The 288,358-nt window shown below is 39.6% G+C and overlaps 16 protein-coding genes and 4 long non-coding RNA genes across 31 annotated transcripts; 9 read left to right on the plus strand and 11 right to left on the minus strand.

Moving 5' to 3' along the window:
* The first annotated feature begins 7,045 nt into the window (after positions 1-7,045).
* Positions 7,046-7,402, plus strand: LOC121978024. The gene is made up of 2 exons (XR_006111112.1): positions 7,046-7,236; positions 7,324-7,402. It is a non-coding gene; the product is annotated as an uncharacterized LOC121978024 (long non-coding RNA).
* A 44,832-nt stretch (positions 7,403-52,234) lies between these two features.
* LOC121976961 lies at positions 52,235-55,194 on the plus strand. The gene is made up of 3 exons (XM_042529403.1): positions 52,235-53,890; positions 54,343-54,532; positions 54,892-55,194. The coding sequence occupies exons 1-3, from the start codon at positions 52,304-52,306 to the stop codon at positions 55,017-55,019; spliced, it is 1,905 nt and encodes a 634-aa protein (XP_042385337.1). The 5' UTR covers positions 52,235-52,303; the 3' UTR covers positions 55,020-55,194.
* Positions 55,184-67,426, minus strand: LOC121976962 (serine/threonine-protein kinase tricornered-like). Of its 4 annotated transcripts, none has more exons than XM_042529407.1 (13): positions 67,172-67,426; positions 66,684-66,982; positions 64,954-65,128; positions 64,127-64,452; positions 63,819-64,047; positions 61,067-61,146; positions 60,905-60,989; positions 59,658-59,789; positions 59,457-59,570; positions 59,325-59,372; positions 57,382-57,466; positions 56,201-56,254; positions 55,184-55,488 (listed from the first exon to the last, which is right to left on the minus strand). In XM_042529407.1, the coding sequence occupies exons 2-13, from the start codon at positions 66,884-66,886 to the stop codon at positions 55,448-55,450; spliced, it is 1,572 nt and encodes a 523-aa protein (XP_042385341.1). In that variant the 5' UTR covers positions 66,887-66,982; positions 67,172-67,426; the 3' UTR covers positions 55,184-55,447. The 4 variants fall into 4 exon arrangements, with proteins under 4 accessions (XP_042385341.1, XP_042385340.1, XP_042385339.1 ...); XM_042529406.1 differs by having other exon boundaries at positions 66,684-66,985; XM_042529405.1 differs by having other exon boundaries at positions 67,075-67,426.
* A 572-nt stretch (positions 67,427-67,998) lies between these two features.
* Positions 67,999-80,468, minus strand: LOC121976964 (probable E3 ubiquitin-protein ligase XBOS34). 2 transcript variants are annotated; one of them, XM_042529409.1, is made up of 9 exons: positions 80,103-80,468; positions 79,905-80,019; positions 78,735-78,815; positions 78,554-78,642; positions 78,372-78,463; positions 78,141-78,222; positions 76,259-76,361; positions 69,258-69,343; positions 67,999-69,018 (listed from the first exon to the last, which is right to left on the minus strand). In XM_042529409.1, exons 1-9 carry the CDS (start codon positions 80,202-80,204, stop codon positions 68,233-68,235), a joined length of 1,536 nt encoding a protein of 511 aa, XP_042385343.1. In that variant the 5' UTR covers positions 80,205-80,468; the 3' UTR covers positions 67,999-68,232. The 2 variants fall into 2 exon arrangements, with proteins under 2 accessions (XP_042385343.1, XP_042385342.1); XM_042529408.1 differs by having other exon boundaries at positions 67,999-69,036.
* Positions 80,469-89,969: 9,501 nt separating this feature from the next.
* LOC121978025 lies at positions 89,970-90,551 on the plus strand. The gene is made up of 2 exons (XR_006111113.1): positions 89,970-90,170; positions 90,254-90,551. It is a non-coding gene; the product is annotated as an uncharacterized LOC121978025 (long non-coding RNA).
* Positions 90,552-95,462: 4,911 nt separating this feature from the next.
* On the plus strand, positions 95,463-96,442 carry LOC121976965. Its single transcript, XM_042529410.1, has one exon. The coding sequence runs from the start codon at positions 95,675-95,677 to the stop codon at positions 96,191-96,193; it is 519 nt and encodes a 172-aa protein (XP_042385344.1). The 5' UTR covers positions 95,463-95,674; the 3' UTR covers positions 96,194-96,442.
* Positions 96,443-96,832: 390 nt separating this feature from the next.
* On the minus strand, positions 96,833-97,312 carry LOC121976966. Its single transcript, XR_006110716.1, has 2 exons — positions 97,190-97,312; positions 96,833-97,105 (listed from the first exon to the last, which is right to left on the minus strand). It is a non-coding gene; the product is annotated as an uncharacterized LOC121976966 (long non-coding RNA).
* Positions 97,313-101,028: 3,716 nt separating this feature from the next.
* LOC121978026 (synaptotagmin-3-like) lies at positions 101,029-112,105 on the plus strand. Its single transcript, XM_042530417.1, has 12 exons — positions 101,029-101,235; positions 102,016-102,114; positions 106,201-106,251; positions 106,367-106,490; positions 107,231-107,349; positions 107,427-107,528; positions 107,617-107,691; positions 107,862-107,938; positions 108,407-108,656; positions 108,867-109,226; positions 111,562-111,690; positions 111,761-112,105. The coding sequence occupies exons 1-12, from the start codon at positions 101,125-101,127 to the stop codon at positions 111,887-111,889; spliced, it is 1,626 nt and encodes a 541-aa protein (XP_042386351.1). The 5' UTR covers positions 101,029-101,124; the 3' UTR covers positions 111,890-112,105.
* A 1,738-nt stretch (positions 112,106-113,843) lies between these two features.
* LOC121976967 (mitochondrial import inner membrane translocase subunit PAM16 like 2-like) lies at positions 113,844-117,501 on the plus strand. The gene is made up of 4 exons (XM_042529412.1): positions 113,844-114,016; positions 115,611-115,698; positions 116,956-117,086; positions 117,155-117,501. The coding sequence occupies exons 1-4, from the start codon at positions 114,014-114,016 to the stop codon at positions 117,275-117,277; spliced, it is 345 nt and encodes a 114-aa protein (XP_042385346.1). The 5' UTR covers positions 113,844-114,013; the 3' UTR covers positions 117,278-117,501.
* A 3,163-nt stretch (positions 117,502-120,664) lies between these two features.
* LOC121978744 (zinc finger MYM-type protein 5-like) lies at positions 120,665-121,336 on the minus strand. Its single transcript, XM_042531044.1, has one exon. It carries the CDS (start codon positions 121,334-121,336, stop codon positions 120,665-120,667), a length of 672 nt encoding a protein of 223 aa, XP_042386978.1.
* A 3,027-nt stretch (positions 121,337-124,363) lies between these two features.
* On the plus strand, positions 124,364-128,362 carry LOC121976969 (ubiquitin-like protein 5). Of its 2 annotated transcripts, none has more exons than XM_042529419.1 (2): positions 124,364-124,687; positions 128,185-128,362. In XM_042529419.1, exon 1 carries the CDS (start codon positions 124,452-124,454, stop codon positions 124,671-124,673), a length of 222 nt encoding a protein of 73 aa, XP_042385353.1. In that variant the 5' UTR covers positions 124,364-124,451; the 3' UTR covers positions 124,674-124,687; positions 128,185-128,362. The 2 variants fall into 2 exon arrangements, with proteins under 2 accessions (XP_042385353.1, XP_042385354.1); XM_042529420.1 differs by having other exon boundaries at positions 124,364-124,679.
* A 1,228-nt stretch (positions 128,363-129,590) lies between these two features.
* On the minus strand, positions 129,591-135,060 carry LOC121976968 (auxin response factor 18-like). 6 transcript variants are annotated; one of them, XM_042529415.1, is made up of 7 exons: positions 134,851-135,060; positions 134,564-134,724; positions 134,320-134,360; positions 133,059-134,205; positions 131,040-131,950; positions 130,263-130,328; positions 129,591-129,836 (listed from the first exon to the last, which is right to left on the minus strand). In XM_042529415.1, the coding sequence occupies exons 4-7, from the start codon at positions 134,172-134,174 to the stop codon at positions 129,788-129,790; spliced, it is 2,142 nt and encodes a 713-aa protein (XP_042385349.1). In that variant the 5' UTR covers positions 134,175-134,205; positions 134,320-134,360; positions 134,564-134,724; positions 134,851-135,060; the 3' UTR covers positions 129,591-129,787. The 6 variants fall into 6 exon arrangements, with proteins under 6 accessions (XP_042385349.1, XP_042385347.1, XP_042385350.1 ...); XM_042529413.1 differs by having other exon boundaries at positions 134,564-134,727; XM_042529416.1 differs by having other exon boundaries at positions 133,059-134,146; positions 134,245-134,360; positions 134,564-134,727.
* Positions 135,061-178,447: 43,387 nt separating this feature from the next.
* LOC121978027 lies at positions 178,448-179,185 on the minus strand. The gene has a single exon (XM_042530418.1). It carries the CDS (start codon positions 179,157-179,159, stop codon positions 178,641-178,643), a length of 519 nt encoding a protein of 172 aa, XP_042386352.1. The 5' UTR covers positions 179,160-179,185; the 3' UTR covers positions 178,448-178,640.
* Positions 179,186-216,147: 36,962 nt separating this feature from the next.
* LOC121976971 (aquaporin PIP2-5-like) lies at positions 216,148-217,540 on the minus strand. The gene is made up of 3 exons (XM_042529421.1): positions 216,825-217,540; positions 216,585-216,725; positions 216,148-216,473 (listed from the first exon to the last, which is right to left on the minus strand). Exons 1-3 carry the CDS (start codon positions 217,428-217,430, stop codon positions 216,363-216,365), a joined length of 858 nt encoding a protein of 285 aa, XP_042385355.1. The 5' UTR covers positions 217,431-217,540; the 3' UTR covers positions 216,148-216,362.
* A 7,936-nt stretch (positions 217,541-225,476) lies between these two features.
* Positions 225,477-225,881, plus strand: LOC121978745 (protein SCARECROW 1-like). Its single transcript, XM_042531045.1, has one exon. The coding sequence runs from the start codon at positions 225,477-225,479 to the stop codon at positions 225,879-225,881; it is 405 nt and encodes a 134-aa protein (XP_042386979.1).
* A 422-nt stretch (positions 225,882-226,303) lies between these two features.
* On the plus strand, positions 226,304-230,334 carry LOC121976973. Its single transcript, XR_006110717.1, has 2 exons — positions 226,304-226,771; positions 230,136-230,334. It is a non-coding gene; the product is annotated as an uncharacterized LOC121976973 (long non-coding RNA).
* Positions 230,250-234,087, minus strand: LOC121976972 (phosphoenolpyruvate carboxykinase (ATP) 1-like). The gene is made up of 13 exons (XM_042529422.1): positions 233,953-234,087; positions 233,437-233,755; positions 233,120-233,298; positions 232,889-233,042; positions 232,729-232,813; positions 232,559-232,659; positions 231,991-232,289; positions 231,641-231,814; positions 231,491-231,556; positions 231,226-231,404; positions 230,970-231,139; positions 230,706-230,874; positions 230,250-230,612 (listed from the first exon to the last, which is right to left on the minus strand). The coding sequence occupies exons 2-13, from the start codon at positions 233,733-233,735 to the stop codon at positions 230,469-230,471; spliced, it is 2,019 nt and encodes a 672-aa protein (XP_042385356.1). The 5' UTR covers positions 233,736-233,755; positions 233,953-234,087; the 3' UTR covers positions 230,250-230,468.
* Positions 234,088-243,830: 9,743 nt separating this feature from the next.
* On the minus strand, positions 243,831-252,914 carry LOC121976974 (probable beta-1,4-xylosyltransferase IRX9H). The gene is made up of 4 exons (XM_042529424.1): positions 251,881-252,914; positions 249,587-249,836; positions 244,614-244,797; positions 243,831-244,188 (listed from the first exon to the last, which is right to left on the minus strand). Exons 1-4 carry the CDS (start codon positions 252,672-252,674, stop codon positions 244,172-244,174), a joined length of 1,245 nt encoding a protein of 414 aa, XP_042385358.1. The 5' UTR covers positions 252,675-252,914; the 3' UTR covers positions 243,831-244,171.
* A 1,006-nt stretch (positions 252,915-253,920) lies between these two features.
* On the minus strand, positions 253,921-255,290 carry LOC121976975 (chaperonin-like RbcX protein 2, chloroplastic). Of its 2 annotated transcripts, none has more exons than XM_042529425.1 (5): positions 254,870-255,285; positions 254,669-254,760; positions 254,527-254,584; positions 254,379-254,444; positions 253,921-254,282 (listed from the first exon to the last, which is right to left on the minus strand). In XM_042529425.1, the coding sequence occupies exons 1-5, from the start codon at positions 255,107-255,109 to the stop codon at positions 254,157-254,159; spliced, it is 582 nt and encodes a 193-aa protein (XP_042385359.1). In that variant the 5' UTR covers positions 255,110-255,285; the 3' UTR covers positions 253,921-254,156. The 2 variants fall into 2 exon arrangements, with proteins under 2 accessions (XP_042385359.1, XP_042385360.1); XM_042529426.1 differs by having other exon boundaries at positions 254,043-254,282; positions 254,357-254,444; positions 254,870-255,290.
* A 630-nt stretch (positions 255,291-255,920) lies between these two features.
* LOC121978746 (putative elongation factor TypA-like SVR3, chloroplastic) lies at positions 255,921-261,227 on the minus strand. The gene is made up of 8 exons (XM_042531046.1): positions 260,904-261,227; positions 260,631-260,740; positions 259,277-259,480; positions 257,861-258,037; positions 257,587-257,762; positions 257,519-257,526; positions 256,470-256,531; positions 255,921-256,379 (listed from the first exon to the last, which is right to left on the minus strand). The coding sequence occupies exons 1-8, from the start codon at positions 261,136-261,138 to the stop codon at positions 256,236-256,238; spliced, it is 1,116 nt and encodes a 371-aa protein (XP_042386980.1). The 5' UTR covers positions 261,139-261,227; the 3' UTR covers positions 255,921-256,235.
* Positions 261,228-288,358: the final 27,131 nt, after the last annotated feature.

Here is a 288,358-nt window from a genome sequence, read left to right on the forward strand (position 1 = left end):
TTTCGGCCAACCAGAATAGGGCTCACCCAAACCCATTTTTCGGCCTTCTCCTCGAGCAGTCTTCCTCCCCAGCATCTCGTTCCTCAGACCGCCACGCGCGTCCTTCTCATCTGTCGGTGTACTCTTCCGCAGCACCTGGTCCCTCGTATGCACCGAGCCTGTCGACTCTCTTTCCGTGCCATCCTTCTTGCTAGCTGCGTCTTCCGCTCGACTTCTTGTGCTCCTAAGCTCCTGCACACTTAGACACAAGGTTCAAATACACATGACCTAATTTAACTTAGTTGATCACATCAAAACTACCATGAGGTACCAACAATCTTCCCTTTTTGATGTGTATCAACCCAAGTTCAAGTTAAGGGTTTTTAAAAAAACATAGCACAATAACATGATGAATGTATGAGTATAAAGTTGCAATAAATTTAAATAAATTAGTTGCAAAATTCAAAATAAAAAAAATCCTAACTCCCCCTTAATCTGCTTGAACTTTTATTTATCTCCCCCTTTGATCATATAAAAAAATGAAAAAAATATAATAAAGTGTTATACAAATTTGGGAAAAAAAAATTGGGTAAACATTTATGAAGAGTTTGAAGAAGTGTTTAAAATGTTTAAAAATAATTTTATAACAGTTAACCCTTTAATAGTTTAGACAATTTAACATTCATTTCAGTAATTGACTTCCAAACTATGGTGAGACATTAGATCTTCTTGGATATTAGAATAACAACCACTTCTAGACAAAGGCACAAAGCCTCTTAAAGAAAAGAAATATTTAATTTTATTTTTGAGTATGCTGAATGGATTATAACAATTTAATCTAAGCATGATCTTGGAACCCAGTATAGGTTCCTTACTACTAGATTTACTAAAAATTTAGGGGATACATAATTTCTATAGATTTTTCTAATTTGATCCCTATGGTTCTTGATATTCCAACTTAGCTGTCTGTAATTTAAATTTCGAAATCCTTTTTGAGTTGAGCATACATAGTCATTTTCTAGTTTTTCTATTTGAATCTTTAATTTTTTATTTTCTATTTTTAAGCAATCATACATTCTTAGGGGACATGACTTTGCTAAGTTTAATTTTAACTTAGTGTTGGACCCCGTGGTAGTTTTGATGTGATCAACCAAGTTAAGTTAGGTCCGGTTATATTTTGATCCTTGTGTCTAAGTGTGCAGGAGGTTAGGAACACAAGAAGTCGAGCGAAAGACGCGGCTAGTGAGAAGGATGACATGGGAAGGGAGTCGACGTGCTCGGTGCATTCGAGGGACGAAGTGCTGCAGAAGAGTACACCGGTGGACAAGAAGGACGTATGCGACATTCTAAGAAACGAGAAGCCGGAGCGGAAGCCTGCTCGAGGAAGAAGGCCAAAAATTGGGTTTGGGTGAGCCCTATTTCGGTTGGCCGATATCACCCAGGTGATCGGAGCAGCAAAAGAGCTAAAATGGAGTTGCTGGAGGCGCCTTCAACAATAATGAAAGGTGCCTATGTGACCTTCAGGCAGAAGGCGCCTTCAGCTAGGCTGAAGGCACCTTCAACCAGCCATGGAAGGTGCCTTCCAGCGCCATGGAAGGCGCCTTCGACCAGGTAGATTTTGTCGTTGGCAGTGGATAAATTTTTATCCACTGGCGCCTCACTGAAGGCGCCTTCCAGATTTATGGAAGGTGCCTTCCAGCCACGGATAAGATTTTTCAGGGGATATAAAAAGACCCCTGGACCTAGAAAATATATCAACTCTTGTAATCATTTCCTAGCAACTATCTGAGCTTTTCAACGAGTGAAACAGACTTCTCCACCTTCAACGAAGGAGATTTTTATTGCTATTTCACTTACCATGGATTAACAACCATCTATAGGTTGTAACCAAGTAAACCCTACGCCTCTTTCTTTATTTTCTTGTTGTTTATTTTTATTATACTATTGCTGCTAATCTGAGTTGAACGGACAAGACTTTTTCACAGATAAAATCAACCCCCTCTTGCCAGCCCTAACTGGTCCAACACTTAGAATTTTATTTTTCTAGATTTACTAGATCCTTAGAAAGTACTTTGATAAATTAAAATAATTTTTCAGGAGGTAAGGCACGTACCTCACTTACCTTATGTTCTAATGCTCCCCCTTTCTCGTTGCTTTCTTTAGAGGATCCTCCCCCTTTGTCGATGCTCATCTCTGAGGAACTTTCAATGTCTCTTTGGTAATCTGCCATCAAAGCTAGTCCGGCGTAGGCCTCGATCTCAGACTTAGAGGATGACAACTCATCCCAAGTTGCCTTTAGATTCTTGTGCTTTAATCTTGTTAGTCTTTGCCCTTATCTTTCCCTCACTTCTTTAGTTCGGGGCAGTCATCCTTGATGTACCCTTCTCCTTGGCAGTTGTAGGATCGTACCTTCCTTTTGCTTCTGAAGTCCTTTTTTGTCTGCGACTTGAATCTATTAGATTTAATAAATCTATTGAATTTCCTTACCAATAATGATGATTTATCTGTGTCGATTGAATTCTTGGAGTCTTGATCTGGTTCACCCTTTTGATTGGCTTTTAGTGCTATGTTATGGGATGTCTTTTCTCCTTTGTTTTGCAGGACTGCACATCTTAATTCGTGAAGTTCAAAACTGGAAAAAATATTTTCTAATGAACTAACTTCAAGGTCTTTAGATATGTAAAATGAGTCGATAATAGATGTCCACTCGGGTGTCCTAGGAAATGCATTTAAAACATACCTTAATGAATCTTGGTTCGTTGTCTTTTCTCTGAGATTCGTGAGTCCGGTGATGAGTTCTTTGATCCTCGAGTGCAGATGTGCAACTGTTTCTCTTTCTTCCATCTGGAGGTTTGTCAGTTGGTTCTGGAGTAGGTCTCGTCTCGCGAGCTTTGTTTCAGAAGTTCCTTCGTGTAGCTCCAGAAACTTCTTCGAAAGTTGCTTTGCTGATTCGTAATCTCCGATCCGATTTACTTCCTGGGGTGGAAGTACGTTGAGTAGGTGGAACCCGACTTGTCCGTTCGCTACAAAGTCTACTTGCTCCTTCTTGGTCCATTGGTTTTCTTCCTTTTTATTTCCTTGGGAATCTTTGGGAGCTACAAAATCATATTTAATTATTAACATAATTTTAAATCAATTTTGAAAAATACCTCCATGTGTTTCTTCCAAGACGCAAATTCTCCCTCAAAATTCGATGGGAAGATTATCGATTCGGCCATCGTTTCAGTGCTTCAGTCGGCGATTAGTCCTTCTGAGGCGGTTAAGCTCTATTACAAATTATTGGCACAGTAGGGCCAACAAGAGGAGGTGAATTGCCTATAAAATGAAATGTCTTTCTCGATCTTTCAACTCAGATTAGTAGCAATAGTATAACTATAACAAGTAAATTAAACAACTACAAAATGAAAGAAGAGACATAAGATTTACTTCGTTACAACCTAGGTGGTTGTTAATCCAAGATAAATGAAAAGCCCTAAAAGTCTCTTTCGATGAAGGCGAAGAAACCTCTTACACTCGTTGAATGCTCCGGCAGTTGTTAGAAAATGAATACATGAGTTGATACTTAATTCCTAGGTTCAGTGGTCCTTTTATAGCCCCTGAAAAATCTTATCCAGGATTGGTAGGCGCCTCCAACAAGTTGGAAGGCGCCTCCAACAAGGCAAGAAAGGATAAAACTTTATCCTTTGCCAACGGCAGTTTTGCCCAGTCGAAGGCACCTTTAAGTGATTGAAGGCACCTTCCATGAAGGGTTGAAGGCGCCTTCAAGTGAATGAAGGTGCCTTCCACCAGCAGGGTGCGAGGGTGCCTTCAATCCACTTGAAGGCACCTTTAGCAGCTATAATCGAGCTCCAAGTCTTCTCCTTTGGCTCTTCCGTTTTTCCGCTCACTTGAATGATTTCGGCCAACCAGAATAGGGCTCGCCCAAACCCATTTTCCGGCCTTCTTCTCAAGCAATCTTCCTCCCCGACTTCTCATCCCTCGAACCATCACGCGCGCCCTTCTTGTCTGCCAGTATACTCTTCCGCAGCACCTCGTCCCTCGGATGCACCGAGCTCGTCGACTCTCTTTCTGTGTCATCCTTCTCGCTAGCTGCGTTTTCCCTCGACTTCTTGTGTTCCTAAGCTCATGTACACTTAGACACAAGGTTTAAATACATAGGATCACTACAAGAAAATTGAGATTCTACAACACTTAAACGACAACGCTTTTTATAAAAAGCGTTGTATATTTTGTTTTAACAACGCTTTTAGTGAAAAGCGTTGTCTATTTCATTATTTTCTTATTAATAGACATCGCTTTTCTAAAAATCGTTGTCGATTAGTGATTTTTACAGGTCAAAGACAACGCTTCGTAAAAAGCGTTGTCTATTAGACTGATTTTTAGTGTCTACAACAACGTTTTATAAAAAGTGTTGTCTATGTTTAAAATCTCATCTAAATCTTGATTAATACAAACCGTTGGATCTAAATCTTGATTAATACAAATCGTTGGATCTAGGTAAGGAGTAGAAAACCCGAACCCTTCTCCCAACTTCTATCTTCCGATCATTTTTAAGTCCCGAACCCTTCTCCCAACTCCTCATCTCACGCGGCCTTCTCCATCCAACTCCTCTCCGGCAAACTCCTCTCCAGCCTCCAGATCCGGGGCGTCGGCGGACTCCTACATCGGGAGCCTCATAAGCTTGACCTCCAAGAGCGAGATCAGATACGAGGGCATCCTCTACAGCATCAACACTGAGGAATTCAGCATAGGCTTGTGCAACGGTATAGTTTTCTTTATGCCCAATTCCTCGCGTCTTCGCTTTTCTCAACTCCCCTTCGCGTTGTTCCTCGTCAAAGGGAACACTTTTTCGAGCTTTTTTGGCTAGATTTTGGGTTTCTTGTGTCCGAGGGATTGCCGCATCACGAAATTTTATTTGGAGGAGGCTTCCAGTTTTCGTGATTTTATTATTTTATTTGGGATTTAGGTCATAGTTCTGGGTTTTAGTTTTCTCTGTATCCATGACAATTTTCATGTGCAAGTGTGGTATCCGCGTAATACTTATGCACCTGTAAGCATGAAACTGCAGTTTGTTTGGGTTGTTCATTATTTCGTTCTGCTGATTTCTTGTTATGTTTCATAAAAAAAATTGTATCTAGCAAATGATATTTTTGTTTGAACTAACAAGATATGAACCATGTGATGCCTCTTACTGGTCATAAACAGAGGCTCTAGAAGTTCATATGAGAGTATCAGATGTTATGCATGGAATTTTTCTGTGACCTGAGCATTACACTATCCCAACAATTAAATGGATTGAAATTTTACCTTATTTTCACAAGGTGAAACGACTTCTCTTTGGTTCCATATCTATGCACATGGAGAGTGGTGATAACTGATGATTAGTTGGGTGAAAGGAACACTCCATATAAGTGCTTAGTTGTTTTGATATGATGATTTCCTTTTCTTGTAAGAAGTGATGTAGTGTGCATAGTATAGTGAATTCATGGACGGGTTAGCATTAATTGGATAGAATATATTGAGATGATTGCATGCCAAGTGCACATCAGGATATGCAAGTACACCTTCTAGTTCCATTGACAAATGTAGGAATAATCCTTGGTTAATAAGTTGGAGAGATCACTCACATTAAAGTTACTACTAAATTTTGTGGTGAGGATATTTGGCTAATATATGTTTATGACTTTTGAACTTAAATTACTAGATACTCAGGAACAGCAAACGTGTGAGCCCATCCTCTCACTGCTTCCCATTATCAAACTTTTGGGCTTCTTTATTGTTGTCAATGCTATAGGCCTTCCAGTTTCATGTTCCATGATATTATGTTGTGTACTATATTTGGATTAAATCCATCTTCTAACCCATGCTAATCATATAATAATTGCATCCAAGAAGTCAAACTTCATTCTCTAGCTGTTTAGATTTTCATGACAAGTGAAAAACTCAATTTTCCCTTATGTTTACAAAATATTAACCACCTACTTCTGTTGGGAGATATAAATATCTCCACTGCATTAGCAAACTTATGCCTAGAAAACATAATTCATAAATATCTGCTGTTGTTTGCTGTTTTCTTTTGTTGTTGATATTCTAAAATATTTGTAATTAATATCTGTTGTTATTTTTATTTTTGTTTTTAGTTATCTACCTTTCTTTTGTTGTAATTAATATCTGTTTGTTGTTTTAAAACTTGTGTTTGTGTTAATATTTTGTATATTATTTACAACTATTTTGAAGGTGTTAGCTCATTGTTGGTTATTTAGTTGTTACAAGAATGGACAAAGAATGGATGTCAAAGGATAGACTATCACGTGAATATGAGTTTGGAGTAGAGTCTTTCTTGCAATTTGCAATGACAAATGCTAATGATCGTAACGCAATACCTTGCCTATGTGCAAAATGTGGTAATTTAAAGAAGAGAAATGTACAAACTATCAAAGCACATATGTATTGTAATGGTATAGATTTAACATATCATACATGGATATGGCACGGTGAAAGAGCTACGATAGGGAACTCAAAGAATGATAGTGATCAAGTAGGGCCAGATGAACAAAAATATGTTGCTGAGGACCCAATAGATATGGTACATGCTGCATTTGATAGTTATGCCGAAAATCCAACCCAATTCAATAAGCTACTTGAAGATGCCGAGAAACCTTTATATCCTGGATGCACTAAATTTACAATGTTATCTGCAGTTGTGAAATTATTCAACACATACTTTGTCAAGAAGTGCCCCAAGAGCATTACATATGTTATATTGTTATAGTAAGCGTGCTTTAGATGATGGCAGATATATATCAGTGAGTTTTGATTATGACGTGTTTGATGATGATTATGAACTTGTTCTACACCTTGAGGACATCATTCCTTTGTATCATTTGGAGCCCCTTTCAGGCAATTGTGTAGTTGGCTACATATGGTAAGTGTTTAGATTTAGCAATTTAAATATAATTTTAACAGGTTTACTGTAATCTATGATAATCATCCATTTTGTGAATAACTTTCATTTTTCAATCTACCTCTTCGTTTTATTATGTTTGCAATGGCAGATATCTTTATAAAAAACTGCTGAAAGATAACAAGAAAGAGAAATTCAGATTTGTGAATCCACATAAAATCCCATATATGGCAACCAGTGCACATGACAAAAAAAGGTAAGTTTGAAAGGCTAAACCAAAAGGCAAGTCATTTGGCAGGCAGGCTAAGTGGTGCATCTGTAGATCAACTTGTATTGGTGCCATGTAATATCGGGTAAGTAAGAATTAAAACATCACTTTCAATTGTTGTCTTTTGATAATTTATTGAATTATATGCACTAATTATGTGTTTGTTGCATAGTTTCCATTGGATTCTCACTGTTATTGACCCTTACAATGAAGTTATTTATTTGTTGGATTCTCTAAGGCACCGCATTCATTATGAGGATTGGAAATATATAGTGGAAATGTGAGTTCATATTTCTTTTTTATTAAGCATTTATGTTAATACAAAACTCATATATAAAAAAATCATTAACATATGAAGGGCCTTAAGATTGTTTAATTCAAACAAGTGAAGGAAAGGTAGAAAAAAGGCTATGTGTAATTACATATAACATATATTTTAATGTGTATGTTTATCATTGATGCGATTTATGAGACAAATTGTTGAAGAAGTTGAAATTATCGAAAGAGATTTACTACGATCTATAGTAATGTTTACTTGCTTATGTCTCAAATTATTTGAAATAAACTATTTAAAATATGCAAAGTCAATGTTGATTTTTTTTTCCTCATTAATGTTCACAGTTCACACAAGCAGAGTATTCTCGAGAAGAAATTGATGAGGTGCGATCGGAGTTGGCAGAATGTATACAAGATCATATTTATGAGTAGGTGCGTTCCCTCACCCCTTCATATTTATGATCGGAGTTGGCTGTTAACTGGAGTTTCTTTTATCTCGTGCTATCCCTCACCCCTTCAACTCTGATATTTCAACTTGTCTAATCACAAAATGTGTTTGTTATCTATTAGTACTACTATTCTACTGAACATAGTTTCTCTTATTATATCATTTATTAGTTTATTCTGAATAGTAGCATTTTTGTTTTAATTATGAGCTGCTGCTATTTGTGCTATCCCTCTTTTTCCTTGTTCTATTTGATCTCTTTGTTCTTCGTTTTCCTTGTTCGATGATCTCGTTCCATCTCCTCTCTATGAACTCGTCATGATTCATTAGAGGCGATTAGGGTGAATCATTTATGTTCGGCTTGTTTGCTTCCATTGAGATTTAAGGAGCCAAGTGTTTTACATTCTTTTTTGTTTGGTGTATCAGACTGATGCTTCTATTTAGGCTGTTAGCATGCATTGCTTCACAAGACTAATTTTTTGAATAAAGATACTTTTTTTGCCCGTTTAGGGTGATTATTTCAGGTTTCATTGATTTCTCGTTCGTCTGGGCGCTTTTACCTTGTTTCTTAATTGATAATCCGCCATTGAGGTTTAAGGAGCAAAGTGTTTTTACATTTCCTTTTTTTTTTTTTTGGTTTATCAGACTGATGCTGCTAATTAGGCTGTTAACATGAATTGCTTCACAATACTTTTTTTTTTATTTTTTTTGAAAAGATACTTTTTTTTGGCTAGTTTAGGGTTATTATTTTCAGCATTGCATTTTTCTACTTAGCTTTCTGTAACTCGATGCTTCTTGTATGAATCATTGATTTCTCGTGGCGCTTTTTCCTTGTTACTTAACTAATAATCTGCCATTGAGGTTTGAGGGTTTTTACATTATTTTTTTGTTTCATTGTTAACCTTATTTCTTAACTAATAATATGCCATTGAGGTATCTTAACTAATAATCTGCTAATTCGGCTGTTAACATGAATTGCTTCGTGAGACTAATTTTTTGAGAAAAGATATCTTTTTTTGGCAGTTTATGATCGGAGTTGGCTATTAACTGGAGTTTCTTTTATCTCGTGCTATCCCTCACCCCTTCAACTCTGATATTTCAACTTGTCTAATCACAAAATGTGTTTGTTATCTATTAGTACTGCTATTCTACTGAACATAGTTTCTCTTATTATATCATTTATTTGTTTATTCTGAATAGTAGCATTTTTGTTTTATCTTTTTAACAATCTACATGTTTATTTTAGCACTCTTTCTATGTACTTTACGTGTCTATTGTTTCCTAATGTTGCTTTGCATATTTTCTTCGATGGTTCTATGGGCATTTAGACTAACAGAAACATTAGGAACAACCATCAGTAATCTTCATTTTAGCACTAACTGCACAAAATAGCTACAGAAAATCTTCATTAAGATATTGCGTGTGTTTGGTAGGTAGAAAGTGTTGGACCCCGTGGTAGCTACAGAAAATCTTCATTAGGATCAACCAAGTTGGTTAGGTCCTGCTGTGTTTGATCCCAGTGTCTGAGTGTGCAGGAGCTTAGGAGCACAGGAAGTCGAGCGGAATACGCAGCTAGCGAGAAGGACGGCACGGGAAGGGAGCCGACGGGCTCGGTGCGTCCGAAGGACGAGAGAGCTGCGGAAGAGTACTCCGGTGGGCGTGAAGAGCGTGCGCGGCGTTCGAGGGACGTTAAGCCGGGACGGAAGGCTGCTCGAGGAGAAGGCCGGGAATTGGGTTCGGGTGAGCCCTATTCCGGTTGGCCGCAATCACCCAAAAGATCGGATCGTCGGAAGTCAAAGTGGAGCAAAGAAACAAGCTAGAATGTTGAGCTGCCAGCTTGGAGGCGCCTCCAAGGGCGCCTTCAGGCTTGATGAAGGCGCCTTCAACAGTCTGTTTTGACCGTTTGCGCTACGGATAAAGTTTTATCTGCTGACCGAGCTGGAGACGCCTTAAACCTTGTTGGAGGCGCCTTGGACCCTCGGGATAGACTTTCCAGGAGCTATAAAAAGGCCCCTGGAGCTAGGAATTCAAAAACAACTCAAGCAATCAATATGTACTCAATTCCTAGCAACTAAGTGAGCGTTCTAAGTGTAAAAAGGCTTCTCCGCCTACAGTAAAGGAGATTCTGATAGTAGAGCTTTTTTATCGCCCTGGATTAACAACCTCCTTGGTTGTAACCAGGTTAAATTCTGTTTCTGTTTCTTTTTCTGTCTCCTTAATTTAGTTGCTGTTATTTCTATTGCTGATTTAAATTCTGAGTTGAAATCCGAGGAGGGTATTTTTAGTTTTGTTTTCAGCAATTCACCCCCCTCTTGCCGGTCTCCGCTGCACCAACAAGTGGTATCAAAGCCTGATCGCCTCAGAAGGACTAGCCGCCAACTGAAGCACTACGATCAAGATGATGGCCGGAGCGAACATCCATCCCCCGAAGTTCGACGGAGATTTCGCTACATGGAAGCAAAAAATGGAGGTATTTTTTAAAACTGATTTTGATATTCTTATTACAATGAAATATGGTTTTGCAGCGCCGAAAGACAAAGAAGAAAACACATGGAGTAAGAAGGAGCAAGCCGATTTCGTCGCCAACGGAAAGGCAGAGTTCCACCCGCTCAGTGTGCTGCCGCCGCAAGAAGTAAATCGGATCGGAAGCTACGACTCAGCGAAAGATCTCTGGGAAAAATTCCTGGAGCTACACGAAGGTACTTCCGAAGCGAAGCGCGACATCCTCCGGAACCAGTTAACGAACCTCCGGATGAACCAAGGCGAGAAGGTAGCGCAACTCCAAGCGAGAATCAAGGAGCTCATAACGTAACTAACGAACCTTGGAGAAGAGGTAACCAACCGGGACTCTATCCGGTACGCGCTCAACGCCTTCCCTAGAACTCCAGAGTGGGCTTCCTTAGTAGATGCGTATTACATCTCTAAGGACCTCGAGGTAAGTACTTTAGAACAATTATTTTCCACTTTTGAACTTCACGAATCTCGAGTTTCAGAACCCATCGGAGCAGAGAAGACAAGTCAGAACATTGCCTTAAAGGCAAAGATGAACAGTTCTGACTCCGCAGCCTCAGTCGAACTACTGGTAAGACGCTTCAATAAGTTTTTTAGTACTAATAAATTTAAATCGCAGAGGCATCATCGAAAAAAGAGGACAGTTCGCTGCTACAACTGCAATGAAGAGGGACACATCAAAGATGACTGCCCAAAGCTAAAGAGAAAGGAGAAAGAAAGGGCAAAGCCAAAATACAAGAAACCAGAACCCTCCAAGCACAAGAATCTAAAGGCTACTTGGTCAGATTCGTCAACCTCTGAGTCGGACATCGAAGAATTCTCAGGGTTAGCGCTATTGCCGAACCATCAACCGGAAGAAGACTCAAGCTCAGAGATGAGCATCGATGAAGGGGGAGGAACATCAGAAGAAGAAAGCAGCAGTGAAGGGGGAGCGTCATCAGACCAGGTAAATAAGGTACGCAATCTAACCCCAACTCAATCTTTCAAATTTATCAAGTCTCTTTCTAAAGAGTTAGATCAATTAGAAAAAGAGAATGCTGAACTAAAATTGAACCTAGCAAGAGCATGCCCGTTGGAAATGTATGATCATCTAAAATCAGAAAATGAAAATTTAAAATTAGAAATTGAAAAATTGAAAAATGATGCATGCTTAAAGAAATTTCCAAAGTCAAAAATTAGAACTTATGGTAAATTAAATTGGTATATAAGAAAGCATCAAGGTCAACTTAGAAAAATACCAAGAAACTATGTACCCCCTAGATTTTTGAATAATCCTGTAGGAAGGAACCTCTATTGGGTTCCAAAATCTGTGCTTAATTAATTTTTCAAAAATTAAAAGCTTAAAGTGAGAAAATTAAACATTGAAATTCTCTATGGAAGCTTTGTCTAAGGAAGTGGTTGTTGCTCCAATAACCAAGAAGGCTTAGTGCCTCGCCACGACCTGGAAGCTAAAATATTGAAAGAAAATGTTTAATTAACTTTCTGGAAAAGCATTAAACAAGAATTCAATAATGCTTTGAAAGTTTATTAAATATTTGTTAAATTAAACAAAAATTCCTTAGAATTTTTTTTTTTAAAAAAATTTCTAACTTAATTTTTTTTGGGTTAGAAATTTTTTTCTGGAAAAATCTAAAAGCTCATTCACTTGACTTAGAAATTTTTTTTGGAACATTTACTTAAGTTTTTTTCACTTAGAAATTTTTTTTTGGAAAATTTATTTTAACTTAGCATTTTTAACTTAGAAAATTTTCAAAACTTCAATCTTACTTGAAAATTCTTAAGACCACATTTTTGCTATGATCAAAGGGGGAGAGAAAAGTACAAGTTTAGGGGGAGTTAGATAAATTTAAAATTTCTTTTATTATAAATGTTTAGGGGGAGTTAGAAAATTTTAAAATTTCCTTTATTTTTATAAAAAGTGTTGTAATTTTACTAATTGCAAAAATTATGTTTAACTTGTTAGTTTTAGTAATTTTTCTTTAAAATTACTTTTTATGTCTATTTTTAACCCTAACTTGAACTTGGGTTGATGCACATCAAAAAGGGGGAGATTGTTGGACCCCGTGGTAGTTTTGATGTGATTAACCAAGTTGGTTAGGTCCTGCTGTGTTTGATCCCTGTGTCTGAGTGTGCAGGAGCTTAGGAGCACAGGAAGTCGAGCGGAAGACGCAACTAGCGAGAAGGACGGCACGGGAAGGGAGCCGACGGGCTCGGTGCGTCCGAAGGACGAGAGAGCTGCGGAAGAGTACTCCGGTGGGCGTGAAGAGCGTGCGCGGTGTTCGAGGGACGTTAAGCCGCGACGGAAGGCTGCTCGAAGAGAAGGCCGGGAATTGGGTTCGGGTGAGCCCTATTCCGGTTGGCCGCAATCACCCAAAAGTTCGGAGCGTCGGAAGTCAAAGTGGAGCAAAGAAACAAGCTGGAATGTTGAGCTGCCAGCTTGGAGGCGCCTCCATCAGGCTTGGAGGCGCCTCCAGCCTTGCTGAAGGCGCCTTCAGGCTTGATGAAGGCGCCTTCAACAGTCTGTTTTGACCGTTTACGCTACGGAAAAAGTTTTATCCGCTGACCGAGCTGGAGGCGCCTTAAACCTTGTTGGAGGCGCCTTGGACCCTCGGGATAGACTTTCCAGGAGCTATAAAAAAGCCCCTGGAGCTAGGAATTCAAAAATAACTCAAGCAATCAATCTGTACTCAATTCCTAGCAACTAAATGAGCGTTCTAAGTGTAAAAAGGCTTCTCCGCCTACAGTAAAGGAGATTATGATAGTAGAGCTTTTTCATCGCCCTGGATTAACAATCTCCTTGGTTGTAACCAGGTTAAATTCTGTTTCTGTTTCTGTTTCTTTTTCTGTCTCCTTAATTTAGTTGCTGTAATTTCTATTGCTGATTTAAATTCTGAGTTGAAATCCGAGGAGGGTATTTTTAGTTTTGTTTTCAGCAATTCACCCTCCTCTTGCCGGTCTCCGCTGCACTAACAGAAAGTCATGATGATTGTTTTGTTTCTTTTGAGAGCCATTAGTAATGCTCATGTATGAACTTGAAACATATTATTGCTACTTTTGTAAGTGGATACAGGACAACCAAGATCAGTACACTAAGGAGCGTCTGGATTCAGTAATTAATCAGTACACTAAGCGTCTGGATTCAGTAACTACTGTACTATTTTGAGTAAACAGATTGTTGGCTACTTCAGTATTCAGTATTCAGTAAACAGATTGTTGGCTAAACAGATTGTAGCTGTTCAAAACAGATTTTTTGTGCTCTTTTGTTTTATATGTGAATATCACTATATACTTTGAAACAGAATTAGTATAAATTTTGATATTTACTAGCTTTTCATGTAATTAATTACTAATATTACTTCAATGTCAGATTTCTATTATTTTTATGAGTTTGAAATCATTAACTGAGTTGATTATATGTAAAATTCGAATCTAGACATGGTAAAAGAAAAATAATCATTTCGTAAATATAAAAATAATGATTTTTAAATAATTTTTTTTATTTTATTTCTTTAAAACGACAACGCTTTTAAAGCGCTGCAAAAAGTGTTGTCTTTGTAAAAAAATAACAACGCTTTTAAAGCGTTGTAATAGTGTTGTCTTTGCAAAATATGACTACACTTTTAAAGCGTTGCAAAAGTGTTGTCTTTTCTACCAAAAACAACGCTTTAAAAGCGTTGCAAAACGTTGCCTTTGCATAAAACGACAACGCTTTTAAAGCGTTGCAAAAGCGTTGTCTTTGGTACAAACGACAACGCTTTAAAAGCGTTTGTCGTTGAGCAGACTTTTAACAACAGTGCCTTTAACAACGTTTTTTCAGGTAAAAAGACAACACTTTAAAAGCATTGTCTATTAGCTTTTTTCTTGTAGTGAGACCTAACTTAACTTGATTGATCACATCAAAACTACCACGAAATACTAACAGGAGGTCGTAGATTTATCTTAAAATCCTTGTATAATAAATAGCCTTTTGTGTATTGAACGTTTGAACTTCCTCTTTGTAATGAATTGCTCCCACCTTGTTCTTTGAACCGATCTTTTTGTCTCACCCCCAATTATGCTCAAGTCGAGAGTGTGTTTGGTAACACACTCAACCCTTGTATGAAGAGGAAGTTGCTACTGTGGTTGGGATCTTAACCTCGACTCCATCTGATTAGGGGAGTTTGGGAACTAAAAAGGACAGTAATGATACAATATGCATTCAACCCTTGTGCGAAGGGGAGACTACCGTAGGCAAGATTTCAACCCCGACTATGTCCAAGTTAGGGGAGTTTGGGCCCTAAAAAAGACAGAGGTGATACGGTACGCGCTTGACCCTTGCAAAAGGGAGGTTGCTACTACATTTGGGATCTCGACCTGACTAGTTCAAGTCAAGGGAGTTTAGACTTTTAAAAGGATTGCAACAATATGGTATGCGCTCGACATTTGTACGAAGGAACTTTCCACTTTTAACCCTGAATAGGTACTTATTGGGGTTGAGCTTGAGTTTGTATTGCTTGAGGGTTTGGCATGTCTCTTCAACATATGAGATCAAGGTCTCAGATCGAGCAAATTTGATTAAAATGTCATCTACATACACCTTAATATTTCTCCCAATTTGATATTTAAACACCTGGTCCATAAGCTATTGATAAGTTATCCTTGCATTCTTCAGACTGAACGACATAACAGTATAACAAAAAGTTCGGTGATTAGTGATAAAACTAACATTTCTTAATCTTTGGATGCCAAAGGAATCTGACGGTAACTTTGATGAGCATCCAACATACAAATAAGTTCGTTGCAGAAGTAGAATCAAGTATCTAATCAATATGGGGGAAAGGATAGTAATCCTTTGGGTAGGCTTTGTTGAAGTCCCGAAAATTGATGCAGACCCTCCACTTGCTCCAAGACTTGGATACTAATACCACATTGGCGAGCCAAGTCAAGAATTGAACCTCCGGAATGTGTTCGGCTTCCATTAGCTTGTTTATTTATGCCTGAATCACTTGGTTTTGTTCGGTGATAAGTTCCATCAACTGGTCACCTTTCACTTCCCTGACTTGACTTCCCACTGGGAACTTAATTTTCGAATGGAAAGTGGAGACTGTTGACTGAATGACGCTCAACATCGACCTCCCTAATATGACATTATAAGCGGAAGTTGTACTTACATGTACATCAAGTTCACATAAGTGGTTCCTTGCTTAGGGAGAGGAAAAGGTCAATCTGTCCAAGCAATTGTACTTCATGCCCTGTGAAGTCATACAGGGGGTAACAGTGGGATGAGTGCCTCCCCATCCAACTGCATCTGGTCAAAAGTCATTTTGAAAATGATGTTAATAGAACTGCTCATATCTATGAATACTCTTTTTACACGGTAGTTGGCGATGAAAGTCTCAATCACCAAAGCATTATCATAAGGAGCCTCAATTCTAGCATATCTTTGGGCCTGAAACTAATTGAAGGGCCCTTCCCTCTTGCCTAACTACTAATTATTGTATAGCTCTCCAACCTTCTACCATGAGCTTTCCAAGCCCGAGTGAAATCTACATCCGTTGGTCCTCTCGATATCATGTTTACAGTCCCTCGAGGATCAATCTTGCTTTTATCCTTTTTTCTGCATCCTTTCCATTTGTCTCTTGACAGGATTAGGAGGAGCTTCGGGATTCTTTTATGGGGGAACAAGATCGCTGACTTGAGTCGCAGTCAGCATCGATACTATGATTAGAACGACGATGGCATTTGTAAGACTCTGGAGAATTTTTATTGCTAGACCAACTTCAATTAGTCTTCCACTGATCAGCGACTCATCTCAATTCCCTTGCATATTACTGACATTCTGGAGTGAAATGAGTCTCTGATTGATGGAAGACACAATATTGACCTTCAGGAAACTCATGGCTAGACTCTGAAGTCAGAACCACTTCTATCGTCTGCACAACCTTTTCTTCTCTCTGATTTGTAAATTCTCGATTTCGTACAGGTGGAGGAGGGGCCTTACATTCTGGCTGAATAGAGACCGGAGTTGGGGTTGGCATTTCTTTTCTCTTGGTAGACCTCGACTTGAACATATTTAAGCATTCAAACATGTAACCCATCGAAGTTGGTTGGAGGCTTTTTTACTAGACACCTAAAATATCCTCATCGGCCAAACCCTGTGAGAAAGCGCCGACCTATACCACAGGGGTGACTAAGGGAACATTCATGGTCACTCAATAAAACCATTGTAAATATTCCTTCAGAGATTCTTTGGATTTTTGTTTGAATGCAAATAAATCATGTGAAGTTTTTTGATACCTTCGGCTAATGGTGAAGTGTTACATGAAGATAATTTTAAAGTCCTCAAAAGTCTGAATAGAGGAGGTTGAAAGGCGACTGAGCCACCTTTGCGTCGATCCCGAGAGCATTATTAAGAAGACTCGACACTTGGCACCATCCATATACTGATGTAACAAAGAGGTGTTCTCAAATTTACATATACTCCCCGATCTACAACGCCCGAAAGTGCCATGGCAGCTCGTCTTGAAGAATGCTCCTCAAGAATGAAGGACCTCGAGGTGCTGTCGCTCCTCCAAACATGAGGGTTTTTTTTCCTTCAGAGCATCTCGGTCAGGGGTTTCTTCTATGGATTCCACAGGTTCCCTCATGATTGACGTATCAATCGACATGGAGAACGCATTCCACGGTGTTTCAACAAACCGAGGCATCTTCCAATGAGGCACCGATGCCACTTCAATTGACCAAGATGGTGGATCAGTCGGTAGGTTGGTTCCAGGCGACAAGGTCAGTTGAGGCTACCCTTGTAATACCATATGCACCATCGTAGCTCCAATTTATCGAAATCCTATGTTACCATGGCGATGATGTTAGGTCTTCCAGTGTCATCCATCCTAACGTCTCAGTTCATGTCTTAACTTAGAGTACCTACAGACTGTGTCAATTTTATCCTACTTGGGAATGCCCACAAATGAACCATCGGTGAATTAGCGTAGATGTCAACTTGTCAGCAATAGCCTAGCGATAATGAGATCGATGAGGAGATCTACTGTCAACTTGAATAGAAGAAAAACCATTAGGAAAGATGACCAAGGGATTCCTAACATAGCCACTCCGATACTCAAGTTATTTTTCAATGATGGTGGTCGAAAAAGAACAGAGGAGAGTATTAGGGTTTTGATCCGTATATGCGTGTACCTGTGGCTATCAGAGAGGAATACCTTTTATAGGGCAAGGGATAATCCCATGTGCCCTCTCCTTCTACAAGATTATTATTTGCTTCTTGAAATATTCTGAAATCTTGAAAACCATGCAAGCATTATTATCTTCTTCCTAAATAGTCTTGAATTCTGAAATCCATGCAAGCATTATTTATTTCCTAAAATAGCCCTAAACCTAAAATCCATGTGATCATTATCTTCTTCTTGAAATAGTCCTAAATTCTGAGTCGAGTCGAATCGCTAAGGAGACAGGGCGCTAAGGGGATAAGGGCACCTCGAAGTCGAGGCGCCAAGGAGACGGGGGCACCTCGGAGTCGAGGCACCATGTAGACGAGGGCATGAGGGTGCAGGGCGCCAAGGAGATAAGGACATCTCGGAGTCAGGGCGCCATGAAGTTAGGGTGCCACTATAAAAAAATAACTATATAGGAGCAGTTTATTAGGAGCGGTTTTAACACCGCTCTTCAAAATTGAACAATAGACTCTGTTTGAGCTAAACCGTTTCTCTTTTTAGAACAGCTTTGCAACCGCTCTTATTGAATAACATTAGCACCAATTTGAATAAACCGTTACTGTAAACCGTTCTTAAAGATACAATATATTATTAAAAGAAATCTTGACACTATTAGAAAATTTTAGTAGTGGTTCTATGTCAAACGCTACGACTAATTGTTTCTATTGTTTTAACTTCTAAGAACAATTATCACATCATTCCTATTGATCCTAAAATACTCCTATTTCTTATAATAATATCCTAAAATATTTATTTATTTATCCAATAGAGTTATCTTAATCATGGGACTATTACTAACTCAAGATCTTTATCTCTAAGATACAAATTAAATAAAAATAAAAAGTTTTTTAAAAACTATTAAAAATAAAAAAAATTAAATTTGATTTTCAAAATTTAATCTTTTTTAATAAGAGTATTTTATTTATATATATATATATATATATATATATATATATATATATATATATATATATATATATATAATTTCAAAGAAACGCTAGTATTACTTTAAGTTAAATGACCTCATATTTATTTATGAAATCTTTTTTTTAATTACATAAATATCCCTATCACTTCCACCACTTTCATTTTCCCTAATTTTCTCTTTTTAACATATCTCTAAAAAATTTTAATCAATTAATCAAACAATACCAATTATTTAATACTTAACATAGTTATAAATATTTCTATATTTATATTATTTGTCTTTTATTCAAATTCAATTAATCAACTAAAAATTATAATAAAAATATTATTATATATATATATTATTATTTTCTATATATGACTTAGAAGTATAGATCATCTCATTCTTTTCTCCTTTTTCTTCACGTCATCTTTTTCATACTTCTTTTTTTAAATATATTTATATAATTTTTTAATATATATATATATATATATATATATATGATGCGGCGATAAGGAGGAGTTCATCTTACAGGGGTTAGTGGCCACGAGAGAGGTCAAAATTAGGACGGTCAACGTTCAGGTATCATACGGCCAAACGGATGATGATCGTATTGGCCGGTCGGGCGATCAAGCCCTCGACCAGGAGGAGAAGGTTCCGATCTGACCCCACCTTTTACTCGGGGAAGTGTGTCAAATAGCCGACGCTCAATAGAGTGGTGTTGAACGCCAAAAGGAGGAGGAGACGATATGCAGAATCCTGACCGAGTAGCTACCCCGCTCGGCCAGACAACATGACTCAGCACGGGCGCAACAAAGTTATGGCCGAGCAGCTACCCCGCTCGGCTTGGCAACAGGATTCGGCATAGGCGCAGCGGAGTTTCGGTCGAGCGGACGCGGCACAGGCGCGGTGAACTTCTGGCCGAGCGGTTAATCCGCTCGGCCTAGCAACGAACCCACTGTGTTATCTCTTGACATCCTTTTGGGAATTAGTGTCGCTGACACCAGGCATGGTCGACAAGAAGATCGTACGACAAAAGCTTCCACTGTCACATCAGATATATGCTCGGCTTGTTAAAGTATTGTGTCAGAGACACTTTACTGGCAAGTTTTTTCAGGGGAAACTTATAGAAGCGTGCTCGCCTGGGGAAGTATGCACGCACGCTACAGGAACTCTATATAAAGGGGGGTCCAAGTATCAGTGGAAGTACGCGATATACACTATTTGCGCTATAGTATTCATTCTTGCTGCTCCACCTTCTACATCATCACCGAAGCCTAACTTGAGCATCGGAGGGCCAACGCCGGGAACCCCTTCCCTAGCTCGGCACTGACGTCATCTGTTTTACAGGACAAAGCAGAGTCTACGGGCGGTCAACGAGACCTCCACATCCCCATCTTTCCATCTCATCGACTTTCGAACAGGATTATATTAGCGCCGTCTATGAGAACTTAACCTGCATCCAAGTTCAGAAGATGGAGGACGCTAGATGACTCACTATCGTGACGCTCACCAAGGAGGAGCTCGACATGCTCGTGCAAGCCCGAGCGGCAAAGATGGTCGAGTAGCAACAACAATAGGTGTTAGTCAATCGACAAGCACCACAGCCTACGACGTCGGCAGCCGGAAGACGAGTGGGGCAAGAAGACTAAGCGGAACAAGTTTCTGTACGGGGGCAGAATAGGAGGCCAACCAGCATGCAAGGGGAAGCGCCGCATGCTCCAATCTCCTTCCATCATGCCTTGTTCCAAACCCCCTCAGAAATAGCCCAGGCGAACCAGGAATGGGGATCCTCTTTGGATGACACTCCCGTTTAGGATGCACGAAAAGGCAAGGCGCCTGGAAGCCACGCTTCGCCTGAACGGATCAATCTACAGTTCTCTCAAGAGATCTTGTGTGACCCTCTGCACAGGCATTATACCCTGTTGGTGATCGGGGAATACAACGGAGCGACCGATCTAGATGATCATCTGGATAAGTTTGATAACGCAGTCACGCTGCACTAGTACACGGATGGGGTGAAGTGTTGAGTCTTTCTCACTACTCTCTTCGAATTGGCACAGCGCTGGTTCAGAAGTTTGTTGGATAGATCAATACGTAATTTCAAGGACTTCTGAGCTACATTTCTGCACCATTTTGCCAGTAGACGACACTATCAGAAGACGAGTGACAACCTCTTTGCCCTAAAGTAGGGGTCCAAGGAAGTACTCAGAGCGTACATCAGGCACTTTAACCAAGTAGCCATGGACATTCCATCGATCTCTTCCGAGATGCTTATGAACGCCTTCACCCAGGGGCTCGTCAAAGGAGAGTTCTTCCTGTCACTTATCAGAAAGCTGCCTAGGGACTTCGACCACCTGCTCAAGAAGGTAACTGAATACATAAATGTGGAAGAAGCTCAAGTGGCAAGAAAAAAAGAAACGTCGACCGAACCCTCAGCGGCGTCCGAGCATCAACCATTGAATAGCCACCAACCGCCCAAAGGGCCAAGGGCAAAGGGAGCGCGGCCACACTAGGAGTTTAGGACACATGCCGTGAAGTATGTGGCCTCCGGTCGTCATAAGGCTACAAGAGGCAAGGTATGGACGCCAATGTTCTGCTCATTTCATCAGTCGGTGATGCACAACACGCGTGACTGCTACGATCTGACACCGATCATTAGAGAATACCGCCGTCGATCTCCGTCGCCTGATCGACGCCATAGGCATAGATCCGCGGGACGACGTGAGGAAGAAAGAAGGGCGCCCGAGCGACACGATCAACAACACTAGCGGAGGGATAACACGAGTCCCTCCCGACTCTCTACTGAGTAGAATATACCCTCAGCTCAGGAAGAAGAAAATAGAAGCAATGCCGCCCGAGGAGAAATAGGCATGATCGCTGGGGGGTCGACCGGCGGTGACTCCAACAGAGCTAGGAAGTCGCACGATCGTCGACTGGAAATCCATGCCGTGGGATAAAGCAGGGAGAAAGCCGAAGGGCCCAAGATCAACTTCGGTCCCATAGACTTGGAGGGAGTGGAGATTTCTCACGACGATGCGATGATTATCTGAGCAGTAATTGCCAATTATAATATTCACCGAACTTTTGTTGACACAGAGAGTTCGGTGAAAATCATTTTTAAGAAGGTGTTCTATCAATTGCAAATAGATCGAAGCGAGTTGCTATCTATGACAACCCCGCTCTACGGTTTCACAGGCAATGAGGTATTGCTGCTTGGACAAGCCAGGCTGGCCATTTCGCTCGGAGAAGAGCCACTGAGGATAACCAGGACCTCAAACTTTATTGTGGTGGATGCACCGTCGGCTTACAACGTCATCTTGGGTCGACCGACCCTCAACAAATTCCGGGAAATGGTGTCTACATACTGTCAAAAGATCAAATTCCCGATGGATGACTGAGTGGGAGTAGTCAAAGGCGACCAGCTTGCCGCTCAGTGATGCTACGTCGAAATGGTCAAGTCGGAAGCCAAAAACACTCGGAGGAATCCACGCCTGGAGGTAAACACAATCACTGAAAAACCTCCTACATTGGTATACGAATAAAAGGAGGAGGTTCAGATCCACCCAAGTCGGACGGAAGCAACCACCTTTATCGCCGCCAACCTAGAGGAGGAGCATAAGGTAGAGTTGGTTGCTTGCCTTAGACAAAATCACGATGTGTTCGCATGGTCGACACACGAGCTTCCTGGAATCTCACCGAGCGTCGCCCAGCATGAGCTTCACGTCCGACCAAACGCTCGACCGGTAAAGTAAAGGAAAAGAAATTTCAACACGAAGTAAAACGTGATCATCCAGGCAGAAATAGAAAAACTGCTGGAGGCCGACCATATAAGAGAAGTCCATTTCCCGAGCTGGCTGGCTAACGTCGTGCTAGTCTCCATACCGGAAAATAAATGGCAGGTCTACATCGACTTCCGTGACCTGAATAAGGCATGCCCAAAGGATTTCTATCCATTGCCTTGGATAGACCAAATGGTGGACTCTACTGCGGGCTGTGAGCTGATCTGCATGCTTGATGCTTATCAGGGCTATCATCAAGTGTCGCTCGCCCGAGAAGACCAGGAGAAGGTCAGCTTTATCACTGCCGACGGAACATTCTACTACAATGTCATGCTGTTCGGACTCAAGAACGCGGGCACCACTTACCAACGACTCATGAACAAAGTGTTCCGGAGGTAGATCAGCCGTAACATGGAGGTATATGTGGACGACATATTGATAAAATCTCTCCGTGCTATTGACCTATGCATAGATATTGATGAGACTTGCCAAATTCTGAGGGCTTATGGGATAAAACTAAACTCGAATAAATGTCTGCTCGGCGCGAAGAGTGGCCATTTCCTGGTTACATCGTCATCGAGCGGGGCATCGAAGCCAATCCAAACAAGGTTAAGGCGCTACAAGACATGTTATTGCCCCAGAGCTTGAAGGAAGCCCAACGGCTAACCGATCAAATCACAACACTATCCAGATTCATATCTAGGTCATTCGACCGGAGCTTGACATTCTTTAAGGTGCTTCGTCGAGCTACAAAATTCCAAGGGGACGTCAAGTGTGATTGGACGTTAGAAGAGCTCAAGGAGTATCTTAATTCCTTACTTATATTAGCCAAGCTGATTGTTGGTGAGCCGCTCTGGATTTATCTATCGTCCAGCGAATACGCGGTCGAATCGGCTTTAGTAAGGTAGAACGGCTAGGAACAACAGTCTGTATACTTTTTAAGCCATATATTGAAGGATGCAGAATCTCGCTACACCAGTCTGGAAAAATTAGCTTATGCATTGATACTTACCACTCGGAGGCTTCGTCCATACTTTCTAGCACACTCAATCATTGTGCTGACTAACAGCGCCTTGGGGCGGGTCCTTCTCAACCCCGAGGCATCTGGGAGGTTAATCAAATGGGCGACCAAGCTAAGCGAATTTTACATAGAATATTAACCCCGAACAACAATCAAGGCCCAAGCCTTGGCTGATTTCATCATAGAGGTCTAGAATGTCGAGCCGGAGGCAATCTGGAAGATATATGTGGATGGTTCGTCCACTCGACAAGGTAGCGGGATTGACATAATGTTAAGCTCACCACAGGAAGACCGTATGCACCTGTCCATACGGCTGTACTACAGAGCTACCAATAATGAAGCTGAGTATGAAGCATTGATAGCTAGCTTATAGGCGGCCTGGCATGTGGGAGCCGTTAAAGTCCTCATCCACTTGGACTCTCAGTTGATTGCTCAGCAGCTCTCAAGGACGTTCGAGATAAACAATGCCCGGCTCAAGCTCTACGCAGAAGCCTTTTTAGAAGCTGAAGGCCAACTTTAAGGAGGTTGTCATATAGAAGATCCCCCCGATCGGAGAATAAAGCAGCAGATGAGTTGGCAAGATTAGCCAGCTCCTTGACGCCGATCGCCATAGAGCATTCGATCGAGCAAGTCTCATTAGTGGCGCATATCGATAGAACAGAAGGGATACCCCTCTCGAGTGACTGGAGGATGACACTGGTAGAGTTCCTCCGATTGGGAGTCACACTGCTGATCAGGAGGAAGCCCGTCTACTGAAAAAGATAGACGGACGGTTCACCCTTGTTGGAGATCAGTTGTATAAAAGAGTCTTCTCCATGCCCCTGCTCAAATGTGTCGGGTTGGAAAATGCCGAGTACATCTTGAAGGAAGTACATCAGGGCTCTTGTGGAGGTCACCCGAGCTGTCGCTCTCTGGCCCGGAAGATACTCCTAGTCGGATATTTTTGGCTCACTCTTCAAGAGGACTCCGCTTGGACAATATGCACTTACCTATCCTGCCAAAAATATCAAAATATTCTGCATCGTCCGACCAAGGAGATAAAGACCTCCACAGTGTCTTGCCCATTCGACCAATGGGGTATAGACATCGTTGGATCATTCCCCATGGCGGCAGGTCAGTAGAGATTCCTGATCATCGTAGTGGACTACTTCTCGAAGTGGGTGGAAGTCGAGCCGCTCTCGAGAATAACCGAGCATATGGTCATCAAGTTCATTTAGCAAAACATCATATGCTGGTTCGACATCCCATGTCGGCTCGTATCAGATAATGTGAGACAATTCTCCGGTCAGAAGCTTAGAGAGTGGTGTGAGGGCTATGACATCTAGCAGGCCTTCACCTCTATGGCCTACCCCCAGAGCAACAGGCAAGCGGAAGTCGCCAATAGGGAAATCCTCAAAGGGCTATGGGTTCGGCTCGACCAAACAGGAGGCAATTGGGTTGACGAGCTCCCTAGTGTGTCGTGGGCCCTTCGTACAACCCCAAAGGAGGGGACCAACATAACTCCTTTCCACTTAGTATACAGCGGCGAAGCAGCCGACCCTGTAGAGGTTGGAGTGGAATCCGATCAGGTGTGGTTCTACAATGAAGGAAATGTCGGGCGAAGATTCATGGAGCTCAACTTGGTGGACGAGACACGGGCTAAATTAGTCATTCGACTAATGGCGTACCGGCAGCGAATGAAGCAGAACTACAACCAGAGGGTGATCCCGAGGTCTTTCCAGGTCATCGATCTTGTGTGGAAGAAAGTAAAGCCGGTCTGCGACGTCGCCAAGCTCGAAACCCCATGGGTTGGACCTTTTAAGATCGTGCAGAGACTCCGCTCAGGCGCCTACTACTTGGAGGATAAGAGCGAAAGGCAGCTCGAGCGGTCATGGAGCGCGAATCATCTCCAACCCTATAGGGTCAGGTGAGAGGTGCGCAAGTGAACACGGATGTATTTGTATATTGCTTCATGGATGCATGACAAATATGAATAAAAGTGAAGTACGCCACTTTTGAGCTGAGTCAACGGTCGAGCGGCGACCTTAAACCCTCGTCTTCACCAACGATCAAGCGGCGACCTTAAACCCTCGTCTTCATCAGCATTCGAACGGCGACCTTAAACCCTCGTATTCACCAGTGGTCGAGTGGTGACCTTAAACCCTTATCTTCACCAACGATCGAGCGGCGACCTTAAACCCTCGTCTTCACCAACGGTCGAGCGACGACCTTAAACCCTCGTCTTCACCAATGGTCGAGCAGCGATCTTAAACCCCTTTCGTCATCAACGGTTGAGCAGCGACCTTAAACCCTTGTCTCGATAAGCAGTCAAGCGTCGATCTTATAACTCAAGAACGATGAGCGGTCGACTATGAATACGCTCTACTCAAAATCTCCAAGTCTTCAAAATACGGTGACCGTTCGGGATTATTCTACTATGACTTCTCGTCACCGATCGGAAGGTCACAAAGCCACAATAAGCAACTCGCAATCTTGGTCAGGGTTTTATGCGGTAACATGTGAACAACTAAAATGCGAGTTAAATCGAAAGATGTCGAATGGCGACAAGGGGACGAACGAATAAGAAAAGATCGTCGGACGGACGATCATTCATTAATACTTGAAATGAGGATTACAAATAGCTTGCATGAGAATTACAAACAAAAGGGTGAATACAAAATCACTCGAGCAAAGATCACTCTAGATAATCTAAGACATCATCGGGCAGTGATTCAGTCAGCTTGTCCCAACTGATGATCTTACTCAATAGAGCAGCAGGGAGGTAGTCGTCTTCCCTGTGTTGGTCGAACGTCTCTTCGATCGCCAGGTCAAACAGACGAAGTGCCCAGTCGGTGACCTTGTCATTAAAAACATCCGAGCAGATGTAGTCTTGCTTCATAAGTTCGAACCTACCCGACTCGGCTCTCTGATACGTCTTTAGTGTCGAGCGCTCGGGAGGCCTCAAGTTCTCCCTTCTACTAGGCCAACTCTTCGTCCTTGGTGTCGAGCTGGGTCTTCATTGAAGTCTACTCGGCCAACCGCCCATCCCTCTCGGCCTTCATCGCGGCCTCAACATCCTTCAAGTTTTGAACCAACACCCGAAACTCTTTATTATTGATCTCCAAATCTTCAATAGCCCGGAGTTTCCTGGTGTTGGCTGAATGGATTTTGGTTTCAAAGGTGTTGGCCTGTTTATTAAGCCGAGCTATTTGAGTGGCCTGCTCGGCGCTTTTTCCTGTCTCTGCCTCCAACAGCTCGGCGCTCTTAGCCAAATCGGCTCGAAGCTGAGCCATCTCAGTATTCATCTGCTCCAGCCGCTCCTGAGAAGCAGATGACTAGCCGCCTGACGCCTTCAGTTGCTTAACCTCTTGCTCCAAAAAAGCAAGCCTTTAGCACATAGCCAGGCTCTCTACCCAATACTGTGAATAACTAGGAAATATAAGCGTCGATTGGAGATAAATTAAGAAAATACAAGACTTACCCCAGTGGACATCTGGGTGTGGTTGTCCGTGAGCGACCCCGGAGGTATGACCGCTGCACGGGCTCGGGTGTCAGCCCATATCTATACGAGTGGCCCCTGAATGATTATCTAGTGTTCAGGGGCTCGGGCTTCAGCGTCATCCGACTCACACCATTCCTCAGTCGAAAGATGGAGAACCGTCGTTATGTGGCGCTAGCTACTCGGGGCTGATTGGGCCGAGGTCGCTCTGCTAGACGACCAAGATGATGACACCGGATGGATGCTAGACTTTCGAATCTTTGATGGCGGCGACATGAAGGCAATTAGTGGCGCAGATGGTTCCTTATGGCAGACCGAATATGGATGGTGTCTAATCAGACGACGTAGGGGGAGAAGTTGCTGGAGCTGGAGCTGGGGTCGATGTTTCAACCCGCTCGGGGAAGGACGCGGGCTAGTTCTGGTGGGGGTCTGCACCACCGAGGAAGCGGATCGTGATGAAATCTCCACCCGACGCCTCTTGCGCCTTATCAATGGTTCCCCAGATGAGGCTGAATCCAATGCCCTCTCAACCGGAATCACCGGCGGCCGCTCAGAGGGAGGGTGCAATGCACCAACCGCTTCATTGTCGGGCGTCCGGCTGGCTATCCCTTCGCTCACTAAGGCTGGAGTCGCCTCGCTCTCGTCATGCGGGTTTTCTCGTGAGTCGATCGGCTGTAGACCGCGACTCTCCAGTTTGGCCACGACCGCCGCATTGATTTTAGTGTCTACAAGCTTGGTATTTCCGACCAGACGCACACACAACATGATGTCAACTGCAAAAGAAGAAGAGAAATCAATTAGAATCAAAGGAAGAAGCGAAGAAATTGCATACCTGGGCAGGACGGAAGCCATGTGCGGATAGGACTCAAGTCGAAAACGTAGAGGACACCCTTCAGCAGCAACTTGTGGATGTCATATTTCTGATCGGCCAGCATTGAAGCTGCATTGAGGTAGTCCGATCTGCTCTTGTACTTTTTTAGGGGAGGTTGACTCGCCACTTCGAGCTGCCAGTCGGTTGGAATGTCTGGCCACTCGGGAAAACACATAAAAAAGAAGTACTCCCTCTAATGCTTGTTGGAGGTCGGCATTTTATCAAAAAAAACTAAGTCCACTTAGGCTTGGAAAAGAAAAGTCCCCGGATCGGACAATTTGGGATAATAAAAATAATGAAATAGTCGGGGAGTGAGAGGAATACCGTGCAAATGGAAACGAACCACCACCCCACACAGCAACTGAAAAGAGTTCGACACTAGTTGATGAAAAGATATGCGAAAATAATTACATATGACGGGAAAGAAGGGGTGGATTGGAAACCGCAGACCTGCAGTAAACTGATCCCTAAAGAAACAAAGGCAGTCGGGTGGCGGCGCATTTGGTCGATCGAAAGGATAAGAAAGAAGAACTTGGTAATCAGAAGGAAACTCATAGACGGCTATCAGGCTCTCACCATCGCCAGCGTTAAACCTGGACTCAGTAGAGGTGTATCAAGGCCTAAGGATGGCGACGGGAGGCTGTGAAGAACTCACCATCGCAAAAAGCAAAGAAGACAGCGAAAAGATGCGATTGGATGGAAGGAAAGCTTACTAGAATGTCGCTGGAGGAGCATGAGAGGATGGATATCGCCGAGAGACAAAGGTGGAGTATCGCCAAAGAGCTCGAAGATGGAAATATGCGAAAGGAGAAGGCGGTGACACGGGTTTATAAACCCCAGGGCCGGTCGATCGAGGTCGTCCGATCTAGGGTCGCGAAGACCTAGGCAAAAATCTGGCCGTTGAATTCAAAGCGCCAAAGGTCACATCACCAGAGGATATCCACTTGTCACATCAAACGTGAGGCGGCAGCAGGAGGGACATATGGCGCTGGGCCACAGGATGATATTTAATGAAGGCAATTAAGAGGCATGGAGGCTAAGGAGTGTCATAAGCCGATCGGGTGAAAAGCGGCATTGACAATTTGTCCAGTCAGTCGGACTTGTAGCCTCCTTTGACTAGACTTGAGGGGGAGACATGTGATGCGGCGATAAGGAGAGGCCCACCCTGCAAGGGTTAGTGGCCACGAGGGAGGTCAAAGTTAGGGCGGTCAATGTTTGGATATCATACGGGCAAACGGATGATGATCGTATTGGTTGGTCGGGTGATCAGGCCCTCGACCAAGAGGAGAAGGTTCCGATCTGACTCTTGTAAGGGATCGGTGGCTGGCTTGAAGGGGGGTTGGATAGACGGCACCCCCAAATGATCGCTTCTTCCTACACTTGTTAGCTTGCGCAGTGGAATACAAACAAAACAAACAAGCTAAACACTAAAGGAAATACAAAGACTAAGAAAGAATAAGCAAACTGCTAACACGTCGATGTAACGTGGTTCGGAGATAACTTGCTCCTACTCCATAGCTGTCCGTAAGATGGACGATCCCTCAATTCGTCGGTGGATTAGTCCCCGGCAAACTCCGGCTAGCTCAAACCTTCTTGTCGGTGGAGAAACCTCACCACAAACTCACCAAGACCTCTTGGACACAAGGGAAACGCTTGAGCACTTGTAGACTACTAATTAGACTTTAACCAAGTCAATTTCGTCAACTATAACCAAGCTCCCAAGGCTTGGTTATATAGGCCACGGGTTGGAAATTTGACTGCCAAAACATGCAGTCGACTGTCCTCTATGGAAATTTGACCGTTACATCCCAACGACTCGATACCAGTCGACTGTTAAAACTAGCAGTCGACTGCTCCACACTGACCGAACGAACAGAAGCATTCTGTTCGCTCCCAGTAGACTGTCCGGTCGACTGCACCAGTCGACTGCTAAAACATGTAGTCGACTGCTACATTACTGCTACAGTAACGCTTCAGTACTATATAGTAACGCTGCAGTAAAACCCTAAAACTAGGATTTCACTCCGAGTACAATCTCTCGTGCACTCGTACCCTCACCCTTATGACTCACTTGACGCTTCTTTGCAGTCTTGACCTCTTGCCTTTAAGCCTACTTCCTTTGGCTCTCGTCCCTTGGTGTTAACCATATTGCATGTCACGTGGTGCATCAAATTAATTAAAATTGGAACATTTCAAAACTAAATATAAGAGATGTAGTATGGAGTCCCAAGTCGTATTTTTCCAAGGTTAACTAGTGAGTGTGTGTGTGTGAATTCTTGTTTTGGTTCCAATCAAAAATCTAATTTAACTTGAATTCATCTAATCGCCAAAAGTGCATTAGAACAATTTAAAATGGCTCAAAGAAATGTGTTTCTTATCCAAACATTTTCCACTTCATCTCAACACATTAGAATCAATTTAGTATCATTGAATCGAATTCTTCCACTAACAAATTATCCAATCTCACACATGATCAGCAACATATAACTGAGGTAAACATTCCGAATTTCAAGTTAATCATTCAACATTGAAACTCCATCTCAGATACCACAAATCTAATGTAAAGAATAAAAATTAACTGTTGGTGCGGGAAGCATCCGACGATCGAACCCAAGTTTTATATTTTTATATTCTAGTTGATAATCTTTTAATGTATGCATCATCCACAACAGTTGAGATGCACATTCTCCTAGAGCTATGTATTCAGCTTCTGTAGTGGATAGAGCAACACAATGTTGCTTTCTGCTTGACCAACTTACTAGGCACTGACCTAGAATATGGCAGCTACCACTTGTACTTTTTCTATCTACTTTGCACCCGGCATAGTTCGAATCAGAATAGCCATAAAGGTCAAAGGTGCAAGTTCTTGGGTACCAAAGTCCTACATTTAGAGTTCCTTTAATATACCTAAGTATTCTTTTAACATATGTTAGGTGTGACTCTTTTGCACATGATTGGTATCTTGCGCACATACCTACTGCAAACAATATGTCGGGTCGGCTTGCAGTTAGGTAAAGTAAGCTACCTATAGCACTCCTATAGTATTTTGGATCTACTAGTTTTCCTTCAGGGTCAGAGTCAATGTTAATGGTGGTTGCCATTGGAGTATTTATAATTTTTGAATTTTCCATGCAGAATTTTTTAATTAACTCCTTAGCATATTTAGTTTGATAAATGTAGATTCCATCTTTGGTTTGTTTTATTTGTAAGCCTGAGAAAAAATTGAGTTCCCCAACCATACTCATTTCGAATTCATTTTCCATTAATTTAACAAATTCTTTTAAAAATTTAGAGTTAGTTGAGCCAAAAATTATGTCATCAACATAGATTTGGGCTATGAAGATGTCTTTTTCTATAGTTTTTACAAATAAGGTCGGATCTATTTGTCCTTGGTTAAAGCCTTTGGATATTAAGTAATTAGATAATCTTTCATACCATGCCCTAGGGGCTTATTTTAGTCCATATAATGCCTTTTTTAATTTGAATACATGGTTTGGGTAGTCTATGTCTTCAAATCCTGGAGGTTGGCTTACGTAGACCTCTTCCTTGATAAACCCATTTAAAAAGGCTGACTTAACATCCATTTAGTACAATTTAAATCCTTTATTTGCTGCATAGGCTAATAACATCCTAATATATTCGAGTCTAGCTACCGGAGCATAGGTTTCATCATAATCTAAGCCTTCAACTTGACTAAACCCTTTGGCGACTAGTCTAGCTTTGTTTCTTATTATATCACCCTGATCGTCCAACTTGTTACTAAAAACCCATTTAGTGTCTATTATTAATTTATCTATGGGTTTAGGTACAAGGTCCCAGACTTGGTTTCTTTCGAATTGTGCTAATTCTTCCTGCATTACAATGATCCAATCTGGGTCAGGTAGGGCTTCTTCTATAGTCTTAGGTTCAATTTTAGAGATAAGGGCAATCTGACTTAGGTTTCTATAGGATGATCTTGTTCTGACCCCTAGGTTTGGATCACCCAAAATTTGGTCAGGTGGGTGAGAGGTACTTACTCTAGATGGTCTTATCTGTGGGTCAGAAACTGGTTCTTCTGACCCATTAAGGTTAGGTTGGATTTCATCAATGGAGGCGCCTTGAAGGGAGTATAAGGCGCCTTGGAAGGCACCTTGAGTAGGGTTTAAGGCGCCTTAAGCAGATGAAGTTCGACCAGATCAAGCTTGATCCACGCGGAAGACTCGGCAGCATGGAGGCGCCTTGAACAGCCTTCAAGGCGCCTTGAACACCCTTTATAAGGGGGTTTCGACCAACACTTCAAATCATTAAGTTCCAGGCTTTCTGTCTTCAACGTGCTGCTAACAAAATCATTCTGAAGTGCTGCTGCGAAATTTCGACGACCCGGAGCTCTACTTTCTTCTTCTTTAAGTTGTCGGTACAAAGTTGTTTTACTACTTTCATTGTAATTTGTAATTCTCATCGAGCTTATAGTTGTTGCCCACCGGAAGCGATCAAGGATCGCGGGCCTTCGAGTAGGAGTCGCCTTAGGCTCCGAACGAAGTAAATCTTTCGTGTCTTTGTGTTTATTCTATTCCGCTGCGTTTTTAATTACTCCGATAGTTTTCCGATAATCGAACGAAATAGCCACGAGCGCTATTCCCCCCCCCCCCCCCCCCCCCCCGCTCTAGCGCTTCTCGATCCAACAATTGGTATTAGAGCGGGGTCGCTTTGAACTGGTGCAACCACCATGCAACCACCTTTCATTTTTTCCCTCCAAAATTATTTTCAAAAAATTTATTTTCATCCTTTCATGAGTTATTAGTATTGATAAAATATTGAATTTGGCAAAATTTGAAATAATATTTTTTAAATATTTTTTAATAATATTTTATTATTATTTTATTATTTTTTCTTGAAACTGGTGAACTTCTATTTCTCTCCTTCCATACCGCACTGCTAATCTAGGATCAAGTCCTGGTACATTTTTTTTGCTATTTTTTGTGTGCAAGGTTCTTTCAAAATGGCATTCCAAGAAGGATTCTGCACCGTCCAACCGCCGCTCTTTTCTGGCGAGGACTTTGGATACTGGAAGAACCAGATGGAATACCACCTCAAGACGCAAGTCGAGATGTGGATCATCATCCAAACCGGACTCGAACTTCCACGTGACAACACAGGAGAACTTATCTCATGCATCAACTGGGATTCTAGCACAATGAAAAAAGTTGAAGCCGATGCCAAAGCAACCTGCATGCTACAATGTGGCCTAACCAATGAAGAACCCTTCGCAAGTGCAAAAGAGTTATGGCAAAAGTTGATGGAACTACACGAGGGCACTTCCGACGCTCAAGTAAGTAAGCATAATTTAATAAATGATTTATTTGAATTAGATGAGCAGAATAATACTACTTCGGCCGAGGAAGGTATTACGATGGTTGCAGGTACAAGTAAGACAGAGGAAAAGATATGGTCCGAGTCTTCAGATGAATCCGGGTCCGACGAAGAAGAACTGACGAGCTTCCTCGCTCTGCCAGTACTAGCAACCGTGGTGGAAACTGAGTCCGAGTATGAGTCAGAAACCGAGAGCGAATCCGAGACTGAGTCTGATCGAAGCCATGAATCCGCATTCGTTTCCGAAAGACCAAAACCCACTGTAAGTTCACTACTCACAGAATTTCAATTAGATAACTTGCATGAATTATTACCTTACTTAGTAAAAAAGTTGGCTAAATCCAACGTCCGGGTTAAGTCGCTCCAAAAGGAGATAACAGCCCTTAAGGAAGTGACTGACTCGAGCTCTTTAACTGAGTCAGTTCAAATTGGAAGTTCAACTCAAGTCCAACAACTTGAAGAAGAAAATTTCAATTTGAAAACTCAAATTAAAGAACTCAAGGACACGTTGGAACGGTTCACCTTGGGCTCCAAGAATCTGGATCTGATTCTTGGAAAACAGCGAGCCGTTTACAACAAAACTGGACTTGGATTTAAAACTAAAATAAAATACAAATCATATTTATCGCTAGTTAATAAAAATAATAGAAAAATTATCCAAGCATGGGTACCAAAATCCAACTTGGTTAATCAAGTTGGAACTGGTCACTATTGGGTCCCCAAGGATCAAGTCTATTACCTTGATAGACTATATCGAGGCTATGATCCAAGGGGAGGTAATAGAAAAATAATATTAAGAACATAATTCAAATTAATATTCAAATTAAATTTGAAATTAAATTCAAAATTCAAATTTTAATTAAAAATTCAAAATTAAATTCAAAATTCAAAATTCAATTAAAAATTTGAAATTAAATTAAATTCAAAATTCAATTCGAAATTAATTCAAAAGTAAAAGTAAATTTCAACTTAAGTTAAATAAAAATAGATGGAGGATCCAGACTCGCTGGTACCCCCAACTGAACTACCCGACAGGGTAACTGAACCTAATCTACCCGAAATGGGTAAAACAAGAGTAGATTACCCGGCAGGGTAATTAAGGTTAGATCAAAACGGGCGAGGTTTAACTTGACCCACAGTACTGGTGAAGTTTTTGGATGATAGTACATTAGGGAAGCTTGGGCATCGCATGTCTAGGAAGATATGGCTTCAACCTGGTGCATTTGGCCAAGTGGAACTGACCGAAGCTACCCTTAAATGGATCCTAACTAGTTAGACCAAGGTTTAGTATTAAGCTCAATGGGTAGGACTATTTGGGAAACCTCGAAGGCATGGTTACTTTAATGAGTACCTTGTGACTCACCATAGCCCAGAAGTTTATCCAAAGAATGCTTACTTGTTGAACCCAAAGCTAAACCTGAATCTAACACAAAGTTAAACCAAACCCTTAAATTGAACCTCAATTCATCTCACAACAATTATAGGGTTCCCTGATTGACAATTTTAGATCGGGTGAGATGACTAAGAAATTAAATTATTAAAATTGACTTAACTTAAATCAAGTTAATTACAGTTAAATTATTTTAACTTGAATTATTTTCAAATCTAAATTATTTTAAAACTCAGTTTCTAAATCATTCTAAATTGTCTAAAATTATTTTTTAAATTTAATTAACTTTAAAATTATCTTTCAAAAATTATTTTTCAAATTTAATTAACATTAAAATTATCTTTCAAAAATTATTTTTCAAATTTAATTAACTTTAAAATTATTTTTCAAAATTATTTTAAACTCAATCCTTTCAAAATTATTTTTTTTTTAAAAAAAACTTAATTATTTTAAAACTTAATTTCAAAACCGTTCAAAATTATTTTAAAAAAAACTTAATTATTTTAAAATCTTTTCAAAACTAAATTTCAAAATCATTTTAAAATCTTTTCAAAACTTAAATGCAAAATCATTTTAAAATCTTTTCAAAACTTAATTTCAAAATCATTTTAAAAATCTTTTTAAACTTCATTTCAAAATTATTTGAAAAATCTTTCAAAATCATTTTAAAAATCTCTTTAAACTTCATTTCAAAATTATTTGAAAAATCTCTAAATCATTTTAAAAATATTTTTAAACTTCATTTCAAAATTATTTGAAAAATCTTTCAAAATCATTTTAAAAATATCTTTAAACTTCATTTCAAAATTATTTGAAAATTCTTTCAAAATCATTTTAAAAATATCTAAATCATTTTAAAAATCTCTTTAAACTTCATTTCAAAATTATTTGAAAAATCTTTCAAAATCATTTTAAAAATCTCTAAATCATTTTAAAAATCTTTTTAAACTTCATTTCAAAATTATTTGAAAAATCTTTCAAAATCATTTTAAAAATCTCTTTAAACTTCATTTCAAAATTATTTGAAAAATCTTTCAAAATCATTTTAAAAATCTTTAAACTTTAGGGCTCTGATACCTGATCAACACTAATTAAATAATTTGATTGTTATTTAACTTGACTTATTCTTGGACTTAAGGACCAACTGAATAAATAACCTAAATTTTAGCTACTCTCTCTCTTCAACCTAAAAAGTTAACAAGTTCTTTTTCAAAAATAAGTATTATTTTATTCAAAATTAAGCTAAGTCCCTTTTTTCACTTAAGCTATATTTTCAAAATTTAATGTTTGCAAAAGGCTTAGCTAAGTGACTCATATAGCAACTTTCAAACTTAGCCATCTTTATGAATTTTTGCTAAGTTACCTATTAGATTCATTCTATACTTAGCTAAAAGTATTAAAAGCATATTCCTTGCAAAATTTAACTCATGGATTTCAAAAAAAAATTTTGCCAAGTAAAAAGAGCCTTCAAAATAATTTTCCTCCAAAATTCATTAAAATCTAGCTAAGTTTTTCTAAACTTAGTTACATTTTTTTTCTCTTTTCCTCTAAAACCAACTAAGTTTACAAAGAGGCTGAAGCCATCCTTCAAGTCATCCATAAATTAGCCTTCTTAACTTAGGAGAAAAATAACTAACAATTTTTTCAGTTACTAGCTAAGTGTTTCACAAGCATTTTTTCAAAGACTAAAACTATTTTTTCTAAAAACTTAAAACATGCTTTCCAACTGGCTTATTTTTTGATATATGGCAAAGGAGGAGAGTAGGAAATTCAAAATCAAAAGTGTTTTATTAAGGGGGAGAGTAGGTAATTCAAAAGTAAAACTTTATTTAAATTCAAAAAGGAAACCCTGTATTAAGGGGGAGCTTCACAAAAGTTTAAGTGTTAGCTTAAGTTAGGCGTTCATTTGAATTTATATACTTAAGTTTGCTCACTTAAAACCTTTTAATATACTTATGCATTTGTTTTACTTAACTTTGAATTTGGGTTGCCATAATCAAAAAGGGGGAGATTGTTGGTACGGGAAGCATCCGACAATCGAACCCAAGTTTTGATAATGGCAAAGGGTTCAAAGTTAAGTCTTGTTGTTATCTAACATGTTGAATGAGTGTTTTAGGAAAGTCCTAACTGCGGTTAGGCAGGTGAAAACCCTAGGGGGCGGTAACCCTAGGTCCTAGGGGGCGGTAACCCTAGGTGGAGAAAAGTCCTAGCTGCGGTTAGGCAAAGGGAAAACCCTAGGGGGTGGTAACCCTAGGTCATAGGGGGTGGTAACCCTATGCGGAAAGTCAATCGGTCCCGAATAATCTTTAAATAGTAAGGTGATATGCCAAAGAATCTGAGTAGAATGTGAAATTGTAGAAAAGTCCGGCGTCGAGTCTTGAGCAAAGTCCGATCGATCGGAGGATCGCACTAGCAGTAAATCTCACGAGTGGAGTAGGTGACGCGTTCCCCTAGAGTAGGCGTCGGTCGACCTAGGGTTCAGTCAGACCCGGACAGTCCGGAGACTATCATAATATTCGTTATCATATTCATGCTGCTGGTTATGCTAACTTTGTGTTGCAGGATAGTTGTTTGGACTAACATGTCTTGCAGGTACAAAATAATGAAGTTTTCCCTCGGATGAACAGTGTCTGAGGCGCCTCCATGGAGCTTGGAGGCGCCTCGGGTGCAAAAGCTGACCTAGCTGTGAAGCATCAATGGAGACGCCTTGAAGGGAGTATAAGGCGCCTTGAGTAGGGTTTAAGGCGCCTTAAGCAGATGAAGTTCGACAAGATCAACTTTTGCACCCGAGGCGCCTCCAAGCTCCATGGAGGCGCCTCGGACACTGTTCATCCGAGGGAAAACTTCATTATTTTGTACCTGCAAGACATGTTAGTCCAAACAACTATCCTGCAACACAAAGTTAGCATAACCAGCAGCATGAATATGATAACGAATATTATGACAGTCTCCGGACTGTCCGGGTCTGACTTCGGATTTCCGACCGGAAACCCTAGGTCGACCCGACGCCTACTGTTCCCTCTACGGGGAACGCATCCTCACCTACTCCACTCAGGAGATTTACTTGTTGCTAGTGCGATTCTCCAGATCGACTGGACTTTTGCTCAGCACTCGACGCTTCCGGACTTTCTGCTGGACATCCGCTTCCCGGCTAGTCCAGTCTTTCACCTAGTTCGCAACACCAGGACTTTCCACCTAGGGTTATCACCCCCTAGGACTTTTGCCTGAAGCCATCGACCTGCCAAGACTTTCCGCATAGGGTTACCACCCCCTATGACCTAGGGTTACCACCCCCTAGGGTTTTCCCTTTGCCTAACCGCAGCTAGGACTTTTCTCCACCTAGGGTTACCACCCCCTAGGACCTACGGTTACCACCCCCTAGGGTTTTCACCTGCCTAACCGCAGTTAGGACTTTCCTAAAACACTCATTCAACATGTTAGATAACAACAAGACTTAACTTTGAACCCTTTGCCATTATCAAAACTTGGGTTCGATCGTCGGATGCTTCCCGCACCAACATTAACTAACTAAATTACCAAAACTAAACAAGCTTGTGTTAACAGAAATTATAATTCAAAACAGAATATAAAATACAATTTCTTATCAAAATCCGGATTGCAACACATTTATAAAATCAGAATACAAGAAAGACATCAGATATAGGTTTGCAAAGAAAATTCAAACAAGACTAAAATAAGGAAGGAAATTCAAAGATGAAAGTGCAAGCTACGTATCAGATCTTCAGATCTGAGCAAATTCATGAACGATTCAAAAGGAAACATAAACCCTAATCATTCCACATCCCAAAACCGAAACCAAAATTCTCCACTCTGCTGTGAAAACAGAGGTGCATTAGAAACCTCCCCTCAACGCCCAACGAACAATGTATAGGCTCCAACTATTACCAGGTGAAGCTCACAGCTCTTGGAAACCTCCCCTCAAGCGCACACCCAACTGGTAATCTCATCAGCCGGAAAACAAAGTTCAAGTTCTGTGAATTGCATACTAGATCGAATGGCTACGTCGATCCAATGTAGTTGCGGAATGGAATGTGGAAAAGGATCTGAGACTCAAAGAAACCTCCCCTCAAGCTCAGTTGGATACGGAATTCACTGATCGGAAACCTCCCCTCTCAGGAACGCGCGGTGAAACAAAATCGGAATCGCAGCTGAAGAAACCTCCCTTCTACCACTCTCTGATCACCGAATGATGAACACCGGCAGCTGGATCGCCGTCGGAGAAGAATCTAAGCTCATCGGATCTGGAAAGATGGAACGGGGACTTCGGCGTCAAGGCGGAGAAGAACGTGAACAGTGAAGAAATCGTGAGGAAGCCGAGCCCAAGTGTACACTGTAGCTTCTCAACGTTTTAAACAACTTCAATTCTGATCGGACGACTGAGGATTCTCGGCGCTTGATCAACGGTGGAAAACATATCAGATCTGGATCAAAAGGTACTGATCTTCATCTATGGTCCAGATCTACTCCTCATTAGGTTGGATGAGCCGGATCTTCAACAGATGGCTCAGATCTGCTTGATCTTCAATGGACGGTCCAAAACACTTCAAGACTTGATCACTTCGTTTAGCCCTAGATTTAAGCTCAAGTGTAGCCTGATTTGATCAGGTTCATGACCCTTTTGATGCCTACAAAATAATAAACAAATATTAGCATCAAATACCATGAAAATAGGCTAATTTGTAATTAAGTCCAAGATCACATGCAATATTGAAATATGATGTAAAATGTAAAATTAAGCTATGAAAAGATCATGAAAAATATGCATTATGAATTAAAATAATATAGTCAAATCATAGTTATCATCCCTCGGATGCATTCAAGCCCGCAGCTCATCCCCAATGTCATCCTTCGTGTATGCCTCGAAGTTGCTTCCCTCAGCTCTTGTCCTCGCTGCCTTGTCCACGGTCCCTCGGATGCCCCATCCTTCACCGGACCCGAAGCCATCAACCTGAGTCACATGTGTATCCTGCAAACCTGCACAACTCAAATACACATATCAAATACAAGGGTGAACCTAACTTAAACTCTTTGCCCAAACACCAAAACACATGGTCGCACGAACCATTGGAATTGCTCCAACAATCTCCCCCTTTTTGATTTTTGGCAATACGTTTAAGTTAGGGAAAACAATAGCAAATAAATATGCTAAAACAAATGGACTTACGTTGCCAAGGCTATACACTTGGATTTACACCGCCAAATGGACTTACGTTGTCAAGGCTACACACTTGGACTTACACTCGTGAATGGACTTACGATGTTAAAGCTACACACTTGGACTTACACTGCCAAATGGACTTACGTTGTCAAGGCTACACACTTGGACTTACACTTACGAATGGACTTACGATGCTAAGGCTACACACTTGGACTTACACTGCCGAATGAAAAACAATGCAACATGCATTGGAACCTATCCCAAGGCTCCCCCTAAACCTGAGCTCCCCATTAGGGGTGTCAAAAATGAACCTGACCCGATGACCCAACCCGAGTCGACCCGAAAAAAATCAGGTTCGGGTTGGGTTCGGGTTGGAGGGTTGGAGAGTAAAAATTTTCGGGTTGGGTCGGGTCGGGTCGGGTCGGGTCGGGTTCGGGTTGACCCGGGTTGACTTAAATATAGGGTTTTGTGGATTTTTTTGGGGTTAAATCAAATTTTATTTTAAAAATTTAGACGTTTTTATGTATATTAATATAGGGGTGTCAAAAATGAACCCGACCCAACCCGAGTCGACTCGAAAAAAATCAGGTTCGGGTTGGGCATTTTCGGGTTCGGGTCGGGTTTGGGTTAGAGGGTTGGAGAGTAAAAATTTTCGGGTTGGGTCGGGTCGGGTTCGGGTTGACCCGAGTTGACTTAAATATAGGGTTTTGTGAGGTTTTTTGGGGTTAAATCAAATTTTATTTTAAAAATTTAGACATTTTTATGTATATTAATATCATGTTTGTATGATAATGATGGAGTATTGAGAAAAAAGTGAAGAATTATAGGGAAAATAGCCCAAAAATATCGTTTTGAATCGGATTTTCGGGTTATATGGGTCGGGTTCAGGTTGATCGGGTTGGTCGGGTTCGAGTTTAGGTGTTTTGGGTTGAACTCGGGTTCGGGTCGGGTTCAGGTTGGGTTAAAAAAAAACTCAACCCGACCCAACCCGACCCGATCCGACCCACCCGAATTAACACCCCTATATTAATATCATGTTTGTTTGATAATGATGGAGTATTGAGATAAAAGTGAAGAATTATAGGGAAAATAACCCAAAAAAGTCGTTTTGAATCAGATTTTCAGATTATATGGGTCGGGTTTGGGTTGATCGGGTTAGTCGGGTTCGGGTTCGGGTTTAGGTGTTTTGGGTTGAACTCGGGTTCGGGTCGGGTTCGGGTTGGGTTAAAAAAAAACTCAACCCGACCCAACTCGACCCGACCCACCCGAATTGACACCCCTACTCTCCATTGAGCTAGGATTTTTCAACAAGGATATTTAAGAACCTATCACAAGGCTCCCCCTATGCAAAGGCACTAAGCTTTTCAACACTAAACTTTACTTCTCCTCTTTTGCCTAACATCCAAAAAGCTTTCTAACAATATCCCAATTGTTGAAAACTTATCATCCAACTGACTCTAAACTCATGTATTTATCCCCATGGATCTCATACATCTATACGAGCTGACCCGGTCAAAATCCAGTGCTGAAAACACTTTCAGACTAGTATCAGTCAACTGCAAGAAGTATCAGTCGACTACCCTTATTGAAATGAGCTTACAGAGACATTCTGTGCTCAAAAACACTGTTACCAGTCGACTGCTAACTATAGCAGTCGACTGGTACGTCATTTCTGAAAAAATCAACCTTTTCTGATCAACTTTATAAATGCACCAGAAATTCCACAGACCTCCAAAAATTCTCAAATTTTGTGTAGAGGTCTATTATATCAATGTCTACTTGAGAAAAATATATATATAAATATATTTATTACAAATCCCAAGATTGACACAAAATTCAAAACTAGCTAAATGGTTCAATTGAACTTTGACCTAAAGTCCTAGTTTTGGCTTCATCTTGATGTATTTGCCCATACTAACCCACAATGCATCCCTAACATTGGTTTATATGGCATCTATACATCCAAAACCAATTATCATGCTATATGACCCCAATGTCATATGTCTAAGCATGAAATACATTCCATGTGTGTCAAATCCCTAGGTTTGAGACTCAAGTCCGTCTCCAAACTACTTGGCACATTCCATGACCCAACCTAGACTCACAAGTAAAATCCACTTGAGATCTATTGGCCATGGGTCCCAACTTGACTTTTAGAGCTCCCCTAGAGCCCTTAGCCTTAGCCACCTCCCTAGGTGACTCATCCACAATAGCTAGGCCACATTGGTGCACCTCCGGTGACACTTGGCCTACAAACCTAACTTTCTTAACCTTGGACACCTTGTCTTTGGTTAATTTCTCCTTACCGTTAAATGACTTTCTCTTGCCATTTATTGACTTCTCCTTGCTATAATCATATGCAACCCTAGCATACGACTTTCCTTTAGCCTTGGAGACACTAGATCGATATCCCAAACCCGATCTATCATTGTTAGGTCTTTGGCTACCCAACACCATACCTAAACCCTTAGATCCAACATTGAATCTTTCTAGGGTTTTCTCCAAACGATCAAGCTTTGCCTTCAAAGCTTGATTTTCCCTTTCTAGGTTCCTAAACCTAGAGTCAACATGTCCACCATGGACATTCCTAGACCTACCCATTTTTCTAGGCATATGTCTCCCCTTCTTGGGATTTATGCCTTGGGTCTCCTTAGGTCTAACGTTTCTAGATTTATTATGAATGGGCACCTTAGGGTTTTGATCTACCTTAACCCTACTTCTATTATGATATCTAAAACCGAAGTTATGCATGGGAAAATAATAGGAATTATTTCTAACATGCATGGAGGAGTTTAAATTTGAATTAAACTTCAAGTTAGGATATACCTCCCTTACCCTTGAAGCTCCCCCTTGATTTAAGCTCTTCTTCTTCTTCTCCCACTTCTTTAAATGCGCAAGCTTCTTGATCTCCCTCTTCTTTGGGCATTTTGTGTGGTAGTGTCCCTTCTCCCCACATGTGAAGCATACGATGCACATTCTCCTTCTTTAGGCTTCTTCATTCCTACAACCCTTGTTGGTGTTTAAATTAACTTGAACGGGTTTAGGATTTACCTTCTTCTTACCCATTTGACACCTACTCTTGTAGTGTCCCTTCTCATTGCACCCGAAGTAAATTATGTGGTCCTTTGACTTCACTTCGGTGGAGGTGCTTGCTAGATTGACCACTTCCAAGACCTCTTCTTCTTCTTCACTTGCCTTGGAATTTTCTTCAATTCTTGAGGATGTAGATGATGCCTCATCTTCCTTCTCCTCCTCGGATGTTGAGCATGGGTCAACTTCCGTTTGCTCCTCCTCAACTTGAGCAATTAAACCCATCTCCTTGGGTTCTTCTTCTTCTTGTGTAGGTTTAGGTTCTTCCCGTAGAACCATCTTCACCTTGCTCCACAAATCGTGGGCGTTCTTATATTCACCTACACCACTCATTACATTAGATGACAATATATTTATTAAGATTGATATTACCTTTGAGTTTGCCTCCGATCGTGAGGTTTACTCTTTTGTCCAATGTCGTGGTCAGAGTCTTTTTCCCTTCTTGTCTCTTGGGACTTCGAATGGGTCCTTGATCACCATCATGGTGTCCCAATCCGTGTCGAAGAAGACTTCCATCTTCATCATCCAAAATGTGATGTCCCCAAGGCTTCCTCCTTCAAACTTTGGAGGTTCAATCAAGCCGGTCATCTTCTTGTATTTGCTCTTCTCGACGATTAGTCCGGTGAAGTGCGACCTCGGCTCTGATACCACTTGTAAGGGATCGATGGTCGGTTTGAAGGAGGGTTGGATAGACGGCACCTCCAAATGATCGCTTCTTCCTACACTTGTTAGCTTGCGCAGCGGAATACAAACAAAACAAACAAGCTAAACACTAAATGAAATACAAAGACAAAGAAAGAATAAGCAAACCACTAATACGTCGATGTAACGTGGTTCGAAGATAGCTTGCTCCTACTCCATGGTCGTCCGTAAGGTGGACGATCCCTCAATCCATCGGTGGATTAGTCCCCGGCAAACTCCGGCTAGCTCAAACCTCCTTGTGGGTGGAGAAACCTCACCACAAACTCACCAAGACCTCTTGGACACAAGGGAAACTCTTGAGCACTTGTAGACTACTAATTAGACTTTAACCAAGTCCAATTTCGTCAACTATAACCAAGCTCCCAAGGCTTGGTTATCTAGGCCATGGGTTGGAAACCCCGCCTACCAGTCGATTGCCAAAATATACAGTCGACTGCCCTATGTGAAAATTTGACTGTTACATCCCAAAGGCTCGATACCAATCAACTGTTAAAACTAGCAGTCGACTGCTCCACACTGATCGAACGAACAGAACCATTCTGTTCGCTCCCAGTCGACTGCTAAAACATGCATTCGACTGCTACAGTAGCGCTACATTACTTCTACAGTAACGCTACAGTAAAACCCTAAACTTAGGATTTTACTCCGAGTACAATCTATCGTGCACTCGTACCCTCACCCTTATGACTCACTTGACGCTTCTTTGCAGCCTTGACCACTTGCCTTCAAACCTACTTCCTTTGGCTCTCGTCCCTCGGATGCATTCAAGCCCGCGGCTCGTCCCCAATGTCATCCTTCACGTATGCCTCGAAGTTGCTTCCCTCGACTCTTGTCCTCGCTGCCTTGTCCACGGTCCCTCGAATGCCCCATCCTTCACCGGACCCGAAGCCATCAACCTGAGTCACATGTGTATCCTGCAAACCTGCACAACTCAAATACACATATCAAATACAAGGGTGAACATAACTTAAACTCTTTGCCCAAACACCAAAACACATAGTCGCACGGACCATTGGAATTGCTCCAACAACCCTATCTTTGACTCGGGGAAGTGTGTCAAACAGTCGACGCTCAATGGAGTGGTGTTGGACGCCAAAAGGAGGGGACAATATGTAGAATCCTGGCCGAGCAGCTACCCCGCTCGGCCAGACAACATGACTCGGCATGAGCGCAACAAAATTATGGCCAAGCAGCTACCCCACTCGTCCCGGCAAAAGGATTTGGCACAGGAGCAGCGGAGTTCCGGCCGAGCAGATGCGGCATAAGCGCGACGAACTTTTGGCCGAGCAGCTAACCTGCTCGGCCTAGCAACAAACCCACTGTGTTATCTCTCAACATTCTTTTGGAAGTTAGTGCCGCTGACACCAGGCATGGTCGACAAGAAAATCGTACGATAGAAGCTTCCACTGTCACATCAAAGATATGCTCAGCTTGTTAAGGTATTGTGTCAAAGACACTTTACTAGCAAGTCTTTTCAGGGGAAACTTCGAGAAGCGTGCTCGCTTGGGGAAGCGTGCACGCGCGCTACAAGAACTCTATATAAATGGGGTTCAAGCATCGACGAAGGTACACGATATACACTATTTGTGCTACAGTGTTCATTCTTGTTGCTCAGCCTTCTACATCATCGTCGATGACTGACTTGAGCATCGGAGGACTAACATCAGGGACTCCTTCCCTGGCTTGGCACTGACATCATCTATTTTACAGGGCAGAGCAGAGTCTACGGACGATCAGCGGGACCTCAACATCCCCAATTTTCCATCTCATCGACTTTCGGAAAGGATCAATATTTTTTTTTTTATTTTGTTGTTATGGTTGATGTTGCTATTTTTAGGCAATGTGGGAATTTTTAATTGATTTTCGTATAAATTTTATATATTTTGTTGTCACTTCAACAATCTATGTGATTTACATTCACATATCATCCACCGTCCATTTCACATCGACTAATGGTGTGGATTTACGCTGCTCCACAACAGCTCTATGTCACAAGATGATGTCTCTATTAAGTCCCACTTGCACCCGATCTATCTCCATCTACTCCTCTAAGCTTTGCAAATCTCGAGTTCTTTAGGTTAGAATCTCCCGCGTAATCCTTCACTCGATTGACCCTTCTCTAATTTCTGGCTTCGAATCCTCATTTGATTGTTCTAAAATCACTTCAAATTTGTGCAAGAATTTGTAGATTGACTGCTTGATTCTGCTACAATATTTGGAAGAGGGAAGGGCGGTAAGGGGTTAGGCAAGGGTAGAGCACCACTCCAAAATGCTCCATGACAATATCCAAGGCATCACTAAGTCGTTGATCTGGTGCCTAGCCAAGAGGGGCTACGTCAAGTGCATCAGTGGGCTCATCTATGAGGAGACTCACGGAGTCCTCAAGAACGTGACCTACACAGAGCACGCCCGGAGGAAGATCGTCAATGCTATGGATGTCGTCTATGCGTTGAAGAGGCAAGGAAGGACTCTATATGGTTTAGGTGATTAATTAGGCATGCATCTTCTCTATAGAGAGGAGTTGAATCAAATGTTATGAGAGCTGCAAGGGTAGAATGTTGTAATATGTTTTGAATATGATTATATTTTTTTCTCATATGAACAAGTGCCTCAGATGGAGTTCTCGGACGTTTGTAAACCACTGTAAATTCATGACTAAAAAATTCATTTTTATATGTATTATTTTATGAATGATTTAAAATAATTTTATGTTTACACCGATTGAAGTTAACTCCAAATTTATAATTTCATCAATGATTTCATCAGTCGTTTCAAAATGCTTCTAAAATCATTACTTTTGAGAAACCAATATGCTTGACATTAGGATTAGTTCAAAATTATTTTTATATTTAACGACTTCAAGAGCGGTTCATAATCGTTCTTAAATTCTTAGTTTTAAAAGTGGTGTGAAACTACTTGAATGTTCATGATTTGTAAGAACAATTGAAAACTATATATTTTAAAAACGCTCTTATATCCAAGGTATATAGGAGTGGTTTAAAGGATTTTAAAGTGATTTGAACTGTTCATAAATTTATAGTTAAAGAAGTGGTTTGAAATCATTATTATATACACAACATGTTAAGGTTGATTTCAAATCATATCTATAAAAAAATAATAAGAATGATTTTCTAATTTATACCAACGGTTGTAAAAATAGTTTCTATAGAATATAGGAGCGGCAATAAAAAAAATATTTTTATAACCATGATAGAAATATAGAAGTAAAGTAAAAAAACGATATATAGAGGTGTTTTTTTTTTTTTATAGTGCGTGAGGATGGATACCTTAAAATTAAGATCCACTCTACTTTTTTTCTTGACCACTTCGGCTACGGCTAGATTACCGATCTCTTTTACTCACATGGCTCTTTTATATTATCTCCCGATTAGTTATGAAAATTCAATTTAGTACACGTAGCAAATCAAGTTGATTGAAATATATGGCCATGTGGGTGCATGATTGAGCTTAGATTATCGATCCTCACGTCATTAAACATTAATAAAATGGGGCAATCATCCCCGTCTTTCTTTCTCTTTAAAGAAATATATATTGTCTTCGAACCTTTGTCCCACTTGGTTGGACACATTAATATATGGCCTTTAATTTTAATCCTATCCTCGTGGAACACATTTCTATTGCCTTTTTCCTTTTAAATGTTTTACCTTGTCAACATCTCAATTTTCTCTTCCAACAACGGCATCTCAAGATTTATCAAAGGCTTATAAAATTAAAAAATCTTTAAAAAAAACGTTTATAATTATATAAAAATGATTTAGAGTTTTTAATTAAATGCAGATTTGAATTTTTACTTTTTTTTTCCTAAAGGTGGAGCTTTCCAAATAATTTAAAAATAAATTATTTGATAAAAAATTTAATTATAATATTTTATTTTATAAATAGGTAGTAATAATTAAAATGGTACTTTTTCTTTTAAAAATAAATATATTTGAGATAAGTTTTAAAAATATACAAATAACTATAATTAAAATTATAAGTAAATTAAATATTAAATATAAATTATAAATTAAATTAAAAATCATAAATTTATTAATTTATTAATTTATTAATTATAAATTATAAATAAATTAAATTAAAGATCATAATTAATTAAAAAATCAAATGAAAATTATATAGAGATATTAAATAAAAATAATAATAAATAAAGATATGTGATTTATAATGTAAGACGTAAAAAAAATTATATGAAGGTTTTTTAATTGTTGAGAGAATAGTAAATTTTTATACTTGTGATGTATATTAAAAATTATAAAAAATTTATTGAGAGATTTAAGATCTAAGAGATTTTTATATTTATGATGTGGCATTGACATGATATATTAGAAACTAAAAAAAATTATTAAGAGATTTAATGATTGAAGATGCCCTCAATCATTAATAATCATCCTTTGATATCATTAGTATTCAGTCCCTACTGTGCTCTTAAATGACCCACCTTGAGTAGGTGGTGCGGTTATTCGGACTGCAAGCTATGAGCACCAATGTCAACGTTAATGTCCGAGCTAATTACAGTAAATTTGAAAATTTCTTTTGTCATCACCGCTGCTCCTGGGCTACAGCCCGAGTAGGCCTGTACGTGACTCTACCATTGGGTGTGGCCGAGTAAAGGTGAACGGTCAATCCGTCAAATCGATCAATCCACTTACATCGATCTGATCTGAACCGAAAAAAAAATAATCGGTCGGACATAGAGCCAGATGTAAGATCCTAATATTGTATTATCTGATATAGTAGGATCGGATAGTTTTTTATCCTAATAACCGAACCAACCCGATCCGATCACCCCTACTTGTAGCAACTAATGTTGATAAGCTGCTACACATTGTAATAGTTATTTCCGATTAGTTGCTATAACGTGTAATGAGTAATGTCTATTATCATTTTTAAAAAAAAAATATTTTTTTGTTATATTTATATTTATATTTTATATTTCATTGGATATAGGGTCGGATATCCAAATAACTGACAACCCGTCGGATATATGAAATATAAAAACTGTCGGATATAAGGCCGGATGTAGGTCTCAATTTTACATTATCTGATCTAGTAGGATCGAATAATTTTTTACCCTAATAATCAAACCAATCTGATATATGATCACCCCTATGACTGAGTGTAAAAGTGTCCGAGCAAATAACATTCTCAAGTGCTCAAATGTTCGGGTCCGAGTTGATTACAAGTGTCGAACGATTATCCAAACTCGAATGGAAGCTCAACTCATTTGGTCTTGAAGTAATGAGCGTGGATTTTTTGATCTGCAAAATAGAAATTAGAAGATGAATCACTCTTCAACATTATAAAAATTAGGAAGACCTACTTTACATTCACAATTTCACGCACGACAACTCTATTATATCATTCATTAAAAGTAGGACCACTTCTTTCCCACGCATCCCAAGAAACGTGTAATGGTTCCTACTTCCTACCATAAGGAAGAGGTGGGACCCACTCTAAGGTTTCGAGCACCCTTACCAGAAGGTGGGACCCACTTTTCTAAAAAGAAATAAATGTATGGGTTGTCTGTTAGGGCATCCATTCGGAGCTCCAATTACAGACGTGACGCTGCGCGCGCTCCCTCCGCCTTTAGTACCATGCCTTTAAATTTTATTAATATTAAATGATTTTTTTAAAAAAAAATTAAAATATTTTTAAAAATATGCGTAGCAGTTTGAATAACAATTAATTTTTAACCATTATTCAATTATTAATTTTTATTTTTTACTTAAAATTTTTTTTCTATAAATATATTCTTAATATTTTATTTTCAGTATCATTTTCTCAACTCTCTACTTCTTTCAATCACTAAAATATTTTTTATTTATTCTAAATGATTAAAAATTTAGATCAAGCTATGCTCCGTGAATTCTGAAAAAATGAATTGACAAAAGATACAGAAAATATTGATGAACAAAGAATGATTCAACTATATGAGTAGCGATAAATGGTAAATCAAAATTCTTCTAAGAGAATACAGAGGAGAAAGTATTTGAATTAAGATCGTGAAGTTAGGTATTCTTATCTTTTTAATGATTACTTCTCTGCTGAGCTGGTATATTCTGATGACATATTATAACGTCAATTCCAAATGTAAATAAAGTTATTCCTTTATATGGTCAATGTATTGAACAATTATTTAAAATATTTTCAATGGAAAGTCGATGCGATAGTAAAAAACAAGGTTTATCACCACTTCAGAAATGCACGGTGGCTATTCATTAATTGGCTTATGGAGTCACTGGTGATCATTATGATGAGTACCTACGGATTGCTGAAATAACACTGCAATTTCTGTCAATGTATAATCGAAGTGTTTGAGGCCCAATATTTGAGAAAACCTAATGTTGTTGATATCCAATACTTGCTTGAAATGCATGAGTAGAGATACAACTTCCTTGTCATGTTGTAGTATTGATTGAATGCTTTGGCAATGAAAAAATTGCTCCGTCACTTGGAAATGCTAGTTTACTTAGAGAGATCATGGTGTCCCAATAATTATATTTGAAACAGTCATATCTGTAGACTTGTGCATATGACACACCCTTTTTAGGATTGCAAGGTTGTGTAATAATATCAACATGTTTAGCGAATCATCTTTATTCAACGTCTTACAAGTAAATGCACCATAGGTTAATTTTACGATTAACAATATACAAAAGGATATTGAATGGCTACAAAATACCTTACGAATCATCTTTATTCATCTAGATGACCGATGAAATCTATCTAGGATAGGCTACTTTCATGAAAAGTTTTCCGTATCCTAGGATTCCAAGATAAAAATATTTTAAGAAACGAAAAAGGTCACGGGAAAGGATGTCGAATGGGCATTTGTGGTGCTCCAATCTCAATGGGCAATGATCAAAGGTCCAAAACGATTTTGGTACAAAGATAATTTGAAGGACATAATGTGTCCAAGCATTATTTTGCATAATATACCTATTAAGAATGAGAGAGGTGTATTAGTTAATTGCTCAGATGATGAATGAGATCCTCCATCACAAATATTTCAAGGCTTCATCCAAGAATATAATTTCAAAAATATCTTCGAAGAAATTGCGAGTAACATGATAATCAATTGCATCATCAACTTCTAATCGACTTGGTTGAATATACCTGACCACCCTACGGTTGTAATCAGTGAAAAAAATATTTTATTAATTACGATATATGTAAGGAAATATTTATATAATTTTTTTAATTATTAATGTTATTCCAGTTAACAATTTAAGAATTTAAATTTTAATAGAAAAAGAGATTAGAAATATATATATATATATATATATATATATTTGTTGATAGTAGAGAGTTATGTGCAATTTTTTTTTACTTTTAACTAGGTACAAATATGGCAACAAGGAAGCTCTCAGGGGTCAGCCCAGATCCTCTGGATCGTAAAAAGCGGTCCAGGGGATGGTCCCTTGATCTGGATTGGTGGGAATGAATGGTCCCCACTTATTTTATGAATGGAGATCATCCCTTGAATCAATCCAAACCAAGGGACCATCTCCTGGATCACTTTTTACGGTCTAGAGGATCTGCCCTCCTCAGGGGTTCCCATGACTATGGATGCCCTTAAACACCATTTCATTCAGAAGGAAGGTCATCGCTCGAGCAGCGTAAGATCTTGACTAATATTATAGCATCTTCACTCTTCAGCACTGTAGTATCTCTGTTATAAGGGGATACACTTTTGATGCAGGTGCATTTTTGGGAAAGAGACGGAGAGGAATGACGATGGTACATGTGTGCCCTTAGATGATGAGGTGCGGCCCTTGAAAAAGCATAATCCCTTGCAAGAGAGGTATCGTTATTCTTACAAGGGAGATTTTTTTCTCTACTGTCTCCTATGTTTTACTTTCTTTTTTAATTATACTACTTTGGGGCATTCCGATGATTTAGATATCGGAGAGATCTCGTTGGAGTAACTTTTGACGAGCCCTTGACGCATATTAATTTTTTGTAAAGTCGACTAGGAGGAGAAAATTTCGGCATCATCATCCTACGGTGTGCGAAGTAAATTTTTACCACATCATCCTTAATTACTATTATTGTGTGTGTCTCTTTGGATGAATCTAGTAGTTAACTTATAAGGTATTGTTATCTTAAGATCTAGGATTTAAATCTCGATAAAATCGAGATAAATCTTTCCCTTATGTATTAGTCACTATTCTAAAGATTAGTAATCGTTCATAATTTATCTTTTTCGTGTTGATCCTAGGACGAGCGAACCCTTTTTTTACCATCATTATTATTATTGTGCGTGTTAAATTTATTATCGAGTGTCTTAAGACATGCCACCCAAGGGCACATTTGGGTTTTGGAATTTCTCATAGAGCACGTCATAATTTTATATTGCACAGATGGCGCATTTCTTTCTTAAAATATCTTTTTTAGCATTTTTTTAAAGAATAAAAAAAATACGTCAGTCAATCGTACAGGCCAGAAGGATCATGCGGCTTGCCCAACAGCCTAGCCACTCGGCTACGTAGCGGCCACACAACCAAGCTGGGTTGCATAGCGATTTGATCGTCTGACCGCACGGTCATCTTGACTACTCAACTTGAGCATCGTATCATCATCGATGGATTCGACACTTTTTATTTAACTTTTTTTTTTACTTTTCGTTTAAGTGCTTCTGCGCGTGCGTACGGCCCTTTGAACTTCACGCCGGCACGAGGCCATGATTATTCAGGAATCTCTTGCTTTAATTTGAACCCATAATTTGATATTAAATTTGTCGGCCCACTTCGCAACGAGTTAACTCGGTGGAGGCCCATCATGCATTTCACAACCCACAGACGGGAAATTGGGCTGAATCAAGCGTTCATTGCAGCCCGCCAAACGGGTCGGTTGGACCGAAGTTTCTACGACCCTCCTCCGATCGATCTCCGGCACTATCCCTGAACGCGTCCTCGGAAACCAATGCACTCCGGCCGCTTCCCTGCCTTCTCCCTGCCGACTGCAGCCGCGCGGGGAGGCAGAAAAGGTGTGGTCGCCATGTCGTCCACCTCCACGCCTAGCAACCGTCAGGGGTTGAGGGAGGAGGCAGAGACGGACTCCTCCTCCTTGTCTTCTTCCTTCGCCACCGCCGCTGTGTACTACCATAACCGGACGAAGCACTCGCTGACGGAGGGGTACGCCCGCGGCCCGCGCGGACTCGACTGGGCTAACCAGCCCAATCCTTTTCTCCGATTCCTCGGTTCCCCGGTCCTTCCCCTTCTCCACCTTCCCCCTCAACCCGGCGACTCTCCTCTCTACCGTTCGCTCTTCTCCTCCTTCCCCCCACCGCAGCCCTTCGCCCATGATTCCGTCTCTCGCCTCCTCTACGACTCCCTTTCCCTCTCCGCCTGGAAGTCCACCGGCCTCTCCACTTGGTCCCTCCGCGTCAATCCCTCCAGCGGCAACCTCCATCCCACCGAATCCCACCTTCTCTCCCCTCCGATTCCCTTTCCGGAGAGTCAAAAAGGTGCCTCATTTCCTTTTTCCTCCTCCCCTTTCCTCGCCCACTACTCCCCCAAAGACCACTCCCTCCAGCTCCGCGCCTCCGTGGAGCTGCCGGGCCTCCCATTGGACGGCCGCTTCCTCATCCTCGCCTTCTCCTCCATCATCTGGCGCGAGGCTTGGAAGTATGGCGAACGCGCGTTCCGCTACTGCAACCACGACGTCGGGCATGCCCTCGCGGCCGCCGCTATCTCCGCAGCTTCCCTCGGTTGGGACGCCCGCCTCCTCGATGGCCTCGGCCACGACGACCTCGGCCGCTTCCTCGGCCTCGACCGCTCCGATTCCCTGCCGCCCGACCCACTCCCTGACTGCCCCACCCGCGGCCGTCTCCCCTGGGTCGAGGCGCAGCACCCCGACTGTGCCCTCTTGATATTCCCCTTCGCTGAGACGCCGCCTTCTGTCGATTACGCTGCGCTGGCGTCGTCTTTCTCCCGTTTCCCATCGCTTTCTTGGCTCGGGAAACCTAATTCTCTCAGCAAGGATCACGTTTGCTGGGACGTGATCTACAAGACGGCCGAGGCCGTCAAGAAACCGCCGACGTACGCTGCAGGATTCTCCGTGAACCCATTTCATAAGAGTGCTCTCATATCGCCGGACGTCTACAAGGATCTTACTGTACGAGAGGTGGTGAGGAGGCGGCGCAGTGCGGTCGATATGGACGGCGTTCATGTGATGGAGAGGGACACCTTCTATCAAATCTTGCTGCACTGCCTTCCTTCCGGAGCATCGGAGCCAGGGGAGAAGCAAGGGAAGCAATTGGCACTTCCGTTCAGAGTCCTCACCTGGGACGCAGAGGTCCATGCAGCTCTGTTTGTCCACCGGGTACGGGACTTGCCAAAGGGATTGTACTTCTTGGTGCGAAATGAGGAGCATCTTGATCGTCTCAAGAAGGCAATGAGGTCGGAGTTTGAATGGGACAAGCCAGAGGGTTGCCCTGCGATGCTTCCGCTGTACCGGCTGGCACGAGGAGATTGCGGAGAGCTATCTAAACAGCTTTCTTGCCACCAGGTATGTCTTATTTCATAATTTATACTCTTCGTACATGAACATTATAGAGAAAATCTGATTGTACATATGTTTGAGATAGTATGAATATGTATTTAGACGATCAATAAATGTTTCAATTAAACTATATGAAAATATAATAAATATACACATCAAACGAAAAAGAGTTCAATAATCAATAGCGTAAAAGGATCCATATATCTAGTGGGGTAAGAGTTGATTGTCATTGTTATTGTTTGCATTCGCTAAGGTTGGGAATCGAATTTTATTATGATACCACCAATACAAGGCCACTGAAAGGTAATCCTATGTTATTCATGTATCGTACTAAGTTATGTTATTGGAAAGTGTTGTTCTACGTAGAGAAATTGTAAGAGAAATACTTGGTTATTTAATCAATGTTTGTTTATTTAGCAAATTGAGCAGATTGATTGATCTGAGCTTTGTTAGTGTAGGACATTGCCTCAGATGGGTGTTTTAGTCTTGGCATGGTTGCTCGTTTTGAGCCAATTTTGCACGAAAAAGGTGCTTGGATGTATCCTCGCCTGTTCTGGGAGACTGGAGTTCTGGGTCAAGTATTGTACCTCGAAGCACATGCAGTTGGTATATCGGCTACTGGAATTGGTTGCTACTTTGACGATGGAGGTATGTTCTTGTTAGATGTTATATTAGTTTTTTGTATACCTGAGTGTTTTGTATTCCATGGCATTTAGTTGTCTCTTCAATCTATTTGAATTTAGTTCATGGATTATTGAAGATATCACAAAAATGGTTAGAGTGACTACAGAATTAGATACTGAAACCAATTTGATTTAGTTCTAGAAAAATCGTTATGGTGAGTTTTAAACAAGTAAATGAGGTATCTTAATCACTCTTCAGCTAAAGTTATAATTCTGGATGGAATTTTGGTGAATATTTTAGAACTCTAGAAATATATTTTGAGCTACTCAAGCCATGTTTATGCTATCACTCACTAAAATTACCTGGGATCTTGCATTTTGCAGTTCACGAGGTTCTTGGACTGGAAGGCTTGGAGTTTCAAAGCCTTTACCACTTCACCATCGGCAAGCCAGTGGTCGATAAGCGAATTATGAGTCTCCCTGCATATCCTGGCCCTGGAATAGATGCATAAACATATTTCAAAGCTTGTGTAGCAAAACCTGGAGTACTTGGGGCAAGGACTGCTAGTGAGCCCATTGATGATCTTGTATAGTGACAGATGTAATGTTGAACAAAGGATCATAAGATTTTGTTTTTCTTTACCATTACAAATTATGAAAAGAAAGATTCAGATGATTGACCTTCAAGTGTTGAATTTGATAAATGTAGAAAAATAACAACAAAATTCTTTACAAGAAAATACTAAGTAATTAGAACAAGTCTGCCTGAAGCAGCAGAATTGGCATTGTCACTTCATTTGGCAGTCTATTTGCATGTCAATGTGATTAGGAAAATGAGACCCTTCTCAAACTGCTGATGTTAGATGGAGACGATATGGTGGAAGATGAACCTTTGATGGAGACCTTGAGTTGACTCGGTAGAAACATTAGGGAAGCATCGTTAAACAGGTTCTCCAGAAGAACCGTCTGTTTCTGAGGATTCTGGAAATACATTGCACAATGTGAGATTGCCAGTAGGAATTTTTTTCTGAAGTAATAAAATCACATTACCTGTCTGTAAAAAGAATGAACTATTAATTGAAAGAGAAGAAGAAGACTTAGGCTTGGTTTAAGGAACGAATAAGAAAGATATGATTTCACTTTCCAATTAATTTTCTTGTTCTAAGTACTCCATATGTATATTCGAAAGAAAAATTATTTTACCTGCATTTTGTTCCTAAGGATTAATTGCTCCCATCAAATCTAATTCTTGAACATTTTGATCAAAGTAAAGGAATTGCCAAGGTACAATATAGAAACTCATATTGTCTGACAGACGCTTAGCATGTAGGAAAAAGATAGTCTCTATCATCTACCATTATCTTCTAGGTAAAAATACTATGACAAATTAGACAGCTAATTAAACAGTGCCTATGAAGCAAAAGGAGACATCCAAATGATCGAGTGTGTCATTTCTACACTAGCAATTTTGTAATGTAATATCACAAAACAAATTCAACGATTTTTTGGGTATAATTTTATCCCAAAACTAGTTAAACTTGAAATAGGTACTTCCTCCTAATATATATAATGGGGCATACAATACAGAGAAATAAATTAAGAGCATGGACACTGTAAGACCATTGCTTCTAAGAATATAAGTGACATTTTTTATTAAAAAAAAATTCATATGCTCAAGAGAGAAGCGAAATACCAAAAAGTGACTTCACACTTGGCTTCTTAGATTTGCTCTTCTTCTTTAACTCAGCTGAAAAAAACAAGACTGGCTAGTCAACACAATAGTCTCTTCTGAAAATTCAAAGGAAATAAATACTCTTCTACAAGACTACAACTATATAATAAGAAAAGGAATATATCTCAAAGAAGTAACTAGAATATAACAGTTTCATAAATAACTTTCACGATTCATAAATGAAAAAAAAAACAAAGCAATGCAAGTAGAAAACCAGGAAGTGAAACTAACTCATAAATATTATAAAAATTTTACCAAAGAATAACAAAGAGCATATTTGAGTAGTGTGGCAGGCAATACAGAAAGTGACGCACACACCTAAAATCAAGATTTTTAATAATGCTCGTTACCTATTTTGACGACTCGTTTGCCAATTAATACCAAAATATGAAATAAAACACCCACTGCTACAGTTCATGTCACTTATCGTGTAAACTGCATTAATATACTCATGGGTACTCGAAAAACTAATCCCATGTCTATCCCTATAAGTGAAAAGGGAGATGCACGAAAGAAACCTTTTTGTTGCTACAAAAAAGTAGTATTTTGAAATTTCAATAGGGTCTGTTGTATTTCACAAGGGACTCCTAATAATTTTTTGATAGTTACATCGTTCAAAATCTTGAGTCGTACCAAACAACAATTTTGGTACTAGATCGGCATGGCAACATATGGCATCAATGGCAAATCAGAGATTGAAGGAGGAAGAAAATGCAACTGTATATATAAGAGAGGGCAACTATAGCATTTCATGTCCAACTTTTTGTCCCATCTGAAATGATACAGTTTTGATATTATATCTTGCACACAAAAGCTATAAAAGAAACAAACATTTTTTAAATTCTTCTAACATGTGCTGTGGTATGTCAAGAGTGTCAAGTTTCTGCAACAACACGATATTCATCAACATGATCAACATGCAACGAAAAAGAGATGATCATGTTGATTAGAATCAACTTTCAATAATTTACTGGAATAATACACGTTTTGACTGTGCTAGCCAGTACGATACAAGTTTTCAAACCATGTTTATCCCATGAAATTCAGTAAATGAAAAGCTAAATTCATGATCATTAACTCTCCTGTTGTGGAAAAAAAGGCCTAAATTCTGTAAAAAGAAAAGGCTGTAAAATAAACATCACCTATTCCAGGCACTTCATGATCATTAACTATTTCAAAGTTCTTATATGTGTATCCCATGAAATTCAGATCCTTGGACGAAAGCATCTGTAGAGGTTCAAACACAAAGCCATTAAAAGAATACTGATATTATATTAAAAAAAAATGTAGAGTTGTCATACTATGCGCACAAATTTACAACTGCAATAAAAATGATCTTGAGTTTTAATGCACTGCATAAAATTTTTGAGTTTTAATGCACTGCGTAAATTTTTTGATATGTTGGTCATGCTATAAATTACTGTTGATCACAATCAGACATCGTACTGTCAATTAAAGGGGGGCATTAGGCCATTACCTAGACTTAAGCTACAAAAATGAACAAGATAAGAGAAGGTCGATATACTGGACAGCAACATTTACATTCTGATGCTAATGCAATTTTGAAGCTTGTATATATCTTCATATGGTTTGCAGTTACACTCTTTGCCTATGGTGGTTAGCAATTTAAGATAAAGTCATAAAATATGTAGCATTTAACAATGCTTCCATAAAAGTTTTGCCATGACCTTGGAATTGTGAAAAACACTATTTATATTAGGTTTTGTACTCAATTGTTTGTGCAATAACTCTCCTAGCTCATAAATTAACAACCATTTCACATGCCAATATCATGGTCAAACTTTTCTAGGCTATAGCTAGCAGTACAGCCGTTTTAGGAATACAAATGATTGGTGAAAATAGCCTCAACCCATGTGCACTAGTTATAGTTTAACCCTCCTAAAAACCATAACTTGTCTCATATGAAGAATTACAGACTTTGCTTTAAAATGCTTTAAGTTCATCCAAATTTGTTACCTCATTAACTCACGTATTGTTCTTGCTATAAAATTCAAGTTTATGGTTGCTTCATTTGGTGTATCTTCCAATATTTATATGTAACATTAATTTGTTTTTAACTCTTCGCCTTTCTCCTTTTACAAACTATCAGTATTGCATTCACCTATCCATGTCCAAGAACAAAGTCCCATCCATCAAAGTTTATTGTTCTGACTAGTGTCTTCGTCGTCTCTCCATCTTTCTCCCAATGGAACATGTCATCTCCTCTTCCTTTGCTTTCACTTCTTCTAGATCTTATCTTCCTCCTCTAGGATGTGAACCTGTGGGTGTCTTCTCTATATGCAAACCACTATCTCTTGCAAGGAAAACGGCATAGAAGATTCCCTAGCAGTGGAATCCATTGAGTGCAATCAGCGGCAAAACTTTATTCCCCCTGCATGTTTTTTACTCCTTTTCTTCTCCTTCTCATTGATTCGAAACAAGATCTTGACTGAGAAATCAGCCAATTTTAAATTCATCCAACTCTCACCCGATTCGATCAATGTATGATCTCTACAAAAACCAACCATATCTTTAAATTGTTGGTGATCCCTGAAATGATTAGCTAAAATTGGAATGGCTCTTGAAGATCTGAATCCAATTTGGAGAATCTGCATTGGGGTCCCCAAGTTTGACAACTATATTCTTAACTATCTGGAAATCAAGTTGGATTTCTTTGACGACCTACCATGGTCACGGTTGAACAGTTTTGTGTGGCATAACTAGTATTACTCTTAAAATCACCTAGTCCAACTTTTGCCACTTCCAGAGAGCCTAGGATATGTTAAACCAAAAACCATAAGCTAACAATTTACCTAAAAGCAAAACTTTTGAGACTAGTGGTTCTCAACACAACAAATCTGAGAAGCACAGAAAATGCATATAAACATGCATGTAGAAAAACATAAATTACATGTATTTAAAGAGATGCATACGCAAGTTATGTGACTTGAGTATGTATATATACATAAACACAAAATACGTATTTCATGAATTTTTTGTTTTAAATCAGAATGAAAGTATTATAGGAAGACTTAAATCAGGGATAAACAGGTGAAAATAAGGATATATATATAACTAAACTTACTTTTCTCCAAGGGCCTGACTTAGATGAAGTATGAACATGGTTGTCACACTGCAAGGCATTGTGTAAGAACGACTAACAATATAGCTATATATAAACCAAAAAAAATGAAACCATGTCAACAAACATTTCAACCTCTTCAAACTTCTCAAAGTTTTGAGTGTCCAACTCATCCTTAACCGTTGGTATAAATGCTGCATCAATATGATAAAGTTTGTCCCATTCAACTCCAGAAAACCAAGGGTGAGCCTGATGTAGATAGAAGTACATAATGAATTCATCATTCTTGGTATGGAGTCTCTTACATTTGTTAGGAGATAAGGATATAGAGGGAACCTTTATTTCACTAGCACCTTTTGTGCCAAGCCGTTCTTCAACATTACACAATAGTTTACATATCAGATCTCTTGCTTCTGACGATAGTTTTGTTTCATCAGGAAACTTTAGGTGTTTTCGCCAATTAACTATCTGTATGAATATCAAACTTTAGGTGTTTACATAATCGTGAAATATTATGAATAACTAGAAAAGAGTTTTCAGTGAAAAGCTTTTATCAAATTGGTTTTTGCAAGTTCTAACTTCTTATTGAAAGATTTAAGCTTCCAGCTTTAGAAAACGAGAAAAACAAGTATAAATGTCTGACACTATTTATCCAGCATTATAGCACTTATTCTCCTGGAATGTGAGATGGTTACCTGGAGGAAAGAAAAAGAATTATGTTGTTGGTCTGCTGAACACAAATGGGATCTGTGGGACTTAAAGTTAAGCAAACTGGGACTTTGCAGGTGTAAAACTCAGGCACCTTTACTGGAGTAGTTTTTGTCAGTGGTAGGGACATGAGTCTATCTAGTATCAATATGACCAAAGCTTATGGACTTACCAAAAGGTGCACCGCCATAGTTTCATTGAGCAATTCACATGCGTCAATGTCCCTCTGAGTTGTTACTGATTTCACATCTTGTTTGATTCAGAGAGGTTAAGCTGTACATGAAATGGAAGTGAGTTTCAACTCTTAGAACTATCAATTTCTGAGAACTGATTGACCAATCCACCTCTAGCAGGGCAGGGAGTACACATAGAACAATAGACAAACTCAAGTGGCACTTTCTATATTAGGCAGAACTTGATGCAGGCCGTATGATTGACCCAAAAATTAGCCACCTGGGTGGGGCTCCCTTACATAAGGGTTTCAAGGACCAGACTTAAACTACTCCCTCTTAATTGGGTACATTTTATGATTAAGACATGAATTTAATGGGTCGGCTGGTGGTATGCTCTATGAGCTTGCAACGAGTTCTTTCATGTCATAAGATAGTCAACTGGAAGAACATACTTTCACTTGTCTTCTCAAACACCTTAGTTCAAATACTGATACTATTGAGATACAAGAGGCAAAATCCACCCAATCAACATTCTTCCATGCCAAAATGAAATTGAGGTTTGAGATAATATGACATGGAAATAAAGCAAAGGCAATTAACTAGTCAATTTGCAAGCAAAGATAAAATCGAAAACACAATCGATCCTTTCACAGTCAGCATGGAGGAACAATGGAACACTAGTTAGAATATAAAACAAATTACCTTCCTGCATGTTGCCATAAGTTCATCAGAGTAAAATGGAGGATAACCAACAAGCATTTCATACATGATGGCCCCTAGCGACCACCTTTACAACAATAAAAACACAATTACAACACAAGAACTTATGCAAGTAATGTAATTTGTAACAGGTTTGTTAAGTACCAATCACACTCCATTCCATAACCCTTCTTAAGTAGAACCTCTGGAGCAATATAGTCTGGTGTACCAACAGTAGAATATGCCTGAAGTTATCCGACAGTATAATTGAAGAGAAGTTAGAACCAGTTATTCAACATAGTAAATTCGTTACTTGCAGCATTGAGTAGTAAATTAATTATCTAAAATATGCAAAATGTAAGTCTTGACCAAATTAGAATTGTTGTTTCGCTGCTATAAAGGGGAAAAACTCAGCACTATACTTGTGTCATTTTCTAGCAATTGCAGTTCAACATCGCATTAGATCATTCCTGACCGAAAATCAATAAGATGAAATCCTTTAAAACAAGTTAGCTTATAAACTTGAACATGAATTTCTAAATAAAATCCTCAGTGGGTAGTCATGGATGCTAGAAATAATAAGCGAATCACATTGTTGTTTGTTATTTTAATGTTGGATTTGGTTCCATATGCACTGAGCAGATCAAGACATTGCAGAGTTGTAACTTTGCTGCATTTTCCTATCGCCTTGTATTCTAAGTTCTTTTATCTTCATTTTCATTCATCATTTTCTCATTTATTGAATTAAGGACTTACTGAAGATTGTTTTTCTTTTTTTTTTTCAGCATCTTCTCTCTTCTTTGTTGAAGTCAAAATTTTGCAAACTCTTTCTTTGCATCTCCCTCTTAATAGTGTAAAATGTCAGATGTTTACTCTTTTCCTAGGTACTTATCCTTTAATCTCTTAGGGATATCTTAGGGAGTAGATGTTGGAAACCTAATTTCACTTTTTATCTGCTACACTTTTTTTTTATTCTCTTTGTTGATTGAACCTTTAAGAGATAGATATGTTCCTTTCTGATTTCCAATGTCTTCTCCTTTATCTTTTGTCTTATGCTACAATAGATGTCAGAACTTTAAAGATGCTCTTTTTTATTGTCTTCTCTTGTTCTCAAAATAATGCTGAAATTTACTGATTCCCCTAATTAATAGTAATAGAGATAATAATGGAATCCTAGGTTACCTCTCCTGGGTAATCCATTAAAATTTTCTATGTAAAGCTAATATTGTAGCAGTATCTGTAGCTTAATTTAGTTTGTGAGAGCAAGTAAAGAAAGGAGATTATACTTCTTTTGAAAATGGATTGAGTCAACTTTGACAACACTTAAAAATTCTCAATTGTTGCTCCATTTTTATATCTTCGATAAACATAACATGATCCAAAATGTTTTTATCCTTATTGGTGGGAGTATCTTTTTTTAGTGATCAATTGCCCGTAGATTGCTATCTATGCTCCAGCAGAGGGAGTATTATATATCCAATGTAGTCCCAGATATTAATTTAGAAGTTATATTAGAATAGTCTATACATGGATCTAAGTTTGCTTCTCTAATACAATTGTCTTTCAATTGGCTTTTCCTATGACAAAGATTACCAACAAGAAACTACTTAATAAGAGAAGAGTTCCAAGAACCCATTTTTTCTGTCCTGTGGCAAATTGTTGAAATCCATTCATCATTATTTGAAGAATGCAACAGCTGCCCAAGTTTAAAATGGGTTGTGTGCATGATCAGATTTGATAAAGGTTTTTTTTATCTCAAGATTAGTGCCCAAATTCGAAAAAAAATTTGGGCCAAAGTGGCTGCAATCTTTCTGTGATGTCCCAAAGTTTTGCACCAGTGAAAGTGTGAAGCCAACTGGTTTTGTAAAATGAAGTTTCCAGCAGATACGCATGATAAAGTCCTATAGTCAACAACCACATCTATCTTTCCCTATAGTATTTTCCTTCCTGTAACTTCTCAAAGTTATAGATTCATCTTCTCTTCTTTTGATCTTTCTAAGAAAACTAAAGTTTGTAGTTCTCACCTTGTACATCATTTCTCCCACCGAAATGAAATTTTGGACCTAAGCCCTTTTTTTCAAATAATAAAAACAAAACAGATAATGAAATAAAAATCCGGGACAAGAAACTTGTAAGGAATCACATATAATGCACAGAAAGGCATCCAACTTAAACTACTAAACTGTATCTCTCCAATTTGAACTACAGTATAGGCCAACCAAACAACAATCAACATTCCATAAGGATACTACTGTATAGTCAACCATAACTTGATATATAATTGGGTGGATGTGATAAGATATAAAAGGTGTTGTAAGCAACCTCCTCGATACCATTTTATTGTTTAACAGAAAACCTGTCCATCAAGATTCTGCCCAAGAAGCACCATGTGATATAGTGAACAGTTTTAGGTAAATTATATCATCAATCTAGAACTAGATACCATGATGAATGTAAATGTAGGAGAGACTGCATATGTGCCTTGATGATACTAATCTAGAAAAGATTGCACCTCAGTGTAACTAAAATGACAAGAAACTAGTAGCTAAACCTCTGGAGTTGAACCATCAGGCCACGCGTTTAGGCAGATCCTCTTGTTTCATAGACTAATTTTTATCATATGATTTTCATGGAACATAATGACTAACATGAGCAATATGTTTACTGCATCAGTTTGACTTCTATGACAAATATGATTAAGGTGAATTTAGCTGGCATGTTTTCCTAGATTTGAATAGAGTGTATACCTATAAGTTATTAGCTTTGTCCTGTTAGTAAAGGCGTTATCAAATCATTTCCCATAGTAACCAAATTCAAGTATTTGGACAAACAATGCATGGATTTCCATAAACAAGCATGCCGCATGCACCTCAATTACAACACAGATAATGGAAAATAACTAGTTAACGAAGATTACCAATTTTCTCCTATTTCTTTGCCAATGCTCTAATTGTTCCTGTTGTGTACCTTTCGGTATGGAAGGCCATTCATTATTCTGTGAAGACCCAGTGATGTCTCTTTCACTAGAAATATCCTTTTCTTGCAAATCTGGAAAATTACTGCAGTGCAATGGTTTGCATAATCCAAAATCTGACAGCTTTAGGTGCCCATATCTATCAAGCAATAGATTGTCAGGCTTGAGATCCCTGATAAGAGAATTTTACAGCTTTTAAATGTTATGACAAATTAGGTCAGCAAAACATTTTTTTGAGTTATTCCACAAACCTGTGAATGTAATCATGTTTATGGATAGATTCGATTGCTAAAACTAATTCACCAATATAAAATCTAGCCTCAGTCTCAGTCAATGTATCCTTACGCATAAGCAATGTCATTACATCCCCACCAGGTAGGTATTCCATGATGAGATACAAGTACTCATCATCTTGAAAGGAACAATATAACTTCACTATACAATTGCTATCAACCTCAGCAAGTAGGTTCCTTTCAGCTTTAACATGCTCAACCTGGCCCCGACGAAGCATCTCTGATTTCTTAAGTTTCTTCATTGCATATATATTACCAGTTACTTTCTCTCGGCAGATCCTAACCTGCACATCTCATACATGGTAAAATACAAATAATATGATAAAAGAAATGAATGAAATTGTAATGACACATCACTTAATTCTTATAACTTCGAATTAACATAATATTATGAATATTGGTAAAATAAGAAACATAACCTAGCCTCATGCCTATTTTTTAGATAAAAATAGTTAAAACCTAGAGGGTATATATACACATAAATTGTAGTTCTCTTGTCACACAATACAAAGTATGAAAACTTACAGCCTTGTGAATTTAGCTTTATAGGGTTGGAGAGGATAGCTACTTGATGAGTTGCAAACAATATGATACAGTTAAACAATTAACTTATAGAACAAAAACTGAATAAAGAGAAATTTATTTTATTTTAACACGCTACAAAAAAAACAAAATTTTAATATGACATATGATTGGGAACCTGTATATCTAACTGTTCAAAATACTAACTTTCTTTCAGCATGAGTGTAAACTTTTGTGCTGGAAAATTTTAAAGCTAAAAATACCTCTCCAAAAGCACCTTTTCCTATTATTGTAAGTAAGTCAAAATCAACAGCTCCCATTCTATGCCTTTGCAGGCGCATGTACAAGGTCTCCTTCTGCTCCAAATACTTTAAAATATTGTACTGATCTTCTTCTGAAACATCAGCTTCAGCTAGTTTCTTCTCCAATTTACAACGCCTGCAAAGGAATAGCAGATAAATATTTAGCTGATTATATGTTACTAAGTGAACATCTTCAAACCACTAATCTATAATTTGGGAAACCTTTATCACTTAAAGTTTTTGATATACTGATCGCTCAATCTTTTTTTTTATAAATGCTAAACCAGATTCTCAACCCTCATGGACATCACCAACACCTAAACCGCCTTTAACAAAAATGAATTGCCTCTAGGCTTGTACTTTCAATATAATATTTTTTAAAAATTAAAAATTGCTCAAGCACAATCAGCTACACCTTGGTGTTATCAACGAGCATAATTAGTTACTACCAACTTGTTGGCCTGAAGGAACCATCAACAAGTCTTGAGGAGAAGGTAGAGAAGGCTTATCTGCCATTCATGTTGAAATACATAATAGAGGGGGATGAGTAACACAGCCAGAGTGCAGTCAAATAGGTTTCATACAAACAAACAAATATTTCTAACTTCAGAAGAAAATTTGTAATTTTTCTTCTTGAAATGCTTTTTAGTATAATATCCCAAAATTATGAAATTATCTCAAAGAAACAAAACCATAATCAATATGATATGGAAATTAAGCGGTAAGAAGGTTGAAAACAGGAATTGGAATTTTGTACAATACCAGGCAGTACTTACCAATTAGAGCAAAGATCAAGACAAAGAACACCAATTTATTTTTGATTGAACTGTCCAATACCATACACCTACTGCAGACTACGGTCAAAATAATTCTATGAAGTATGTGAATCATAACTGCCAGAAATGTCTAGCAAGTGTTTATAGTTGGTTTCATCCCCATTCAATTATCCCTCAAGTTTTCAAATTTCCCAAATTTCTCTCAAACTCAGAAATCTAACTTGGTGAATTACCCATATCATCCAGTATGAGAAGTGTACTGCCTGCACTGCTCAGTGCAGAGTGGTAACTGGGTAATATATGCTGTTCATGACAGAAAAAAGTAATTAGCAGTTGCTCAAGTGTGGTTTCATACTATGAACACTCACTTTAAACCCTATTTCATCTCCCACTCAATTCTATCCTAAGTTTTCTGAAGCCTTTATAAACTTTCAAATCTATCAAACTCTCAAATTTTATTCTATAGTACCAAAACATGTCATTCCTAGATGCCAACACACAGAATGATTGGATAAACACCACCAAAGGAAGTGCAACAACTATGGATCGGAATTTTCATGATGGTGGCAACAATACAAGAAAACTTTTATCATTTATGTTAAAATTATTATGAAATTCAATAAAATGTTAGTACACGCCATATTGATAATTAATATGTATAAGAGAATCTCCACAAAGTATTTTTGAAAAATGTAATCGTAGCTCAGAAAATATCAAAATTGGTTCCTGAAACTGGTAAACATAGTTGTACGTTAGTCCTGACTGAGGCAGCCATGCACTTTTTTTCATCCTGGCTATGTTTCTCAAAAATTAGCCATAAGAATAAGGATAAAGATACGTCATCCAATTCCATGATATTCAAACAAGAGAAGGAAGGCAGAAGTCAATAGGAAAAACATTTTACGGAAGCTATACCTTTCCTTGCGTTCTTGCAAGTCTTTCATCTGTTTTCTGTAATGATTTTCTATGTACTGCTTGGCAGCAGCTGCCTTTTGCCTCGTAGCCTTTGAAAGGTTTTCTTCAGTTTCATCCTGCGCATCTGATGCAAGTTCGTTCTTCTTGGACGTATCCTTTTCCCTAGGCTGAAATTTTTCTAACCAACTCCTATCCGGATCCATCAGCGATCACAAGATAATCTACTCAAGTTCACCTCAATGTCCAACTATGAACTCTATCTCAGGAAGTAAGAATAAGTGGTAGAAATGAGGACCTGTCTGCTGAAAATTGTAGGACAAAAGCATATAAATTTATATAATAACAATGCAGTTCTTTCTACTCGTTACAAGATGTTCAATTAGAAAGAAACCTTAAATCAACACAACCCCAAGTCCTAAGAAACAACGCATAATCCATAAGGAACCAAGCGAACAACCAACTCCATTAGCGAAAATCCATCCACCGACCTTCCTAATAGCAACAAAAGCAAATCCGCAACATCCGAAGGCGACGAGCGGCGGGAGAAGAGGGTGGAGGGAATCCCCCAGAGGGCGGAGGCAGAGAACTCGAGATATCACCTGATCGCATGGGATTGCTATAATTGGAACCCTGAAATTAATCGGGAGGAGAGAGGGGAGAAAGCCAGAAAGGGAGTAGCAAAGGCGTGGCGAAGGACGCTGCTCGCGCTTCATTTGCTTCCAATTCCCTCGACCGCTCAGTACCATCCCTTGAAGCTTTATGTGCATTTTAAAATATGATACATCGTGTAAATTTATTATAAAAAATAAAATTATTCATCTAAGTAATTTTAATAATGTTTTAATAAATCTTAAATATTTTACTGATTATGTTAATAATGAATAGGTTAAGAAAAGTTTGGCAAATGTGATGATCCAAAACATCTTATTTGAATTCAAAAAACTGATTATGTTTTACACTAATTTTTTTAAAAAAAAAAATGAAAATGACTCATCAAGTAATTTTGATTAAAAAAAAAATAGCCAGCAATTGAAAATATTTTATGTTGACATAATTTTTCATATAAAATTTACTTTATTAATGTAATATTCCAAAACGATAAATTTCATCTTTTAAAAAAAAATCGTAAGTTAATCGTATTTTTAGTACACATAAAAAAATAAATGGTAAAAAAACACTTTTTGAAAAATTCTAGAATAGGAAGTGCATTATTTCAATAATTTCTTAGAACATATTTTTGTAATTTTTTTTACAAAAAAAAAAATGTGCGCTCGGTACAGAAAAATACCACACATATAAAACTTATTAACACTAATTTAAACTTGAACATAATTTACTATTTTAATAATTGACAGCATGTTCAGAACCCCAATATCCACTGCCCACAGCAACCACCAATATCACTTATTGCCCAACATTTAAACCAAAATATTACTCAGTATAACTCCAAATGCTTGACATACAGAACATGATAAATATCAGTTATTTGTTCACAAACGGCATGATAACTCTGATTGACTGCTTAACACAATTCACAGCGTAGGATCCTTCAAACAGCATAGAGCCTTACAACCTGGTCAATCTGGGCACGGCAAACAGGGCATCCCCATTGCTTTGATTCAATCTCCCTTAAGCATGACATGCATCCGGCCATATGCCCACAAGGAATGCATGCCCCTTCCACTGGAGCATCCAAGCAGATAACGCAACAGCCAGATGTGCCACTACTGCCTGGTTTTTCTCCACTGGATTCTGTTTTGGAGGGTGCACCGGCAACTTTAGTTTCAGCGATACCAGGAACAGTCTCTATGATTGTCACGCTCATATTGATGGGGCTGCTATCGATGGACGGGTAGTGGATAGGGGAATCAAACAATGTGTCCTCAGATATAGGAGGTGCAGAAGGAGCTTCATGAGATGGTTGAATAACTGGTGGTTCAAGGTTCTGGACAGGAGGTGGCAAAGCATCTGATTGAACCACAGGCACAGCCCATCCATTCGTTGAATTTGGTTGATTTACAGGCACTCTACTATTCATTTTTGAAGTAGTATTAACATTTGAGGTGCCTGACGTGCCCCAACCATTGTAAGTTGTATTTTGTGAAGAGGTTCCCCAACCCCAACCATTTGTCTCGCTAGTTTGTGGATTAGATTGAACAGGAGGCATTCCCTCTGCCATAGCCGTCTGTATGGAGGCATTTATAGCCATCTCCATTTCTATATCTTCCTGGGTACGTTTAGTTGCAGCTGCTGTTTGTGTCGAAACGTTCGAGACTGTTTGGGGTGGATTGGGAATTGAAACACCTATCTGCGTTTCTGGAAGAGTAGAGGTGACCTGTACAATAGAGGTGATCTGCAAAACATTAAAGAAGATGCAACTAAATGAAGGTGAAGAACATGGACATGCAGAGTTCCGAATACTAATGCTATGTAATGATAAGACAAATTGTGAGTGAAGCAAACAGCTTTAATTTTTGTATGTTATCTTTTTTGCTCAGTAGTTATATGTTGAATTGCAACAAAATATCAGAGCATAATTGGGAGGAATCTTCTCAATTCTCATGTGCCAAGTACCTGGGGAATTCCTCGGCATGCACTGAAGAACCACTGTAATTGTTGTTTGTCACCTTCATTTGCAGCGAAAAGCTTATACCGTGTTCCTGGGTGAAAGGAATAACTAAGAACAGAATGCCATTGTATCTAAGCTGCAAGATGCATTCTATTCTGATGAAATAACACTTTTGGTATAAGTGCCGCTTAGTCAAGAGAGAGAATTAAAATGCTGGTAAGAACAGAATCCTTTGTGAGATACATCTATGTACTACAATGATAACACTCCAAACACTGACTTTCTATATTAAAAAACCAAAGAGGTCAAAAACTGGTCAAAAGATGTGAAACCAGTAAATATCAGCCACCATAACTGTTTGACCTTATATTTCCTTCAATATACACAAAAAAAGCAATAAATGTATTCTGGAGACTGCATAAAAACTTGAATTGAAGCTAGCGAATGAAGAAACGTACATTAAACTACAACATAGAAGTATCAAATAAAGCTAAAGTATCCATTATCAAATGACAACAAAGACAGCTAAAACCCATCATTTAACATGGATTAGGAAAATATCCAAATGGAGAACATGATTCAAAACATATGAACTAAAACCATTTCAATAATTTTCGTAAACGACTTGCTGGTTCACAGTATAGATTAAAGAGAATATAATAAACCAACCACTACCAAGCAAGTCCCAATATTGATGCTTGGCTAAATGAGTAAATACTGATTGGAATAAACTTGTATGACTATTAGGTTATTAACAGCTTTTGTCACAAGCATCAATAGTTAACCATGCAAAAAAAAAAAAAAAGGAAAAAGATGCAAAATGAACACAAACTTCTGATGCTGAAACAGAAGAGATGGTGGTCCAGGTGGAGGTGGAGGTGGAGAAATAGAGAGGAAAATCTCAAAATACCAAATACAATAAATTGTGTTGGTGCAATATCCGTCAGAGCAAGGTTGTTCTTCACCGGAATCACCGCCGGAAGGGGCAAACATAACAAGCAAAGCTAGAGGGTGAAGAAGTTGGAGCAAATTCATCAAAGTCAAAGAATTCAAGAAGCTCAACTTCAAGATGCAATTCCAAGATGGACTTGGATTTGATACAAGAGTGGCTCCACCATACACATCCACAAGCTTCGATTCTTGGAGATCAAGAATTGAAAATTTCTTGATGATGGAGATAGAGCAATGGCTTGCTCTAATGGAAGGTTTTAAGGCTCCAAGGAATTCAAAGGGCAAAGTTCTCAAAAGGAGCAAATGGAGCCAAGAACAAATCCAAAGATATGAGGCCAATAACAAAGTGACCAAGCTTTTGATCAATCTATTGCCAAGCAACATCTTGGAGAAAATTGGAGAAGTTGAAGATGCCAAAGAGCTATGGAGCAAATTGGAAAAGGCTCATGAGATCCCCTCCACTGTACCTAACCAAGAAGAATCCAAAAAGGGTGACTCATTGGAGCAAGATCAAGAGGAGGACTCCGAAGTTGAGAGATGCTCAACTTCCGAAGAAGAGGAAATCCAAGAAGCTTCATTCTCAAGGGAGTGTAATCAAAAGAGCAAGGAAGGAGCATATTCCTTGTTTCATGTACAAGAGGATGAAGAAGAAGGTGAAGCCTCCACCTCTAGGATTGAGGGGGAGCAACTCTTGGTGACACCGGATCAAGAAGAAGGAGAATCCTCCACATCCGGGTCAAGAGAAGAAGAGGATGAAGAAGCTTCCACCTCCACAAGTCAAGATAAATCAATTGGAGGAAATCGATTTCGGATCAAGAGGAAGCCTCTACATTCATATCAAATGGAGGAGCAAGTGTCACCCTACACAAGAAGGTATAAATAGTTCAATTAATAATAAGAATCATATTATATGTTTTGAATGTAGGGAACATGGGCACTACAAAAGCAAGTGCCCTAAATTGGCCAAGAAGAAGGGCCAAGTGGCACCTAAGGGCAAGGAGAAGCCAAAGGAGACCATCCCCGGAACAAAGAAGAGCAAGGAGCACATTGTGTGCTTCTCTTGCAATCAAAAGGGGCATTACCGGAGTCAATGCCCTAAGGGGAAGAAGATGGTCAAGGCTCAAGGAGAAAGCTCAAGTCAAGGGGGAGCCTCTAAGGTAAAAAGGAAGGTAACTTTTATTGAGCCTACCCCTTTACATTATGGTAAAAAGCATGCTAGTTCTAACTTATATCATTTTAATGCTATTTACCATAAGAATAGAGAGCATGGTAAAATTAAGGAAAATAATGTAGCTTACCATTCTAAAACTACCACACCTAGGATTAGGAAGGTAGATAAAAATCTAGGCAATCACACTAAGGACCTTAGCTACAAGCCTAGAAATAAAAATGCTCATAAATTTAATGGAAAACCAAAAACTAAGGACTTAGTGATAGAAAATCAAGTCTTGAGGTCAAGGCTTGATAAAATGGAAAAGACCCTAAAAAGGATGGAAAATATCCTAAAAGGGCAAAATGAGCATAGCCTAGGTCTAGGAGCACAAAGGTCATCTAATGGCCATAGGGGTTTGGGATACAAACCAAAGGCTAAGAAGGATGTAATCTCTTACCATAGGGTTCCATATAGTTATGGAACCAACCCTAGGTCTAGTGGTCAAGCCAAAAATACAAGGGAAGTTATCCCTAAGAGTATTTTTGCAACAAATGTGACGAAGACTTCTAAGAAGTCTAAGAAAGTCACAAAGAAGGTTACAAGGGAAGCAATCCCTAGAGTTGACCTAGAAAAAGTGACCAAGACTTCTAAGAAGTCAAACAAGGTCACTAGGAAGGTATCTAGGGAAGTTATCCCTAGTGAATACCTAGAGCATCCAAGAAGCACCAATAAGTTTTGGGTTCCTAGGAGCATTTTCTCTATCCCATAGATGGGTTAGAGAGTGTCAACTCTGAGAAGAAGGGTAGTTAACCCAACTTTGAAGAAATTGACACTTAAGGAGCATTTTCAAGGTTTTTGTTAACCTTTGAAAATGAAATGGATTTATTGTTACTCTTGGAAAGAGTAAAATGTGCTATAAAGGAAGAAATTTGAGATGACTTTAAATGGCACAAGAAATCAAGTGTTAAGAAATACCAAATTGGGACTTTGGTATTGTCTTAGGAATTTAAGGCAAATCTAAGCCTTAATTTAAAGTGATTACTCTTATGGGAAAATGAAATATGCCAACATTTGAGGAATGTTTTAAATTTTTAATTGGCATAATTAATTCAAGAGATTAAAGAAATGTCAAGTTGGGTTTTGACATTTTCTTAAGGAAATTGGGCAATCTAGGGTTTATGCTTTAGGATTAGCTAAGGGTTAAGGATACTTAGATAGATAATCTAGGTATATTTTAATTATGCTAAATCTTACCATGTTTGGTTGCCCATTATATGACATGACATCATGTTTTATTTGTGCATTCATGACTTATTATGAAAAACTCAAAAATACCATGTCATGACATACATACATCATGTAGTTATAGGAAATTTTCTTCTGAAAATTATTTCTTTTTGATGTATGCCATAACATTATCATGCATTATGTTATTTCCTTAAAATTAAGGACAAATGGCAGTTATCATCAAGTGGTATACCAAATGACATCCTAGGTGGATGGTCAATATCCACAAGATGCCTAGATAAATATGCATGAACCCTAGGTTAGGGCAAAACCAAAATTAACATCTCACAAAGACCTATAAGATGACTTGTATGTGTTTTATGCACAATAGATACAAGTGAGATGTTAGGAAGACGAACAAAACTCAACATGCTGAGTTAGTGCATTTCCTTGAGTTTTAAGTTCATCAAAACACATAGTTATGTGTTCCCATCATTGGGAAAGCTAATGTACAAGTCATGTGCATTAAGCCCAAGGAACATGGTGGGATATTGGTTTTAAAAATATTTTTAAAATGCTTTTGGAAAACCTTGGTGAAGGCTATCTTTTGATAGTAATCATCATTGAATAGTTAGACACCAACTTGAAGAAAACACTAAAGTTTTTGCAAGTTTTCAAGTTTGTGTCAATCTTTGAAAATATGAAGTATTTTCTTAGAAAACTATTTTTCCATGATAAAGTATACCCTAAATAATGTCTACACAAATTTTTACAATTTTTGAAATTTTGTAGATTTTTCTAGGGGTTTCTGAAATTCACTGAAAGTGAATTTCAGAAATATCAGGGTTTCAATCGATCACCCGATCGATTGGAGTGCCTCAATCGATCAGTGGATCGATTGAGAAGGCAGTTTCCACGAGCAGAAGCTCACTGGATCGATCAGTCGATCGATCCAGGAAGCCTGAATCGATCAGTGAATCGATTCAGCATGGTCCAATCGATTGGAACCCAACTCCAATCGATCCAAGTTGCTGATTTTGGCTGGGAAAGCCTAATTTCAGCACTTTTGAACCATGTTTAGTCTAGGGAACCTTTTCAAACCCTCTAAATACATTTGTATACATAAAAAGGGTGTTTTCATGTTGAAAACAAGGATGGATTGGCTAAGTGAGACTAATAAGAAGTTTAGGCTGAGGTTGTTTCAAATTTTGAATATTTGAATCTCGAAACTTCTAATTTTGGGTTTCCTAAAGGTTTAGGGATTCCAAGTCATTGTTGGTGCAATGACAGAAGTTACCACCATGTCTTTAGGGGGAGTTACTCACTAAGGGCATGAAACCTATTTTTCATGAACCTTGGAAGGTGGTTAACCTTCTTTTAAAAATATGCTTAAGGTTGAGCGTTGGAACTTTAATGGGGAGTGCATATCCTCATTGTTCAAGTGGTTACAAGTTGTGACACGTTCAAAATGCTCAAGGATAGGCATTTGACTACATTGGGGAGAATGTAGATTTTAGGATAAACGAAGGGTATGGGACCTTCTTTATCGTGTTGATCACAACAAGTGAAGTTGTGAACAACGATGAGCAACTCTTCAGGGGGAGAGTCTCAAAGGGGAGAGTTATTCAACAAGTTAAGTTGTTGATGTGTGCCCATAGATGGGGGCATGTTTGTGATGTGTGCCAATAGGGGGAGAATGTATGGTTAAGTTAGGTCTTCATTACCTAAAGGGGGAGTTTGCCCTCTAGAAAAAGAGGAGAATGAAGGAAACCATCATTCATATATTGGCACGAAGGGAGTTGAGGCTATGGGATTAGTCTAATTTCCTAACTCAACATGTGGTATTGTCAAACATCAAAAGGGGGAGATTGTTGGTGCAATATCCGTCAGGTCAAGGTTGACCTAGTTGACCAAGCTTGAGTCTTGGTCATGGTTTCGATGTTTGACAATACAGGTAGACACATGGACAATGTAGGTGCAGTTGTCTATGTGGGAAGAGTCTGATCAGGGACTGATCAGTGTGGATGAAGAAGAGTCAAGTAAGTCAAAGTTGACTGGATACTTGACGAGGAAAGTCCTAGTGAGTGAAGCTAGGTGAAAGTCCTGGTGAGTGAAGCTAGGCAGTATGAAAGTCCTAGTGAGTGAAGCTAGGCAGTATGAAAGTCCTGGTGAGTGAAGCCAGGCAGAAGAGAAAGTCCTAGTGAGTGAAGCTAGGCAGTATGAAAGTCCTGGTGAGTGAAGCCAGGCAAGGGAAATCCAGATGGGTCAAGGTTGACCAGACATTTGGTGAAAAGTCCAAGTAGGTCAAAGGGATTGATCGGATACTTGGCACAAGGAAGAAAAGACCAAGTAGGTCAAAGGGATTGACCGGATACTTGGCAAGAAGAAAAAAGTCCAAGTGGGTTAAAGAGATTGACCGGACACTTAGTGAGAGAGTCCTAGCTGGTCAAGGGTGACCGGATGCTAGGTTTTATGTACCAACAAGTCATGGTTGACCGGATGTTGGTTTGGGAGGCTTGGGACTTGGTTTTGGGTAAAAACCAAGAGCTGAATCAATCAGTGGATCGATCAGTGGATCGATCAGTGGATGGATCCAGGCTTTTCCCAGCGAACAGAAAGCCTCTGGATCGATCAGTGGATCGATCCAGGTCTCCGGATCGATCAGTGGATCGATCCAGGCTTTTCCCAGCGAACAGAAAGCCTCCGGATCGATCAGTGGATCGATCCAGAGGTCTCAATCGATCAGTGGATCGATTGGGACGCTGCTGCTTCGCGCGATAAGCGCTGGATCGATCCGTGGATCGATCCAGGTGTTTTTCCATAGCACAGAGGCGCTCTGGATCGATCCGTGGATCGATCCAAAGCCTCCCCAATCGATTGGGAGCAATCCAATCGATTGGGATTCGACCGTTGGCGTCGTTTATAGCTGTTGGCGTGCGATTCCTTCAGTAGAACTTCACCGATTCATTCCAGATTCATCACAGCTCCTCCCCAGCACTCTCTAAGCTCCTCACCGCCAGTTCTTGAAGGTTCTTGGAGGTTCATCCAAGTCAAGAGGCGAGTTGCAACGAGAAGAAGAAGAAGCTAGGGTTTTTACTGCATCTCTTGTAAGCTTTTGCTTATTCTTTACTACCCTTTCTTCTACTTGTATTGAGAGTCTTGTAGGGCTTCTCCGCCTTCGGTAGTTACCGAAAAGGAGTGTTTATTAGTGGAGGTGTGTGTGTGTGCGTGGATCCTTGGACTAGTCACCTCTTGTGAGGTGGATACCAAGTAAAATTTTATTGTTAGCATTGTTGTAGTTTGTTTCTTTGTATTCCGCTGCGCATCACTTTGAAGAAACAAGCAACGAAGCACGACGAGCACACGCGCAGCTATTCACACCCCCCCCCCTTCTAGCTACTTTTCGGTCCTAACAAATTGCTCAGTTGTAGCCATTATGTAGCATGGGCATTGTTTCCCCTTGCCATAACAATTCATCATTAAATAACTAAATCGCTCAGGTACATCAACTATTTATATTTTATATCAATGAATGCAAGCACAGAATAGGAAGAAACTAGGATTGCCTTTTTCTAACAAAACCATACAAGTAATTCAAACATGATTAATTTTAATTTTTTTTGGAAAGTAATAATGCACAATTTAATAATTTAGAAGATGATCAAATAAGCATACTTGTAGCTTTTTCAACAATGACAATAGCAGGATCTACTTGGTTGAACTTGGGTTCTTCAATGTGAGCTTTCCAGAGTGAAACAACAGAGCGTGGCCTAGCAGTCTATTTTTTCAACAGATTGAATAAGAATCAATGATCTACCAAGTAAAACAAGTATTTGCATACCAATAACTGAGCCTTGACATGATGAAAAAAAAAAGGAACAAATGTATTATAAATAAGTAATATTCTGTTATACTTTCATAATGATGTGATTTTTAATCATATTTCAATTTTGGATTTTTAAAATCACAATTTATATATAGAAACCAAATACATTATTCTCTGTGAGACAAACAAACTGATAAACTGATTAGGGAGTTGAGACCCTCTATCCCAAAAATGATATTTCCCCATGTCCCCTCGCCGATTGGACGGGGACACATCATTTTTGGGACAGAGGATCTCAACTACTGATTAAGGCCAATGAAAAATGGCATTGTTCAGCTTACAGTATTTAACAAGTGTTTAAGGACAGGTGATTTACATGTCGGAATTAGTGCCATGTCTGACTGTGTTGCAAAGAGTGGTATACAAAATCATTCTACAGCAAAATGCATGCTGTAGTAGAACATACAGGGTCATCATCTTCTGCTTTTCCTCAAACTACATTATATAAAAATCCATTTTTATATTAAGCACATTTATAAATTCTCTAGTTACTCGAATTATATACACTTGCGTACAAGTAGAGGTACTTCCATGCACAGAAGTATTCAATTATATAGCGGCTGTGACTAACAACAAACTTTAGGGGCCCTACTAGCTTTCCAAATTCATTATGCAAAAAAGGTATCGAACTAGTAAATATGCACCGAAGGAGCACACTATGTTAATGTAAAGATCTCGAAGAGTACTCGAATTAATTGGTTGGAGTATAGAAAAACCACTGTTTTATAATGAGCTAGTCTTCATAGATATATCAAAGGAAGAAAGACCACAAATATGATAACAACAGTGTACTGTGAGGAAGCAAGACCACTAATATGATATCAAAGAAATATATTTTGGAAATTTATTCCTAGGCAATACTTTTCATAGAAATTTTGAATAACAACTGAGTAGAAAACTCTGGACACTTTCCAGTTCCAAGTGCATGTGTCAGGTAACATAAAATTTCTTACTCCACATTCTCTATCTAAAAGTCACTCTATCAGTAAAAAACTAGTAAATCTTGCAAGCCAAGGGAAATACTGAATGCATCTTGCTAACAAGTCATCATTATTTGTGTTCACTACGAAAAGATGATGTATTAGCCACAACTAGCATTAGATAGTTGCCGCTAAAGTATTTTTGATGACAAATTGAGAATAATAATTATATACGTGATAAAAAAAAATTGTAGCTATTATATTTTGTGATAATACTATAAAATACATTGTATAACAACAGAAGTAGTTGCCAATGGCAATTTTAATGATGAGATCAATAAATGTTGTTATTAATAGTTTTAACTACAGCACTTAAGCAGTCTAGTAACAAAATTTTTGTTACCAAAACTATTGACAAATTATTTAGTGACGAAATATTTTGTTATCAAATCACTCATTTTTTACAATGGTTGATTAGAAGTTGAAAGCAATATCATAGGTTATCTGAGCTAATCTAGGGACAAGCAAAAAATTAAAAGAAACAGAATCCTATGAGTCAATATTTGACAAGCATGCTAAACATGTGGAGTGGACCAAAATAACACTAATTGTTCTTCTATCATACTAATTGTTTATGGATGTGAATTTGTGGAACATTTTGAAAGAGTATTTGATAATATAGTCAAATCAGTAAAGGATACATTAATTATAGAAAAATATGAAGAAAAAAACAAAAATTAATTAAAAGTACCTGCAAATCAGGATAGATAACTAACTCAAACTTGCTAGGATTTTTTGGATTGCGAGGGTCACATGGCAAAACCACAGCCCAACTGAAGAATAAACAAAATGATGATTAGCATTTGCAAAATTCTTTGAATATGAAAGTAAGTTAATATATCCTCATTTACATAGGCATCACGCATTGATCAACAAAAAACAGTAAAGGTGAACTAGGAAATGGCTAAAATCATATACAAACATTTTACGAATCAGTAGTTGTGGAGCAAATGTTTCTAAGAAACCAGGTCCAAAGGCCTCCCTCAGCCATCCAGAGAAAAGAGAAATTCGGCTCTGAGCATAGAAAATTAGTTACAAATCACACACAATAAAACCAGGTACCAAATGAAGAGGAGTTATAGTATTTAACAGCAGCAAGCATACCTCAATGGCCCTGACAACTCTTAAATGACCTTTTTCTCTCGCCAAATCAAGAGCAGTATGACAATCATCATTCAGGACACAAGGATTTGCTGTGATATTTATAGAGGAATTCTAATCACCATGCTAGCATTGACTAAAAAAAAGAAAAAGAAAAACATAAAATAGCAGCAATGCAACTGACCTCCATGGGAAAGGAGGAGGTGGACCATTTGTTCACAGCCCTTTTTTGCAGCATGGTGCAAGGGAGTTCCCGCATAGCTTCCTATTTTGAAAAAGAAAAGGCATATATATTCACATGCAACTTCAGATGTTCAGTAATTTAATGAAAAGAATACCAAGATATTGAAATATAGCTGCAAGTGATTAAATATTGTGTCGGTAGAATTATATTAGAAAACACATAAAATTCCAAAGAAATTAGCTTTGAACCTCATATAAAGATAGAAAGTAACAAACACTTTTTGATAGCATGTTAACTTGAATAGGGTATAACAAACACTTTTCATGGTAAAGTCTAGGAAAATATTTAATCATCTTCAGACTCTCAGTTCCCAACCTACTACAACAGTATATTTCCATTTTCAGGCTCCCAACTTTTATTCTTTAACTAACAAAAAAATAAATCATCTGTTATAAATGAGGATTTCACCTATGAGTCTATGACTACAACCTATATATGGAAAGTATGAAAGAGAATAAGTTGTGGGAAATTTAAATCTGTTCCCCTCGTTTGGTAAATTGAGACTGAATCAAATGCCCATTCAAAATGGCACTTTTTTCTTCATTTGTCCTCACAAATACTGCCAGAAGAACAATTGAGCTTTTTTCTCTTGATTTAATAAAAAAGTGTGCATACATTAACTTTTCTTTTCTGTCTAGTTAACCTTTTAAGTAGTGTTTATGCTTGTCGAACAACAATTCAAATGACCTAAAATCAACATTAGTTCTAGGTTAAATTCCATGTCAAGAAGTTAAAGAATCTAAAATCAACTACTAGGTTAACAAATCAAATTCTGCAAAAGTAGCAGACAGAACTGCCAACGCAGCATTCATGATATATTATTGTTTAAATGACTTCCTCTGCTAATAAGCATCCTCATAGAGAACACGACACCTAACAGAAAACACAACAGCACATTCATCATGCAAATTTTACGTTTTGCCATCTTAGACAGAGAGACATGGTATCTCGACCTGTTTAACTCCCAATACCTGTTAAATAAAACCCATCGCATTATCCATCGACACGAACTTGACACTGAACATGTGGAAACGGAATTTTCATATGCGGCATTTCTCAATACAATACACCGAGAGACAAACCCATGAACTTTGAACTTGAAGGTCTCACCAGGCCTATAAGCGTTGACATTGGCACCCAAGTCAATCAGAGCTTTGGCAACAGGGACAAGATCATGCCTCAAGCATGCGACGATCAAAGGGGTCTTCCCTTCTTTATCTATCCACTGCACACGTTCATCCCGAGGTTGGACATAATTGGAATACCACACCAACTCAATCATTCGACTTGGGGCTTCATAGCGCTTACCTCAAGCCCAGCCCCTTGGCTGCGAAGCGCCCTGATCCCCTCGACGTTGCCATAGCCGACCTGCTGGTAGACCAATTCTTCCTTGGATGGTGACACTCCCATGGAATCGCAAGTAAAACGGAGAGAACCCGATTGAAGCCTTCAATTGAGTACCTCCAACCGAGGCTTCGCTTCGAGAGCCAAAACTCGAAGCCTGCCGGTTCCTCTCCCTCTTTCGCCCAAAATAATCGGCGTCGTCTGGCTCCGTGGGAGGGCAAGTGTCCGCGTAGAGAAGAAATTGACGGGATTAATCGCAAGCCGCTGGTTTTTCTTGTTTTCCTTTGCCACCAAGCATTTTAATCGGTCATACAACACAACCGCGTGCCGATGGGTACACTTCCATCCAATTCATCGTTATTTATTCTAAATTAATTAATCAAATCAAATATATTAAAATATTTTTTTTAAAGAGCAAAACATCGTGTCCGGTACCACGGGACAACGCCCTCGAAATAATTAATCAGATATGTAAGAATTAAATCTAAATTACAGTGTACTATACGAATTTTTTTCAAGGGTGACAACCCTAAGTTTGAATAGATTTTTATGAACATTTTTTTATTTATCTCGATACTTAATAAAAAAATCCTATAAGATCAAATCAGTCAACAACTGAATGCCTAAATTAAAAATTTTATAGAGATGTCTAGTTGATTAAAAGATGACAAATTTATATGGATCAATTCTCGACATATGTATGTCCTCGAGAAAAAGCTCCTCCTATCCTTAACCACTTGACAAATAATTATAAGCTGATCTTATAATTTACTTCTCTTCATATAAACCTGAGAATAACTACTAGAGAAGTTTAGAATAAGTGTAATTATATTGTAACAAATAGAATTTAATTACCTCCACGAGTTGACATTGATACGTGATGATATTATAATAAATCATGGGCACGATTTACAAAATATACAAAATTTATCATAGGTCACGAACTCCTATAAAAAGTCATTCCCTTCACTCCTTTTCCATCTAAATAAATCGAACTTAAATCAAATTTGAATGATCATTCCAATAATTTCCTTAGATTAAGGGGACATTTGGTTCTTTCCTAAGAATAAGAATCGGTATTCTTGAATAGGAATGGGTATGAGCATGAATATCACTCTTAAAAGTAATGTTTGGTTAATTAGCATATTTTCTATCGGAATAAATCAAAATTTCCTTTTTTACCCTTAAAGGAAAATAAGAGAAAAAATTAGATGTGAGAGAAAGATGAATGTGAGAGAAAAATACGATGAAAGAGAAAGATGAGAGAAAAAGTATGATGAGAGAGAAAGTGTGATGAGAAAGAATGAAGAGAGAGAAAGTGTGATAAGAGAAAATGAGAAAAGAGACTATAATAGGAGAGAGCATGATGAGAGAGAAAATATGATGTGAGAGAAAGTATGATGGGAGATGATGAAGAGAGAGAAAATATAATGAGAAAAAAATGAAGAGAGAGTGTGATGAGAGAGATTGAGGAGAGAGAAAGTATGATGAGAGAGAAAGTGTGATGAGAAAAAAAATAACAGTCAGTGTGATGGGAGAGATTGAGGAGAGAGAAAATATGATGAGAGAGAAAGTGTGTTGAGGAAAAAAAGGAGAGAGTGTGACAAGATATATTGAGGAGAGAGAAAGTGTGATGAGAGCGAAAGTGTGATAAGAAAAAAAAGAGAAAAGAGAGTGTAATGGGAGAGAATGAGGAGAGAGAAAGTATGATGAGAAAAAAAAGAAGGAAGAGAGCACAATGGAAGATGAGGACAGATAGAGTATGATGAGAGATAAAGTGTAATGAGAAAAAAAAGGAAAGAGAGTGTGATAGGAGAGATTAAGGAAAGAAAAAATATGTGATAAAATGATGAGAGAGAAAATATAATGAGAGATAACAAGGAGAGAGAAGTGATATGAAAGAAAAAATAAATTAATAAATTTTAATATTTGATATTAAGGGAGAAAATTTTAGTTTTAGGTCAAGGTATTTTTGGAATAAGAGAATATTTTGATTGATGAAAATAAGGTAATAGCTCATTGAAGGGGAGGTACATGGGAATGAGTTATTACCCAATTTCAATGATTCATTCCCTTATTTGTATTCTTATTCCTATAATCCAAACATTAACAATGGCAATCAATGATTCTCATTCTCATTCTCCACTCCTATTCCCCTAAACCAAACGCCTCCTAAATGATATAAGTGCATCTGCCTTAATTTGAATATTAATATATATCATATTTCCAAATAGTATATTATCTATATATTATATTAACATCTCTCTTTTATTAACATGCACTCACATTCATTTTTAGCATTAACATTGATTATTTATGAGTCTCATTATCTATTTATTTATTTTTAGTTTTTATATTCAAAATCTATTTTCTTAATTTTTGAATTTTTTATATAAAATCAGCTCATTAACAATGTTCAAAAAATTGAACAATGTTAATGTGTAGGTGTTATAACACTCATCTACTGATACAGCGAATAAGATAGGGTCCCCAAAGTTAGGGTTGAAGTCAAGAAAGTTTGCTGATGTAGCGGTCAAAGTCAAAGAGGGGTCAACACTCAGACCTAGCACAGTCACATGGCTTGGACAAATGCCAATCGGACCTTTTGTCCGATCGGACCCCGAGTCCCCAAAGTTAGGGTCGAAGTCAAGAAAGTTGGTTGATGTAGCGGTTAAAGTCAAAGAGGGGTCAACACTCGGACCTAGCACAGTCACATGGCTTGGCCAAATAGTATGGCTAATCGGACCTTTTGTCCGATCGGATCCTGAGTCCCCCCGGCTTGATGGAATCTTGAGTCATCTTAGTTCAATTCAGAAATGAATCATCTCGGTCTGATTGAATATACTAGACGTACGACTCGATCGGACTCCTTGTCTGAGCGGGATGTCGAGTCCTTAGAGAGGTCACGTCCTCAAGATGGTCAACATTCCCTAGCTAACCTGGACTCCTTGTCCGAGCGGATGTTGAGTTCTCAAAGAGGCTAAGTCCTCAAGATGATCAACATTCCTTAGATGACCTAGACTCCTTATTCGAATGGATGCTGAGTCTTCAAAGAGGTCAAGTCCTCAAGATGGTCAACAATCCTTTGCTGACCCGACCCCCGTCTGAGAACGAGGTCCGACCAGATGTTAGAGGGGACTCGGTCAACCTACCACCAAAGCATATTAATGGCTCATTAGTCCAACGACCTAATATTCCTTTTGATATTTGTGTAATCGTTGTCAGAGAATCAAGGAAGTATATCTTGGGCAATCTGTACAACGAAAGCTTCTACCGTGCAAAGCACAAAAATTATGGGTTTATTTTAGGAAAAAAATATGGCGTGTCTTATTGGTTGGTCTTATTTTAGAAATGCATTGATATTCGTGTAGAGAGAAAATAACAATATATTAGGGGTTTCCACCAATAGGCACAAGTAAGCTCCGCCATAGAGTTCACTGTTCTTCATTTCTTCTTCAACCCATTTATTTGACTTGAGTGTCGAAGTATCTATGCCGGGGACCCCTCCTTGACCCGATCACGGACATTTTCCTCTTATAGTTCTTCTCTTTGACACGTATGGTCGATTGCAACACCAGATCTCTCCTGCTTGGAATCTTCTCGTGGTCAACATCGGCGCCGCCTAGCCAGTGTGTCATCTTCTCTTATTTTAAACAAGATCAAATTTGGCATTGTCTGTGAGAACTTCGCCTACTTCTAAAACATGAAGATGGAAGGAGCTGGACGATTCACAACAATTACCTTATCGCAAGAGGACCTGGATTTGTTCGTGGCCACCAAAGCACAAAAGATAGCACAACAACAATAAACTTCTAGACACCCTTTGCCGAATGACCCAACATTCTTGGTGGCAGGACCTCACACCGAGCAGAGGATCAAGGCAGAAGGACCAATGAAGTTTCCCTCGATCTCTCCTCTGGGTGGTTTCAATCTAGTACTCGTACAGTCGAGTGGTTTTCCTCCCGTACTCCCATCTCTGATCGCATACCACAGGGTGTTATTCCGCACGTCTCTCAATGATATGGGCCGAGCGGAGAAGCCCCAGGGATCATGAAGATGCACCCGCTTAGGATCTGCAAAAAGGGAATGCTTTAGTCCCCAGTGGCTCCCTCGAACGGTTGAGTATACCATTCTCCTTGGAAATATTGAGGATAAGTTGCCACCCCATTTTTGACCCCTTGCAATTGGAGAGTACGGAGGCATAACTGAACCAGATGCCCACTTGCTAAAGTTCAAAAATGTGGTCTTCCTCCATCAATACATGGATGGTGTCAAAATACCGAGTGTTCTTGACTACTCTCTCGGGCTCTATACAAAGATGGTTCAACCGACTTCTAGCGGACTCCATCTATTGCTTCAAGGATTTCCATAAGGTGTTCCTCCACCACTTTGCCAGCAGCCGCCGATACCATAAGACAACGCTAAGTTTATTTACCCTCAAGCAATGACTCAAGGAGGCGCTAAGGGCGTACATCAAACGGTTCAACCAAGTGCCCATAGATATTTCCTTGGCTACTCAAGAGATATTGGTGAATTCCTTCTCCCAGGGGCTCACAAATGTGGACTTCTTCAGGTCCCTGATAAAGAAGTTCCCTAGGGATTTCGATCATCTACTGGGAAGGACGACCAAGTGCATCAACATGGAGGAGACTCAGTTTGCTCGAAAGAAGGATGTAGTTATGCCTACTCATGTCTCTACCTTAGAGCGCCAAGCTCCTCTCCCTTCTCATCCACACAAAGGATCTTGATCGAGTCCTCAGCCGCATCCTTACGAGTAGAGGCTAAACACAATTCAGCATGTGGAGGCTGTTCAGACCTCGTTCGTCGAGCTCTGCCAATGGGTCCATCCTTTCTGCACTTACCATCAGACGGGAACCCATAGCACTCAAGAGTGTTATAGGTACAATTAGGGGATGTGCTGAATGACTAATCAAGGGTTTAGGCAGTGATCACCGCCCCCAAATAACTAAAAGTATCATCGATAGAATGGATCACCCAGAAGAGGCCTCTGAAATATTGATAGGCCCCAGCAAGTACCCCAGCAATGAGACAATTGAGCCCTGACACAAGCCATTGTCAAGCCTCCACATCAACCAACCTAACAAGAAAAAAACAACTACCACGACAATGCTACTCGGGGTGACATAGGCATGATAGCGGGCAGGCTGACTGACAAAAATTCTAACCTAGCTAGAAAATCACACACTCATTGATTGGAAATTCAGTCTAGCCTAGAGCAGACACATGGGCGAAAATTAGTTTCGGTCCCAAGGACCTAGAAGGGATAGAAATACCTCACAATGATGTCTTGATCATCAAGGCTATTATAGCTAACTATAATATGTATCATACCTTTGTGGATATATGAAGTTCTGTCAATATCATCTTCAAGAACACGTTCGATCAATTACAGATAGAGGAGTAAACTTCAACCCATGACAACGCCCCTATACGAATTCATCGACAATGAAGTATAGTCGACCAGACAAATCCGATTGACCATCTCTTTGGGGGAAGAGCTCCTGATGAGGACCCACTGATCGACCTTCATTGTTGTGGATGCACCTGCGGCCTACAACATAATTTTAGGTCGACTGGCGCTAAATGAGTTCCAAGCGGTCGTCTATACCTTCTACCATAAAATTAAGTTCCCGATAGATGACTCGGTAGGAGAGGTGAAGGGGAGTCAACTGGTAGGACGCAAGTGCTATGCAGATGTGATCAAGACCGAAGTTCGCACAACTTCGGTCTAACTCAGGTCAATGTCATTCAGGAAGTGCCCCCAATGTTAATGTTGGTGCGGTTAACACTAACAGTCTAACTCAGGTTTTGATGAATGACAAAGTAGGTTAAGTTAGTTTCATTATGATCTAACACTTTGAATAAGTGTTCAGGAGAAGTTTAGCTAGGTCGACGGGCTGACCTGATAGCTGGCACGAAGCCTAGCTAGGTCAACGGGCTGACCTGATAGCTGGCACGAAGCTTAGTTAGGTTGACGGACTGACATGATAGCTGGCACAAAGCCCAGCTAGGTCGACGGGCCGACCTGATAGCTGGCACAAAGTCCAGACTGGTCGACAGGCTGACCTGATGTCTGACACGAAGTCCAGATGGGTCGACGGGCTGACCGGACGTCTGACAGGTAAGTTAAGATAAGTCACTGGAGGGGAGTGACTTGGTGAGTACGCGTTCCCCGTTCGAGGGAACAGTAGGTGTCGATCCAACTTAGAATCATTTCGGGAATCTAAGTTGAGATCGTGACTAGATTCCGGTCTCGGTGAGATGAAATCTAATTACTATTCTTTTACTATAACTGTGCTAATACTTTATTTTATAGGATAGTATAATTTACATTCACCTCGGATTAACGTTTTCTTGCAGGAAGTTGATTACTGGAAAATGGGGATCCGGGCGCCCAGAAGGGATCCGGGCGCCCGGAGTGCAAATCTTATCCCGTCGCAGTCGTCACACATGGAGCTTACTGGTTTGTTGGGCTATGTCACAGTCCAGGCGCCCAGAAGGGATCCGGGCGCTCGGAGCATCCTATATAAGGAGGTCTCACCCTGGAGCAAAGAAGAACAACGTCTTCTAACAACTGCGCTATGCTCCTGCGACGTTGCTTCTCCGACAACCTGCTAAAGTTTTCTTTCTTTCATTATTATCGGTATTTTTCTTAATAGTTCTTGTACTCAATATTGTAATCTGATTTTGCGAACTATTAGTGATTGCCCAATGAAAGCACTCGATGAGTGCGGACCTTGGAGTAGGAGTCGACCAAGGCTCCGAACCAAGTAAATTGATTTGTGTTAGCATTGTTTTGCTTTTATTCTTCCGCTGTGCTTACTCTAATTCGATACGATAATTTTTCAATCACTATTCATCCCTCTCCCCTCCTCTAGCGACTTTCACGATCCGACAGTTAATTTATGAAAAGAATGAGGGGGTGCCAATCCATCTAGGTCGATCAGAGGCCACCACTCAAATAGCGGCCGATTTAACCCCAGAGTTCAAGGCTAATCTAGTCACATGTATAACGTGTAATAATGACGTGTTTGCTTAGACACCTCAAGAGATCACTGGCATCTAACCTAGTGTCATGGAACACATGCTCCATGTCCTCTCGGACACTTAGTCTATCAAGCAAATAAAGAGAGATTACAGAGCCGAGCAAAATAAAATCATCTGAGCAACACATTCAAGAGGTGCAGTTTTTGAGCTGGTTGGGCAACGTAGTTCTAGTATCCAAACCTAGAAACAAATGACGTGTTTGTGTGAACTTCAGAGATTTGAATAAATCATGTCTGAAAGATTATTTTCCCTTGTCATGCAACAACCAACTAGTGGATGTTGAATTTTAGATTGAATAGAGTTTCTGAGGTGGTGGCATACCTGAGATCCCAACGATATTCACCCAAACTCGAGCATGAGGTGTAGTTCTATCTGCTAGTCGATCAAAAAGGATGTAGGAGGGACAAGTCGAAGATAGAAGTAATGAGACTTCCAACCTTTGTTGGAAGAGGACATTTTATCAAAAAAGACGGAACCCATCTGGGCTTGGAGAAGAAAGACACCCAGTTCAGATTTCTTTGAATAATTAAAATAGTGAAAGACGTGAGGGTAGAAAGGGATGCGGTATAAGTAGAAGAGAATGGTGACCCCACATAATAACCTAATGGGGTTGGGAGATAATTATTGGAGAGGGATGTGAATGTAGTGAGAAATTTTGAAAAAGAATGGGTGCAACGAAAAGCAAGACCAGCCATAAATTGATCTTTAAAAAAGGTAATGTAGCCGGCATGAGAAAGATTGGGACGATTGTGCCCTAAGGGTATAATAATGTGGTGGTCATCGGGGTGTTGATAAGTAAGGCGAATTTGGTCTACCTCCTCGCCGTTGAAGTCTGAGGTGGTTGAAGTATACCAAAGGTCGAGGATGGAAGAAGAGGGAATAGCAGCGCTGAAAAGCAAAAGAAGGAAACAGAGGAGGTGTGAACAATAAACTTACGAGGGAGAGAGGAAATCCTAAGCAATTGCAAGTAACAACGAAAAGGGTTGAAGAAGAAGTCACGGAGGAGAATGAAAAATAGATAGGGTTGAAGGGAACGTTCGAAACTTTAAAAACCCTAGTAATGCTCCACTATGGCCATCTGATCATTAGAGGCAGGACAGAGATGAAGAATCAGAGCCATTGAATTCGAATGATCGCTTGTCGCATCAAACCTTAATAGCAACCTGTCACTTCAGATATTCTTTCCATAAGCGCTCGTCATATGATGGAGAGATACTACCCACATTTATTAAGGATGAGAAATGATAATTATTATTATCATCAAAAGACGTGCTTGCAGCACTAAGAATTAATTATGAGTGGCATATCCTATTTTTAAGGTACAAGTATGGCGGTGGTAGAATAACATCAACTTGAGCCGAGTGACTAATCAGGGACTGAGTGTCCGATCAAAAAGCGAGAAACACAAAAAGACACAAGTGTTTAGTCAGTCAAGCTTGCAACCTCCTTCAACTAAACTTGAAGAGGAGACTTGTGATATGATGAATAAGGTAGAGTCCCCAAAGTTGGGGTTGGTTGATGTGACAGTCAAAGTCAAAGAGGGGTCAACATTTGGGCTTAGCACAGTCACATGGCTTGGCCAAATAGTATGGCCGATCAGACCTTTTGTCCGATAGAATCCCGAGTCCCTCCGGCTCGATGGAATCCTGAGCCATTTCCGTTCAATTCAGAATTGAATCCTCTCGGTCTAATTGAATATATTAGATGTACGACTCGGTCGGACTCCTTGTCTGAGAGGATGCTGAGTCTTCAAAGATGTCGAGTCCTTAAGATGGTCAACATTCCTTAGCTGATCGAGACTCCTTGTCAGAGCAGATGCTGAGTCCTCAAAGAGGCCAATCCTTAAGATGGTCAACATTCCTTAGCTGACCCGCACTCCTTGTCCGAGCGGATGTTGAGTCCTCAAAGAGGTCGAGTCCTCAAGATGGTCAACAATCCTTAGCCGACCTGACCCCATCCGAGAACGAGGTTCGACCAAATGTTAGAGGGGAATTAGCAGACCTACCACCAAACGGTATTAATGGTTCATCAGCCCAACGACCTAATATTTCCTTTAGGCGTTTTGTTTAACCGTTGTCAAATAATCAAAGGAGTATTCCCTGGGCAGTTTATATGACAAAAGCTTCTACTCTGTAAAACACAGAAATGGTGAATCTATTTTAGAAAAGATTGTGATGTGTCAGATTGATTGGTCATATTTTGGAAATACATTTATATTCATGTAGAGAGAAAACAATAGTATATAAGGAGTCTCCATCTACAAGTGCAGGTAAACTCCGCTATCAGAGTTCATTGTTCATCATTTATGTTCTTCATTTCTTCCTCCGCCCATTTGTCTAATTTGAGCGTCGCAGTACTTGTGTCGAGGACTTATCCCTAGCCCGGTCACTTATATTTTCCTTTTTTAGTTCTTCTCTTTGACACATAAGGTTGATCGTGGCACCAGGTCTCTCGCAGAGTCTTCTTACCGTCAAGATTGACGCCATCTAGTTGGCGCGTTAGCTTTTCCTATTTTAGACCATGTCATCCACATTAATTTATAACATCATTTAGGTGATTAATGTGATAGATATTATAAAACCCCGATATTAATACCAACGTGGATGTTTTAATAGTCAGCGCCGTTTAACTCATTAGCTGCTCTATTCATATGGTCGGATTATATTTTACATTAGTCAATTTAAATTTTAAATTAAAAATATTAGTATATTTAAAATTTATTTTTACATATGAAATATTGAAATGGCACGATATAGCGTCGAGCAAGACCAGATTTACCAGCCCTAGTGTGGCATCCTGGTGCTGCCCTGTTTCTCCGTCCCTCTCTCTCGCTCGCTCGTTCTTCGGATAGCCTGACTCCTTCGCATGGCGAGCCATCAGCAGCCGATCCCGCGGCCGTGGATCCTCGATTTGCTCCTCCCCGCCTTAGTCGTTCTCCTCATCGCCGCCCATGTCTTTGCGTTGGTATATCCTCCATTTGCTCCTCCTATCTTCTATTACTCTCTTTCTATCTTCCTTTGATGTTGTAGCTTCCCGTGTTCTTCTAGGTCTATTGGATCTACAGGTTAGCCACCGACAAGCAACCGCAGGTTGGCCCGCAGAGGAGCAAGGCCCATTGATCACCGTGAGTTTGCTCGTTCCATACCCGACGATCCCAAATATTTGATTTTTTACGCCTTTTTTTTTTCTTCTCTTTCTAGTGTGATACTTTAATCTGTTAATTTGTGCATACATGTAAGTTTTTTTTTTTTGGTGTGTGCCATTTTTATTCTAGAGATGAGCTGATCATTTGTGTACATGTTTTGCGTTTCAAGAACTGTTTTCGCACGAGAATGCCGGTATTCCTACAGGTGAAATTTGTTGCTTACTTTGCTAATACTTAGAGGAAATGTTGGACGTACTAGATGACTGACGTTTTTGAAATTTTAGCTGCTCCAAATAGTCATGTCAAATCTTGATGCATCTTGAGTTATTGTTCACCCATGTGGCTAAGAGAGAGTTTAACCTTAGATCTGACTGCTGAGTGATGTGTTTCCTTTTATTTATCACCTAACAAAAATTGTCAAAAGCCGGCTTGGGTCCTTTAGTAACTGCTGATCCATCCAGTTCTTCACTCTTTTAAGTGTCTAACTGGTAGAATAGGTATGTTATGGTCCTATTGTTCTGCTACTCCCTACTAAGTTTACAATACTTTAGTTGTTGTAAGGATATTGTGAAAACAACAAAAAGGACAGCATTAAAACGCTATAGAATGAACTTGTCTACTCTTTTCAAATGCAGAATGCTTGGATAGATTTTGTGGCCGACTGTTTTTTTAAGGTTAAAAACGACGGAAACATTATATTAAAAAGAAACATTATTGTTCTCATAAGTAGATAAATCTCAAGGATTTTATGATATTCACCTTTTATGAGCCTGCATGCCTTTATCAAGAATGAATCATGTCATGTTTTGATATAAGGTCTAAGCATTTGGTACTATGATTTTGTCTGTATGATATTTGAGGGAGAAACTAATACCAGTTTCTTACAAAATGTTAGCCGATGAAACTTTATATCAGTTCATGTCCGACACAACCAACATCAGTCCTAAACTTTGGAGTTCATTTTTTATAGATTATTGGACCTCCAAGGACAATGCATATCCTAATAATAAAGGAACAATAAAATGATATTAGGCAACAGTCATAGTGATCCCTTAAGTGCAAAAAATAACCACTGAAAATGATAAATTAAATGCTGCCGTATGTATATTGTTTGATAATGGAACTTCCGTGCACTGACTTCCATTAGTGCAGTATGCCAATCTGCTATCGGCATTTGAAATTTGGATGGTTGTTGTACTTTGCGTGAACATGCCAGAATTGAGGATTGGGCTTCTAGCAGTGCTGCAATTTTAGGTACACTTGTTGGGAGGATACCCCAATTTCTTCGGTGCATTTTCTGTCCTTACTGACATTGAACTGGTAATCTAGTGTGTTAAGTTGACATGTTGGATAATCATTATACTGAAGGGGTTAACCTTGAAGACACCTGTTCTTTTTCCCCTCTTCTTGCTACCATTCTGCCATTCATGGTAGCATTAGTAATGTTGAACTAGTTAGTTACCAAGTTTCTGCCTAAATCATCACAACCGGACCATGGAAGGGTCATTAGACCATGTGGATATTGTATCTTCTTATGCTAAATTATGGTTTCAGATAATATTACAAAGAATAAAGAACTTTTAATTGTTATCTAATTCAGACTTGCTAGTATCTTATTCACATTTTCATCTTCAATTTTGACTTTTCCGCTTCATCGATTTCCTCTATCCTTCTTGGCTTAGATGTCAAAAAATGTGAGCTAAAGATTCAACTGAATTAAGTTTGATCTATGAATCTTGAAACAGCGAGAATCATCTCTCTCTCTCTCTCTCTCTCAATTAAATGATCTGAATTATACTCGTCGTTATAGCGAGATCTTTTTGGAAAGGTAAGTTATCTATGATATATGATGTATTATGCATAACTGGAGTTTGTTTTTGTGATATATGATGTATTATGCATAACTGGAGCTTGTTTTTGTGATATATGATGATGTTCATTAATATCCCTTCGTGTCTGTTGACATTCCAATTGAAATCTGTACCAAATGCTGTCTTATTTGGTATAGTATGCCTTGAAGATATTAAATGATAAAAGAACAGATCTACAGATCTACAAGCGATGAGATCTAAGGATGTTGTTCTTGGGTCGATTGAATCAATTGACTTTTGCCTTGTCCCTATGAGATAAAATGATTATTTTCTATCGGAATAGAAGGTGATATTGCTCACTTCATCGGTCCAGTATTGCTAGTCTCACGACGAAACACGGACAAATAAATCACCGAGGATATTTTGTCCTAATATAATGGTTTTTTTTACGAAGAATTAAACACCTAATGAGATATTTTATATGTTCTAAAAAATATCCTAAAATATATTAATGTAAATATTTATATAGATATCATGTGTCAATCTGTGACTATTTTCTGTATTGAGGAGGATTTGCACATTTCTCCCTATGAGACAAAATGATAATTTTCTATTTTTTATATCGAAGATATGCATAATGCGTCATCCTAGGTTGATGACAATATGATCGACCCAACAAAAAGCTATAAGGCAACCTCAAATTGGTACACCCTAGACCATCCCATAATATAAAAAAATTTGATAAATTTAATTAGTTTTATTGACTATTTTCTGGGTGATCAACTCGGTCTTCTAAATTTTTCATCAATTATTAGGTTAAATAAAAAATATACGTGGTGGGCAGTCCAACAACCTAATATTTTTTGTTTTTGTAGTTCATTTGGAGGAAAAATTTCTATAAATACATCATAATTGAGGATCAAATCATGGTGCCTAAGTGACAATTTAGATGTCCTACCGTGATACCATAGCCCTGGGGACAATTAAATGATAAACACAATTAGTCTCATTGACTATTCTTGGATGATCGTCTCGATCTCACGAAAGTTTTCCATTGGCCATCAGGATAAATTGGAAAACACGTGCGACGGTTGCACTTCCCATTTGGAGATTTTTTTTTTACAAATACGTCATAGCTGGGGATCGAACCGTGGGTGTCTGGGTGACAACCTGAATGTCCTACCGCGGCACCATAGCTCCGGGGACAAAAAAATATAGTAGGGTGAGAAAGAGGAGAGATGATTCTCTGTTCCACTTTTTTGGATAGGGGGATGCTCCATAATGTAATTGCGGCTGGATCGCGGTTGCGATTTAACCGTAATGGTTTGTGATTCCTCTCTGAGTTTACATTCCCATCCAGATTATAGTTTAGGTTGGGGTGGACGGTCGGAAGCTGTCGGCGGTGGACGGATGGCCGGGTTATCGGGCGCCGAGCGAGGGGCGGTCTTCGGCCGTCCACTCCGATTCAAATTATAATCTAGGTAAGAAGATGAATTCAAGGAAGAATCACAAATAATTACGGCCGGATTAAGGTCATGATCTAATGGTCGTAAATAATTACTATTGAATTGAGGTTATGATCTCACTGTAATTATATTATGAATTATTCCTGTCCTCTCAGGACGGTGCGATGGTTAAGACATGGGGTGTTACCGCATGAGGTCTTGGGGTTGAAACTCGGCGTGACCGAGCATAACCTCTCTCATGTCTTAGCCATTTGCACTAATGGCTAATAGCCGTCCGTGATTTACCTTTTCTGTGTTGGCCTAGAGATAGGTTGACGGAGACGCAGGGGTGAACGAATCGCTTTTTTACCACATGAATTATTCCTAGATTATTTTATGAATAAGAGGATCCGGTCTCGAGAACCAGATGCATAACATTGTATTTTGTTTTGTTTTTTTTTGTTTCATTTGCTCTGCATTGAAATATGAGTAAAATATATAGTTTATATTATATAAATATGGTACACGTTACAGGAATGGGAATATAAATGGGTCCTTTTGCCTCTCCATTGCCATCCAAACGTACAGCCCATACCAAAATAACGAAGCTAATGAATAGCCGTCATCTGTCTCACCGGATGTTCCTTGATCCAAACATCCACCCTGGGCGCGGGACGATGATGAGCGATAAGTTTCCCAAAGTCTGTTTTCCACACTGCGTAAATAGATATTTGTGGCTCTTGAATCACTCGTAGTGACCCATATGTGCTTTTTAAATTTATTCGGTGGTTGGTGTGAAATTTTTATTGAACCGGATAGAATAGGAGTGTAAACAAATTAAGTCGGCTCACGAGTTTTTCAAGTCGGTTTGAAAATTATTTGATTCGTATTTAAATTTATCGAATTCGAACTGAATTCGAACATGCTTGAATTTTTTTTGAGTCGAATTCAAGTTCAAATTATATTGTTTGATAGTTCGTGAGTCATTCGTGAGTTTTAATATTTTATTAATATAAGTTAAATATATATTAAATAAATAAATTTTGAGTCTTTTGATAATTATTTTCGAGTAATAATTTGAATAGTTCGCGAACATATTCGAATCTTTCTAGTCGAATTTAAATCCAAGTTCTAATTCGAATCGAACTCGAATTAAAAATTTTAAATTTTTCGAACTTTGAATTGAGTTTAAACTTGAATATATCTATTTCGTGGTGAATTTGAATTTTATATTTAGTTCGATTTAATTCGTTTACTCTTCTAGGATAGAACATGGAATCATGCGAATGAAGAGCAGAAATATTTGAACATGGTCCATTTAGCGCTTATGCTACTGCTGTTTTATTATTGTTACAAAGCAAACACTGGGAGGTAGGGCACGAGCGCGCCCTTGCAACCACCCCTTTTATCTCACCGACTATGCAGGAAACGCCAAAGAGTCAGCAGCCACAGCAGAAAGCCTGTCAAGTAAAATGTGAAAGGAAGCTATCAGAGTGGGACATCAGAACCGACATCCGACGCTGATGCACAAAATGTTCGTTACGTTTTTCAAATGTTTCACATACCTTCTGAAAGATAGATAAATGTCAATGATATGTTGTTATTCCATTTCTAAATGATTGTGAAATTGAGTCTATCTTGTTGTTAAGCGAGGTAGGGCTTTTTTTTTCTCTTCTTAAAGGAACAAAAGCTAGAGAATTCAGATCTACCCTTGTTGAATGAATGCCCCACACAGACATTCATTGAGTTCGACACCGGTCCATCAGTTGAAATGAATTAATTGAGTCCAGCACAAGCACAGAGATTAGGAAACACTGCTTGGGTTGGCCGGCCCCCCTCGCCCTCCCCCATCGTTCCCCCCATGCATGACCACAAACAGCCTGTCCAGCTACCCATCATCTGTCCTCCATTGCCCTCCTCTTTCTAATTCCTCCCCCCCCTTCCTACCATTACCCCACCCACAAAGAAGAGAGGAACAAGAGGAGAAAAGCAGCAGCAGCTCCTCCTGCTCCTACCACAGATCTGCTGCTGCTGCTGCTGCTGCTGCTGTTGTTACGACTTGTTGCCATGGGCTCCCTCCTGGAGAACCTCCCAAAGAAGCGGCTCCTCCCCACCGTGTCATACAAGGATGACCTGCCGACCTTCCAACCTCAGACGAAGCCGCCGCCGACGCTGATGGACGCTCGCCCCATCGGCCTCCGCAAGCGGATCTCCTCCTTCTCCGTCAAGATCCAGCCCCTCTCCGCCGACTGGGCCGCCTTCCGCCGCTGCAAGTCCGCGCCCTCCTTCGGCGAGCTCGCCGGCGCCGTCGGCCCGCTCCGCCGCTGGTGGGGCCAGTGCTGGGGTTGGATCCTCTCGCGGAAGCCGGTGTTCGCGGAGGACATCGAGATGAACGAGGAGGAGACCGCGATGCTGGGCTTCCAGCTCAAGGGCAGCTGGCGCCACCTCTTCTACCGGGTCCGCTCCGAGATCCGGAAGCTGGTCCGCTCCGACTGTCTCCCCACCTCGCTCCCGCAAGGCTTCAGGTACGATTCCTTCAGCTACGCCCAAAATTTCGACGACTCCACCGACCGAACACCACGCTGAACTCCACCTATCCGATCGATCCCAATTCCAAGGACCTATACGCGTTGTTATTGTTTGATTATTAATCCTATTCATGTCCGTAAGCTTTCATTCTTTGTTGCTCATTTAAGTTCTTTACATATGGCTATCTCTCTCTTACACACACGGACACACACCACCACCACCAACACCCAAATGAGAGAGTAAGTCAATTAAATCAGTTCCTTGTGCAATTGTGACTATATAATTTGTGGATGCTCGTTTTATTTATTTTTTTCTCTGAAGCTATTAAGCCAATTATTAATTATTATACCGCTAAAATAACGACGCAAACCATGGGATCGCATTAAATTTAAACGGAGCATCATGTTTGTTGATTCGTCATTTTTTTGGGTCATAATTTAATTCATAAACTCATAGATGATGTGTTTTGTTTATAAAATGTGCGGAGATTCTCCTGGCTGTAGTAGGGTTGCTGGTTTGGAGCTGTCTCGCCAGCTGATGTTCCAGCCATAAAACAGTCACTTCGTTTGAATATAGAGCTGGCAATTTAAAAATATTTTCTTTTTAAGTTATTCTCAATTAACATGTTCTAATATTAAATATGTTAGCTAAGTGATATGATCATTTTGCTTAATTAGGACTTGACCTCAACTCATGTTCAACTTAAAACATGCATACTCCATTGCTCCATATCACATTATACCAACAATCACCGCTAACTCTTTAATTAACTAAAGAACCACTTATTACGATCACACTCCATGTGCCTGAAAAGGATCAAACAAGGAAAGCTCACCAGCACAAAAAAGCTCATGCAGCGTTAGGGTCCAAAGGGAAGAGAGAAGCTAAAAGCTCGCCCACTTGAAAGATCCGTGGCCAATCGACTTCCGTTGGAGCAGAGGAACCAAAGCAAAAACAGAGTCAGAGTATCTACCAAAGTTAAGTTAAGAGGAGACAGGGAAAAGCATGCAGTTGGCATTGAGCAGTAATTAATTAAATCGAGGTTAAGGATACTGAAGAGGAGACGCTCCCACCAGTCGAGCATGTAGAGCCCCACTGTTACGTTGTAGAGGTGCAGCTTTCTGCTCGCCCAGTTCATGCTTCGGAGCTAACGGCCGGCGATGTTGCAAGAGGAGAAGATGAAGAGAAGGGGGGAGCTGGATGGGCGTGTATATATAGTGCAGTGCGGTGAGGGGAGGAGGGGCGGAGGTCAAATTTGAGTGCGGAGTTAGGAGGAAGATGGCCGGCGGAGGTTGCTGATGGAGAGGAAACCGATGCCGTGAGAGAGAGGTTGCGAGGCTTCCAAGGTTTGACGATTACTAGGGATTAGTTAATTAGAATTTGGATTTTCTCGAGGGTGATTTATCGAAAATATTTAAATCCGAACTGATTGTTCTAGATCTTTAATATAATACTAGTGTTTTAATATAATACTAATGTGATCGTGCACACGCGTTACATGTGTAATATAATAATATGATCCAAGTAATAGTGATGTTAGATAATCCCAGTATAATATAATAATATATAAATTATTTGGATCTTTAGTGTCAAACTCATGTAATAATGATGCTAGAGAATCCCAGTATAATATAATAATATATAAATTATTTAGATCTTTCCAGTGTCACCATTATAAATCAAGATGTCACCATCCTTATAAACCAAGAATTAATTATTTGGATAAGATTTATCAGACTCATGCAATAGTGATGCTAGAAAATTCCAGCAACAACGTCATGCGCCTATGGCCTGTGTACCTGCATGAACCTCCTTCCATATCTGTGGGGCCGGCACTAGGGGGCCGCTAAGGTAGCGGATCTACTTTTTAGAAAATCCTAGCAACAAACTATTATAACGGGTTTCCCTATGCAAAAAAATTATTTTAATTTAATATTATACTTGTTTTAGTAAAATAAATTAAGAAAAGTATATTTTTTAACATCGTCAGCCTAAAATATTTATAGAAATTTTTTTGATCATAGTGTTGTCAATTCTAAGATATGAGACTAAAAAGAACTATATTTTTTATATGAAACAACCAGAGAAAATTAATGATGAGAAAAATTCATAGTAATACGCTGTAGTTGATTCTCGAATTTTAGAGCACTGATCGTTTCGCTTGTGGAATTACTAATAAATATTAGAATTATTTTTAGTGTAAATAGAAAAAAAAAATATTAACGTAAATACATTTTAGGCTTCATCAAAATTAGTTAGTAAAGGGGGGAGATTTTTAATAAAATAGTAAGATATAAAAAAAACAAAAGATGAAACAAATGGTGATTAAATTCCTGAGCTAATTAAATTCAAAGTACGCCCACATTTCTTCTTAATTTTGACATCTGGTAATTATTTTTTTAAATAGACGATTAATCTGAAAATATTTAACTGGTAAACGGTTTAACTGATAAAAAAAATTACCATAGAATCAGATTAATTGTTTTATAATTAATTAACATAAATTAGATATCTAATACTAATTAAAAAATAGATAATAAAATAAGTACGCCACATTTGATGAGAGTACTCCATTTTTTTTTAAATATTTTTATTCTTAGTACGGGCGTATAGCAGCTACAATTAATAATCGGATTAAATACTATGTTTCATTTTGATCAAATTTATATATTAAAATATTTTCAATTAACTTAATTAAAATTATTTAAACTTTATTAAAATTATTTTAACGGATCAATTAAATCACTTTAAATTTTTTTGAAACAGCTACTTAATATGTAATATTACACTGTTACTGTGTTATAGCAGTACATTAGTGTAATAGCTACTTAAAAAATGATAAACTCCCGCTTAGAAGATCAACATCCTTCATTTTTTATTTGAAATTTTTTTTTTTATTAATACGTTATAGTTGAGGATCGAATCAAGGATACTGGATAACAATTTGAATATTCTATCGTAACACAATAATCCCGACGATAGTGTAATAGCTACTTAGATCGTTGTTAAATTAAATGGTGTATTATTATTGTTATTATTATTATTATTATTAAAAAAAGTAATTTTCAATAAAATGAACGATGACAATTTTGATCCAGGTTGGGTATGCTGAAAATATTACTTGGAATGATGTATTGCTCGAGAATGATATATTAATATGGCTTATAAAAACATATTGCTTATATTGCTCGGAAACACACATGATTAAACTCACTTTTGTTCTTTAGGAAATATAAATCTAATTTAATGATGCCTTAGGAAATATAAATCACATTTAATGTATTTTGACACATCTTGGAGAGTTGTTTCTATCTCACATATAAAGACTATCATTTGTATTATTTAGAGACCAAGATTATTTTTGAGATTAATATATTTCAACTTTTAAGTTTACTAGAAAATTTTTCTTCTTTATTATCTCTCTAAACTCTTGGTTGATTTTCTAGAATGATGAAGATTAATTGCGCCTTATGTTACCTTCGACTTTTTCTACGGTGTCACTTACCCTAGGGGTTTCTCCATGTCCATCTCAAAAAAAATGATTAATCAGGCTGGGTAACATCGAGTCTGGGGTGACCAGCTTGACCCCACGAAAAGTTTCCGACGATCACCAGGGTAAATCGGACAGCTCAGGAGCCAACAAAAAATTCCTATAAATTCGTCATATCTAGGGCTCGAACTGCGAGTGCTTAGGTGACAACCTGCATACCTTGCCGCTGCACCATAGCCCCGGAGACCTCCATCTCAAGACATTTAGAATAAAGGTAAATAACACATAGAAGTATTTAATTTTTATTTTTTTAGTTGACACTATGTGTATAGGTTACGTCAATTAATTTTGAAGATGACCAATCCAATTTCATAAAAATTTTCTACCAACTACTAAAATAAATAAAAAAGTGCTCACAGCGGATAACTTGTCAGTTCAATATTTTTAGATCAACTATCCATTCAAAAAAATTTATCTATTAAGTTATCATTTTTTAGTTAATACATAATATCTAACTATTTAAACTGACTAATTCACTCTACCCCTCTACGAAAACTTTTCATCATCCATTGAACTCAATTGGAAAGTACTTATTTGATCGTGGGACGACCTTTTAATTTTTGTTTTAAATTCTTCCTTAGAGGCGTTGCTTAATTTGAATGCGGGTAACGTGCTATTTTCTTCTACGAGAGGCAAATTTTCCTTCTTTGTTGTTATCCTACTCACGGCTTTTCACAGGTAGTTGTAACGCCGCAGACATCGACCGAGGAACATCGTTTCATACACGATAGCTTCATATGTGATTTCTTAATTTTCTCGTCTATCTATTTATTTTTTTTATTCAGCGACAAACTCGTGGATCTTGCTTTACTTTTTTTTTAGTTCTTTTTATTTTTTTTATTTTCTTTATGTTCTTTTCTAGTAAACATCTACTCTCATTTTTTTTTTACTTTTCATTTCCTTTTAAAAAAAATAAACACCGGTGAAATTCAAAATCCAAATGATCATTCATAATTTAAAATAAGACTTGAGCAATGTGATCACATCCACATCAATGTAGTTGACGGTGACCATCCACTATATTATTCAAATGATATGACACGTGGCACATGGATGATTGGCCATGTGTTTCCACAAAAATATGTCATTTATTTGAATGTGATATACAATATTCTAAATTAAGCTACTTTTAAAAATGACTTTTAATATTTTATTGATGCTAAATTATTATTGCAATCTTTTACTTGAAATAAAACCAAAATCAATCTTTTCTTTTCTGGATTATGATTTTTTTAATTATTTTAAAAAGATATAATTAATTCAAAAATATAGGAATATATTTTTTTTCAAATAAATTTCATTATTAATTTGTTAATCCTCCGGCGGACTCTTCCCTGCCCAGCTGGCATATATGTAGGAGTTTGTTCGAGTTCGAACGCGATTGCTCCTCTTCACATCTCTTTCTCCGCCGGATCGATGCAGTTAGCTGTCGCCGGCGATGGGCCTGGTGAGCACTCTATTGGGCGTCCTCGGGTTTGGAATCGGCACTTCCGTCGGCCTTCTGGTCGGCTATTTCTTCTACATTTACTTCCAGCCCAGCGACGTCAAGGTGAGCAATCCCTCGCTTTTCGCCGATTTTACTTTTACTTTTTCGTTGACTGATTAGATGGTTCGATCGGGAATTTTGTCTGATGGTATCATGTTGGATTATCGGGTTGGGAGGTATGAGTTGTGGGGGATGTTTGCTTCTTGACGGTTTCGGATGGATGGGATTGGCACTCTCCGGATGTTGGTTTGGGAGGATTTGTTGATTTCAGTTCTTGCTTAGTTGGTTGATTCTCTTCGATCATTTTGTACCTTGGGGAAACAGTCCTGATGGGGAAAGGCGACCTTTTCATCTGTGTTTTTTTTTTTCAAACAAGTTATGGGTTTGATCAATTTGCCGGGCATATTTAGGTGTTCGTGGAAAGCATCAAGTTTGTGATGCTCAAGCGTTTTTTTGTCTTCATCTTCTTCTTCTTGTGATGTTAATTACCTAAGCGTAATCTCTTAGTTCTGTTTCGTGGAAGGTTTTTGACAGTGATGGAATTGCTCGTTTCTTTCTCAGATTTTCCTATCAGACTAACTATTTTCCATGTGAATTGCTTGGTCAAGAATTGACTTTTATGTGGACTCTGTACACGTAAAATGTAGCTCTTCAGCATATTGACTGTTTTTTCTTCTCTTTTATTCGTTTATCATGCATGGATGATTCTTGTAGATTTATCACATGGCATGAGCAGGATGATCAATTGAATTCTAAATGAGTTTTCAGCAAAGTAAAATATCTTGATGTAATTATGTCGTTCTAGTCGAAGGCATAAACCATAGTTATGGATGTTCTTTGCAGGATCCAATTGTGAGACCCTTGCATGAGCTAGACTCAAAGACCTTGCAATCACTTATACCTGAGATTCCATATTGGATGAAGAATCCAGACTATGAACGAGTGAGTTTCCTACTATCCCTTGCAAATTGTTGACATGCATATATTGTCTGTCATTGGATGATTATCCCATCTATAATAATTCTTTTGGATGTAGCAATTGTTAGATCCTTCCTTGTGAAGAATCTTTGTCAACTATAAAGCTACCCTATCTATTTTCTTTCACCAGATGATTATCTTATTGCTTGTAGTTTTTTAGCTATTATATATTTGGGTATATAGCTAACAGGGGAATTCTCTTCCATTAGATGATCATGTGTATTTATAATGCTATTAGCTTGTATTAATAGTAATTTTATATGTGAAGAATCACCATTAACTACAAACTAAGGATCAATTTTCATATTTAAAATGGAAACATATATGATGTTGCTTAAAAAAATTAGTTTGACATTTTTTGAGTCTATGATAGGCATGTGTAAATTGTGAACTAGATAATTGTTGATCTAATTCTGTGGAGAACTAAACACATTTCATTATAGTGTATACTGCTTGTTTGTAGTTGAATTTAAAATCCTTGCCTAATCCAAAAATCACAATAATGCAATGGTCTTCAAATAAATCTTACCATTGCCTTATGAGAGCAAACCACCGAACTTTCTATTGCTAGTATTATTTAAAATTCATAATATCTCAAAGTAAGGTTTGAAATCTCGAGTGGAGCTAGGGTTTGGTTTAGCCGGCTAGAGAGGGCCGCTTGTGTTGAGTACCGGTGCCAGAGGGTGTGCTGAACACTACAAGTGGAGGAGAAAAGGGAAGGAGAGGATGAAGAAAAATTAGGCTTATGTGAATCATGAAAGCATGTGAAAGAGCAGAGTTGCCTTTTAAAGTAAGAGGTAGGAAGTTGCTCAACTTTAAGAAGCTTCAATAACCCCCACCTTGGTGAAAGGCTTTTTTGACATCCGTTGCAAGTCTTCCATGACTTCAAGCCTTCTGTGACCTTTGGCATGTCGCTGAATAATGAAAGACTAACACTCAAGCCTAGGAAGAATGGATCAAGCTCGTGAAAGATTTACAGTGCATTACAAAAAATAACCAGAGAATCACAGAATGATGGAAACTCCCTTACTATATTGTGGAACAAATGTGAAATGGTGAAAGACACTTGGTGGAAGACACACTTGTTGGTTGCTACTCGGAAAACCTAACGGTTCCACTGTACAAAAATTTTGTACAAAGGTCTGAACCTTTTCCTAGCTATCATGTGTTCTTTTAAATTAAACTTGGATCGCCTGCGGAACTTAACACGTTTGATCCTAAGTTTAATTTATTTGTTCTTTTAGGTTTAGACTCGGATCTCCTGCGGAACTTAACACGTTCAATCCAAATCACCTAGGTCACGAAGACAATTAAATATCTATTTCCAAAATCGGCTTCCAGTACTGCATGGCGAGACATTTGACCTTCTTGGATATGGGAGCAACCACCACCGACTAGACAAAGCCTTTTAAGGAAATTAAATATTTAACCTTCCCATAGTAACCCTAGGTTAACCGCTAAGAACAATCAAATCACAAGGAAAAGAAAAAACAAAAGAACACAACTTCGAAAACTAATTCGAAAAACTAGAATCGCATGCCTCTTGTATTTGGTATTTTTACAAAGAAACAAAACTAACATGATGCGGAAAACAATTATTAGTTATACCTTTCTTTGTGAATAATGACCTCTTGATCTTCTACCATATTCCTCTTCTAATCTCGGACGTTGTGTGTGCAACGATCTTCCGAGACGAGAACCACCTAGCACCTTCTTCTCCTTCCTTCAAGTTTTGGCCAAGCACAAAACTTCCAAAGGATGAAGAACCTTTTCCACCAACCAAGCTCCAAGGGATGCAAGCTTTCTCTCCTTCTTCTCCAAGCTAAGATCCGGCCACCACTTGATCTCCAAGAAAGATGAGAGGTTCGGCCACACCAAGGAGAGGAGAGAATTTGAAGAAGCCGACCACACCAAGGAAGAAAAGAGGGAGAAAATAGAATAGAGGTTGTATCCATGAAGGCACCCAAACCCCCTCTTTTATAATCCTTAGCTTTGGCAAATAAGGAAAATTTAATAAAATCTTCCTTAATTCTTTTGCCATTGAAAAGGAAAATTTTAATTAATTAAAATTAAAATCCTTTTCTTAATGCATATGGCTGGCCACATCAAAATAAGCAAACAAGGAAATTTTTCGCTAGAAAAATTAAAGTTTCCTAATTTGCTTCCAGAAAAATTTTAAAATAAAATTTCTCTTTAATAATCCCTTCATGGTTGATGCTATAAAAGGAAATTTCTATAATTTTAAAATTTATCTTTTCAACATGTGAATAATTTATAAGGAAAGTTTTTACCAAAATTAAAATCAACCTTTTAATCTACAAATAAGGAGAGAGATTTAACTCTTCTCTTAATCTTTTGTAGAATCTTATAAAAGGAAATATTTTAATTTTTAAACTCTCTTTTAAATCATGTATTCCACATAAGAAAAAATTTAAAATTAAAATTCCTCTTCTATTTCTAATGGCCGGCCACACATAGATTGAACCCATGCTTGGGCCGGCCACAATCAATCCTATCTAAACATGGTTTGGCCGACCCCTTGCTTGGGCTCCAAGCAAGGCTTGGCCGACCCCCTTTAGATGGGTGTGAAGGTGGGTATAGGTGGGTATAGTACTCTATAATTAAGGTGGGTATAGGTGGGTATAAGTGATATCATTTCCCAACTTATCGGGCTTATTGATTTATCAAACTAAATCTCACCCATTGATAAATTAAATAAATAAATATCAAATATATGTGCTTGTTATTATATTAGGATTAAGAGCACACACTTCCATAATAACTGAGGTCATTGTTCTTTTATAAAGTCAGTATAAAATAAACGACCTCTAATGGTCCTACTCAATACACTCTAAGTGTACTAGTGTAATTATATAGTTAAGATAAACTAATACCTAATTACACTACGACCTTCCAATGGTTTGTTCCTTTCCATCTTGGTCGTGAGCTACTGTTTATAATTTATAAGGTACTGATAACATTATCTTCTGTATGTGACACCGCATACTATGTTATCTACAATATAAATTAATTGAACAACTACAAATAAATGTAGATAATTTGACCAAATGTGATTCTTTATTCAAAATAAATGTCTACAAAAGCTTAGTTTCAGTATACACTCTAACAACACTTTGGTGACTCACATGCCTTAGGTATCACTCCTCACGCTTGTGAACTCACACTAGTTCACCAAGGTGTTTCGTCGATCTCGCTCAAAGATTATATTTAATTTTTCTTTATTTTGGTGAAATCAATCTTTAATTTTTTTAATTATATAAGTGATTTTCTCATATTAAAATTTTCAAATATCTTATATAAGGCATTCTAGTTAATTCAACTAATTCCAGCATACTTTTTCTTTGTAAGACTTGTGCATTTTTTGTCTAATGTTCAAGGTAAATTGTCAACATTGAAATCATCTTTGTCTAAATACAGTTGTCAAACATCATTGCTGCAAAATACATCATTTATGCAGTGATAGACCTTATTGCATCCAAATATGGTACATACACTAGTATATAGACAGCAAAACATATCCATCCATAATTTACATGATAAAGCTAAATAAAAACCAAATTATTGAAACATATAACCTGAATAAAAAAAACGTCTTTCATTTCCTAATAGTTTGAGGGGCTCTTAGTGTATATTGAACAACCATAGAGTCTTGGCTAGCTGATTATTTTCATATTGGATAAAGTTCAGCTGTCACATAAAGTGTTGTTTTTCGTCCAAAGACTTCAGTAGATTTAGTTTCATCTTCCACGTCCTAACTTCCTCATGTATGCATGATTGCTTTAAATTTTTCCTTGGAGAATGACCCATGAGAATTCAATCATCATAATTCTTTTTAGGAGCTGAAACTGAATTTAAGATTCATGGATAAGGTTAAATTTCTTTTATATCTATTTCTTAATATGAATTAGTCGGGTACAAAATTTTCTTCTTGGAACTTGTGTTCCTTAAATAAAACCCCCATAGTTGTACTTGAAATCAAATATTGAAGATTTTTAAACTTCATGTTATTGATATTTAGCCTGTTTGCAGGTCGACTGGTTGAATAAATTCATACTCGACATGTGGCCTTGCTTGGATAAGGTTCTATTTCTGTATGTTGGATATGATAGTGTATAAACAAAATAACAACTTTGAAATTGCAGTATGTTACTATGAATTTGTTATGTACTTATTATTCATTTTCCTATTGATGCAGGCAATATGCAATACAATTCAGAGTACAGTGAAGCCGATATTTGATCAGTACATTGGAAAGTACTGGATCGAGTCAATTGAATTTGATCATCTAACTCTTGGTTCACTTCCACCTACAATTCATGGTTTGTATCTCAAGTTCTCCACATAGAGATAACTGCTAATTATAAGCTTTGAACATGTAGGTAAAAGGCCAATGAAGAGTTTATTGGAACTCTTGTTTAGGTACTGATAGTTTACGCATAAATGATGCATGCCAGACTAGTCAAATGGATTTTAGCTTTTCCTAGTTCTGACTACTAGTATTCAGATCTAAATTCATCAAGCATTTGGTTGTCTTACTTACCATAAACTATCATGTACTTACTAAATATTTTGTCAAGAATGTTTTACAATGTTTGTTCACTTTATGTGAACACAAGAGAATAAGGCCATAAGGAAGCATCTGCAAAAACATACAGTTGGGCATTGAGTTTAGTTATAGCCTGTGACAACTTTTTCAACTTGTTGTGAAAGGGAAAAAAAATTGGCCTTACACCCACAAACACATCCTTGTTTTACCTCGCCAAGCTAGTACCCTATATTCTTTAAATTTTAGGATTTACCATAGAGATGCTTTTTAGGATTCTTTGTTGAGTTTTAATAAGCTAGATTTAGATTAAAAGTTTATTATGTGCTTGCCGATTTGTTTGGTTGGATTGTGGATTCCATAAGGGAGAAAGATATATCATTTTGCAAATTTGCTATGTCCATACTTTCTATCATCCTATTTAGAACAAGAAACTATTAAAACATTACAACTTTATATATTCATTTTACAAGGATAGAACTAAAGCTAAATTGTATTTTATTCTCCTCTATATAGGTGTAAAAGTTTATGAATCACAAGAGAAAGAATTAGTTGTTGAACCAGCAATGAGATGGGCTGGTAATACAAACGTGGTTTTAGTGCTTAAACTGTCCATCTTCAGAGTAACAATACAGGTCAGAAGTTTTTGACAAATACTATGTAAAAGTAGCCTCCATTTAATGATACCAATATGACAATTTTTTTATTTTAGCTGTTGGATTTACAAATATCTTTGGTGCCACGGGTTACTTTGAAACCACTAGTTCCAAGTTTTCCATGCTTTGCCAACTTGTCTGTATCTTTGATGGAAAAGGTAACAATATTCTTCACTTCGGACTGATTAAGTGTTTTCAGGAAACGTTTACTTCTGATATTTATTTGTTTCTTATATAAAACTGCAGCCAAAGGTTGACTTTGGACTCAAAATTTTTGGTGGAGATATAATGGCAATACCTGGCTTGTATAGGTTTATTCAGGTTGTAAATTTGTTTCTGGATAGCTAAGTGAACTTGTTATTTACAGACAGCTACTAGATTATCTGCCTTAATGTCATTTCGCAAATGAAATCATATTGATTTGACTGTTAGAAATTTACAATTAGTTTTATTTCCCGCTGACTATTTATTGTAACTCTTTTTGGCCACAGGATACAATTGCAACACAAGTCTCAAATATTTATCATTGGCCAAATCTTTTAGAGATACCTATTCTAGAGGGTTCAAGGTAACTTCTTGTTGGTGCTGCTCATATGGGTGATAATACTTCCATTATATAATTGTCTCCCAGTTTTCCTACTTCACCAACTACTGTTATCAAGTTATTTTCATTCTGCATGTGTGATTGTTTGTCTATTCTTTTTCTTTTGATGTTATTCATGTTATTCCTAGAATGTTGTATGCCTATACACTATCCAACAACAGGAAACAAAGATAAATGTGTGCTAGGTTTCCTAATTCCACAATGGAAATGGGTTTATTGTTCATTTAGCATTCCCAAAAGTAGAGCTTCATGACAAGATAGTGCATTAATAAACTGAGTCTTGATTTTCTTGACAAATAATGTTGAAAGTTCTTTTAATCAACCTAGCCTATTGTAGATTACCTAATCTGTGAATCATTTCTGGTATCAAGGTACTGTTGCTAAGATTTAGTTGGAAGGATTGGCTAAGTACATTTTATCTTGTCCTTGCAGTGCTGCAGTAAAGAAGCCTGTGGGAATATTGAATGTAAATGTTGTTCGTGCATATAATCTTCGCAAGATGGATATTCTTGGTAAATCAGATCCCTATGTTAAACTCAGTTTGAGTGGAGAGGGGCTGCCGTCAAAGAAGACCTCAATCAAGATGCGTAACCTAAATCCTGAATGGAATGAGCAATTCAAACTTATAGTAAAAGATCCAGAGACTCAAGTTCTTCAGCTTCATGTTTATGACTGGGAAAAGGTTAAAGTCCAGTATGCTTCGTCTTCTTTAGTCTTTGTCCTAAGCTGGTTCATTAATTCATCGTTTAGAGTTCTCTCAAGTCAATGAAGAATATGGATAACAAAATTTATTTAATAGCTAACTTTCATAATTCTTGCATAACATCTTATTATCCCTTTTATTCAATGCGATGATAAACTCTTTTAATATTGTTTTTCTGTTATTATGCAGGTGAAAATGCATGATAAGTTGGGCATGCAAGTCATTCCACTGAATGTGCTTATTCCTCATGAAACAAAAGAGTTCACTCTTGATCTTCAAAAGAACATGAACCCTAATGACCTACAAAATCAGCGAAACAGAGGGAAAATTGTAGTACAATTGACATTTGATCCTTTCAAAGAAGACACTAGTAGTTTCAGTAAGGTTTTAGATGAGAAGCTTAGTGGCATTGACAGAGGGATTCAGGATGTATCTGATAATGGTGGGCTGTTGTTGGTTACTATTGAAGCTGCAGAAGATATTGAAGGAAAGCATCATACTAATGCTTATGCAGTGGTTCTTTTCAGAGGAGAAAAGAAGAAAACTAAAGTAAGTCCAAGTTACTATATGATGATATCTATTTTCATGTCTATGGCTTGTGTCATCTTTTCCCTAGCATATTCAGTGTCTATGTGGACTGATTCAATCATCACTATTTAATATCCATGACCTACCATTCTTTTTACTTATCTCTTTAGCCCATGTTACGTATCTTTTCTCCTACAAGTAAACTTCAATTCGTTCCTAATTCTTGCACAGTTCATTAGAAAGTGACCATCATTTCCCTTTCATTTTCAAATATCCAAAATTATGACAAGTTGAGCCGACTATGTTGTGTTTATTTTGGTGAAGGAAGGATGGAAAAGAAATACAATAATTAAATTCTTTCATTTACTTGGAAGTATAAAGATGAAAAACACTTGATTAACCCCATTGCACTCTATTTATTGCCGGCCAAATCAGTGTTTATCTTTTTTCTTTCAGTTCCATCCTAATTAAATAAGATTAGTGGAATAGAATTGACATAAGAATATATTTGTTCATTTTCTTTGCCCTTCACTTAAACCATTTATTCCCTTTCTATTTCTTTACTTCCAAGTTAAAGTAGCCCTGAGTTCAAAGGTGTAACTAGTAGAGGGAGACCAAAAGAAAACTCAAATTAACATAGTTAACTTTGAGTTAGGAGATATAAATATTGCTAGTGATATAGGCTTCCATTTAGTTAAGCGAAAGAATAAAAAGTAGCTAACCTCAAATAGTAGTGACTAACATGGTCAAATGATGATGACAAGAATTTAAGACATGCTCGTCTTAGATATTCAAAATGAATACTTATGACTTCTAAGATTCTGTTTCCTTGCATAACATATAAATCATATATTCCAATTCAACTGTCACTCTGATCTGAATTCACTTCTTGATGTGAATTCTGTTAGCATAAAATTCCTTGTTTGTTTCCTCTTAGAAGTGTCAAACATGATAACACCTATGCTTTTCTCTTTTAATCACATTGACCAAGCTAAGTTTCCTTTTTCTGTATTAAACTTCCATTTCATTTCACACCCCCAACATTGTCTATGCAACACCTTTCATCTTTAGTCTAGGCATGCCCCTTTAAGGGATTTTTTCCTTAATAGAAATGAGAAGTTGAGAACAGGTGACCATCCATATTCACTTCATAGAGAAATTGAAACAATATGAAAAAAGTAAGAGTGTTGCATGATATACTATCCAAATAAATATTCAAGCTAAACACTAAATTCAAGCTACTATTTGTTAAAGTTGATTGACTGACCATTTATCTAAAGCTTAAGCTACTAGGAATAGGTCCAATTTTAAGGTGACATTTCATTTTCTATTAGCATGATTAGTTTGGTTTCTAAAGATCTCAGGTTATTGTCATTGGCAAGCAACTTTGAGAATGCTACAGTATCTCCAGAATGCTGGAAGCAAGTTTTTTTTTTTAAATTTTTTATTTTAGGATTGAGGACAACTCCAGATTGTAGGATACACTTATGTTGATTGGGCAGGTTCCTCTACAAATACACAATTCACATCAAGTTATTGTCTTCCTTTGAGTGGTAACCTAATTTTCAAAAATAGAAAGAAGCAAACTATTATAGTTAAGTCCAGTGCAAAGGCAGAGCATAGTGTCTGACCAAACAATTGTTTATTGAGTAGGGGCATACAGCCATGGAGCCAACAAAGCTTTATTACAACGACCAATTTGCCATAAGCATCGCTTCTAATCTAGTGTTTTGTTGGAGAGCAAATCACATAGAAATTTATTTATCAAAGAAAAAGTATAGTCGAATGCAATTGTCACCTTATTTATCAACATTGGTGCTCAGCTAGTAAACTTAGTAACTCACCTTGAGCTAACTTAAAATATATCTGCAATAAGCTAAATTTGTTTTTAATATATTTGAACTAGCTCTCGGAGGAGTGTTATGGACCAAAATGTAACTAGTCATATGTTAGGGATTTGTTTATATTATTTTTTATTAATTAATAACATAAATAGATAGTGGGAACTGCCTAAATAATTAATCTAATTTTCTGCCCTGTAATGAAGACTGAGAGAACTGAACCAAGGATGATATAAGAGACTTTAGCCTCAGCGCTGGACCTTATAAGTTTTAGTTGCCATTTTGTTTTCTTTAATTTATAATGATGAATACTGATCAGTGTAAAATAGATCTCAATATTTTTAAATTTATTTCTACATTTCTGATTGCATAAATCCTTTTTCCTTGTTTTTCTTCCACAGTTTAATATTACATTAGATTTAATATCCATGTTTCTGAATCAGTGTTTGTTTTCCGTTTAGATTGTTTCTCTCCATAAACATTATATTAGCTTGCTCATTCGCTGTTCACCTCAGGTTATCAGGAGGAGCAGGGACCCAAGATGGAACGAGGACTTCCAGTTTATGCTAGAAGAGGCACCAAAAGATGAGAAACTTCACATTGAAGTACTGAGCAAGGGAAGGTTTTTTAGCTTCCACTCCAAGGTTTGGCACTTGAGATATGAAGCTTCTTTCTCTTCCTCTTTCATGCTCTCATTCATTTTCCAACTGTTAGGAATCTCTTGGGTACGTTGACATCAATATTTCAGATGTTGTGAACAACGGGCGCATAAACCAAAGGTATCATCTCATAAACTCGCGAAGTGGAGTGATTCATATTGAGATGGAATGGAACACCACTTAACGGGACGTCATCAGGGGTTGTACATACGAGTTAAAATGTTATATAGCTCTGCAATCATGCATTTTTTATTTTTTGGTATAATTAAAAGATAGATGAATTTATAGCCTCATCACAAGATTGTTTATGATGTATCTGAATGAGAAAAACGATTACAGCATAAATTCAAACTAAGAAATGGAACCAAATTTAATATATCACATCCTACTTTATAGTTGATGTTTCTGTTTCAGAAATAGGTACCATTGTTCTTATTTTTCCATCTTTTTTCCAAGTTTCTCTAGTTGCCTTTCCACAATTTTCTCATTTTCTTCTTTTAATGATTTAGTGATAATCTTGACTTGATTATGTTGTGAGCTGACTGCACAAAATGATAAAAAGAAAAAGAAAAAAAGGCAGAAGTCGGTGAACTTTGCTACTATTTGTTCCATGATCTTAGTGAACTAAGATTGTTTCTTTCCTCATTGCGATTTTTTATGCAGATCTCTTCTAAATTATTCTCTTTCTGAGATTTCCTTGGAAATTTTTTCATTCAGTTGACCTGAGATTTGTTTAGAATTTCCAACTCATAGATGATCATTAAACTTGAAGGATGAACTCGAAGATTCGTGTTGTTTATGGTGTTGTAATCCTTTTTAAGTTGTATTTCACAAGACAAATTAACAACTACGATGAGTCATCTATTCATCCTTTTGGAGCTATTTGATCCTATAACAATGACACATTTACCATGAATTGACTGACTTTACTGGTATAATTGAGTTGGTATTTTGAAAATCTCTTCCATTTAAGAAGGTCGTTCGGTCATCTACTCTCTTCATCTAGTTAAGAGTGCAACTTCTGGCTTAGAGATGACAATGGGATGAGGCGGGGGGTGGATTTGTCATCCCCATCCTCATCTCCGTCTTGTCTTCATTTTTTCGGATTAGGAGATTTTTCGAATCCGAACCCATGAGGATCAAATCCTCATCCCCGTCTTCATTCCCATCCCCAAATTTAATTTTTATTATTATTATTATTATTATTATTATTATTAGTATTATTATTAATGATAATATTAATATCCATATTAATAATAATAATAATAATAATATTTTTAAAAATTTTAATATTAATATTAACACTATTATTAATATTTTTAAAAAATCTTATTATTATTTATTAATACTACTAATAATAATATTCGGGACGAATTCAGGATGAAAATAATATTCTTATATCCGTCCCAAATCCATCCCATCCCCATCCCCAAAAAATTAGAGATCTTCATCTCCGTTTTATATTTTTCCCGTGGGACTTCGAAGCTAGGGGAAAAATTGTCATCCGTGTTTGGCTAATAAATTAAAGAATCATGATCTAAAGGTTTTATCTACATTGAGTAAGGTTATACACGTGGAAATGTAGTTATATTTATCGCTAATAAAATATTCATAATAAGTATGATATTTATATTCAAGAAAAGATAAAGAACATTTTCCCCCAGACTGAACGTGATTAATTAAAAAGGAAAAAAAAGATTAAATTCTTTGGAGTGATAGAGAGATAGAATATTTTTAAAAAATAAAATAAAATTTACTTTTGTGAAACAAATAAAATTAATTCTTTTATATATATATATATCTATCAGAAATGATATGCTACGAACCAAAGCCGTGCTAACCACTGCAGACATGTCTTTCTGATCGGTCACCAGACCTATCAGGGAAACGATCATTTTCTGATCAGTCACCAGACCGATCAGGAGGTTCCCTGATCGGTCCCTGATCGGTCTGGTGACCGATCAGGAAGGTATGTCCATAACGGTCCGCTCGATTTTGTCCGCAACCTATATCATTTCTGTATAAACTAACTTAGTAGACAGGATGGTCAAATGATCTAAATGGGCCTGATCCTTTTCGTGGCCCAATAGCAGAGAGGATCATTAAATGGGCTTGAAGGAATTGTCCCAGCTATTGCCCTTCATGAGATATTCTAGAACCTTCTTCCTTCCCTGTACTGCGTTCCCTTCGTTTCCAGGAATCCCTCTTTACCGCCTCTATCGCGTAGCTCCACTTCCAGACGAAATCCAATTGCTCACCTCTCGTAAATCGTCGCTGATTGAATCAAGCCTTCGCGGCACGCGTCTTTATGGTCAGCAATTGATTTTGTCATCGATTTGTATGTTTATTTATTTATTTATTTATTTATTTATCCTTCTTGTGTCTCTCCTGTGATAAACGATCCTATTTCCGTAAATATGTTGGTGCTCCATGGAATATAAGTTGTTTTGTGTATAAATTTTTTTGTTTCGGGATCAGCGTATGTTCATCGTTCTTAGCTGCGTAACCCTGTTGTTTTCATTACCAAATCGGAGATGAAACCCTAAGGATCTCAAATTTTGGAATAATCTGTGTTACACTTAACACACCTGCCGTAAATTTAGGTTTTGGAAGATGATTAGTCTTTGATTAAATCCTACGCGAGTCTGATTTTGCATGTGGGGCATTTGACCTAATATTTTCAACTTCTCTCTGGATTTATTCAATCGCCCTTCTTAGTGTTTCATAATTTATGCATTAGTTCACATTGTTTGCATGATGTTTGGAGGCGCATTTCGTGAGTTTTATCTACTTTAAACTGGTCAAGGTTGCCATTTGTATTGTTTGGGATTTTTCCTTCTCTTAAAAAAAACTTGTCACTATGTTGTCCAATTCTACTTTAGTCATGCAATAACTCAAAATTAATATCCGATACTACAGGTTAGTTTGACATCGAAAAATGATCTCAAGTTTGTATCTAATTTGTTGGTTGGAGAATGTGGAATTTTCAAAGGTGATTTCAGGCAGTAGACAATCAACCCTATATATGGCACCTACACACACACACGCATGTCAAAGTGTATTGATCAATCAAAATAAGTTTACAATCATAAGTGGAAAGTGATAAGTAAATGCATTAACAGTACATTGCATCATATTTGTGACGGTCAGCTGATGGAATGAAATTTTTTGCCAATGACAACTAACATGCAATGAAATTTGAGACCATGGAGATAACTATTAATATGGCAATTAGAGACACTCTTACCAGGAAGGTATATTATAAATTGAAATATTTTCTACAAAATTCTAATTGAATTGACTATAAAATGGTTGTGATCTTGTTTTTGGAAGCATGCGAAATAGGATGGTACAAACAGGTGGAGCTGTGGAGCTAGTCAAAAATTATGCTGACACAGTTCTGTTTTGAGTGTCAACACAGTTGAACCCTGAGATGATCGGATCAATACTTAAACTGAAATTTACACCTTGCACTTGAATACAAAGTATCAGAATAAGGTTAATGTTGTTAGATAATTGTTTTGAAATTTTGTTAGGATTTTTTAAATTGGATGACAAGGGGCAAATATATTGTCTCGAGTGTACAAAGTGCAAGAGCTTTTGGTTTATTAGTATGCCCTCTCAATTTTTTTTACAGAGCACTTATGTTGCTCTCAGAGAAGTTGGATCTTTTCTTAGTTTGTGTGGAAACCCAAAACCAACATGAAACTTGATTTGATTGTTTATAGAAACCCATTATCTACCTTGTATATGTCAAGTTTTACATTTTCTACTGTTTTTAGTTTTTCTTTCTCAATATCTTAAGTTAAGATCAAATTCATTCATTGAGTTTGAACTGAAATTTTTTAGTACTGTTGCTTTTGTGAGTATTCTCACTTCTGTACCGACTCTATTGCTGGATACAGGCTGCAAAACTTATTGCAAACTTAATTATAATGGGTTCTGGCATATTGGGTAGGGCTGTGTTGCAAGCCTACCGTAAAGCATTGGAAAGTAAGTCTTTCACCTTCTTTTTCTTCTTTCTTCAGCATTATTTCAATGAACATAACAATGGTTCTTTGTTGTCCAAGTGTTATTCAACTACTGTACATTTCTTTGTTCTTACCGAAATCATTTCTTTGGTGGAAATATCTTTGTGAATGATATTTCAAATATTTCCTTCACATCTCACTATTATTCTAGATTTCCAGCTAAAGTTTTTTTAATCATAATTGGAACACTCTTTCACATAGAGTTAAAAGTGGCAGGAAAGGCTCAAATTATACTTCTCATAATTTTTAATGCTACTCCTATCGGTAAATATGATGAAATGGAGTGGCCCAAGCCTCAGTTTTGGAATGATATACAATTGAGCTACATTTCATTTTAAAATTAAATTAAGGACTTGGACACTGACCCTCTTGCTTTGATATTATATTAAATTTGATCAAGCGATTATCTATCACAAAAGCTTAAACTTTTTAGTTTAGTGAAGAATGGTTCAGTTTACATATTCTTAATAATTGTTAAGAAATCAGTTTTAGATACATAAACAATCTCCTAGAACTTCAGATGGTGATTAAAAAATTTACAAAATGTTGATATAGATGGATTTAGTTTTTCTGATCATCATTCTTGTTACAACACATTATGTAAGGGATAAACTTGTGTTCTCTTTTGCACATTCCACAAAACTACTACTACAGGTTAATATAATTTGCCTAGTGAAAGCGATAATTAAGCACTTGGTTGGTCACTGTAACTCAAGATGAGAGCTTAAAGTGCTAATGTTGTGCTTTTAGCAGAGATGTTGCGAGGGTGTTTAAGCATTCGAAGTTGAAATACTCTTCCTCTCTTCCATTGATCAATATTTAATTTTCTGCAATGAAGATGTGAATTTAGGTCTGTTTTGCATTCTGATTAGTTGACGTGTAATCTTCTCTGAAATAATTGTGTTGTGCTTTTCAACCTATTCCTTCCATTTGAAATTCCTGGGATGCATCCATAACAAAGAGCACTATGTTCTTTTGAGTGGATACCCTGCATTGTAGTGCATTTAAGCATAGAATTGATTGGCTGACTTCAACTTAGATTTTGGTCTCAACATATGCCTAACTTGTAATGTACTGGAGCTCATAGATCAAAAACTAACTGTGCAAGGCCACTATTTTGCACCGTCAATTTTTAGTAAGATATGTGTTCATTTCCCAACATGTAAATGGCATAGATTTATGATCATTTTGGACCTTTTTCTTTCTGAAACTACTTTAGATGCCAATAAAAATGGCGTAGCTCATGAAGCATTTAATAATATCCGTCGAGCAAGTAAAACAATGACTGAACAGGAAGCTAGGCAGATATTGGGTATCTCCGAGAATTCCACATGGGAAGAAATCATGCAGGTTTGCTCTCTCTTTATCTCACACACACACTCATATGCACATTTGAAGATGTTTGATTTGTTATGCAGCGATACGATGTTTTATTTGAGAACAATGCTAAAAACGGTAGCTTCTACCTTCAATCCAAGGTTCATCGAGCAAAAGAATGCTTAGAGAGTGTTTACCAGAAGCAAAATCAAGGAACTAGCTGAATGCCTTATTTTTCTGACATGGCAACTCTAGTTGTATTTTATTTTATTATTATTTTTTTTGTCTTTTTTGTATATAAGAACATTATGTGAATAATGGGTACGAGTACCTGTAACTCATTATTTCACTAAGTAATGGGTTCAAAGACCCATGTTTAATATTTGAGTGATCCTTTGTCTGGTTGAATGCCCACTTTTCTGCAAAAGACAAAAGTAATGTTTAAGTCTTTGCCGTATTGTTTAAATTTGAATTCATTCATGGTTGGATAGTTTTTTTTTTCATGGAACGGAACGGGATAAATAGCAAGATGTTTTTAGAAAGTTAATTCGATAGTTCATAGAATAAAAGTAATTTATTTTAACTGGGTTATTTTTATATATAATCTGATTTTATCAATTTTATAATACTTTTTCTATCATTATTAATAAAATTTTAACTATAACAAATTTTGAAAACTTAAATAAATTTCGTGAAGCTAGAAATATTTCAGGTGTATATAAAAAAGGTTGGTGAATGTTATTTTCTGAAAATTTTTAAAGGAGGGCTGTGTTTAGGAATAATGCAAATTTGTGAGATTTTTCTGGAAAAATAAAATAAAATGAGGGGTGTATTCAATGTTAGGACTTGTAAATACTTTGAATGACTTTTATAGAATTTAAAAATCTAAGTATATTCAAAATAGATTTCTATAATGTGTAAATACTTTGAATGACTTTTATAGAATTTAAAAATCTAAGTATATTCAAAATAGATTTCTATAATATTCAAAATAGATTTTTATAAACATTATAGAAATCTAGTGATATTCTTAAATTTTTATAGAGTTTATAAAATTATGTGGTATTCAAATTTGACTTTTTAAAATTCTATGAAAATTTTTCAGTATTCAAAGTTTCAATAGATTTCTATAGATTTCAAATCATAATTTTTTACAAATAAGTCATTTCTTTTTCCACTCCTGAATTTTGATTATTTCTTTGGTCTTAAAGGATTTGTCCTTGTTCAACCTCTCGACAACCTGCATCAACCTCTCAGCATATATTTCATACGAAGCTGAGAGTCCTCTGAAGTATTTTGTCGAGTGCTCTCGCCATGATTTCAAATCATAATTTTTTACAAATAAGTCATGTCTTTTCCCACTCCTGAATTTTGATTATTTCTTTGGTCTTAAAGGATTTGTCCTTGTTCAACCTCTCGACAACCTGCATTAACCTCTCAGTATATATTTCATACGAAGCTGAGAGTCCTCTGAAGTATTTTGTTGAGTGCTCTCGCCATAGTTTATCAGAACAGAAGTGGAATGACCGAAACGAGAACGCCTCATGTAGTTCCAAAGTTCTGGTAAATAATGTGGCTTGCTTTGAAACACCGTTCTGTGACGTTATAATGGCAAATGAACTGATCGGAACGGTTAGAACGAAATGACAATCGCTTGCAGTCTTTTCTCCGGCGGCGGCTCATGGTGACAGGCTATCGACGGAGATTTTTCTCCTATTGCTCGTAATGGGAAAGAATGAGGAGTGTCATCCGGTGAAGCCTGCGGTACATCAGAAAGGAGGAAAACCAGTGCCGGACTTGTGATTTTGGGGCATGAGGCGAGCACAAAAAAATGGTGCCCTCAAAGTTTGACATTCATATATTTTCCAATCAATGTAAATATAACAATATTTTTAATTTTAGAAATAAAAGATAAAAAAAATATCATCCAAAATAATATGTCATAAGCAAATATTAATATAGTCAAAATGATCCAAACAAAATATAAAATTCATCTTCCGGACCAATATATGTCACTTGAATATTGCTCGCATCACAGTTTTAGAAGCAAAAGTATTGATTAAGTTAGCATAATCAACTTTCTCAACCACTTTTTTCTCGATAGATAACATAGCCAAGTCATTTAGTCTTTCTTGCGACATAGTTGATCGAAGATAAGTTTTGATCAATTTCAACTTGAAAAAACTCCTTTCAGCAGATGCAACTATAACTGGTATAGTCAGCAAAATTCGATAAGCAATATAAGCATTTGGATAACAACTATCCATTTTCTTCAAATAATTCAGCACATCAATCGTTCTTTTTGATTCTCTTGGTAATGAGTGTCTTAATAACTTTAGTTCTAAATATAAATCTGATCCATCAATATCAGAGTGTCCATCATGTGTTAAAGACTCTTGAAGATTGACACATGAGTGTAAGAGACTATTATCATCAATATACTTCAATCTCTCCAAACTAAATAAAAATCCAAATGTTTCTTCATATTTTTGAAATTGTTCAAACCGAGTTTGAAGTGAAGAAAGAGCTTGATCAATTATAAATAGGAAGTAATTAACTCGAAAAGATTCTTTAGGAGACTAGGTTACCTCTTCACTATTGATCTCATCAAATTGTCTCTTTCTTCGGATGATACGTTTTTCTCGAAAAATAGGTTCAATTCCCATTTCACTTGCAATATGTTCAGCTTCAATTAATTCTTGATCAAATCTAGATTCTCTAAACTCTTGGAGAGAAGAAATATGTCCTTTTAATTGTCTAATAGCAATATCAATATCCATATTTTCTGCTTGGAGAAACTTACTAACAGTGTTAATCTCATATAACAACTTATACCAAATTACCATTCCAAATACGAACTCAAAATTCTCAAGTTCAAATGATGGCAAACCCTCAGCTTCACTCATTATTTTTGAGTCATCAGAAATGTTTGCCAAATCAATTAAAGCATCTCGTATTTCCGAAGTTTGATCTTTTATGGGCTTCACGCTGTCAACATGGCTTTCCCATCGTGTTTGTGATAGTGGCTTGACTGTAAGACCTTGCACATGATCTTTGAAGATTTGCCACCGCTTGGTAGAAGAAGAAAATAATGAATATATGCGTTGTATTACACCGAAAAAGGACATTATTGCTTTTGGACAACATTTCACCATATCACATAATGTGAGATTAAGACTGTGACATCCACATGGAGTGTAGAAAGCTCTAAGATTAATTTCAAGTAATATACTCTGTACACCCTTATATTTTCCTTTCATATTAGATCCATTGTCATATCCTTGACCTCTTATATTATCAATGTCAAGTTCGAGATTGTTTAAAATATTTTTAAGCTCTATAAAAAGCCCAAGTCCTGAAGTTTCATTAACTTTCAAAAATCCAATCCAAAATTCTTCAACCGCTATTGCATTTTCTGAATCATCCACACATCTAATTACAAGAGGCATCTGCTCCTCGTGACTTGCATCTGGAGTGTAATCAAGTATGACAGTGAAATACTTTGCATGTTTAATTTTTGTAACAATTGAACTTCTTACTTCAGCCACCAACATCTGTATCAATTCATTTTGGATTTTGGGTCCAAGATAAGTGTAATGAATCTGTCTTTCTTAAACACGCCGAAAGTGCTCCTCCATTATTGGATCAAATTCAGCAATCATTTCAATTAGCTGTAAAAAGATTCCATTATTCTCAACATAAAGCTTCTCATTATCTCCCCGAAGTGGCAAGTTATTCTTCGCAATTCTTTGCACAACTGCAATTATTCTCTTTAATACTTGTTTCCAATGTTCTCTCTCCTTGTTAATTGCTACTTGTATATTTTCATCAATTGTCTTTTTCTTTCGAAGTTTTCTTTCTAATTCAATCCAACTAGTCATGCAATCAATATGATCTTTACTAGTTTCATGAAGACTAAGACATCGATTGATATTCTTCCAATCTTTGTATCCTTCATCAGTCAAATGACCAAGTTTCATTGTGATTCTTTGAGTCTTGAATAACTTGCAACAGAAACAAAAGATCTTGTCCATAGAAATAGAATACACTAGCCATCTTCTGTCACTTTTCTCACCATTTGGCAATTGCCTCTTATAATGTGATGGATTGAAGTGTCTACCGGTGTTATCAAGAGGAAACAAAATATCATCATCTTTTCTAGGACATTTTTCAACTAGAAAATCCCCAATATTTTGCATTTTGTCCCAATTTCCTAGATCATCAACATTTAAAGGAAACATGATCTCTTGATTTATATCTTCATCACTGTTATTTTCAGGCATATTGACTTCATCTTTATCATTTCCATATTATTTTTGGTCTTCATTTTAAAGTTCATTCAATTCACTATGTTTATGATCATTCAACTTATTATCAGTGTCGTCCTGATTCAGTTGTTCAGCTACTTCTGTTTGCTCTGCTTTTTGGTTGTTAGTGAAGTACTTATTAAGACTTCCTACTTGGCTTTGAATTAAAGCTTATTCCTTTTGTTTTTTCTTCCTTTTTTCTACTCCAGACAATTGTTTTCTTATAGGAAACATGTTTGCTAAAAACCTAAATATTAATCTTCAACAATAGTTCATAGATTAAAATAGTTCCAACATTTAAATGCATAAAAAATTCACCAAATCATAATATGTGTAAATATTATCCTGCTAAATCATACTCAAATTTTTATTTAATATTAAAAACTATGGTGGGCTAATCATATTCTTCGAGCACCCCCATTCAACCAATAAAGAAATAAAATAAAAAGAAGAATTGATAGTAGATTCAGAGAACTAGAGAAGTAAAGTGTCATCTCAAGAGAACATAAATAGAACATACTATTGTATCTTCCTCTTTCCCTTCCATTGTCTTTAAAATCTGCACATACTCTATAATCTCAAGCCCTAATTTATAAAAGTCATGGTAAAAGAGACATTAAAGAGAAAAATTGGATGCACAATGTATCAGAACCACTAGAGTCGAGATGCAAGATTTCACATATATTGTTAAGTTGGAAACATAGAAAAACAAGCAAGATGCCACTGAAAGTTTAAAGTTCAATGCCTATATATTGATTATGAAAATTGTTAAGTTAAGTGATGAAGATAGTAATTTTCATCAAATAACTTGCAAATCAAACCATCCATGAATAGTATTTATATTTGCCATTTTTCTTACTTTTTGGCAGCCAGCAGCCTATCTCCCTTTTCCAATAGCAGCACCAAAAAGGAAAATTAAAAAGAAACCTTGAAATGAACAAAACGAAAAATTTTAGGGGTCTGAGAAATTTACTTCCAAGCATAGCACAAGATTTAGCAAGGACACAAGTCACACAACTCACCGATCTTAAGAAGCAGGAGCGGAGATGATCAAGAACAGTGCGAGCGATTAAGTAACTGTAACTCAGATCACACCACTGGAATCTTTAAATTTGATTGGCGCAAACTGCGGGGGAGGCTAAGCCGTCAAGGTGAGCGGAAGGTGAATCAGCCGTCGTTGAGTCGCCGATGGAAACAGGGGCAGTGACGTAAGCCGCAGAGGTAGAGCTGATGGCAAAACGACGGAGACGGCTTGCAGCACTTTTGCTGTTTGGCCAAGGGGCGAACAGGATGTGGTATGTGGAGAGGAGAAGCAACAACGTTTAGAGCAAGGAAAAAAATAAAATTAAAACAACAACAGGGGCCACAACGTTTTTTTTAATTCATATTTGTATATTAGTGTTGATATGCTATGCCGCAGCATATCAGATTTTTTTAATTATTTTTTTAAAATTTGAATTAAAAAAATTAATACTTCTTTAGATAAATCCATAATACATAAATATATCTCCTAAACATATTACAATACTCCATAAATATTTAAATTTATTTCATTTTCAATTTTTCTTTTTACTAAATACTATAATCCCACTAGAAAGTCTAAACCCTAAGGTAAAATCTTTTAAAAAAACAGCTTAAAAATTATAATCTAATTGGGAAACATGAACCCTAAAATAAAATTTTTAAAAAATATTTTAATTAATTTTTTTAATTCAAAATTTTTTAAAAAATAATAACAGACAAAATCTATTACTTTTTTTAGATTTTAAATTTAAAAAAAATCAATATTTTCTTTTATATATCCCTAAGCCATGAATACATCTACTAGACACATTACAATTGGGTCATTTTTAATTTTTCTAGACTAGATTTATTTCATTTTTAATTTTTCTTTTTATAAAATACTATAACCCAATTAGAAAGCCTGAACCTAGAGTTAAAATCTTAAAAATAAAAATAGCTTACAAATTATAACCCAATAGAAAAACCTCAACCCTAAAATAAAATCTTAAAAAAATATTTTAATTACTTTTTAATTCAAAATTCTAAAAAATAATTAAAAAGAAAAAAATTAAAGCTCATATCCTGCGCGACGTGCACAATGCGCCACTGTGCAAGTCGCGCAGGATATCATATTCCTCGAGATATATATATTATATATATATATAATTTTTTTTTAAAATTTTGGTGCCCTTAAAATTTGGGGGCCTGAGGCACTTGCCTCACAATTTATATTAAAGGTCCGGGCATGAGGAAAACAAACAAAAAAAATTGTTTGAGGCTGCCGATGATGCTTTCGTCAGCTACTCAGAAGTTGGTCGAAGTCGAAGTTGATTTGGACGGCGGTACAGAGAAATGAAACTTGAGACATTAAGTTTTAATATAAAATATATATTAATAAATCAAATTATTTCCCAACTTAATTAATAGATAATTTAATAAAGTATAATGAAATTAAACCCTAAAAATATTCTATAAAATTTATTTAATTTTTAAAAACTCCTAAATAAATTTTATATATTTATTTTAATAATATTATTACTAATCAAATTAATAATATTATTATTAATTTTATTACTAATCAAATTCATCAATTCAACATTTTATTAAAAGTTTGACCAAATTAAAGGATTGACTAATATTTCATGATAATTTGGACTAAATTTGTAAATAAAAATATTTAAAATTATTTTAATATTATTAGATTTAAAATTATATTATTAAAATTTAATTTTTAAAATTATAAAATGAGACGTTATCCTGTTTTTAGTGAAAATAAGATAAAAATATAAAAGTTGAAAAAAAAATTTATAGAGCGATCTTTATTGTATTGACAATAACAAAATTAGAATTGTTTTTTTCTCGTAAATCTATAAGATTCAATTTATAAATATCTATAAAAATCTTGCTAAAAAATCTACCGACTTCGTAAAATTCTTTTCCCAACTAATTCTATAGAATTTTTATTCCATAAAAATCTATAACTCTATAAAACTACAAAAGGCTATCCCTAGAGAAATTTCCTCCGTCAGTCTCATCGGCGAACAGCGACAAGGGAAGCGAAGAAGGCGAGCGAGGAGGGGAGGCGAAGATGATCGAGGTAGTTCTCAACGATCGGCTGGGGAAGAAGGTCAGGGTGAAGTGCAACGAGGATGATACCATCGGCGACCTCAAGAAGCTGGTGGCGGCGCAGACCGGCACCCGTGCCGATAAGATCCGTATCCAGAAATGGTACAACATCTACAAGGATCACATCACTCTCAAGGACTACGAGATCCACGACGGCATGGGCCTCGAGCTCTACTACAACTAAACTATGGTAAAAAGGTCCGCCCTTCCTTTCTTTTGTTTAAGATCGCTAGTAATTCTCACCTGTTGGCTCACCATAGCAAAGACACCATGATTTCATCATCGATAAAAGAAATCATGTGATTCCTCTACAGATTGATTGATGGATTTATACTATTAGGGCTTTGTTTTAGATACCGAATAATTTCAGATTTAGGGTTGTCTAGGGCATAGAGATTGACATTATTAAAAATTTAGGAATTGAAATTTTATAATTTTTATCTTATTATTCTATTTGGTATTTTTGTATTATATACTGTTTCTTATCTTCGTGCTATGTTGGCTGTCTGATGCTATGCGTTTCATGGTTCATCTCCATGTGCTTCATACAGTAGTTATGTATCATATTCTTCCCCCTGTTATACTTTATGAAATTATGATAGGAAGGGAAAACAATAAAGTACCTCCGGCTTGGATATGTGAACTTCTTAGGCAAGCCCCTTTCTTCTTTTGCTGATTACCATCCTTAGACTAACATGATATTCTCAACAGAGTGAATTGTACGTTTTGTGAGGATTAGATCTTCTCCAAGCATCTCTTTTTCTGGTGTCAAAGTGCCTCAGTAACTATTAACTTTGTTTTAAGCAGCCATCTTCTTTTCCGTCATTGAAACAACCTAATTCCTGTTGTTCCCTTTCTCAACTTTGCCACCAACTCGAAGGTTTGCTGATCCTTGTCTAGCTAGGTCTTTATGTTTTATTGGTCCAATTAACTTATTTATCCTTATAGACACAGGAACTGAGCTGTATCTGTGTCATTTCCTTCTCCATCCATATGTTGATTGAGTCTTTTTATTTTATTAGATCTAATCACACAACAAGTATGCTGACTTTCTACTTGTTGCTTGATCTTCTAAATTGACTGTCATGGCTGTTCTTTTGACTAGATATCTCTTTCATTTGCAACCCATACTATTGTTGGCTGTCTAGTTGTCATCTGACTCATCTGTAAAGACTAACTTCTGCATCTCGTGCCCTTTGTAGGCCGAGCAGCAAGCAAGATGTGTCATTTGGCAAATCTTATCTTACCATTCAACCCTATTTTAGACTATAACATGTCTTTATCCCTACAACAATGCTGAAATCCTTTGTTCTTTTGCGTAATGTATGGGCACTGATGTGATGGACTACTTATGAGCAATCTCCAAGTCCATCCTATGCTTATTGAAGTATCTGTCTTGAAGGTCGTTATCAACCTCATGATTTTAAAACTGTCTTGAAGATTGTAATCAATTATAGTCTAACCTTAAATATCTTTTCGTTCTTTGTTTTGTATTTTTTATGGCATGTTGGACGAAGATAATATCTATCCCCAGCCTAAAGGGAGAGTTAGAATTATTGGAGTTATTATTAACAATTATTAGAGTTACAATTATGGATTAAGTCCATGGTTTAGTGAGTGTGTATTGTATATAGGTTCTTTATATGGTTTCAAGTATTAATTAGCATCAGTTGGCATGGAAATCTCTATTATTTTTGTTTTGACCAATATCAATACTTGGCTTCAAGTGTTAATTTGTATCAGTTGGCATGGTCAAAATGGATTCCGATTGCTAACCAATATGTTACTTTGTCACAGTGGTAAATGCATGTTGCCCATGATAACACAAATTTAGAGGTACAACCAGGACAAGACCTATCTTGGTTGTCAGAATTGTTCTAAAAGGACAGATAAGAAGATTCTAGGTACAGGGAGGAATTGAGATCCTAAAATGAGAGAGGTGGGAAAGAGAAGAAGCACTAATGGACGTTGAAACACTAAAAAGAGAGGAGAGAGGAAGAGAGGCACCAATAGTAGCAAAGAGGAGTACCACTGAAGTTGGAGAAACTGGATGAATATGTATCTTTTACCTATAGATGTTTTAGATTTGTTTGTACTAGTCCAAGTCTTAACACATTGGTTAATAGAGTCCAAATCTAACTCATTGGTTAATTGAGATATATTTATGGTCAGGTATTGAATTTAATTTCAACACTAGATGTCAACATTATTTAGTTAGTATTGAATTTGACAAATTATAGGCTTATTTGCTTATTTTAGGATGCTCAATTGATGACACAGTTTTGGTATAACGAAAATATAATTATCAGGTGAGATGGTTGTTATATTTTCATATTTTTTGTTCTAAAATTACTCAATTGACTTTGTAATTGGTATAGGTAAACAAACTAAGTAGATGAAAATTATGGGTTTCAAACTCATATAAGTTATTCTCACATTGCTTTAAAGTATGCCGAAGTGTGTTGAGTGATGGTATGACAGCACTGAAATCGTTTCATTTTGGCTGGCAATTAGAACCCCACACAGAATGATATTTTAAATCTTGATCCTATATATATATATGGTGTAATAATTATCTTTATGTAACAATTGGTAAATAATAAAATATTGGATGGATGGATGGATATCCTCACTTGCCCATTCTAATTGCCATGACTGGTTCAACCAACTGGATCGGGTGCTTGAACCTATTCATCTTGTCCATTTTGCTCGACCTGACTAGCTCACTTGGTTCAACCTACCTACTCAAGTGACTAGCCTAGCCTAGCCTAGCAAACTCGATTGGCCAGTCTATCCAGCCCAATGTAGTGACAACTTGGGCTGCCGAACTTGCCTGGATAGATCAATCTAGATGGTGGGTGAAGGGTGAAGACAAGAAGGTTATTGATAGAGTGAATGACTTGCAAATGAATGAGAAGATGACTTTTCTCTTTCTCAAAGAAAGTCATCTTCCTATAAAAAAAAATGTGCATGTTTTTCAATTTCTAAAATAAAATTTTGCATTAACCGTAATGTTTCATTGCATTAAACAATGAAAAATTCATAAAATATTTTTCATTAAAAAAAAAGAAGCAAAGCCTAAACAAATAAAGAGGGATGAGATAGAAAAGAACAATTCTCAACATGTGACAGAGAGAAAAGAAAAGGATTGAAGAATGGTCCATTAGTCTTTTTTTTTGTTTGTTTGTCTTTTTAACTATATTTTTGTTATTGCAACCTTCCCATCTTGCTGCTGCTTTTAGTCATTCTTATTTTCTTAATAATTTTATTTTTACATAGAAATCTTGGACTAAGTCCACAAGTCTCCTTACCCTGCTTGCAACTAAATCTCTTGCTTTGTCGCTGTGTATCACCGAAAGTACTCTACTAAATAAAATGAACTCTTGATTTTGCCACTAGCCAGCCCCAAATAGTTGGGTCACATATAGATTCATGATCATGATAGTGTGATGATGATGATGAAGAACATGCGTCATATTACCCCTACAGCAGCAGCAAACAATCAGTTGCCATGCTGATTTCCAGTTTCTTGAATTTTCGGCTTGTTCATACTTTATCTAGAGTGTCTGATTTTTGTTTTTGTTTTTATTTTCTCACTTTACGTGGTAAACAAAACTGAAGGTCGATTTATGTCATTTTAGATTTCAAATAAAAGTACTTTTGTACGAACTATTTAACAAGTTCTTTTAATGCAGGTGGTTGCTATATAGATCTGAACCATTCGCTGGATGAATGATATGAGTAAGAGAACAACTATCTAATGCTAGTACTTTCCATGACAAGTGGCTATAGTGCAATACTATCTATCTGCTATAGTGCAAAAATATCATCCTGAATGGAATCTAATAAACATTGAAACTTATGCTTGATTTTTGGATTGCTTTTGTGACCTTTTACTGCAAGTTGCTGTGGGTTTATGCTGTATTCTGCTTGGCAACTTGTACATCTCTCTTAACAGTGGCTAAAACAAAAAAGTTCCCATGACAAACACCTCACACATGAAAAGCGTTCCGTTCCTCTCATAAGTTTTGTGACAAGTCTTTGTGTATTTTGTTGGAGCTTTATCTTCTACCAAGTCACATGTTTTACTTTCGAATGGAGTGTTTATTGCATAGATTTTGTTCTATATCATTACCTATATTATTGAGGTATAGTATTCTACATCAATGATAATTATCCTTGATACTTAGCGCTGCTGGTGTGGTTTCGGCTTTTCGCTACAATTTAAATATATATATATATATATATGGTATATGTAAGCTAATCCATCAGATGCCGGCTCAGCGATCGGCCGATCCGGTCCGGTTCGGCGCAGCAGGTCCGAGACATTGACTGGCGGTGGATTATGAACCCCAGTTCCCGAAGAGTCGGCAATTGACTGATTTCACGGGCCGAACCGGTCCCGGTCGACGGGGAACGGAGCCCGAACCGGACATCCTGACGTCACCCCTCCTTGGATCTTTAAACGGCACGCACCCACTTGCGTTAGCTGTCTTCGCCTGTTCAAGGTCCAAATGTCCATGACTAATTAATTAAGGCCCTGAAAGCAAGGCAGGCATCGTTGGCTTCTCGGTCACTAATAAATGCCATCTCGTTTGACCGGTTGAGTTGACCCAGCAATACAAAATGGTGCAATGATTAAGCCTTTAAGTGAATAATCAAAGGATTTAGGTTTGACTCTTAGCTACGGTTTAGACAAATTAAATGTAAAAATAAAAAACAATATACAACAAGACTCGTATTTACATTTTGATTTGCATCTTTTGGATTTCTTGCTGCATCCTGTCTCATGGTGTAATGGCAACGTCGATCTCGATTGCCCGATACCGAGGACGGGCCACACGAGACGGCGCCAAATGTTGCCCGGTGCCCAACGTGCCCCTCACGTGTACCGCCATTATTTAAATCCTCCCGATCGGGTTTCCAGAAACAGCAAGAGACTTCAACAACACTCTTAGGAGCAAGAAGGTAAAATTATTCCAGTGAAAACAATTTAAGTAGGGTCCGATTCAAAACAATTGAACTTGTTTCTTACGGTCTGTTCCCTGCCAAAATCATTGGAGTTATTGGTGTACAGAATAGTCAACCGCAAAGATGCCAGTAGCAGTAATATGATGAAGGTGCGGATATTCAAGCTACGGAATTGTCACATGAGCAAAGAGTATCCTGGAAACATTCGCGGTTTAGAGAATACAACAGAGTAGAGGAGAAGAAGGTTTCTGACTACAAATCTATTCGGACGGGCAAAGATTCGACGACGGGATCTCATTCGTCCAGCTCCTAGAGGGTTTCCGCGAATCAACTGCAGCACTGCACATTTGCATTGAGTAGTCCAGCTACTACCAATCTGAAAGAAACAAGCACAATGGAAAAGTTCAATGAATCGGATATAAAAACTTTTCCATGAACTAATTTTACCTTCCACTGAATCATTTAGTAACTTAGTTTTGGTTAGTGTGTAGTTTTTGTAACAGCCCTGATGTCATTAGAATTCAAATTGGATTTTCGAGCATTCATTATACTAAAAGGTACCAAAATCTAGAGTGGCCTGGTTTCAATGACAAATGCATTATGAAAATTACTATGAAGTATCATGTTTTTGAGCAACTGTGACAGATTTCTCGTTATGAAATTGAAATGATGGAGAAGAAAGCCTTCATTGAACTTTAAGTTTACTGAAATAGAAAAGGACTCCACAAAGGAAATTTACTGCGATAAAAAAAGATTTGACATAGGAAAAGTAAACATATACTGTTGGCATGAACTTCCCTACCTTCCGATGTTATTACGGCCTGAATCTGTCAATATTGTGAGCCTTCTTGCTGCTTTCATGAAGTCACTGCAATAAAATGATAAGAAGCATAAAACCAGCTTATCGGAAACACATGCACATAATCCTAGGAAACAAGCATAGTCTGTCACATATAAGCAGATTAAAAGTAACACACATTGGTATCTCCAACAAATTAGGAAGATCGTAATGACAAATTAACAAGAATGTAACATGATAGATTGTCAGATCTATGACAGTAATGGAAATGACACTACACAAATACACATTCAAAGTGGAGAATTAGGAGATGTGAGCTAAATCTAGAAAAAGTTTATTAAAATTGATAATAAGCATTAATCTTTAAGCCAAGGTCTAACCATGTTAAGTGATCACTATATTGAAGTAGTATAAAAGGACAGCCCATGCACGAAGCTCCCGCTAATGCGAGGTCTGGGGAAGGGTTTGTTGTACAACTCAAATCCGTAATCTTTAGATCACACAGCAACAACTTTACCGTTGCGGTAAGACTCCCCTTCACTATACTAAAATAGTATCAATTATGAAAATAACAATATGCATAGAAGAATAATAAGCAAAAGTCTGAAATTTTAACTTAGAAAACGTTCAAGTAGAACTAACAATCAATTAGGGGAAAATATCAACAATAGATATAAAACATTAAAACTACTAAAGAAAGAAGCAATTGGAAGATATTTTCAAGAGAGACAGAGCACCCTGAAATGTCATTTGGGTTGGGACTAAGTCCATGAGTCTAACCTGAAAGGTTCGTCTCCTGTGCGTTTAACAACACCAGCAGCATCCTTGTAGATCACATGGCTCATCATCTCAGATTTTTCAATCCCAAACATATCAGCTAGCCTTCCATATAGTTCTTCATAAGAACCAAACATGGATAAATCAAGGGTACGACCGACATCGTCTGTCTCAATGAAAACCTTGCAATGCCCAGTTTCCAGGCCAAGCCCTGACACATTGCGGTCCCTGCACCATTGGAATCCACCATAAGATGAAATGACAGGAGATGCATTCTTATTGGTACCACAACCATCACTATCTGATGTATTCATTGTTTTCTCCATATTGCAGCCAGAACTGTTTATGGTGGCCCCAGGGGACACAGTTTCTGCCGAGTTACTCAGAGATATCTGCTCCTCGGTCAGTATTGGCTTCCCAAAAAGCACTAGTTGTGGAGGTTTACTGTTCAAGGAGCTTTTTGTGCTCTTAGTATTACTTCCAATCGTTAGCAAACAAGATATATTGTTATCAGTGAGAGGAGTCTCAACAAGGAATCCAGAAGACATTCTAGGGAGGGAAGTGGAGCGATCAAGGTGGTGAAAGCCAGCATGGAATAGACCTGTCTGCAGTTTGTTAAGGTGGAGATCTGATAAAGATATACCAAATTGGGCATGCCTGGCTCCCTGTATGCCTGCAGGAATATTATCTGGGAAATAGCACAAAGGATTTGTGCTGTGAGCTACAGCGTTCCCAGGGAACACTGGTGTTGGAAGTTGGCTTTCTAGAAAATCAGGATGTTGGGGAATGCGGAGTCTTTTCCTTGGAGGAGAGAAAGATGCCGGATGGATGGGAGGGATACTCGAGACCAGTTCAACCAACCATGGGTTCACACAGTTTACATTTTGTAACAAATCTGGTTCATCCCATGTCACCTGCAAGACAGTGTAAATGGTGGAGGCAATTGAAATCAAGAACATAATAGAAATCATGGAGAAGATGCAAAGTTATCAGACAAGTCAATTCAAATACTCGGAATTAGAAAAACACTTGGATCAGAATGGCAGGACAATACATAAGCTGCAAAGACGATGGAAAAGTTCTATCCAGAAACAACAAGATGAAGTGAAGAAAAACTATTTTGCATAATGTATGATACACAATGAAAACTTAGGAAAGCTTAATATTAGTTAATTAGATACCAGCACATCTCAACTTTAGGAGGAATAAATCTAGAATGCGCGGAAAATGAATTATTATTTACTTTTGAGCTTTCCTTTAGTTTTCTCCAATATTTCTATTACAAAGCATAAGACAGACACTTAAGCTCAAATAGCAATTATGCATCTGCATGAGTTCATGAAAACCCTAGTGTCCTTGATTGAAGATTATGTTTCAACACAGATTAACAAATAGACAAGTTTTTTTTTAAAAAAAAAGTAAATTAGGATGAAAAATATCATAAGTACTTTACTCAAATGTGTTGAGTAGGATAGACAAGGAAAAAACTTTTAAGATCAGGAAATAAATAGATTATTGAAGGATCTTTTTTGATAATGTTATATGCCAAGTCCAAATAAAGAACCAAGATACATGTTCTGGAACACTAAATTTAATTGTCTCACCATGTTGATATTAAAATAACATAATTTATCTATTCTGATGTTATAAGCATTAACCTGACTGTCCAATGTCTACTACACATCAAAGGGATAAGTAACTATGAGATCACTGGGGTAACACTGATAAAAAAAGACAATAAATAAAATAGAGAAAAATAAACTTACAACTATCAATCAGTTTCTGCTACAATGCACAAGTCATTGCTCAGACTTTAATGCATCTCATAGAAAAAGAATTCCACAACATCATGAGGCTACTAATATAGTCATCACATAAGGGTAACATACAACCGTCGAGCATGAAAACAATGAAAAAAGTAGTAAAATCAGATGAAAAGTTCAACAATCATATTAAAACACCAAAAGACAAACGTATAACTATACTTGCAAACAGTTCATACTTGTTGCATAAAGAGGTTACCTGCAGAAGTCTCCAAGGAGAATTAGGCCATTGTATGGGATCTACAATCTGAACAGAAGATATAGTTCCCATGAACCAACTAATCCTCGAAGAATCCTCAGTTTCAAAGGCCATCTTAAATCTCATACCAGGACACCACTTGGTCCTCATTGCTGTTTTCACTGATGCAGCTTTCACACAAAACTCTGGTGTACTTGCTCTGGGGTAGTACACAACCTCAAACGGTTGTCCACTAGCTGCAAGACTTGCTGCCTCAGTTACAGAATCTGTTCTCACCCTGCCACTCACCCTCAAACCCGCACCATTTACATTTCCCCTCAATAATTTACCTTCCTCCTCCCTCAGAAAGACAGATAAACCTCCATAGTTGGATGCCAAACTCCCATTTGGTGGATTCCATCCAGAATGGATCTCTGCACCTCCACCAATCCCACCTCTTTTAGCTCGGCGTATTCCCACACAAAGATCTCCCCCTTTCTCTGTTCTCAAGAACACAATTGAATCCCCCGCAACTAATTTCTTCTGGTTGACAAAGGTACTCCATCCAGTAGTGAGCAGATGCCGGCGAGGTGTGCCCCTGTATATATGCCTAAATTTCCAAACCACACCATGCACATCCTTTGCAAACACAGTTTGCACAGGAGGGTCAGCCGAATAGTCCAACCGTGGGAAGATTGTCTCAGCACAATAGCGAGGAACAGAGAAGCCGCCACCATTATTCGCATCTGATTGAGTTAGCGTTTTAGCAAAAGGTTTTTCTTGTGAGTCAACACCATTGATACTAAGACCCAAACCATCATCTTCAGTACAATCTGATTCGTCGGGTCTCAGAGGAACCATGCAGATCTTAGCAAATACCTCGTCAGTGTCTGAATCGGCCATGAATTTCACAGCAGTCACACGGCAAGGTATAAGAGGTGGGATCTGCTGGGAGGTTCCAAAGTTGGGAAGCTCCTGGGCGTGCTCTGCGTGACCCTGAGGAAAATAGTAGACCTTGGCGTTCACCACTGGCATCTGAACAATTCCGCCAGCACAGGCATGCCATAGCTGGGAGTCCAGGCACTTGACTGTTTGCTTCATGGGCGATCCTTTGAACAAATTGTCAAATGTGATCATGGGAAACAACAATCCGAGCTAGTCACCAACTCTGATAGAAAAACGAAAAAAAAAAACAGAGATGAAAAACCTGCTGGCTTCAGGAGCAATTTACAGATTAAATAGTAAAAGTAGGGGGGATGGGGATTATTCTGAAGATCTTAACCTAAAGGGCCAATCGAAGTTATCGAACTTCTGTCCTGTGCACTGTCAAAGACAAAGAATCAGAGGAAAAGATTAGCCAACCAGCTAAAAGATCAAAGTAAAAAAGCAACAAAAGTGTGTTTTTGATACCTCAAAGAAAAGAAAAAAAAATCATCAATCAACAAAACAGACCAAAGAATCAACAAAGCAAAAGCAACCTAAACGTAGATTTTGACAGAATCAATTAAAAAAAATAACTTCCTAACCTTTTTTGTACACAGAACTGCTGCGATCGAGCAATGAAGAGAACAAGACAGAGAGACGCAACCAGAAAACGAAATCGCAGCAACTCAATTCAAACACCCAGATACTACACTCCCGAACCCTACAAAACCCGCACCTTCCGCATCAAACTCTTCTCCTTCTTCTTCTACACAAGAAAATAAGAAGAAAAAAAAATCTCAAATTTCAAGAGAGAAAAAGAAGCACCATCTGTTCCCCGACGGATCCAATCGTCGAAACACGGACTGCAAATATATCACCAAAAACCCACCTAATGCATTTCCACCCGCTCCCGGATCCGCAGACAACGGAGCGAAAGGCGTCAGCTTCACCCTTCTCGCCTCCTCCCCAGACTAAGATCCGCCCTTCCCCAGCGTGAACGCAGCCGGCATCGCCCTCGCCCTCGCCCTCGCACTCGGTGGTGATCACACGGAGAGCGCTCGCCAAAGGGCTCTCACACGCCCCTCTTAATTATCTCTCTCAGATCATGAAATTAAGATAGCTCTCCAATTAAAAAGAGCTCTGCGATGACTATTTACTAAACAACCCCTCCCTAATCATTAAACACACTCTAACCCCTTCCAAAACCCAACAATTACGGCCAACGATGGCGTATATGAGCTGGAGGCAAACTCTCCGGGGGGCGATCAGAAAGAATGCATCGGCCAAAAAAGGATTAAACATTTAGGTAGAGAAAACAGCGGAAGCGGAAGATAATTATTATTGACGTCACGTCGCTGTCATGGACTCTGTAGAAGTGGCTTGGCAGTGGAAGTATGTTGGGGACGAGGATCCGCTGTTCCCTTCGCCGCATCAATCATCTTGCAATGGGTCCGTCCAGGCGACGCGTGCGGAATCTGACGGGCACACGGCCAATCTCTCGCGGATCCGCAGGACTCGGAGATCCGCAATTCCGCTGCTTCCGCACATCGATCGTCGTGGCCTCACTGGATTTTTTTCATTATTTAATTCAGAATAAAAAAAAGAAGGAAATTTAGCTTTTTTTTTTTTTTAAAAAAATATTATTAAATTAATTTTGTAACTTTTTGGGATGTTTATGTCGTAACTTTTCTTCAATTATTCATCGGTGACAGAACAGGAAGAACAAACGTCCAAAACGCATGAGACAATGTCTCTTGTTACTTTCATGGTTTTGTTTTTTTTTTAAAAAAAAAAATAATAATATTAAAGCTGTATAATTTGTGGCCGACTTGATAACCTACTTCCTTAATATCTCCATTAAAAAAAATATTTATAAATGCTATAATTATAGTGAGTGTTCTATGCAATAAATTGATCAACAATATTTTTTAAAAAATATTAAAATAGTCTCTCATTTATAATTTAATATCCAAAATACCCCTCGACCTCTATCATCCATTTTAAAAATAAAAGTATGGTAAATCTGAAATATTGATTCAAGATATACTCTTTAGAGTAATTTCGATCAAAACTTCTTTAAGATGATGTAGATTTAGTCAAATTGTTTAAACGTGAAATACCAAAGGTATTTTTGAAAGAAGGGAGTTCTTTTTTGAAAGATTTTGAAAAACAAAAGGAGGTTCTTTTGACAATATTAACACTTAAAGGTACTCTTTTGAATTTTTGACAAGAAAAAAATTCATAATATCCTCGTCATTGTTGGTGTGGGGTTGATGTTTGCTTGCTTTTTGCTCCAACTACCTAGCCACCTATTTCTTGAAGCTTGGCTTATTGCTCCTAAGCACTCGCTCGCCACTCATTAACAATTATTACAATCTTTGAGTCCTCCCCATCAACAGAGCTAAGGGAGAAAGTGGAGATCTAACCTAGTTCTCTAAGGACATAGTTTGTCTACCTAATCTCTAGAGAGAATAGTGAAGTGTCATATTCAACTATTCCAATATGGCGATAGAAATTCTATTTAACTTAGCTTCATCTAAGCTGAAGATACTTAGGGAGTGTTTGGGAGAGCTTTTGTATATTTAAAAGTGATTCTTATATAAATTATTTTGAAGTTAGTGACAAATTAAAGTATGGAGTATTTGAAAATAGAACTAAAAAGTTAATACAAGGTAACATTGAAGTGTTTGATGAATAATTATTTCCTAGTTTAATTTTTAGTTAAATGACAAAATATTATTAAAATATAAAAATTAATCTTTTTTAATTATCTAAATAGAATTTTGATACACTATTTGTTTATATAATTATTATTATATTTTAGTTATTGTATCAAATTTCTTTATAATGAATATATATATATATATATATATATATATAATCAAAAAATAAAAAATGACAAAATTTATATAAATACAAAAAATATGTATAAAAAAATTTCTAGAAATACAAATTATATAAAAAAAATATAATATATTATTTAAAAATAAATATTACAGAAGTACAGTGGTAATTATATAAAATGATAAATTTAATAAGGATATAAATATCAACTTTTAATTTTAGACCATAAATAAAAAAAAAATAGAAGTAAGAAAAAATATCAAGTTGTTACTTATTTTTGAGTAAAAGTTATTGAACTTGAAATAGAAGTTAGACATTCATAAACATTAAAAAGTGTTTCTGTGTTAACATGTTTAATTAAAAGTTATTATTAATTATCTTGATTATCTATTTAAGATTATATTATTTAGTCTTGTTTGATTTGAATAATGAATAATTTTCAGAGCATATAAATATAATCCAGAATGTAATTAATTTGGATGTGTGAGGTTTTATTTGATTCTTAGTTAAAAAAAAATATTTTTTCCAAAATAAATATTCAAGATTGAATCAAATAATATCAGAATATATTTTTTTTATAATTTTAATTATGAATGATAATTTAAATTAAACACATCTTAATACTTACCTAGAACATGAATGAATATCCTTGGGTCAACAAATTGTCACCTAAATACTCGTGGTTCGAATCTCAATTACAACGTATTTTAAAAAAAAATGTCTTCAAATGAGAGGTGTAATCAAAGGATGTTAAGTTTTATGCTTCTCCGAACCGGTTACTCCAGGGATAATTAATGAGGCTAACTGAGATTATTATTTTTGTCATCGGATATCCACCATTCAAATTTCAGCTATGACATATTTATAAGAATTTTTTCTTTAAATAAATGGTATAATCAAAAAATATTGAATTTATAGACTGATCGACACTTTCTAATTTATCTCGAAATTATCAATTTTTTTTTTATTTCGGGACATGAACGAACATCTCATTATCTTTTTACGTTAAATCTCTGGACTTGTTTGCTCGATCTTCAAATTAGGCCGACCGGAAATGTTGGATCGCTATGTCAAATCATGTGGGTATCTTCTTGACCTGACCCGACCAGATCCGACCAGACTCCAAACTTATCGTCATCTCCCTAATTCTACAACACGCGAACAGTGCACGTGAATTAAAAGGTGATTAGACAAGAGATGATCAAATGTCTTCGTCAAATTGACTGGAGATGAGTTAATTATTTTATTCGGCCTTCTGTGTGCACGTGATCATGATGCAATTTCTTTATTATCCTTCATTAATTTAAATGGGCAAAAAAAGTCTAAGAATGATTGTTTTTGTGGGATCATTTTCTACGTTATAGATATAATAAAGTGAGTAACTTTGCTTTGAAAAAGAAAGGTTGAATTGATTATAATGAACAATGTGTTTCTTTGGGAGAACCATGAGGGAATAAAAAAACTTCATTGTTTACTTAAGGGAAGAAAATATTGGATGAGTAAGGGAAAAGTTCTCTCCTTTTCTTGAAACAAAGGATCCCTTTGGTTGACAAAAAAACAAAAGAAGATGTGTTAGGAAAGGTGAGTGAAAAATCTATGGAAAATGGATTGTAATGTGTATGGGAGTTTGGTTTCATGTTGGAGTTTCATGACATGAAGGTCGGTTTAAATTGAATCACAAGTATAGATATTGCGATTACATCCATGTCCACAAGTGGATGTAAATTTAAGGATCGGATTGTATTAAACTCGAATAACTAGAGAGTGAGTGTGACTTGTGAGCATAGAAGTTAGAATTGTCCGATCAATTAACAATTTTATCAATTGATCCTTCAATTGTTCATATCTACTCAATTGTGTAATGAATGTATTAATAAACGATTTGAAATGATCGGACGTAAATAGCGGATCTATAACCGCCTAAGTGGAAAAGACACTAATTACTAGACCTGCTCACGGGTCGGATCCTAATAGGACCTGCCCCTGGCTCAAAATAGGGTCAACGGACCGGTTACTCATTCCTCCAAGTCGTTGGGCTGGTTATTTGTTGACCCGGATAGCTAGACATGTTATCCGTTGACCTAAGTTGCCGGGCCTGAACCATAACTAGCCTGGCTCGCCAAACTTGCGATTCCAATCGTTGAGTCGATTATGGGTCGGTTACACGTTGACCCGCCAGACCGGTTACAGATCAAAAACCCAATTGACTGTCGAATCATTGGTTCGATGGGATTTTTTTGTTTATTGGTTCTGATCGTTGAGAAGGGGTTTTGTATTTTTTTTAAAATAGTTGAGATTATTTTAACAATTTTTTAATTAATGACTACAATTTAATATCTGCTACTTTCCAAACTCTATAAATGAGAAGTTCATTTCGTCATTTACACACCATCTTTTTTACTCTGATTTTCAATTCTAAAATCGCGATCGCTTTCAAGTTCAATGCTATATGTTGTCGACTTTAATTTTACAATTATAATGGAAATAGGAGGTTATTTATCTCGATATCGGAGGGGTAAGGAACAACTAATACTTGGTTACGATTGTGATTGAATTGTTGTATGTATCTTGAGAAATAGATGTCCAACGTAACCTTTAAGCACTATCGGAGGGAACAAATCTATTTTAAAGAAAAAATATGTTGAAAACATGCATTGACAAAACGAAACACAAATTCCAACTTAGATTCGGGTGACTCGATAGTCGAGTGGTTCCTTCGCAAAATCCTAGTCGGTAGTTGGACTACTGCTGTGCAAAATACCAATCGACAATTGATAGTTTCAACACTCGGCACCTGAGACTTGGCACTCGAAACGTAGGACTTGGCACTTAGGAATTCATCTCTCGCGGTGCTTGCCCCTTGGACAGTTGGACTTGGGCACTTGACACTTGGTCTCAGCTCTTCGACACTTAGCCTCGACTCTCAGCACTTGGACTTGTTAGAATGTATACTAAAAGCTTAGTTTTTTGTATAAACATTTATTTTGAAGTGAGAATCACATTGATCAAATGTCTGTATTTATTTAAATGCAGTTGTCCATTTAATTTATATTATAGATAACATGGTGTGTGGAGTCACACAGAAGATCATGTTATCAGTTGCTTATAAATTATAAATAGAAGCTCACAACCAAGATGGATTGGGACAAACCATTGGAATGGTTGTAGTGTAATTTGGTACTAGTTTATTTTTACTATAACATTACACCAGTACACTATGTGTGTATAGAGTAAGATTATTTACGATTGTTCCTTTTATACTGACAGCATAAAAGAACAGAACCTCTGTTATTATGGGTGTGCGTACTCTTAATCCCGATATAATAACAAACACATTACTTAGTATTTATTTCTTTAATTTATCAAAGGGTAAGATTTATCCGTTAAATCAATAGGCCCGATAAGGTTCGGATTGTATTAAACTCGAATAACTAGAGTTTTTCCATTGCCTAACTTTACTTTCTAGGGTTTTTCTGTTACCTAATCTTTAGTTAAGACTCCACGAATGCCTAGTTCTCAAGATCTTCACTGTCTAACTCCATTTATTCCATTGCCTAGTGATCCTGTCCGAATGCCGAATCAACGGACGCTGGGCACGTGTGCTCCTCGGCTGCTGACGTGGATCTTCGACTAGTTGCACGAACCTCCGGCGAACCTGCACAGAAGCCGGGCCGGGAAGGGGTTCCCGGCGGCGACCCTCTGACGCTCAAGTCAGGCAAGCAAGTAGTGAAAAAAGTGGCTCCAAAGGTGTCTCACGCGTACCTCCGGCGAAGTATGAGGCTCTTTATATAGAGCGGTGAAAGAGCTCCTACACGTCCACCGAGGCGCATACGTGTCAGCAACCCATACCTCGGTATGTGTCTGTCAGAAAGCTTACCTGACGCCATACTGCTACAGTCTAAGTACGTCTTCGATGGGACAACAGAACACCTTGTTGTCAGACTTGGAGTATGGCCTAGCCATAGGACTTGACAGCTGTCATAAGATGTTCTTGTCCCTCTCTACCGATCACAGGCCAGGGCGTCCGGCAAGCCGGCTGGACGGGGAGTCCATCCGGCCAGCCCTCATCTTAAGCGCTGGCCGGACGACACTCACATCTCGTCCGGCCTACCGTTGGCATCGATATGCTGGAGATATTTTCGGTAGGGTGCCATGTATGGACTGTTTAGCAGTGTTACCTTCTCTTAAGCCTTCCGCTCGGCTCTTTGCTACTGTTCAATTGAGTGTCGGAACTCCGACTTCTGTCGGGGCGACTTTTGCCATCGGCTATTCACCGGTCGGCCGGCCGGGAGGTCGGCCCCTCCTTCTCCGATCGGCCACCTGGCCTTTTGACTCCCGCGTGGCATTGACCCCTCAGAATGGGGGTCCCTTGTTCTAACCGCCGGATCACTTGCCTCCCCCTCAAGTCTAGTTGTCACGCCCCAGAGGAGTCCCTGTCCGAGAAAATTTCGGCAGCATCTCCCCTGTACGGTGGACAATCTGAAACTTTTATACATCTCACAAATACCTCAGCCACATGCGGCTGGAATAATAACAACAAAATAAAACATCACCACGCAGTTATATATAATCAAACAAAGTAGTAATACTCTGACTCAAAAACCACCCTACTCAACTACACTCGTAAAGCTCAAAACCGACGAACTCACCTCTTCTGCCGTCCAGGCAGGCACGTAGTAAAAAAAACACATCGAATAAAAATCCATCATCATCACAAAAATCCATACAACAACCAAGTATCCAAACAAACCAAGTCCACACATAATCAATAAATGCAAAACAAAACTAAACGATATATAAACCATCGAGGTCTGCAGAGATCTAGCACTACGTGCTGTGGGGACTAGCGACTGAAACTCCCTCCTGACAGCATCAACCTGAAAATAACGACAATGGAGGCGGGGTGAGTCCAACACTCAGCAGGTACAATTGATATGCAAAGTAAAGAAATAACACCTAACACTAATCATGCGTACAGTCTCCTGATAAAGATAAAGATAAATGCAAAACCGAAGTAGACAGGAGAGAATCTGTACTAACTAGGACCTGAGTAAAGGACAAACAGTCCGAGTGGTATAGGAATCCTGTATGCATGTCAAACATAGGTATCCAAACAATATGCAGCATATAAATGCAGCAAGCACAAACACAAGCAATAAATGCATCATGCATATGATGCCAATGTCATGGTCACCCCTGACGCCAGTCAGCCAACTCACAACAAAAGTGGGACCAAGTGGGTAGGGCTGTGACAACCGTGCACTCCGCAACACTACTCCTGATGAGTGATCGAGTGGACGGGATGCTGTCGGAGTACATACATACTCCTACCCCAAATCATAAATGGGGGAGCGCAATGCTCTCATCTCCCGGTACACTATGACGGGGAGGAATCTCTAACGTGCTACACGCTGCGTCACACTACCCATGAGCGGACCAACGGAGCACCGGAAGAGTCAAACTGACGTGCTACCACGCTGTGTCACGCTACCCATGAGCGTCACAACAGAGCACCGAACAGTGATGAAAACTGGCAAAGTGCTCGACAATAATGGAGCAATCTATCACATAGCATGCGATCATGCAAATGGTGCATGCCACTAAACATGGTAATATACTAAATCAACCTCTGGACATATAACAATAGGCACCATAGTGAATAGATCAAATCAAGATATACTGATCAATAAGGTATCAAACTTAGGTCCTGAACATGTGAAACATGGTTATATCACTACCCATGAGCATGAAAAATCAGGTACGAGATCAATACGAGATGCAAACAAACAACCAATCAAACAGGTAACATGTATTGGGCAGTGATTTAACCGAAACAAATAAGAAACACAATTAATGCAACATGTTAAATTCATTACTAAGCATATCAAAGACAATAAGTCAAAAGTACCCGCCTCCAATAGAATGGATCAATCCGGTCCAACTCGGACGTCGAGATACTCGTCTCGCGTCAAATTCCTGTATCACCAATTTATACACATTCTTTTATTTAGCTACAACTCAATGAATAGCTAAATAAAATCCCCTAAACTAATTTAGGGTAAAAACTCTAATCATATAACATTAACCCTTCCTAATTCATCATGTAAACCTAATCATCTAACAAGATCCAATACACATGATCTACGAAACAAAAACTCACTTGTTGGAACACTTACACTGATCAGATCAAGATGGAAATCAAGAAAACAACCAGGCGTTCCGTGTTGTGGTGGTCGGAAATCCAGCAACTTCACACTACTGTCCACTGCCAATTGGACCAACATTTCCAAATCTATCAAATAGGAAATCTTTACAGTAGCATACAAAAATTCTACATCACTGTTGTAATTAACAAAACCATCACTTGTCCTTCTTCTCCGACAATGGTAGCAAGCAGCAGTGGCTAGGATGCTCTTCTATCAGCCCACTGCCGAAACCCTAAGTCAGTGATGGAGAAGAGAGAGCCCAACTGAAAGACCAAGGCTAGGGCACCACAAGAACAGCAACAATGGTGTTGATCCTTCCTTCCGACGAGCGAGGTGACTGTGAACCCAATCTAGGGCACGAAATTGGACGACTTGATCGGCGTCGTCTATGCTCTATGCGGGAAGAAGGCTCGGCTAAGGCACGGGGTGGCCGGCGGTGGCGCCGGCACTCGGGCAGAGAAGGAGCGGCTCTGCTCCGTGCGACGACGGCGTCTAGGGCTCAGTGTGGAGAGGTCGGCGCTGTCCCGTGCGGCGGCGACGCTAGGACACATGCGACCGGTACCGATCCTGGTGGCTGGCGTTCGGCAGTAGAGAGGGACACGGGATCTGGAAAGTCGGGCTCAAATCGCCGGTGATCTGCCCCGAGGCGTCGTCGACGTCGGAGAAAAGGAAGGAGGACGGCGCTAGGGCAGAGGAGAATCGGCTGGGGAAGAAGAAGATGAGAAGAGAAATGCCGGCTTCTCTTGTTATCGGCTTATGCACGCAAGGGAGAGGAGGAAACCGCCGAGCGGCGCCGGTTAGGGCACGGATCGGGCGCGGATGGGGTGTCGGCACGCAGGTTCGGCAGAGGAAGGGAAACGAAGAGAATACGGCGTGTGGGGAGAAGGAAAAACAAAATAAAAAGGAAAAGAAAGTAAACTTTTCCTCTTTTAAATGGGATAGCCTAAACAGGCTTTTCCGGACCCCGTTTTTTTTTCCCGTGAACTTATCCATACGAGTTCCGAAAAATTCCCGAAAAATTTCCAAAAATTCTGGAAAAATCCCTTATTAATATTCCCTATTTTTCCGGTATTTTACATTCTCCCCCACTAATAAAAATTTGGTCCCCAAATTTCGTTATCTACCATCAGCAAGTACTATCAACAGATATAGAGTATAAATGCTGAACAGTAAATAAAGCACATACCTCAAGTAAAAAGATGGGGATATCGAGCTCGGATCGTATCCTCGAGCTCCCAAGTAGCCTCCTCGTCTGAATGATGCTGCCATCCGACTTTAACCAGCCGGATAGTCTTGTTCCGCAACTGACGCTCTTTCCGGTCGAGAATCTGTACCAGAATCTCCTCATAAGTGACGTCAGGATGAACGGAAACTGAGATATCTGTCAGCACATGTGTCGGGTCGGGTATGTATCCCCTCAACATAGACACGTAGATCACATCGTACACGCCTACCAAGGGCGGTGGTCGTGCTAGCCAGTAAGTTACCGCTTCAATCCTCTCTAAAATCTGGAAAGGTCTAATATATCGCGGAGCTGGCTTACCTATGAGGCCAATCTCTTCACCCCTTTCGTGGGTGAAACTCGCAGAAATACATGGTCGCAAATGGAGAACTCTAAGAGTCTCTGACTCCGGTCAGCATAACTCTTTTGGCAGTCTTTTACCTCTGACATCCTTTGTATAATGGTACGGACCAACTTTGCCTCATGCTAGGCTCTATGAGGTCCCAACAACTGGGCCTTCCCAACCTCATCCAGAGGGTGGGTGTCCGACAAGGTCTACCATACAACACTTCAACGGTGACATCTGGATAGTCGAATGCAAACCGTTGTTGTAGGCGAACTATACCAATGGCAAATGGTCCTCCCAACTGCCTCCGAAAATCAAATACACAAGACCTCAGCAAGTCCTCTAGAGTCTGAAAGGTCCGCTCTAACGGTCCATCTGTCTGCGGATGGAAAGTTGTACTGAAACAGAGCTGCGTGCCCAAGGTCTGCTACAGTCTCTGTCAAAAATGAGACGTGAACCGGGGGTCTCTATCCGAAATAATAGTCAACGGAATACCACGTGATCTGATAATCTCCCGGCAAAACAGATCTACCAATCGATCCAGGAAATCAGTCTTCCGGATTGCTAACGAGTACGCGGATTTGGTTAATCGATCAACAATTACCCAAATCGCGTCATGACCTCGTCGTGTCCTCGGCAAACCTACCACAAAGTCCATAGTAATGTGTTCTCATTTCCACTCAGGATTAGGAATCTGCTGAAGTAAGCCGGCAGGTCTCTGGTGCTCGGCCTTCATTTGTTGACAGACAAGACATCTAGCTACAAAATCCATGATGTCTTCTTTCATGTCGTCCTTCATGTATTCCACCAATAGAAACATCTCAAATCTTGGTACATACGGGTACCGCCTGGGTGGACAGCAAATCATGAGGGATGAGCCTCCGGAAGTAACTCCTATAAGACCGGATGAGTTTGTAGTACGCACAATCTGCTTCGGAAGTATATAATACCCACTTCATCTCGGGGAAACTCAGTCTGTTGCCCGGAAGCTATCCGGCTGCCAATGGACCGTAAATACTGATCTCCAACCTGGCGTCCTGAATCCTCATCCTGATCGAGGATTGAGCAACCATGGTAACCAAAAATACCTTGCTCTGTCTGTCCCTGCTCCTCAAGGTCTAATTCGGAGAAACTCTGAACCAAGTCTGTAAATAAAATTCGGTGGCAAGCTAAAGTCCATTCGGACTTCCTGCTAAGCGCTTCGGCAACCTCATTAGCTCTCTCCGGGTGATAGCTAATGGTACAATCATAATCCTTCAGGAACTCCATCTATCTCCTCTGTCGGAGATTAAGTTCCTCCTAAGTAAACAGATATTTGAGACTCTTATGGTCAGTGAGAATCTCAAACTTAACGCCATATAAATAATGTCGCCAAATCTTCATGGCAAAAATAATGACGACTTGCTCCAGATCATATACAGGGTAGTTCTTCTCATGTTCCTTCAATCGACGAGAAGCATAGGAGACTACCATACCGTACTGCATCAAAACAGCGCCCAACCCTGTAGAGATGCGTCGGTGTAGAGGACATATCTGTCCTCTCCAGAAAGTAAAACCAAAATCGGAGCCGACACTAGTCTCCGCTTCAGATCCTAGAAGCTGGTCTTATCATCCTCAGTCCAAGTGAACTTCACGCCTTTCCAGGTTAGGCATGTCAGTGACATAGCTATCCGAGAGAAACCCTCAACGTATCTCCGGAAATATCGAGCCAAACAAAGGAAGTTGCGAGCCTCCTCTATAGACTCCATCTACTCCCAACAACCTCTATCCCCTGTGGAACCACGGTATACTTCTACTGATGCCCGTGTGTCTCAAACATCTCACAGAAGACAACCAAAATACGCACTACTGATCTTCACATCTAGACGTTTCCATCGAAGCATCTCTAGAACTATACAAAGATGAAGTGCGTAACTCACCGTGGATCCAAAATAGATCACAACACCGTCAACAAAGACAATGGAAACCGATCCAAACATCCTGGGAATACCAAAATCATTAAGTCTCTGAAAACATCTAAGGCTTCCCAAACCCTAATGGTAAAATCATGACCCATAATGTCTGTATCACAGACATTCCTAACCATAAGATCCCTGACAATAAGTCTGAAATATGATCACCAACGATATAAATCATCTAAGCATAGATCCTCCAGTGTGAGAGCAACGCTCCATCACAGAAAATACCACATATGTGGGAGCAACGCTCTACCACAAGAAATCCTCAATATGTAGGAGTAACACTCCACTACAAATAATCTATAACATGTATCTGCAATAGATATGGGAGCAATGCTCCGCTACAAGCAATCCGAAATATGTATATGTGGGAACTCCGCTCCACCACAAACAATCCATAAGTGTCCAAGGCACCTAACTATCCAACTAGAGGCTGCACGAGATCACTCAACCACATATCACTGTAGGCAGCCAAAGGTATAAACAACCTAGTAAACAAATCAAATCTATAGTCAACTCTATCATCATCCTAGTGGGTTGGTCACCCACTAATAGGAGAATTAGTTGACAGGGTTATACAACCAATAACATAATGTAGATACTCAACATTCTACATTCAACATAGGTAGAATCATCATGATGCTACCCACCATACACCTGGCACACTTGCTTACACAATATATGTATGATCGACATAATCCTCCAATTTGTACACATCACACATACTCACAACATAGGTATAATTCATCGTGATACCTCCAACAATGCATACCAAACCCGTGTGCATATATCAACATAGATATAATCGACAATACACCTCAAACAACCTCACATGACATATATACACCTATGCCAAGAGTTTAATCAACGTAATACTTCCAACAAAGCCTAATAGACACAAGTGCATCCCCAAATCAAATATAATCAATAAAATACCTCGAATATACAATCAGACATGTATGTCTAACCACTCGGGTATAATCTACTAGAAACCCACAATAATCATATGTATAAAGGTATACGACCCAAAAGATAAAGTCAGAATTCAAGAACATTAAGACACTCTCATTTTTTTATCCTCAAAAATATCAGCCCACATAATATCAGATGAATAAGTCTCTACTCCCCATGAGAGCAAGTTAACATTCAAAATATCAAATCATTATTTATCAACATAGTCCAATATCAGAGGAAGTAAACATCAATTTTATCATCTTGTTAACTAACCCCAACTAACCAGATTTATTAAAATCTCATAGGCACTCTAAACCATAAACTCTCTAGCACCCGATTTATAATCTGATCATCAACTATAAACATCAAACCTGTGAATATCATACATGACACTCACTATGTCACCATCAACAACAACCCAAATAATAGATCATCAAAATAGTTATCCACTAATAGATCATCAAACAACCACATAACATTTACTCTCATAAATCATTAAAAATTAACACATCATAATATCTGATCTCACAATATTCCTCAACCTCAAATCATTCTCAACAATAATCAAACATGATAACTCTCCAATGACCAATTTTCATCGTATCGGATATCCTAATATCCAAAAGATACGAGTATAAAAACTCTACTGGCTAAGTCCACAGGAATATATAGGTATCATCCATTACCCAGCTAACAATAGCAGAGGCTGATATGTGCCTCCATCTCCTAATAGTAGTAACAGAAGCTAAAACTACTGATGATATGATATGAAAAATCACCAGAGACTATAATCCTTGATCTTTATTAGGGTCGACCAAGATCAGTGGCTAACCCATCACATGTAATATGGCTACAACAACCAGACAGGTAATAAAGATAAAGTGCTAATAGATGTCCTAACCATTATAAAATAAACAACATACCTATTTGCCGTCTGGAGATGTTCCATCGCTGTCCAGTCCCCAACTTCTGACCTCAAAATTCCGAATGAGAAAATCGCCGGAAATCCATATAAATCCGAAACGGAAGTCCGAAACATAACTATAACGGAAATCCGTACAAACCGAAATAGACATCCAAAAATCCAGAACATCAAAAGCGGGTATCCATAACCTGCTCTGATACCAATAAATTGGTATCGGATAAATCTCCAAAATACAAAAATCCAATAAGTATCGCCAAACTTGGCGCTCTGATACCAAGTAAATAAATTGGTATCAGGTTATCCTAAACATCAAAAATACGAAAACAAAAGATCGTATACTTGTGCTCTGATACCACTAAATTGTCACGCCCCAGAGGAGTCCCTGTCCGAGAAAATTTCGGCAGCATCTCCCCTGTACGGTGGACAATCTGAAACTTTTCTACATCTCACAAATACCTCAGCCACATGCGGCTGGAATAATAACAACAAAATAAAACATCACCACGCAGTTATATATAATCAAACAAAGTAGTAATACTCTGACTCAAAATCCACCCTACTCAACTACACTCGTAAAGCTCAAAACCGACGAACTCACCTCTTCTGCCGTCCAGGCAGGCACGTAGTAAAAAAATACATCGAATAAAAATCCATCATCATCACAAAAATCCATACAACAACCAAGTATCCAAACAAACCAAGTCCACACATAATCAATAAATGCAAAACAAAACTAAACGATATATAAACCATCGAGGTCTGCAGAGATCTAGCACTACGTGCTGTGGGGACTAGCGACTGGAACTCCCTCTTGACAGCATCAACCTGAAAATAACGACAATGGAGGCGGGGTGAGTCCAACACTCAGCAGGTACAATTGATATGCAAAGTAAAGAAATAACACCTAACACTAATCATGCGTACAGTCTCCTGATAAAGATAAAGATAAATGTAAAACCGAAGTAGACAGGAGAGAATCTGTACTAACCAGGACCTGAGTAAAGGACAAATAGTCCGAGTGGTATAGGAATCCTGTATGCATGTCAAACATAGGTATCCAAACAATATGCAGCATATAAATGCAGCAAGCACAAACACAAGCAATAAATGCATCATGCATATGATGCCAATGTCATGGTCACCCCTGACGCCAGTCAGCCAACTCACAACAAAAGTGGGACCAAGTGGGTAGGGCTGTGACAACCGTGCACTCCACAACACTACTCCTGATGAGTGATCGAGTGGACGGTGTTGGAGTGTATACTGAAAGCCTAAGCTTTGTAAACATTCATTATGAATAAAGAATCACATTTGGTCTAATTGTCTACATTTGTTTGTAGTTGTTCATTTAATTTATATTGTAGATAATATAGTATGTGGTGTCACATACAGAAGATGATGTTATCAGTACCTTATAAATTATAAACAGTAGCTCACGACTAAAATGGAAAGGAACAAATCATTAGAAGGTCGTAGTGTAATTAGGTATTAGTTTATCTTGACTATACAATTACATTAGTACACTCAGAGTGTATTGAGTAGGACCATTAGAGGTCGTTTCTTTTATACTGACTTTATAAAGGAACAAAGACCTCAGTTATTATGGAAGTGTGTGCTCTTAATCCTAATATAATAACAAGCACATATGTTTGATATTTATTTCTTTAATTTATCAATGGGTGAGATTTAGTTCGATGAATCAATAAACTCGATAAGTTGGGAAATGGTATCACTTATAGTGTGTGTTGTTGATTATAGAAGGAAACTGTGTCCTAGAGATACTAGGTTGATAATGTCCTCAAGAGGAGCTCATAAAGATTGTCATGTTAAACCCTGCAGGTGGACTTAGTCCGACATGATAATAAGGTTGAGTGGTACTACTCTTGGACTTAGATATTAATTAAATGAGTTATCAGTAACTCACTTAATTAGTGGACATTCGATATCTTAAACACAGGGAGACTAACACACTCATAATAAGAAGGAACCCAAAAATGTAATTTGGGATTGGTGCGGTAGTTCAATGATAGTTCTCTAGTGGAATGAATTATCATTGATAAAATTAAGTTGTGTGTTGGCGAACACGGGATGCTTAATTTTATCGGGAGACCAAAACCAATTCCTCCTCTCGGTCCCTATCGTAGCCTCTTATTTATAGAGTTCTATACCCACCTATACCCACATTCTATACCCACCCAATAGGGGCCGGCCAAGCTAGCTTGGGATCAAGCTAGGGCCGGTGATTTTGGGTGGCCGGCCCTAGCTTGAACCCAAGCTAGTGGGGGCCGGCCAAATTAAATTAAAAAAGAAATTTAATTTTAATTTTTATTATTATGTGGAAGATATAATTTAAATAGAATTAAAATTAAAATATCTCTCTTGTAAAAGATCTACAAAAGATTAAAGAAAGAGATTAGATCTCTTTCCTTATTTGTAGATTGGAGAGATGTTTTATTTTCTCTTTAAAATTATTCACATGTTAATAAAATTAAAGTTATAGAAATTTCCTTTTATTAACCATGAAGAGATTTTAAAGAGAAATTTTATTTTTTAAAATTTTCGGAAACAAATTAGGAAGTTTTAATTTGTTGGTTGAAACTCTCATAATTTGCTCCTTTTGATTGTGGCCGGCCATTACAAGTTGATTGGGAAATTTTATTTTATTTTTATCAATTAATTCATGTCAAGGAAAATTAAGGAAATTTTATTGTAATTAAATTTCCTAATTTGCCTAGGCCAAGGAATATAAAAGAAGGGGTGAGGGTGCCTTCATGAGACACAACATCTATTATTTCTCTCCCTCTTTTGTTCCTTGGTGTGGCCGGCCATCATCTCCTTCTCTTCCTCTTGTGGTGGCCGAACCTCTCCCTCTCCCTTGGAGCTCTTGTGGTGGCCGGATACTACTAGGAGAAGAAGAAGAAGAAGGAGAGGAAGCTAGCATCTCTTGGAGCTTGGTTAGTATTTTGGTTTTTCTCCTTGGTGAAGTTTTTCCTTTGTGGCCGAACCTTGCTTGGAGGAGAAGAAGGTGGTTGGTGGTTTCTCATCTTGGTAGATCGTTGCCCACACAACGTCCGAGGTTAGAAGAGGAATACGGTAGAAGATCAAGAGGTCTTTCTAGAAGGTATAACTAGTAGTTTTTCCTTTTCCGCATCATGCTAGTTATTTATGGAAATAATACCAAATACAAGAGGCTTACGTTCTAGAATTTCGAATATGTTTTTCGAAGTTGTGTTCTTTTGTTTCTTTCTTTTCCTTGTGATTTGATTGTTCTCTTTGGTTAACCTAAAGTTATTTTAGGAAATTAAATATTAGCTTTCTATTAAAGGTTTTGTCTAGTCGGAGGTGGTTGCTCCCATATCCAAGAAGGTCATGTGCCTCGCCACGTCAGTACTGGGAACCTTTTATGGAAATTAATATTTAATGGAATTAATAACTTAAGGAGACTTGGGTCGAACGTGTTAAGTTCCGCAGGAGATCCAAGTCAAAACCTAAAAGAACAAATAGATTAAGTTTTGGATTAAACGTGTTAAGTTCCGCAGGCGATCCAAAATTTAATTTAAAAGAACACATGGTAGCTAGGAAAAGGTTCAGACCTTTGTACAAAATTTTTGTACAGTGGAACCTATAGGTTTTCCGAGTAGCAACCAACAGACGGGATGCTGTCGGAGTACATACATACTCCTACCCCAAATCATAAATGGGGGAGCGCAATGCTCTCATCTCCCGGTACACTATGACGGGGAGGAATCTCTAACGTGCTACACGCTGCGTCACACTACCCATGAGCGGACCAACGGAGCACCGGAAGAGTCAAACTGACGTGCTACCACGCTGTGTCACGCTACCCATGAGCGTCACAACGGAGCACCGAACAGTGATGAAAACTGGCAAAGTGCTCGGCAATAATGGAGCAATCTATCGCACAGCATGCGATCATGCAAATGGTGCATGCCACTAAACATGGTAATATACTAAATCAACCTCTGGACATATAACAATAGGCATCATAGTGAATAGATCAAATCAAGATATACTGATCAATAAGGTATCAAACTTAGGTCCTGAACATGTGAAACATGGTTATATCACTACCCATGAGCATGAAAAATCAGGTACGAGATCAATACGAGATGCAAACAAACAACCAATCAAACAGGTAACATGTATTGGGCAGTGATTTAACCGAAACAAATAAGAAACACAATTAATGCAACATGTTAAATTCATTACTAAGCATATCAAAGACAATAAGTCAAAAGTACCCGCCTCCAATAGAATGGATCAATCCGGTCCAACTCGGACGTCGAGATACTCGTCTCGCGTCAAATTCCTGTATCACCAATTTATACACATTCTTTTATTTAGCTACAACTCAATGAATAGCTAAATAAAATCCCCTAAACTAATTTAGGGTAAAAACTCTAATCATATAACATTAACCCTTCCTAATTCATCATGTAAACCTAATCATCTAACAAGATCCAATACACATGATCTACGAAACAAAAACTCACTTGTTGGAACACTTACACTGATCAGATCAAGATGGAAATCAAGAAAACAACCAGGCGTTTCGTGTTGTGGTGGTCGGAAATCCAGCAACTTCACACTACTGTCCACTGCCAATTGGACCAACATTTCCAAATCTATCAAATAGGAAATCTTTACAGTAGCATACAAAAATTCTACATCACTGTTGTAATTAACAAAACCATCACTTGTCCTTCTTCTCCGACAATGGTAGCAAGCAGCAGTGGCTAGGATGCTCTTCTATCAGCCCACTGCCGAAACCCTAAGTCAGTGATGGAGAAGAGAGAGCCCAACTGAAAGACCAAGGCTAGGGCACCACAAGAACAGCAACAATGGTGTTGATCCTTCCTTCCGACGAGCGAGGTGACTGTGAACCCAATCTAGGGCACGAAATTGGACGACTTGATCGGCGTCGTCTATGCTCTATGCGGGAAGAAGGCTCGGCTAAGGCACGGGGTGGCCGGCGGTGGCGCCGGCACTCGGGCAGAGAAGGAGCGGCTCTGCTCCGTGCGACGACGACGTCTAGGGCTCAGTGTGGAGAGGTCGGCGCTGTCCCGTGCGGCGGCGGCGCTAGGACACATGCGACCGGTACCGATCCTGGTGGCCGGCGTTCGGCAGCAGAGAGGGACACGGGATCTGGAAAGTCGGGCTCAAATCGCCGGTGATCTGCCCGGAGGCGTCGTCGACGTCGGAGAAAAGGAAGGAGGACGGCGCTAGGGCAGAGGAGAATCGGCTGGGGAAGAAGAAGATGAGAAGAGAAATGCCGGCTTCTCTTGTTATCGGCTTATGCACGCAAGGGAGAGGAGGAAACCGCCGAGCGGCGCCGGTTAAGGCACGGATCGGGCACGGATCGGGTGTCGGCACGCAGGTTCGGCAGAGGAAGGGAAACGAAGAGAATACGGCGTGTGGGGAGAAGGAAAAACAAAATAAAAAGGAAAAGAAAGTAAACTTTTCCTCTTTTAAATGGGATAGCCTAAACAGGCTTTTCCGGACCCCGTTTTTTTTCCCCGTGAACTTATCCATATGAGCTCCGAAAAATTCCCGAAAATTTTTCAAAAATTCTGGAAAAATCCCTTATTAATATTCCCTATTTTTCCGGTATTTTACACTAGTCGAGGGAGGCGAAGTCCGACTGACTGGACTGCCGATCTGACTGGATAACGACCGCTATACTAGTCCGCTCGGCTAGGCATAGAGATGCACATACGGTCGGTGGTGTCTTGCTCGTGCCTTGTATTCTCTTGAAATTCCTATCAAATCCTTTCCCTGACTGCCAATCACGTGCGCCGCGCACGGCAAGGTGCGCTCATTAAATGCGACCTGTGTCCTGTTGACACGTGGTGACCCTGCTCTTGTCAGCGTATGGCGGTGGCGTTACCTCCGATGGGACAGCAGCCATTTGAAATGAATGGCTGGATGATGACCTCGTTCTTCGTGACCTGAATTGGACGGCGACGGCCGTTCGACGCTAACGTTATAAATCTCGCGGCCAATTCTCTCCGCCGCCTTCTTATTTCATCGACTTCGCCCTCACGCTGCTCTATCTGCTCCGGCGATCCTCATTCCCTGCCTGTTTGGTGCGCTCACCATCTTCTTCCTTTCCTCGATCTTTCTAACACCCGTAAGCCCTCCTTTTCAACTCCCCACCTTCTGTATTGCTTGCTTTTTCATTCTGTTGACATTTTCCTTTAGTTTTTCTGTCAATATCTCTCCTGTTTCGGCCATGGCGAGTACTTCTACGCCTACAGTCGGCGCTCCTGGTCTCTGGTATACGACTATGGAGAGCCGATTCGATGAAGAAGATGCACTGCGTCTTATTCGAACGTATGAAGTTCCGGCCGACCACGAAATAGTTGTAGCCACTCCTTCTGATCGGTCTAATGATCCGCCGCCCGGCACCATTTGCTTCTTCCGTGATCAATTTTTGGCCGGGCTGCGCTTTCCTCCACATCCGTTCATCGTCAAAATATGCAACCACTTTCGCCTCCTCCCTCGGCCAATTAGTCCCGAACTCGATTAGGTTGCTGAGCGGGGTGATAGTCCTTTTCAAATTGAATGATATCCCCTTGGACCCCCAAATCTTCCACTATTCCTTCTACCCAAAACAATCCGAGTGGGGGACCTTCATATTTCAATCTAGGTCAGGTTTCGTTCTATTTACCAACATGCCGAGCTCCAATAAGCATTGGAAGGAGCATTTCTTTTTTATGCGTCTCCCCGAGCGGCCGGCCTTCCGAACAAAGTGGCAGACGGCGGTGCCGACTCAACCGGGTCTTGGCAAATTCAAGAGTCATCCGGTGTATCTTCATGCGGCCAACCAGCTGGTCGGCCAACGTTACGATATCGACAAGTTGCTCCTTCCTGGAGTAATGTATATATTCGGCCTGTCTCCCATCCAAGCCGATCTGCCTTACAGCATGAGTAAGCGATTCTTATCTCCCCCTTTTCTTTTGTTCTAACTGATTTATTCTTTGTTTCTGCAGCTAAAGTTATGTGGCGTGCTAAGGCAACCGAAAAGCTCAAGCTGAAAGCCGCCCATATTGAGGCGGTGAAGGACAAGGAAGCGGTCGAACGGGGGCTGGTCCTGACCGGCAATACAACTGAAGGGAGCGAGGGAACTCAAGTTGCTCCCGAGGCTTCGGCCGCCCGCGTCTCCACTGACGAGGCCGCGGCCCATATCACATCTGCCCAGGCCGAGGAGGAAGGCCGATCGGCTGACGAGGCAACTTTGGTGACTCGTAAACGCCGTCGGCTAGAGCGAGCCGATCAACAACCTCCATCAGGGGAGCAGCTTTCCGAGCGGAGCGATGATGCTCATGTGGTTTTTGAGGCGGTCTCCTCGGAGCACACTCTGACTTAGCTTGACTTGCCGTCGACCATCGCTGAGGCTCAACCTTCCACCTCTCAGACTCTATGTCGTCTTAGGTGACTGGGCGACCGTCCGGTCCCGATCGGCAAGCCCTCTGGCCATGCTGTTGCGTCTCAAGATGACTCGAGCGGCCCGAGGGTGATTAAAACTATTCTCAGATTTCCCTCGGAGGAATACTTACTGGCCGCCGATCGGCCATCGGTTCCCGAACAGCAGATCACCCTCACCGCAGATCACCCTCACCGGTCCGCACGCCAAAGTTTGGGAGGACGCGCGCGTACGCGTCGCGCTTATGTCCCCTAGTCAGCTAGGGGACAGTAACATGCAGCAGGCGACCGGGGTATGCCTTTCTGCTTTACTGATATTTTCTATTTTGGTTTTTAACTTAACTGCCTTCATTCGCAGAGTTGGGTAGAGCAGATCGCAGTCAGCAATCGACTGGCTGAGTTGGAGGAAGAAATGAAAAAACTTAAACTTTCGGAGGCAAACCAAGGGCAATCCACGGCTGCTTTGGAGAAGAGCAAAAAGCTTTTGGAAGCCGAACGGAGACGTGCTTCCGATCTGGTGAGCGAGGTCGCTCGGCTTGAAGCTGTGGTCAAACAACGGGATAAAGAAATCAAGACGGCGACCACTCGGAAGTGCAAGGCCATCGACGACATGGACCTAATGAAGGTGGAGATCAGAGGGATAGAGCAACGCGTCAAGGATCTGGATGCTCTTCTGGCCACCGAGAAGGAGAGCCGTTCGGCCGATCGGCTTAAATTTGAAGGGGATTTAAAGGATCTCCAGATTGCCCACGATGCTTCCCGAGTCGCGCTCAAAGAGTATCAGGATGGGGAGTCGGCTCGCTCAGACGAAGTGAGGAGGGCATTTGTCCGCTCGGACGACTTCGGAGAGAAATTCACCGACAAGATTTCCCTCACTTTTGAAGAGGCGATTAAGGCGGCGGTGGATTACTTGAAGACTAAAGGCCACCTTCCCGCCGAGCTGACCATCCCCCCAGAGGATCTGGCTACCGTGATGGGCGCCATTCCAGATGCTCTTTTTGATTTTGACGCGTGAGGCGTGTTTTTTATCAACCTTTTTGTATCGCCGCTCGGCAAAACTTATTTTTGTCGTAATTCCTTTTGTTTGCCCAGCATTTGACGTAAATAGATCATCTTTCCGTTCCTGCAACTTTTGTTTTGGCAAGAAATTTTTCTTTCGTCATGTTTAAAGTGTTCTTTAAAACTCCTCCGCTCGGCTTCATATTCTAACACGGACTCAAGCCGATTGTCTTCAAAAAAACGTCTCCATGCGACTGCGTAGCCGCTCGGCGCGCGAACATCACTCGTTCACATGCTCACCTCTTTACTTCCTATTAACCATCTTTTGCTTTGCACCTTACCTCGGAGGGGTTTTCCATTTATTTTTGCTAAGCGAACCGCTCGGCCGTATGTTGGCCTTAAAGAACAAGCTCTGTCGTCGGTCGGCTCTTACCGCCGAAATGTATCACATGGATGCTATCTGCTCGGATGTTTATAGACGCCGGCTCGTCTCTCGATATTTAACGTCGGAGCTCGACGACCTTCCGCTCGGACGTTTATAGACGCCGGCTCGTCTCTCGATATTTAACGTCGGAGCTCGACGGCCTTCCGTTCGGAAGGTTTATAGACGCCGGCTCGTCTCTCGATATTTAACGTCGGAGCTCGACGACCTTCCACCCGGAAGGTTTATAGACGTCGGCTCGTCTCTCGATATTTAACGTCGGAGCTCGACGGTCTTCCGCTCGGAAGGTTTATAGACGCCGGCTCGTCTCTCGATACTTAACGTCGGAGCTCGACGGTCTTCCGCTCGGCGGGTTTATAGACGCCGGCTCGTCTCTTGATATTTAACGTCGGAGCTCGACGGCTTTCCGCTCGGAGGGTTATAGACGTCGGCTCGTCTCTCAGTATTTAACGTCGGAGCTCGACGGCCTTCCGCTCGGAAGGTTTATAGACGCCGGCTCGTCTCTCGATATTTAACGTCGGAGCTCGACGGCCTTCCGCTCGGAAGGTTTATAGACGCCGGCTCGTCTCTCGATATTTAACGATGGAGCTCGACGGCCTATTAAGGCTAATTTTTAGTATATACTCCCAAACGGCATGGGGTCTTCGTCATTGAGCCTCCGACTTGGCTAACATATTCCCGGCCGAACGGCGCGGGATCTTTGACCTCGATCTTGCTTCGAATAATATACACCCCACCCGAACGATACGGGGTCTTTGCCATCGAGCCTTCGACTCGTGTAATTTATATGCCATGCCGAACGGCACGGGGTCTTCACGTAGTAGGTCGTTCAGCGGATAATGCTCAATACGTTTTTATCTTTTTGCTTCCTGCATTACAAGGACATAGGTGACTAGCATATACACAAAAATGAGTTATATCGGTGCATCTCTCATCCAGCTCGGTAAGGCTGGAGATGATTCGCGCTCTATGGCCGATCCAGCTGCCGTCCGTCTTCGTCCTCCAAATAGTAAGTGCCCGAGCGGAGCTTTTCGATAACCTTGAAGGGGCCCGCCCAGGGAGCTTCTAGCTTGCCGACGTCGCCGACCGGCTTGACTTTCTTCCAGACAAGGTCGCCGACCTGGAACGATCTGGGGATTACGCGGCGGTTGTAGTTTTGCTTCATCCGCTGCCGATACGCCATCAGCCGAACGGACGCCTTGGCTCGCTCCTCGTCGACCAAATCCAACTCCATGTTCCTCCGTTCGGCGTTGCCATCATCATAGCTCTGGATCCGGACGGACTCGACGTCGACCTCAATAGGAATGACTGCTTCGCCGCCGTACACCAACTGGAAAGGCGTGACGCCCGTCCCTTCCTTTGGAGTCGTTCGGATGGCCCATAAGACGCCCGACACTTCATCCACCCAACTTCCTCCCAAATGGTCGAGCCGAACACGCAAAATACGAAGAATTTCCCGATTAGCTACTTCAGCTTGACCATTGCTTTGGGGGTATGCTACGGACGTGAAGTGTTGCTCGATGCCATAGCTTTGGCACCAATCTTCGAGCAACTTTCCTGTGAATTGCCGCCCGTTGTCGGAAATCAGTCGGCGAGGGATGCCGAACCGACAGATGATGTGCTGCCATATGAACTTTTTGACCATTTGTTCGGTGATCCTGGCTAGCGGCTCGGCCTCCACCCACTTGGAAAAATAATCGACCGCCACTAGCAGAAATTTCCGCTGTCCGGTCGCCATAGGAAATGGACCAACGATATCCATTCCCCACTGATCGAACGGACATGATGATTCATTTCCTCTGCCGGTCGGTGGTAGGAGTTATGGTACTTCTGGCACGAAAGGCACGTCGACACGGTCCGAGCGGCGTCTGCTTGTAAGGTTGGCCAGAAGTACCCGGCCAACAGGATCTTCTTAGCCAGCGATCGTCCGCCCGGATGTCCTCCGCATGATCCTTGATGTACTTCTTGGAGGATGTAAGCCGAGTCCTCCGAGCTCACACACTTCAACAGCGGGCGTGAGAAAGCCTTCTTGTAAAGCTGATCACCGATGAGTGTGAACCGACCGGCACTCCTCCTTAGCAGCTGGGCTTCATTATGATCGGACGGTGTGGCGCCCGAGCACAGAAACTCCGTGATGGGTGTCCTCCAGTCGCTTGGAAACGTAAGGCCTTCCATACGGTCGACGTGTGCCACCAACAATACTTGTTCAATTGGCTGCTGAATGGCGATCGACGTTATTGAGCTTGCGAGTTTGGCTAACTCATCGGCCGCTTGATTTTCTGCTCTAGGTATCTTCTGGACAATGACTTCTATAAAATTGGCTTTAAGCCTATCAAAGGCTTCAGCGTAGAACTTGAGCCGAACACTGTTGATCTCGAAGGTACCAGAGAGCTGCTGAGCGGCCAACTGGGAATCCAAATGAAGCGTTACCCGACCGGCACCCACATGTCGTGTTGCCTGCAAGCCAGCTATGAGGGCCTCATACTCTGCTTCATTGTTTGTAGCTTTATAATCCAGCCGGACGGATAAGTGCATCTTTTCTTCTTGAGGGGAGAGCAACAGTATTCCAATCCGCTTCCGAGCCGAGTGGATGATCCGTCCACAAATATTTTCCACATAGCTTCTGGCTCTGAATTCTGCACCTCGGTCACAAAATCTGCCAAGGACTGCGCCTTGATTGTCGAGCGGGGTTGGTACTGGATGTCAAATTCACTTAACTCCGTCGTCCATTTGATGAGCCGCTCGGACGCTTCTGGATATAGTAATACACGTCCGAGCGGGCTATTGGTTTTAACAATGATGGTATGCGCCAGGAAGTATGGATGAAGGCGCCGAGCGGCGAGGACTAGAGCGAAAGCCAGCTTCTCGAGCCCAGTGTAGCGAGATTCAGCATCTTTTAAAATATGACTAAGGAAATACACAGACTCTTCTCCGCTCGCCCTCACTAGTGCCGAGCCAATTGCTTGCTCGGTTGAAGACAAGTACATATAAAGTGGCTCACCCGCAGTCGGCTTGGCTAATACCGGGAGAGAGCTCAGATATGCCTTCAAATCTTCGAACGCCCGATCACATTCTTCGTCCCAATGAAACTTATTGGCCTTGCGCAAGATTTTGAAAAAAGGAAGGCTCCGGTCGACGGTTTTGGAGATGAATCTGGACAGAGCAGTTATCCGACCGGTCAAACGCTGCACTTCCCTTGTATTTCTTGCAGGCGGCATGTCTTGTAGAGCTTTCACCTTGCTGGGATTTGCTTCGATGCCCCGCTCGATCACTATGTACCCCAAGAAACGCCCTCCTTTTGCTCCGAACAGACACTTCTGGGGATTTAGCTTGACTCCATATTTGAGTACGTTCGGAAGGTTTCCTCCATGTCTTTGAGGAGATCGGCCGCTCGGACGGACTTGATGAGAATGTCGTCCACGTACACTTCCAGATTTCGCCCGATCTGCTCTCTAAATACTTTATTCATCAGGCGCTGATATGTGACTCCCGCATTCTTCAATCCGAACGGCATCACATTATATCAATAGGTGCCGTCGGCCGTCACGAAGCTGACTTTTTCTTGATCTTCACGGGCGAGCGGCACTTGGTGATAGCCTTGATAAGCGTCGAGCATACAGATTAATTCGTAGCCGGCCGTAGAGTCCACCAGCTGATATATCCGGGGCAGAGGATAAAAGTCTTTCGGGCAAGCTTTGTTGAGATCCCGAAATCTATGCATACTCTCCACTTGTTGCCCGGCTTGGAGACTAATACTACGTTCGCCAGCCAGCTGGGGAACTGTACCTCGCGTATATGGCCGGCTTCCAGAAGCTTCTCTACTTCCGCCCGGATGATGGCGTTCTGCTCGGCGCTGAAATCTCTTTTTCTTTGCTTTACTGGCCGAGCGTCCGGTCGGACGTGGAGCTCATGTTGCGCAATAATTGGTGAAATTTCGGGCAGCTCATGTGTCGACCAGACGAAGACATCATGGTTTCTTCTGAGGCATTGGATCACCTCCTCTTTCTGATTTGCCTCTAGATCGGACGCGATGAATGTCGTGGCCTCCGATCGGGTCGGGTGTATTTGTACTTCCTCTTTTTCTTCGTAAACTAAAGAGAGAGGCTTTTCAGTTATAGCATTCACCTCGATCCGTGGCGACTTCCGAGCGGAATTTGCTTCTGCTCGGACCATTTCGACGTAACATCGCCGAGCTGCCAGTTGATCTCCCCGTACTTCTCCCACTTTGTCTTCGACGGGGAACTTGATCTTCTGGTGGAAGGTGGAGACGACCGCCCGGAACTCGCTGAGCGCCGGTCGTCCCAAAATGACGTTGTATGATGAGGGAGAGTCGACCACCATGAAGTTTGCTGTACGTGTCCTTTTGAGCGGCTCTTCTCCCAATGCAATAGCCATCCGGATTTGTCCGACCGGCAGGACTTCATTGCCCGTAAACCCGTAGAGGGGGGTTGTCATAGGCAGCAGCTCGGCACGGTCAACTTGTAGTTGATCGAATGCCTTTTTGAATATTATGTTGACCGAGCTTCCTGTGTCAATAAAAACGCGGTGAATAGTGTAGTTGGCTATTACCGCTTTGATGAGCAGAGCGTTGTCGTGGGGCACTTCAACTCCTTCCAAGTCCCCAGGCCCAAAACTGATTTCGAGTCCACTCGCCCGCTCTCTGCTGCAGTCGACTGCATGGATCTGGAGCTGCCGGACGCTTGTCTTTCTTGCTCGGTTGGAGTCTCCTCCGGTCGGCCCACCAGCTATGATGTTGATTTCGCCTCGGGAAGTATTGCTTCTATTTTCTTCTTCCCGAGCGGATGGTCGGAACCGTTCTCTTGACATTCGGCGATTCTCCAGCCTCGGAGAGCGATGCCGATCGGGAGTCAGTTGTTGTCGCCTGTCGGCCTGCGTCCGATAGGCTTCATGAGTTCTCTGTCGCCTGTCGACTGAGGGAGACGGTCGGCCGCCATTCCGGGGAACGGGATGAGCCACGAAGGGAAGACTTCGACAATCCCTTGTGTTGTGCGTATCCATCCGGTGGAAGGAGCAGAACATCGGGGTCCATTTCTTCTTTGGCTTGGGCCGAGCGGCAGCTACCTCTTGCACGTGAGACCTGGCATGGGGGGAGCGGATTGCTTCGGCCTTCGGTCCTCTGGGCGGCTGATGAGCGGCGTGCTGTTTTCGCTCGGCAGGAGGAGCCCGCTCGGTTGGAGTTTCTTTTTTCCTGGCCGCTTGCGCTTCCTCCACGTTGATATATTCGTTGGCCCGGTGTAGCATGTGATCATAGTCTCGGGGCGGCTTCCGAATGAGTGATCGGAAGAAATCCCCATCCACGAGGCCTTGTGTGTAGGCGTTCATCATGGTCTCCGAGGTGGCCGTTGGAATATCCATTGCCACCTTGTTGAACCGCTGGATGTAAGCTCGGAGCGATTCACGGGCTTCTTGTTTGATGGCGAACAGACTAATGCTGGTTTTTTGATAGCGCCGACTGCTTGCGAAGTGGTGGAGGAAGGCCGTCCGGAAGTCCTTGAAGCTTTTGATGGATCCGTCCGGCAGCCTTCGAAACCAACGTGGAGCCGATCCGGATAGGGTGGTGAGAAAAACCCGACACTTCACCCCATCTGTGTATTGATGCAGGGTTGCCGTGTTATCAAACTTGCCCAAATGATCGTCCGGATCGGTGGTTCCATTGTATTCGTCGATCGTCGGAGGCACGTAGTGCTTGGGCAGAGGGTCTCGTAGAATAGCCTCTGAAAATTGGCGGTTAGTCCGCTTGGGTGATGAGTCCGCTCGAGGGGTTTTTCCTTTTCTGTCATCTCGTCTCGGCATTTCATCCAAAGAAGATCCCCGATCTCTATGAGCTGCTGCGGCTTCGGGAGTGCGGAATAGGGCCCGATGAAATGCAACGGTGGCCTGTGGTGCTTCCGCTCGGCCACCAGATGCTGACGTTGCTTGCTGCTCCGGCCGCTAGGCTGTTGCTTTCTATTTTTGCTCCACAAGCTTGGCGGCCCTCAACTCGATCAGAGCGTTGAGTTCCTCCGTTGAAAGCGTCACCGTGTGTTGTCGTCCAGCCTCGTCCATTGTTTCCGTTCGGATGCAGGAGCGTTCCCACAGACGGCGCCAATTTGATCCTGTCCGAATGCCGAATCAACGGACGCTGGGCACGTGGCGCTCCTCGACTGCTGACGTGGATCTTCGACTAGTTGCACGAACCTCCGGCGAACCTGCACAGAAGCCGGGCCGGGAAGGGGTTCCCGGCGGCGACCCTCTGACGCTCAAGTCAGGCAAGCAAGTAGTGAAAAAAGTGGCTCCAAAGGTGTCTCACGCGTACCTCCGGCGAAGTATGAGGCTCTTTATATAGAGCGGTGAAAGAGCTCCTACACGTCCACCGAGGCGCATACGTGTCCGCAACCCATACCTCGGTATGTGTCTGTCAGAACTGCTACAGTCCAAGTACGTCTTCGATGGGACAACAGAACACCTCGTTGTCAGACTTGGAGCATGGCCTAGCCATAGGACTTGACAGCTGTCATAAGATGTTCTTGTCCCTCTCTACCGATTACAGGCCAGGGCGTCCGGCAAGTCGGCTGGACGGGGAGTCCATCCGGCCAGCCCTCATCTTAAGCGCTGGCCGGACGGCACTCACATCCCGTCCGGCCTGCCGTTGGCATCGATATGCTGGGGATATTTTCGGTAGGGTGCCATGTAGGGACTGTTTAGCAGTGTTACTGTTGGTTGCTACTCGGAAAGCCTATAGGTTCCACTGTACAAAAATTTTGTACAAAGATCTGAACCTTTTCCTAGCTACCATGTGTTCTTTTAAATTAAATTTTGGATCTCCTGCGGAACTTAACACGTTTGATCCAAAACTTAATCTATTTGTTCTTTTAGGTTTTGACTTGGATCTCCTGCGGAACTTAACACGTTCGACCCAAGTCTCCTTAAGTTATTAATTCCATTAAATATTAATTTCCATAAAAGGTTCCCAGTACTGACGTGGCGAGGCACATGGCCTTCTTGGATATGGGAGCAACCACCACCGACTAGACAAAACCTTTAATAGAAAGCTAATATTTAATTTCCTAAAATAACTTTAGGTTAACCAAAGAGAACAATCAAATCACAAGGAAAAGAAAGAAACAAAAGAACACAACTTGAAAAACATATTCGAAATACTAGAGCGTAAGCCTCTTGTATTTGGTATTATTTCCATAAATAACTAGCATGATGCGGAAATAGAAATTACTAGTTATACCTTGTAGAAAACCTCTTGATCTTCTACCGTATTCCTCTTCTAACCTCGGACGTTGTGTGGGCAACGATCTACCAAGATGAGAAACCACCAACCACCTTCTTCTTCTCCAAGCAAGGTTCGGCCACAAAGGAAGAACTTTACCAAAGAAGAAAATCAAAATACTAACCAAGCTCCAAGAGATGCTAGCTTTCTCTTCTTCTTCTTCTTCTCCAAGTAGTATCCGCCACCACAAGAACTCCAAGAGAGATGAAGTATTCGGCCACCACAAGAGGAAGAGAGGGAGAGGGTAATGGCCGGCCACAACACCAAGGAGAAAAGGAGAGAAAACAATAGAGGTTGTGTCTTGTGAAGGCACCCTCACCCCTTCTTTTATATTCCTTGGCCTAGGCAAATTAGGAAATTTAATTACAATAAAATTTCCTTAATTTCCTTGACATGATTTATTTGAGAAAAATAAAATAAAATTTCTCAAATAAACTCTAATGGTCAGCCACATCAAGAGGAAGCAAATTGGACAAGTTTTAATCAACAATTAAAACTTTCCTTATTTGTTCGGAAATTTTAAAAATAAAATTTCTCTTTAAAAATCTCTTCATGGTTAATAAAAGGAAATATCTATAATTTTAATTTTATTAACATGTGAATAATTTTAAAGAGAAAATAAAAACTCTCAATCTACAAATAAGGAAAGAGATCTAATCTCTTTCTTTAATCTTTGTAAATCTTTTACAAGAGAGATATTTTAATTTTAATTCTCTTTAAATTATATCTTCCACATAATAATAAAATCTAAAATTAAATTTCTTTTTATTTAATTATGGCCGGCCCTACTAGCTTGGGTTCAAGCTAGGGCCGACCACCTTAAGGCCGGCCCTAGCTTGGTTCCCAAGCTAACTTGGCCGGCCCCTTTAGGTGGGTATAGAAGGTGGGTATATGTGGGTATAGTACTCTATAAATAAGAGGCTACGATAGGGACCGAGAGGAGGAATTGGTTTGGTCTCCGATAAAATTAAGCATCCCATGTTCGCCCGAACACACAACTTAATTTTATCGGTGATAATTCATTCCACTAGAGAACTATCATTGAACTACCGCACCAATCCCAAATTACATTTTGGGCTCCTTCTTATTATGAGTGTGTTAGTCTCCTGTGTTTAAGATATCGAATGTCCACTAATTAAGTGAGTTCGACAACTCATTTAATTAATATCTAAGTCCAAGAGTAGTACCACTCAACCTTATTATCATGTCGGACTAAGTCCACCGCAGGGTTTAACATGACAATCTTTATGAGCTCCTCTTGAGGACATTATCAACCTAGTATCACTAGGACACGGTTTCCTTCTATAATCAACAACACACACTATGGGTGATACCATTTCCCAATTTATCGGGTTTATTGATTCATCGAACTAAATCTCACCCATTGATAAATTAAAGAAATAAATATCAAACATATGTGCTTGTTATTATATTAGGATTAAGAGCACACACTTCCATAATAACTGAGGTCTTTGTTCCTTTATAAAGTCAGTATAAAAGGAACGACCTCAAATGGTCCTACTCAATACACTCTGAGTGTACTAGTGTAATTATATAGTCAAGATAAACTAATACCTAATTACACTACGACCTTCTAATGGTTTGTTCCTTTCCATTCTGGTCGTGAGCTACTTTTTATAATTTATAAGGTACTGATAACATCATCTTCTGTATGTGACACCACATACTATGTTATCTACAATATAAATTAAATGAACAAATGTAGATAATTAGACCAAATGTGATTCTTTATTCATAATGAATGTTTACAAAGCTTAGGCTTTCAGTATACACTCCAACAATCTCCCACTTATACTAATGACTAAGCTGCCATATCTTCTACCATACATCTGATTCCCATTCCCTCCACATGCCGATCGAAAGCTTTCGCCGGAAGGGCCTTAGTGAAAGGATCTGCCAGGTTATCCGCTGATGCAATCTTGGCGATGACAACTTCTCCTCGCTTCACGATATCTCGTATCAGGTGGTACTTGCGCTCTATATGTTTACTCGCCTTATGAGCTCGTGGTTCCTTCGAGTTTGCAACTGCACCGCTATTATCACAATAAATTGTGATGATCTTGGGCAAACCAGGAATCACATCTAAGTCCATTAGAAAGTTCTGAGCCATACTGCTTCTTTAGCTGCCTTAGAGGCTGCTACATACTCAGCTTCCATGGTTGAGTCCGAAACTTCTTCTTAACACTCCTCCATGAAATGGCTCCACCTCTAAAGTAAACACATAGCACGATGTAGACTTACTATTGTCCCTATCGATTGAAAATCAATCCGTGTAACCCATGGGGAGCAAATCATCGCTTGGTAAACTAGCATATAATCCCTAGTCCTTCTCGGTACTTTAATATATGCTTTACATGTCTGGGTTACTCGAGTCACGACAATGCCTACGGAAAAGCAGATATCGGTCTCGTACATAGCATTGCATACATTAGGCTTCCTACAGCATAAGGAACCGCTTTCATGTCCTCTATCTCTTTTGATGTCTTTGGAGACATCTCTTTAGATAGAGCTACTCCATGTCTAAAAGGTAAGAAACCTTTCTTGGAGTCTTGCATGCTAAAACGAGCAAGGATTGTATCTATATATGAAGCTTGGGATAGACACAACATTCTTTTCTTGCGATCCCTTATAACTTTGATCCCAAGAATGTGCGCACATTCTCCTAAGTCCTTCATATCAAATTGTTTGGACAACCATACCCTTACGTCTGATAATACCTTGACATTGTTGCCAATTAACAAAATATCATCTACGCATAGTACAAGAAATACCACCACGTTTCCGTTACACTTCTTATATACACAAGACTCATCCGGACTTTGAATAAATCCATATGACTGGATTACTTCATTAAACCGGATGTTCCAAGACTGAAGCTTGCTTTAGTCTATAAATGGACCGATTGAGCTTGCATACTAGATGCTCTTTGCCTTTTCAATAAATCCTTCCGGTTGCTTCATATGGATGTTCTCTTCAAGACTTCCATTAAGGAAAAGTCTTGACATCCATTTGCCAAATCTCATAATCCATATGAGCGAATGGATAAGAGTATCCGGATAGACTTAAGCATGGCTCGTGAAAAGGTTTCCTCATAATCGATTCCCTCTTTACGAGTGTACCCTTTTTCAACAAGCCTAGCTTTGAAGGTTTCTACCTTCCGTCATCCCTCTTTTCCTTTTGTAGATCCACTTGCATCCAACGGCTTTTACACCATCGGTGGTTCTACAAGCTCCGACCTTATTAGAGTACATGGACTCTATTTGAATTCATTGCCTTTTGCCAAGATCTGCATCTATATCTTGGAGTGCTTCGTCATATGATCGGGGATCAGGTTCATGTTTACCGGGATCAAGTCAAGACTCTCCCAAAAATATGAATCTTTCAGGGTACAACCCTCCCACTACGACGAGGCATGCGTGGTTGTGTATCATGTGTGACACGTGTTGCGGTCTCTTGTGGTACTTCATCTTGTCTTGTTGGTACTGAGTAGACATGTTCTCTAAGTTCTTCTAAAATAACTTTACTATCGGGCTTGTGATCCATTATATAGTCTTCTTCTAAAAAGCGGGCATTGGTGCTAACAATGACCTTCCGGTCTTAGGACTATAAAATAAACCACCTTTCGTTCCTTTGGGATATCCTACAAACACGCCAACTTCTGTACGAGATTCTAACTTATCAAGATCTGGTTTCAGCACATGTGCTGGACTATCCCATATCTGAATATGTCTTAGACTGGGTTTTCGCCCATTCCACAATTCTATGGGAGTAGAAGAAACCGATTTAGAAGGTACTAAGTTCGGAATACTTCGTTTCAGAGCATATCCCCAAAACGAATTTGTAATTCTGAATAACTCATCATTGATCTAACCATCTCCATAAGAGTCCTATTCCTTCGCTCTGCTACACCATTCGTGATCTGTAGTGACAATTGGGATTGAATCCCGACCTCGATAAGTAATTCCTAAACTCTCCTAAGAGGTATTCGCCACCACCATCCGATCGTAGTGTCTTGATACTTTACCTAGTCGTTTCTCCACATCACCTTGTATTCTTTGAACTTATCAAAGCACTCGGACTTGCGGCGCATTAGGTAAATGTATCCATATCTTGAATAATCGTCTATGAAAGAGACAAAATATTCAAAACCTCCTCTTGCCTGGACAGACATAGGACCACACAAATCAGAGTGAACCAACTCTAACACTTCTTTGGCTCTATACCCCTTGGCCTTGAACGGCCTCTTGGTCATTTTACCTTCTAAGCAAGATTCACAAGTTGGAAAATTTTCCAACTCTAATGAACTTAAAAGTCCATCGGCTATAAGCCTCTGAATCCTACTTAAGTTAATATGACCAAGCCTTAGATGCCAAAGATATGCTTGGTTCATTTCTGAAGGTTCTTTTCTCTTATTAGAATTAGAAGATGAATTATAAATTTCCATGTTTGCTTTGTGGAAGAATTTGGATTTAAAATATACAAATTGCCAACTAATGCACCAGAACAGATAATCACTTTATTTCTTTTAATAACTACATCGTTACTGAAAGAAACTGAATATCCATCTAAAAACAGTTTAGAAACTGAAATTAAATTCTTTCTAAAACTGGTACATAAAGACAATTTCTTAAAACCAAATTTCTATTTCTACTAAAAGATAAGTAGACGTCTCCCCTGCAACAAATGCCACCTTAGTAGCATTGCCATGTAGACTGTCTCCCTTCAGATAGTCGTCGGGTTTCTGGAACCCCTGCAAGGAATTGCAGACATGATCCGTTCCAACAGCTTCACACAGTGTCTGGTAGATAACACCGCTAAACATGTTTCAACAACTAGAGTATGAGATATACCTTTGTTTTGGTTCTTACGAGGACGGTCCGCCTTCCAATGTCCTGCCTGCTTGCAGATGAAGCACTTGCCCTTGGCTTCTTCATTCCAGCTTTAAATCCGTACTCGAGATTTATTCACTTTCTTTCTTGAACCAGTTTGTTTCTTCTTCTTCTTACCTTCGGTTTAGAAGTAGAACCATTTTCAACATAGTGAATTTGAGCATTGTGACGAAATAACCCTTCGGCTGCTTCAGTAGTTTCCCTAATGAATAAATCCTTTTATTCATATTATAGTTCAAGCGGATCTGCTCAAAACTTCTAGGTAGGGTTTGGAGGATCATATCGATCTGGGTTTCCCATCAATTTCTCCTCCAAGGATCTCAGATTTCGTTCGGATAAGCCATCATGTTTAGGATATGATCTCTTACAGGAGTACCCTTGCATGGTGGTGTCATTATCTTTCTCATAGCTTCTTGTCTAGAAGCCCTATCCCGATGACCAAAGAGTTCCTTGAGATTGTTCATAATATCATAAGTTGTTGGTATTTATCTTTGATGTTGCAATACATTTGACATTGAAGCCAAATGTAACACCGCGCCATCTCATCCGCTTTTACCCATTTCCTATGATATTCAATCTCCTCTTGGGTAGATTCACCGATGGGTGCATCAGGACAATGCTCAATCAGACAAATTTATAGCTTTCAGCAATAAGAACAATATCCGTGTTTCTTTTCCAATCTATGTAATTTGGTCCAGTAAGTCTATTTTGTTGAAGTATGATGGACAATGGGTTGAAAGTCATCCTAAGAATCACAAATAACTTTTGGTCAGAACTCTAAATTTAGAATAATATTGATTCCTCAAACAATACTATTTTAAATTAACCAACACCTTAAAACACCGTGAATTTTGTATGCCACGTTAGTGTGGACGTATACAAATTCAACATTTGTAAAAGGATGGTTTTAACCCATTAATTTTATTATCTTGTCAACCTAACTTTTGACAAATAAAATTAATAGTTGGTATTATTTGGTCACACAAATAATAGCGGTGACTCCGTTTGGGAGGATACTATTAGATGTGTCTAAGTGTACACCATTACTTGACACTAAGTCCATTAATAAGATTATGCCCCTTCCGTTGGGGAAGATCACACGCTCTTAATTAACTTCCTATAGTCATCCAAAAATGGAAGTCTGTTCTAGTGATCCGCAAACAAGCTCATCCGTTATGGAGGAAGGCACTCAGAGCCAACGCGCAAGCTTGTTTGCATCACTTACAAACCAGTAATGGAGACCATGGGATTTACTTAAAAATCCCTCTCCCACTTAGTTATTTATAAATGAGGAATTTTAACTATGCTAGCCTACTAAACTTGTAAACTAACATGCACACACAGCACAATATAAAAGCAATAAATAGAAAATCTAATTTTCAACTATTATGACTTTTATCTTTAATTGTCCTCCGTGTGTTGTCATCCGAAGCTGCTGCCATATTTGGCCACCGCCACCGGTTCTAACTGTCGCATCCATCTTGCTCCGAGTTCCACTGCGCCTCTGGTCCTTTGAAGGTTCCACGCTTTGCAAGATTCGATCCGCGACATAAATAGAATTTTACATTTTGATCCTATATTCCATAAAAGGAATGTACATGTATCTAGATCAAAAATAAAATCCTAATAAAACTAAATACAGCTCCTGCTGTATTTTAATACAATCATGCACACACATATAAATTGCCCTTGACATGTCCAAGGGTCCAATCACACACATAATTAACTAAAAGCCATAATAGTTGGATCCTGCATCCATAGAGTTAGCACATCCTACTATTAACCTGCCTAAATTATGTATGACATGTGCATAATTAAACTAAATACCAAATACACAGAGGTAAAACCCTAGCTCTGATACCAATTGTTGGTTGCTACTCGGAAAGCCTATAGGTTCCACTGTACAAAAATTTTGTACAAAGATCTGAACCTTTTCCTAGCTACCATGTGTTCTTTTAAATTAAATTTTGGATCTCCTGCGGAACTTAACACGTTTGATCCAAAACTTAATCTATTTGTTCTTTTAGGTTTTGACTTGGATCTCCTGCGGAACTTAACACGTTCGACCCAAGTCTCCTTAAGTTATTAATTTCATTAAATATTAATTTCCATAAAAGGTTCCCAGTACTGACGTGGCGAGGCACATGGCCTTATTGGATATGGGAGCAACCACCACCGACTAGACAAAACCTTTAATAGAAAGCTAATATTTAATTTCCTAAAATAACTTTAGGTTAACCAAAGAGAACAATCAAATCACAAGGAAAAGAAAGAAACAAAAGAACACAACTTCGAAAAAACATATTCGAAATACTAGAGCGTAAGCCTCTTGTATTTGGTATTATTTCCATAAATAACTAGCATGATGCGGAAATAGAAATTACTAGTTATACCTTGTAGAAAACCTCTTGATCTTCTACCGTATTCCTCTTCTAACCTCGGACGTTGTGTGGGCAACGATCTACCAAGATGAGAAACCACCAACCACCTTCTTCTTCTCCAAGCAAGGTTCGACCACAAAGGAAGAACTTTACCAAAGAAGAAAATCAAAATACTAACCAAGCTCCAAGAGATGCTAGCTTTCTCTCCTTCTTCTTCTTCTTCTCCAAGTAGTATCCGGCCACCACAAGAACTCCAAGAGAGATGAAGAGGTTCGGCCACCACAAGAGGAAGAGAGGGAGAGGGTAATGGCCGGCCACAACACCAAGGAGAAAGGGAGAGAAAACAATAAAGGTTGTGTCTTGTGAAGGCCCCATCACACCTTCTTTTATATTCCTTGGCCTAGGCAAATTAGGAAATTTAATTACAATAAAATTTCCTTAATTTCCTTGACATGATTTATTTGAGAAAAATAAAATAAAATTTCCCAAATAAACTCTAATGGCCGGCCACATCAAGAGGAAGCAAATTGGACAAGTTTTAATCAACAATTAAAACTTTCCTTATTTGTTCCGGAAATTTTAAAAATAAAATTTCTCTTTAAAATCTCTTCATGGTTAATAAAAGGAAATATCTATAATTTTAATTTTATTAACATGTGAATAATTTTAAAGAGAAAATAAAAAACTCTCCAATCTACAAATAAGGAAAGAGATCTAATCTCTTTCTTTAATCTTTTGTAAATCTTTTACAAGAGAGATATTTTAATTTTAATTCTCTTTAAATTATATCTTCCACATAATAATAAAATCTAAAATTAAATTTCTTTTTTATTTAATTATGGCCGGCCCTACTAGCTTGGGTTCAAGCTAGGGCCGGTCACCTTAAACCCAAGCTTAGGCCGGCCCTAGCTTGGTTCCCAAGCTAGCTTGGCCGGCCCCCTTTAGGTGGGTATAGAAGGTGGGTATATGTGGGTATAGTACTCTATAAATAAGAGGCTACGATAGGGACCGAGAGGAGGAATTGGTTTTGGTCTCCCGATAAAATTAAGCATCCCGTGTTCACCCCGAACACACAACTTAATTTTATCAATGATAATTCATTCCACTAGAGAACTATCATTGAACTACCGCACCAATCCCAAATTACATTTTGGGCTCCTTCTTATTATGAGTGTGTTAGTCTCCGTGTTTAAGATATCGAATGTCCACTAATTAAGTGAGTTACTGACAACTCATTTAATTAATATCTAAGTCCAAGAGTAGGACCACTCAACCTTATTATCATGTCGGACTAAGTCCACCTGCATTGTTTAACATGACAATCTTTATGAGCTCCTCTTGAGGACATTATCAACCTAGTATCACTAGGACACAGTTTCCTTCTATAATCAACAACACACACTATGAGTGATACCATTTCCCAATTTATCGGGTTTATTGATTCATCGAACTAAATCTCACCCATTGATAAATTAAAGAAATAAATATCAAACATATGTGCTTGTTATTATATTAGGATTAAGAGCACACACTTCCATAATAACTGAGGTCTTTGTTCCTTTATAAAGTCAGTATAAAAGGAACGACCTCAAATGGTCCTACTCAATACACTATGAGTGTACTAGTGTAATTATATAGTCAAGATAAACTAATACCTAATTACACTACGACCTTCTAATGGTTTGTTCCTTTCCATTCTGGTCGTGAGCTACTGTTTATAATTTATAAGGTACTGATAACATCATCTTCTGTATGTGACACCACATACTATGTTATCTACAATATAAATTAAATGAACAACTACAAACAAATGTAGATAATTAGACCAAATGTGATTCTTTATTCATAATGAATGTTTACAAAGCTTAGGCTTTCAGTATATACTCCAACAGTTACCTTCTCTTAAGCCTTCCGCTCGGCTCTTGCTACTGTTCAATTGAGCGTCGGAACTCCGACTTCTGTCAGGGCGACTTTTGCCATCGGCTATTCACCGGTCGGCCGGCCGGGAGGTCGGCCCCTCCTTCTCCGATCGGCCACCTGGCCTTTTGACTCCCGCGTGACTTTGACCCCTCAGAATGGGGGTCCCTTATTGTAACCGCCGGATCACCTAGCTTCATTCACTAGAGTTTTTCCGTTGCTTAACTTTCAGTTAGGACTTTTTATTGTCTAACTTCCAGTTAGAATTTTCCATTGCATAACCTCCAGTTAAAATTTTTTTAGACAAGTATCCGGTCCTTTCTTAACCTACTTGACTGCTGTCTCATATATTGTCAAACTTCAAAACTTAAGCTTAACCAACTCGAGCTTAGTCAAACAATCAACCTTGACCCGAGGATAGTTAAATCAGCATTCTTCACTTGGGCTCAACTCTCTCAGGCTCAAGCACTCTTGATGCTCGAGCATTCAGAATGCTCGGTAATTGAGCCACTCGTACACAGGTAGCTTGGTCACTACTCAATACTCGGACACTCACCCACTCAATCTTCTTAAACATCTCAATCATCCTTGACAATTCATCCTTCCCAATTTGGCACATGAGAACGTAAAATCATCCCGACATATAAAGATAAGTGAATTTTGTATTCGATAATTTTATTATGCAATTTTATTACTCGATCTATGGTAAAAGATTGTCTAACAAGACGTCTAGAGATTTTAGATAAAAACGTTTTTCCTATATAGGATATTACTAGAGATTAATAAACTTATTAACGGGGCCTTTAGTTCTTTTTGTCATTAAAAAATTTGAACCCATGCATCACATCATTTAGGTCGAGACAATAACATTCCATCCTAAAACACTCTCAAAAGTATAAGATCATAAGGAGATATTGAATATGTATTATTATCTAATGGCATATCGATTTGGCATTTATAAATAACATAAATATAATAAATATTGCAAACTATAAATGTATATTATACAACAAATTGTAATTTGGAGTAAAATAATCAATGTTATAATGTTTCACTTTTGTTATGCACGTAATCAGTTCCTAATACAAGTTGGCCATGATATGAGTCAGATTTTAATATTTAAATAATATATTTGATAATGTTTCAAGTTATTTTCCTCCATTTGAAAAATATTTTTAAAAAAATCCTTCTTTTCAAACAGCACGTTAGCGTTTGTGCACGTATATATTTTAATTCATGAACATAAATTCATTCCAACAAAGTATATATATATATACACGGAATTGATATATAAGGCCAAAGTCTATTTTTTTTTCAATATCTTTCATCTACATGCTGTTAGTGAGAGTTTAGAATCGATCATGTAATGATTATTGTATGGACTCGATATATCATATTCCTATATATATTTATAAAGGTATTTTTTTATGGTTATTATACTTACTTGTATTGGTACAAAATAACTGAGTATAATAGCGTCCTTGAGTAGAAGGTTCTTATCTATATCAATCGATTAATTGAATTGATAATGAGATGATATAGAGAACACTACTCTTAATCATTCCTAGTCAAGTATTAACATTCAGGGACAATGTTAATGCGATGAGACTAGCATGTAGGTTAACTCGATGACTTGATCTCACAAGTCATGGATATTAGATATCAAGTTGACACATGGGTATGCATTGGAGAATGTATACTGAATGACCCGCCATGAGAAAGTATCATGAATCATTATATGAGTGTCATATACTTTCTCATATGACTATTAGTATGACTATCAGTTCTTGGACCTGAAGTCACCATGATTCCCTACATAAGGAGTTGCATACTTTGACTTCGTCAAACGTCACCCGTAAATGGGTGGACTATAAATGCGACTACTGGGCATGTAACAAATTATACGGAGGGATGTGAGTGATGTAGAAGAGATCTATCCCTCCTATATGACGGGAGTGATATCATGATTCTTGATAGAGTGAGACCACTAAGTGCATGACCATGCCTAAATAAGTTAATATGAGATATTAAGCTCATTTGATCAGAGTGAGTCTGCTTGGAGTTCAAGACATAGATTGATTAGAGGATGACACGGTCTGTGCATCAATTGATCAATTTAGATGTCAAGAATAGAAGGACATTGTCACATATTGTGAGAGTCACAATGGTGATATTGGATCTCAACATTCTTGTAACTTGGGTAGTAATGATGTGTTGCTAGATACCGCTCATTGCTTATGTTTCTAAATGAGTTTAGGAGCATTGCCAACGTTACAAGAACCTATATGGTCACACACAAAGGGCAGTTAGATGGAGATTAGGTTCATATGATGGACCAAGATGATTAGGTTCATGTGATGAACCAAATTGGATTAAGAGTAATCCAAATTAGACTAATTGAATTGGACTCAATTTAATTTATGTGACGAATGAGTCTAATTTAGACTATGATTTATTGAGTCAATTTAAATCAATAAATAGAGATTCATTAAATTAAATTGACTCGAATCAAAGAGTAGATTTGATCAACCATGGGAGATAAGAGGTCAAGTTTGACTTGACTTGAGAGGGAAGATGAAGGGTTAAGTTTGACTTGACCAAATGCCACCTCATTGTGAATTGGCATGGGCCGGCCAATGATGATGTTCCACATCATCAAGGCTACATCATTGTGTGCCACCTCATAAGGAAGACCAAGAGCCATGACTCTTGGTATTACATGGAGGTATAAAACCTCTATTAAGTGGTCAGTCATAGTAATGAAGAATAAGTGTGTGTTTATTCAAGGCTTCTTCTTCTTCCTCTCTTGCTTTCTCTCATTCTCCTCCATTGCCGAGACCTCTCAAGAGTGCTAGCACACTCTAAGTGGTTCTCTCAACCTTTTGTCCGTGTGGATATGTGTAGAGGAGTGTACACTTGACACTCTACGAGATCCGACAACCATTTGGACGAGCGAGTTAAGCGAAGGGCATCGCTACAAGGGTAATACTTTCTTTTCATATAGATCTAAGGTAGATCTAGTGTAGACAAACATGTACATGAATATTTTTATTTATCTTCGCACGGATCCGTGGCTAGCTTCAAGGTTTCCTCAACACAAAAAGTGATTTTTGTGGCTCGAAAGATCTAACACATGCAACAACCTTTCTCTCTTTCATCTTAAATTAAAATAAACAACATTTCTTTCTCATATAATTACATACATTAATCACTGTGATCCTTATTTTTAAAGGTGGTATAACTGCTACAATATTATAGTAGCTATTATACAATAAGTGTTATACGTTGTAACAGCTACTGTGTAGTAGCTACTATATAACGTTTAGCAGTTATTGTATAGCTATTGCGTTGTAATAGCTATTGTATCGTTGCAGCAGCTACTATATCGTAGTAACAACTATTATACTGTTGTAACAACTACTATAACGTTATAACAGGTATTGTACCGTGTATTATAGTTACTGTACCGTTGTTGCAGTTAGTATATAATAACTGCCATAGTTTTGTAGAATCAATACCACGGTGATTGTTACATATAATAATAATAAAAAGATTTAAGAGGAAAGAGAGAGAAAGTTTTATATGCAGATGAGAAAGAGATTTAGTCCAACAAGAAGCGTCAAGTAACATATCATTTTTCTCTCTATATATAAAATTTGATAACATCTAAATGAATCAAATTAAATTAAACTTAAACTAAACCCAACTTATAAAAAGGAAAAAGGTAAACTTGAACTATTATTCTAATAATTTAATTTATCAAATTAAATCAAACTTAAACTAAACCATAAGAAAAAGGTAAACTTGAACTATTATTCTAATAATTTAATTTATTTTATACTGGATTGGACTCGACTTACTTATCAAAACAAGCTCAAATATTATAAAATTTGACTTGTTTACCATCTTACTTTTACACTCCATGTGATTTTGAATCCAATAAGATGGTGGGTTCATGTGCTTTGTATTTGAATTGATATCCAATCGGGCTTTAGTAGATTCTGGGTACTTGGGTTAGAGGTTTAGATCTAATAAGATATTTGACTATGGAAGCTTGATTTGGGCCCATTTGGTTAATGGTTTGGTTTGAATTTAGTTATTTTTCCCCCCTTTTCCTCTAAATTTATTATTAATTCTTCTAAATCAATTTAGGCAAAAAAAAAAATTGCTATTTGAATTAGATTTTTTTCATTAAATTACATGGGAAAATCATGTGAAAATATCAACAATTAATTTTAAACTTCCATATACATTTCAATTTTAATTTCAAATTTTGGATCTAAATTTTATAATTAATATGCAAATTAAAAAACATACGTAAAATCCCTAAAATGAGCCCCTTAATTTTTAACACTACCCCTCTCGGTCAAAAGTGCCAAAAAACTTTTACAAGTTCAAATTAAAATAAATTTTTTAAAACATGTATTCAATTAACAATACATATGTTCTTTATTAACAAAAGATTAAGAGGATCAACATAGACATTTCAAAGGCCATTTTATAAAGGAGAAAACGTTCCCATCAACGAAACGGAAGGTACAAAAATAAAAGGCAGCCATGAACAAAGTTATACTAAAGCAAGAAGCCTCATCTCTCTTTCCTTTTATTTTTTTTCTCATAATAATAATAATAATAATAATAATAATAATAATAATAAACGATCAACAACAAATTCATAAAGTTGACATTACAAAAAGTCGATCAACAATAATCTTAAAAAAAGGAGAAAAAAAGGGGGAAAAAATGAATCCACTCATCTTTCAGTACATAATTAAAACAAAAATAAACAATATAAAAGGTGGAATTGAAGATCAGCGCCGAAGAAATTAAATTAGGGATTGTCGTCGTCAGTCTTGGAAGCCGGTGATCTCCCACACGGCGTCGCGAACCCGGCTCAGATCTCGCCCCTTCAACGTCCGGCCGACACCCTCGTGCACCGACATCGACGCGGCCCGGTTCCGGCCCAGCAGCTCGTGCGGCGGAACCATCCGCCGCTCTCCGGAGATCGCGATCTCCACCTCCTCCTCGCCGACGTCGCATTCGGCCGTAAAGTAAACGCCGCTTGCCTTTTTTCTGTAACTTCCAGTGCGGTTGCCGAGTATCTTGGACCAGTCCGGTATATTCACCGGCATCGACGCGGCGGCCGCGCGTCGGCGATCCCCTGCCCTGTCGCCGCGGGCGGAGGGGGTCGGCCTGCCGGCGCGGAGCAGCTCGGCCTGTTGCGGCGAGATCGGCCCAGCAGGAAAGGATCCCCAGACGTCGAACTCGGTGAACTCGTCCGATCCGTCGGACACCGGCGGAGCCGGCTCCGAGAAGAGGCGGTGCGCGAAGTTGGCCGTCGCCGGTTGGTGATTCGTCGCCGCCATCGTCCTGCGTCGCGTCTCCGGATGAGTTACCTTTATAGAGATTTGCGATCGGATAAGAATCGCCATCCACTTCCCCATTTCGCCCTTATCACGAACCTTAACTACAGAAATGCCACTTCGTCTGTGATCGACGACTACGAGTAAATTAGTAAAAAGAAGCTTCCTTTGCTTTGATTAATCAGATATATATTAATAAAACAAACAAAGGAGACGAGGGCATCCACGGTAATTCGCAGCTGCGCTTAATTATCACCGTGACGCGAAGAAAAAGCTTCGGGCGTCGCGGTATTTGTCGGGTAGCCGAAGTTCGGCGATGGGGCCCACGGCGGGCATGCAGAGCTGTGACAAGGACGAGTGGCGACTCCGCTTGAGGAAGACACTTGTCGCGCAGAGATCAGCGGAGCGAGGGCGGGACCCAAGTCACGTGCCGCTTGTTGGGTCAGCCTCATCCGCCAGCTGCGCGCCCCGTATCGTTTGCTTTTCTGAACGACGATCCAACCGTACCAGGCCACTTATTGGTGCTCTCGAATTTTGAAACACGTGTACCTTATGGCGGGAACCACTCCTGGATATGGCATCCCATCCATTACGTAGCGATGGCGCCACGTGGCTTGCTCTCGAATTTTGAATAAAAAGAAGCATCTATCATTATTATTTATTATATTATATTATATTATATTAATAACTTATAGTAAAATCACTACAAATTGCAATAAATTAATTAAGTAGTTCACGGGAGGGAAATGAGAGAAGGAAAAGTAGGGGAGGATAAGTGAGAATTAAAGGGCACACAACCATTATGTATACGGATGATGGCAAGGAAAAGAGGATAAGATGAAGGAGAAAATTGATCACTTATCTTTATCTACCACTATGTCTAATATTGTGTTCTAAAACTAAGAATAAAATAAATTAGTCGACCTTCGTAGTTTTGTTTGCGTGCACTTAAGTGCAAGCTAAAAAGAGGGCAAGAGATGCATATGAGACATTCACAAATTCAATTGTCGAAACTCATACTTGCTATCACATATGTGAGCAGTTGACTTGTCCTAAAATAAATGAACATTCTAACTTCATATTCAAATTGACATCATCTTGTCAAATTATCCACGAGTAGGGCTTACGTCAGAATATGATTTAAGGGGGATTTAGTGAAGGTCAAGTTTTTGAGGCCTGATTCAATCCGAGATCAAGGATGAGATGATTCGATAAATAATCACAAGTAATTTTGACCGGTTGATCGCAAGTCAAGTCGATCTTCGTCAAGTAAATCTTTAAGTTAGGCGTCTCTGGAGGTCGACTCTTTCAGTCAAATTTTAATATACCGACTTTTGTCATGTCAGATTTTATTAGACTGATTTCCTTAGGTCAGTTGATTATCACGCGGACTAATAAGAATAGAGATTTGAGAATAATGTAAGAAGAAATAATCGATATCATCCAGATTTTTTTTAAAAGGATAAAAATTATTAACATATTACAATATTAAAATTTATAAACGGACTCAAAATCTAAACAAAAAAATACTAAAAATATCTTAAATACCAAAAAAAATTAAAATTACAAATAATAATAATAATAATCTTTATATTCTATTGCATCAGTCGTCCTGGATTAAAAAAAAATTCGTCCTCGAGTTTAGAATAATATCAGGTGGTAGCCTAAGAGGAAGATCATCTGCCACCAAATGAACAAAATCTACTAGAGCATGTTAAATTTTGGGAATCCTCTTTGATCCGTCGACGAACATGACATTGTGGGCGTTACTATTACCCATTTTTGCGTCCTTCAAGCACTTATCGTCTTCAACAATTAGTATCATTAGAGGATTTGATTTTTTATTTTATTCTTGATCAGATTCCTTAGTAAGATGAACTAGGTCATCACCATAATTTTCTTCCTCTATTAAATCCAGATCATCAGATATCCTCTTTGCACATTTTCACTCTTAGGGCATCTGCAGTGGGAGATTTATAGGATGCAATTTATGTTATAAACCTCTCAATATAAACCTCTCCCTCAGTGCATATATGGAGTTTATAGTTTTTTTTATAAACCTGTATCGCAATCTTAGGACCAGATTTATAAAAAAAATAGTGGAGAGAGGATAGAGAGAGAATTTGAGTGAAATTTTTAAAAGAAAGAGGTTTATGATAATAGAGAGTGGTTTTTAAAAGAAGTAAGATTTTTAATTTTTGATGTGACAATGATGTGACAAAGCATAAATCTCTTTAAGAGGTTTACGACTACAGATGCCCTTGGTTGTCAACAAAAAGTCCAAGAAAAGCTAGACTAGAAAAAAATGATATTGTCATCTTGGAATTAATGCAATATGTGGGCAGAGGAGGCAAATTTGACCTTGGAACCAAGGGCGGAGCCAAGTTCACAAGTACCTGAGCTGTAGCCCGGGTACTAATACAGTAAAAATGAAAAACACACAGCTTGAATTTACTGCAGAGTAAGGAAGAAAAATGAGAAATAGTGGAAGTTAGTCTAGGGCGTCGAGCGCTCGTAGCCCACAAGCCAGGTAGATCACCCGGGCTGGCGCGCGCCAGTGCTTGGAACAAGGACAATCTGCTGGATATCTTTCTTAGGTGGCACTCTAAGAGAAAAATCTTCTAAAATAAATTCAACACGGTCTGAAAATAGTTATTGCACCTCATCATTGTATATCGGTTCACAAATCTCTTCGGTCTTGACTTCTAGGCTTTCCTCATATGTTTATAATCATTGCTTAATATAATTTGATAAAAGGTTCATAATTACCTTGTTGAACAGAACATGAATGTGACTCACTAAACACCTCGGTCTCATCTCCCACATCATCCTCAATCAAAAAACTCTTACCAACGATTAAAGTCTAAGGGCAATCATCATAAAGTACCTCACCAACTTCTTCTTCCAAATCATCTTCGAATCAATCAAGGTCATCTTGGGCATTGAAGTTATCATTCTCCATGGAAAAACCTAATCGTTCATGGAATGAAGTTGAGTGTACCCAAAAGGAAGAATGTGATCTTTCATCTTTTTCTTCATCTTCTCCCAATCCTTGTTTTTGGTTTTGCTATGTCTATCTCGTGAGCACAACAAGTGCTCCCACCATACCGATGCTCGACCCTTGAGTCTGATGGCAATCAATTTCACCTTTAACTTATTCGAAACTTGCTTATAGTCGAAGATTCACTTCACTTTGTTGATTCAATTCATAAAATTCTTTGTTCTCTATTTGTGACGTATAAAAAAATTCGGGTAGATCAACTAGAAATCTAAGGTCTCCATGTTGATCCTCTCGACTACGTACCTTATGATCTCTAAGATTTCGTGATGTTAGACACTTGGCTAAATCTGTAATTGCCTCAGTAAATCCTCAATCTTGCCCTGGATGTTACGACTACGATACAAGACTGCCTCAGCCAAAACTTGCCTGACACGAACATGATCATTAATATTATGACCTTCCATTGGATCCAATACTTGGCTTTCTCAAATCAGAACCTGCTAGCTCTGGTACCAACTGACACCGAGCGATTATCTTGCGGGCTGACGAGAAGAGGGTTTTGAGAAGAATGCAAGAAGAGATAATCGATGTCCTCTATATATTTTTTATTTTTTTATATAAGAAACAAGGATTACCCCTCAAATATGTAGACACTTGTTTACGTATGGTTGAGATATATTTATTCTATATACTTGACATTGGTATGCTTATTAGTAGCTGGATAGGACATATATGATATTTTAGTAGATATGATCAGTTCTGTTGTAGATCCATTTTTGCACTTGTAGTTATTAGGTCAGCACATCATTCAGGTATGAACACTTATTATGATATTACTGTTATGCTTGTTGATTATTCCTTATGAGACTGTATATCTTTGAACCTCTATATATATTATGTTCATGTACTGTCTATGTCTATTACCCGCTGAGTTACCTAGACTCACCACCCCTTTTTCTGATTTCCTTTTCCTAAGAAGCAGGTAGAGGATTTATGTAGTCACCTGGAGATCCTGTCAACTAGTCTCATATCGCATCAAGCATCTTCTTCCGTTATTGCTTTTACTCGCATTATTGCTTTTCAAACTTGGTCATGTATTGAACAACTTGTGTGTGGATTTTTGGACTTGTGGTGTCCTTTTATTTGATTATGTATTTGTCGAGATAAGTCATACCGGTACGTAGAGTAGTCAATTATTTTGCGTGGTTATGTTTTGTACCAACAGTGTAGGTTGTGTATTGTTATTATCTTCCGCTGTGTTTTTGTTTCAACCGTGAGAATTGCTTATTATCCTGCATGGTTATGTATGTTTCTAGTCGTATGGGTTGTAGTTATTATACTTAGCTTGTACAGCGGTTGACTATATATCCATGTTTCATACATTGTCATAAGGGAGAGATGTTGTCTGTTTGTCGGGTAAAGACTTCTTTGGGGCGTGACACTTTATCCAATTATCTAGAAACATCAAACTCAACTTTTTAGATATAAGATTTAATGAGCTTGTTTGGTTTAAAATTCCCTAGGAAATTTATTGCTTAATCTACTCACTGGAAGTACCCCGAGATAATTTTGATGTGATCAACAAAATTAAGTTAGGTTCTATTATTATCTGATCCTTATGTTTAAGTGTGCAGGAACTTAGGAATATAAAAAGTCGAGCGGAAGACGTAGCAGACAAGAAGGATGGTACGGGAAACGAGTTGACGAATTTGATACATTCGAGGGATGAGAAGCTATGGAGAAGTACACTAGCGGATAAGGACATACGCAGCGCTTTCGAGGTACGAGAAGCCAGGGAAGAATACTGCTTGAGGAGAATGCTAGAGTTGGGTTCGAGTGAGCTCAACTCAAGAAGACTGGAGAATCACTCAAGTGACCGGAACAGTTGGACAAGTCAACATGAAGTTGACTTGTCCAGACACCCGGACTCTAGGCGCCTAGACCACCTTGGGCCAACACAGGTGTCCCATCGAGACGTTGTTGTGAGGATGCCATTTGGAGTCCACGTCAACACCAATCTAGACGATTGGACCAGTCCAAGTGCCTGGGTGAGAATAAAATATGATCATCAAGTCGTTGAAAAGCCATTGAGAAACAGATAAAGTGCATGGCTAGGGGAGCCCGGAGCTATTACGTCAGCCAATGGATAAATTTGATCAGTAGATTATAAATAGAGTCATGGTCTTAGGAGTTTAAAAAACACACTTTTACTCAAATGGTTTTTTCTAGTTTTTAGAGTCAGCCCTTTCAACAATGGTAAGAGGCTATTCCACCTTCGTCAAAAGGAGATCTTTAATGGAACTTTACATTGTCTTGGATTTGCAACCTTCTTGGTTGCCAACCAAATAAAAACTTTCTGCCTCTTCTTTTAAATTTATGTTTTTATATTTATTCATCTAACTATGTGTTTGTCTTTGCTAAGAACGATAACAAAAGAAATTTACCTAACTTATTTGTAGGGCTATTCACTCACCTCTAGCCAATCAATATAGGACCAGCCAATCAATATAGGACCAACCCTCACAAGTACCTCAAACAATTTCAATAACTTAAAACCATCACCATCTTTCAAGTTCTCAAACTTTCAAGATCTTTCAAACTCTCACCGGTCAAAATTCCTATGATTATAAGAATTAACTTATTATAAAACAAAAGGTGTCATAGTTCATTCTTGGATATTAGTTAGAGTTAGCTTCTTGATGCTCGTGTTTGAGGAAATGACAAAACTAAGGGCAAAAAGTACCTTAGTCAAAAAGTTAAAATATTAAATTGATTTGAACTGGTTTAGTATCATATATTAAAATACAAAACTTACATCCACAAGATTGGCGTAGCTGATATTTGACATCAAATTAAGATAATTGATCCTGTCCGAATGCTGAATCAACAGACGCTGGGCACGGGGCGCTCTCCGACTGCTGACGTAGATCTTCGACTGGTAGCACGAAACTCCGGTGAACCTGCACAGAAGTCGGGCCGGGAAGGGGTTCCCGGCGGCGACCCTCCGACGCTCAAGTCAGGCGAAGCTCAAGAGAGAAAAAGTGGCTCCAAAACTCGTAGAAAACGTACCTCCGGCGAAGAATGAGGGCCTTTATATAGGGCAGCGAAGAAGTGAGTGCACACCTGCGGAGGCGTACACGTGTCCATGGTCCATACCCCAGTAAGGGCTTGTCAGTGAGCTTCCCTAACCCATACTGCTACAGTCTCAACATGTCCTCGATGGGACAGCGGAATCCCTGTCACAAGATTTGGAGCATGGCCTACACGTGAAACATACCTGCTGTCAGAAAAAGACCTCCCTTGTCCTTTTCCCCTTTGCTCCATGTCTGGCGTCCGGGCGAACGACTCCCTCAACATCCGGCCGGACATATGCGGTGGTTTACTTGGGGAGATTCTCCATCATGTGTTTCGTGGAGACTATTAGCAGTATGTTACCTTATGGTTTTGGCCGGGCGTGTAGTCCGCTCGGCCCTGCGACCTTTTCCACTGAGCGCCGAAACCCTGATTTCGACAGGGCACCTTTAACCATCAACTGAACATGGTCTGATCGGCCATCAGCCGAACATGGTCCGATCGGCTAGCCGATCGGACCCATCCCTCTCTGGACGTTCGATTCCACCGGACGACCGGCCGGCCGTCCGGTCGGACTCAGCCCTTTCCGGATGCTCAACTGCCACTTTGACTCCCACGTGATGTTGACTCCACAGGACGGGGTCCCCTATTCTTACTACCGGATCACTTGCCTCCCCTTCAAGTCTAGTCGAAGGAGGCGAATAATCCGACTGACTGGACTGCGAATCTAGCCGAACGTCTCCTCCGTTCTATCACTCTCCGCTCGGCCAATCATAGAGACGGCCTTAAGCGAGTCAACGATGGCATTCACCGGATCTCCTCGTGTTCTGCGCCAATCTTCGACATTAAGGTTGATCATGCTTTCATTAAATGCTCCGAATGATTGAATGCCACGTGGAGCACTGCCATCGGCGTACGGCGGCGGTGGCATGGTGTTTTGATGTGATCGAAGCGATTCGAAATGGACGGTTCGATGCCCACTTTGATTCCCGTGACCTGGATCCAACGGTGGAGGCCGCCCGGCCTTCACCCTATAAATTCTTCGCTTCCTTCTCTCCCTCACTTGCCTCCGCGATTTCAACCAGTGCCACCTGCGCTTTGGAGCTCCGGCGATCCTGTTTCTGCTCCCCGACGCTCTCCGGCGCCTTTTCCTTGATCCCTTTCCCCGCAGCAAGGTTTTATATCTTTCCTTCCTCCTTTCCGGTGTTTCCTCCGCATTTCTTTCTCAGTTTCGATCGTTGAAACTTCCTTTCGTTTGCTGCAATTTTTCTCCTGCCTTTTTGCCTTTTGGTTCCTTCCGCTCGGCCCATGGCTAGCTCTTCCAATCCCGAAGATCAGTTGCTCGGCCCATGGTACACCACCATGCAGTCCCGATTCGAACAGCGGGACTTCGAGATTTTGACAGACAATTTCGAAATCCCAGAGGATTTCGAAATTCGTTTAGCTGGTCCTTCCGCTCGGCCTCACAGGCCACCGCGCGGAGCTTTCTGTGTCTTCCGAGACCAGTTTACCGCCGGTCTCCGTTTTCCTGTACATCCTTTCATAATAGATGTCTGTAATTTTTTCGGTGTGCCGCTCGGTAGTTTAGTACCCAATACCTTCCGTCTCCTTTGCAGTGTTGTCGTTTTGTTCAAGATTCACAACATCCCCCTCCGACCGGAGGTCTTCTTTTATTTCTATTATCCCAAGCAAGCCGAGCCGGGCACCTTCATGTTCCAAGCTCGACCCGGCTTAGTCTTCTTCAACAAGTTACCTACTTCCAATAAACATTGGAAGGATTATTTTTTCTACATCCGTATGCCCAATCAGGCAAACTTCCCGACCCAGTGGCAGGTCAGTCTACCTCCCACTCCCGAGCTGAAGAAATTCAAGACCCGACCGGACTATCTCCACGCCGCGAATATGCTATTCGGTCTGCGACTTGACATCAACAAGCTCCTTCACGAAGGAGTGATGTACATCTTCGGCTTGAGTCCTATACGGACTCCTCTTCCGACCGGCTTCGGTAAGAACTTTACTTGGGCATTTGCTTTGATCGCTAACTGATTTCTTTTCTTTCTTTTGCAGTGGACATCGTCATGGATTCGGTGATGGCCGGCGTTTTGAAGAGAAGGGCGGCGGCTCTGGAAGCCGCGGCGGCCAAGGAAATGGAAGCGCTGGGTATCCAGCCGGTCGGATCCCACGAAGGAGAGAGCGGGACTCAGGCTGAGTCGGCCGCTCAAGCTTCTCAACACAATGTGGCTAGCGGCGCCACCCCTTCAAGAGAACGAACTGCCCCCGAGGAAGGTTCCGTTCGGGAGGAGGAGCAGCCGCTGCAAAAGAGGCGCCGCGTGGAGACTCCCTTGCGCTCGGCTACCTCAGCGGTCCAACCCTCCGAGCGGGCCACTGCCACCGCTCGAGGCAAGGCGCCAGAGGTCGAAGCCATTTCGTCTGACCGGACGCCTTCTGAATGGGACGAGCCGGCCGCGCCAATCGAAGCTGTTCCGGTCAGCACCCTTCCGCCCGTTCGCCAACCAGTGCAACGCTCGACCATTCATTCGTAGTTTTCTGCGCCGGCTTTTGATCCCCTCCCGACAGCCGGTCGGACGACCCCCGGTCATGGTCGTACCATTCGGGTCACTCTTCATCTCCCGACTGAAGAGCTGCTGCCAGAGACCGATCAACCGACTGCGCCCGAGCACACTATCACCCTGAAGGGGCCTCTCGCTGAGATGTGGGTCGACGCTCGGGCACGCGTCGCCCTGATCCCCATCGGGAATTTGGCTAACAGCCATATGCAGCAGGTCACGGGGGTAAGTTTATAGTCTACCAAGTTTTGTCTTCCTTCCTCCCGATCGGCCACTAACATCTTCTAATTCTTCCCGTCAGTGATGGGTAGAAGAAATTGCGGTTTCCAATCGCTTGGCCCTGGTGGATGAGGAGCTGCGACAACTGAAGGCAGCGGTTGGTCCGTCCGGCCTTCAGGGCCCTTCCTATTCCGAGCTGCAAAAGGAGTTGAAGAAAACTCAAACTCTACCGGCGGCCGAGCAGAAGAAGACAGTCGACCAGGCCTACGCCCTAGCTGAGTCCGAGCGACAAGTCAAGTCGCTCGACACAAAAATAACTCTGGCCACCACTCGAAAAAATACAGCTATCTCCAATCTGGAGAAGAAGAACGTGGAGGCTTGGGGTATGGAGCTGAAGATAAAAGAGTTGACAGAGCAGCTCGACAAGGAGAAGGCGGGCCGCTCGGCCGACGCGGACAAGATTCAGCATCTGAATGAGGCCCTTACTGGTTCCCAGGCGGCTTTCAAAGAGTACCAAGATGCCGAGCCGAGCCGGATCGCTGCTTTAAGACAGAGCTACATCCGCTCGCCTGAATTCTCGGAGAAAGTCTGCGAGCGGATGTACACGGCCTTTGACCTGGCTATGACCGCCACCACCAAGTATCTGAAGTCGAAGGGGCATCTTCCCGAGTCCGCGGTTATCCCGGCCGGAGATCAAATGGCGCTTCTGAATGACATTCCCAGGGACCTCTATGATTATCTTGAGTAGTTTTCTGTCATTCGGCCACTAACCAGGATATTATCCTTTTTTTGTAACTGGGCCGCTCGGCTCAAAGCTTTACCTTTAATGCAATGTTTTCCTTGAATTTGCTCTACTTTCATAACCAACATGTGTGTTTATCCGCTCGCCTATTATCACTTCTCGTGCTCTCACAAAAGGGATTTTAACAAAGCAATCGTCGTGATATCCCCGCTCGACGAAATATACCGTGTTCTTTGCTGGCAGAGCTCGTTTACCAAATGCCAAGTAGTTTTGGATATTGTGCCGCTCGGATCGTAGAGACGCTCGAACGACATCGAAATCGCGTGCCTCGGCACATTAGATGCTTTAATCCGCTCGGTGGGTTTATAGACGCCGGCTTGTCTCTCGATATTTAACGTCGGAGCTCGACGGTCTTCCGCTCGGAGGGTTTATAGACGCCGGCTCGTCTCTCGATATTTAACGTCGGAGCTCGACGGTCTTCCGCTCGGAGGGTTTATAGACGCCGGCTCGTCTCTCGATATTTAACGTCGGAGCTCGACGGTTTTTCGCTCGGAGGGCTTATAGACGCCGGCTCGTCTCTCGATATTTAACGTCGGAGTTCGACGGTCTTTCGCTCGGAGGATTTATAGACGCCGGCTCGTCTCTCGATATTTAACGTCGGAGCTCGACGGTCTTCCGCTCGGAGGGTTTATAGACGCCAGCTCATCTCTCGATATTTAACGTCGGAGCTCGACGGTCTTCCGCTCGGAGGGTTTATAGATGCCGGCTCGTCTCTCGATATTTAACGTCGGAGCTCGACGGCCTTTACGGCTAACTTCGATACTGCCGATCAGCGGAACCCTTGGCCATCCTTTGAATTAATTTCGCTTCCTGCATTACAAGGACACGGGCGACTGGCATATACACAAAAATGAGTTACATTCGTGCACCTTTCATCCAGCTCGATAAGGCTGGAGGTGATTTGCACTCCACGGTTGATCCAGCTGCCGCCCGTCTTCATCCTCCAAATAATATGCGTCCGAGCGAAGCTTTTCAATCACCTTAAAGGGGCCCGCCCAAGGAGCTTCAAGCTTGCCGACGTCGCCGACCGGCTTGACTTTCTTCCAGATGAGATCGCCGACCTGGAATGATCTGGGGATTACGCGGCGGTTATAGTTTTGCTCCATCCGCTGCCGGTATGCCATCAGCCGAACAGACGCCTTGGCTCGCTCCTTGTCGACCAAATCCAGCTCCATGTTCCTCCGTTCGGCGTTGCCATCATCATAGCTCTGGATCCGGACGGATTCAACGCCGACTTCGACCGGAATGACCGCCTCGCCGCCATACACCAAATGGAACGGCGTGACGCCCGTCCCTTCCTTCGGCGTCGTTCGGATGGCCCATAAGACTCCCGGCACTTCATCCGGCCAACTTCCTCCCAAATGGTCGAGCCGAGCGCGCAGAATGCGAAAAATTTCCCGGTTGGCTACTTCAGCTTGACCGTTGCTTTGGGAATAGGCTATGGATGTGAAGTGTTGTTCAATGCCGAAGCTTTTGCACCAATCCTCTAGTATCTTCCCTGTGAATTGCCGCCCATTGTCGGAAACCAGTCGACGAGGGACACCGAACCGACATATGATGTGTTGCCATATGAACTTTTTGACCATCTGTTCGGTGATCCTGGCGAGTGGCTCGACTTCCACCCACTTGGAAAAATAATCCACCGCCACTAGTAGAAATTTCCGCTGTCCGGTCGCCATAGGAAATGGACCCACGATATCCATTCCCCACTGGTCGAACGGACATGAGATAGTTGATGCCTTCATTTCCTCTGCCGGTCGGTGATAGAAGTTGTGGTATTTTTGGCACGAAAGGCATGTCGACACGGTCCGAGCTGCGTCTGCTTGTAAGGTTGGCCAGAAGTATCCAGCTAGTAGGATCTTCTTAGCTAGTGATCGTCCGCCCGGATGCCCTCCGCACGATCCTTGATGTACTTCTTGGAGGATGTAGGCCGAGTCCTCAGAGCTCACACACTTCAACAGCGGTCGTGAGAAAGCCTTTTTGTAAAGCTGATCGCCGATGAGTGTGAACCAACCGGCTCTCCTCCTTAGCAGCTGAGCTTCATACTCATTGGATGGTGTGACGCCCGAGCGGAGGAACTCTATGATGGGTGCCCGCCAGTCGCTCGGAAATGTGAGGCCTTCCATCCAGTCGACGTGCGCCACCAACAGTACTTTTTCAATTGACTGCTGAATGGCGACCGGCGTTATTGAGCTCGCGAGTTTGGCTAACTCATCGTCTGCTTGATTTTCTGCTCTGGGTATCTTCTGGACAATAACTTCTCTAAAATTGGCTTTAAGTTTCTCAAACGCTTCAGCATAGAGCTTGAGCCGGGCGCTGTTAATTTCAAAAGTGCCAGAGAGCTGTTGAGCGGCCAGCTGTGAATCCGAATGAAGTGTTACCCGACCGGCGCCAACATGCCTAGCTGCTTGCAAGCCGGCTATGAGGGCCTCATACTCTGCTTCATTGTTGGTAGCTTTATAATCCAGCCGGACGGATAAGTGCATCTTCTCTTCTTGAGGGGAGAGCAACAATATTCCAATCCCGCTCCCGAGCCGAGTGGACGACCCATCCACATATATTCTCCACATAGCTTCCGGCTCTGGCTTTTGCACCTCGGTCACAAAATCGGCCAAGGATTGCGCTTTGATCGCCGAGCGGGGCTGGTATTGGATGTCAAATTCACTTAACTCTGTCATCCACTTGATGAGCCGCCCTGATGCTTCGGGATTCAGCAATACACGCCCGAGCGGGCTGTTGGTTTTGACAATGATGGTATGCGCCAGAAAATATGAACGAAGGCGCCGAGCTGCGAGGACCAGAGCAAAAGCTAGCTTTTCGAGCCCAGTGTAGCGAGATTCAGCATCTTTTAAAATGTGACTAAGAAAATACACCGGCTCCTCTCCGCTCGCCCTCACCAGTGCTGAGCCGATTGCCTGCTCGGTCGAGGATAGATAAATACAAAGTGACTCACCGATAGTCGGCTTGGCTAATACCGGGAGCGAATTCAGATATGCCTTTAAATCTTCGAACGCCCGGTCGCATTCTTCGTCCCAGTGAAATTTTGAAGGCTCCGGTGAGCAGTTTTGGAGATGAATCTGGACAGGGCGGTTATCCGACCGGTCAAACGCTGCACTTCCCTTGTATTTTTTGGAGGCGGCATATCTTGTAGGGCTTTCACCTTGCTGGGATTTGCTTCGATGCCCCGCTCGTTCACTATGTACCCCAAGAAACGTCCTCCTTTTGCTCCGAACAGGCACTTCTGGGGATTTATCTTGACTCCATATTTGCGCAGCGTTCGGAAGGTTTCTTCCATGTCCTTGAAGAGATCGGCCGCTCGGACAGACTTAATGAGAATGTCATCCACATAAACTTCTAGATTCCGCCCGATCTGCTCTCTGAATACTTTATTCATCAAGCGTTGATATGTGGCCCCCGCATTCTTCAATCCGAACGGCATTACATTATAGCAATAAGTGTCGTCGGTCATCACGAAGCTGACTTTTTCTTGATCTTCGCGGGCGAGCGGCACTTGGTGATAGCCCTGGTAGGCGTCGAGCATACAGATTAATTCACAGCCGGCCGTAGAGTCCACCAGCTGATCTATCCGGGGCAGAGGATAAAAATATTTCGGGCAAGCTTTGTTGAGATCCCGAAAATCTATGCACACTCTCCACTTGTTGCCTGGCTTGGAGACTAACACTACGTTAGCCAACTAGCTCGGGAACTGCACCTCGCGTATATGGCCGGCTTCCAGAAGCTTCTCCACCTCCGCCCGGATGATGGCATTCTGCTCGGCGCTGAAATCTCTTTTTCTCTGCTTTACCGGCCGAACGTCCGGTCGGACATGCAACTCGTGCTGCGCTATGCTCGGCGAAATTCCGGGCAGCTCATGTGTCGACCAGACGAAGACATCATGATTTCTTCGGAGGCATTGGATCAGCTCTTCTTTCTGCTTCTCCTCCAGATCGGACGCAATAAAAGGCGTGGCCTCCGATCGGGTTGGGTGAATCTACACTTCCTCTTTTTCTTCATAAATTAAAGAGGGTGGCTTTTCAGTGATGGCGTTTACCTTGATCCGGGGCGCCTTCCGAGCGGAATTGGCTTCTGCTCGGACCATCTCGATATAGCATCGCCGAGCTGCAAGCTGATCTCCTCGTACTTCTCCCACTTTGTCCTCCACGGGGAACTTGATCTTCTGATGGAAGGTTGAGACGACCGCTCGGAATTCGCTGAGCGCCGGTCGTCCCAAAATGACGTTGTAGGAAGAGGGAGAGTCGACCACCACGAAGTTTATTGTCCTTGTCCTCCTGAGCGGCTCTTCTCCCAGTGAGGTAGCCAGCCGGATCTGTCCGACCGGCTGAACTTCGTTACCCGTAAACCCGTAGAGCGGAGTTGTCATGGGCAATAGCTCGGCTTGATCAATTTGCAGCTGGTCGAACGCCTTCTTGAATATGATGTTGACTGAGCTCCCTGTGTCAACAAATACGCGGTGAATAGTGTAATTGGCTATTACCGCTTTGATGAGCAGAGCATCGTCGTGGGGTACTTCAACTCCTTCCAAGTCCCCGGGCCCGAAACTAATTTCGGGTCCTTCCGCTCGTTCTCGGCTACAGCCGACCGCATGAATCTGGAGCTGCCGGACGCTCGCCTTTCTAGCTCGGTTGGAGTCTCCTCCGGTCGGCCCGCCAGCAATAACGTTGATCTCGCCGCGGGAAGTATTGCTTCTATTTTCTTCTTCCTGAGCGGACGGTCGAGACCGTTCTCTGGATGCTCGGTGATTTTCCTGTCTTGGAGAACGATGCCGATCGGGAGTCTATTGCTGTGGCCTATCAGCTAGCGTCCGATCGGCTTCATGAGTTCTCTGTCGCCTGTCGACTGAGGGAGACCGTCGTCCGGCATTCCGGGGCACAGGGTGAGCCACGAAGGGAAGACTTCGACAATCCCTTGTGTTGTGCGTATCCATCCGGTGGAAGGAGCAGAACATCGGGGTCCATCTCTTCTTTGGCTTGGGCCGGGCGGCAGCAACCTCTTGCACATGGGACCTGGCGTGGGGGGATCGGATTGCTTCGGCCCTTGGTCCTCTAGGTGGCTGCTGAGCGGCGTGCTGTTTCCGCTCGGCAGAAGGAGCCCGCTCGGTTGGAGTTTCTTTTTTCCTGGCCGCTTGCGCTTCTTCCACGTTGGTATATTCGTTCGCCCGTTGTAGCATGTGATCATAGTCCCGGGGCGGCTTTCGGATAAGCGATCGGAAGAAATCCCCATCCACTAGGCCTTGTGTGAAGGCATTCATCATGGTTTCCGAGGTGGCCGTTGGAATGTCCATCGCCACTTTGTTGAACCGCTGGATGTAAGCTCGGAGCGATTCACGGGCTTCTTGCTTGATGGCGAACAGGCTTACGCTCATTTTCTGGTAGCGTCGACTGCTCGCAAAATGGTGGAGGAAGGCCGTTCGGAAATCCTTGAAGCTCGTGATGGATCCGTCCGGCAGCCTCCGAAACCACCGTTGAGCCGATCCCGAGAGAGTAGTAAGAAAAACTCGGCATTTTACTCCATCTGTGTATTGATGGAGAGTAGCTGTGTTATCGAACTTACCCAGATGATCATCTGGGTCGGTTGTCCCATTATACTCGCCGATCGTCGGAGGCACATAGTGCTTCGGCAGAGGATCTCGCAGAATAGCCTCTGAAAATTGGCGATTAATCCTCTCGGGCGATGCGTCTGCTCGGGGGGCTTTCCCTTTCCTGTCATCTCGCCTAGGCATTTCGTCCGAAGAAGATCCCCGCTCTTTGCGAGCTACTGCGGCTTCAGGGGTGCGGAATAGGGCTCGGTGAAATGCAATGGTGGTTGGTGGTGCTTCCACTCGACCACCAGACGCTGATGTTGCTTGCTGCTCCGGCCACTCGACTGTGACTTTCTGTTTTTGCTCCACGAGTTTGGCGGCCCTTATCTCGATCAGAGCGTCGATTTCCTCGTTCGAAAGCGTCACCGTGTGTTGTCGTCCAGCCTCGTCCATTGCTTCCGATCGGATGCAGGAGCGTTCCCACAGACGGCGCCAAATTGATCCTGTCTGAATGCTGAATCAACGGACGCTGGGCACGGGGCGCTCTCCGACTGCTGACGTGGATCTTCGACTGGTAGCACGAAGCTCCGGTGAACCTGCACAGAAGTCGGGCCGGGAAGGGGTTCCCGGCGGCGACCCTCCGACGCTCAAGTCAGGCGAAGCTCAAGAGAGAAAAAGTGGCTCCAAAACTCGTAGAAAACGTACCTCCGGCGAAGAATGAGGGCCTTTATATAGGGAAGCGAAGAAGTGAGTGTACACCTGCGGAGGCGTACACGTGTCCATGGTCCATACACCAGTAAGGGCTTGTCAGTGAGCTTCCCTAACCCATACTGCTACAGTCTCAACATGTCCTCGATGGGACAGCGGAATCCCTGTCACAAGATTTGGAGCATGGCCTACACGTGAAACATACCTGCTGTCAGAAAAAGACCTCCCTTGTCCTTTTCCCCTTTGCTCCATGTCTGGCGTCCGGGCGGACGGCTCCCTCAACATCCGGCCGGACATATGCGGTGGTTTACTTGGGGAGATTCTCCATCATGTGTTTCGTGGAGACTATTAGCAGTATGTTACCTTATGGTTTTGGCCGGGCGTGTAGTCCGCTCGGCCCTGCGACCTTTTCCACTGAGCGCCGAAACCCTGATTTCGACAGGGCGCCTTTAACCATCAGCCGAACATGGTCCGATCGGCTAGCCGATCGGACCCATCCCTCTCTGGACGTTCGATTCCACCGGACGACCGGTCGGCCGTCCGGTCGGACTCAGCCCTTTCCGGATGCTCAACTGCCACTTTGACTCCCACGTGACGTTGACTCCACAGGACGGGGTCCCCTATTCTTACTACCGGATCAATAATGATTATCCTATGGACTGATGATAAAAAAGATTTAACAAGAAAACAAGAAAAGAAATCTCCATCCTCTAAGTTTTTTTTTAAAAATGTTTATTTAATATCCGAGAATAATTTTCAAACGGCTAACAAATGCTTATATAGACTCGAATCTTAATAAAAAGGAAAGAAATTCTAATATATAGACCCAAATTACTATCTTATAAAGTACCAAAAAAATTTGAAAATATATAAAAAAATTATTAACATACTCACAATCTTAAAATTTCGATTCAAAATTCAAAAAATACAAAAGACAAAATTATCAAAAATACCTTAAATATCAAAAATACCCTAAATATCAAAAAACTCAAAAACTACTAAAAATAATAAAAAGATATTCAGATACTCCTATATTAATCGTTCTCAAATTTAGAGTAATGTCATATGGTAATCTAGGAGAAAAATCTTCTAGCACCAAATCAGTAAATGTTTGTTGTGGATAGATACATGCTCTCTTTTGTATGATATGAGTATATGTAGTCCCATCTGTAATTTTTTTTTTCCTCTTCTCATTAGTAGGAACTACACCATATAAATAGATCTTCATCTTCCGTTGCAGAAGCCTTTGCTGAAAATGGCTCTTATAGAGATCCCAAAACTCAGTACTGACTTGTGGTAATGTAAGCAGTGAATAACCCTTGCCATCCCTGTGCATATCAAACAAAATTATGCCCCAGTGTGAAAGTATCAATGTCGTCCTTGGGGCATAACGTAGACGGTGGGTACATGACATCTCTAGTATAATGGTTAAGGGTCAATTCTCAGGAACTGACGACCTAAGGTTTACCCAACTATATGTTTAACGCCTGTGTACATGGGGGTCGTTAATGCGGATCTACATTTGTGAAAGTGTCAATGCCTCCATGTTAATTAATTTATTTATCCTGCTTGGTGTACCACTTGCAATATTTACTCGGCTCCTTTTAAGTGATGTTGTCCGATCTTCCACTTTCATATGCTTTGCGAACAATTTTACAGGATGACACAACCATGTAAAGGATTTCAATCCTTGAAGAATCTCCAGGGACCTCAATGCAGATGTACTGACAACTATTAGTGTTGGGCTTCCTACATCTATTGTGCCCTCTAGAACTTTTTCTTTCGTGTACACTTCTTTCCAGGAAGGCCCAAAAGCACTTTTAAAGTGATCACTCAAATTGTCTACGTCCTGTGCTATACTTTCAACAAGCTTCACCATACATGAATCTTTGTAGGCATCCAACTCGAGAGGAGAGAGCTTGATTTTATTGGCAGATTGGAACCGATCAAGAAAGAAGTCAAGCTATTGAGCCACTAGAGTAGTTGAAATTAAGAGCATTGTCTCACCACCATCAGACTCGTTGCTCTTCTCCTAGCTCTTTCTCTATATTATCATTTCAACCTTATGGACAACATCCCCTTCACTTGACAATATCAACTTAGCCACCATTGATGCATCGCCAAAGCAGGAGAAGTTTCATGCGAGACATTAGGGAACTCAAGTCAGTTTTGGAGATTTCTCCAATTGCCACACTAGCAAAAAGATTCAACCCATTATCATCTTCAATGGTAGGAGGTGTACTAGTTTTAGAATATTCAATGCATCTTTCAATCAAGGCATTAATAGAGAGAAGAGAACCTGTCTTAGGTTTAGTAGAGGATATTCCCTTTTCATTTCCAGGTGATGAACATGTAGCTCTGGCAAACTCTAAATTCTTCTCGATTTCCTTGTCACTCTTGAGGTGTGATTCATCAACACCAGGCGAATTTCTGCATCCTTCCCCATCTCTAACCTCCTGTGTTCATAGAGGAAGTCCTCCAGGTCAAATTCCTCCTCAACATTATTTTCGAATTCATCCAAGTCATCTCAAGTGTCGAAGCTACCATCCTCCATAGAGACATATTCATCCTTGGAACAAAGTTTGAGTGTATCCAAAGGGAAGAAAATGATTCTTCATTTTTTTAATCTTCTCCCAATCTTTGATCTTGGTTTTGCCATGTCTATCTAGTAAGCGTTGTAAGTGCTCCCACCATACTGATGCTCGACTCTTGAGTCTGATAGAAATTAGCTTTACCTTCATTTGATCTAGAACTTAATTAAGTCGAATATCCGTTCTACTTCGTTGATCTAATCAACGAAGTTCTCTGCTTGTAACGTACTAGAAAATTTGGACAGATCAACCCAACAACTAAGGTCTCCATAGGCTCCTCTCGATCAATGCATTCCTAGTATGTAGCCTGATGGTGATATGAGTTCTCGAAAATAAACTCAGAATCATGATCTTACAATCTCAGAATGGACCGAAGCGCTCCCAATGCCTTGTAAAAGAAAGGTTCGACCACAACTCTCATCATCCATTCTCTTACAAGCTTCAATTCGATTCTGCCATGTCGTCTCCTTACAACTATTGTGTTGCGACCCTACTATGCCGAATTTATGCTAGAACAAAGTTCTATAGGAAGAACCATAACGACAGTGAGCTCCTAGTGTTTGTAAAATTTAACCATTAAATTAATATTATTCTTGCATAGAAAAGTGCAGGTTGTTACACTTTCTTCATCCTTCTATTTGATATCTTTGTCCTAAGATTCTTCAGAAGAGAATTTAGTGGTTGTTGGACTATGAATCAAGTAATTTACCATGTGTTGCTTTCCTATTTTGTCTTTATTTTCTTCCGCTACACACTCAATTTTTGATAAATGATTTTAAAATGATATCAGAACCAAGTTCGCTCAATTTTTGTGCAACCACAAACTTGAGCAAAATCTATTTCATTTTCAAATATTTTTTTGAGTCTTTTTTGTTTAATTACTTCTTTTATATTGCACTACTTACTCCAAGACTAAATCTTGGAAACATCTCTTACAGTTTAGAAGTAAGAGAAGTACAAACGGTACTGTGTATTTGTCCTAGCTAAGTTTAAAAGCAAGAGAAATGTTAAATTTGATTGCAAGCTATTTACCCCCTCTAGTCGGCTGCCAACAATCCAACATTGTGCAGTAATTTGAGGAGGCGGTCTTCCTTGCTCAGCCGCTTAGCAATTGTCTTGGGCGTACTGTTGGCAATCTTGGGTATTATGCGTATTGGTGCAGTGATAAGTATAGAAGGTGGGTATCCAATGGCGGGGCTCCGCAAAAGAGGTTCGCACCACTTCCACATGTTTCACTATCTTTCCTTCTCGAGCTGCGAGGAGAGGATTTTGTAGAAATTGATGCCAAAGAAAAGTAATCGTCTTTATTGATGAATGAAAAAAAAAGGTTATAAGAAAATAAAGAGTACAAAGTCTTATATAGTGAATTATCAGAAAACCTAAAACCTAAATTAAAAAGGTAAAAGAGTGAGGAATGGACAAAAGGCAATGTGATAGTGTCAATCTGTAAATGATGATGAGTGAAATGACAATCTATCTCAATATGCTTCGTTCTCACATGAAAAATTATATTGCGTGCAATCTGAATGACACTCTGATTATCACAATGAAGAGCAATAGATTTCTGAAGAAAAATTTTCATATCTGCAAGCAACCAACGTAGCCAAACAATCTCACAAGTAGTGGTAGCCATGACACAATACTCAGCTTTTGTGGAGGATCTCAAAATAACATCTTGGTTCTTACTTTTCCAAGAGATAAAAGAATCTCCAAGAAAAATATAGAAGCCAGTGGTTGACTTACGATCCATAAGATCACCCGCCCAATCAGCATCAAAGTATGCACAGAGCTCTAATGAGGAGGTAGAAGGGAATAAGAGGCTCTGAAACTGAGTTCCTCGAAGATATCGAAGAATGCGAAGAATAGCAACCCAATGAACTGTGGTGGGTGCAGTGAGAAACTGACTAACCACATGTACAACATACGGAATATTAGGATGAATCACGGTGAGATAAACTAAGCTTCCCACAACTGTACGGTAGAGATTAGGATCTAACAAAGGAGAACCATCTGATGGAGAGTACCTAGCATTAGTCTCAAAGGGAGTATCAACTACCCTGTTGTCAGTGAGACGTGCACACTCAAATAGATCAGCTATGTACTTTGACTGAGACAAGAGATAACCTTTAGGTGAATAAGCGATCTCAATCCCCAGAAAATAGCACAGTAAACCCAAGTCTTTCATAGCGAAACAACGAGCTAATTCAAACTTCAAAGATTCAATTTTATCAAAATCATCACCAGTAATTATCATATCATCCACATATAAAGATAAAAGTATACGATCTGTACGCATGCACTTGATAAATAAAGTTGAATCATGATTACTGGGATGAAAACCAAGTCAGATAACCATCGTGGAGAACTTGGCAAACTAAGCACGTGGTGCTTGTTTGAGTCTATAGAAAGCTTTGTGAAGCCTGCAAACTTCACTAGATTTGTGAGCAACTCCAGGAGGAGACACCATATACACTTCTTCTTGAAGAACATCATTCAAGAAAGTATTTTTGACATTCATCTGAGATATCTTCCATTGACAAGTAGAGGCAACAACAATTAACATGCGAACAGTGGTCATTTTAGCAACAGGAGCAAAAGTTTCCTCATAATCCATGTCATACTCCTGAGAGTAACCTTTAGAAACAAGATGATCTTTGTACCATTCGATATAACCATCAGATTTAGTTTTGATTTTATAGACCCAACGAGAACTAATGGCACGTTTCCCTGGTGGCAGAGGTACCAAATCCCAAGTATAAGTATGATGCAGAGCAATTAATTCCTCGTCTATAGCAATCTACCCAAAGAGGATTACCAACAACTTCTCTATAGGACAAAGGCTCGGAAAGATGCTGAATAGAGGCAACAAAAGAGGCAAAGGAAGTAGAATAACAAGAATAAGCAAAATCATGTAGTTTAGTAAACTTACGAGGACGTGTAGACCGACGAATAGGATTGCCCACAATCTCTAGAGGTGAAGGAACAATCGTAGAAGGGGGAGGTGGAGATGGAGAAGATGTCTCGAGAATACCAGATTCAGTGAAACCATCATGTGGAAGAGTAGCTGTGGGAGAGGTTTCGTCAGTGTCGGTACTGAAGGGATCAATGCGAATAAGATCTGCATGAGTCATGTTATGTGATAGAAGAGGTATGAAGAAGAAAGGAATATGCTCAAGAAACACAACATGACAAGAGACATACAATTTTTTACTAACTGGATCAAAACAATGATATCCCTTTTTACCAACACCATAACCAAGGAAGACACACAAAGCAGACTTAGATGACAACTTATCACGCTCAATATGTGGTCGGAGAACAAAACAGGTACAACCAAAAACACGTAAAGAAGAATAATCAGGAGCATGATCATATAGTTTTTGAAAAGGAGATAAACTTGAATTGTGAGAAGTTAGAATCCTATTAATTACATGACTAGCAGTAAGAACTGCTTCTCCCCAAAAAATACTAGGAACATTTGCAGACAATAAGAACGAACGAGTTGTCTCAACAAGATATCTATGTTTTCTTTCTGCAACTCCATTCTATTCAGGTGTTTCTCAACACAAGGTTTGATGTATAATACCTTCTGATGCAAGTAAATGAGAAAAATTATTGGAAGTATATTCGCTCCCCAAATCACAACGAAAACACTTGATAACTGTTGAATGTTGAGTTTTGATAAGAGCTTTAAAGTTTTTGAAAATGGTAAGATAATTAGATCTATGTTTCATAAGATAAACTCATGTATAGCGAGTGCAATCATCCATAAAAGAAACATAATATCTTGATCCCTCTCTTGTAGTAATAGGAGAAGGCCCTCATACATTAGAATGAACAAGATCAAAAGGATTAGGAGAAAAAGATAGACTTTTATTAAAAAGTAATGCAGAAAATTTTATCAGTTTACAACCACTACAATTTAAAATATCATGACTTTTTAAAGTTCCTAATACTCTACATAAAGCTAAAAATTGTAAATGAGAGGCTAAAACATGATCTAGATGAAATGCCATAAGTAAAAATCAGAAGAAGAACGACTCAATCGGAAAGATGACAAATCTACACTAGAAGCTGCAACATCTGGTATTTGAAGCTTATCCAAGACATAGAGACCCCCTTGCCTACGACCTATCTCAATCACCTTCTGAGATCGCGGGTCCTGCACATAACAATTGGACGAAGAAAAAGATATTAAATATCCAGACTTGGACAATTGACTAACAGAAACAAGATTAAGTGTAAGACTAGGAATATAATAGACATCCGGAAGTGACAAGCAAGTTGTAATAACAGAACCAACATCTAATAATGGCATTGGAGTACCATCAGTTGTCATAACTGATAAAGATGAATTAGAAGATAAGGAGATAAAAGATGATAAGTTAGGTGACATATGATGAGAGACTCTAGAATCTAAGATCCATAAAGAGGAAGATATATGTAACGCCCGAAAATTCTCAAAACTATTTTAGAAATATTCTATGATTTTTATGGAATTATTAGATATTTTTCCGGAATTTTCCGAGTAGCAGAAGTAGCAAAAATTATTAGAAAAGTAAAATGGCTTAAGCGAGAATTGAACCCGGGACCTCTCAGGTCCGCTAAACCTTTAGTTACCCTTAGTAACCGGTGAACCCAGCAGGGCCGTGCTGAAAGGAAAGGGAATCAATTATATTTATAATTGGTTTGGCCGAATTAATTATTTAGTATAAATAGGAAATTTAAGTTGGGGTTTGGTTTATTTTTAGAACTTGGTTCGGCAACTTTTTTTCCTCACTCTAACTCACCGACGCCACCTCTCCCTCTCCTCCCTCTCTCGGCGCCAACCACAAGGAGACCTAGGGTTCTCTCCCTAGGGCCCCAAGGTCACTTTCCGGCGACGATTTCAGCACAAGGACGTTCCCCTCCGCGAGTAGAGCACGTGGACGCGAGCGAATCGTCGAGAAGTCGTCTCCACCGGAATTTCTAGCGATTAGATTTGTAAGAAATCTAGCACACAAGGTAAGAAACCCCTCACCTGCAGTATAAGTAGCTCCGTTTGGTTTTATACGCACTAGTTTAGCTATATGCTGTTTTTATCGACACATAGAGTGAATTTGACCCTCCTCGCAGATTTAGGGATTTAGTGAGTACTTCTAGATGGGCCGGACATGTATTCCCTCTTCAGTGGGGGTTCCTAGACGTTGTCGGGTGCCTAGAAGTGGTCTCCCCAATAGAGGGGAGAGTTGGGCACACTAGGTGTTCGATAAAATAGCTAGTTAAGTTAAAATGTAAATTAGGCATTTTAATAGCTCAGTTAAATGCATTAGAAGCATTTAAATCAGTAAATCAGTTTATTTTAGCTTGTATGGGACTACGGTCCAATGGGTGGGCTCCCACAGTCGCCTCTAGGTTCAGACAACCTAGTTCTAGGTTCAGATAACCTAGATTCAGCAAAATAGTATTAGCTATTTCAGTATTTTACTTTTCAGTGGCACTGTACTGGATTAGATATCTATTGGGTTGGACTCCCATAGTCGTCCCTAGGTTTAGCTAGCCTAGTAAACCCTACTAGATTCGAAACTTGCAATCCTGGGTCTAGTTAGGGATGCGCACAGCAAGTACAGTTGTCAGGGCCCATCAGCAGCATGTTTAGTATTTTCACTTACAATATGTATATGGTTTTCAACCTTTCACAAATTAGTTCATGAATTCAGTACAGTCCTAGCAGTAGCTCAGTTTTTAGTATCAGCTTAGTTCTTCATTGATACCATGTGATTGATATCATGTTCAGCTTTAGATATGCCATGATTGTATGCTTATATGTCATGCTATGTTTAGTTTATTCAGTATACTTAGCATATCCTTTCAAACAGTATGATTTAAAATCATATTTGCATCGTATGCATGTTTTAGTGAGGTAGATGGTTTCTTACTAAGCTTTTTAGCTTACAGATATACTGCAGATACAGGAAAAAGGAAAATGGACTAGCAGTGGAGGCTGGAGGTCAATGCAGATCAAGATGTGTGTGGAAGGAACTAGAATAAAGATCCTAGGGATCTAGTTTTATTTTATTATGCATTAGAACGTGTTCAGTATACATTAGTACTTATAGCAAGCGTTATTTTACGTTTCTGTTAGTTAGCAAGAGAACAGTTTAAAACCTTGTTAGTTTTGGTTTCCATATGCTTACATGCCATGAATTAGTATTCTATGCCTTAATCATGTTTAGTATGTTAGCCATTACCTAGTAGAATGTTTCTCTTAGCTTTTATAGTGTTGTGTAATGACTTTGGCACGCATCAGTGCTGATATCAGGGGTCTGATACGAAATCAGAAACCCCTGATCGGTCAGCAGACCGATCAGGGAGTCTCTGATCGGTCGGTAGACCGATCAGGGACCTGGGTTCTGCGAACAGAACTTTCTGTTCGTTCCCTGATCGATCCGTGGATCGATCAGGAGCTGGGTCGCGAAAAAAAAGAAAAGTGGCTCACTGATCGGTCTCATTGACCGATCCAGCAGCGTACAGAATTGTAGTGTAGTTTATGGATCGGTCGGTTGAACGATCCAAAGTTTCCTACCGTGCTAGTATTAGTAGATCGGTCTGTGGACCGATCCGAAGTTTATTATTAGTTGTAAACACCTCCCCTAACATGTGTACAACTCCTAGGTACACCCAGAACACTAAGTTAAACTTTACAGCATTTAGTTCAGTAAAATTTTAAATTAGTCAGTTTTAATTCCGCATTAATAGTCCAGCACAACATAACTGTAGCGACCGGCCTCGCAGCCTAGTCAGTAGGAGGCCGGTCGTTACAGAGTGGTATCAGAGCAGCGTTCCATACTTCCTACACACACATCAGCATTGAACCTACAGCTTCCAAGTAAGAATACCTCTACTTTACTTATGTTTCTTGCTTTCTTGTTATAGCTCATGTTTATAGATAACTGATGCATGTTAGTATGTGATAGTATATAACATGATAGCAATAGTTATACAATTATGATTGTATTAGTTATGCATGTCCTGTCCTCAATGTCTTTAGACATGGCACGAGGACGCCCAGCTAGAAGGGCACTAGCTACTGAGCCCCAGCAAGAGGCAGGCAGTTCAGTGCCTCCCCCAGACCTTACAGCATTAGTGGCTCAGTTACAGCAATGACGAAATAGCCACCTTAAAGGCTAATCGGCAGAGTACCCTCACAGTCACGAACCGAACCCGACGACTCCGAAGTCTTAGAAGTTCCACCAGCCCAGCCAGATGAGCCAAGAAAGGAAGCCTATCTCATCCAGTGGCAGAAGTCAAGCCGGAGAACTTCTCGGGCACTAGCGAACCATGGGATGCACAAGTCTGGAAACATCGGAGAGCACGATGGAGCTTCGGGCCCGAACACAAGAAGGTGAAGTGTGCCTCCTTCTGCCTGACAGGAGACGCACGCATGTGGTGGGAAAGAATCAGAACGAAGCGCCCAGTGAATCAGATGTCATGGGCTGACTTCGAGAAGGAATTCTTCGAGGAGTTCTTTCACATACGGGTTACAAACCGCCACTACGATGAGTTCACTGAGTTTTGTCAGAGCAACCTTTCAGTTGAGGAAGCCGTGAAGAAATTCAACAGGTTAGCTCGTCTATGCCCAGAGCTAGTCAGCACAGAGAAAGAACGAATCCGGTTGATGCTCAAGATGCTGAGGCCAGAGATAGCAGTGAACGTGGCTGATGGCATACATAGGCCACAAACCACAGAGGAGTTAGTGAGCAGTGCCTTGACCACAGAGCATTACCAGAACAACATAAAGCAGCAGAAGCAAGTCTCCTCAGAGTCCAAAGGCCAAGGAAACTCTCACACTCAAAAACAGCAAGGCCAAAGCTCTAACTGGAAAGGGAACTCCAACAGCAAGCGCAAATCAGGGAGTGACCCAAAAGGAGGACCATCTAGCAAGCGACTCAGTTATCCGAAGTGTGCTACTTGTGGGAAATTCCACCCAGGGGTTTGTCGCAAGGGCACACGAGGATGCTTTGAATGTGGACAAGAAGGGCACATGGCTAAGCAGTGCCCGAACAAGACCGGTCTTCCTCATCCACAGCAGATTCAGTATGCAGGCCAGCCAGCTCAATTATATCAGATGCAGGCCGCTCTAGAAGGTCCACTTATCAGCTAGGGCAGATTAGAAGCCCCTCCAGCTACGGCGAATGCGAGGATCTACTCACTCACCAGAGAGGACGTAGCCAATGCCTCGACAGTTGTCACAGGTCAGATTAGCATTTTACAGTATAGTGCTACTGTTCTATTTGATACTGGGGCAACACATTCATATATAGCCAGGTTGTTCTTCGAAAAAGTAGAAATACCCTCAGAGGTACTCAGTGGTCAGTTTTTGACGGCACTACCTTCAGGAGAGATCATGGCATCCATGCACTGGCTCAGAGCAGTGCCGGTCATCATAGCAGACAGAGAGTTCTTTTGTGATCTGATAGTGCTAGAGATGACCGACTATGACGTTATCTTTGGAATGGACTTTCTGATCAGATACGGTGCTACCATAGAGTGCCGTAAACAGAAAGTCATCTTCCAACCTGAAGCGGCAGTGCAATTTGAATACAGCGGGGAACCAAAGAGAAAGGCCAAGAAGTTTCTTTCAGCTATGAAAGCACAGAAGCTACTGGATTCAGGATGTACAGGATTCCTAGCACACGTAGTCAACGCCAGCCAGGACAAGAACCAACAGCTAGCAGAGGTTTGAGTCGTGTGTGACTACCCAGCAGTCTTCCCTGAGGAGTTACCAGGCTTAGCACCAGACAGAGAGATTGACTTTGAGATAGAGCTCATTCCCGGGTCAAATCCTATCTCCAAAGCGCCTTATCGCATGGCTCCAGCAGAACTGAAGGAACTTCATGAGCCTTGACAAGGGTTTCATACGCCCGAGTCATTCACCATGGGGAGCCTTTGTATTGTTCGTGAAGAAGAAGGATGGAAGCATGCGTCTATACATACAGATCACTGAACCAAGTCACGATCAAGAACAGTATCCCTTCCCGAATCGATGACTGCTCGACTGAAAGGGAGCAGCGGTGTTCTCTAAGATAGATCTCGGATCAGGTTATCATCAGGTGAAGGTTAAAGAAGGGGATATACCCAAGACAGCATTCAGAACCAGATACGGACACTACGAGTTCGTAGTCATGCCCTTTGGCGTGACCAATGCTCCAGCTACATTCATGGATCTCATGAACAGAGTATTTAGGGAGTATTTAGATAAGTTTGTTATTGTGTTTATCGATGACATTCTTATCTACTCAGGAACTCAGGAAGAACATTCAGAGCACCTGAAACTAGTATTGCAGACCCTTCAGCAGAACCAGCTATACGCCAAGTTCATGAAATGTGAATTTTGGCTAGATCAGGTGTCCTTCCTGGGTCACATCATCTCAAAGGATGGTATTATGGTAGATCCCAGCAAGATAGAAGCAGTAAGTAACTGGAAGAGACCTAAGAACGCCAGCGAAATCAGGAGCTTTCTGGGATTAGTAGGATATTACAGAAAGTTTGTAGAGGACTTCTCCAGGATAGCCTTCCCACTGACAGCTCTTACCAGAAAGAACAGGAAATTTCAGTGGACAGAGGACTGTGAGAACAGATTGACCAGTGCTCCCATTTTGGCTCTACCAGACAACACCAGCAGCTTTGACATCTATAGTGATGCCTCTAAGTTGGGACTAGGAGCAGTACTGATGCAAAACGGCAAGGTGATCGCCTATGCCTCCAGACAAATCAAGGATTATGAGAAGAATTACCCTACTCATGACCTTGAGCTTGCAGCAGTAGTATTCGCTCTTAAAATTTGGAGACATTACTTATATGGAGCTCAGTGCAGAGTGTATACAGATCATCAGAGTCTGAAGTACTTCTTCACTCAGAAGGATCTGAACATGCGACAGCGCAGATGGCTTGAGCTGGTCAAAGACTACGATATAGACATCCTCTACCATCCAGGGAAAGTCAATAAGGTAGCCGACGCACTTAGCAGAAAATCCAGTGCTACCTTATTATCTCTTACAGCCATGTCACCGCCTCTATAGAAGGAGATCGTAGATTTCGGTCTCGAACTCATCGTTGGACAGCTCTCTACTATGACCTTAGAGTCTACCTTGCTTGGTGATATTCAGTCAGCTCAGGAGCAGGACCCTGAAATTCAGAAAATCAAGCAAGGGCTAGCAGAATCAGAAAGTAGAGAATTCAGAGTGTCCGATAGCGGGGTGTTGTATTTTGGTGACAGACTCTGTGTTCCAGATCAGGAGGAGCTACGGAGACAAATTTTAGATGAGGCTCACAAGACTCCCTATGCGATGCATCCAGGTTCCACCAAAATGTATCAAGACCTGAAGAACCAGTTTTGGTGGCCCGAGATGAAGCGAGACATCGCCAGATATGTTAGCATCTGCCTCACCTGTCAGAGGGTCAAGGCAGAACATCAGCGACCAGGAGGAGTCCTGCAGCCTATACAGATTCCAGAATGAAAGTGGGAGTATATCTCTATGGATTTCATAGTGGGACTGCCCAGAACCACGAATGGTTTTGACGTCATCTGGGTAATAGTCGACAGGTTGACTAAATCAGCCCACTTCTTAGCTATCAAGATATCCTACTCCATGGAGAAGCTAGCTCAGTTGTATCTCCAGGAGATCGTCAGACTACATGGAGTCCCACGAACCATCATTTCAGACAGAGACAGCAGATTCACATCACACTTCTGGGAGTGTGTACAGTCAGCCAAGTTAAAGTTCAGCACAGCATTCCATCCTCAGACAGATGGTCAGACGGAGCGAGTAAATCAAGTACTCGAAGATATGCTCCGAGCGTGTGCCCTAGACTTCAAGGGAAGTTGGTGCAAATATCTGAGCTTAGCAGAATTTGCATACAACAACAGCTATCAGGCCACTATCGGCATGGCACCTTACGAGGCTCTCTATGGGCGGATGTGTAGATCTCCAATCTGCTGGTATGAGAGTGGTGAACAGAAAGAGCTAGAACTTCAGACAGATCTAGTAGCAGATACCACAGCAGCTATACAGCAGATCCGCCAGAGGATAGAGACAGCTCAGAGCCGCCAGAAAAGCTATGCTGATACACGGCGCAGACCCTTAGAGTTTTCAGTCGGGGATACAGTGTTCCTCAGAGTAGCTCCCATGAAGGGAGTGATGCGTTTTGGGAAGAAGGGCAAACTTAGTCCCAGATATGTGGGACCATACCTTATCAGCAGAAGAGTGGGCAAGGTAGCATATGAGCTAGAGCTACCCCAGGAAATGTCAGCTGTCCACAACATATTTCATGTCTCTATGCTGAAGAAGCATACCCCAGATGCCACCCGAGTGATTGAGCCCCAGTCGGTACAGATCCGCGGAGACCTCAGCTATGATAGTCGGCCTATTCAGATAATAGACCGAGCAGTTAAGAAATTGCGGAACAAGGAAGTACCATTAGTCAAAGTCATTTGGCACAGTCACACAGTAAAAGAGGCAACTTGGGAGACAGAAGTACCCAGAATTATTCTAAGTTCGAGGATGAACTTTTTATAAGGTATGGGGGATTGTAACGCCCGAAAATTCTCAAAACTATTTTAGAAATATTCTATGATTTTTCTGGAATTATTAGATATTTTTCTGGAATTTTCCGAGTAGCGGAAGTAGTAAAAATTATTAGAAAAGTAGAATGGCTTAAGCGGGAATCGAACCCGGGACCTCTCGGGTCCGCTAAACCTTTAGTTAGCCTTAGTAACCGGTGAACCCAGCAGGGCCATGCTGAAAGGAAAGGGAATCAATTATATTTATAATTGGTTTGGCCGAATTAATTACTTAGTATAAATAGGAAATTTAAGTTGGGGTTTGGTTTATTTTTAGAACTTGGTTCGGCAACTTTTTCTCCTCACCCTAACTCACCGACGCCACCTCTCCCTCTCCTCCCTCTCTCGGCGCCAACCACAAGGAGACCTAGGGTTCTCTCCCTAGGGCCCCAAGGTCACTTTCCGGCGACGATTTCAGCACAAGGGCGTTCCCCTCCGCGAGTAGAGCACGTGGACGCGAGTGAATCGTCGAGAAGTCGTCTCCACCGGAATTTCTAGCAATTAGATTTGTAAGAAATCTAGCACACAAGGTAAGAAACCCCTCACCTGCAGTATAAGTAGCTCCGTTTGGTTTTTTACGCACTAGTTTAGCTATATGCTGTTTTTATCGACACATAGGGTGAATTTGACCCTCCTCGCAGATTTAGGGATTTAGTGAGTACTTCTAGATGAGCCGGACACGTATTCCCTCTTCAGTGGGGGTTCCTAGACGTTGTCGGGTGCCTAGAAGTGGTCTCCCCAATAGAGGGGAGAGTTGGGGCACACTAGGTGTTCGATAAAATAGCTAGTTAAGTTAAAATGCAAATTAGGCATTTTAATAGCTTAGTTAAATGCATTAGAAGCATTTAAATCAGTAAATCAGTTTATTTTAGCTTGTATGGGACTACGGTCTAATGGGTGGGCTCCCACAGTCGCCTCTAGGTTCAGACAACCTAGTTCTAGGTTCAGATAACCTAGATTCAGCAAAATAGTATTAGCTATTTCAGTATTTTACTTTTCAGTGGCACTGTACTGGATTAGATATCCATTGGGTTGGACTCCCATAGTCGTCCCTAGGTTTAGCTAACCTAGTAAACCCTACTAGATTCGGAACTTGCAATCCCGGGTCTAGTTAGGGATGCGCGCACAGCAAGTACAGTTGCCAGGGCCCATCAGCAGCATGTTTAGTATTTTCACTTACAATATGTATATGATTTTCAACCTTTCACAAATTAGTTCGTGAATTCAGTACAGTCCTAGCAGTAGCTCAGTTTTTAGTATCAGCTTAGTTCTTCATTGATACCATGCGATTGATATCATGTTCAGCTTTAGATATGTCATGATTGTATGCTTATATGTCATTCCATGTTTAGTTTATTCAGTATACTTAGCATATACTTTCAAACAGCATGATTTAAAATCATATTTGCATCGTATGCATGTTTTAGTGAGGTAGATGGTTTCTTACTAAGCTTTTTAGCTTACAGATACTATTTTCCTTATACTGCAGATACAGGAAAAAGGAAAATGGACTAGCAGTGGAGGCTGGAGGTCAATGCAGATCAAGATGTGTGTGGAAGGAACTGGAATAAAGATCCTAGAGATCTAGTTTTATTTTATTATGCATTAGAACGTGTTTAGTATGCATTAGTACTTATAGCAAGCGTTATTTTACGTTTCTGTTAGTTAGCAAGAGAACAGTTTAAAACCTTGTTAGTTTTGGTTTCCATATGCTTACATGCCATGAATTAGTATTCTATGCCTTAATCATGTTTAGTATGTTAGCCATTACCTAGTAGAATGTTTCTCTTAGCTTTTATAGTGTTGTGTAATGACTTTGGCACGCATCAGTGCTGATATCAGGGGTCTGATACGAAATCAGAAACCCCTGATCGGTCAGCAGACCGATCAGGGAGTCTCTGATCGGTCGGTAGACCGATCAGGGACCTGGGTTCTGCGAACAGAACTTTCTGTTCGTTCCCTGATCGATCCGTGAGCCGCTCGTCTAGCGAGGAGAAGGGGCTCGCGGTCTCACGATACCCGATCGCGATGGCCCCGTTCGCTTTGATCCGATCGAGGACCGGATCGCTCTGCTGGGCGTGGGCCGAATTGCAGTGTAGTTTGTGGATCGGTCGGTTGAATGATCCGAAGTTTCCTACCGTGCTAGTATTAGTAGATCGGTCTGTGGATCGATCCGAAGTTTATTATCAGTTGTAAACACCTCCCCTAGCATGTGTACAACTCCTAGGTACACCCAGAACACTAAGTTAAACTTTACAGCATTTAGTTCAGTAAAATTTTAAATTAGTCAGTTTTCATTCCGCATTAATAGTCCAGCACAGCATAACTGTAACGACTGGCCTCGCAGCCTAGTCAGTAGGAGGCGGGACGTTACAATATACCTGATGTACCGGAGGATGACAATCCTATATGAGAAGCAGACATGGTAGAGGGCTGTAAAGCAAGGAATTGTTAAAACTGCTCAATCATATAAGGATCTAAAGAAGGGGTAACCACTGCATTACTAGACTGAGATAGTTCTTTTCGCGACTATTGTGGTTGATTATCAGATTTCCATGAAGCATTCTGACGTAGCAATGGTGGTTGTTGAGGTTGTTACTGCTGATATTGATGTTGTGGTGGTCGTTTTTGCTGCTGCGGTAGTTTACCTTTGTTCAACAATAATGGGCATTGAGACTTTTAATGTCTTTTTTCTTTGCAATAAGCACACTCATCACTAGAAACTTTCGAAGTCGACCTACTTTGATTATGCGGCATAGACCGCCGTGGTGCTGCAAAAATAGATGGCGTAGATGGTGCAACAGTCCTCTTATCAGCCTGAGACTTAAGACGAATCTCCTCAACTAGAAATTCATGTACTACTGAATCAACGGAAGGGAGAAGACTACGATGCAAAATTGTTCCACGCAATCCTTCAAAGTCATCACGAAGAGCCATCAAGAATTGGACCAGACGTTGCTCTTCTCTATGAGTGGCATTCGCTAGGAATGCTTGCAATTCTGAGGATTCTGTGAGTGCTAACTGGTCCGATAGTTCCGACATAGCAGAATAAAAATCTTGGATCCCCATATCTTGCTGCCGAAGTACATGTATATCTGCTTCTAATTGATATTATTTGGCAAATTTAGACTGCGTATATAATATTGTCAGATGATTCTAAACCTCTTTGATTGTCTCGTACTTGGACAACTGAGTACCAATGGAGTGTGAAATAGAATTATTGATCCATGTAATAATCTTCGCATTATCAGTCTTCCAAACATCCAACGACTTTACATATCATCAGCATTAATGTCCATAGGTTGAACTCGCACACCTGAAACATATCCCCACATAGATTTTCCTAGCAAAAAATTTTTCATAATATATCCCCAATACGAATAATTTTTTCCATCCAAACAAACACTGATCGATTGAAGCGAATCTTCTATGCAGCACTCATGATGATAGAACAAATTGTGTTCATGAATAATCGAACACCAAACAAAACCAAGTATTGCGAAAATAAAAAAAACTCAATTAAAACTGTACAGTTGCGCCCAAAAAATTGTGGATCGAATTAACAATTCTTCAATCTAATTATCAAAAACATAGAGATGAAGGCTCTGATACCATATAGAAATTGATGTCAAAGAAAAATAGTCATCTTTATTGATGAATCCAAAAAAAGGTTGTAAGAAAATAAAGAGTACAAAATCTTATATAGTGAATTATCAGAAAACTTAAACCCTAAATTAAAAAGGTAAAAGACTAAACTACCCTCAAGACTATAAGCAAATAATTCTAATTATATAATCTAACAGATTCGTCTGAGGCTCTTTGTGTTGCATAGGAGGTGGAGGAGCCTTCCACTCGGCTTGGAAGGAGGGAGTTAGAATAGACATTTCATTCTTCCGAGCGACTTGCGCTTTTTCCATATTAATGTATTTGACAATCCGCCTCAATAAGCTATCGAAGTCCTTGGGTGGCTTTCTTATCAATGAACAAAAAAATCTCCATCTTTGAGTCCTTGACACTCACCAATATTTCAAAGGTGGAAGAGAAAATATTCATGATCACCTGATTGAACCGCTTTATCTATGCCTTCAAAGATTCCTTTTCCCCTTGCTTGAGGGCGAATAGGCTCAAGTTTGTTTTATGGTACTTTTGGCTGGTAGCAAAATGATGTAAGAAGGCTCTCTTAGAATCTTTAAAGCAAGTAATGGAGCCATCAAGAAGCCAGTCGAACCACCTTTGTGCTGAGCTGGATAGGGTGGTCAAAAACTCTCAGTACTTGACTCCATCCATGTACTAATGCAATAGAATGCCATTCTTGAAATGTCGAAGATGGTCTTCAGGATCGATGGAGCCTCCATATTTTTCGATCGACGAGGTCGGATATGCTTGGGTAATTTGTCTTCAAGAATCTCCTGACTGAACGACACACTTAACTTCATGGGGGACTTATTAGCGACAAGAGTCTTTCCTCGCCTAAGATCATGGGGAGGTGAATTCGTAGTAAAAGAGGCTTGGGATTGATCGGCTTTGGCTGAGTCCTCCACATGTATTCATAACAAAACCTTTGGGAACTCCACTTGTTGCCTTGGCTTGGATCTTCTATCGGTGCCTTGCGGCCCTTCAAACGATTCTATTGGTGCCTTTGAGAGGGGTGACTCAGTTGCTTGTTGCTTTCACACCAACACTTGTGCTTTGTTCATAATCAATAGATCTAAATCTTCTTGCGACAAACGGTTGTAAACTTATTGGCATCGTGCATCCTCACGTTCCAAATTAGGTGGAGAGGTTCCTACAAACAATGCCAAATTTGATCCCATCTAGAAACAATGAGTCATGGAGCGTCGGTGAGCTGGCCGAGAGATTGGGTGAGAGCAAGACTTTTGCTGAAGAACTCCGAGAGTCACCTGCAAATATCAGCAAAGGGAGAAAGAAAATCGTCAGTAAGCAGACCAAGGAGATCCGTCGCACAGCTACTCCGACGATCAAGTCAAGAACAGAGGAAGCGAATTGGTGGCGTAAACGAAGAAGTGTGAGAAGAGGCACGTGCGTACCTGTACCTGTAGAGAAGGACCCCCTTTCATAATGCATCTCACAATTCCTGTATTTAATGAGGCACCATCTCATTGTCAGACAATCTATCTCATCACCATACTTCCACTATATCTAGTAGTCACATCGTAAGTATGAGGAAGATGTATTGCAAATTTATACACAGATATGATTTTCTGATTCTCTGATAAACCCATGTGCTATATTGATGGTGAAATGAGCTCGTGGATGAAGAGGCATATGGGCCTTCTAGTTGAAAGATGGGCCCAACATAAGGGGTCCACTTTCTCAGGAGGCCTAAATGGGTTGCGATAGTATCCTGAGGGGGAGTGGAGTCTTAAAAGCAACTAGCAAACTACAATATTGGCCTCCTGAGAGCATATCCGATCGGTGGTAACCGATCAAGAGAGAACGAGGAACAGAGCCCCGTAGGTGTCCGGTAGAGCCAGAGAATGGGACCCTTTGAGAGCCTATCCAATTGACAATAGCCGATTGGGAGAGAACGGGGAGTAGGGCCCCGTGAGTGCCCGATAGAGAGCAAGAGAGTTGGACCTATTAAGACTTCCTGCTGTCTAGCATATGGTTAATGTTGATCTATCGAAACTTCCTCGTTGTCTAACATCTGATCAACCTTGCATGTTAGGACATCATCATTGCTTGGCGTCTATCAACCTTGATCTGCCGGGGCTTCGCGCCTCATACCAACTTCATATTGGACTTTCAATCACCAAGTATGTTTGATCAACCGTAACTCACTTGGACTTTTCCTCATATGTTAACTTTATGTTGGACTTCCAATCGTCAAGTGTCTAGTCAACCATGAACTACTTAGACTTTTCCACAATCAAATATTCGATTAATCTTGATCTACTTGACTTTTCTTTAACCAACTAGCATAATGATCTACTATCAAATATTCGATCAACTTTGATCTACTTGATGTCTCACTCGACCAACTTACATACTGATCAAATATTGAAAGCCCAACTTGAGTCAACTTGAGCTTGGCCAACATGGTCATACTTTGATCAGGGATTGATTGCATCAACAGACTTGGGGTCTTTTATCAGGGTCCGACTTGACCTGAACAACCCGAAGTACTCTATTTGTCTAGATATGAGCTCAGTTTGACTTGACTCGAGCTTAACTTGACTTGATTTGAGTTCATCTTGATTTTGATTTCCATCTCAATTTGACTTTTTACTTGACTATGCCATATGGTACTGGCTTACTCCACCATATCCAGGCCCAAAGGTGTGTGTTTGTTTGTCATACTTTCTAACATAGTGCCGAGTTGTTAATTTTCTTCTTCGCATATACGAACCTACTAGGATTTATGGTTGAAGGCTTTATGGCCAAGATGCTCCCAAGGTGGCATGCACTCCCCTAGCCTTGGGTCAAGGTTCCAACATAAAATGGCCGATCTCCTAAGACTTCAAAACTTGATACTCTTGCCATGGTTGTTCAATTTGAGGTAGTAGTCGCCTCCAGAGTGTAGCCGAGTTAGTAACCATGTGGTAAATTTACAGAATCAATTTGAGATAGTAGCCAACTCTAGTTGACTAAAAGACTCAATTGCTCAATCCAAACATTCTAAAAAGACAACAACAAAGGCATTGGAGCTAGATTCTCAAGAGATTCAACATGTAAAAACCCATTATAAGCCCAAACTAGTCCTTTCAAATATAAGATAGAGTGCTAGTATAGCTTAAGTCAATTAGCTACTAGGCTCGAGCTATATAGCGAATGGGATTGAGGTTGAGCGGACTAAAAAGATTTTGATAAACAACACGAGCCACAAATAGACTCACATCTCAAGCTCGATAACTCCCTATGAGAAAATATTTACCAAGTTAAGAATTATAAAAAGCTTAATTAAGCAGAGCCAGAAAGATATTATAATACACCTGAGGCATAAGATACAATCACCATCAACCACAACAAGAGAAGGGAGGGCACTAGTTAAGCAATCCCTCTGATCACACTGGCCTTTTTTAATCTACAATTGCCACTGAGTACTGATCATTAATTATTCTCCTTACCATGCCCTAATTGATCATCAACTGCTCCTGAAGGAACCCAAAGCCTTGACAGCTCCTGCTCTCAGAATGTACTGGTGGTAGCCGGCTGCGATGGCGGCACCGATGAAAGGCCCCACCCAGAAGATCCACTGCTCCAACGTAACGAGATCATTCATAAGATCATCCAGGCCTTAATTAGCTTGATTAATTACTGATAATATTGCTACGATTTAAGAGCTGAAGCTCGATCAATTAATTACCTGGTCATCCCAGGCCTTGTCGTTGTTGTAGATGACAGCAGCTCCGAAGCTCCTCGCCGGATTGATCCCAGTTCCGGTGACGGGAATTGTGGCCAGATGCACCATGAAAACTGCAAACCCAATCGGCAACGGCGCCAGAACCTGATCATTCGCGCGCGTATGGTTTACAGTGATCACATTAGACGAATTCAGTGTCGAATTTATTCAGCGTAAGATCTTCGATCGATTCGGCTACTGTACCGGGACGTGAGAGTCGCGGGCGTTGCGCTTGGGGTCGGTGGCGGCGAAGACGGTGTAGACGAGGACGAACGTGCCGATGATCTCGGCGCCGAGGCCAGTGCCCTTGGAGTAGCCGCCGCTGAGCTCGTTGGCGCCGCCGCCGTAGCGGACGAAGAAGGCCCTTTGGAAGCCCTTGACGAGCCCCACGCCGCAGATGGCCCCCAGGCACTGCGCGATCATGTAGAGCAGCGCGCGGACGAGGGTCACCTTCCGCGCCAGGAACAGCCCGAACGTCACCGCCGGATTGATGTGGCCGCCGGAGATGCCGGCGGTGCAGTATACCAGGATGAAGATCATGCCTCCGAAGGCCCACGCGATGCCGAGGATGCCGACGCCGCCGCAGGCGGCGTCGGCGCCGTTGACGGTGCTGTCCGACTGGTGCTTGTAGCCGATGACGGTGGCGACAGTCACGTACAGGAACAGCAGGGTGGCGACGAACTCGGCGATGACGGCGCGGTACAAGGACCATTTCCCCAGCTCCTCGGCGTCGACCAGGGGCTCCGGCGGAGGGTCAGTATAGTCCTTGGCGCCGTAGTCTCCCGCCGCTGCTTCCGTGTCCTTCCCCATTGTTAACTATCTTCGAGAGAAGAGAAGAAGAGATCGAGCAGATGATCAGTGGCGATGGCTGAAGAAGTGGAATCGTATAAATACGAATTCGATCGAGGAAAGTGGAGAGGGCGGGGTGGAGTTTTACCTGAATTATTTGCCGCCCAAAATAATTATTTAACCGCCAAAATTATAATTCACATAAATAATTATTTAATCGCAAATGGCAGGCAGACTTACTTAATTTAAGCCGCAGAGCGAATTGTAGCGCGCCACGTGGTCGATTAGTATCCATTAGTTAAGCGCTGATGACCGACAGTTTTAAAATAGAACTCGGGGATGATGATCGGACGGCGGGCGATCCTTTGGCGGTCGCGTACGGCGGTGATGGACGCACGCGAGCGGCGACTTTGGGAGCCACCCGCCTGCGTCAGCAGTCGCTTTCGGCCGAAAAAGACATCCTGTGGGGGAACGGAGTGGGTAGCTTTGGTGTCAGAGTTGTAGGGGTTCATTTGTTTTGTTCCACAGTAGGATTAGTGGAGATTATGGCTACGGCTAGAGAGCCTATGGAGTTAATGCACGAGAAAGGTTCTTTTCCATTCAGTCCTCTTGATGAGCAACTTTAATGTTGTTTGGGTTAGTAAATACTTAATGATTTTTTAAATATATAAACAATTAATTAAATAAAAAAGTTCAAACAGCTCATTAAATTCAATTCTTCTTTTCCAGGTTAGTTTCTATCCTTCATGATCTCGATTTCTTTTGCTATTTAAGGATTTGTGAAATAGCTAGTCTATTTGATCTGCGTATGAATTGGGAGGATTGAGACAAGGCCCTAATCATGTTGATTAAAAAATAAGTAATAGCTATTTGGTTCTATGAACCAATGTACTTGGAAAATTGATTTTCATAATCAACAAATTATATAGGGATAGAACGGCTAATTCACAAGTAGACCGTTCGATATGATGGAATGAAATATTTGACTCGTAAACGAGTTAGGTTCACAGATATGAATAGACGAATGGACCATTAAAAGGTAAGAAATCAAAATTAGATTTTGAAATTTGGGTGTAAAAAATTATTCAATAAATCAAGATTAATTAATAGATATGTTCATTAATTTATTAATCAATTTATGTGTTACTGTAATATTAATTAATCAAATCTATTGTAGCAACTTGATATGTAATACGGTAGTCCTCTCGGGGTGGTGCAGTAGTTGAGGCATGAGATGTTACCATATTAGGTCATGGGGTCAAAACTCGGCATGTCCGAATATATCTTCTTCTATATTTTGATCACTGCACTAATAGCTAATAGTTAACTGTGATTTACCTTCTCCATGTTGGCCTAGGGACAGGTTGGCAGAGACACTGGGGTGAACAAATTGCCTTTTGCCACATTGATATATGATACGGTATGTTGCAAATGGGCCCAAAGGTAATTTGGGATCAATAGTTAAGATAATGTAGTAATCAAAATCAAGGTGAGGTGACGGTCAGAATCAGAGTATATGCAACTGAACGAGTCACTCTCACCGGGACTAAGATCTCCACTTCGCATCGTCAAGACTCTTAGCATACAACCAATCAGCCCAAAGTGTCGGTCGGACCTCTCTCAACATATAACCGATCGGTCCTAGAGCCGGTCCGACTTACGAAGCTTAGCTCCTCACTTCTCAGCGTCGGTCGGGCATTCAGAGCTCAATGCCTCACTTCTCAATGCCAAGGTACACAACATACAGTCGATCAGACCCAGCGATGGTCGAGCATTTGGTGCTCATTTCCATACTCCTCATAGCCTAGTCCTCCAGCATATGGTTGATCGGCCCAGAATGTCGATCGGACCTTCCGTGACTTGACTCTCCACTCTTCAAATACAAGTATCACAATATACAGTCGGTCGGCTAAAGATCCGATCAGACCTTCCATGACTTAGCCTCACACCCTTCAAGGGAAAGGTCTCTATCATACGGTTGGTCGACCCAAAGTTCCGATCAGACCTATGGGGCTGAGCGCCCCACTTCTCATATGTTAGTCTTTCATCATACGGTCGGTCAGTTGCAAGGCTAGTTGGACTGCCTCTAGGAGAACATTATTAGAGCATCGTAATAACCTGTCAAAGAATAATAGTTATTCGTCAAAGAATATTTAGCTATACCATAACATATACCTGTAATGGAACCTTTCTCTGAGGGTGGTCATACCTCGTCCATTACCTGATATTACCTGACATATTCTGACATCAAACATTCTCAGCCGCCTAATTATTACGAAGGTTATGAAAGACGATTTATATACATGTAACAAAACTTTCCTTGAAGGGTGACTATACATCTTCTATTGTTTGACATATTCTGATATCAGACATTTTCTGATACCTCGTTATTACAAAGGTTCTGAGGGTCAGTATAAAAAAGGGTCCTCTCTATTGAGTAGAGAACTGGGACACTATGCACACATACGCACACATCTACACTACTATTCATCTACTTCTCCATTTTTCAATCGACTACTATTCTAATTTAAGCATTGGAGTGTCTGCTGCATCAGGGACCCCTCCTTGGTTCTTGAGCTAATGTTTCCCTTTGCTCTCTCTGTGGTGTGCTCAAAAAGGATTGCTAGGGACCATCTTCTTCTAGCTCAGAGTCTTTTCACGGTCAACAACAAAGCCACTTCCCAACGTTGTATCTTCCTCGATTTCAGACAAGATCAAATTTGGTGTCGATTGTGGGAATCTTTACCTAAATGTGAAATAAGAAGATGGATGAAGATGAACAGTTCACAATGATCACTTCATCGCAAGAAGATTTGGAATTGCTCATATCTACATGAGCGCATAGATTGGTACAACAACAACAAACGATAGTGGAGCATCCTTTGTAGAATGACACGACCTTATCAGTGACTGGCCCTCACACTGAGTGAGGGACCAGAGTAGAAGGACCGACTTGGTTTCCATCGGCTCCTCCTCTAACCGGCTTCATGTAAGCCCTCGCACAGCCGATTAGCTTGCCGCTTGTACCCTCGTCTCTGCTCACATATCACTGGGCCTTGTTCTGCATGCCCTTCGAGGGTGCAGACTGAGCTGAGAGACCCCAAGGATTGTCTTCTGAAAATGTACCTGCTGGGGACATTCGAAGGGGGAAAGTTCCGATGGCTAGTAGCTCTCTCAAGCGAGTCAGTATGTTGTTCTCCTAGGAGATATTGGTGGACATTGCCGAGCCACTTCTAACCTTTAATGATCAAGGAATACAGAGGAATCACCAACCCATAGGATCATCTTATCAAATTTGAGAACGCGGCTATCCTCCATCAGTACACGGATGAAGTTAAGTGATAAGTTTTCCTTACTACTCTCTCAGATTCAACATAAAGATGATTCAATTGGCTCCCGGCCGACTCCATTTGTTGTTTCAAAGATTTCCGTAAAGTATTCCTACACCACTTCGCTAGCAACCATCGATACAACAAGACCATGCTAAGTTTATTTTTCCTCAAGCAAGGGGCCTAAGGAGGCATTGAAGGCATACATAAAGTGATTTAACTAAGTGGTTATAGACATCCCTTTAGTCACCCCCGAGATCCTGATGAGTGCATTCTCCCAAGGACTCACAAATGAAGACTTCTTTCAATCCCTAATCAAGAAGCCACCTGGGACTTTGATCACCTACTTGGAAGAGCTACCAAATATATCAATGTGGAGGAAGCTCAATCCACCAGAAAAAAAAATAATATATCAACTCCTACCATCACTCAGACAAAACGTCAGGCTCTCCTTCCATCCTCGCAAGGTGTAGGTCGGCATCTGAGTCACCCACTTGAGCCAAGAAGGGAGGAGAGAGCAGTACAGAAGGTGGAAGATGTCCCATAATTGACTATCGTGCTAGATCGGTCGCTTCTTAAAAAGCACCGACGTTTTCGTGATTACCATCAATCTCATTATCATGACACCAGTGAATGTTATCAGTATGCCAAGAGGCTCTGTCAAATGACGGAGTCAGGAGAAGTGAATAAAGAATCATCCTCACACCCCTCTCAAGGATCTCCTTCAACAACATAATGGGAAGAGCCTAGTTGATGTTTAAATCAAACATCCGGACGACATCTTTACAAAGAGTCTGATCGGCATCGCCAAGGAAAAGTGGATCAACAAATATCAAAATGGACAATGTCCACTTGGCAAGGCAAGTCCGATCGACAAAAGTCAAAGTGAGCATATGATCGAAAATCCCAAAGGACCAAAATATCAATTTGATCGACAGCTCCCAAATAGCTCTAGGTGCAAGAATTTTAAATTGTAGCTATTTCATTCGACAAATCCTTTTGGCATCTTCATGCAGGATAAGTTTCAATCTATCATCGACTCGGTAGCCCCGACCGACAACTCAGCCATACCAAGTGGATCATTTATCCCTATTTTTTTTTTTTTTTCATTTATCCCTATTTAATAACTTGAGATTATCCGTTCAGGCCAGCCTGACAAATAAGTCTAAAATTTAAATTTTATATTTTAAAATTTAAATATACCCCTATCTTTAGCAATGCAGAGAATCTAAGAGTTAAGACATTCAAGTCATACATCATGCCTCTAAGCTCCCAGGTATTTGGGTCATACATCGTACATCGAAGCTCTAAAGCATTCAGGTCATACATCATACATCCCATCTCTAAGGCATTCGAGTCATACACAATGCCTCAAACTCTAAGGTGTTCGTGCAATTAGCTTCCAGAGTTTTGATGTTTGATAATGTATCTAAGTTTGGTTAGTTTGACCAAGGGTTGATCCAAATAGGATTTAATGTTTGGAAGAGAAAAGTCTAGTTAAGACTAGATGATTAGTAAGGAAAAGTCCTAACTGAAGGTAGGTAAGGATAAGTTCTAATTAGAGATTAGGCAAGTAAAAAATCTACTGAGTGACTAGTCCTAACTGGAGGTTAGGTAAGAGGAAGTTCTAATGAATGAAACCAGATAATGGAAGCTCTAGTGAGTGAAGCTAAGCCCTGGTGAGTGAAGTCAGGAGGGTAAAATCCTAGTAAGTGAAGTTAGGCTCTAGTGAGTGAAACTAGACGGTAAAAGTCCCAGTGAATGAAGTCTAGTGGTAGCAGTTCTAGTGAGTGAAGTTAGGCAGTGGAGATCCTAAGGAGTATGCCTTAGGTGGTAAATTCTTGGATGCAGACCAAGCATGAAGCCTAGTAGGTGGGGTAGACTTATAGGAGTGTGGCTTAATCCTAAGGGATTGACCCTTAGGTGGTATACTTGGAGGAGAGACCTTCAAGCAAAAGGTAAGTCTAGTAGGTCAAGTAAACTTACAGATATAGGCTAGGTTATTTGTTTGTATTTTGTATGGTTATTTTGTAGGAACATGGACCTGGAAGCAAAACAAATAGTAGACAAATGCAAATGAGTGAATTAGACTTGACTCAGGTCAAACCGGACCCAAACCGATATAGTAGACTTAACCAGTGGTTCGGTAAATCGATTGGATTCGGTCTAGATTGCAAAGTTGTTAGAAATATTGACATGGAAGATGATGTGATAAAAGATCTAGTTTATCTTTATGATTTAGGTGAGGATAAGAATAAGCCAGATAATATAGATAGAAATAAGGCTTGATCCATATGAGTTCATCCAGATAAGAGTTGATCCAGATAAGAATATGATTAAACTCTATAAAAAGAAGTGAAGGCTCAACATTCAAGATAACTTCTTCAATTCTACTCTCCATCTCTGTGCTCAAAAAGCTACACTGCGAAGCTCTACGACCGGGGAAGCTCCAGGGGGGCGCGTTGCACTCAGGACTTCCAAATCGATCGTCATCTTTTATTTGGTTTGTTTATTACGAGTTGTACTTAATTTATTATTATTTGTGCTTATATCGCAACTTGTAAGACGAGTTTCTCCGCCTTTGAAAAGTTCTGGAAAGGCGATCACTAGTGGATGAGCGTCTCCCGTGATTAGGCCTTGGATGTACTTGGTTGAGAACCAAGTAAATCCCACGAGTATTCTATCATTTAAGTTTTTATTATATTTCGCTGCAATTAACATTTTGATAGAAAGAATGAACGCGTCATCTTCCCCAATTTCATATAGGATCACTTGTATCCATGGGGATAAATATAATTTACTCGAAGGGGTGTGTCGATATCCGAAGGGATAACTCAACAATCGACAGGATTAAGTTAGTAATGACAATATCTAAAGGAGTGTGTTGATCTATTAGCTGAAGGGGTACATCTATAATCGAAAAAGGGTGTGTCGAGAATATAAACGAGTCAGACAAGGTCCACATCGTCATATCGAACTCTACCGGTTCAAGCCGACAACTCATCGTTGAGCTAACTGGACCCAACTATTGGATTAATGTCGTAAACCATCCAATTAAATTCCAACATCAATTAGAAATTTGATCTACTTGTTTGAATTTACTTTTATATCGATAAGTTATCCCCCTGAGTCATGTGACAAAAGACGATTCGTTCACCCCCGGCGCCTCCGCCAACTCATCCCTTGGCCAACAGTGGAGGAGGTAGGTAAGAATCCCCGGCGCCCCCAACGCTGCGAAGACTCTCCGACAAATTTTATTTTTCTGTCTTTTTTAATTATTGTCGGTTTTTCGTTTATAATAATTCATGTACTTCATTTTGTAACATCCTTTCGAATTATTAGTGATTGCCCAACAAAATCACTCAACGAGTGCGGGCCTTGGAGTAGGAGTCGTCGAAGGCTTCAAACCAAGTAAAAACTACTTGTGTCATTCTTTCTGCTTTTGATTTTTTCGCTGTGTGCTTACCCTACGAAAATTTTAAATCGCTATTCATCCCCCCTCCCCTCTCTAGCAAAACTCATCGATCCAACAGTTACTAGCCATTAGTGTAGGTGATCAAAGTATAGGGAAAGATATGCTCGGGTGCGCTGAATTTTGACTCCCAAATCTTATGTGATAATACCGTATACCTCAACTACCGCATCGCCCGAGGAGACTACTATTCCCACTAAGTCATGAACTTCCTCAAAATTACTTTTAAATTGAATCTGAAGCTTGTGATGATGAGAAATAGAAGCAAACGCTGTACTGGGAATCGTAATCCTTGGAAACTCCAGATATCAGCTGTTGCATTGTGTTCTGTAATCTCCTTATTCATGGAGTCTATTATTCATTGAGTTTCTAGATTGATCAGTTGTACATCGTTTGTATCACGTCTACAATAATTTGTTCATGTATGATTTTTAGTCGCCCTTCGGCAATGATACATTGGCAGGACGCTTTTTAAATTTCTCAGATATATCAGAATTGAATCTTAATTTGGATGAGTTAATAAATAAATTTTTTTAATTGATAGTTGATTTAAAAATATTAAGCTGATTAATCATCCATTACAAATTTATTTTGATTTATCGATGAAAATTTTTTCTAGAATCGGATCGATTACCTTAGAATTAATTGGCTATTTTAATTGTTGTGCATGTATCAACTTAATTGGATGATTCTTTGTTCATTCGAATATAATTACAAGAAAAAAATTGATAAATTAGGTAATATCAAATTTGAGATGATGATTCTGATCCTATAAAAATTCTCATCGGCTGCTCAGATGAATAAGGATGAACGAACCTAAACCCTGCATCACGCATAGAATATCATTGCAAGAGAATCTTATTTTCATTGTTCAATGAATATTAGAAAGTTCTTCTTGGGAAATCGAAGCCGTTGACCATCTCAAATAAAGAAATAGACAAATTTATTACTTGACGCGAAAAAAGTTCTCGATATCCTCGCCTTCACCTTGCACAAGATCCCAACGCTATCTCCACGTGCTCACCCGCCCATCGCGTGAACATGGCGGGTCCCCGTTCGTCCTTCTCTGCGTGACCCGCCGAATCCTGTCCAATACAGGCAACAGACTCAGAACTTGAAATCGGAGTGTGATGTTATCCCACCGTCCATTTTGCATTCTCATGCAAGCGACCTGCATGGCACGTGATAACACTCCGACGAAACAGAGTCTACAAGTAGAGCCAAGAACGACGCACCCTGCGTTCACTGGGGATCTCTCGCTCTCTCATGGAAACACCACGGTTCCGTTCTCTCGTCCTCGTCGTTCCCCTCCTCTCCGCCGCCGACCATTCCCTCTCCTCGAACCCGCCCTCGCCCTCGCCCTCGCCCTTTTCGGTCGCCGACGGATCATATCTATCCCCTCCCGCCCCTCCTCCGGAGACGCCGCCCTCCCCTGCTCCCACACCGCCGTCAGCCGGCGTCGAGGAGCAGGACATGCGTTCCGAGGCGAGGGAAGAGCCCAACGAGAGCGGAGGCGGAGGAGGGATGATCGCCGGGGAAAAAGCGGCGACGGCGCTGGGGGTGATCATTGGAGCGGCGTTGCTGGCGGCGGCGGCTGTCGTGTACAAGAAGCGGCGAGAGAACACCCGGCGGGGGCAATACGGCTACGCAGCACGAGAACAGATGCTTTGAGATTGGCGGAAAGTCGATGATGATAATCGCACGGATGCTTCCTGATATCATATTGCTAATTCATTTTTTTTCCAGTTTATTCTGCTATATTTTTATTGGAGTTAATATTATTTCGAGTTATTGATTATAAAATATTTTGAGTATAAATCGATTTAACTTTAATTGATTTAACCCGAAATAATTTTCTTACCGAAAAAGACACCCCTAATTTTTGTTTTTATTAAAATAATATTCCATTAAAAAATAAATAAATAAAACAGCATTCTATGATATTTTTCATCTTATTCCATCCAGAGCTATTTTTAAATTCGTTCGAAAATATCTTTAAAAGAAATAATAAATACAGTTTAAAGAATAAATAAAAGAAAAATACCAACTTCCCTTTCTGCCCTGTATATAAGTCTGAATACAGATTTGTCGTGCTTGACTGCGGCCGCTCGATCGGCAGGTACTCCACCGGCCGCAATCTTGGGGCTCTTTGATCTGTGTCCGGGATTGATCGGCGAACTCTTCGCGGAGTCGAAGCTTCGAGCGCCTTTCCTTCGATATTAGCAACAGTAAGCGGCGATGGCTGTGCCCGATTTTGCAAGATCAGCTGCGTTGCTTTTCCGAGAGTCTTCATTGACGCTGAGGAGTCTGGCGGGATCGCCTCTCTGGTCGTGCCGTCGGTCGGCGCGCCCGAGATTATTCGGATCCCCATCTTTCTGCCTCCTGCAAGATCCCTGTTGAAGTGGATTGGGGCACCGACGGCAAGTACTCAATGAAAAGAAGTCGTCATTGGCCTCCGGCGACGGTCACCGATTGGGCACGAGGAGCGAGTGCGTGGCGGAGCACTTTGGTCGAGCAGCCACGGCACACGACGGTGACCCGGACTCAGAAATTAGACTCAGGTAAGGATGCGCCACATCCACACTGCAGTGCTCGACTCTCCCTAATAAAAATTTAATTTAATTTTTTAATTAAATATTAAATTGATAATAACATATAATATACACCTTTGATCTTACCAAAAGACAGAAAAGATATGTTTTTGACTTAAGGTATTTATAAAATTTTTTGTTAATCCTAAATAGAGGATAAAAAAAAACTTATGACAATGTATATTTTTTATATAAAAAAAATTATAAAAAATTATTTATAAATTTTAAAATTCTTTTTAGTATGAAAAAAATGGCATTAAGATAATTTTATTTTGAGCTTCATCAAAATTAGTTATATATATATATATATATATATATATATGGGTGACGAGCTTTGAATGGAGGCGTCCACATGCGTCATCTATGCACGTTGCCCAAGTGCGTCGCCCACGCACATCGCCCAGGATATATTTTGATATGCTGCATATCTTTACCTGCGAACTAGTCCGGACTAGACTCGGGACGCTTGGAATGAATCTAGGCACCTGCACTCATTTAGTAATTTTTTTATTTTATTTTGAGATATATTATATGTATTTAGGATTCAAAATTTTAAGATTTAGGAGTTTGGTTATAACGGGTTTAGTCAATAAGATTTTTCTTATAGGATTCATACTTCCCTCTTGGGTTATAATAGTATTCAAGATTAAAAATTTTATATGCTCACAGGGTATATTATATGTATTTAGGGTTGAGGATTTTAAAATTTAGAGGTTAGGTTATAATGGGTTTAAATTAATAAAATTTTCCTCTATGGTTCAAGTTTGTTTCTTGGATTATAGCGTTCAAGATAAATAACTTTAGTTGCTCACGGGGTATAATATATGCACTTAGGATGTTTAAAGAAATTTTTTATTTTTAAAAATTTTAAAAAATAGAGTCAGGGCGCCTGGATTTAATCTAGGCGCTCCGGCCAAAATTTTTTAAAAAAAGGAATCGCGGATTGTTCTACAAGGAACGATATATATATATATACCCTGCACAACAATGAGCTACACTTAATGTAGATACTTTGACGTGACTAAAATTGATTTTTTTTTTTCTTCTCTTATATGTATGAAATTCTCGTCTCTCTCCTGCATGTAAGTCTCTCTCGTGTATGTATGGTGGTGCTAATTTTTGCAAACCAACACCAAAGTGGAGCTGATATTTAAAGACCAGTTCCAACGTGCTGGTCTTTAAAGACCAACACCAGTACGTTGGTGCTGATTTGTACAAACCAGCACCACTATTGGTGCTAGTTTACGCAAACCAACACCAACGATGATTTGTGCAAATCACCACCAACCAACAATGGTTTGGTTAGCACCACTATTGGTGCTGGTCTTTCAAGATTAACACTAGAGTTGATGCTCGTATTTAAAGACCAGTACCAACCTGGTGTTGGTTTAAAACCAGCACTGGTTCTAGTTTGAAACAAGTGTTGGTGCTGGTTTGTAGAAACCCGTGCTAGTAATGGTTTGTAGAAAATAGCACTACCTTAATACTGGTTTGTACAAACCAATACCACCTTGCATGTAGGAGAGAAAAAAAGAGTTGCTTGCCTACAGGAGAGATAAGAGAATTACAGAGAGAGAAATAAAAAATTAGTTTTGGCCACATCAAAGCATCTATGTTGGATGTCATCCATCGTTGTGCAGGGTTAGTTGTGTATATATATATATATATATATATATATATATGTATATATATATATATATATATATAATTGAGATCTGGAATGCAAGTGAGTTGGTCTAGAGGTTGGCTAGAAAGACATCTTGAATAGGAAATGCCTATGAGCACACGAAGAAGGGGAGCAAGAAGAAAATCGAGGTCAGGTGGTTCCTAGCGCAGTCACTCCGACGCTCGAGTTAATACAAGAGAGGAGAAAATGACAAATGACTAATGGAGTGTTGAGTTTGTGTGGATGAAAAACATACATGTGCCTACAGGGAGGGAGGTTTTATAATATTTTGTAATTCCTGCATTAATTAGATGTTATATTTACAATAAAGATTATGTCATGGTAGTAAAAAGTGGAATCTGCCACCCCAGCAGCTCCATATGGTCGGCCTCACGACCATCTGTGAGGAGGTAAATCGGGAAGATGTAGTTGGCCAGTGCGGAGGAGGGCTTTTTTTCCTTGACTTTGTAGAGATTCGAACTTTTACCCTATGGTAGCAACTCTGCTCCGCATTAGCCAACTCAACCTTGCTACCATAAGGCAAGGGTTCGAATCTCGACAAAGTCGAGGGAAAAAAAACCTCCTCCGCACTGGCCAACTACAGTTTCTCGATTTACCTTCTCATAGATGGTCGTGGGGTCGATCGTGTGGAGCCGCTGGGGTAGCGAATTCCACCTTTTACTACCATGACATATTCTTTATTATAAATATAACATCTAATTAATGTGGAGATTACAAAATGTTATAAAACCTCCCTCCTTGCAGGCGCAGGTATGTTTTTCATCTACACAAATTCAACACTCCATTACTCATTTGTAATATGTCATGTGGCAAAAGGCGAAATCGCTCGCCCCCAGCGCCCCCACCGCACCCGACCCAAGGTCATCACGAGGGAGGTAAATCACAGCATCCTGAGCGAGCATGTGGCAGGTGGGGTGAGTTGCACAGGGACCGGGGATTTACGCCCCGACTACCCTGAGTTTCGACCCCGCGACCTCATGTGGCAAGCATCCCACCACATACCAACTCGAATGACCTGTGGGGTCTCATTTGTAATATGTCATGTTCCATATGTCAGAGGGTTAATGTTGCCTATATCTTGTATTGTGTAAATATTGTGGGAATCACACTTTGTCACTCATACTATTTCACATATTTGGATAATCTACGTGTTCTGACAATCCACATGTTCTGACAATCCATAAGGGGTGGTCGGCTCTGGTAGGTCAGCTCGGTCGGGAAGACTAATAGGTTAATCTTGAAAGACTAGTTGGTCGGCTCTGGTGTGTCGGCCTTGGGAGATTGGTCAGCCCGTTGTAGCAGGTCGACCTTGAAAGATTGATCGACTCTAGCAGATCAACCTTGGGAGATTGGTCGGTTGACCCTAACCGGTCAACTGAATCGAAAATATATATATATATATATATATTTCTGCATCTCCTTCTTCGACTAGTACTCTGCTTTTTAAGGTTTGTTTCTTCTTCTCTGTTTTTTTTTTTTCAAGTCATTGCTTTTTCATATATATTAAATCATAAGCTGCTGAGGCTGCTTCTTCTTCTTCAGTGTTCTTTTTCTTCTGTGTATTTCTTTTCTGAAGTTATTCTTCTTTTTATTCTCTGTACTTCTAAGTTTCTTTGTTTCCTGGCATATGTGCAACAATTCTCAAAGATGGCATTTGGTTTTCCAATCACACAAAGAAAGCACAAGCTATCCGATCACAAAATGCATGTTTGATCCACCAATCTACATGTGTTAATGGTCGGCGAACAGCTACAACTCAAGTGGAGCAAATAAACTCAAGATCATATTTCATTATGCTCTGGATGGCTTGTAGTAACATGAGATAAGATCACATAGTCCAGAAGGGTAAAAGAGAAGGGAAAAACACACGACTGACTACCATTAAGTATGTTCTACATAACTGAGGTCATCTAAGCTTTAACTCTTCCACACAAACTACCTCTTTATTTATCTAATTTCCTTCATTTTTTTCACCATGGCTCAGAAGTTTGGCCCTGCAGCAAGGATTTCCTCAGTCAGCTTGCCATCCTGACCAATCTTATAGTTGGCAAACACCTCAAAGTTCTTCCTGAAAAGGCCGGCCAACTTGAGCAAAGTCACCTCGTAGTCTTCCTTCTCTGCCCACTACAAACCAAAGGAAACAGATGAAGAATGCAAGGCACAAACATATGGTTGTTCAGCATGAGATATCTCTTGAGCTACTGGTTTGGTACTTACAGTGTTAATTGGATCAAGAATCTCAGAAGGCACACCTTCGATCTCAGTAGGTATTTCCAAACCAAACACTTCGGTCTTTTTGTAGTTTGCATTCAGAAGGCTTCCTGAGTGTATGGCATCGATAATCTTCCTTGTGTATCCCAGCTTAATGCGCTTTCCGACACCATACCTGAAATGATGCGATCAAAATGAATTGCTAAGGTTATGTTTCTTCTCCTATTTAAGGTTTTAGCTATCAGATATCATTTGATTGTGAGCGTTTACCTTCCGCCAAACCAACCGGTGTTCACAAGCCATCCTGTGGCACCATGCTTCTGCATTTTTTCGGCCAGCATAGCTGCATACTTAGTAGGGTGAAGCATGATGAACGCCGCCCCAAAGCAAGCAGAGAACGTCGCCTGAGGCTCCTTAACACCTTCCTCCGTGCCAGCCACCTAATTTTTATTTTAAGATTGGTGAACATCCTTTAACATATTGATTAAGCAGCAACTATAGAGTAGTAAAGCAGTGGACTATGCACCAGAGCAGTGTAACCGCTGATGAAGTGATACATTGTTTGCGGTAAAGTAAGTTTGCTAACTGGTGGAAGCACGCCGAAAGCATCACACGCCAAGAGGATGACATTCTTCGGGTGCGGACCGACACACGGTATCTTCGCATTAGGAATATACTCAATTGGATATGAAGCTCGAGTGTTCTCTGCAACATCAACAATTCCATTGAACCAGATTCCCTTTCACACAATACCAATTCACTCAAGAAGTTTGTTTCATCTAGTTAATCACCTGTGACAGAGTTATCAGAGTAGTCTACTTCCCTAGTGTGTTCATCGAACACGATGTTTTCCAACACTGCAAGAAATTTGCAAACATTAGGACAAAAAAATATGAATGATTCCAGTTCAAAGTGCATGTTGAGTTTGATAGGGCACTTGCCGGTTCCAAATTTGATGGCATTCCAAATGTCAGGTTCCTTCTCCTTTGATAGGCCGATACATTTTGCATAGCAACCTCCTTCAATGTTTGAAATACCATTTTCACTCCAGCAGTGCTCATCATCACCGATAAGAAGCCTGTTATGGTCTGTAGACAGAGTAGTTTTCCCTGTGCCTAAAACAACAAAGCAAAAGTCATAAGAACAAAGAAGCCATATGGCGAAAACACTACAGTGTAACATAATTCTACACATTTACACATGAAATGCTTCTAGTTAAGTTGCAAAGGGCAGTATAGTAACCAAGCAATGGGCAGGTGATGCGCCAGAATCTCGTCCGACCAACACTTACCTGATAGTCCAAAGAAGAGGGCAACATCACCATCTTTGCCCATATTGCTGCCAGAGTGCAGGGAGAGAATGTTTCTTTTAGGCATTAGATAGTGCATCACACCGAACAAACCCTTCTTCATCTCCCCGGCATACTGTGTGCCAAGGATGACCATTTCTTTCCTATCAAGATTAAGATCAATGCTGGTGGAGGTAGTCATGTAGTGTGTGTATCGATTACATGGAAACTGGCCAGCATTGTAAATTGTGAAGTCCGGAGTACCGAAATCCTCCAGTTCTTCAGGCGTAGGACGGATGCACCTGCGATCCATCCAATTATTTCATGCAAAAGAGAGTTTTTCTTCTTCTAGTTTACATGTTTTCCCTTGGCATTAAGGAGAGAAAGAGGAGCTAGTTAGCTCGCTAACACTAATATATGCATATGTATGATCCAGCCTGCTACTAACACAACTATGATTCACTACTAGAGATCAACAGAACCAATGCAAAGATGACTTATCTGGATAACTGTCGAACTGTAGAATTGAAGAGCATCTTTAGCATTCTTATTACTAGTATTTTTCACTTACATGTTGTGCATGAACAGGGAATGATAGGCCCTTGCAGAGACAATTCGAACTTTGATTTGATGCTCCGGATCCCAGTTGAGGAATTGGTCATTCACAAATACCTTGTATCATTCAAATGGCATATTAGGATCTATGAGGAATTGCATCAAACACTTGATGTGCATGTGTACCTTATCCAAAGAGTTGAGGTAATCGACAGCCCTCTCCCTGTTCACCAGGAAGGTGTGCTCATCCATCTCAATGTTCGGCGAGCCTCTGTGTGAATAGTGCACATACATTTTGAGAAGGAACCATCAATGGAAGGATCATGAATTAGTTGTGTGGACTTACTTTCCCCACCAAAGCTCATCGGCAGTGGTTTCATCCTTGACGACGCGCTTGTCCCTCGGCGAACGGCCAGTCTTCGCGCCGGACAAGGTAGCCAAGGCTCCGGTCGATGTTATGAATGATCCATGTTCATGTTTTATGGCTTGCTCGTAGAGTTCTACAAGGATTTCGTGATTCTTTCAATGAGAATGAAATGTGATGTTTGAGTGATGAAGAGGAGAAGAGAGCAGATACCGGCCGGGGAGAGGTTGTAGAGGACATGGGTAAACTTGAGGGCGCTGTCGCTGACGCTGATGGTCGGCGTCAAGTAGTGGTGGTGCTCGGCGGCGACCTTGGTCGCCTCCGCCTTCCTGGCCGGATCGCCCCTCACCACCTTCGGCCCTGTCTCCCTCGTCAGCGACGCCAACGAATCACTGCGCACAGCACGATTTCATTACAAGAAACGCGGGAGAAAGATTGGATTCCACCTTCTTCTTCTCAAAAATTGTTTCCTTTTGGGTTTAGAAAAATCGATTGAGAAAGAGATGTTTGTTTGGAGATTAAATATTGACCTGATAGATTGGAGCTGGAGCTTCTGGCGCTCCTCCTCTGAGATGGTGGCGAAGGCAGCGTTGCCCTGCTGCGCGCCGTCCTTGATGGGGGTGGTCGGCGCCGACCGCTTCTTCTGCAGGGAGTGCAGTTCGTCGATCGTCTTCGCCTTAACCGGCGGCCCGCTGTCGTCGTGGCAGATCCCGTTCTCCGATTTCTCCCTCCCGTGCGTCTGGATCTTCGGCAGCCCATTGGAGAACGCCGCCGCCGCAGCCTTCTTCATCCCGCCGCTGGAAAAGCTGAACTCGCCGTTCTCCGCCATCACCCTCGATTCTCAACCCGCTGAAAACACAAAAATCGAATTTTTATTCAAAAAAAAATCCGTTCTTTAGATTAATTAATTCTCTGAGACGTTCATGAAGCCGCTGCTAAAAACAAGCAGGAACCATGCTCCCTTCTTCCTCCTCTCCTCAATAATCTCAAGTTGCCATGAACATAAAGAAGAAAGAAAGAAAGTAAGAAAGAAAGAAAACGAGTACCTAAACTAAAGAGCATAACACACAAGCTGAATATTAAATGAGCAGGAGGATCAAGGAAGGGAATGGGGATGGGAAGAAGATGAGCGCTCCCGGAGGCCTTTTAAAGGCTCGGCGCGTTGCCGTCGCCAACCCTGGTTGAAGTGACCGGGGTTGGGTTAACTCCGTGGAACCGTGGATTTGGCTTCACTGTTTTTTTTTCACGGAGCGGATTCTCTCGGCGAACAAAATTGACGGTGATGGAGTGAATTGCGTTTCCTGCTCTGCTCTGGTGTCAGCTGGCTGACTAAATTTATTGGCGGCGTCGCCCGGTAGAACAGTCGCGCGCCGCGTCTGTTTCCTGCTTAATTATTGTCCTTTCGACAAGTTAGCATTTCGGGTATCTAACTTTGAAAATTATCCAAAGCACCATCTAACTTTCTAAAATACTCCTTCCCAATCCCCTCTTTGAAAAATATATATATTAAAAAAAACCTCAAGAAAACTTGAAGACCACGAGCAATCACGATTAACTTTGATTTTAGGTTGATTGTTACATGATCGCTCGAACTTGGATGTGATTTTGTGGTGATTGTGAGCTCCACCGTGAGTTCATGCAATTTTCTTAAGACTTTTTACATTTTATTATTTTTTACAAACAAAAAGATATTTTACAAAATAAATATACTTTTTTGATATATATGGATATATATATACATATATATAAATTAGAGGGGTGTTTTGGATAGTTTTCAAAGTTGAATAAAAGCATGGTAAAGTAAAGTGTCCTTGTCCTTTGGACGTTTCATGGGAATTAAAAAATTGTCCTAAAATTTATCTTCTCCTTTTTTTTTTCTTTTAAATCCTCATGATCCATTTTTTTATATATAAAGGGATCAAGTTTTGACAAATAGTACATGCTTATTAATAGAATTTATAAATATTATACAATATATATTAACATAATTAAATTTTTACAAAAAACATTAATTAAATATAAAAAGTAAAGATACCGATATGTAAATTGATTGACATCACATATTAAATATGAAAAATAACATATATTTAAATTTTTGAACGAGAAATAATACATTTCCATGTTTAGTATGTAATAGACAAAAAGCCTAGTATTTAAGTTACTTATAATATCTTTAAAATGTCATTAGTCAATTTTTGACTTTGTATTAGAGATAGTACTCTCACTTAAACCCTCTAAAATTGTCAATCCTCTAGAACAGTATTTGTGATGCATTTTACATATATTAGGAATGGAGCTACTTATTACAGTAACACCATATGTAAGTATTGTCAGTCGGTGTGAGTAAATTCATCTGATAAAATATATTATTTTTGACTATGTATTAATTATATTATTAGTATTCAATTAAGTCTTATCTAAGTTAGTGTGAAAATTTAGATTTTGAATACAAAATCATGTTAAAATATATTTACTTATCCATTATTAGCAAAGGCTAGTATTTAAGTTATAATATTCTTCAAAAGTCATTAGTCAATTTAATTGTCAATTATATTCTAGTAATCAATTAAATCTTATCTAAATTGAGTGTGAAGAGAAAATAGCATCATGAACCTAAAAACAACCAGATGTATTGTATTTTTTCATTTTTAATATTTAATTAAGTTTTCATTAAAATTTAGTTTAGAGAACTAAAGCAAAAAGAAAAAAAAACAATTACCCTAAGAAGAAATTCATGCTATGGATTCATCAAATTGTTATTATCTTTCTTCAAAAAAATTTATTTGTATAAACTTAGAGTCTCTCATGAACATTATAGTTTATATATAAAAGAAGTCCAATGCACAAAACTCTGGTTCACTCTCAGTAGTACGGGATCTTGGAAAATGATCACACCATATTATATCTATTATATATAGTTTAATCTTGTATTTTGTAAAAAATTATTTTTACAATTTAAACTCGTGATCTCAAGATCACATGATAGTAATTTTATTGTTGTGTCAATGCTCTTTTTCATGAACATTAGTTTAAGTGTAGCAATCTGCTATCCCTTCCTTCTCGATCCACCGATGTCGAACTCTACAAATCTCATCCTTTCAAAGCATATTAATCATTTAAATAATTACTCTTCGATAATGATTTCACTTGAATGATCATTCCAAATAAAATTGTAAATAAATCAAGCATTCGTGAATAAGTTTGGTGTTCGGTTTGGTAAGAGCTTGTTTATGTTCGTTTAATATACATAAGATTAATTAAACAAACAAGCTTGAACAGCTCATTAAGATAAACAAACAAGCTTGAACACATATGTCTTCTGCTCGTTAATGTTCGTGAACACTGTTCGTGAACAACGTTCGTGAACAATGTTCACGAACCATATTTATTAATAAAATTATTTTCAATATGCTAAATAAATAATAAAATAAAATAAAATAAATAAATTTAAATTATCAATCTTAATAACCAATCAAACAATCAAACAAGTTTGAATTAAGAGCTTGATAACATCTAAACGAACCAAACTCAAATCAAGCTCAAGCCAAGCTTGAACCAAACTCAAGTCAAGCTTGAATTGAGAGCTTGATAACATCTAAACGTATCAAGCTCAAGTCAAATTTCAAACAAGCTCAAGCTCATAAAAAATAAACCAAGTCAAGCTTGAACACTCATTTCAAAAGCTTAGTTCATTTTAAGCTCGGTTCGACTCGACTCGGTTATCTTATCAAATAATTTTGAACACCCCAAACCTCAACTCGGCTCAACTTATTTATGACCCTAATTCCAAATGACTAGATCAAAGAAGTGTCGGTGCACAAGAGCATCGGGTGGTCCTAACCTAAACATGGAAGTGCCCGTTGAACCACCACAATGATTGATTCCATCGCTATGAGGCTCCTACCATCTCCCTGCCTATTTACTTTTCCACCCTTGAAAATATTGTAATGCTGAACTAGTCCACCAAATTAAGTCACTAAAAGATTACATGTTTGCTGCAACGTCATCTGTATCTCGATCGACAGCTAAGCAGATCGATCTCCAGGCTTTAATTATTCATTAATTGTATTTTTAATAATTCACGTGCGAAGTCAAATATTCCAGTCGAGGTGGATGTGATTATCGACTAATATCTCAATATTTTATTGATAATAATGAATCATATATACATATATGGCAAAGCCCAAGCACACGAGATGACCATGAATGCTATAATCAACTATATTATTAAATTTCTATATCCATGGGGCGGCTAAAATAGCAGATTTATTAAAAAAATATATTATTAAATTTGGTCCCGGGATACTTTCTTACGGTAGAATAAAAAATCTCATAAATTGATGGTTGGATATGGATTTACTTGTACTTCTAAAATTGTCCTATTAAATACTGATCACAAGAATTAAAAAAAGAAATCTAACATGTGAAATTTATCAAAATATATATAATAGTATGATAAATTTATCAAAACTAATTAAGACTCATATTAACATTTAGTTAATCAACATTGTTTGGAGGGTTTTTATTACCTGAATTTTAATTTCCTTATCTGATAAGGTTTGATAGAAAGGTAAGTACAGTAATGTCATTACAGAAAGACTAGATTATAGCTAGTTAATTTAATTATATATTTATTCTTTTGTTTGGAGGGATATGAGTGTTACATTTATGAGAAAGTAAAATCTCATTAGTCATCCTAATAGTCGAAGAGGATTTGGAGGTTCTTAGGAATTGGAGTAAAGTAAATTAAACCTTTTGGGCTGCTGACTTTTTTTTTTTAACTCATGTTTAGTTATCAACTGACATGCTCATCCAGATTAGTGAATTAAACCTTTGAATCTATTTACTCATTTAGTAGTGAATTGTCCTTTGTTGATGTTTAATGCATATCCATTTTAAAAACTTGAGGAAGTCTATGATAAAAAATTTGAGGAAATCTATGATAAAAATTGATCTCTTGTTTGATTATAGTAAGTTTATTAGATAGTTCTGTAGTTGAATGCATGGGTTATATATTTAGACATAATTTTCATGTCGATGATATGTGTACGGTGCATGTGAGTTAAATGCTATACCCATGCTATGTTTATTGTCTTATAGAACTATTATATGACAAGACGTCCATATCTTTACTACTTGATGTTGTAATTATAGTCATGACTGAAGGAGCTAGGGAATAAAAAAGAGGAATTAATAAGGGAATTTGTTGATGTACAATTGCAAATTAAGAAAATCCGTGAAGAATAGTTGGAACTTTGAAGGTTGGATAACAAGGGAGATTTTGATTAATATCGTTAATCAAAATCCTTAAGATGTCGTCTTGCTATCTTGGTGAATTGGAAAATCTTCAATCCAATTTAATTTAAGGTGGGTTAGGATTTAGATAGACCAACTCATGAGCCTGTCAAAAAATTTTTAAAATAAAATATATACATATATATATCTTTAACATTTTACTCCAAAAAATTTTGTCAATCAAATATATCCAAAAACAGATATTTTAAATATAAATGGATACAAATAAATATTCATATTTGATAAAAAATAATATTATTTTATTTCAAAATTATAACAAAGAAAGATGATAAATTGACATAAAAATTAGTTTATACTTGTTTCTCAACCCGTGGATCAACCCAAGTTCGTCACTGGTGACCCGCGTGAGTCGTGGACCGAAGTGGGTCGGTCCACAGCGGACTTGGAATGATAAAATTCAATCCAATCTACTTAAATTGTTTGACGGGACGGACCAACCTGACGGGCCCAACACAAATTGAAGACTAAGGATTTTAATATTTTTTTAGGAGTGTTTTGGCAAATTTTGGGTTATAATTAGTAACGGAATTAAATTTATGTCACTAAATTTAACTAGCGGTCTCAAATGCATTTACCAACTAAAATTTTATCTTTGTTGCTAAATAACGTCAGCGGCCAAAAAATTATGAACCAAAATTTCGGTCTCTAATCGGTATATTTCTTGCAGTGCAAAGTTTATACACCTGAATTATTAAAATATATAGAGAGAATCATGATATCCTACTTACTCATTTATGGGTAGCCCATGGTCACCAACTTAGGGATGATAATGGGTTAGATTTGGATAGGATTTTATATCCTTCGTACTTATCCCCATCTATTATATCCATCCTTATATACATCTTTATATTTATCGGGTATTTAACTTTCAGCTACATCCCCATATCAGATCAGACATCCATATCTTATCCATCATCCTATTACTATCTATAATTCTATTTTTTTAAAAAAAAATATTTCATTGGAACTTATGATATATATCTCGGATAAGGTATGAGTAAAATTTTACCACATCCATCTCTATAGTCATACCTAAAATTACTCATACATAAAAACTAGATTATTTAATCAAGCCTAAAAATTCCCTCCATACCTTCTTTAATTTGAATCAGATATCAAATTTTTCATTGAATTCAAAGGAAATTGTCATCCCTACACCAACTATTATTTTTTTTAAAAAAAAAAATCTCACCTCCTTTACGTGAGAATTGAAAATCAAATTTGGATAAAAATTCATCTCTAAACCTTAAAACTTTAAACCCTTAATTCTAATTTTTTTTCCCCTAAAATCCTAAATCATAAATCCTAGAAATTTTTATTTTAAAAAAAATACTGAGTCAATTTGTCATATCAACAGATGCCTATGAGTTGTCCATATAATAATGACAGAGCTAGAAAATACATAGCCACCGGGTTGACGAAAAAATGACTTCCTAACCACTTTTTCACTTTTCTACCGAGTCTATCTTCCACTCTTTCTCAAATAATTTTTCTTTTTCCCCTAAACAAGTCGACAGCTCTAAGTCATCCTCGGTATATATATATATATATATATATATATATATATATATATAATTATTATCCTACTGACCTTTTTCTACGAAACCATACGGACAAACTCATGTGACATATCATTCTCATTATTTCTTATCACATCATCCAATTTTTCCTTATTTTCTTTTTCTCTCGTCGCCGCTGAAGCCTCGCGATCCTCCCCTCTCTCTCTCCGCGCCTACTCTCTATCTCGCCACAGCGGATCAAAACTGTGCCCTAGCTCGCCACGAACACGACGGACTCATGGCCACGTGAGCCGCCCTCTCTCGAGGTCCTCCCGGTGCGCCTATACTCGCGACGACAAACTAACAGAGGCGCCGTCGTGCCAGCCTCGCCGCTGGCCACCCGCCCATCGCCCACCGCCACCCACCCCGTCCACCGCCGACTGGATCGCATCCAAAATCCCAGCGACAATCCGGTTGAAATCCGGCCACGATCGCGATCGCTAGCGTGGCAGCCTGATCACGTAGGATTTCGATTGGATTCCGATTGCAATCCATCCGTGAACCGGCCGAGGTCTGACAGTGATCGGATTCCAGCCGCGATCGCATTGGATTTCAGCCGTGATCAAGCCAGATCGCGGCTAGAATCCGGTGCGATCAAGCTAGATTGCGGCCGCTCATTCCGACCCAAAGTCTCAAACTATAACATGGTGGAGACGATGAATCCAGGAAAAAAATCACAACTAATTATGAGTATATCATAGTTACAATCTGACTGTAATTAAAAATACATCATCCCTTGATCCATTTTTTATAAAGGAAGAAATCTTATTCCCATATATATATATATATATATATGCACTTGATATCCTGCGCGCCCACATAGTGCACGACTGTGCGCGCACAGGATTCAACTGGTTTTAGTTTTCTTTTTTATTTGTTTTTAATTTTTAATTATTAGTTTTAAATTTTTGAATTAAAAAAATAATTAAAATATTTTTTAAAAATTTTATTTTTAGGGTTCAGGCTTTGGGTTATAGTATCAAAGATATTTTTTTTAGATTTTACCTCTAGGGTTTAGACTTTGGGTTATAGTATCAAAACTATTTAGGGTTCAGGCTTTGAGTTATAGTATCAAAGTCATTTTTTTTTAGATTTTATCGCTAGGGTTCAGACTTTGGGTTATAGTATCAAAACTATTTTATTTTTTAGATTTTACCTCTGGAGTTCAGATTTCCCAATTAAATTATAGCGTTTGGTTTTTAAAAAAAATAAAATAAAATTAATTTAAGTATTTTATTGAGTATTGTAATATGTTGAGGAGATATTAATTATTAAAAATTTATATAGAGAAATACTAATTTTTTTAATTTAAAATATTAAAAAATAAAAAAAAATTAAAAAAACAAAGCTTGATCTGCGCAAGAGATCAAGACTATATATATATCCGAGCCGCTTTCACGTGAAGGGAACGTGATTGAATTGCATTAAAGCTGATCCATTCACGTTATTGACCAACACCTCTTCATAAACCTTCTCAATCAATTATTTCATACCATGCAAAATTATATCAAATAAATCAAAGTTCCAGCAACAATAAAAAAAATAATCTTTTCGTGTGGATCCTGAACATTTAAAATGAACAATATCATTTTTTTACTCTTACTCCAATAAAAATAATAATAATAATAATAATAATTAACTATCCAATATAAATTAATAAATAAAGAAATTTACATGGAACAAAAATATAAAAATCTAGTTGTAGCATGATAATTGTAAATGATTTAAGATATTAAATATAGTAAACATTAAAGCACTTTTTGTCGATGTTGATGTTAACTCCTTTAAAAAGTTTTGGTCTGATAATAACTGACAATAACTTTATAATGAAAATCTTTTATATAATAATAATATTACTGAAGAGATTTAACTTTATCAAAAAAAAAAATTACTCTGAATAAAAATAATTTACTCTCAATTTTTTTTTGAATCATAGATGTATATGGTGTGAATCCTTATCATCATGGATTGAAATCATCAAACAGTTAAGGTGAAATTGCATATATATATATATATATATATATATATATATATATATATATATATAATAGATCTAAAATAACTTGACAAACTGTATTTATGAAAGTTTTGTGCAACTATTCTTTTTATATGGTCTAGATCTTGAACCACAATTTTCACTTGGCAGAGATCAAAATGCTTGTCATTTTTTAGAAGAACCATAAAATTACTATGCATTACACATCAGATCATGACTTCCTAATGAGTTCCATTAATTACTGCAATCACCATGTGAAATGGTTTGACTTTATTTATTTTTTTGCCCATCAGATGTCAACTGTTTTTATGTCAATATGCATTTTTTTCAACTAAAGAATAGTCCTAAAGTAATTTAGAACCAACTTAACACGACTGAATCAACCTTAACTTACTTCAACCCTACTTTAGCTAACTTCTCCCGACATGGTTTGAGCTTACTCTTGTCCAAGTTTGAACATATATTTTGAAAGTATTAGTAGGATGACTCAAAGCGTCGATACATAGCTTACTCTTGTCGAAAGTGGAAGTTCGTCAACAACTAACTAACAACCATTTTAAAGGCAACCCTAAGGTCATTTGAGTTTTTACATTAAGCTCTACATGAAAGGCCAAGGTATCAGAGCTAGGAGATGGGATTTTGAAACTTTCAATGTAGAAGTAAATTCTCATTCATATTGTCAATTTTTTTTATCTATTTTTCCATTCGCTTTGGTTCCAACTATAGATATCCTCCCACCCCAAACGAAATATACATATATATATTTTCTCAACCAAGTTCAACTAGAGCCAGATTAGTCAACATTCATCTCTTTCAATGCCACAAGAACGGCCCTTCTCTGTTTTTTTTTTTTCTATACCAAGTCGCCTAGCTACCACGGTCGTTGCCGTAAACTTAATAAATTAGTAGGTGTATATTGGGGATAGGAGAGGACCATTCTTTTCTCGACTAAACAAGTGTTGGCGAGTGAAATTCACTAGAGATGGATTTGGGGGAGGTGATACTAGGGAAGAAGAAAGAAAGAAGATGTGGCTGGCCGGCTGCCTGGCTGGCTTTAAAGTGGCGGTTGTTTGGATCTGTACATGGCATATGATATTGGATATTGGTGGGGGAACAGAATCTAAGGCGACAAAAGCAGCATTTTACAGGAGGAGCAGGTGGGGGAGGGTGTAGCTGCAGGCACATATGGGGAAGGAAAGAGCCTCTTGAGATATCCCTTCTGTTACGCTCTGTTTAAAAATAATATTTTATTAACTTTATCACCAACTTTCAACAAAATTTTAAATTGGCCCCTCGAATCTCACTTTTTGTCAGGGTGTATAGGAGCTGAGTTGAATCGAGCTAAAGAAACTGCATTGGAGGCGAACTCAAGATTGTTCATTGTGACAAAAAAGGTAATACGTTCACCCCCTAGCACCCCTGTCAATCCGTCTCAGGGATAACACGGAGAGAGTAAATCACGGACGATTACTAGCCTTTGGAATAGTAACTAACACATAAAGGAGGTATTTACCTCGACTTTACCGAGATTCGAACCTCATACCTCATTATGACAACACCTCATGCGCTAGCTACTAGACTCATCCTAAAGGACGAACTCAAGATTGTTCATGAATGTTGGTCAAGCAAATAATAAATCTACCAAATTATTAACGAACATTTTTCATATATGGTAAGCCATTGCCCTCTCCACTCGTCACCCAAACACACTCCATGCTCGTTGACAACTCAAACCATCATTGACGATCCACGAGGCCTCATCTACCTTCCCCTAGTCAAGCCGAGTTAGCATCACAAACTCAAGCCCCCGTGAACGGCAACTCCCGCTCACGCTCGCATCCATGGAGAGGAAGAGCACAGAAGGAACTTCCCCCATTTCTACAAAGATGAGTCGCGTCTGCCCGATTTTAGACAGACACTTTCTCAAGCTAAATCCTTTGGTGAGATAGTAGCACCCGCAAACAGTCAAGGGAATGCAGCAGCATTCTTGCCATGATCAACAAAGCAAAGAAAAAAAATTACTAATTGTCTTAATCTTTCAAATACGATAAGCTTATTCGAACTGGTACCGATAATAAAAGATGTCCTATGGTTGCAATTGTCTGAAGGCCTAATTTGATGGGTATCCTATAACTTATCGAAACACAAAATTGATGCTGGAGACAGCTTACGAGAAAAGGGTAAAATAAAGGGAAAACAAAAATTAATAGCTTTCTAGTCTGTACATATATTGGGTACTGATATGACTCACCCAGATAGAAAGCAGAGCAATTGTTGGTTTGCTATCGAAAGAATCTGTGAAATGGAAGAATCTGAGGTGCTGATATATCCTCCTTGAGCAGTCGCCATGCTAAGAAAGTTGCTTCGGATAAACGGGCGTGAATTTGAAGAGTTCTAAGTCAAGTGCTTTCCTGGACATTATCAGAAGGAACACTCAAAATCACAAATTCAGCCTAAGCCATTTAGATAGACACAGAAAGAAAGAAATAAAGGAGGTATCAACAATGTTCTCACAGAGAATACCAACAAAATATCTAGAAAAATAACCAATGCCTTTCGGCAGGGTAAAGGAGTAAAAGATTTAGAACATTCAGGTGCTAATACATGAAATTCTCGTTCTTACTGATAATTGATAAAAGAGATAAACACTATAAGCAGCATGGTCATATAGCCTAAGCGTTCGCCTGACATCTTGACTACTCAACTTAAACCATTTCAACTTGTCTATCCTAAAAAAATCAATTAATTTCAAAGCATGGTACTAATTCTTATTTTTGTCAATAATGATACATGTACAAAGATGAGTTTAGAACTCACACTTTTGAAGTTGACATACCTTGAGAAAGCTGCACCTTTAAACGGACAATAGTGTCGAGGTTGTTTGGTACTTGCCATCCTTTAGGATAAACAAGATTTCTGGAATCTAGATGAAGGTGCCAATTCATGATCCTCGCGCAACCCTTTGGTAGCCCTTCCATTTGACTTTCATCCTCTACAATCTGCTCTATGAACGTAGTTTCCTGCAAACCAATGACATATTGATAGTCCACAATGACCATATAGTTTACTAATTTTACGAGTTGACATGAAAATAAATAAATAAATGAATTCATGGCCGGAAGGGTAAAAGTCAAGAGATCCAGGAATTTTTAATTTGAGGCTTGCTAATAATAATTAGTTCTTTTTCTAAAATGAGTTAATGAATTGAGAAAAGAAAATTGAGAATTTGAGATGCTCTGTAAGACTACAATGCATCAAACAAAAACAAAAACAAGCAAAATACACCACAACCAAACCGATAACCACTAATGCTAGGAGCCTCATACACAATATTTTCCTACTTTGTCCTTGCAAAGTTTTAGTTGCCTGAAAATTAAGCTTGAAATAAAGGTGAGAAAACAATCCTAATGTGCTTAAAAATAAAGGCAAGAAAACAATCCTAAGCTTCAGAAATTACAGAAATTAGGATGGGACATGGGTTAAAATGTATCAATGATTTAAGTTTCAAATGCATGGCAAAAAATGCAACTTAGTAGCTAACTGAAGCATACGTAAGTACAGGGCACACTCAAACTGTTAAAATAGAGTAATCCACAAAAATGGATAACCACTCCTCTTGGGTGTGAATAGTTTCTAAAAACTCTAAGGACATGAAAATTCTAGTTATTTTCCATATTATTTATATACAACTACGACATAAAGTACAGAGTCTACACAACTAGTACTACTGAAATTTCCCCAAGGTCAGATCAGGTTGACTAAACTTGAATTGGCTTAAGCTTGAGTCTTGATGCTTAAATTTTGATATTTGACAATATATGGAGATTGTTGGTGTAATTGTCCATCTGGGAGATTGATGGTCAAAGGTTGACTAGAAGTCAAGTAGGTTAAGGTTAACCAGATACTTGACTGAGAAAGTCCTAACTGGAGGTTAGGCAAGAGCAAGACCAACGGGATGGTTGGCAGAAGAAGAAAAATCAAGTAGGTCACGGAGGATCGGACACTTGATGTAGAAAGTCCTGATGAGTGAAGTTAGGCAGTTTGGAAAGTCCTAGTGAGTGAAGCCAGGAAGTTGGAAAGTCCTGATGAGTGAAGCTAGGCAGATGGAAAGTGGCAGTTAGAGAGTCTTAGTGAGTGAAGTCAGGTAGATGAAAAGTCCTGGTGAACGAAGGTAGACATTTAGAGAGTCTTGGTGAGTGAAGCCAAGCAGATGGAAAGTTCTAGTGAGTGAAAGTCAGGCAGACGGAAAGTCTTGGTGAGTGAAGCTAGACAATTAGAAAGTCCCAGTGAGTAAAGTCGGGCAGTGAGTAAGTCCTGGTGAGTGATGTCAGGCAGTGGAAAATCTAAGTGGGTCAAAGGTTTGACTGGGCATCTGGTGAGTGTAAGTCCAAGTGGGTCATGGAGGACTGGACACTTGGCACAAGATAGTAAGTCCAAGTGGGTTAAGGTTAACCGAACACTTGAGTTAGATTCAGATTTAACAATTAGTCAGTTATGTGTATATTTCAAAAATTGGCTTCCAGGCTGCGGTGAGACACAGGGGTCTTTTTGGGTGTCGGAACAGTGACCACTTCTAAACAAAATCTTTTAAAAAAATTATACACTTAACTTCTTGAAAAATCCCGATCTAACTAGTCAAGGATGTGGCGAGGTAGCTTCAGTTAGTTCAATTTATCTAAGTAGACCAATCAGGGTACATCTTATCCTACTTGACTCCCTAGATCAAGCTTTCCTAACGTACTATCATCTCGCTCCATCCTGGTATTAGGTTGGCAAATGTCAATCAAACCTAAGTCTTTATCTAACCGCTTTAATTAAGCAGAAAAAAAACATGTAAAGAAAGATGTAAATCAAACAAACATGCAAGTTTATCTAACAACAAAAACAATTTAACCCTGGATCATAACCTCGATAAGATCTATCTAGGTAATGAATTTAACCCTTGGGGATGCAATATTGGTTTAGTCCAACTTGATTAATCATGTATGCTTAGACTTGGTTTCTAGCAGTTTGATTTACAATTGATAAATATAATTCGAAACGAGACTTAGCCTTATATCCTAGTCCAGATCGATTGTATACAACAACTCTTTGTTTTCCAAGAATCATATCAAGATTTTTGGAACCCACAGTGAACCGTTCCAATGAATCCTTATAATCTTTGACTTGATTTTTCATAGTGGAATTTTCTTCCTCAAGCTGTTGGACTTGAATTGAAGTTCCACTTTGAGTCAAAGAACTTAGATTAGTCACTTCCTCAAGAGATGTTACCTCTTATTGGAGTGACTTAACCCGGACATTAGATTTGACTAATTTTCACATCAAACAATTAATTGAATTGTATAATCTTTCGACTAAAGAAGAGTATACCTTATCATTTGGATTGTCTAAAACGAATACGGATATGTAGCTTCTTTCGGACTCGGCTTCAGATTCGGATCCAATTTCGGACTTGGACTCGATCTCGGACTCAACCACTTGTTCACGTGTCGATAGTGCAAGGAAGCTCGCTTGAGCTTATTCTTTTTCCAAGTTTTTTGACGACTCAGACCACGTTGCTTTTAGGGCGTTGGTGTTGGAGGTTCCTTCATGTGGTTCAATCAATTTGTTCCACTATTCTTTGGCACTGTTGAAGGGTCCAACTCAGTTCAGCTCTTCTTTTATTAGAGTCAGAGTCGCTTTAGTGTCAGCCTCAATTTTCTTCTTCGTTGGTGCGTCCCATTTGTCGCAGACAATGGGTTCTCCATCTTCAATGGGGATGGTGAATCTAGTTTGGATTATAATCCACATCTTCACTTGGATCTTGAGATGAAACTCCATCCTTTCCAGTACCCAAAATCATCGCTAGAAAATAGAGGTGGATGGGTTGTGTTGTACCCTTCTTGAAGGGCCATGTAGATGATAAATGCACACAAATAAAATCGAGAGAAATGGACCAAGACTTGGTCTTGGATTAGCAGTACGGAAGAAATGAATAAAAAAACTGAAAAACAGCTTGAGTAGTGTTGCACCAATTTTGAGCAATTAAAAACAAATTGAAAGATTTATCAAAAGAGATGATTGCTCCAATTCTGACTCAAGGCGAAAAATCGGAAAAAAAAGTGTAAGAAAAAATTTTGCTCAAATGGTGGTTTCACCCATTCTGAGCAACCCACTCTGATATCAATTGTAAAATCGAAGAAGCGCTAGGGGAGTGAATAGCGCTAGTCGTTTTTTCACGATTTTTTAAAAACTTCGAGAGTACACAGCGGAATTAAAAAGAAACAAACACAATGCTAACAAGCTTTGTTTTTACTTAGTTCACAGCTTGTGCTGCTAGTTCAAGGCCTGCGATCACTGAGCCACCGAGCCACCTATCCGATCCACCTTCATTGCCAACTTATCCACTTCTAGGTGCCTCGATGCCTTCCAGGTGTCTCGATCGCTGACGTGGCGAGTTCCAGCAAAGCTCTATCTTAGTCGTGTCTATCCCATCCCAGAGACCTAGATCCCTTTCAGGTGCCAAGATGCTGACATACACTAACCAATCAGAAGCTACAACTTTATCCTGCCACAAGCCGAGGTGATCAAGGCGCTTAGATCTCTTCTAGGTGCCTGGATCAGCTTATAGCGCCTAGATCCCTTCCAGGCGTCTGGATCCCTTCTAGGCGCTTGGATCCACTCTTCCAAACTTTTTGACTTTTGCATCACAGAGTTAGCACAGAAAACACGAAATATGAAATAGAATGATTAGACGGTCTTTGGACTGTCCGATCTTGACTTTCCGATTTCTAATGAATCCTAGGTCGGACTAATGTCTACTGTTCCCTCAATAGGGAACGTGTCCTCACCGAGAAAGCTTACTGTGTCAAACATCTAGTCTTCCAGACCTGAACTTTCGGGACCAGGTTCAATTATCTGGTGCTCCGGCACCAACAGAAGGGACAACCAAATCAGGCATACCTACTGAGCTAGTCGAGATAGTTGGGTTAGTTGAGTCAACCAAATCATGTAGACAAGACAAATCAGAAAAAATATTTATACAGGAATTTTTGTTCTGATGTGAAAACTATTCCTTTTGTATTCCTTATCAACAATTGATTTAATTCCTTATATATTCTATTCCTTAGGAATAACTATTATATAGCATTACCAATTCAATTTGTCCAGCTATAGAATTTATTAATGATCTTTAAACATATTCTCATCATCTTAACTTCTTTTATTAATATTAGAGCTATACCAAACTACCTAAATTTTATTATTAATATTATTATTATCATTTGCACTATACTAACTTCTGCATGTGTTTTTTTATTAGCCCAACAGTCTGATCTATAGTGTATGAATGGTCATGCTACATTTTTTTTTTTTTAAAATGCAAAGCACTTCAAAAGTTCTTTTTCCATTTTAACCATTTAATCTTCATCCAATTTCTACATCAATACCTCCATTTAACACTACATTAGCTGTCTCCATTGTCTTATTGTTGAACCTATATTTCATATATTTAGTTTAATTCTGCCTCAGTTTAAAAGCTTTATATCTTTTTGAAATTGTAGCTGTGGAAATACATCTTTGCAAAGGAAAGCAAATCTTCTACCTCCAAAACAAACTCTATATTATATTTCAACATAGCTTGCGAGGTGAAAGATATTTAGTTAAAAAAAAACATGGAAAAACAACTCAAATTTCATCATGCAAGATCCAATTTTTTTCAACATAAAATAAACAAAGAAACAAATGTGAAACTACATGATGATTCTATTTATTAATTCACCAGGCTGGGCAGTTCTGTTCAGTGAAACAATAGTTTAAACAAAAGCATACCTGAAATCCCTCTTTCACAGAGTCTAGTTGCCTAATGGCATCTGAGTTTGGACGGTGCCATTTCCTGGGGTCCCAAATTATTGTGCTATTGAATGCAAATCCAGACATATCAACATGAAATCTCCTAAGTCTCTTACTTTTCTCATTAGTGTGCCATCCAATTACTTGACTTCCATTGCATACCGGGCCTTCTAGTATGGCCTTATTTTTGCTTTGAGAAAGCATTGCAACAGGCCAAACACCAAACCGCCTGAAAATGCCAATTAAAGAGATCAAGACTTATCTGGTACAAGAAAGTAAGATTTTTTTACTTACTCATTTACCAAAAAACATAGTCACTACTACGAGATGGGCTGATCATGTTTAGTCACCCATACAACTCATCAAAAGTGCTTTTAAAAGGTAAAAAAGGTAGTCAGGTTGAAAACATCACTAATTGCCATTTGATTAAACATTCAGGTTCAAGACCAGAAAAATAATTGTATTATGTAGAAATTTTGTAAAGACCGACTTTGGTTACTAACTGGACACGCTTGGCTTGTCTCAATTTCATGTTAGCACAAATTTTGGTGTAGTTATGGCAAGTCTGATCTCACTTAGTAGAACCGCAGATGATGCAATTTAGTGCATATATGATATGATAACATTAACAATAGACTAGCATTTTTTTTTTTTGTTTGAGTTCTATTGTAGTTATCTTTTTCACATTGCATTACTTACCCTAAGTCTATTGATCACACATTCCTCCAATGTTCTTTCTTCTCAATTTTTTGTGCTTATGTCAAACAAGATTGGGAATCAAATTCAAAGTGTTTGATGAAAGAAAGAACAAAAACATTGGAGGTTTGAGGTCCTAATTCTCAGTGTTCATAAAATTCAACAATCCTTCTCTCTATTATTGCTATACTCATGTTTATTTGGAGGCAAGAGCAGTAGGACTTATGCTGTATGATAACCATATGGGTAAGAAATTTCCCCATTTGTTTGGGGACACGAGAATTTTCTACATGATGCTATTGTATCTTGAATTCCAGTATTTGAAGCTATAGTCACAATCTCTTGCAGATGTAAATGTACTTATTTCTTAAAGAATGACAATTGGGTGGTACAAGTACAGATGGAACAATGCTCCTTTTTAGAAAAAGCAAAAAAAAGGATGGCAAGGCCTGACGTATGAGGTTCCAATTAATATTTTCAGCAGGATCACTATAGGCAACATAACCATTCATAGCAGAGGTTATCTGGGACTAACTCCCAGACACATTCATATTTGAAATGAACTTTGAATCTGAAATTGAATAATGCACATATTTACACTTGTTCTTCCATATATGTTCAAGTTTTAAAACAGTCCAATTTTGAAAGAATATACCAAATTGAAGGGCACACTAATCTTAGTGAACCATCATGTAGAAGAAACATCCATTTGCCTTTCATCGATTTGAAGGTCTCCCAGAGACCTCAACAATCATAAAATGGTATTATCTCCAACTATTTGTGATTAATTACATGGATCTAATTCCGCCCCATCGAACTCTACGCAAGACTATATCGCTAATAATATTCAACTTTCTTAAATGACTTCTGATTATGTCAATAAAGTTTTCTTTGATCTCCCTTTACTACTGGTACCTTCAACTTTACTTAATCCAATTTGTCTAACTACAAAATATATTGATTGGCACTGAATATGTTGACAAAATCTTAACCTATTTTTTGTTAGTTTATTTGAGCTCTCCTGATTGCTCCAATCTAATAATATTTTACTTTATTTATTAATCCCACTCAGTCGTCTTAGTACATTAGTCTTTGGCTCCCTAATTTTTAGTATGTAATATTTTAACTGAACAAATCTTGACCCGTTGTTAGGGTTTTAGTGCAATGCCCATGTTGTTATTTTGGAGCACTACTTTAATTTGTTGAGGATCTATCACAAGGATATCTCTCAGAATTTTCCTATTTTCATTGTTTAGCAAAACTTTTACTTTGATGAAACAAATTAAATTTGAAAAGGTGAAATTGTCCACAAATTTCAACAATGTCATTAGTTTGGCATAAAGATGCAAGATTGGTTTCACAAAATGGCCACTCCTTTTCCATCTCGACTCAAAGATTGCTTTCAGAAAATGGTCACTCTTTTTCCCATTTCCACTCATTGTTTCTACACTTTTATCGATCTTCTTTTAATTGATTCTCTCAATAGCTTCATAATTGAAAAACAAAATTTCCTTTTTTGGATAATAAAAAATTAAGATGCGGTAGAAGAACACAAGAAAAAATGCTCTATCCAGTACCTGATTTTCCTCAGCTGCTCAAACAGCTCAAGTGAGTAGACGTTATCGTCATCGGCGAAGTACACAATCCCATCCAGGCGATGCCGCTGGATATGCTCGAGCGCTGTATTCCGCTGATGGACGCCTCTGTCCTTGATATTGGTTGAGTTCTTCTTGCAGACAAGATGCCTGTACACGACGCCTGTGTCCATGAGAATCTCGGAGGTCTCCACAGAAGCCACGTTCATCTCCACCACGATCCAAAGAAGCGGAGGAGGCACCAAGCGCAGCGTCTGCCCCAGTCTGTTCAGGTAGTAGCCCTGGGAAGCGCGATTGTACGTGGGAGTAACGACGATCAGCAGCTTTCCGTTGCGCGATAGATCTGGTAGCTCATCCATGGTGTGCGTCTTGTCGTCGAACCCATGGATCTCGATTTCCTGAGGGCCAGAAGGAAGAAGGGCTACGAGATCGCGGCGCGGAAGGTTGTTATCGGTACTTATGGAGGAAGATGAGGAGTCAGTGGTGGGAGAAAGTAACGGGAAGTCGTCGAGCTCCGCGAAGGGGTAGAGACCGAAGAGGAAGCCGAAGAGGAAGAAGAGGAGCAAGCGGAAGAGGTGGCGCTTCCATGGATAAGGATTGCTGTGATGCTGCGGCTTAGCACGGGAGGCGAGGAATGAGTAAGGAGGAGCAGCAGCAGAGGCGCCGCCGCCGGAGTGCTGCCGGCCGGCGTTGAGGTAGGGAATCGCTTGGAAGTGGTGAAGAGGACGATCGCCGACAGCGTTGGCTGCCGATTGAGTTCGACGGGTGGATAGCATGTGACCCAGAAAGCAAGCAACTGTCTATCATTTGGATCAGAGGCAGATCGGAAAGAGCAGGAGGAGAAAAGATGGCCGGAGTCTGAGATGAGGAAGGAGACGGAGATGGACCGCCATGGCCGTCCGCCGTATCGAATGCTCAAAATGGGAGGAAGAGGAAGAGGAAGAGGAAGAAGAAGATCTAGATCGGAGTGGATTATCGGGGAAAATTAATTTTGGAAATTTAATTTGATTTTAGTCAGATTCTTTTGGGGAAACTGGTGATTCAGTTTTAAAAATATCAAAACAGTCCTTTATCCTATTTTTTTATTAAAAAATATTTATGACTCCGATTTTAAAAATTTCAAAAACAGTCCTGAATCCGATTTTTTATGTATAAAATATTTATATTCAAGTACGCTTAAGCAACTTTCTCCTAAAATTTATTTATTTTATAACAAATTTTTTAGACTTAAAATAGTATTATTTTAGATAAATAAAATAATATCTGCTTTCTCGGAAACATTTTGCTTAGTTTAGACCTCAATATTTCTAATTCAACATTTATTAAAAATATTTTAATTACAAGTTCATTAATGGAAATGAAACCTTGTACAAGAGTATGATCTAGAGATCATGGATTTCAATCATGAAAATAATCTGTTAAAATAAAATCTAAAATAAGATTATGTATAATAGTTTCTTTGAAAATAATCTGTTAAAATAAAATCTAAAATAAGATTATGTATAATAGTTTCTTCTCGCATGCGTCACATTGATCGGCACAATGATTTCCCTTTACAAGTTCATCAAATGAAAATATGAAAGAGACGGGATTAGATCCCCTGATCCATATTTTTGTAGACCAAAGGATGGATCACATTGTAGTTAAATTATGGTCGTAATCTGACCGTAATTAATTATGATATCTTTTTATGTTCATCATCTCCCATGTCATAGTTTAGGTAGGACGGGTGGCCGGAGACCACCCGAAAGCCGCCCCCACTCAAGGCCCAACAACTAGGGGTGATCACAGATCGAATTGGTTCGGTTATTGGGGTAAAAAGTTAGAAAAGGATTGCAATCAATTGTAACGGAATCGCGGCCATAATCCGGCCACAATTTCATATTATCCATTCCTTGATCTATAAAAATATGGACAAAGAGATCTGATCTCGAAAAAAAACCTTGAGAAAGACACTTTACAAACTGAAACTACAGAATTCTAACTTGAAATTCTAACACACTTAACAAACTTGCAGAAATCTATGAAATTAACATCCATGACTTGACAAAGAACAGCACAATCTCTTCTGCTAGCAAGCACAAGGAAGCAATTATCCCTGAATCCTTGGGAGTGAAAGGACTCAAATTAAAGAACACAATTACTTGGAAATATACAACATATATAAGTATGACAACCAATATTTATCTGAAACGATGAACTACTGACTAAGATGAGGGCTTTATCATCACATATATATATAAATTAAACGAAAGTTTTCAATCAATTTTTTCTGTGTTCGTCGTCTCATCGGACGGCCAAATGACAGTTTCGATTAGTCGTTCGCGCATCAGCTGCAAGTTCTCGTCGGAGATCTTCTGATACAATTTTGCATGATCACATTTCTGAACACAAATGTGCTGATCTAGTTAGCAAGCATGTTTTGGCAGACAACAAATTAACTTAGAACCTTAAGTACCAATTGGGCAATTGCATTGCACCTTAATCCATTTTCCATATAGATGAAGTCGTGTTATCATCACTCTCTCAGCCAAGTCTTGCTTCTCCTGATGATGATGAATCAAAAGCAACTCAAAAATATTTTAGTCGCGATCGGAGATCGAAAGCTAACAAATCGACTATACGTACCTTTGCCAATGCACGAAGAAATCGTTTACCATCGGTGGGTTTATTGTTCACAACGAAGCTGCAAGACATCATTCAATCATGTAGAACTCAATAAGAACATTAATTGTTCATTCCATTGGTAATTAAATGGATGAAAACTTACTTGTATAACCACCTATAGCTTGGGGGATTCATTTCGTACAATTGGTGGAGAACAGTCCTCACTGCTTTGTAGGTGAAGTAGTTAATCAGTTGCTGCAAAAACAATTAATTAATTAAATTGAAATTGATAAAATGGATGCATGGTTAATTAATAGCGTACGTTAAATTAAGAAATTAGCTATACATATATTTGATTAATTACCACATGAACGTCCTCGAATCCTTCGTCGTACTGGCCCGCTAACTCATCGACGACGACGACGACGAGGCCGCCCCTTCTCCGGCTCCGCCCCTGCTGCTGCTGCTGCTTCTTCGCAAGCGGGCGGTGGCGGAGGCTCAGGTGCCAGCCGGGAGCGAGGAAGGAGCTCGTGAGCTGGGGCTGCGGCCGCCGAGCATAGCTGAGGGACGGGAGGGTGTAGACGGCGACGGCCACGAAGGCCATCGCTCCGGCTATAACCAGATTAAAATTAGGGCCGCTGCGAATTGCGATCGATTTCGCGATAGTTTAAGGCAACTTGGCACGACCTTCGGACGCCGAGGAAGTGGAAAAGTTCTCTTTGGCTTTCTCCTTTTCTTTTGCTTGTTTTTTTTTTATTGCGTAGTAGGCAAGAATTTTGGCTTCAACGTGTGCCAAGGACATTTCTGAGGTCTACGTTTATGTGTGTGTATATATATATATATATAAACATTTGTGAGGTCTACTTTTGCGTAGTAGTCTGGAATTGGACGAGGCTTGTGGCCACAATGAAGAAAAAAAAAAGAATGATTAACTATTTCCTCGTTGAACATGCAGCGGTGAAGTTTTTGATTCCTAACTATTATAGGATATTTTCTTAATGAGAAATCTAAAACATTAATTAGACGAGGAACCGTGCACGCATTCAATTTACTTTGGAATCGAATCGGTAACTTCAGGATTTAATCGGTTTTAAAAATGAGATGCCAGGATTAAAAAAATAGAGAAAAATAAAATGAAAGTCACTGTTGCATACCTTTTAACCGAGATGGACAATTTAAAAGGTAAGAGGATTAGTAAAATATCATTAAAGCCTTTTCCTCGCAACCAGTCATTCACCACAATCTGCCATTAACGGTCTTTGATCATCAATTTTGGGCAACCATCCAACATCCTCTATCAGTCCACCATCTATCACAGCCATCAAGTTTACAAAAGAGTAAGGTTGGAAAATAATTATCGAGATAATTATTTTTTTCCTTCTTTTTTCTCCAATCAAACAATTTTCTACCAGGAGTTCCATCCAACAAGATTCATATCGTGCTTTCTTGCATTCAGTGTCAAGAAAATTCCATGTGCCGGGATTTTTTACATCAAGTTTTGAGGTGCAAAAGATGTATGCTTTGCTTGGAAGATCTCTCCGAATAAAAATCATGTTCCGAAGTCATTTATAAATCTAAGAATATAAATGTAAGATTGCCTTGTGGTGGTGTAAAATTGTATTGGTCTTGTGTATGTTGCAATAGGACGAGGTGCATTTGCCTAGCTAAGCTTTGCCCTTGGGCTATCCATAGAAGTATCTGACGAATTGACAGCACGGCTGCCTGATCCTTCACCTTTTCTTAGCAAGCTTTGGGTTTTTGCACATGCGGATACTCAAGGGAGTCACCTCGACCAATTCGTCTTCTTGGATGTATTCGATACAGTCATCCAGACTGTAGCTTAATGGTGTATCAAGAACCACTGCAAGGGACGCCTAGTTAGATGATTGTACAAACACGACATAAAAGAATATGATATGAAAAAACTCCAATAGAATAAGTTTTAATATGTAGACGTTAGATACGATGTTTGCTCCATGTTGGAAGATAGATTTACTTGGGGCATATGCATAAGTAGAAATAACAGCTATGCACATGACATAAACATCCACGCCAGACACAATAAACTAAATATTGCAAGGAAAGGCTGATTCCACGCTAGCTACTTGATCACATGATCACATTTCTGAAACTTGAATGATAATAATAGTGTGTTTCCCACGAGGAAAGGAAATGCGGGCAGAAATAAGGTGACAGATTTCTCCAGTGGCAGTTTCAAGGAAATGAGAACAAAAACAAGGTGACAGATTTCTCCAGTGGCAATTTAATCAGGCTTCTTTCAGAGGAAAAGAGGGAGGATGAAACAAAATCTTATTTCAATTTTCCTCTTCCCTTAAATTTATGCGCAATAAAGCTCAAATCTAATATTTTATTTTTGCAAATAAAATATTAAAATTTAAGCTTCCCTCGCACTTTCATTCTCTCTCAGAAAACAACGAAGCAAAAACTCTTCTTCTATGTATCAATACTACCTCAAGAGATGTGCAGAAGATGTTAAAAAGAAGACCTGGTAAAGTTCTGACATTCATCTAGCAAATAGAAACGGATTGTAAAAGAAAAAATGGCTAACCTATCTTTTGAAGTTGCAACAGTCAGCGTGTGATAAAGTATCGTAGACTAAAAATAAAATTAGAGTTTTAACTCTATTCTGCAGGAGGAAATATCAAGAGAAGAAGACTATTTATGGTCATTTTAATCTGAGGGAGGGAGATGTCAAGAGCAATAAAATCTAATATCAACTTCAAAACAAAAAGGATGGAAGAGATAGATATTATCTTACATCGTGCATAAGATAGATGAGTGGAAAATGAAATTTGATGAATTTGAAATCTCACAGTTCTTCAACATGAGACAAAAAGGAGTAGATGCAGTGATGCTTCAAGACTCTAGCTTTAAAATCTAGAATTTTTTAATCGCCTTTATGTAACCATTAATAATTGCATAATATACACATTTATCTATCGAACCATAAGGTAGAAGCCCATCTATACCCCCTATATGAAGATCAGAAGACGGTTCAAACTACAAGAGGTTTTAAGCAAAGCAAATCATGACAATAAGGATGGGTAACACAATGAGAACTAAAGTAGAAAATCAGCACTGACAAGCATTTGCATTGGACCAGCTCTGTTAATACTGGGCTCTGGTATGCATCTAAGAATAGCCTCAAAAAGTGGCCCAAGATCATCAGCAAGATTGTCTGGAGATAATCCTGCCTTCCCCTTAATGCCACTTGCATAAATCACTTGGAAGTCACACTGCAGACACAAGAAATAACTTGAGTTATAGCAGATAAAGTGGCTAAGAATTCCTCAAATTAAAAGTTAAAGCAGATCAACCAAAGTGCAAAGACAACCTGTTCATCAGTTGCATTTAATTCAATAAAAAGTTCAAATGTGGAATTTATCACGAAGTCTGGGCGAGCTGAGGGCCTATCAATCTTATTCACGACTACAACAACAGCATGACCAAATGCTAAAGCTTTCTTCAATACAAATCTTGTTTGTGGCATAGGGCCCTCAACTGAGTCTACCTGCAGAAATAGAAACCACTACTTAGTTACTGGAAATGGAAGCTGAAGATTATATGTAAGCAAACAGAGATGTGGAATTTTGAAGATATATACACGAGAGAATACTAAGAAAAAGTTAGTGATATGTTATAATGATTCAACTACTAGATTCAATGGGTGGAGAAGTGGCATGAGTCTCCAATTAACCAATCAGCTTGTATGCCTAGAGTGTCATCTAGAAGCTGAAGTGAAGCACAAAACAAACTTTTTGTGCATCAAAATTGGTGGGGGACAATGAAATATTCTTCCAACAATATCTAGTTTGGTGATGTGGATAAAAACAGCCACCTATATTAGAAGCCAATAGATGACCAACACGTTTCAACCAAAGGCTCCACACTATATGAACAAGTTCAATCCAAATGCTTCAGGTTTAGCCAATAAGGGATCAAGACATGTCCCATCAACTAGGTCAACATGGAGAAATTGCTCTAAAGAAAATCTGTCCATGTTTGGGATACCAAGCACATGGTGCTTTGGAAGTGATCCAACACTTACTTTTAGGCCTATAAACACAGGCCACATGGAAAGGGAATGATCTTTTGGACATATTAAAACTACTGCAATCAATGCACAATGCTCTAGGCAGCACCATAGGCATAGTCCCCACTTCAATCCAACCTTCCATATAACACCACTTTAGCTCATCAACTTCCCTATAGCCAACTTCCATATAGCCCACTTCAACCTTGTTCCCCAACCCACTTTACCCTGTGAAACATCAACCACATCAGGCAGAAACACTACCTAATTCATCTCAGATGAGTTGCATATAACTTGACAGAACTGAATCCACTTCAGTCAAGCCCCCATTCACCTTAATAGAACTCAAACTAGTTCAAGCATCTTAACCCAACTCCAACAACCACCCAAAACGGAGCACAAATTCCACAATCTATAGCAATTTGACCATAACATTTGGTTTTCAGAAAATTAATGGCAAACAGGAAATATATTTCATGATTGAAGCATTGCATAAATTACTTCCATGCATTTTAATTATGAATTTTGAGTTAAGAGATTTAAACTTGTAGCAATTGCATAAGCCTCAACTTTTATTTGAGTAGCCAAAACTGAACAATAACAGCATATCCATTTATGTATTGATTTGAACAGCACAAATTGACTATATGAATATGATCAAAAGGATTAATAGCTCATAAATATAAGAATTCACATAATTAACATTCAAGGTAGTACCACAAGAAGAACGCCTTCAACCATGTTCAGAACCCGTTCCACTTCACCGCCAAAATCAGAATGTCCTGGAGTGTCAATTATGTTTATCTTAGTACCCTTGTAGGAAATTGATGTATTTTTGCTAAGTATTGTAATTCCCCTTTCCCGTTCTAGATCATTTGAGTCCATTATTCTCTCTTGTACAATTTGGTTATCACGAAAGACCTGAAACACATGCCATGATGATGGAAATCAGTGAAAGGCATAATTAATTAGTCCATGCAAGCTATCACAAGTGAAAGGAAAAAAAAAACACAAACAATGAGCACCGTTCCAATTATGACAAATTTTCTGTATAGGTGTCTCATTCATGAATTATGTTAATTTGGATGTCCCTTGGTTCTGTATACATTGTGCAGGAATTAAATTGATACCAACAATTTTTTAATGTGAAAATGCCGTCTACTAGGAAGAAAACATACAGAAACATAATAGTGATACAAAATGTAGACAAATAAATATTCTAAATCAAGAATATGGCAGGCCATGTATCGTACAACTGATAACATATGCAATACTACATTAATACTAAAATATGCAATTGCAATCATCAGATATGATAAGAGATTTTTGCACGAGAAAAATGATAAGTTTAAGTAGCAAGTATGAAAGGAACTAATTGTAGTACCATTTAACTTCAAAAATATAGAGATAGCAGTATATCCTGAAAACAAGGGTAAGATATGTGACAAATAAGACACTGAGGTTTCATAGATTTACATTTACAAGCATGGTATTGTTATCCTGAGCAGATTACTGGCTCGTAGTTTATATAACTGACATCTGAAAGAACAATGCTAAAAACCAATCAATTATACTCTATAAGATTGAAGCCTTGGTTAGATTAGTATATAATAGCAGACATGTATAGGTTCATCATTAGTATTTCGAACAAGCATTATGTTAGCATAGCATGTGTTATCATTTAATATCTTCAATCACAACCAAGTAGTAGATGTAAAAATAGAGCTCATTATATACCATCTTATCCACATTCAAAGTATCAACAAAGAAGACAATTTTTTCAAGAAAAAACTCAAGGAATAAGGAATCCCTAATTACCCTACACAATCTTTTGTAATTTCTAAAGAATGAGACGCTTCATGGAAGCGTTCCATCCGTATAACTACAAAAGGAGTGTCAATGCATAATTTAGTGGCTGAATGCTGATGCAGATGTCAAGACTCACCAGCATGGAGATAACCTTAAATACATAACACACCAAACTTTTCTAGGTAAACCTGAAAATACATGGGGCGCTCACAGTATAGCATCATCAGCAAACGAATAAAGAGGTTCAAAAGGTGCAAGTTACCTTAGCTTGCCTTAGCATTGCATCCACCAAGGTAGTCTTCCCGTGATCAACATGAGCAACAATTGCTATATTCCTTACATCTCTTCTTGTTGTTGATTTCTTCTTTGATACTGCAACAGAATAGAAGTGTGTGTGTATTAAGGTTTACTGAAATCCAGTACTATAGGCTGTCACCGAGAGTTCACTATAGCTTGTAACATCATACAATCTAAACTCCAATCAATTGATTGTTACAGAGTAGCAGAATAGCGAGTTTGGGACTAAAACAAGTACCCGAGGCTTCGTGCGTGGTGGTGGGCGTTGCCGAGCACCGGATAGCCGTTGAACGCGATGACCTCAACTGCTTCGCCAGACGACTACTGTGAGCGAATGGATAAGAGACGCCGCCGGCAAAGGGCGCATTGGAAAAACCGACGATGGCAAGCGATCCGCTGAGGTCTCGGAAAGTGACCGCGTTTGGAGGAAGAAGACGAGGAGCTGGCGGAGCAGACGGGATGCCGGTGGCCATCTCCCCGATCTCTTGGGGAGCAGCGAGAGGGAGTGGATTGGGCAAGAGAGGCCCGAAGAGAAGCAGAGGTGAAGGAAAAGCAAAACCCTGACCCTTTTATCGACCATAAATAAAGAAAGAAAGAAACAAGACCCATAGAAACCGACGGATGGCGTTCAATCATCTACAGCCGCTACTGATCCGCCTACGTGTGCAAATTAACAGCACTATTGAGTCCTGAGGAAAACATAGATGGAAAGTTTTCCGATATTTTTTTCATCACCTAAAATTTGAATCCGTTATGACACTTCTCTATATAACAAAAGATAGATCTGTTATCTTAATGATCTTTTTAATGTCGGTTATATGGATATGAAAGAAGGTTCATATAGATATATAGGTCATAGGCGTATGGCGAGATAAACCTCAGGTCGTCAGTTTCTGAGAATCGATCCCTGACCATTACGTCAAAGATATCATGCGTTCATCGTCTGTGCTACGTCCTGGGGGCGACACTTCTCTATATAACAACTTGAACGATTGGATGATAATATGCATGATCCGAGTGCTCTCCAAATTGAATTAGAATAATGACTAATATAAAAGAGAAGATGTTTATCTCAATTATATCAAAATTTAAACTCTAAATCTTAAATTGACAGTACATGCGTTAATTACTGGACCATTTATTTTAAATATAGCAAGAGATGGCTCTTGCCAATCGGTGTGTGATTGCAACTGTCATGTTGAAGGTACAGGGAACATCCACATTGACAAGTTCAAAAATTCCTATCTCGATCTTATTTACGCTCCTGAGCCAACTACACTCACATTCCTAAGATGATTTAATCTTATCTAGTTCTCTATGTGTGACTTTAACATCTTGTATTATTCTAAATTTTTTTTTTTTTAGTAGGATGATAAATCTAGGATCTTATTAGATAAGCGATTGATCATGCTTGAAGGCGTGATCGGAAAGGTGATAGTTCCGTTGATTGGATGAAGACCTCGCTCCTTTCTGCAAAACAAAGCTAAAATCAGAGAAATGGTCCCTAGCGTTGGTCCTCTGTCACTCAAATTAGAAACAGAGAAAGAAAAATAAAAAATGATAGAGGACTCTTATTTTCTTGTCTTTTCCTCATACCTGGCATGCTCTTTTATATCTTTCTTAGTGGCATTCCATCTTTCCCGATTTAATGATATTGATTATCTACAGAAGACATCTTTGTCTTGACTTCTGTGCATTTTAATGATAGATAAAGTGTTCTCCTTTGCTTTCTCTTCCTCAAGACCTTTAGTCTTCTCCTTTATTACTTCGCTTGACCAATGCTGGTGCCATATCCAACCGAACGGGTGGTCCGCTCGGACTGATTTCCTGCTCAACCGTGCAGCATCATTCTGATCGGCTGATGTAATCACTCCTGCTCGGATTAGCCTTGCTTGAACCCTAGTGTTGACCACTTTGACTTTGACCTACACCATGGCTATTGACCTGTGCCACGTAAGCTCTTATGTCTGCATCACAAGTCTTCCCCTCAAGTCTAATCGAAGGAGGTTGCAAGTTCGACTGACTGGATAGTTGGTGCCTTAGGCGATATCCATGCCCGATCGGACTGTGCGCAGTCTATCGACTGCTGAGCGACCCCTGAACTAACGTCACTCGGCTTTACTTTGCCTTTACCAATTGGAAAGATGGTCAGCGATACTTCTTAAAATTTTCGACCTTCACTGTATCCCTTCAGGCGAGCGTGATTTTGGCTGACGTCATTCAAATTTCTCTAAATCTGCATAAATCCTCGAAGATTATGGTTGAGAACGCGGTCATACCTTTTTAATTAAGAACTTTAAATGAGGCCTGTTGACTGAAGGACACGTGTCCTATACTGTCGCCGTATGCCTGATGTGACACAGGCAGACATCCGCTTAATGACGTGTACCATTTTCAAATTCAACGGTTGGATTTGTTTCTAGGTTTGTGTACCCTGGATCGAATGGTTGTCGTCAATCGGTCGTAAGCTTTATAAGCCTCACGTGTGTTGTCGTCGTCTACTTTGTTCTTTCGTCTTCATATTTTGTCGCTGTGTGCTCTTCTCCGACGATTTTGCAGCTGCGTTCTCTTCTCCAGCGATCTTTCCCCTTTCTTGTAAGCTTTCTTTCTCATTCGAATCTTTTGGTTGTTCTTAGTGTCCTCTCTTTTTCAATCGAACTTGTTGTGTTCTTGTCGATCTTTGTTTTCGATGGCAAGTTCCTCTCATCCTCCTATCCCGATTCCTGGCCTCTAGTACACCTTCATCGAATCTAGATTCGACGGGGGTGACGTAGAGAGTCTAAACTCTACTTATGAAATCCCTCCGAGCTATGAAATTGCCCTTCCTTCTTCGTCCGATAGGCCCCATGAGCCACCTCTAGGTTTTGTATGTTTCTTTAGGGGCCAATTTACCGCCGGTCTGCGGTTCCCTGTCCACCCCTTCTTCTCTGCAGTTTGTAAATACTTTCGTATTTCTCTCCACCAGCTAGTGTCGAACTCTTTTTGGCTGCTGTGAGGCGTTGTAGTCCTTTTTCGTCTGTATGGCATTCCTCTATCGCCCGACTATTTCACTACTTCTATTATCCAAAACTGTTTGAGCCTAGGATCTTCCTATTCCAAGCCCGAGTGGGCTTAGTATTTTTCGATAAGATGTCGTCCTCCAATAAACATTGGAAGGACTACTATTTTTTTTGTCAAATTCCCCGATCGGCCCGATTTTTCGATCGGCTGGAAACTAGAGCTTGCAAATCCACCATCGCTCGGTAGGTACAAAGGTCGATCAGACTACCTTCAGGCGGCTTCCAGCTTGGTTGGTCAGAAGTATGATATCCACAAGCTGCTGCTGGAGGGCGCCCTCTACGTATTTAGCTTGAGCCCGATCCGCACAAGGATTCCGTTCAGCCTAGGTATGCTCCTTCTTAGTCTAACTTTTGAATCTAACTGATTTCTCTTTTTCTTTTGCAACTCAAGTCATGTTGTGCGCATGTCTGGCCGGAAAAGCCAAACTCGCGAACAAAGAGATCAATATTACGGTCGTGGCTGAGTTGGAGAGTCGCGGCTTGCAGCTAATCGACTCTCATAAGGATCCGCTCGAAGAGAGCACAGAAGCCCCAGCTCAAGAGAGTGACGGAATGGCCAACTGTATGGTTGGTGGTGAAGTGAATCCTCCACCCGAGCGGCTTCCGGTAATTCTAGTCGCCGAGGCCTCAGAATCGGCTTCTTCCAGGGAACTGTTAATAAGTCGAAAGAGGCGTCGTGCGGAGATTGCCACCCGATCTACTACCTCCGCTACACAGACCCAACCAGGACCAGCCCACGTCTTTCATCCAAGTGGGGTGAAACCTCCATGCACACCTGCGCCCGAGCAAGCCGTGGTCACACATACTTCGCTTTCATGATCAGAAGCCATCTTTATCCGATCTGCCACAAGGAACAATCTATGAGCCACCAGTCGCTTTCATACCGCCTTCACCACAGAAGACTCAGAAGTCTCGCATCCGATCGGCGTCAACATCTAAGTCGGCTGACAGAGCAACCTCTGTCCCTTCCACTCGAGTGGTCAACGTCACTTAATGACAGTCATTCATCTGCCTATGGACGAGTGACGTAACTCTGATAGCATTGGATCCTGAGCCCCGGAGCACCAGATAATTATCCAGGGACCGCTAGCACATATATGGGCTGACGCCCGAGCTCGTGCGGCGGTCATGCCTCCAGGGGCACTCACCGACAATCACACTCAGATGTCCACTGGGTAAGTATTTTTCAAGTAACTATTTGTCGCCGCTCGGCTAAAATTTTTTTTATTTCCTCGCAGTATTAGGTAGAAAGCTTGGTTATATGCCAAAGGCTCGCCTTTTGGAGCAAGAAGTCAAACAGCTACGCGCCCCCAAGCGGCCAAGCAACGACTTCTCAGGCGCAGCTAGAATAAATGAGCACGGAGATGGCTCAATTAAGGGTCGATTTGAGTAAGAACTCCGATCAGCTAGAGGCGGAGAAGAGTAAAGGCACCGAGCAGGCTATACAATTGGCTCGCCTTGGTAAACAGGTCAGCTCCTTAGAGTCCAAGCTCAATTTGGCCAACACCAGGAAGCTCTGGGCCATCGAAGACTTGGAGGTCAAAAATAAGGAGTCCCGAGCGTTGACCCAAAACCTAAAGGAGGTGGAGGCCACATTGAAGGCCGAGTGAGATGGACGATCGACCGACCAGACCGCAGCGAAGACCCAGCTCACCGCAAAAGATGAACAGTTGGCCAAGTTGAAGGAAGAGCTGAAGGCCTCCCGAGCGGCCTTAGAGACTTATCAGGAAGTCGAGTCGAGCATATTCGATCTCATGAAACATGCCTACATCCGCTCGGACGCTTTTAACGACAAGATCACCGATTGGGCACTCCATCTATTCTACCTTGCTATCGGCGAGACTCTCGATCAATTGAAGGAAGGCGACTACCTCCCCACCATTTTGACAAGCAAGATCATTAGTCGGGACAAGCTAACTGAGTCGCTGCCCGATGATGTTTTAGATTATCTTGAGTGAGTCTACTCATGCGAGTTTTACTCCTGTAATTTTTTGAAGTATCAATGAATGATAGTCCGTCGGGCGAACTGTTATTTTTCTTTGTCCCTTTCTAGTCGTTCGACATATTCGACTTGTATTTTAGATCAAGTGTTGTCACGCAAACTGTAAGTGTGACTTGTGTTTTTTCGATCGACAATGGATTATATGTTTTCTTACTTGATCGATCAGTTCTGGTATTAAGGTCGTTGCTTGACCATTTCATAGCGTGGATGTGGGTTTAAGGTCGTCACTCGACTGTTGATGAAGACATGGTTTTAAGGTCGTCGCTCAACCGCTGATGACGACAAGGGTTTAAGGTAGCCGCTCAACCGTTGATAACGACAAGGGTTTAAGGTCGCTTCTCGACCGTTGATAACGACAAGGGTTTAAGGTAATCACTCGACCGCTGATGACGACAAGGGTTTAAGGTTGTCGCTCGACTGTTGGTGATGATAAGGATTTAAGGTCGATGCTCGACCGCTGATGACGACAAGCGTTTAAGGCCGCCACTCGACTGCTGGTGACAACAATGGTTTAAGATCACCGCTCGACCGCTGATGACGACAAAGGTTTAAGGTCATCGCTCAACCGTTGATGATGACAAGGGTTTAAGGTTGTCACTCGACCGCTGGTGACGACAAGGGTTTAAGGTCGTCGCTCAACCTTTGGTGACGATAAGGTTTAAAGTCACTGCTTGACCGCTGATGAAGACTAGGTTTTAAAGTCGCCACTCGACTTTTAACTTGGTCAATCATCTCAAAAGTCTAGAAAACTTATTTTTTATTTATGTCTGTCCGACATCCTGAAGGCATATGCACGAATGCATCTATATTTACTTACACACCTCTCATCCGACCTTATAGGGTTGAAGATTATTCGCGCTCCATAGCCGCTCGAGCCTCCTTTCGTTTTCATCTTCCAAGTAGTAGGCTCTCGAGCATAGTTTCTGTGCGACCTTGTAAGGTCCTCCCCATAGCACCTCAAGCTTGGTGACGTCGTCGACCGACTTAATTTTCTTCCACACCAGATCTTCAACCTGGAAAGACCTCGGGATCACCTTTCGGTTGTAATTCTGTCTCATCTGTTGTTGGTATGTCATTAGTCGGACGACGACTTTATCCCGCGATTCATCCACCAAGTCGAGCTACATTAACCTCTGCTTGGTATTTCCCTTATCATAGAGTCACACCCGGTTGAATTCTACTCCAACTTCCACGGGGACCACTTCTTCCCCTCCATACACTAGTTGAAATGGTGTTATGCTGGTTGCTTCTTTTGGAGTCGTGCGAAGTGCCCATAAGACACTTGGGAGTTTGTCGACCTAGCTACCTCTTATATGGTCGAGCCGAGTTTGTAAACCTCTGAGGATCTTCTGATTTGTGACTTCTGCCTAGCCATTGCTCTGGGGGTGGGCTACTGAGGTGAAGGCATGTTGGATGTCATAACATTCGCACCACTCCCTGATCATCTGACCCTCGAATTATCTCCCATTATCCGAGACAAGTTGGTGGGGAATGCTGAACCGACACAAGATGTTTTGCCAGATGAATTTGATGACGATTTGCTCACTTATCCTTGCTAGCGGCTCGGCCTCCACCCACTTTGAGAAGTAGTCTATGCGACGAGCAGGAACCACCGAACCACCGCTGATCGGTTGTCATGGGAAACAACCCCACGATGTCCATGCCTCATTGGTCGAACGGGCAAGACACTATAGATGTCTTCATCTTCTCGATTAGTCGATGTGGGATATTGCCATACCTTTGGCAGAGCAAACAGGTAGCTACTGTTCGAGCGGCATCCTTTTGGAGAGTTGGTGCACTTCCTATAGGATGTACTCTGCGTCCTCTGGTCCAACGCACTTGAGTAAGGGTTTGGAGAAGGCTCTCGTATACAGTTGATCTCCGACTAAGGTGAACCGTCCGACCCTCTTCTTTAATAGTCACGTTGCCTCTTGGTCGATTCGCATGATACCCGATCGGAGGAATTTGATCAGTGGAATTCTCCAGTCGCTCGAGCAGACCACTCCCTCCATTTGGTCAATATGCGCCACGATCGAGACCTGTTCGATCAACTAACTGATCTCGACTGATGATAATAAACTAGCTAACTTAGCCAGCTCGTCTACTGCTTGATTGCCCGATCGAGGGATTTTCTGTATAGTGACCTCTTGAAAAATTTACTTTTAGCTTCTCGAAGGCTTCTGCATATAACTTAAGTCGAGAGCTACTAATCTCGAACGTCCCTGATAGTTATTGGATGACCAACTGAGAATCTAAGTGAATAAGGACTTTTGTGGCTCCAACATGTCGTGCTACCTGTAAGCCAGCTATCAAAGTTTCATACTCAGGTTTGTTGTTGGTGGCCCAATAATTCAGCCGAACTGAAAGTTGCATCCGGTCTTCTTGTGGTGAAATGAGGAGAATGTCGACCCCACAACCTTGTCGAGTGAACAAACCATCGACATATATTCTCTAAGTTACTGTCGGCTCGACATTCTGGACCTCTATAACAAAATCAGCGAAGGCCTGAGCTTTGATCGTCGTTCGGGGTTGATATTGGATATCAAATTCGCTTAGTTTGGTTGTCTATTTGATTAGCCGTCCGGACGTTTCTAGGTTGAGGAGGACTTTTCTCAGGGTATTGTTGATCATAACAATTATTGGGTCAGCAAGAATATATGGACGGAGTCTCCGAGCGGCAAGCACCAGAGCATAAGCTAACTTTTCCAGACCAGTGTAGTGAGATTCAACATCTTTTAATATATGACTTAAAAAATACACAGGCTGCTATTCATGGACATTCTACTTGACCAATGCCGATCCGACTGCATGCTCGGTGGATGATAAATAGATCCAAAGAGGCTCTCCAGCGCTCGGCTTAGCTAGCACGGGCAAGGAGTTAATATACTCCTTGAGCTCTTCCAAAGCCCGACCGCACTCTGTGTCCCATTGGAATCTTGTAGCTTGGCGAAGTACTTTAAAGAATGGCAGACTCCGATCAGACGTCTTAGAGATTAACCTTGAAAGCACGGTGATCCGTCCGGTTAGTCGTTGGGCCTCTTTTAAATTGTGAGACAGAGGCGTATCGTGCAGGGTCTTCGCCTTACTTGGATTTGCCTCGATCCCCCGCTCGATCATGATATACTCGAGAAAATGACCGCTCCTTATGCTGAACAGGCACTTGCTGGGGTTCATCTTCATTCCATAGGTTCTTGAAGTTTGGCATATCTCCTCGACGTCCGCACAGAGGTCGGTCGCTCAGAAGGATTTTATTAGTATGTCATCGACATAGACCTCCATGTTTCGATCAATCTGCCTACGGAACACTTTATTCATCAGCCTTTGGTAGGTTGCTCCGACGTTATTCAGTCCGAACGACATGACTTTGTAGCAATAGGTTCCGTTGGTCGTGATGAAATTGACCTTTTCTTGATTTTCTTGGGCGAGCGACAGATGGTGGTAACCTTGGTATGCGTCGAGCATGCATATTAATTCGCAACCCGCTGTGAAGTCCACCATTTGGTCTATCCGAGACAATGGATAGAAGTCCTTCGAGCAAACCTTATTTAAGTCGCGGAAGTCGTGCAGACCCGTTATTTATTGTCTGGCTTGGAGATCAGTACCACGTTAGTGAGCCAACTTGGGAATTGGACTTCCCGTATATGGCCGACCTCTAGTAATTTTTCTATCTCCTCCCGGATGATCAAATTCTATTCCGAGCTGAAGTCTCTCTTCTTCTGTTTAACCGACCGGGAGTCCGGTCGAACATGTAGCTCGTGTTGAGCCATGTTCGAAGAAGGAATGCAAGACAATTCGTGTTTCGACCAAGCGAACATGTCATAGTTTCGTTTGAGGCAAGCGACCAGCTCTACTTTTTTCTTGCTTTCCAGATCCGTAGTAATAAAGGTTGTTGCCTCCGATCGATTTGGATGGATCCAGACCTCCTCCTTCTCATCGTAGACCAGAGCAGGAGGCTTCTGTAGGTGCAGCGAAGGCCGGCAAGAGGGGGGGTGAATTGCTACAAACAAAAATTAACTATACCCTCCTTGGATTTCAACTCAGAAACGCAATAGTAAAATTAAAACAAGCAAGGAAATAGAAATTAAGTAGTAGACAGGATTTAACCTGGTTACAACCAAGGAGGTTGTTAATCCAGGACAGTAGAAAAAGTTCAGTAGAAAAATCTCTTTTGCTGAAGGCGGAGAAGCCTTTTACACTTTGGAAGCTTAGAACTATTGCTAAGAAAGAGTACACAGTTGATTGCTTGAGTTGTGCTTTCTTCCCTAGCTCCAGGGGCCTTTATATAGGTCCTGGAACACTTATCCCGAGAGTCCAAGGTGCCTCTAACTGGGTTCAAGGCGCCTCCAGCTCGGTCAGCGGATAAAACTTTATCCGCTGCGCAAACGGTCAACTTTGACTGTTGAAGACACCTTGAACAAGCCTTGAAGGCGCCTTGAGCTGGATTTTCTAGCACAGCTCCTTTTTCCAGCTCCTTTGCGTGGGCTTCCGATGCTCCGTTCTTTTGGGTGATTCCGGCCAACCGGAATAGGGCTCACCCGAACCCAATTCCCGGCCTTCTCCTCGAGCAGTCTTCCGTCCGGCTTCTTGTCCCTCGAACGCCGCACACATTCTTCTCGCTCCACCGGAGTACTCTTCCGCAGCTCTCTCGTCCTTTAGACGCATCGAGCCCGTTGGCTCCCTTCCCGTGCCGTCCTTCTCGCTAGCTGCGTCTTCCGCTCGACTTCCTGTGCTCCTAAGCTCCTGCACACTCAGACACAGGGATCAAACACAAAGCAGGACCTAACCAACTTGGTTGATCACATCAAAACTACCACGGGGTCCAACAATCTCTCCCTTTTTGATGTGTATCAACCCAAGTTCAAGTTAGGGTAAAAAAAAACAGACACAAAAAGTAATTTTAAAGAAAAATTACTAAACTAACATATTTAAGCATAAATTTGTAATAAATAAAATTGCAACACAGTTTAAAAAAAACAATTTTTATAATTTTAGAAAAATATTAAAAATCTAAACTTTCTAACTCCCCCTTAACTTGTCCCTATTTCCTTAACTTCCTTAACTTGTAACCTTTCTCTCCCCCTTTGATCATAGCAAAAACGGGGTAAAAATAATATTTAGCAAAAACGGGATAAACACGGGGTAAAAAATTTCTGAGTAAAATGAATTTTCCAAATAATTTCTAACTAAAATGAATTTCTTGAATTTTCCAAAAAAAAATTCTAAGGTAAATGATTTTTTTAAAATTTTTCAAGAAAATGTTTAAAACCAACTTTCAAAGCATTATTCTATTCTAACTTTAATGCTTTTACCAGAAAATTCTATATTTGGCTTCCAGTTAGTGGCGAGGCATTAGGCCTTCTTGGTTATTGGAGCAACAACCACTTTTTAGTTAAAGCCGCATAAGGAAATTTTCTGTTTAATTTTCTTCTCTGAAAAGCGCTAAGTCTAACTAACATTTAAATTTAAATCAAAATTCTCTATGATTTTTAAATTTCCATTTTAGCTTCTCATAATTTCTCAAATCACAGTTTTTTATAATTGTAGCGAAAAATATTGAGCATGTATAAAATTGTATATTTTCTATTGTTAGTTTGTCGAAATCTCTTAATTGACAAAATGTGTCTTTTAACTTAATATTCTTTAATAGTTTTTCAGTTTTTACTTCAAAATATTCTTTCGACAAAATAATTTGTAATTCACGAAAATCTTTCGGCAATATTTCAATTGAATCAATTAATTTGCCAAGAGGTGGAGACCATACATGACTTACCTTGTCTATGGTTGATTCTCCCCCTGTTGAGTTGTTTTCTTCTGAAAATTCTCCCCCTTCATCGAAGGTCATTTGTGATGAGCATTCTAGGTCTTTAAGTTGGAGTTCGGTTTCTTGTTCTGTCTCGACACTTATCTCGGTTTCGGACTCTTCTGACGTCGGATCAGTGTCCATCGAGGAGTCGGATTCAACTGCAATTGGTTTTTCGTGGAGTTTTAAGAATTTTTCCCAAAGTTCTTTTGCACTTCGGTAGTCGTCAATTCTATCGAGATCTTCATCTGGTAGTACGCTTAGAAGGTGAAATTCAGCTCGAGCGTTTGCCATAGATTCGTCACGTTGCTTATTGTTCCAGAGATGTATCTCGAGTTCTTCTCCACTCGTTGTCTTTGGTGCTTCATATCCAAATTTCATTATTGAAAAAATATTGAAATCTGTGTTAAGATATACCTCCATTCGGTGTTTCCACGTCGCGAAGTCTCCATCGAGTTTCGGGGGATCAATGCTTGTTCCGGCCATCATCTTGATCTTCGTGCTTCAGTCGGTGGTTAGTCATTCTGAGGCGGTCAGGCTCTGATACCAATTGTAGGTGCAGCGGAGGCCGACAAGAGGGGGGTGAATTGCTACAAACAAAAATTAACTATACCCTCCTCGGATTTCAACTCAGAAACGCAATAGTAAAATTAAAACAAGCAAGGAAATAGAAATTAAGTAGTAGACAAGATTTAACCTGGTTACAACCAAAGAGGTTGTTAATCCAGGGCAGTAGAAAAAGCTCAGTAGAAAAATCTCCTTTGCTGAAGGCGGAGAAGTCTTTTACACTTTGGAAACTTAAAACTATTGCTAGGAAAGAGTACACAGTTAATTGCTTGAGTTGTGCTTTCTTCCCTAGCCCCAGAGGCCTTTATATAGGTCCTGAAACTCTTATCCCGAGAGTCCAAGGCGCCTCCAACTAGGTTCAAGGCGCCTCCAGCTCGGTCAGCGGATAAAACTTTATCCGCTGCGCAAACGGTCAACTTTGACTGTTGAAGGCGCCTTCAAGACTGTTGAAGGCGCCTTGAGCAAGATTTTCCAGCACAGCTCCTTTTTCCAGCTCCTTTGTGTGGGCTTCCGATGCTCCGTTCTTTTGGGTGATTCTGGCCAACCGGAATAGGGCTCACCCGAACCCAATTCCCGTCTTCTCCTCGAGCAGTCTTCTGTCCGGCTTCTCGTCCCTCGAACGCCATGCACGTTCTTCTCGCTCCACCGGAGTACTCTTCCGCAGCTCTCTCGTCCTTCGGACGCACCGAGCTCGTCGGCTCCCTTCCCGTGCCGTCCTTCTCGCTAGCTGCGTCTTCCGCTCGACTTCCTTTGCTCCTAAGCTCTTGCACACTCAGACACAGGGATCAAACACAAAGTAGGACCTAACCAACTTGGTTGATCACATCAAAACTACCATGGGGTCCAACAGCTTCTCCATGATAGCTCTCACCTCTAAGCGCGGTGTCTTTCGGGCGGCTCGTGCTTCCTCTTTGACCATCTCAACGTAGCAACATCGGGCGGCCAATTAATCGCCTCTGACCTCGCCCACCTTATCCCCCACCGAGAACTTGATCTTCTGACAGAAAGTGGATACCATCGCTCGGAATTCATTCAGCACCAGTCGGCCCAGAATGACATTGTAAGCTGATGGCGCATCCACCACGATAAAATTGGTCATCCGTGTCCTTTTCAGCAGCTCTTCCCCCAGCGAGATGACCAGGCACAGTTGGTCGATCGGCAACACTTCGTTGCTAGTGAACCCCGTAGAGTAGAGTCGTCATGGGCAGTAAATCGCCTTGGTTGATTTGCACTCTACCCCCTCTAAATCCTTCGGGCCGAAGCTAATCTCAAGTCTTTCGACCTTCTCCTTGTTAGTTGTTACTCGGAAAACCTAGAGGTTCCACTGTACAAAAATTTTGTACAAAGGTCTGAACCTATTCCTAGCTACCATGTGTTCTTTTAAATTAAATTTTGGATCGCCTGCGGAACTTAACACGTTTGATCCAAAACTTAATTTATTTGTTCTTTTAGGTTTAAACTTGGATCTCCTGCGGAACTTAACACGTTCGATCCAAATCACCTAAGTTATTAATTCCATTAAATATTAATTTCCATAATTGGTTCCCAGTACTGACGTGGCGAGGCACATGACCTTCTTGGATATGGGAGCAACTACCACCAACTAGACAAAACCTTTTATGGAAAGCTAATATTTAATTTCCTAAAATAACTTTAGGTTAACCGAAAGGAACAATCAAATCACAAGGAAAAGAAATAAACATAAGAACACTACATCAAAAATAAATTCGAAATACTAGAATCGTAAGCCTCTTGTATTTGGTATTATTTCTAAAAATAACTAGTATGATGCGGAAAGAAAAAATTACTAGTTATACCTTCTAGAAAGACCTCTTGATCTTCTACCGTATTCCTCTTCTAACCTCGGACGTTGTGTGGGCAACGATCTTCCGAGATGAGAAACCACCAATGCACCTTCTTCTCCTCCTAGCTAGGTTCGACCAAAACAAAAGAGCTTCACCAAGGATGAAGAAAAAACCACCAACCAAGCTCCAAGGGATACAAGCTTTCTCTCCTTCTTCTTCTTCTTCTCCAAGTAGTATCCGACCACCACAAGAGCTCCAAGCAAGAGGAAGGATTCGGCCACCACAAAGAGGAAGAGAGGGAGAGAGGTTGGCCGGCCACAACACCAAGGAAAAGAAGGAGAGAATAATAGAGGTTGTCACCCTTGAAGGCACCCCCACTCCTTCTTTTATATTCCTTGTCTTTGGCAAATTAGGAAATTTAATTACAATAAAATTTCCTTAATTTTCCTTGACATGAAATAATTGAGAAAAATAAAATAAAATTTCCCAATTAAACTTATAATGGCCTGCCACATCATAGAGAGACAAATTAGACAAGTTTCAATCAACAAATTAAAACTTCCTAATTTGTTTCCGGCAATTTAAAAAAAAATAAAATTTCTCTTCAAAAATCCCTTCATGGTTGATAAAAAGAAATTTCTATAATTTTAATTTTTAACATGTGAATAATTTTCAAAGAGAAAATAAAATATCTTTCCAATCTACAAATAAGGAAAGAGATCTAATCTCTTTCTTTAATCTTTTGTAGACCCTTTTAAGAGAAATATTTTAATTTTAATTCTCTTTAATAAATTATATCTTCCACATAATAAAAATTAAAATTAAAATTCTTTTTTAATTTCATTATGGCCGGCCCCCTCTAGCTTGGGTTCAAGCTAGGGCCGACCACCCATAAACCAAGCTTAGGCCGACCCTAGCTTGATTCCCAAGCTAGCTTGGTCGGCCCCCTTTAGGTGGGTATAGAAGGTGGGTATAGGTGGGTATAGTACTCTATAAATAAGAGGCTACGATAGGGACCGAGAGGAGGAATTAGTTTTGGTCTCCCGATAAAATTAAGCATCCCGTGTTCGCCCCGAACACACAACTTAATTTTATCAATAATAATTCATTCCACTAGAGAACTATTATTGAACTACCGCATCAATCCCAAATTACATTTTTGGGCTCCTTCTTATTATGAGTGTGTTAATCTCCATGTGTTTAAGATGTCAAATGTCCACTTATTAAGTGAGTTACTGACAACTCATTTAATTAATATCTTTATCCAAGAATAGTACCACTCAACCTCATTGTCATGTCGGACTAAGTCCACCTGCAGGGTTTAACATGACAATCTTTATGAGCTCATCTTGGGGACATTATCATCCTAGATTACTAGGACACAGTTTTCCTTCTATAATTAACAACACACACTATAAGTGATATCATTTCCCAACTTATCGAGCTTATTGATTTATCGAACTAAATCTCACCCCTTGATAAATTAAAGAAATAAATATCAAATATATGTGCTTGTTATTATATTAGGATTAAGAGCACACACTTCCATAATAACTGAGGTCTTTATTTCTTTATAAAGTCAGTATAAAAGAAACGACCTCTTATGGTCCTACTCAATACACTCTAAGTGTACTAGTGTAATTATATAGTTAAGATAAACTAATACCTAATTACACTACGACCTTCCAATGGTTTGTTCCTTTCCATTTTGGTCGTGAGCTACTATTTATAATTTATAAGGTACTGATAACATGATCCTCTGTGTGTGACACCACACACTATGTTATCTACAATATAAATTAATTGAACAACTACATTTATCATAAATGTAGACATTTGACCAATGTGATTCTTATTTCTAGATAAATGCTTATACCAAAAGCTAGACTTTTAGTATACATCTAACACTCCTTGATGCAGTCGACTGCATGAATTTCAAGCCCCCGAGCGTGCAACTTTTTCGCTCGATTGGAATCATTGTCGGTCACCCCCCCCCCATCATTCCTATCTCACCCGAGCGGTGTTGCTCCTATTTTCTTCCTCTCGAGTTGAGGATCGTCTTCGTTCGGCCTACTCTCGAACAAGCACTAGCGGGCGACGTAGTTCGACCGCTGTCCTTTAGTCTTCCCTTCGCCCGACTAATCGACGCCTATGTCTCTGATCGAATGACGGTGATTGACGATACTGACTTCTTGGGACCGGTCTGCTAGCTAGGTAGCGGTCCCGGGTATCATGAGTCATCTACTGATGGAAGGAGCAAAAAATATCGGCGTCCATATTTTGCCCTTGGAGGCCTTTGGGCGTCTGACCCCAATGTGTTGCACGACACTAGGGATGGCAACGGGGCGGGGCGGGGGCGGGTTTGCCATTCCCATCCCCGCCCCGTTTTCATTTTTTCGGGTTCGGGGATTCCCCAAACCCGAACCCACGGGTTCGGAGATTCCCCATCCCCGCCCCATTCTCAAATTTAGTATTTGAACCGAATTAGAGAACAACTTTGGTCACGACAAGTTATGAAACATGGGCTGAGCTTTCAAGTTCCTTGTGCATCAGCGAAATTGAATGAGAAGAGTACAAAATGATCTGAGTTGTTAGACCAAGTTTTTCCACTTAATTATTTGTTCCTTTTAAAGTAATTATACAATATGATTTATGAGAGTATTCCTAAACTGAAGAACATATATCATCATCATTCATCACCAACCATTAATATTAATATCAATATTAATAATATTATTAATAATAATATTTTCAAAATTTTTAATATTAATATTAACACTATTATTAATACTTTAAAAAAAATCATATTATTATTTATTAATATTAATAATAATATATTCGGGGCGGGTTCGGGGATGGGGATAGTATTCCCATACCCGCCCCAAACCCGCCCCATCCCCGAAAAATCGGGGATCCCCATCCCCATTTTGGGTTTTCCCCGCGGGGCCCCAAACCCGCGGGGAAAATTGCCATCCCTACACGGCACACGTCCTAGGCTCGTGTTGTGGTTGATTTCCTCCTGATCGGGGCCCTTTAGGAGGCTGATGGATGCTCGGTTGACGTCGCTCGGATGCCGCCGCTAGTTCAACGGGCACCTCTTCTTTCCTGGCCGTCTGGGTTTCTTCTACATTGATGTATTCATTGGCCCTTTTTTGTAGATGGTCAAAGTCCTTTGGCGACTTCCGAATGAGTGACCGGAAGAATTCTCCTTCAGAGAGCCCTGAGTGAAAGTGTTTACCAATACGTATGAGGAGATCGTCAGGATGTCCATCACCACGTGATTGAAGCGTTGGATATATGCCCTTAAGGCCTCTCGGGGCCTTTGCTTCAGTGAGAACATATTTACGCTCATCTTCTGGTGGCGGTGATTGCTAGCAAAGTGATGCAAGAAAACCGCTCGGAAGTCTTTGAAGTTGTGGATTGAGCCGCTCGGCAAATGTTTGAACCAGCATTGTGCCTATCCAGATAACGTGGTAAGGAAAACTCGACATTTTACCTCATCCATATATTAGTGCAGCGTGACCGCGTTATCAAACTTGGTCAAGTGATCATCGGGGTTGATCGCTCCATCATATTCCTCGATCATCAATGGAGTGTAATGTTTCGGTAGAGGGTCATTTAAAATCTCCTCCGAAAACTGTTGATTGACCCGCTCTGTAACACCCCACCCTCCTCACTACTGGTATGTGAGGGCGGAGCGCTACTGGACTACTAACTTTACTTAATTAGAGTTGTTCACATGTAAAGATCAATACATAAACTCTAAAAAAACTCAAAACATACAATTAACTAGCAGCGGAAGACTAAATGACTCATCTAATACATTCTTAATAAATGGCAATCTTAATAAATTTTTATGCTAAATCTCAAGACTTCTATAGTCCAGACATCTCACATCCATCCATACCTCCTTGTCGCCTTCCTTTATCTGCAGTAAGAGGAAATGCAACTATAAGCAAAATTGCTTAGTAAGCGCTATCTAACTCACAAAACTCGAATATGCATGTAACTGGAAGAAGTCTAAAACTGAATGCTCAGAAAGAAATACTACTCATACTCATCTAACTGCAAAGGAAACAAAGCATACTGGAATGCTAAACATGTAAAGCAAATCTAAACAAACATTCTAGCATAAAAGAAAACTAAACTTGCTGGATTTTAAACTTATGTGAAGCTTGTTTTACTTGTTTAAAAACTTATACTTTAATACTTCAAAATAATAATAAACTTTTCTTGGGCCCGGTAACTGTACTTACTATGCGCACATCCCTAACTAGATCCGAGATAGCTTGTCCCGAATCTAGTAGGGTTTAATTACTAGGTTATCTAAACCTAGGGACGACTATGGGAGCCCAACCCAAGGACAACTGAGAGTCCAGCATACTAGGTTATGTAAACCTAGGGACGACTATGGGAGCTCAACCCAAGGACAACTAAGAGTCCAGCACAGTGCCACTGATAAAAGTAAAATACTGATTTATAAGCTGATTTATCTTAATTACTTATTCTTTAAATGCCTTGGCATTTTAACGAGCACCTTGTGTGCCAAAATCCCTAAAGTCTTGACTTTGGGATCTACTTAAGACCTTGACCTTTTTCTTTCTTTTCTTTATCTTTCTTATACTTGTCAATACCTCTAATAAAGAATGTTTCTTTAAAAACTGAAATGTTTAAACAAATTATAACTTTGAAATGCATAAACAAAAATCTACATTCTATGCTAATCAAAATTCTGCATACTATATTAATCAAGATTCTGCATTCTATGCTACACTATTTCTGCATACTATGCAAACATAAATTTTACACTATAATACTTAACCAAACTGTACAATAATTTTTTTCTTTAAAAACTGCACTATAAGTTCCACAAAAAATCTGCACTATAAATTCCACCAAAAATATGCACTACAAGTTTCACCAAAAATCTGCACTATAAACTTTAAAGAAATCTGCACTACAAGCTCTAAAGAAATCTGCTCTAAAGAAATCTGCATTTTAAGCTCTAAGAAATCTGCACTATAAGCTTAATTAAAATCTGCACTATAAGTTTACATAAAAATCTGCACTATAAGCTTAATTGAAATCTGCACTATAGGCTTAATTAAAATCTGCACTATAAGCTTAAATAAAAATCTGCACTATAAGCTTAATTAAAAATCAGCACTATAAGCTTAATTAAAAATCAGCACTATAAGCTTAAATAAAAATCTGCACTATAAGCTTAATTAAAATCTGCACTATAAGCTTACATAAACATCTGCATTATAAGCTTAATTAAAATCTGCACTATAAGCCTACATAAAAATCTGCACTATAAGTTTAATTAAAAATCTGCACTATAGACTTAATTAAAAATCTGCACTACAAGCTTAATTAAAATCTGCATTATAAGCCTACATAAAAATCTACACTATAAGCTTAATTAAAATCTGCACTATAGGCTTAATTAAAAATCTGCACTATAAGTTCTTCTCATGCTTCGAATTCGAGAAGAACAAAGGTCCGAAACTACTCTTACTGCAGGTGAGAAGCACTTACCTTGCTTCTTGGACTCACAACCGAACAAAAAGGGCTTCTAGGACCTTGGCTGCCCGCCGGAGACGATGCCCTACTCCCTTTTGTTTTCTGCCTGAGCTCCGCCGTCGCACGCAGAAAAGAACGAGAGAATGGTTTAGGTCACGGGAATAAAACCCTCTCCTAACTTATCCCTTTTATAACATAGTATTTCTGTTAACTCCTTAAATAATTTTTTATTTTTTGTCTAAACAGAACCGCTGCTTGGATTTTTGGTTAGCTAAATCTATGACCGGGTCAGATGTCATGAGTTTGATTCCTCAGCTGAACCCTTTTTCTCCTATTTATTTCCTATTTATTAACTACTGCTTAAATAAATTTGTTCCTTGTTTTATTCAGCATTGCTCGCTGGAACACTTGGTCAACCATGCTTTTGCTAAATCAGAGGTTGCGGGTTTGAATCTCTGCTTGGACATTTTTTTGTCAAAACTTCTTTCGTTTAGTAAAAATACCAAACGACCTCCAAAAATTGTATAAAAATACTCTAAAAATTTCTAAAAATCTCTAAAATATTTCTAAATATTTTTAACTACTATTAGGACTCGTAATGAGGAATTTTGGGTCGTTACACGCTCGGGCGAATTATCCGCTTTGGATGCCTTTCTTTTCCTTGTATCTCGAGTGGGTGCCTCATCAGAGCAAGATTCCCGATCTCTATCCGCTCGACCCCTCTCTTCTGCTGAAATCCATAACGGCACTTGGTGTAAGGGGACCAACGCATGAGGTGCTTCCCCATAAGTGTCGATCGGCCTCTTGTTCGGGTCCCGAATGGAAAGCTGTTCCGTTCGATCTCCTTGCTCAACCTGGTGGCCTGCCGCGGAAGCTGCAGACTCCTGCGCTTGCCGATCGGCCAACGTCTGTTTTTACTGTTGCTCCAATATCTTCGTCACACGAGCCTGTATTAGTGCGTCGAGATCCTCTTGCGTCAGCATCACTATTGTGGGTCGTCCAGCGTCTTCCATCTTCTCATTCAGATGCATGCTACGCTCCCACAAATGACGTCAAAATGATCCTATTCGAAGTTGTGAAGCTGGAAAGTCGAGGAGGTGACAATTCCACTGACTGGATGAAGACCTCGCTCCTCTCTGCAAAACAAAACCAAAACCAGAGAAGGGGTCCCTAGTGTTGACCCTCCGACGCTCAAGTTAGAAATAGAGGAAAGAAAATGGGAAATGATAGAGACAAAGACTCTTAGTTTTCTTGCCTTTTTCTCATGCTTGGCATGCCCTTTTATATCTTTCTTAGTGACCTTCCATCTTCCTCGATTTAATGATATTAATTATCTACAGAAGACATCTTTATCTTGGATTCTGTGCATTTAATGACAGATGGAATGTTCTCCTTTGTTTTCTCTTCCTCAAGACCTTTAATTTTCTCCTTTATTACTTCGCCTGACCGATGCTGGTGCCATATCTGACCAAATGGGTGGTCTGCTCGGACTGATTTCTTGCTCGACCGGCCAGTATCATTTCGATCGACTGATGTAATCACTCCTGCTCGGATTAGCCTTGTTTGAACCTTGGTGTTGACCACTTTGATTTTGACCTACACTGTGGCTATTGACTTGTGCCACATAAGCTCTTATCTCCGCATAAGCGACAAAATGCTTACACTTCTGGATTTACCTTAATTGTCGGTAGAAATTTTCGTAGGACCATACCAATTATTTTCAACTCCAAGATTAGTAGGATAGAAGAGTTAGAACCTAAATTATCCGCAAACAAAATTGCAACAGCAACCTAAAGAGATGAAATGGGAAAAACTCTGGAGCAAAAGACTGCAGCAGAGGCCCAGAGAAGAAGCCTAGCCTAATGGTAAAAGACTCCATGGTGAGGCCCATCAAGGCTCCATTTTTTTATTAGATATTAATCTTTAAAATATTAACTATATTTACAATTTAACCTCTATTATCCTTATTGGATAAAAATTAAATGACTTTCCACATTTAATGAATGATAATATTTTTTTTATAAAAATCGTTAAATGAACCTCACATCATATATTTTTTGATTCCAAAAATATTTTTTATTGTTTGTTATAACAACTATGACTAAGTCACTATTACAACTATTGTAATAATTAATGTGTTATAATAGTTAAAACAGTTGTTATAAAAAATTCGATAAGTTAATAAAGAATATTTTAATATAATAATATTTTATGTATAATAATTTTAATTAAAATAAAATATTTTTATTTTATTACGTTAAAGTAATAGAGTTGTTTATTTGATTGTTTTTTTCTAAAACAAACGTCCATTTGATAAGTTATTAAATATATAAAATCTTTTATTTATTTATTTATTTTTGCCCACCATTATTTTATCCAATGAGATTAGGCATTAGGCAGTGGATTGTGTTGCTTGTAAGATATTTAAAAAAAGATTTGTCCATGGAGGAGCCTCCACATCATCACTTACTTTTTCTCACTTTTTTTAAAAAATATTTTTTAGTATTTTTTTTTTCTTGTTCTTGATTTGCTTTTGAGACAAGTTCAAAGTAAAAGAGATAGAAGGGAGGGGACCATGGCAATGACTGTGACCTTTTCCAAGCCACTTTCTTTCTTGTGTACCTAAAATTATAGCCACCTTTGCCACTTTCTCAGCTAAAATAAAAAAGTCACATAAATCTAATAAATTGACACAAGTGTGATAGATCTGATCCGATGTGGCGACTATGATTGCCATAAACAAAGTGTAGATTAATTGATTTTCAATGAATTTAAAAGTAGATGTGATGACCGAGAAGAGGGAGGGAATAATTAATAAATAGTCTCTTACATAGTAGCTAAGATGATTATATTTATCTTAAATATTTTTATAATCTACCATTAAATTATATAAAAGGGGAGAAATTATGAGATTAATTTATAGTCGACTGTGAAGTGATTAGAAAATAAAATAATTTTTTTTTCAAAAATATACATTTGTCGAGAATTAATCATGGTCTAAATAGTATTTTATAAAATATAGAATAAGATGGTATATAATAAATTTAATTAGGTTGAATCTTATTTAAGGATTAAGTCTCAGGTTCGACGAATTATTAGATAATTTTTTTTAATGGAAGGTTAATTAACCTAGTTCTGGTAGTATAAAGGTGAAATTCGTCATCCCAACAACTCCACATGATCATTCCCACGCCCATCTGTAAAGAGATAAATCGAAAAACTATAGTTGGATAGTACGGAGGAGGATTTTTTTTTCTCGACCTTGTCGAGATTCGAATACTTGCTATATGATAGCAACTCTATTTCACACTAATCAACTCAATCTTACCCAAGAACTTAATTAAGAATATTAAACTAATTAATGGATTATATTTATCTTGATCATCAATAAAATTTCTATGAAATTGAATTAATCGTTTTCAAAATTAATGGGCATAAATTAAATATACGTTGCTACTTAAAAAAAATCAATTCAACTCTTGTTCGAGATCTCGCTCTCACGGAAGTTTCATGTATTTAAGTTTTAGCATTGAATGGAATCCTAAAAAGTAAAAGCGCAAAAGTAAAAATAAAAAACATCCACTATTTATTATTATTAGAAGGGTATATATATAATTTTTAGAAAAATATCAATAAGGCACATCATATTTCAAGAATTCCTTTTGATTAATTTGCCCTGACATAGTTGCTAAATTTTAAATATTGATTAGAAAAATTTTTGTTATCTTATTCGTCCATCTATAAACATTCCATAATTTTTTCCCCACTTTTTTAACTTAAATATTAAACTCTAAATTTTAAATCCTAAAAAATTTAACACTAGATTCCAATAAAATGGTCATAGATATATGAGCACGATGACAAAACCGTTTATAAAGATTACCCATCAAATATGATTCAATTTAATTAGAATTGACCAATATTATTGAAGATATAGGAAGTCCTTTTAAATTTTAAAAAATAAAATGTTCTTTTGATATCAATAAAAATAAAGGATAATTTTTCAAATTAAAATAATAAAAAATTATAGAAGTATTTTATGATAATAATGATAATAATAATAATAATAATAAAACATGTGGCTTGTGAACGTGGGAATCCTATTCAAGTCACTGTCTAGCAGATAATTCAACAAGTGGAAGGACAGATTTTGATTAAGAAAAAACATAATCCATAGTGGACTAATTTGATGAGGAGGATTAGAGGCATATAATTACTTTCTCCTAAAGAAACAAGGAATTATATATTTAATGATGGAACTTAAATTAATAATTAACTGCACAATTATAGCACTACCTGACACCGTTTTAGTGCGTCTTAACCTTTTTTTTCTTTTAAATATTTTTTTTGTCAAATATTAAATAAAATGCCAGACGTAAGCAAACAAATTGGTATTTTTTATATTAATTTTATTAAAATAAATAAATAAGGAAATATTAATATGTGATGGAGATCGTAACGTGGTGGGGCCAGAGGTGCGGAGAACGTGTGGTGCGGGAAGTTTTTTTCTTTAAAAAATTAATTAATTAATTAATTTAATTAAATAATTTTTTAAAGATAATATATTATATATATATATTTTTTAAACTTTATTTTTTTAAAGGACTTTGTATAATATATTGATCATTCTTTTGGATATGCCATTGCAATAATGGATCCATTGTTTAGAATGGTGGGTCCAGATGGAAAAGATGACGTGGCGAATTACGTGGAAGCTTAATTATTATTTTTTCTACGAGAATATGCCTTTGAAGGATCAGATTTTTTTATTTTTTTATTTTTAAATTTTTAAATATTTGATTGCTCGATGTGTCCACGTTAAGTAGCTCGTTAAACTCAATCAACACTTTTAGCTTGATTGAGTCACACGGTTTGTTTGGCCCACTTGGTTTGATTAGCTTAATCGACTTTTCTAACTTGTGTAATCCGCTTGACTCATCGGTATTATCATTATTAAATTTAATCAACTCACTCAATTCATTTTACTCACCTAACTGTCCTATGAATCTAATCTAATTTATTTAGACTCTTCTGAATGGTAAACCTCTTACAAAAATTTATATCTCATCGTATCAAAAATTAAAAATCTCACTTCTTTCAAAAATCCTTATCCATTATCATAAATCTATAGGACAGTGTTTCTTATGACCCACTGATAATCTACTTATTTTTACTTATATATTTCACTCATCTTTATATAATTTCATTTACTATAGATAATATTAATTAATATTTTAATTTAATATTTATAATTATATTATTATTTTAAATTATGTACATTTATTTATTTATGTAAAAATAATAATTTGATAAAAATAGATAAATATTTAATAAAAATACAAATAAATAAAAATATTAAATAGGGTCGTGGGCTTTTGCCCATGTCAAAAAGAAAAACATAAATTCTCTATGTAGTTTTTTTTTAAAAATATATAAATCTTGTGTCAAGATTTTGGGATATATTTATATAAAAAATTATAAATTCACCCATATAGTAGGGGTAGAGTTTATAATGGAAGATTGTCATACTATAAACCCCCATTAATACCCTTAGGGGCAGGGTATTATTATTAGATCCACCAACTACATTGATACGAGTATCTAGAGGGGGGCATGCGGCTAAAGAAGTTAATAATCTTGTTAAGGTAGTGCTTAAAGTCAATAGAAAGTTGCTTGCCGACTCCAAGTCATCCTCGACTTTACGTGGTCGTCGACTTCGGGCCGCTCTTGACTCTACGTAGTCGCTGGCTTCAGATAGTTCTCGACTTCATAGACTCCCGATTCCATATAGTCTCCGACTTCATGTACTTCATGGGGGTCCCTGACTCTAATAGTCCTCAACTCCATAAGACTCTCGACTCTAGATAGTCCCCGACTTTATAGGGCCCTAACTCCAAATAGTCTCGAACTCTAGATTTTCCAAATCTAGAAAAATATACTCGACTTTTGACATATATAATGTAGAGTTGTTGCCCCTAGAAGATACAGACAATGTAGTCATTATTTTCTGAAGAACTTGAAAACTATAGTCGTTTATCCCAGAAGAGGTGGACAACATAGTCATTTATTTCAGGAAACGTGGGTAACATATGTATGGATCTTGGGATCCGTAGGGAACATGGGGGCACAACCATGACTCTATAAAAGATCACCTGCCTCTTGGTCGTAGTTACGCGCATATGAGCATTACAACTTACTACCTCAATTCCCTACTCCTCTGTAGCCCCCGTGCTAACTTGAGCATTATAGTGGTCGCATTAGGTATCCCCGACCGTTATTCTAACTCTCTCCTTCCTTTGCCTCTCCTTTTTAGATTCCAGTGGACCTCTTCGCAGAATCTTGTCACTCCTGGGTGGTTGACGACTTGGTCAACATGATCAATGCCAACTCACCAGTGGTTCATCCATCGACAATCTGATACAGGATCAAAATTTGCAATGTTTTATGGTGACTCGTAGCATACCGACAGAGGATGTGTCGAAACTACAACAAGCGAGTCATTCCTCGACCTTTTCAAGTTGGAGATTGGGAATGGAAGAAGGTCAAGTCTGTCGGAGAGGTCAACAAGCTAAATCTATAAGGTGGAGGATCTTATCAGGTGATCTGTAAGTTGTGTTCAGGCGCATATTGTTAAGATCAAAGAAATTTAGAAATCTCTATAATTATAGAGATATTGTCTACTTTTGACTTAAGCTTTTATGATTTTGTTTTTGAGTTTTACCCGAAAAACCTCATATCAATGGAAATGTCTTTTCCTTATAAGCTCATGATCTTTCACATGTGTTTTTAACGTGATATTTTGTTTGCAACCTTGCAAACCCTATAATCTCCCCTTAGATGAAGGACCATAGATCTCCCCTTAACCAAAAACTCTATCTATTTGACATCTGATTTTCAACCCACCTAGTCTTTCCGCCTCTCGGTCCAACTGACCTACTAAATTTTCATGCCTCTCGGTCTAACTGACTTACTAGGTCTTCTTGCCCCTTGGTCCACCCGACCTACTAAGACTTCTTGCCCCTTAATTTAACTGACTTACTACGTCTTTCTTGCCTAGCCACAACTAGGACTTCTACTATGCCTAGCTGCTCACAAAAATTTCTTGCTTGGTGTTTCATCCTTTTGATCCAGACACGAGAGCCTCCACTTCCTTTATTCGAGGTCAATATTCTACTCACATGGCTCGATTATACCATAGCTATTATGCATAGTCGGCAGTTAAACTTTTTGGCAGTCCGAGTTCTGATACCAATTGTTAGAACCAAAGAAATTTAGATATCTCGACAGTGATATGATATTATCTACTTTAGGTTAAAACCCTCATAATTTTTTTTTAGACTTTATCTAAAATGTCTCATATCAATAGAGATATCTTTCACTTGTAAGTCATGACTTTTTCTATGTATTTTCAATGTGAGACTTTATTTGTAACCTTGCAAAGTGAAATCAACCTCTAGCATTTTGATGTTTATTTAATAATATGTTTAATGGAGTTTAGTCAGGTCAAGGTTGACTAGATGACTAGTAATATGTGAGAAGTCTACCAAGTGTTAAGTTTTAACTATAGTTAGACAAAGGGAAGTTTTAACACGGCTAGGCAAGGAAAAGTTTTAACTAGAGGTTATACGCGCTATCCACCGAACCAATGAATGTTGTTAACACTGGTTACTTTACTATCTATTGTGTTAACTAAGTGTTGTAGAAAAGTCTTAGTTGATCAGGTTGATCAGACATTAAGCAAGATAAAAAAAATTCAAATAGGTTTGGAGGACCAAAAAGTTTGGCGAGTAAGTTGAGGTAAATTGCTAGAGCGGAGTGGTAAGGTTATGTCCCAATTGGAACAAACCTTAGACGATGATCCTACTAAAGAAACCAACAAAAATTTCTAAGTCAAGATCAAGATAGTCGTAACTGTCCATATACTCATGTATATTATTATTTAACTCTATTTTATAGGAACATTATTATTTATATACTTGTTGTACTAGATTTTGCAAAAAGAAAGTCAGTTGACCGATTGGTTTAGTCAACTGATTCAAGTGGATAAGAATAGTAAAAGTTTGAGATTTGACAAAGAAGGCAACAATGGTTCGTCTACTGATAAATGAGATCAGTTGATCAATCTATATTTGGTAAGCAATTACAGATTTGATCAGATTGTGTAAAGAAAGGAAATCTAGAGGTTCCGTCGACAAGATAAAGTGAATTAGTCAACCGAATAACATAATTTATAGGATTGAGTGGATTAGATTTGAGCAAACAGAGAAAGCACGAAGATCAATAAATGGATAGGAGGTTATGTCGACAGAAATAATTAATTAATAGAATTAGTTTTCAATCGACCGAACGGTGCCTGTAAAAGAAGCCTCTATGTTCAAGTCGATCAATCCATTCCTTCATCACTCCATCATGCTACTACTGCTTCTGTTCATGCACTACTATTACGACACCGGAAGGCTCTCCGACATCTACACTTCATCTCCTACATCTATTGTCGGTATATTTACATTGTACTTATATTTACATTCAAGGGGAATGGTAGTGATGTTACTATCTTCCTTACATTTGTAAGGGTTTGTTTTCCTCCGAAAGAGTTCAAAAGAAGAGCTATTAATGATTGTTTATAAGAAATGATCAAGAATTGCAATATTTGAAATAATAATTATTGGATTACAAATCAAATAAAACCGACTAAGTCTTTATTTCTCTTTTTATTCCACTGCAACTGTACTTTGATTCGATTTTATGAAAATGAAAATAAAAGATTTTATAAAGATGGAGATCAATCAGTAAGTGGATCAACGTAAAAAAATAATTTACATTACCGACCGAGAAGTTCGGAGAACCTCAAAAATGAAAAAATTGACCCACGATATAAAACCGGAAGGCTCAAAGACAACGCTGAAGGTGTGTCAGATGTTGCGTGAGTTTTGA

The sequence above is a fragment of the Zingiber officinale genome, chromosome 4B, assembly GCF_018446385.1.
Source record: "Zingiber officinale cultivar Zhangliang chromosome 4B, Zo_v1.1, whole genome shotgun sequence".
NCBI classification, from domain to species: Eukaryota; Viridiplantae; Streptophyta; class Magnoliopsida; order Zingiberales; family Zingiberaceae; genus Zingiber; species Zingiber officinale.

What these genes read in the sequence shown, in the direction of transcription:
- LOC121976971 (XM_042529421.1), bottom strand. Translation starts at nt 217,430, where the DNA reads ATGGGGAAGGACACGGAAGCAGCGGCGGGAGACTACGGCGCCAAGGAC. An exon ending in CCCGCGACTCTCACGTCCCG is followed by an intron (nt 216,726 to 216,824) that starts GTACAGTAGCCG and finishes GCGAATGATCAG; the next exon opens with GTTCTGGCGCCGTTGCCGAT. An exon ending in ACAAGGCCTGGGATGACCAG is followed by an intron (nt 216,474 to 216,584) that starts GTAATTAATTGA and finishes ACGTTGGAGCAG; the next exon opens with TGGATCTTCTGGGTGGGGCC.
- LOC121976967 (XM_042529412.1), top strand. An exon ending in CTACCGTAAAGCATTGGAAA is followed by an intron (nt 115,699 to 116,955) that starts GTAAGTCTTTCA and finishes AAACTACTTTAG; the next exon opens with ATGCCAATAAAAATGGCGTA. An exon ending in CATGGGAAGAAATCATGCAG is followed by an intron (nt 117,087 to 117,154) that starts GTTTGCTCTCTC and finishes TTTGTTATGCAG; the next exon opens with CGATACGATGTTTTATTTGA.
- LOC121978026 (XM_042530417.1), top strand. Translation starts at nt 101,125, where the DNA reads ATGGGCCTGGTGAGCACTCTATTGGGCGTCCTCGGGTTTGGAATCGGC. An exon ending in TCTTCAGAGTAACAATACAG is followed by an intron (nt 107,350 to 107,426) that starts GTCAGAAGTTTT and finishes TTTTTATTTTAG; the next exon opens with CTGTTGGATTTACAAATATC. An exon ending in CCTATTCTAGAGGGTTCAAG is followed by an intron (nt 107,939 to 108,406) that starts GTAACTTCTTGT and finishes TTGTCCTTGCAG; the next exon opens with TGCTGCAGTAAAGAAGCCTG.
- LOC121976969 (XM_042529419.1), top strand. Translation starts at nt 124,452, where the DNA reads ATGATCGAGGTAGTTCTCAACGATCGGCTGGGGAAGAAGGTCAGGGTG.
- LOC121978745 (XM_042531045.1), top strand. Translation starts at nt 225,477, where the DNA reads ATGGAAACACCACGGTTCCGTTCTCTCGTCCTCGTCGTTCCCCTCCTC.
- LOC121976961 (XM_042529403.1), top strand. Translation starts at nt 52,304, where the DNA reads ATGCACTCCGGCCGCTTCCCTGCCTTCTCCCTGCCGACTGCAGCCGCG. An exon ending in AACAGCTTTCTTGCCACCAG is followed by an intron (nt 53,891 to 54,342) that starts GTATGTCTTATT and finishes TTGTTAGTGTAG; the next exon opens with GACATTGCCTCAGATGGGTG. An exon ending in TTGCTACTTTGACGATGGAG is followed by an intron (nt 54,533 to 54,891) that starts GTATGTTCTTGT and finishes TGCATTTTGCAG; the next exon opens with TTCACGAGGTTCTTGGACTG.
- LOC121976968 (XM_042529414.1), bottom strand. Translation starts at nt 134,174, where the DNA reads ATGATCACATTTGACAATTTGTTCAAAGGATCGCCCATGAAGCAAACA. An exon ending in CTCCTTGGAGACTTCTGCAG is followed by an intron (nt 131,951 to 133,058) that starts GTAACCTCTTTA and finishes ACTGTCTTGCAG; the next exon opens with GTGACATGGGATGAACCAGA. An exon ending in GGCCGTAATAACATCGGAAG is followed by an intron (nt 129,837 to 130,262) that starts GTAGGGAAGTTC and finishes TGTTTCTTTCAG; the next exon opens with ATTGGTAGTAGCTGGACTAC.
- LOC121978744 (XM_042531044.1), bottom strand. Translation starts at nt 121,336, where the DNA reads ATGCCTGAAAATAACAGTGATGAAGATATAAATCAAGAGATCATGTTT.
- LOC121976974 (XM_042529424.1), bottom strand. Translation starts at nt 252,674, where the DNA reads ATGCTATCCACCCGTCGAACTCAATCGGCAGCCAACGCTGTCGGCGAT. An exon ending in GAGCAGCTGAGGAAAATCAG is followed by an intron (nt 249,837 to 251,880) that starts GTACTGGATAGA and finishes TGGCATTTTCAG; the next exon opens with GCGGTTTGGTGTTTGGCCTG. An exon ending in CTGTGAAAGAGGGATTTCAG is followed by an intron (nt 244,798 to 249,586) that starts GTATGCTTTTGT and finishes ATTGGTTTGCAG; the next exon opens with GAAACTACGTTCATAGAGCA.
- LOC121978027 (XM_042530418.1), bottom strand. Translation starts at nt 179,159, where the DNA reads ATGGCGGCGACGAATCACCAACCGGCGACGGCCAACTTCGCGCACCGC.
- LOC121978746 (XM_042531046.1), bottom strand. Translation starts at nt 261,138, where the DNA reads ATGGCCACCGGCATCCCGTCTGCTCCGCCAGCTCCTCGTCTTCTTCCT. An exon ending in CACCACGCACGAAGCCTCGG is followed by an intron (nt 260,741 to 260,903) that starts GTACTTGTTTTA and finishes ATTCTGTTGCAG; the next exon opens with TATCAAAGAAGAAATCAACA. An exon ending in TTGAAGGCGTTCTTCTTGTG is followed by an intron (nt 258,038 to 259,276) that starts GTACTACCTTGA and finishes CTATTTCTGCAG; the next exon opens with GTAGACTCAGTTGAGGGCCC.
- LOC121976975 (XM_042529425.1), bottom strand. Translation starts at nt 255,109, where the DNA reads ATGGCCTTCGTGGCCGTCGCCGTCTACACCCTCCCGTCCCTCAGCTAT. An exon ending in AGCTATAGGTGGTTATACAA is followed by an intron (nt 254,585 to 254,668) that starts GTAAGTTTTCAT and finishes GATGTCTTGCAG; the next exon opens with CTTCGTTGTGAACAATAAAC. An exon ending in TATATGGAAAATGGATTAAG is followed by an intron (nt 254,283 to 254,378) that starts GTGCAATGCAAT and finishes ATTTGTGTTCAG; the next exon opens with AAATGTGATCATGCAAAATT.
- LOC121976972 (XM_042529422.1), bottom strand. Translation starts at nt 233,735, where the DNA reads ATGGCGGAGAACGGCGAGTTCAGCTTTTCCAGCGGCGGGATGAAGAAG. An exon ending in CCTCTTCTTTGGACTATCAG is followed by an intron (nt 231,815 to 231,990) that starts GTAAGTGTTGGT and finishes TTGTTGTTTTAG; the next exon opens with GCACAGGGAAAACTACTCTG. An exon ending in CTCTGATAACTCTGTCACAG is followed by an intron (nt 231,405 to 231,490) that starts GTGATTAACTAG and finishes TTGATGTTGCAG; the next exon opens with AGAACACTCGAGCTTCATAT.
- LOC121976962 (XM_042529407.1), bottom strand. Translation starts at nt 66,886, where the DNA reads ATGGATCCGGATAGGAGTTGGTTAGAAAAATTTCAGCCTAGGGAAAAG. An exon ending in TTGCAAGAACGCAAGGAAAG is followed by an intron (nt 65,129 to 66,683) that starts GTATAGCTTCCG and finishes ATTCCTTTGCAG; the next exon opens with GCGTTGTAAATTGGAGAAGA. An exon ending in TTATGGCAACATGCAGGAAG is followed by an intron (nt 59,790 to 60,904) that starts GTAATTTGTTTT and finishes ATATTCATACAG; the next exon opens with ATAGTTAATTGGCGAAAACA.
- LOC121976965 (XM_042529410.1), top strand. Translation starts at nt 95,675, where the DNA reads ATGGGCTCCCTCCTGGAGAACCTCCCAAAGAAGCGGCTCCTCCCCACC.
- LOC121976964 (XM_042529408.1), bottom strand. Translation starts at nt 80,204, where the DNA reads ATGGGAGTGTCACCATCCAAGGAAGAATTGGTCTACCAGCAGGTCGGC. An exon ending in GCCAAGGGGCTGGGCTTGAG is followed by an intron (nt 80,020 to 80,102) that starts GTAAGCGCTATG and finishes GAACGTGTGCAG; the next exon opens with TGGATAGATAAAGAAGGGAA. An exon ending in CATTGTTGAAAAAGCTACAA is followed by an intron (nt 69,344 to 76,258) that starts GTATGCTTATTT and finishes CCTTTCACCCAG; the next exon opens with GAACACGGTATAAGCTTTTC.